Source organism: Poecile atricapillus, chromosome 4 (assembly GCF_030490865.1).
Source record: "Poecile atricapillus isolate bPoeAtr1 chromosome 4, bPoeAtr1.hap1, whole genome shotgun sequence".
NCBI lineage: Eukaryota > Metazoa > Chordata > Aves > Passeriformes > Paridae > Poecile > Poecile atricapillus.
The window spans coordinates 31375413-31660515 of NC_081252.1; the positions used below are offsets into that span (position 1 = coordinate 31375413).

Sequence of the window (285103 nt, forward strand, 5' to 3'; positions counted from 1 at the left end):
TTTGAGCCACGGACCCCTTGCTGCACTCCCGGTGTACGAGTACCACGATGGCCACATCAAGGGCCCCCTCCAGTCTTATTTCAAGTAATTTGTCCTTCTCTAAGCCAGCTGTGGTTAACCTTGGGGGACAGGAGGGGCTTCATCCCAACCCCAGAGCCAGGGTTTGGGCACGGTGAGCTGGGGAGGGTGGGGAGTGTTTTTTACACACTGTTAACTCCTTCGGGAGAGAAAACAACCCCGGCTCCTGATCTGTGAATGCACCTCAATGCGGCTGCGGGGATGTGTGGGAAAAGGGAGAGCGACTGGCAGGGGCGAGGGCTGGAGCGATGGGAGCTTTCCTGGGGAGCTGAGAGCTCACTCAGGACAAGCACCGGTCACTGAGAGCTGTCCCTGCGGGGATGGCAGCACCGAGACCCCGCGGGGGCAGCGGCTGACCTGGACCCCAGGCAGGCAGCATGGTGGGGCTCACAGCACTGCCCCGCTCCGGTGCCGGCAGCTCCCAGTGCCGACAGCTCCCGGTGCCGGGGCAGCGTGGCCGTACCCACGGAAACATCCCAGGGAGGGGACACGGAGCAGGAGCAGGAATGACTCCAGAGCGGTTTCCGCGCTCCCTCAGGGGAACCCCGGGGAACCCCACGGCCTTTCCCCGCCCACCGCCTTTTTCCCGCCAATCAGCTCTCGCTGCCCCCGAGCCCTGGCCAATCGTGCCTGCGCTTCCGCCGCCCGCCGTGAGGGCCGCTCCTTGCGAGCCCCCGCTGCCGCTTCCGGCGTGCCGGGGCCGCGGCCGGGGCCGTGTGGCGGCCGTGTGGCGGCCCTGTGGCGGGCATGGTCCGCGCGTTCGTGCTGCTGGCGCCGGGCGGGCCCGCCGGCCGTGCCCCCTGCCGCGTACTGTACGCGCGCACCTTCGGGACCCCCCCCGGCAGCGCCCCCGCGGGCCCCCGGCAGCGCCTCCGCCGCAAGGAGCAGCTGCTGGTCGTGGCCAGGTACAGCCGGGACATCCCCTTCCTGCGGATGCTGGGCTCGGTGGGACACCTTGTGCCATCTCTTGAGCCCTCTGGACTTGTGACACCTCCTCCCTGTCCCTGGGATCCCCAGAGGCTTGGTACACCCTTTGTTTGAGGGGAGGGCTCTTGAGCTTTGCCTGGCCCCCAGGGCTGGGACACCCCTTGACTGTGGGACACCTTCCATTCCTAAGGGGAGCCCCTTTTTGGGAGACAGGGCTCGGCGAGAACCCCAGGACTATGTCCCCGCATTCATGGGATCCACCCTTTCAGGGGATGCTGGGCTTGGCAGGACCCCGGGACACTGTTCCCCCAACAGAGGGGTCCCTGGGTGAGGTGGGGGTCCTTAACACGAGGGTCCCCCTTTTCTCTTCCAGGCAAGTGGCCTCCCAGTGTCAACTGCTGCAGTCATCCTTGGGGCGCCCGTCCTCCCTGCAACTTCCACAGCTGCCTGATGAGCCAGTGTCACTCCAGGATGCTCCAGGGGGTGTTTTCCAGATGCCCCCTGGAGACCCGTTCCCTGAGCGGGTGACAGTAGTCTGGTTATCAGTGCTGGCCCTCGCCTTCGCCTTGGTTTGTGAACCCCAAGAGAATCTGTCATTGGCTGAGATCACCCTGCGGCGCCTGGCTCCCCGCCTTCTCCTCTCCCTGCGCCTCCTTGGCCCTGGTGCTGATGTCCTGCTCCGTCCTGATGCCGCTGATGGCCTCCTGGACCGTCTCCTGCCGCATGGGCAGATGCTTTTTCTTAACGAACATTTCCTCCAGGCAATGGACCGAGAGCTGGGTATCAAAGCATCCCGCTGAGCTACGGATGACATTCCTGCCTACCACCCACAGATATTTTTTGGGGGATGAGAGACAAGGGAGGGATGTAAGATGGTTGCAAAGCCCAAGTGGGATGGATAAGAAACAGTTCAGGAATAAAATGCAACGAGCTAGCTAAGAGCAAGGTTTTAATCCATTTATCCCCCAACACCATCATGGGAGAGCTAATAGCCATCCCCATAAATCCTCCTGGAGCTGGGATAGTGCCAAGTTCCTGCGCAGTTTTCCTGCAATGCATTCCTGCACCACTCTGCATGCACACAACAGCAAGTGGGGAGACTGCACATGGCTGTGAATGGACACTAAAGAGGGACCCTGGGTTGTGGTTACCCCAGCTGGGCACTGTGGGGGAGGCAGGGGGTCCCCAGCAGGGGAGACATGGCTTTGGGATGGGACCTTGCCAGCGTACATGGGGCAAACAGGGGTGTGCATCCAGCCATGGGGCATTGGGGTCTCTGTGTGGGGCATTAGATTAACAGGCAGTGGGGCAGGATGTAGCCGTGTGCCTGGCACAGCAGGGTGGTTGTCCCTAGATGGTGCTGCTTGGGGCCAGGCAACCTGTGTGACATCCTGGGAGGTGGCAGGAGCTGGCACCCACCTATCCAGCTCTGCAGGATGCAGTGGGGAGCAGGGTCCTACCCTAGCAGTTTCTGGAAAATCTAGAGAGCCAGGAGCTGGTGTGCACAGCTTTTCTGCCAGTGTGCCAGGAGCAGTCTGGGCACTGCTAGACCATGCAGAGGGGCTGTCACAGGGCCAAACCCCAAAGTGCTTTCCCTTGTAACTGAACCAGTAAAGCTGGAGCACCTGAGGAGGGGTGCTGGGCACTTGGCTTCAGCCATGATGGGTCTCTGGCTGTGCCGGGGGATCTCACTGTGCTGGAGGTGTGGGGGCATTGGAGCCCACTGTGGCATCCCACCCTTAAGAAGGGAGCACTGTCTTCACCTTCCTATGTGATAGCAGCTGTCACATACTGCACCCACAACTGGCTTGAACACAACCAGGAGCCAAACTGTTTCAGTTGAGTGCTAGCAATTAATTGGTGATGAGAATCAACTGGAATCTGAATGAATGGGCCACTATTGTGTATGCACTGATAGGATTCCAGTTGCTGGATTTCACTGTCTCCTGGCTTACGGCCAAAATTCTCTTGCAAATCAGCCACCTGAATTGGATCAAATGGGATAATTATTTGTGTGTGATTTTCCTTTCCACCCTAAGGTCTAGTAGATCCAGGGGGAGTTGAACGAGATAAAGAATCATCTTCTCCTAGTTCTCTGTCATGAGGATTGCCCTGTATGTTTCCATCCCATGTAAATCTGCTGGACTTTTCCTGGAACTTTGATATCTTGGTTGCTGTATATGGCGCTGTTTTGGTAGCAGTTGGCTGACCTTGTCCATCATCTGTATTTCAGTTTTAAGTAAATGTCATGTTATTTCCTCATCATTAGATGAAAATGTTACATGTATTTTTTTGACCTGTTTACTGTCTTGCAACTCCCTAATTGACAGAGAAAGTCAGAGTTGTGAGATTGTATTTCTGCAAATGGTCCAGATGCTATATCCTGCACTGGTGCCTCCTTTCCCAGAGACACCACTGACCTGGCCTGGGCCAGGCACCACTTGTCCTCTACTTCTCCTTGATCTCCTCCTGGAGCAAGAGCAGCACCTGCTCCATCATGGTGGGTTCCAGTGCTGCACAATCTGCTGGATCAGATCATCCAGGGTGGAGCAGATGAGCTTATTCAGCCCTTTCCTACAAGAGGCTTTGAAGGAGCACCCAGGAAGGCAGAGAGGGAAGTGCCCCCTGTTTGCAACACCCTCAGCCAGTCTTGGCCAGTCTGGTCCCCAGGACATGCAAGGACACTGCAGGACAACACAGTGCTCATGAAGCTGTGGGGGGAGGGAGGCAGAGCCCACTCCAAAATTGTCCCATGCCCCAGCTGCTGGCACTTGGAACCTCCTTCACGTCCTGTGTGCTCAGTAGCTGAGCCAGCTCTTGTTAACCTTTACAGCTTGGGTGTGGTGGGAGGGTGGAGGTGCCAGGGCTCCTGGGCACCAGAGCACATGGAATCCTGAGGTACGGCTGGGTAGCAGAGCCGTCCCTGGAGATCCACAACCCCATGGCACTCATTGAAGGGGCTGTAGATGTAGGGGAGAAGTGCAGACAGGTGGGAGAAGAGGTGATGCTGGGCTCCATTCTCGACTCCTCATGGCTTGGGCTTAGTGCATGGCCAGCATCCATGTTAGGGCAGTAGCCTACCAAGGATCAGGGCATGTTCCTGTGGCACTGGCAGTACCTCTGCCACGTGTGATCTGGGCTGGACTTTGCCTGATGGGGCACTGCCCTGGGCACAGTCCTGCCACAAGAACCAGTACTGCCCTGGCACAGTCCTGGCAAAGGAGCCAGCTGATCCCAAGGTTGTGGAGGCTGCCAGCAGGGACGACAGCCAGTTCTGTCTGGACCCACTGTCAGCCATGGAGCAGGAGGATGCAATCAGGCAGGGGCTGGGAAGCCTCCATGGCATTCCCCTCTTCAAGAGCTTCATTGAGGGCTGGCCACAGGTGAAGGCTTTCCAAGCCCGTCCAGATGACTTGCTTATCTCCACCTACCCCAAATCAGGTGAGTGGTCCTGGGGAAGGGTGCAGGGGGGATGTTGCCGCTGAAGATGAATAGATCACACGGACACAGGTCGAGGTGTGGTGAAAAGAAGAGCAGAGTTTATTTTTCCTCACAGGATTTATAGGCTTCTTACCACGGCCAGGGATTGGATGGTCAGGATAACTGCACTGGCCAGGAGAGATGTCCATCACAAGATGTGTAACAGAAAGAATGTACACATATCTATGTTTACAGTTACTGTCCTGGGAAAGTCCTTAGAAAACCATGTCAGCAAGCTCAGAAGCTGAGTTTTCAGGGCGACAGGGAGATGGTGTGACACCAGCCTTTGCAATGCTGTCCCTGTGCTGCAGGCACAACATGGCTGAGTGAAATCATGGACATGATCTACCACGATGGCAATGTGGAGAAGTGCCGACGGGATGCCATCTACAACCGTGTGCCCTTCCTGGAAATGAAGGTCTTCAAGGGTTCGAGTGGTGAGCTTCCCCAGTCCAGCTGCCTGGTTTGGGTGGAGAGGGAACACAGCCAGCGTGGGGGTGAGGGTGCTGGGGCTCACACCTCTAAGTCCCCTGTGCCACAGGCGTTGAGCAGCTGGAGAACACCCCATCCCCACGGCTTGTAAAGACCCATCTCCCGGTCCAGCTCCTCCCAACCTCCTTCTGGGAGAAGGACTGTAAGGTAACATGGCAGTTTCCCCCTGTCTCTCTCCCCATCTGGGTTGGTAGGGAGGAGGCACCACTTTGTACCTCTCAAACACATCCTTGGCTCTCTCCAGATTATCTACATGGCCCGCAACCCCAAGGATGTTGTCATCTCATACTACTACTTCCACCTGATGGCCAAGGTACACCCTGACCCTGGCACGATGGCTGAGTTCTTGGAGAACTTCATGGCTGGCAAAGGTGTGGGCTGAGCCACAGAATGCCCACCCTGAAATGCTGGTGGGAAGGACATCCCCCGCTACCCTCCTTTTTAGCTAATCCCTTGACCAAATCCCATGACCAAATCCCACAGTGGCCTACGGGTCCTGGTACGACCATGTGCGTGGATGGTGGGAGAAGAAGCAGGAGAAGAAGATACTCTACCTCTTCTATGAGGACATGAAGAAGGTGAGGGTGGGATGGAGAAGAAGGAGACCTGGTTGCCCCTCCAGCTTTTTTGGCAGCCTCCTCATGTCAATCACCCTGCAGGACCCACGGCGGGAGGTGCAGAAGATCTTGCAGTTCCTGGGCAAGGAGTTGGCGGAGGAAACAGTGGAGAGGATCCTGCACCACACCTCCTTCCAGGAGATGAAGAAGAACCCTGCTGCCAACTATGAGACCATGACCTTCACGCTGATGGATCACAGCCTCTCCCCCTTCCTCCGGAAAGGTGATGGAGGATTTGGGAGAGATGTCCCTGGATTGTATTTCAGCCCCCATCTGTGGCTACAAATATTTAATGTGTGTGAGGATTTACCCCCATTATTTTCTTGCCCCCAGGGATCACTGGAGACTGGAAGAACCACTTCACTGTGGCCCAGAATGAGCGCTTTGACCAGCACTACCAGGAACACATGGCAGGCTCTGACCTCCACTTCCAGATGGAGGTTTGAGGTGCTCATCTCCCTTCCCAGGAGGACTGCGCTTCTCCTTGCTCTCCCAGTGGGGAGGCTGGATCCAGATGGAGTTTCTTTCACTAATTCACTTTTCCCCCTGCAATAAATTGTGATAAATGGAGGTTGAGTCATTGCCTGCATGGAAAATGAGGGTGGGGCCTGAACCCCCTGAATCTAGGCAGTGTCCAGGAACACCTTCCTGGTCATCAGGAGGGAGGGTGGGCACATAGTGATGGTCAGGCATCACCAGGGGTTTCTGGGGCACCCTCCCAGAAACCACCACTGACCCCTGTCAACTTGGGCTGCCCCAAGTTGACAAGGTACCTGGAGGGAACAAGATCCATGACGAGTGGAAAATCCCCAAAGCACCAGCAAATCCAGTGCTGCCGCAGCCCTTACGTGCACAGAAGCTTTCATGCCTCTGGGTTGTGGCAAGTTTCTTGACAGAGCGGGTGGTGGTGAGGCTCTGCTTGGCCCAGCTGGAGCTTGGCAGCTTATGGTCTGTGGAACAAAGGTGAAGGGAAACTGCAGCCAATTTTGCTGGCATATGGACAGCAAAACACCTGAACACCTGGCATGGCATGCCTCCTCTCACCGGGAACTTGGCCCTGGAGACAAATCAGGGACGTTTTTCTCAAGGCTGCCAACAGCTGATCTGCTGGCCCTGCCCAGCTGCCAGCCGTCCTGCCCTTCTCACTCCCTCCCGACTAAGGTAAGGAAGAACATTTCAGCACCATCAGCACCTTTAAACACTTTTCCCAGAAGCACTTGTGCTTTGCAAACCCGCAAACTTTGGACCCGTATTTGAGTGGAGTAGGGCTACAAACAAAGCCTGAGCCCCACATCCCGCTCGCAAGCCCCACGTCGGTGAGAGGAGCTGGGGACGTCCACGCAGGTGACTCTTGGACCAGGACAGGGTGATGTTCAATCTCCCGGGATGTGGGTTGGGATTTCTTCCCTGTGTTTACCAGTGCGGGTGGAGGGGGAAGCTGTGACTTCCGCTGTCCGTGCACGTCCCGATGGGCGCTGAGCACGGACAGCTCATCACAGGCATCTGGGGACCGTCCTCATCCCCGCTCGCCCCTTCCCTGCACTCCTCCCACCGCAGCACCGGGACCAGGTCGTTCCAGGCTCCTGTCCCAGCGGTGTCCCCCGCCTCCCTGCGCTTCCATCTTCCATGCAGGGGAAGGAAATTAACAAATCCCGCCCAGTAAGCGGCGGGCAAAGTTTTGCCTCCTCCCTGCCAGAGCGCCCGGAAAAGAGGCAAGTAAGCGGGGGGCTTTGGCCACCGTGGTTTCGGGGTGCCCTGGCCTCATAAGCGGGGGGCCTTCGGGGGTGGGTAAGGGGGCTCCGTGTCCCCGCAAGCCCCCGGGAGGTGGAAGCAAGACACCAAGCCTCTCTCCAAAAATCACAACGTGGGGGTTTTGCAGCTGGCATATCCAGCATTTCTGTCCTGGGTGGTGGGTGGAAAGGCTTCCTAGGGAGAGAGTCCTGTGAGCCCTGCTCCTCGTTCCTATCTCTGTCGAACCCGCCCTCAAAGCCCCCTGAAAGCAAGGCTTCCTGTCGTGCTGCCATACAACGGAGAGATGGGGAGGAAAAAGCAAAGAGAAAGCAGCCTGCAACTCCAGCTAGGAATGCCCCTGAGAGCTTTTTACACGCAGGAACAGCGCTGCCAGCTTGGTATGGGCAGCTGTGCACTGCCTGTCTGACCTGAGCCCCCCAGAGCTGGTCATGCCCTTGCACTCTCCCTGCACTGCCACCTGCGCACCAAAATCCCCGCAGAAAACAGGTGCCGCCTCCTGCGATGCCAGCAAGCAGGGCATGTTTTCCTTCCTATGGCCAGGATGGCTGGTTTCAGCAGGGATATTTTGGGGCGCCCAGGGAAGGAGGTGGCCCTGTGATGCTCCTCCAGCCAGCCTTGCCACATGTCCCTGTCCCCAGCAGGATGGCTGATTCAGACACCTACCTGCGGCAGCCCTGGCGCACTGTGCACGGCATCCCCATGGTCTGTGCCTTTGCCCACAACTGGGAACGGATTGACACCTTCCAGAGCCGCCCTGATGACATCGTGGTGGTCACCTTCCCCAAATCTGGTGAGCATTCCCAGGCACCAGAGAGAGGCCATGCTCAGGAAAGGAGGTACCATCCTGCGGATGCCTGGGCTGGGACTGGGAGCATGCCAAAAGGCAACACTGGTAGATGGTGACACTCTGGTGCCTGAGATGGGGCTCCAGTGGGAATGCCATCAGCTGGACACCCAATCTTTCCCCACCAGGCACCACCTGGGTCAGTGAGATCGTGGACATGGTCATGAAAGGCGGTGACCTGGAAAAATGCAAGCAGGATGACATTGTGAACCGGGTGCCCATGATGGAGTGTGCTGCCCCTGGGAAGCTCCCAGCAGGTAGTGGGGTGGCAGAGGGTGCTGGATTGGGACGGGTTTGGTTTTGTATGGGAGTGCACCACAGTGGGATCACTTCTGGGGGAAATCCTTACAGGCGTAGAGCAGCTGGAGACCATGCCATCCCCTCGCATCGTCAAGACCCACATCCCAGCTCACATCTTGCCCAAATCCTTCTGGGAAAACCGCTGCAAGGTAACAGGCTGGAATGAACATACTTGGAGGGATCCAGCAGACCTAAGGGGGCTGCCTGCCCCTTTGGGACCTTGCAAGTCCCCACATGTCACCAAGTTTTCTGCAGATGATCTATGTGGGGCGCAACGCCAAGGACGTGGCTGTCTCCTACTACCACTTTGATTTGATGAACAAGTTCCACCCACATCCCGGGACATGGGCCCAGTACCTGGAGGAGTTCATGGCTGGCAGAGGTGAGACAGGGCACCCCTGGGTGCGTGCAGGGGACCCTGCAGGGGACCATCACCCACTGGCTGCTCTCCCTGTGCAGTGGCATACGGTTCCTGGTACGATCACGTCAAGGGCTACTGGGAGCGCAGGAAGGATCACCCCATTCTCTATCTCTTCTACGAGGACTTGAAGGAGGTGATGGGGCGGGGTGGATGGTGCTGTGGGGTCTGGGGGTGGCAGGAGGGGTGAGTGTTGGCCTGTGTCGCGCAGGACCTCCGCCGGGAGATTGCCAAGGTGGCCCATTTCCTGGGGCAGAAGCTGTCAGAGGCGGCGCTGGACACCATTACCCAACACACTTCCTTCGAGTCCATGCGGGACAACCCTGCCACCAACTTCAGCAAGGTGCCCTCCGACCTCATGGACCACAGCGTGTCCCCCTTCATGCGCAAAGGTGAGCAGCTCTGGGGGGCCTCTGGCACACTGTCCCCCCGGCCCCTGCTGAGCCCCATCTCACCTGGCCACAGGCACCACGGGAGACTGGAAGAACCACTTCACCGTGGCCCAGAACGAGCGCTTTGACCAGGACTACGCGCAGAAGATGTCAGGCACCGACCTGTGCTTCCGCACTGAGATCTGAGGAGACACCGCCAGACCCCCTCCAAATCTGCCCTGTGCTGTGATGGCACTGCTGCCGTTCCTTCCTCTCCCCTGGCACTGCTGGAGAGAAATAAAATGTGCCCCCTGACTCTGCCATGGGATGCTCACTGTCCTGAGTCTCTGCTGATCCTAACCCCGCTGTCCCCCTGGGGCTGCTGTCCTCTTCTTGGGTTGGGGACAAGCAGGTGTTACTCCTGAGCCGCTGTGGTGGGGGGATTGCCAGCAGCAGCTCATGGGATTGCAGAGGGTTTTGGCAAAGCTGTGTATGGGGAACATGTTGTGTGGGTAGTGAGAGGTGTCCTCCCCACGCTGACACATTGGGATGTTTCCTGGGACCTGTGGGACAGAGCAGGACTGGTGGTGCTGGAGATGTCCACTGTGGCCCTGCCTGCAGGTCAGTGGCTGCTGTTTTTTCCCTGCACTCGCTCCTCCCTCCCTGCAGCTGCTGGGCTGGCAAACATTACTGGCCTCTGCGCCCTGCCTCTTTCCTTCTCCTTCCCGTAACAACCGCTGCGAGGCCTCGAGTCTCCTCGTCCTCTGCTGTCGCCTTCCTGGTGTCACGGTCCCAGCGTCACTCTCCCGGTGCAGACCAGCAGGTCTTAGGTGAGACAGGTGTCCCAGGGTGCCCTCTGTGTGCTCTGCCCATGCTCAGTCACACAGAGCTGCATCCTGCAGGGTCCAGGGTGGTGGGTTTGGGGCATTTTGTGTTTGTGTGCAATCAGCACCCTTAAACCGTACCCTGACCTGTGGTCTCCTGCAATAACCCCAGGGACCCAGTTCCCTGCTCCCCTGGGGTGCTGCGGAAAGGGAAGAGGTGCTATTCTAGTCTAATCCCCTAGGTCTGGGTGATGCCAGCATGCTGTGGGCACCCCTGCCCTTGCCAGGGCTCTGGGTGTGCTCCTGTCCCCGCAGTTGGGACCCCTGTTCCCAGCAGTGGGTGCAGCGATGGCTGCGGTGACCTCTGGTCTGTGCTCTGGTGCTATCATTACTGCTTCCTGGGCAGGCACAGCGCCAGGTGACCGGGCTGCCCTGGCTGGTGGCTGCCCTGAGAGGGTGGGGGGTGGGGGCCCTCCCCACATCAGCCAGCCCTGCAACGTGTCCCTGTCCCCAGTAGGATGGCCAGTCCAGACCCCTATCTGCGTCAGCCCTGGCTCACAGTGCACGGCATCCCCATGGTCAATGCCTTTGCCCACAACTGGGAACGGATTGACACCTTCCAGAGCCGCCCCGAGGACATCGTGGTGGTCACCTTCCCCAAATCTGGTGAGCATCCCCAAGGCAAATAGATGTACTGATACTGGGTGGGTAAGTGTGTTGTTCAGCTGAGACCCACTGCCTGGAGGCATGCAGCACATTGAGGGGCTGTCAGGACAGAGTTGTGTCAGGATTTCCCTTTTCCCCCATGGCATCTGGTCGAGGTCTGAGGAATTGTCAGTGCTGAGACACCCAATGCTGCCCTGGCTGCTCCCCTTGATGGGTTCCTTTCCCCAGGTACCACCTGGGTCAGTGAGATTGTGGACATGATCCTGCAAGGTGGAGATCCTGAGAAGTGCAAGCGGGACATTATCAGCAGGAGAGTGCCCATGCTGGAGTTCACTGCCCCCGGGAAGATGGCAGCAGGTAGGGAGGTGCAGGGGCACCCTACAGGGGCCAAGTCCCAAGGGCCTTTGCCAAGGGCCCACTGAGAAAGTGCTCTGGGATCCCACAGGAACAGACCTGCTGGCCACCATGCCCTCACCCCGTGTGGTGAAGACTCACTTGCTGGCACATATCCTGCCCAAATCCTTCTGGGAAAACCGCTGCAAGGTAACCTACAATCCTGGTCACTGCCCTGGGGGGAATTACGGCTCCCCTGTTCCCCTGAGACAGGACTCCCCACTGCTCCCTCTGGCATCCTAAGTAGCCATGGGAGTTCTAGGAGGTGGAGTGTCCTCCCTACTGGGGGACCTGGGGCTGCCCCTCATACCTCCATGGCGCATCTGCAGATGATCTATGTGGGGCGCAACGCCAAGGACGTGGCTGTCTCCTACTACCACTTTGACTTGATGAACAAGTTGCAGCCGCACCCTGGGACATGGGCCCAGTACCTGGAGAAGTTCATGGCTGGCACAGGTGAGACAGGGCACCCCTGGGTGTGTGCAGGGGAACCTGCAGGGGACCATCACCCACTGGCTGCTCTCCCCGTGCAGTGGCATACGGTTCCTGGTACGATCACGTCAAGGGCTACTGGGAGCGCAGGAAGGATCACCCCATTCTCTATCTCTTCTACGAGGACTTGAAGGAGGTGATGGGGCGGGGTGGATGGTGCTGTGGGGTCTGGGGGTGGCAGGAGGGGTGAGTGTTGGCCTGTGTCGCGCAGGACCTCCGCCGGGAGATTGTCAAGGTGGCCCATTTCCTGGGGCAGAAGCTGTCAGAGGCGGCGCTGGACACCATCACCCGACACACTTCCTTCGAGTCCATGCGGGACAACCCTGCCACCAACTACAGCAAGGTGCCCTCCGACCTCATGGACCACAGCGTGTCCCCCTTCATGCGCAAAGGTGAGCAGCTCTGGGGGGCCTCTGGCACACTGTCCCCCCGGCCCCTGCTGAGCCCCATCTCACCTGGCCACAGGCACCACGGGAGACTGGAAGAACCACTTCACCGTGGCCCAGAACGAGCGCTTTGACCAGGACTACGCGCAGAAGATGTCAGGCACCGACCTGTGCTTCCGCACTGAGATCTGAGGAGACACTGCCAGACCCCCTCCAAATCTGCCCTGTGCTGTGATGGCACTGCTGCCGTTCCTTCCTCTCCCCTGGCACTGCTGGAGAGAAATAAAATGTGCTCCCTGACTCTGCCATGGGATGCTCACTGTCCTGAGTCTCTGCTGATCCTAACCCCGCTGTCCCCCTGGGGCTGCTGTCCTCTTCTTGGGTTGGGGACAAGCAGGTGTTACTCCTGAGCCGCTGTGGTGGGGGGATTGCCAGCAGCAGCTCATGGGATTGCAGAGGGTTTTGACAAAGCTGTGTAGGGGGAACATGTTGTGTGGGTAGTGAGAGGTGTCCTCCCCACGCTGACACATTGGGATGTTTCCTGGGACCTGTGGGACAGAGCAGGACTGGTGGTGCTGGAGATGTCCACTGTGGCCCTGTCTGCAGGTCAGTGGCTGCTGTTTTCTCCCTGCACTCGCTCCTCCCTCCCTGCAGCTGCTGGGCAGGCAAACATTACTGCCCTCGCCTCCCTGTCCCTGCCCGTAAAAAGTGCTGCCGTCACCCTCCCGTTCTCACACACGCACACACTCCTGGTGTCACGGTCCCAGCGTCACTCTCCCGGAGCAGACCAGCAGGCCTTAGGTGAGATGGTTGTTCTGGGGTGCTCTGCCCATCCTCAGCTGCACAGAGCTGCTTGTGTGGGGGCCCTGGGTAGTGGGTTTGGGTACTTCGGGGTGCAATCAGCACCCCTAAACCTTCCCCTGATCTAGGATCTGCTGTAATAACCCCAGGGACCGAGTTCCCTGCTCCCCTGGGGTGCTGCAGCATGGGGAGAGGTGCTTGCTCTGGGTGATGCTGGAACACTGTGGGCACCCTTGCCCTTGGTGGGGCTCTGTCCCCGCAGTTGGGACCCCTGTGGGTGCAGCGATGGCCGCAGTGACCTCTGGTCTGTGCTGCGGTGCTATCACTGCCGCTCCCCGGGCAGTAACGGTGCCAGGTGATGAGGCTGCCCTGGCCATTGCTGTCTGCCTGGTCTTTGCCTAACTCCTTCCTGCCGCAGCAGCAGCGAACTCTCCCACAAAAACAAACCATTGGCAGGACGACTGGGTAAGTCACTGGGAAGGGCTTGCCATGGGAGCATGAAGAGCAAACATGCATGAAAAGGTGGAATGGAGAGAGCAACTCCTCCTTTTTTTGGCTGGTGAGCCATTAGATGATTGCCATCATGGCCATGCCCATGGGTTTTTCAGATTTGTCCATCACCATAGTACGAAGCTTTCTTGGGAGGCTGGACAGATCTGCAGGGAGCTGGGTAAGTCTGCTGCTGCTCCTTGCTGTAGAACTGACAAGTACAGGGTGCAGCATTTATTCTTCCACCAACAATGCAGATTCCTAGCAGGGACACCAAGCTTGGCCTGAACCTTCCCTCATTTCTTTAATGCTTTGGCTTTGCAGAGTGGAAATGGCTCCCATGCCAGCCACCCTGATAGCTGCTTACCTGCCAAGGTGCCCCTGCAGTATTTCAGCAGCAGTGAAGAGAGTTTGTAGAATCTTAAACTGAATCAAAAAATCCAAGTGCAATGCTATAAACCTAGCCCCTGGTTTTTTTCATCCTGTGGTAACAGTGCAGAGGTATAAAGATATAATTTATTCAAGAAAGATGGTCATGGTGAGGCTACTTCATCTCATTAACTTTTGCTAGAGTTTCCCTATACCCTGGGGATTACAAGTCTTTTACTGAGCACATGCACATGTGACTGCAGAATTGCCCAATCCTGTCACTTCTGCATGTAGGGATGAGCCAGCTTTGAAATTTTCCCAATCTAGTATCCTTCCTTCCTCTTGCCAAACCCCGCCCCACCCCACAAAAGAAAAAGAAAAAAAGGTAAGTTAAGACTTAAGTCTGCTTTCAGACCAGAAGCTGCTTCATTGCATTAAGTGAAGGGGAAAGCACAGAGTCATTTGGTGCTTTTTCAGGGCAAAAGCTTCCCTTTTCAAACCCTGGCCCCGAATTTCTGAGGTGCTGGGTGGCATCGAGGTTTCCTAGAAATCAAAGTGCCATGCACACCCCCAGACAGCCAGCACAATGGTGAAGAGACAGACCCGTGTGTGGAAAACATGAGTTTGCATTGCCTAACTTCTGCATGAGGGCCTTAGCCTTGAAAAGTCTGTTGTTTTTTAACAAGGCTGGAGGTTACATCATGGTCTGCAGCACTTCTGACAGTAATGTTAAGAGGTGTGAAATACAGGCACTTAATACCATCGACATTCTTCTGCCCCACTTCTCTCACATTTACTGGATTTTGTTCTTTAATCCTCTCAAAATTCTTATCTGCTCTGATCTGAGTAATCTGAGTATCATCTTTGGAGCTGGCCATGGAAACAAGACAAATTGAACTCTTTGGTTCCCCAAACAATTGCTCTCATTTGCTACGGAGGAATTTGATAATAAGGAGTGGAAAATAAAAAACAAGTTCCCATCTAAGTTTTTATTCAGGGAAGTGGTCACAACACCAAGCCTGAGGGACTTCAAGAAGCATTTGGACAATGCTCTCGGGCACATGGTGTGATTTTTGGGGCTGTCCTGTGCAGGGCCAGGAGCTGGACTTCAGTGATCCTTGTGGGTCCCTTCCAGCTGAGGATATTCTACGATTCTGTGATCTGCTCTCGCCCATATGGCCTTTCAATAGTTACTGGAAAAGCTTTAAGTTTCTTATAGGACTTTACAAAATAATCTAAATTAGCCTGAAAAAATCCCCAATCATATTCTGTATACAAAGGTCTGTGGAGAGACTGTAGTGAAATTCCTGGCTGTAAGGCCAAATTATGGTTGAAACATGTTGAAACATGCTGGCATAATAGTCCTGGAATCTGAGGGTTTAGAAAAAGCCCTGTTGAATATTATGGACAATACTTAAAAACCACTGATTTTTAATCACCTTTAGATTCCTAGGTTCTAGGTTTAGATTTCCAGGTTATTAAACACTTGCCTAGATCTCTGGAATCAAAGGCCACAGAGCCAGCACAAGTAACATCCCAACTTTTGGAAACTCACACATACAGCACCAACTTTTGAAAACCTCTGCAAACAAACCACAAGATTCACTGTTTGTTCCTGTTGACAGTTTATAAACATATCCACCATAAAACAAACAATTTTGTTTTGCTGGGGGGTAAAAAAGTCTTTTTAACTTTTTAGTCAGACACCATATTTCTTATCTCTAGGATATAAAGTCCTCCTAAGAAGCTGGCTCTGTAATAACATTATAGTATATCCTGGCAAGGGAAAGACCATCTCAACCATTAAATTTCCAGAGCATAACAAAGCAATGAATTAACACAGAATACATTCCTTGTTGCCATTATCCAGTATTTTATTACTTCCTCCTTTTGAAAAGTCCAGTTCAGAGGGTAACTTACTTAAGGTCCTTCTGTCTGATAACCAATCCTGCTGGAGCAGCCCAGGCACAGAGGAGGGGAGCAGTAAGGAAAAGCAGCAAAGTGGTTTTGCAAATCACACCTTGCAACTCAGAGCACAAAGTTTATGTACCTTGGAAGACTCTGCTAGGTAAGAAATTTTTGCTGCATGGCGTTTGCTCCCCAAATTGTGTTAGATCAAGTGTATCATTATATGTGTGGGTTTTAGTTGTCATTTTGGCTCCAGGTGGTTAAAGAACTGCTTCCAGGCATGGTGTTTATATTCAAGGGACAGCTTTCCAACTGAGAGCCATCACAGATGATGTAGGTTTTGCTCTTTAGAGGCTCAGGCCCATGTTTAGACACCCAAACTGAGCTCACAACATGACCAGGTTGGTGGTGACATGCCACAGGCAGTAGCAACGGACCCACTGTGTTAAAAGTTTTCTGGGAGCAGTTGGAAGCTACTGGTGACCTATTAGAACAAACTGCATGCTATTATTGGCATTATCATCAACCAAATGATGGGTTTGTTGACTTCTCTCAGCATAAGAAATATCAGCACTTTAAGCATCTCACTGTGAAAAAGGATGCCAAGCCAGCCCTGTGGCCTCTCATTCCTTGGCCTGTCACTGGCATTGCTAATTCATGGGAAAAAATGCAAGGGATTTGTGTGAGTCTCAGGGCTGGCATCCAGGGGACTAACTCCTCTGACAGCAGTGAGGACTGCTGTTATCCTCCTAACAAGAAAATAGAACACCTTTGGTGGGAAGCTAACAGGGTAGAAGGCAGAAAGGGAACAACGAAATCACCAAACTTTTTTTTTTTCTTTTCAGAACTCAGATGAAACACAGGTTATAAAGGCAATACCTGTGCAACAGCAAAGTCTCACTTCTGCTAAGAGTGCTAGTAAAGAGCCATCAAACACAACACAGAGGTGCAGCACTCACAACTGGAAGGGAAAATTCCCAGACTATCTAGCCCTAAACTCTGCCATGGCCATGAAAACAACAGCCTCAAAGAAATACCTCCAGCTGCTCCTTTTTCAGGTTGCTCTGCTAGGGCCTGTCTTCTGTGGGAAGATACTGGTTTGGCCAACGGAAGGCAGCCACTGGTTGAATATGAATGTAATTATACAGGAGCTCATACGCCGTGGGCACAACTTTACCATCCTGGTATCCAACGCTACCCTCTACATTGAACCCAGGCCTAAGGCCACGGAGAAGTTTGAGACCTATTATGTGCCCTTCAAGAAAGATGTTCCTGAGAACCTGATTAATGGAATAGTGGATCTGTGGCTCAACAACAGGCCAACTATTTTGACCTTCTGGCAGTTTTACAAGGAGCTGGGAAGACTGTCCGTAGGCTGGCAGGAGATGAACAAGATGATGTGTGATGGAGTGCTGAACAACCAAGAGCTGATGGCTCGTCTGCAGGGGTCTGGCTTTGACCTGATGCTGTCAGACCCTGTGACCCCCTGTGGGGAACTCGTGGCTGTCAAGCTGGGCATTCCCTTTGTCTACTCACTACGTTTCTCCCCAGCCTTCACTCTGGAAAGGCACTGTGGCAAGATCCCAACCCCACCATCCTACACGCCTGCAGCCCTGTCTGAGCTCACTGACCACATGTCTTTTGCGGAGAGAGTAAAAAACTTTGTGTCTTACCACCTGCAAGACTACGTTTTCCAGAGCTACTGGGGACATTGGGATATCTACTACAGCAAGGCCTTAGGTAAGTCTTCTGATACTTCACTTCTCATGATATAGTCTCTCCTTGTAACCTGCAGAGCTAGGAACCCACCAGGGTGGCAAAGTCAAGAGAGAGGTCAGCAAGAGTTTGTCATTATGTCCCTAAAAAGGGGCTGAGCTGCTAGCAATCAGGGTGCTGTGCTGCTATGCCATCGCATTGAGACACGATCAGGGTCATCCCAGTTGACAAATTTGACTTTTGTCATATTTTTAGTGTGGAGTTTGATAGGACTTCCACACCATACAGGGTGCTCAGGAAGGGTGACTGCTTGCACAGAAAGCAACCAAGAACGGAGCCATTTTCCTCATCCAGAGGATCATAACAAGGAGGGCGGAGCTGGTGAATTACAAGCCGAACTTGTCACCCTCAGCAGCAATAATTAAGTGCATTGTGGCTTTGTAATAGAGACTTCACTTATGTCACTGGTCATATAAAACCAATTCTCTCTGCACAAAACAAGTTTTATTTAGAACATACCCTACCACCCACAGAGCAAACAGTGAAAACAAATCTTTCTCTGCAGGCTTTTCTTCTGGACTGTTTTGAGTGGTCATGTAGAAATAATGTTTATTATTAATCACATGCCATTTCTACTACCTTCTCACTGAGGTCTTCAAAAAAACCTCTTGCAAATCTCTCAGGGTTCAATTGCCTGCAAATACCTTCATGATGCAAGACTCCACAAGTACACCAAGCTGGTGTCATGTGTACAGTACATGAGTTACCTCAGCTTGGCTCCTCACAGTCCAGTTGTTTCCATGACCCCACAGTTTTGTCCCAGAAAGGGTGCTCTAGCCAGCATGGAAACCATACCAAAAGCCTTGGATGACAACATTGCAAAACCATTGTGTAACAGCACTGAGCAGAAACCCTGTAATAATGATTTTTAGCACAGAAAAGAGAACTTACAGTATTTCTTAATTGCACATCAGGAGGGACCATATAAATAAAACTGCTTAATGGATTTTCTGGTTCAATTTATAGTGCATAATTGGCACTTAGTGGTAGGCAGGAAGCCTGCACTATTTCCTCCTGGTCTCCTCGTATTCTGTAAGAGGCAAGTTCACATGAGGACAGTCTTATTCTGATACTGGAGTAATTTGCTGTGTAATATCATCCCCTTCAAGATGCAACTTTTTGGCTGCAGCCCCAGATCACCACTTTAAGCATGTTCTAAAGGGATGCTTAGTGGCATTATAAAAGCAAACAGGTGCCCACATAATCAGTGAACATCTTTGCTGCCTACCCAGCTGTGTTTCAAAGAGCCAGAAGAATGAAAAAAATCACCTCTAGTACCACACAAGTAATACAGAGACTGTAGCTAGATGAGCATGAAGGATGGGATTATGAACAGGATACAATCCTTGCTGGACTGAGCCCCCCAGGGCTGATGGCTCTGCCTGCTGCTCCAGAGGAATCACATCTTCCAGCTTCAGCAAGGTGTTTACCACCAGAGAGTGCCAGTTGGCGCCAGTCACATTTTCAGTGCCCTAGGAAATTATGATATTAAGCATGCTATTACCCAGTACAGGATTTCACACCACCTACCTTTGGCTCCCTGCCCCCGGGATCAAGGCAGTGTCATGCGTGCCCAGCCCAGCTTGGGAGTGCCGCGTGAAGGAAGGCACGGGGGCACTGCCACACAGGGCAAGCAATGGCAGGGAAGGAGATGGCAGCGCTGTTGCTGCTGGCCGTGTTGGGCTGTGCATCTGGAGGGAAGGTGTTGGTCTGGCCAGCTGACAACAGCCACTGGCTGAACATGGAGCACATACTACAGGCGCTTGTAGTCCGGGGCCACGAGGTGACCGTGCTGCTGCCTTCGTGCTTCCTCATCGTCAATCCCACAGAGCCCTCACCCTTCCAGTTTGAGGTGATTGAGGTGCCAATCACCAAAAAGGAGATAGCTGACTTAATGGATGAAATTTTGTATTTTTTTTTTTATGAGGAGAGAGAGCTACCTATCTGGAAAGGTGCTTACAAGATAGCTCAAAAGACATTGCAGATGAAGAACATAACCAAAATAATTTGTGATGGAGTTGTGAAGAATGAGGCACTGATGGAAAGACTGAAGGCATCAGCCTTTGATGTCTTTTTGGCAGACCCACTGTTCCCCAGTGGGGAGCTGGTTGCTGAGAAGCTGGGTATCCCCTTTGTGTACAGCTTCCGGTTCTCCATGGGCAACACAGTGGAGCGGATCTGTGGAACACTCCCAGCACCTCCTTCCTATGTACCAACCACCGTAACCAGCCTAACAGATAGGATGACCTTCTGGCAAAGGCTAAAAAACTTCCTCAGCTATGCTCTCCAGGATTTCATATTTCATTATGTTCTCTGGGCAAGCTGGGATCAATACTACACTGACATTTTAGGTAAGTTTTAGGCTCTCTTTCTAGAAATTATATCTGCTGTACACAAAAGAGTGAATACCTAGAGATGAGAGGTTAAGGCACAAATCAGGAACAAGACAGCCCCAAATTCACTCCTTCCTTCAAAATTCCTGCATCAAGTCAAACAATCCAGGCAAGTACAAACATTGTCTGTTAATCCTGACCTGCTACAGTGGTAGAGCTACATCTGTACAGGCACTTCCAGTATATGTAAAACAGCACTAAGGCACTTGAAACAGGGCTCATTTGTCATATTCAATAGATGAATCATGACAAACACTAAGAACAGTGTATAGTAAAGTATAGTAAAATACTATATACCCACCAAATACTAGGACTTTTTCTCCCATAGTACACTTCTACTTGCTACCTTGTCTCAAAATTAGAGACAATATCCTCCCAAGGACCTTTAAAAGTCTGGGAGATCAGATGAACCCCAATTCACAGTGATAAAAGATGCTCTGCAGAGATATGGTTCTTTGCTTTTCTGAAAGTGTATAAAAACCTACTAGATTATAGTTATATTCATCTGTAAGTGGTTTTTAATTTTTTTAAAAATTACAGTTGTATAATTGTTTTCCCATTTTTGCTCTAGGTGATTATAGCAATGCTTAAGAGGAAACAGGCCAAACATATGCATTGCTAGTGGGGAGATAAAATGGGTGTTTCAATACGAGACTTTAAAGCGTTTTTATTTACATTTCACTAGTAAGGTGTAATTCTGTTGAGAGAGCCAAGTTATTAAAGGATCCTACTCTTAAGAGTACCTAGCTGTGTGTTTTTGTTGCTTATCATGTTGACAGACACTAGGAAATCTTGTGCTGGCTGAAGCATGGTTTGGTGTCTGTTGTGTAAGCCTCAGAGCTGTTTGGATCTTGAGGTGTCTTTTTTTATTGTGAACTGTGGGGTTTAGCATTTAAGGCTCCATGTGCAATACCTGTTTTGTTAGATTGCATGGGCTGCATGATGGATTTGTGCTGTAAAGTTTTGATAACACAGGGATGTTTTAATTACTGCTGAGCAGTGCTTAGAATGTCAAGGCCTTTTCTGCCTCTTACCGCACCTCACCAGCAAGGGAGCTGGGGATGCACAAGAAGTTGGAAGGGGACAGAGGTAAGAGAGCTGACCCCATCTCACCCAAGGGATACCCTAGCCCATGATGATTTTGTGCTCAGCAAAATAAAAGATATGGGGCGTATTTTGTCAGGGCTGCTGTTTCTCAGGGACTCACTGGGCATTGGCTGGTAGTGAACAACTGTTCTTTTCACATCACTTGCTTTTCTTGCCTTTTTTTTTTTCTTTCCATTCCTTCCCCCCCCCCCCCCCCCTCCCCCAAGTTGTCTCTGTCTCAATCCATGAATTTTTTAAGTTTTGCCCTTCCTTTTCTCTTCCTTCTGTGGACAATTTAGAGGCTCTATGGTGCCTAGCTGCCTATCAAGCTTAAACTACAATACAGGGTAAAGCCTTCTGGTCTTCACATGCTGCAAAATGCACTTTGTGGTGAGCAGAGAGGAGTTGCTGTAATTTTAAGACTAGCTGTGGCTCTGCAGAACACTCCAGAATGGGATTTGCTGCCTGCCCAGTCCTCCCCTGTTTGTTTTTGGTGTTCGGACATTCTCACTTGTCATGTTTATCAATCTTGTCACATTTGCCAGTCTAGTCATCAAACAGGTGTCACTTTTTAATTGGTTGGCTCTACAGCGTTTGCAGAGTGAAAAGCAGTGAACTGCTTCCAGTTCAGTCAGACTAGAGCTGTACATGGAATGCTGAGATGTTGGGGTCAAAGTTCCTCTGGCTGCTCTGTGCCTATGCATGCTGCTGCAGCACTGGTTTTTGTGGGAGGGTGGTGGTCTGGCCCACTGATGCCAGTCACTGGATCAATATGAAAGTGATTCTGCAAGAGCTCATTCTCCGGGGTCATGAAGTGACTGTGCTGGTGGCCTCAAGCAATCTGCTCATCAACTACCAGGATACCTCCTCTCCTTTCACTTTTGAAGTCCTGCAAGTCCCCTTCAGCCAGGAGACCCTGGATGCATCCATGGAAGACTTCCTCAATTTCTGGATGAATGAAGCCTCTAATCTCTTCCCCTGGGAGATCATGTGGACGATGAAAGAGCAACTGGAGGTCTTTACCAATATGTCGAAGCAGACCTGTGACACCTTGGTGATGAACTCTCACCTGATAGCAAAGCTGCAGCAGGCCAAGTTTGATGTTCTGATCGCTGACCCCCTGTCTGTAGGCGGGGAGCTTGTAGCAGAAATCCTGGAGATCCCTTTTGTCTACAGCTTCCGCTTCTCTGATGGGAATGTGGTAGAGCGGCTGTGCGGTGGGCTCCCGTCCCCACCCTCCTACGTGCCTGCTAGCACAATGGGGCTGACTCACCAGATGTCCTTTATGGAAAGACTACAGAATTTCCTCTTTTACATTTTCACTGATTTATTTTTCATGAAGTTTTGGCAAGCTGAATGGGATAGGTACTACAGTAACGTCTTAGGTAGGGCAGCTGTTGACTGGTTTCTTTTCTTGCATGGGTTGTGCCTTTTGAATGCTTTGGGATCACCATGCTGTTCTCAAAATACTCTTTCTCAAAGGCCAGCAGAGGTGGCAATCTTGGAGTATCTTTCAGCTCTGCATAGTGCAGGGTGCTGAGTGTGAGTTCAGATTCTCAGCAATAAACGCTGTCACCTTTCCTTTTCATCCACCATTCAGGGCTTGAAACAGTCTCCTTAAACTACATAAATACCTGAAAATTTTGCTCAAACATAGTACAGCTCAGGCATGATTCAACATTTAATAAAGAGACCATTTAGTTCAATGGACTTTGAATCTTGTCCAGGGCATCTAAGTTCAGGCAGATAATGAGTGAACAGCAAACACAAGGGCATCTCTTATCTCTTCTGTCACTGTCCAGTCTTTTTCTGCTTTTGCAAAGAGGCCTTTGTGCTCTGAAAACTACTCCCTCTTCCCTGGACTGAATTTTTTAATACCACATAAAGACTTAATCACACCTTTATAACACTCTACTTGTAATGCAAACTTAATTTTCACTTCAGCAACTTTGTAACTGACTCACTGTTCTTTAATTTAAATGGAAGATAAAATTACTGGTGCAGATTATTATACTGACCAAGTAGTAGAAGACGCCCTACAGGTAATTTTTATCTTGCTGCTTATTTAGCTTGATTCCTGCTTGCACTAGGCTGGCTTTGGAAAACTATTTATCAATACTTCTAACCCTTTTACTCCCCAGTTTCACTCTGTGGAGAAAATACTGCAAAGACAACTTGCAACATGTACCTAAGAATATAGATTTTTCCAAATGGTAAACTATAAAACATCAGATTACCATTAGATTCTTTTTTCAGATGGATTTCTAGAAATATTGGGTTTTGCATAAAATGACATTAAAAGTATCCATGGAGTTGGCAAATTTTTCCCAGTATGTGTAAGAAGCAGCTGATCCAGTCCTCAAGAAAACTAGAGATGTCTGTACCTGTCTTTTATTGTTGTTTGAGCAGCCGCTAAATGAGTCACCATTTGAAAAATGCTACAGAACTTTGTTTAAAAACTTTCCTCCTGTCAGGTGATCATCACTTTGTAATTCATTTTTTATTTGGAACTGAATTTTCTGTGATTCTTCTCTTCCCCAAGTGTTCTCTGATTTTACTACAAGCACAGATAATAATTCAGCACTACAAGAATTGCACTTCTATATTAGATACAAAATGCTTCTTGCTTGTATTTCTCTAAAGTAATCATGAAGGTTCAAAATCCTTTCAAGGATTGTACTGCCTTGCTCATGGCCACCAGCCAAAGCTTAACAAAGGGCAAGGAATAGATCCAGATTTGTGGATGTTTCCATTTTATGCATGGTTTGATAAACTACACTGATTGGGAGTGCCAAAAGACAAAGGTAATGCTCCTGTTTCACAATCTAGAGCAAACAAGGTCACTCCCATGCACATTGTTAACCTCTTATACCTTGTCCTCAGGAAGGCCCACAACCCTGTGTGAGACGATGGGGAAAGCAGAGATTTGGTTAATAAGAACATACTGGGATTTTGAATTTCCACGCCCTTTCCTGCCCAACTTTGAGTTCGTTGGAGGACTTCATTGCCAGCCTGCAAAACCATTACCAAAGGTATCCCAACTTCATTCTGCTGTTGGCTGGTTTGTTACAAAGACTGTTTCTCTCCCTGCAAACCATGTCCTGAGAAAGCTCATTCTTAAAGATGTTCTAGCGCTTCTGGGGAGCAAGGAACTATTTAGCACCCATCCATACTTGTCCAAACTGAGGGCTGGTTTACAGCCTGATGTCTTAAAAGAGGATAGCTGATGTTAGCACAGGGTAATACAGTGTCTGTTTTAGGAAAAATAGCTGCTACCTCAGGGTACTTAAATGTAATTATTTAATTCTAAGACAGACTTGCAGCCCATGCTAGCACTGAAATACCTGATGCCAGAAGGCACTGTGACAAGACAAATTCTTTAGGTAAAATGGGGTCAAAACTTGCAGAAATAGATGAGTGATAAACGTTTTTCAACTGTATCTTAGTTTAAGACATCTTAAAGGGAGTGAAACACTGAGCATCTCCAGCCTATGCTCTGCTGTGAATTGCAGTATTCAGGTGGAACTTGAAACTCCCAAATACTGAAGATGACTACATGATAAACTCTGGTGTAGCTTATCATTCCTGTAGGAGCCTTGGAAGATATATGCCATCTTAAGTGCAAGTTGTCTACTAAAACCTTCTAAGTCTCCTCCCACTCCCCTGTAGCATGGGTTAAGTTTGGGGAAAATGGATAACCATTCTCTTTGGCATGTTACTGCTCCAGTTCACATGACACTTACAAATAAAAGGAACAGGAAAACCTATTGGTCTGATTTGTAAAAAATGTTTTGAGCAATGTGGTACACTGTAAGAAATGAGAACTGTCTGCAAAGTGATGGTACCAACTTGGTGAATCTGTGACCAGGATGCTGAAATACCCTCTCAGGTTTCAGCAGAGCTGTATAATGCAAAGTACTTGTTCCAGGAAAATCCAGAACCATGACCATGCTAGGGAGAGTGTCACAGAGTATGTATGGCCTGCTCATGATAATGCCAGGATTCATTCCTGCTGCTTGAAATGTATCCTGAAACTTGCTTTCAAATAGATAAAGCATCTGTCACCTGTCTCAACTTGTCCTGCTCCTCCTTGGGGAGAAACTGGCCATTTTCCACAGGGCCAAGTCTGTCAAGCCCTTCTGTCAGGAGGTACTCAGACCACCATCATTCCCTTAATAAACTGAAAAGGTTATGCTTTCTAGTCACAGAAACCTTTGTAATCTGCATTGTGTAATTACCCCTGGTATGTTTTCTGTCTCTCCTAGGAAATGGAAGAATTTGTTCAGAGCTCAGGGGAACATGGTGTCATTGTATTCACTCTTGGGTCAATGGTCCACAACCTAAGTGATGAAAGAAGTAATGTGATTGCCAAAGCCTTCAGCCAGCTTCCACAAAAGGTGAATTTCTTCTCAAGCCTAAAACAAGTTGCCTTGTTGCCTTGCTTTTTTCACTTTCATTACTCTCTGTGAGCCTCTTATGTTCAGAGTGGCCTGTTCTTTATCTGCATTCCTGATGGAAATGATACAGCCAGGAAGCTGGGCTCTCTCAGAGAGACAGACTACCAAGTTACTTCATGGGGAGTTCTGGTGTTTCACCTCCTCTGAACCAAATGACATGGACCTGTGTCTAGAGGCCAAAATACAAAAATCAATCCATGCATTTCTTTAATTAGCACATAATAACCAATCAGAGAGTTCAGTGGAGCCAAAGCTATTTGAATTACTGGGAAAAGGTATGTGGGTTTGAGATAAAGCTCTAAAGTACATGTAATAATACAGAAATGCACATCACATGCACTATGTTTACCCTATTCTTCCTTTGTTCAAGGTCCTCTGGCGGTACAAAGGGAAAAAACCAGAAACTCTGGGCTCCAACACCAGGATTTATGGCTGGATACCACAAAATGACCTGCTTGGTAAAACTGATTCTATCTGGGATGGACTGCACCCTTGGAAAAACTGTTTATTAACCATTTTGTTTTTCAACTAAAATGGTTAATTCAGGCAACAGAACCATGTAGTGCTTGTGGATACACTTTATTTCACAGCTTAAGCTGCAGAACTTTGCTCTTGGGAGCCTTGGCTTCCTAAAATGCCCTGACTTACAGAGCTTGGTGGCAGCTGTCTGGAAGGGCTCAAAAACACCCACAGGCAGGAGTAAATACCAAAGTAGAGATGTACTCCAGAGTTGGAGATGGCTTCTGCAGTTCATCTCTAGGGCTCATTCTTCAAAATGCCTGACCTAAGCAAGGCTGAAGCATGGGGCTGTTCTGACCCTGGCACCACGTGAAAACTACAACTGCACAATAGGGGAAGGGCCAAAAAGTAACTGTGGGGTAGTCTGGAGGGACATGCTGATGCACATGTTGTGTTAAATATGACTGTAGGAAAGCTAAGCATGCAAGCTCTGCTGCTGATCCAGAGATCAGGGCTGTTCCCTTCTCTAGCAGTGCATTGGCCCCTCTATGCACTGCTCACATCCCAGTGAATGCAGTCTGCCACAGCTGCTGTAACATGCACCTCTCCTTCCCTTTCCAGGCCATCCCTTGACTAAGGCCTTTATCACACATGGTGGGACCAATGGGCTCTATGAAGCCATCTACCACGGGATCCCAATGGTTGGGATTCCCATGTTTGCTGACCAGCACGACAACATTGCTCACATGGTAGCAAAAGGAGCTGCAGTTCAGGTGGATTTCAACACAATGAAGACCCAGGACCTGGTTGATGCACTGAACACAGTCATTTACAATTCCACGTGAGTTTTGTTCTTGCCTTACACTAGCCTGAGTCTATTAAAATCCTGGGATGCTGATGTGAAAAATTCTGCTGGCTCTTCTAAGAATGGAAAATGCAGAAAATCTGAAGTTTGGATTTCAGATGAAAGTCATCTTTCCCTTCTGAGAATCAGCATTTCTCAAAAAGGAGAGATCAGTAATTTGGTTCTCCTCATACTGCATTTTATGAGTGCTTTGAGAAAAATAGTTATTGGAAAGTTCGGAGGAGCTTTTGAGAATTTTCTCCAGTGTAAATTCTCTGGAGGTTCTGAATGACAATTCTAGTTTAATTAGGTCTTAGCTGCCTATAGTCATAAGAGTTCTTTCTCCGACCCCTGACTTAGCAGTATCCTTAGGTTACCATACCTATCAGTCAGGACTTAGAGGAGAAGGAAGCTGGGATCCCTTGCTAAGGATAAGACCACTGACAAAGGGATTGGAAAAATTCAGAAGTCCTCAATCTTCAGCAGCAGATGCCATCCAGTGTGAAGGACAGGTGTTCCTTCAAGTGAGAGCCTGCAAATTCCTGAAGCAAATGGACCAGCACCGATGGAGGTGTCTAGTATCTGAGGGAGTCAGTCATGGCAGAGATGATCAGTAACAACTTGGATGGCAGCTGGTACATGTGGCCTCCCCAGCCTTCCCCTTAGTTTTACTACTGAGCATGACACCATAGGGACCCTTGGGTCAGCTGGGATCAGCTTTCCTTGATGTGTCCCCTCCCAATTCCTTGCACAGCCCCAGCCTCCTGGCTGGTGGGGTGGTGTGAGAGCCAGAAAAGGCCTTCACTCTGTGTAAATTCAGCAGTAAAGGAAACATCCCTATTGTATCGACACTGTTTGCAGCGCAAATCCAAAAAATAGCCCACACCAGCTACTATGAATAAAGTTAACCCTATCCCAGCCCAAATCAACACACTCTACTATATTGGAACAAAAATGCTGCAAATGTTTCCTTCTTGTTTTTTTTTTAAAGGAGTATCTGGAATAATTTTAAATAATGTTTTTTTGCAAAATATTGGCTTTCTCTATTACTGTTCTTAACCCAAGTTTATGCATACAGGAATAAATTGCACCAGTCTCAAATATAATTAAATATGACTAATAAAAATACAAGCAGGGCTGTCCACCTTCCTCAAGAGGACTGCCAGGTGCTAAATGGTTTATTTCAGGAATAAGTGAGAAATCTCTTTGGTTTATTCCTTTTTTTCCCCAGCTATAAGGAAAATGCTCTGAAGTTATCCAAGATACAGCACGACCAGCCTGTTAAGCCTCTGGACAGAGCCGTCTTCTGGATTGAATTTGTCATGCGTCACAAAGGAGCAAAGCACTTGAGACCAGCTGCTCACCATCTCACTTGGTACCAGTACCACAGCCTGGATGTTCTGGCATTCTTGTTCACCTGTACAGCCACTATTGTCCTCATTCTTTTCAAGTGCTGCCTATGTTGCTGCAGAAGATGTGGCAGGATTGCAAAGAGGAAGAAGGAATAGACACCTTGTTCCCATCAGCAGTTTTCTTTTCCTAAGCTGATTCAGCAATGCATTTATGCACATTCTTTGGTCAACAAGCTTATTGGGATATGCTTTAAGCTGGGCATATCATGAATACACCACAACAAAGCTGCTGTTGGGCATAGCTGCTTGCTTAGCCAGCAAATTCCTTCTGGTCTAAATAAAATTGAATTATAGTTGCTTTATGCCTTGGAACTGTGTTAGCTGATCACACATGGCCCTTGCCATGGTAATTTTTGCTCTAAGTTTTCAAATATCTCAAATATTTTGGTCTATTTAATAAATTCAGCCTTGCCCTATTTGGTACTGTGGGTCTGCAACTAGGCTCCTTATTCTCTGTCCTCTCCTCTAGTGTCATGCAGGTTTGATTACTGCTTCACAACAAATATGCCTCTTCTCCTGTCAGAAAAACTCTCTCCAGACTGGACAGTGAATCCAAGATCACAGGCTCCTAAAAAGTGTCCATCTTAAGGGCCATGATCATGAAAACTGGGAGCTGCAAGTGGCAAATGCACTGACTACTTGGGGCCTGAGGGGTGACAAGAATCCTAAGGCCATCAAGGAATTACTTTCCTGAGAACCATTTCTCTTTCCCATTTGGTCTGGAATTCCTACTGCACAGGCCATCATTCTAACTGCAACACTGCTAGGGGTGTGAAAACCACCTCTGTCAGGAACTTGCCCATCTTAACAGCTAATTGATAAATGCAGGGAAACCTCTAGAGAGGGAACTTGCAAAGAGGTAACATTCTGTGTGTGAACAGTGCAATAGCCACTTGCCTTGCCTGAAAAGCTGGAGAGATAATAGTGCAGCACTTGGGTCAGATAAGAGTGGTAGTAAATGTAGTACTTCTTCAGGTCTTAAAGATGGCTGAAAAATGCTGCTAGTCCAGGCCTCCTGTTCTAGGTAAGGTTATTTCACTGCTACGCCAGCTTACTCAAGAAAAAACCTGCTCGAATTTTAACTGATATTTTTAAATATTTTGGAATTGTTTTCAAACAGAACATGATTATTTGTTTACATAATAAAATTCCTTACACATCAGATTTTTCTTATTAGCATTGTCATGTTTCAGCATCTGCTTAAACTTCTTCACACTACAACAAGTACAAAACCTCATCTGTTTCCGAACTAAAGAAGGGTCTACCTTCCTACAAGACTACTGCATCTCATGGTAATTTCTTGTATACTGTTCCTATTGTCCTGAAGGGATCACAACCAGGAATATGTACAGTGAAAAGAAATGGGAACGGCATGACACAAGGCCCCAGATCAGAAAAGGATTGCTGTAACTGTTCAGAGAGCTGGGTGGGTCTCTAGACACAGCTCCCCAAGCTGGATCATTATGAACCCCTGTCACCCAGTTACGGAGATGTCAGAAGGCCAGCAAGCCTCCCAGCACACTGCACAGGTATTGGTCAGACAGGGCTAACATAAGACACTGGAAACAGGACAGGTGGGAAAAGCTGGACAAAGTGCTGCACAGTCCCTGAAAGGAGGTGCTTCATTTATGTAAGCTACTCTACTAGAGAAATTATGCTTATCTAGTATTGAATTTAAAAAGTAAATAAACAAATACAAAAAAACCCTGAACAAAAAAGCTCAAACAAAACCAACACTGCCTCTTCACTTTAGAGTCTGTATATAATGGAGAGAAATATATCAAAGTATGAGGGTGGTCTATGATGCATTTCTCCAATTAGACATAGAATGTACACTAAATCTGACAGACTGATTCTTCCAGCTAGCAGGCAATACCTCTCCATGAACAAGAAACTGTGTTGAGGAACCCAGACACATATTCAGCCTCCTGTACTGCTTAAAGAATGCAAACATACTTGTACATTGGAGGTCTAACTTTTTGTTTAACACATGTAGATGTTTACTGTGACTGTAGACTAAAATAAACAGAGCACAAATTACTGCCAGATCAAAAAAACTCATTTCCACAAATGCCACACAGTGGCCAGTCCTACCATTGCCTTTTATAAAAACAGCTGCAGCATCAAGCAGGGTGGAGCTGGAGGTGTTTTAAAGCATTATTACATTACATGGATTTATTATATGAGAAGACACTGAAGGAAGTTTAGGAAGTCCACCAAGGCAGTGCTACTCTTACAAGTTTTGGAAAGTTGGAAATTGCTGGTTAAACTGAAGAACTTGCACTGCAAGTTTTACTTTGTTTCTCCCCTCACAGTTTTACCATTAGCGTTTAGGTTAAAATAGTTCCTATTTAAGGTGATCACTACAACAAACATGTGCAAACTCTGGATCAAACACATTCCTGAGACAAGATACATTGAGGCTGAGGACAGCCTCTCAACAGGCTTGAAGATCATATGATTAAGTTGAACATGTAGGGCTTTAACTCTGATGAGCTACAGGAGTAACTGGCTACTCCACTATGGAAACAGAAATGCAATTACCTTTTATATCAGTGCTCCTTTTCCTAAATCTGGCATCAGATCAATTTCACTTACCACAAAGAACATCTGAACTATTTCTGAACATAGATATTTTCCTAGAACTTCCAGAATCTAGAAAAACTCTCAAGCTTAGAAAACCAAGAAACCCGACATGGAGTTTTAAACATTTCAATAGTTACCAATTTATTTTTATAAAAAAAAAAAAAAAAATGGTAGCAATGTAGAATACAGCAATATTTTCTGGTTCCACGCACGCAGGTTGTGAACATTCCAAGCAATGTGTACATTTTGGAAAGAGACTAGACAAGAGAATTGACCAAAATGTTACTGAACACAGGAAGATATTTTAAAAAGGCTAAAAATTAGGTATCAATAGTGTCTTCTTAATATTGCTTTCCTTACTGAAGACTGAAAAAAAACCACTTGACTTCACAGATAGGGAAAAAAAATGGAGGGGAAGGAGGGGGGAAAAAAGGCTGCTACAACACTGCCATACCGTCAAAAAAAGAAAAATAAATCATACTTCAATATTTGCATACTTGATAGCAGCATTCTCCCATCGAACCATATGAAACTACAGGAAGAAAACATCAAAGAAGAAAAAAAAAAAAAAAGGCAGTTATCCATCAGTATTCAAAAACCTAGAATGAAGTCACTAAGTAGATGAACACTTATTCAGAATTAATCAGTATCTACATTCTTAGCTGCTTCCAACTCTGTTCCAATAGAAACATGAAGTTGAGTGTCAGCTTTGTGTATTTTATTTTTGGCCTATTTGAGTTTTTCCAGTTCATAGTTCACTGCATGCTTGGAATTGAGAGGGTCATTATAAATCCTTCTACACAACGAACTTTAAGTAGACAGATGAAAATAAAATGTACTACTTGTAAACACACAAAAAAATACAAGCTTTTTTTGTTTCAAGTGAGCACTGGTTCCAGATAGATTATCTTCGGTATCTACCTCTTTCACCTCTGTCTCTGTCCCGGTCACAAATCCTCTCTCTCTCCCTTTCCCGATCACGGCCTCTGTCACGTTCTCTGTCTCTCCGATTATCTCGAGGCCGGTCGCGCTCCCGCTCTCGGTCCCTCTCCCGGGGACGGCTTCTCCGACCGCTGACAACAGCTTGTGTGCGGCGAAGGAAGTCATCTACTCTCATGTCATAGTCGTGCTGTGATGAAAGGACAGCTCTGCTATTTTCTTTCCCAGATCAGAATTCCCTCCCTTATCTCTAGGGTTGGCTACAACTCTTCAGAAAGAAGAGTTGACCTATTATTCTCTTTAGAACCACTATTTAAAAAGACAAACCCAACCAAACAAGCATCCAGCACCCATGTGCAGAATCTGGGGTTCAAATGCCAGACTCCAGCAAGAGACCTGAAAGCTAAGGAGTCCTTCAAGCCAGCTAACAGAAATGTAATAATCTGCCCTGTTTTCTGATGTGCCTGCAAGAAGTTTTAAAACACAAAATTCTGCTGATAAAGTGATTTGTTGTCCATAAGCACAAGCAAAGTTACAGGCATGTCCTAAACTAGGCTTCAGCATGAAAATGTTAAGAGGTGGACAGGCTGGAAGCCAATTTAAGCAAACCTCAGTTTAAGAATCTGAGAATTTTTCACTTCTACCTCACCAGGGAGAGAAAGGCTTTTTAAATTTGCAGGAAATGTGTAGTCAATCTTAACACCTGATCTTTCCAAGGAACTCTAAGGCAGGTCATAAAAATGCTGTTTATCACAGCCAACAAAGCTCAGGTTAGGTCACTCCTGGACCCCAGATTCCTACTCCAGCTTGGAGACTTGCATCCCCTGTGTCTGTGTGGACACTTACTACTCGTTTGTCTCTGTATCTCGCTTCATGGGGTACAGGATGATGTCCTGAGTATGGAGGGTGAGCTTGAGGTGGAGGTGCATGGTGCTGATAGTAAGGGTGGTGTGGTGGTTGCTCCATACCTGGATACGGTGGCTACAAGAAAGTTACAGGAAGTTTGTTGAAGCAAAGGAATGCACACAAGGAGTGCATCATTCAGATGGAAAACACAGCATCTAAACAAATCTGATCACAGCCTCCTAACTGAACAGCAGACTACTTTCCATTAGGCTGGTATGCTTCATTACCTCTCCACCACTGCCTGGAGAAGTCTGGTAAACACCTTCCCCACAGCCCAATATCCTTTCCTTCCATATCTGCCTCAACATGACACTGTACATAAAACTTCTGCTACTTAAATGTGGCAGTTTTGGGTTTTTTTAAACCTTTGCATATAGAATGAATTCTGTCCAAACCAGAAATCTTGTAAAAATAAGTCATTCTCATTCCTTATGAGTATGTTTCTATTCTAAATTAAAAAACTGACTTTGCAAGACAAATTATGTGACCAAAATGTTAGAAGATTTTTTTTTGTTTTGACACAAGATGTATTTTGGCTGATTTCTTCCATTTCTTCCATCAGCAAGTCTTCCTTTGCCATAGTACCAAAGCACCTTTGCTTGCAGTTTTGCTACCAAGAAAGTAAATGGAAGCACTGGATTCTAGGACAACTACTTGGACTGCATGCACAAGAGTGGAGGAGAAAAAAAAAAAAAAAAGCCTTATCATTTGTTTCTGGAGGCTTAACTGTGTTTGAAAAACTCTTTTCCTTCCCATCTGACAATCTTGTTTTCTTCCTTCAGTTCTAAGGAGCTGTGTTTCAGATGAGAAAACTGAGAGGCTATAAAAGCATCTCTACATCTGGCACTGCTTTTTGCTCATTGCCAGTACAAACAAGAGCCAGAAGACTCACTACAGTTATGCAAAATCAGGCCAGACTTACTAAATATAACCAAATAACCTCACTATGACTTCTCCTGACATGAAGGCAAAACCACAAGTGAACTATCTACATAGTTGTAGATATGCACACTCATGTATCTGCTCATCTGACTGGGGAAAAAAGTGCATTTCAGTGGAGGCTGTAATACAGGAAGACTTATTTTAATTAGGTTGTGCAGCACATTTTGCTAACTTCCTGCATGCTTCATTGCCATAGCCAAAAGCAAGCCACTGCACAATGCTAGAGCCCAGCAGTCCATTCCATGAGCCTCTTCAACAAGCCCACCTGTTTGATGCATTTGCTGTTTGAGAGCCAATTACCATGAACATGTAGCAGAATACAGAATGCGATCACACCCTCCCATCTAGGCTAAAGGAGGGTTCTGCTCCTTCCTCAGAGCTTACTACAAATGCCAGACTACTGTTGAGAGTAATCCAAATTTCAAATTACTTACTATCAATATTTTTCCCCTAAAATTTTTACACTGTTACAGCAAAGATACATTTTAGGAAAAGCAAAGAGTTGAGAGCACACTGAATATGCCAGGCTCCTTTAGGGGGAAACAAAAAGAAGATGTATGCTAAGGAGAAAAATCAAATTCAACAAGACACAAACCATTCCTTGCCATGGTGGTGGTGGTCCCATGCTGTGGAACTCCCTCACGTAATCATTGTAGGACTAAAATGAAAGACAGTAATATTAAAATTGGTGTTGAGTGTTCTTTGGAAGTGCAGAAAGCTGAATATAAAATTCCCCAAAAATTTGCATGCAGCAACTTACCCCATTTAAAAATACATCTCGTCGAACTCCTGAAAATCGTCTGTTGGGAATAAAAATTTGTAGAACTAAATCCAAATTATCCATGCAGACAAGTTACCAGGGCATAAAATTAATAACATGAACACACCTTACCTGTCTACTTCAGGATATCTGGGATCCTTTATATACCCTGTTCGAACATCAAGCAGTATTAATTCAGTTTACCATCTCAAGTTAACAATTTTAAAAATTATATTCATTAGAAAGTGTCCTTTCATTTTGTGTCAGATACAAAATTATGTCTACCTGCCATTACCCTCACTTTTAAAATAACTCTTGAAAACTTACAACTTCTAACAGACAATGCAGACAAGTAGTATAATATAATAACAAAAAAAGTTACATCAATAAACCCTTAAGAACTTGCACACAGTACCAACAAATATGCCAGAGGGAAACTGTGCAAATAAAGACTTGAAATGTAGTCAAATTAATTAGGAATGCACATAAATTCGAAGAGTACTGTTTCCAGACAGTTAGCATGTGGCTGTAACCACTTCCTAAGGGTGTATTCAGTAGAATGTGTTCAACTGGGCAACCCTTAAACTCATTGCCTAATATGTTTTGGATACAATGCTACACAGGAAATTAAAACAAACTAAAAAGTATCTGAAAAAGCCCTACAGGGCAAAGAATTTTTACAGCTTCAGTAAATCCCTTTAAAGACCTAAGGAAAGCAGTGCAAAATACCAGGCATGCTTGTGCTAAAATAAAACAGTGCTTCTGAGCTTCATTACTCATAAAAAATCTTGTTCTGTTTTTTAAACAATGGCCTTAGAAAGATGCAGAGCAGCAACAACACTTCTTGCATGAAAGAATGCAAGCTTTGCAGACAAACTGGACAGATAAAGGCATGTTTTGAACAGGTTTAGAAACCTATGATTGAAAGAGCAGAATGTGCTTTTCTAAGGGATGTGAAGCACAATTTGGTAGACTAGAAGTGACAATTTCATAATAGCTGTTTCTGAAGAAAAATAAAGCTGCACTATCACTGCAAACATTTATTTTCAGGGAACAATGAATTTCCCTTCATCATTAGAGCTTCTTGTAAAATGCAGTGCAACATTCCCCCTCCCTAACTCATGTCAAGTTTGTAAAATAAATTATCTCTGAAAATGTAATTGAATGTCTACCACCATCTCCACACAAAGGCTGCTAGTCAGGCAGTCTTAGCTGACATTCCCAGGTGGAACTTTCTCAAACATTTTAATTTGATGATCAACATCTTGACAAGTAGGTCAGATCTACTCTTGTGCCCACATTAACATAGCACTTGAGAGGATAATTCACAACAATGTACACAATTCAAGGCTCTTAGAAAGGGCTCAGCCTAGGTTAACTCAGCTCTCAAACCAGTGAAACAGTGTCACTGACTTCTGTGAGAGGTGGGTTAAAGCAGCAGGCAGCACTTGGAACAAGTCACATTTTTATATCAGTATTTTACTTCTGAATTAATGAGGATATGCTAAAAGAGAAAACACTTGTGAATTGGTGCACACAAATCTTCATAGTAAGATATTAACCTGGTCTTTGGTGAAACTCAGGGGGATAGTCAATCCTTGGTTTCTTTCTGCTGTTATGAATATCATAATCTTCTGGTCGACGCCTACACAAATTAGATATCAAAGATTAAACAAGGTTGCTTGGAGCATTTGTCACAGCAGAATACCTCACAGGAATAGTCTGAGCTGCCCAGGATATCAGTGTAATCATTCTTAACTCTATTTGCTTAAAAATATTCTACAGCTTTAAATCTGAACTGAAAAAATCAGAAATAGCTCAATTACATACACTACACTGTTACTTCCTGTCTACAGGAATTCTGGTAATTAAGGAAGGAACCCAACTGTACCTTCATACCAAACAAAAAGGAATAAATTTGTCTAAACCAAACTGAAACTTAGCCATCAACATTATACTTTCCACATTACATTTTGAAACAAGCTATTGGACAAAAAAATTTCACAGAACATTGCAGTCAGAGGGTATAAAGACTACTGCATTTGATAGCTACAGGGTAAAGAATTCTTTAAAAGATCTACTTGCATAACATTTATAAATAAAACTCTGCATGCTTTGTGAAATTGCAACTTTGACTGTGACTTTCCTAATTTAATAGGCCAATTATATTATTTCTAATAATTTCTGTTCTAAGCAACTTACTAGTAATGCACTGGTGCATTTTACAATTTAATAATGCTTAAGCTTCCTAATAATTAAAATAATTAGGGCTCTTTTCTATAAAAACAGCTCTCTGACATAAGAGATGTTAAGAACTCTGCTCTTCCTTATGAAGTTACATTCCAGTTGCTGTTAGGCTCAAAAAAGAGCTGACAACTGGCTGCTTATTTTGCTCCAAGGTACATAAACATTACTGTACTGGGAGACTCCAGTGCTAATATAAGTGTTTCTAAACACAAAGCAGCTACAAAACCATTCCCTTCCCACTCCCCTCCCCCTCCCCAACAGTATAATTCCTTATGACAAGACATTAACACTTTCTTAAATTGCTTAATTACTGTGCAACTTGCTGGCTGAGTAACAAGCTTATATAGCTTTTAGTTTTATAGATAGTGACGTCTCCCTCCCTTCCCCAACTTCAGTCTTTAAAGCCCACCATACCCAGTTACTAAGCTTTTTAAAATGGAAGCAGATTCTTTAGTATGAGCAAAAAGCCCAAAAACCAAAGCAGTTGCATCTAAAGCAAATTCAGATCAAAGAAAATAAAAGCTGGTGTAAAGAATAAACATACCGCTTTCTTGTAGTTTTGAGAGTGCATTTACGACCGGTATAAAATATGATAGAAACAGTTCATATAGTAGTCCAACTACTGACTTTAAGCTGTAAGCCACATACATAAATGGAGGCCCTGGCAGGCTTGAGAAGGTGTGGTGGTGTTAAATGTATAGTTTGCAGTCCATTGCAAAACCTTCATTTGTATATACTTTATTGCACTGGAAACCTCTTAGCTTAACTCCAAAAGCCATCTTGGTGTTCAGTCCTTTAAAGCCAAAAATAGGGGGGGGCTGCCAGGTTTCCTCCTACCTACTTGTTACAGTGTCCTTTTTATTTTAAGCTCAAGGAAATGGGGACTCTTGTTGGGGCTCTGTACCTACCACAGGACATTTCCACAAAAAGGAAACTTAACCAAAGGTTTCAGCCCAAACCATACATCAGTCTGTATGCAAAGTGGCTACCACGGGGAAAAGGTGTTTGGCAGAAGGGCTAGTATCAGTTCTTTGCAAAGACTTCTCCAATTCTGTAACAAGTTATACCCCCTTTTTTTCTGGAAAATGATGTTAAGTTCATAAAGCAGTGATCAATAACCATGTCGATCCTCTAAAAATACTTTAAGTCCACAGGTACTGCCAGCATCTGGAAAGGTTGTATATACAGACACAGCAACAGCCATTCTTTTTGGTTTGTTGCCGGGTCTCCAAGGGCCACTTGATCCCTTTTGGAAAGAACCTACTGTTTTCAGAAGCTCAGCAAGATGTGTGAATTCAGTGGTTACATGTTAGAGAATATTTGGCAATAGGGTTAACACATCACGGTGAAACAATTTGAAACAGTCCCAATAATGCTCCTCTTGAATATCAAAATAACTTAAATATTTTATCCTCAAAATGAGGCGGCATCTTCTGCAAAATTCTAAGTGATCCTTATAAAAGTCCCATATTTGATAAGGCTTATCCAGAGACACACCTGAAAGAAAAGGCTTTTACAAGATATTAACACATTTTTGGCATATAAATATTTCCTCCTCTCCGTCTAGCCTGCTCATAATCAAGCCAAGCTTACCTATAGCTAGCATTACACGTTGCATTAGCTCAATAAATGATCTAGTCTAAACTAGAGACAGAACTTTAAGAGCTTTTTTCTGCAAAAGCAAAGATCCCCATTTTCCTCTTGAAAAATGACAGACCGGGGAACCATGTGAAATCCTCAATGAAGCCACAAACTTGTCCATGCAGCTTGATTTGAGGATTTTCTCTCTTCTTTGTCGCAGGGAAAGCTTTGACGAATCACATTCCTCCATCACGTTATTCTGACACATGTGCCTATTATCAGTCCAAAGAACGTTTCTAACCTTCCCACGTCCCGAACGGGATCTCGACGGGATGGGCGTCCTCTTGATCGGGGTTGTGAGTGCATTCTTCTCTTGTGCCTCATTTTATGAATGACTTGATACAAGTCAATACTTTCATCAGGAGGGAAGAGAAGACAAAGCTGGGTTCCACATTCCGGCTCAATTTCCTAGAATTAGTTAGAAGTTCAGTAGTGGTTTATAAACTGAAGAAATGAAACTCTCCCCAAATACACTGACAACATACATTTAAGGAAAAAAAAAAAAGGACACTTCAAAGAGATTGCAGTACCACTAGAGACAGCAAAATTCACTTACGTTACCTTTCACTCTTTAGGCACTACTTAGAATTTTCATAAAATAGTCCAACACTTTGGGTAACCATATCTTCCCATGAGACATACAGGCCACATCACTGTTTTGCTATAAAATCAGAGGACTGTTTTTCATCACAAAGAAAATGATCACCTATTACAGAAAGAAAAGTGACACACGTAGGAAAAAAAAATCCATCCCAGCTTCACATATAAGGCTATGGCCTGATGAAGTTTACTACCACTCAGTATGAGTTCCTCATTGTATGGTAGACAGGTCCATGAGAATACCAACTCAATGTCTGACTGCAGTCAAAACAAGCAGTTTGTGTGTTCAGGGTTATTAGGAAAGGAATGTGGAATAATAAAGTCATTGTATCACACTGAAAGTTCACGTTCCACCCACACCTTAAATACGTGGTGCAGTTGTGCCCCTGCGTGTCAAAAAATAGGGGGACAATATAAATGGAAAAGTTTCCAAGCAGGGCACCAAGAATAACTGAACAAGTGCAACAATTCCTACATGCAATGACAGAGCAGGTCAGATCTCTACAACCTAGATTAAAAGAGAAATATGGGTATAAGGGGAACAAGATGGAGATAACGGGACCGTTGGACACCACAAGTTGTCTGGAGGAGAAAGGGACAGACATGAACTTGCTGACTCTCTCTTCCAGTACAAGAACTTTGGCCATCATATAAATTTGGCAAGAGCCAGATGCAAAACAATCCCAAAATGTGCTTCTTCAAGCTGGTGACTGCAGGCCTGCAGAACACCTTCCCAAATGATGTCACAAAGGCAGAGTTTCAGTGTACTCATCCTCAGAAGCCAGATCCATTCAGAGTTGTGCAAATACAAACCGATAAATGACAACCACTTCAGGAAATAAACAGACTTGAAAAGCAGGGAGAGCAAGCATCAAACAATGCTTGCATGCAAACCATACTAGTACAGTAATTTGATGAAAAAAGCTGGAACCCATGTCCAAATTGCCAGTCTACTGTGGACAAAACATTAAAAAAAAAAATTTCCTTGACCATTTAAGAGAAGCTAAGTTAACTAATTTTTTTTTTTTTTTAAGTCCACACTAAACTAAAGACCAAAACTATTGTTTTTCTCCTGCTACACAACGAGGCAAACATATCCATGGGCAAAACAATGCAAGAGTTGACATTTTCCATACAGCATGGAGATTACCTCCCACCTTGTCTTAAGAAAGCAAAACCTGCTTTTTACCCACAGCTTGGGTACGTGATGACAGCAGCAACATACGTGCACTCTAGTATGTCCAACAAGACAAAGATCTAGCCCCACTTAAAATTTGCCTAGTATATAATCTATAATGGGAGTATAATGGGAGTCTATATCTTAAGCAATACAGCATATATAAAAAAAATGCAATGCAGAACATAACTGGAAACACCAGACCTTTTTCTTAAAACTTAATCCTATATGGTTTGCACACTATACAATGCAAGGCATATCACATTTCAAATTCAAAGTATCACACAGTTCTGAAGCAAACACTGTTTTTCATGAAGATGACAAGAGAATCGGCACTGTATTGTTTCCTCTTCCTTCTTCCACAATGGCATTAGAAAGAAGCAGAGGGCCTTTGCCATGGCACTCTACTGCCAAGTAACTACCCTAAAAACATTCCTCATCTCCTACACATTCAAAGCTGGAAGCAAGCACTAGAGGATATCAGTTATAGAAAAAAGTAAGAATTAACAAACCTGTCCATCGCGTCCAATCTTTACCGGCTTATGTTCGTTCCAAGGATTGGTCAGGTGAGCAGACTTAGTGAACGGCAATTCCCGCCTAAATATGCAAGTGGCACCATTTATAGTTCTGCCTCCGTTTTTTTAATTAAGAATTAAAAATGTATACAGTAGGAGATTACATATAAAATAATCCTGTTATTCTTTGTACTATCAGGTCTCTGAACATATTCTTATGTTCTACATATGAGTAACTGAAGATTTCACTTTGACTTATTCCAGTAGTAACCAATAAGAGTCCATACAATGGCAGGCTCTCCTTTTAAAGAAATTGTTTTGGTCTTTGTGCAATATAGAGATTGTGCTTGTTTATTATCTCGCCATCTGAATACACTGACCAGTCTCTACATGTGGTAGCTCTTGGCACCTACTGAAATAAATCCCTGAGCACTGACCTAACTATGAAGCTAGAAGTGCTTTAAGCTGGAGGTGGGAATCAGTAACTTCAAGAGGACCTTTCCAACAGATTGTTCTCTAATTCAAAGTCTCAAGGCTTTTCCTGTATTTAGTGTTTCTGGTAGTCCAAAGTGCTTGTACAACCATGCAATGTGTTCCACAGGACTGCTGTAACTTTTTTCCTTAACAGGGATTTTAAAATCTTTTCTGTAAGAACATACTCAAATCGAAGAACATACTGCTCAAAACCTATACATTATGCAATATTTGCACCATTTAATATGTTGGTTTAGAACAGTGGTATTTTCTTTGTTTAGTCAGATCACGACAGATTTACATTCATTTTTTAATTAAAAATTTTATAAAATTAATTACATTATTTCTTTTTCTTTTTTATCCACAGCTGTCTATTCAAGTGAGCAGGGAGGACAGATCCCTGGTTGAATCAAGTTCCGGAAGGATGCTGTTGGCACTTGAGTAACACAGAAATGATGTTACAATGCCTTCTTACTAACAGCAACATAAATGCATTATTTACCTGCAAATCCAGTCAATTTTAAAGACACCTCCCAACATTTTTGCATTCATTCCTGCAGGCAGCACCCAATGTATAGGTGATCCTCCATGATGAGACTCTGAAGATAATCTTGCAAACCCTAGAGGATTTTGTATGAATTGTAACAAAGATACAACAGAAAGGCTATTGCATATAAAACTCACTTTCAGTCACCTTGATAATAGCTCATTTTTCCTTACCTTGGAATTTGCCACTCTCTCTTACAGAAAATATCAAAATAACACTCCTTGCTGACCTAAATGCAGCATTAAGCTTCTTTTCATTCACTGGAAGTGTTGACCATACTCCCTAAAACAGAAAAACACCCCCCCCATCACCAAAACATAAGAGTTAATCTCAAATGATTTAGCAAGCATAAATATATAATGTAGATGGAAGAAAACAAGACCAAGATAGTGTACTGCAATAGAAGACAATAGAAAGGAAAAGGTATTGCTAAATTAATTTCCTTCAAGTAGTATTTTAGCCTGTCTTGTGCTAAAACTTTTAAAACATTGGTCTTTCAATCTTTTTTTGAACACTGAAGATGCATTTAGACCATACATAAGACTTCCATTGTAATTCTAATGATGGGCAGATAACTTAGAAATAGTAAGGGTGAAAGTTTTCACATGTTCCAAGTGACTTAGGCAATTTATACATTATGTAACACACAGAAATAATGAAAAACCAACAGAATATATACTAAAAGATGGTCAGGCAGACTTGAGTATAATATTGCAGTTTTGTTGAGGACAGTTTGCAGACTTTAAAACTCTTTCAGTAAATGCCAGCAACATGAAAGACACCAGAGTAACACTTTAAATTGGCAAGACAAATCAATTTGTTTAGCCTTACACATCTCCTACTACTACTAAGTAGTATCTTTTCCATTACACCAGGCATTATGCAGCCACACAAAAAAACCCAACCTGTTTTAAAGTACCAGCTGAACTGAGATATAGAATAACAGTTTATCGAATTACCCCTCCACCCATTTTTCTGGGCAAACAAACTTCAGCCTCAGAATAAGATCTACATACCAAAGTCAACGTTCCTTCCCTTACATTTTTTTAGTGAAGGTAAGAATTCATGCCCTACTCTGAACTCAGATCAGTGTTTGTCTGATTCTGGTAATTCATTACAAGTACCAGAGAACTATTGAGGTTTTTGCTAGATTTCAGTCAGATTACATGGCTTTTGGCTGCTTATAAAACCCTGCTGTGAACTGAACAATCTATTGCACCAGCACCACAAAAATGAGCTTCATGGAACTCCATTGTCAAAACACTGATGGCTCTACACTGGGAGACATAGCATCCACTCCAATAACTTCAGGAACAAGGATACTACTGCAGCTCCGTGAATGGATGGAGCACAAAAAAGGACAGACTCCTTTACAGAGCTAAAGCAAACACCAGTCAGAACGGTGCTCACTGCACCTTCAAAGCTGGAAGGAGGGATGCGAACCAACATGCCCAGGACTTTGAGATTTGTTTAATCATTTTAATGTATTTCCATCTTAATTTGGAAAATCTTCATTAATAGAATCACCCACTCTATGTATACTGTGTAACAGCAAGTCAAGTATTCACTCTATAACTGGTTCCAAACAACGCGCGCCAATAAAAAACCACCAGAGTGGTGCAACGAACACCTAGTGCCAATTCCTCAACAGCTGAAATCCAGTGCTCTGGAATCCCTCCCAAAGAACTCACACCAGCACTGCCAGGCATACATTTCCACAGTAAGGCTTCAAATCTGAATCACCTGACCCAAATTACTCATGTAGCATTAGAAGAAAGCCAAATAACCTTCTGAACCTTCTCAGAGTACAGCAATATGAACAGAGGTGCTGCTGGAGGGGAGAAAATGCCACCCCAGCATTCCCAACAGAGGTTGGCTTAGGATGTTATCAAACAGACCCCAATTCTTGCCAAGATAAATGGCCAATGCTCTAGGACCTTTTCTAGGTTACGGTAGAAACAGAAGAATCAAGACACAGTAGCTTTTGTTGCTACATCTACCAAGATCCAAGCAATAAAGAAAATAATGCATCCAAATACACACTCCTCCACAGTAAGGCAGGTATGCCTGAAAACAAACTAATCAGTTTGATGAAAGTTCAACATACCTTTGCCTTCGCAAGTGATACATTTTCATGGTTATTACTCTTGATGAGAAAGAATCTCGCATCTTGGAGAACATATTTAAGTTTACTTGTTTGGTCTGAAAAGAAAACAAAGTATCAAATAAGCTGAACTGTAAATACTTGCCAAGCATGTTGCTCAAGTAGAGATAGTGGTTTGCTTCCTTCAAAATACACAGTATCCCAACCCATTTCCTATCTATATGTTATCACAACCATTATCAACCACCCAACCTGAAGTCAAAGCTGTAGAGCACAAAATGCCAGGGGAAACCAAACCAAATTTAAAACTTAGATATCCAAGTAAAGAAAAAAGTAAAATAAAATCAGCATGATTCAGTGATGTTCCGATATGTAGGACTTATTTCCTTGCTTAAGGATCTTCACATAAATATTGGGTAACACTCGTAACAAGCACAAACTGTTCAATAGAGGATGGTGAATGCTGTTCCTCTTTGCAGTTTTAAGCACTTCCTTTTAAAATTTACTGCCTCCACAAAGAGACTGAACTTTTTGCACATCGCCCTCAAAACATGCAAAAGTAGCTCAAGATTCAATTATCATGCTCAGAACAATGACGTGCTCAAATTGATTTATATCAGAACATCACTACTTACAGGTAATTTAATCAACAGAGACAATGGCTTGCTATGGGGCATGCATTAAAAATTCAAATTTAAATGATACCTTTTTGGACAGCACGAACGGAAGATGATAATTTCTCATGCTTCTTTTCTGAACCTGTGTTTAGCCAAAGTACATTTGTTCAGATTGAGCCTTAATAGAGATAATATACAATTTCTACAGCCTTGTCCCATACAATTTTCATTCATGACAAATTATGCTTTCTGGCGCGCACCCACACACACAAAAAATACTATTCAATGTGCACGAGTGTTTTGTTTTGGTATTTTTGTTTTGGTTTTGGGTTGTTTGATTTGGGTTTTTTTATAATAGTATTTGAACAATTTCCTACTCAGAAAACTAGTCACTGAATCATCATCTTCCAAGATTAAAAAAAAAAAAAAAGGTGAAATTTCCACTTAAGCAACAGAATAGCATTAAAGTAACAAGAAAGCCTACTTCCCCCCAAAGGTATCCACACACAACATGCCAGAAATCAATACCAAATTATACAAAGCTACATACCCCATAAATCTCTACAGCCAGCTACATTTATTTTAGATTATACATTAAGATTTGATGCAAGTCACAATGACAAGCAATGAAAGGGAAGAATACCTGCATATGATTCTGATGCAGAACTTCCACTTCTGTCAAAAACAATTGGAGAGATACCTCTAGCTCTCTTCCTCTCCTTCTTTTTCTCATCTAAAAGAAATCATAAAAAATAAAAGCCATATTTTAAACACAGGCAAAGTTGAGATTAAAAAGTAATGAGACAGGTAAATAACATCAATAAAAGTGAAGTTACCATTTGGCTTGCACATTAGAATTGTGGTTGCTGCCACAAAACTATCATGCACAAGGGAAGCCAATGCTAGTTACTCAAGCTTTTCATTCACAAAAGGAAGATGAATAGTACTAATCTAGTAAATCTGTGCAATGTTTAGAGACAGAATTTTTTATTGTATTTTTAGTAATGGTGGGTTAGCGCTTCTTTCCAGCCTTCACCCAAATGTGCAACATCTAGCACAAACTGCATAGCAATAGTGATATGAGCTCATTTGCTCAGAGCTCAAAAAATGCTAAGAGACAGGAAAACAAAACACTGTGGCACACAGGCAATTATTTCCACTCTTAAGAAAATGTTACATTATACCACAGAGCTTTTTAGAACAGTTATTACAGTTTCACTTGTCTTTAGGTTACACCTTGCTGTCTCTAACTCCAAACAGCAGAGCTGAGCTAAAAAAGGCAGTATATTAAGCAGGATGACCACCTATGGAGACTTCAGACAAGGAAGACACACAATAGGAATCTTAACAGGATTGCAAGCTGCTTTCCTAGAAAAAACAAACAACGAACAGCCAAACCCAAAAGTATTTATGTCATTAGCACTTCACATCTCTAAGTTAGGACCAGTTACAATATACAAATACAAACCAATTGTTTCTAGTTTCTGCTTAAAACATTTATTTCATTCTTAATTTGCCCTAATAGCTAATAAGTTCAACTTAGGTTTAGATCTCCTATGCTGAACACAGCCACTATTTAAGATTCAGCTATCCTTCCCCAGGGATATGGTGCTTTTACTACACCAGTCTACCTGGTCACTCATCTAGATGGGCACCAAACGGCTCAATACTGAATTAAAATGAATCATGTGGAAAATTAAGATTAGATACCCAAGAAAATACTGGTTTTAGTGTTTCAAAACATTGAACAGCAAGGTCAAAGCAATCAAGAACACAATGAATCCTTAACACAGTGATCTGGATATTCACAATTTTGTTTTACTACCTTCCAGTACATTTTTTCCTTGCCTATGGTATTTCATAATTAACAACTTCCTGACTTCTGCTACCATGGCTTACTTTTGGCATGGTCAGGAAGTGATTATTTTTAAAAGTATTTTTAAACTTTCCGTGGCAAGGTATTTCACATTAGCATGCAAGATGCTGCCTACCTGATGCATCTGAACCAGACCCAGATCTGACTGACCCATCTGTGAAAGAGGCAGATTCAGAATCAGAATCACTGGCTTCACTCCGTGTGTCATAGTCATTTCCTTCCTTCTGATCCCTCTCATCCTGTTCATATTCTTCTTCATCTTCCTCTCCATCTTCTTCCACCTCTTCATCCTCTTCTCCTTCATCATCTTCCTCTTCTTCCATTCCTTCCTCCTCGTTCTCTGTGTTGCCTTGTTCAGAGGAACCACTACTGCCAGTCTCATGATCAGAACAATATTCCTCAGAGTTCACCTCTTCTTTAGAAGAATGGCTAGATCTGCTTGGTCTTCTATCCACATCATGCCTGATTCTCTGATGTTTAAAGAAAAAGTGAATCAGCAGTCATATAACATTGTCAGGATGCACACACAGTCCTACAAAAGTCTCATAAAATTGCTTTATTTATAAGGCAGCAAGAATACTTAATACCTCTGAACCATCCGGTGTAGAAGACCTCGCCCTTCTGTCAATATCCCTCTTCCTCATACAAGATTTTTCTGGTTGTCCTTTATAAGGTTCCCTGGCACTGCTTGACATTCGCATCTTTCGATCAGCATCTGCACGCTTGTTTCTGTCAGACCTCTGATACTCCTCAGTCTTGTAGTCTGACACCGGCTTTCCTTTTGTACTCACTATTCTCTTGTTATTGCTAACTGATGAACTGGGAGGCTTTGGCATCATCTGCCTTGAGGAATGCACAGAAGGTTTCTGCCTCTTGCTTTCAGCATTTTCCATCCTGTCAGTTTTTCTTTTTGATCCTTAAATAGAAAGACACAGCAAGTTTAGTGTTATTTCCGATATCAAAACAAAAACTGTACAGAGGCTCATACTGCCTCTATTTTAGGTAATTACCCTGCTGCAGTCATAGGGAATATATTCCAGTTGCAGGCTTTGCAGCAGCACTCAGAACTGCTTCTTAGGAACAGCTGATGTTCTAAAACATGTTCTAAACCTCTTTACTTCACAAGAGGTGTTTCTTAGATTTTATACATGGAAATACTAAATTAAATGGTTATGGGATTGGCCTAAAGCCAAATCAAGAACTGAGCTGGAATTAGTTTGCAACCCCTTTGCTCCACCTGGCATCTCACTTCATTGAGCCAAAAAGGACCGTCATTTTCTAACAGCAAATTAATTCAGAACAAGCCAGACTCAGCAACTGCTCTTGCGACAAAAGTAAATGGATTTGACTTGGAGGGTCAGGTGAATAAGCACATGTCCATGAAATAAAGACATTTGGAACTCATTCACTCTTTGAATCAAGTTATAAAATCCACTACTTTGAAGACTAACTCTAATAAGACAGACACTTTTTACTACTTATGTTCCTGCAGGACATCCACTACTGAAGTCACATACCCTTTTTCTCACTTTTGTCTTGCTCACTGTCGGGGTTATACAACTCATCATCCTGGTCAGGAGCATCAGTCAAAATGTCATCCAGAACATTCAGTTCGCCATCTGAAAATTCACAAAAGAAAAGTCAAAGCCAACCATAAAAAGTCTGGATATGTAAACTACAGAACTAGTATTTACAAACCCAAACATTCCTTTAAGGCTAGAGATCTGCAACGAAGCAAAAATTGACATCTTCTTGATTTATTTCCACACTTTTACTTGGAAGGCTCAAGCAAAGCACATAAAAGAATTAAAATATGTCACAAGATGTATTCAGACCTCTAAACAAGGTCCAAGTTGGCTCCTCATGTCACAAAAGCTTTGCAGGAAAGTTGACCTACAAGTAAAAGCTGAACATAAAAGCTTGTATAAAATTTTAGGAAAAGGAAGACTGGGAGATAGTCTGAGTGCCATTAGTAAAGAGGAGGGACCCTTATTTCTGAAAAATTCTAAGATTTGCATGTTGAATTATCTCTCTTCCATTATTTTTGTTGTAATTGCTTTGTTACAAGGGTGGGTTTTGTAGCTCACTTACAAACAGAAAAGACACAATGGGGAAAGCAGTACTTATTTGCTGAATCATTAACTCTGAGCTGTTCTAAAAAAAAACCCAACAAACTCACAACCTGATCAAAAGGGCAAGTGTTAAAGAAAATTCATGCCAGAACCAGTAAATGACCACACCTGCTCACAAAACTTTTAAAATTTGTCACCATTTCTGGCTGTTTCACTTTGCCTGAAACCAAAGTGAACCAATATGGTGATTCTACTAGCAGGAGTCACAAGCTTTAGGGTAGCAAATCTATATTCCAAGCACTTTAAAAAGTAAGAGTGAACTAAGCCTAAGCATGCAAAGGGAAAAATAAAAAAGGTATTAATTTTTGAATCTCCAAGATTCTTAGTTCTTTCCACTTTGTGACTGATTGCATTTTCTGTGCTCAGAAAAAAGAAACCAGAACAAACTCCAAGGATTGAGCTGGATTACAATACCCATAGCAGACAAAGGTAAGGCCTCCTGTACTGCATGAAACTGGGGTAATGCAGCAAATTAAGTCCTCCAAAGTTTGGCAGTTTGTCTATCTCAAAATATTGAGTTGAGCCACAAAAGAAATTTTACAGCTTGATATTAAAAACACCACAAACATAATCCACATGATAAAAAGAAAAAAAAAAAAATAGTGTTATAATTGTCTCTCTACTATATACTACCAAATCTGACGTCAGCATGTGCACTAACTTTCCTGCTGGCACTTCTCCGCATTTTTGGTGGTAGTGGAATGCAGAAGTGATCCCTGGGCTGCTCAGTTGGTGTCTTTAGTGCAAAGGAAATGGTGCAGACAGAAGTGGATAAAACCTTTCCCTTGCAGCTTACAGTTAGCAGGCATTTAAATACAACACAAACTTGCATCACAATTCTCTTGGGAAAAGCCCTTAATGTTTGTAGACGCCTATACATCCACAGCAAATATTCTTGCTGTGACTGAAATATATGAGAGTCAGATTCATGGCTGTTCAACTGCCAAACATGGGATGCAATTTCCTGGCTTGCATTCTGCTTGCCCACAGGAAGCTCAGCAAGTCTAGAGCACAAGGGTTTTTTACTGGACACTAGTGAAAAAGAGGTGCACTGGGATTAGAAAATTAAACATATCACCCATCTCAAATCACACATATTTAACCTTAGATTTGTTTCCCTCTTGGTGAGACAGCAGCATACTTGAGTAAACTACATTTAACCTACCTACTGCAGCAGCATTCAAAGGTGCTAAAACACTCCTGTACCAGCTCATTTGGAAGTAAATGAGAAGGAAAATTTAATAGAAAATGCAAGTCTGATACACACTCTCTCTTAAGCCCCTTCCAGGTTAGATAGGCCTCATTTGCAGCTGGAACCTTAAAAACGATGCAGGAGACAGGAGCAGGATGAGTTCCTCCATCCCCTTCTACAGGCACATTGACCTAACTTGTTCAGAAACACATTTCCAGATTTACTTAGCAGCCTGCTTCCTGTCTCTCACTTGCACTGGGTGCTTGACTGACTTGCACAAGATGATTCCTCCCACTGAACTGCCACTGTCAGTGTTCAACCTGAAGAGCTAAATAATCTCAGAGAGGTATCAGGAAAAACACAAAAGCAGAAACAGAAAAATGGCAGAGGACAGGTACTTTATTATATATAGTCCACCACCACTGAAGAGGGAGGGACCAAATGAGTTTTTTCTGTGACAGATACTCCCAACAGGGCTCTCCTGCCACTTGTCTTTTGTGGGATCCTTCCGTGAACAAATTTAACTCACCCAAAATAGCAGGAAGGTAGCCTGGGAGGCCATTTCCTTTGCTGGCCAGAAGAATCAGAACTACGGAATGGTGCAAGCAAAAATCCAAGTTGACACACGAAAGAAATAAGACCCTGTGATTTCAAACTAAACAGGTCTGCAACCCTTATTTCTGATTTTTTTTTAGAGTGGTAAAACAGCATTTCTCTTCCAATGGATGCTCTTACAGCAGAAACCAGTTAAGCTGCAAATATGCATCAACACCTGCTATTCAGTCAAAATATGCCCTTTCACATAAGATATAATTAAAAACAAACTAAAGTAAAAATATAACTTGACCACTGGCAGTGATTAACAAACACTAAAAAAATAAAATTCAAGCCCACCTGGGTAAATAATTATATGAATAGAAACTTATAGATGACAACAGCAAATATTTCAAATTCAAACCAGCTCATCCACAGTGGGCAATTAGATCTGCTTCAACACAACGTGCTTCTATCCTAATCTACCACTCTTACAATAATACCACTAGATCAAGTACCACGAATGATTTTATTATCAGTTCTAACAAAATCTACTGGGAATTTTCCATGTCATATAGTTTCACAATAACTATCAGACAGCAAACCTCTACCACTGCGACAAAGCCATTTAGTGGACACATATACTGCAAAAGGCTTTACAGGAAGCATTATTCCCCACAGAAATCCAAATGAAGGCAATCCAAGCTACAATGCCCTACTGATACTTTGCCCTTTTAATAACTCCGCAATTCTCTGCACTAACCACCAAACGGCAATCTGCTACACCTAACTTTGGTGTTTCTTCTTAAAGAAGCTATTTTGTGAGGACCGATTAATATAATCTCCCAGACAACATGCGGATGACTTCAGCTTCCGTGAATAGCGGTAGTCAGTTACAAGAGCTGTGATTCTATTATTCGACACTAATTACCCCAGATTATTAGTATTATTCCAGAGTAATGACTCTGAAATCGTCCGATTCCTCTAACTCAAATTTATTTACAGAGTGCCCAGAAATCACAGCTGACTGCAAAAAGCCGAGCACCAATCGCGAAAATAAGATTCCAACACCAGTTTCTGCTTATTAAAATAACTACATGCCCCCACAGAAAATCATGCAAAAAATCCCCAAACCAGAACGGCCTAGCGATTCAAGCACAAACAAAAAGCCGCAATAAAAACAGCAAATACTTTCTGCGAAAAGACAACCTGCAGTAATTCGCTGTCGATAATGTAAAACTTACGGCCCACGAACTTCTCCCCCTTCCCGCTGCCCGAGTCACCTTGCCCCGAGCCCGCTGCCGCCGGGACACCTAAGCGTGAGGGGCCCTATCACCTCCTGCTCCCCAACAAAACACAGCGAACGCTTCCACAAAAAATCATCCTCCAAGGGTCACTCCTGACCCCGCCGCTCCTCTGCTCCCCTGGAAGAGACGTACGCCTCCGGGGCTGAAGGCCCAGCACCAGCCTCCAAGGTGGCCTCGGGGAGGAGAGAAGTCTCGGGCCTGGATCGGGCCCCCACCCGAGCCTTCCCCCTTCCCCAGAGCCTAATGCTTGCCCCCCTCTCTAGCGTCACGTACCCTTCTCCTCCCGGCTATCCGTCGCCATCCCGCCGCCGCGACGAGCGCCTAAGATGGAGGCTCCCTCTTCCTGCACGTAGCGCTTCCCTCTTCCCACAGGGCGCCGCTTTGTTTACGCTCCCCGCGTCAGAGCGCGCGGCGGGCGGGCGGGGGCGGCGCGTGCGCCGAGGTGGGTGCTGAGGGCGCAGCCGCCATGTCAGGCCCTGGCTGCGCCATGACAGTCCCTGGCAGCGCCCTGCGCTGTTTCTCTGGCTGGGCAAAGAGGCGGGGGAAAGGAGGAGGTTTCTCTGCTCTCAGGAGTGCGGGAAGTTCGCATTTCTTGGCGTCCCCGTGCTGTTGTGACAGCTGCGTGTGGTGTTGGAGCCCTTTCTGAGAGTCTTGAGTGGGGCAAAGTTAACAGTACTTAACGCCTGGTGTTTGGTTTTCCTGTTCCCTGGTTTTCCTCTTGTCTTTTACTTTTTTTTCCCTTCTCATTGTTTTTTTCTTCCTCCTAGCGATCAGGCGAGTTCAGAGGAGGGTTACCAAGCTGATGAGGGGGCTGGAAGGCCTCTCCTATGAGGAAAGGCTGAAAGAACTGGGGCTGTTGAGCCCAGAGAAGACTTTGGGGTGATCTAATCGTAGACTTCCAGTACCTGAAGGGTGTCTACAAGAAAGATGGTGAGAGACTTCTTACAAGGATATGTAGGGTGAGGACAAGGGGGAACGCCTTCAAAATGAAAGAGAGCAGGTTTATATATTGTGTATCAGAAAGAGTTTTTTTGTAGTGAGAGTGGTGAGGCACTGGCACAGGCTGCCCAGAGAAGCGATGTGTGCCCCATCCCTGGAAGCGTTCAAAGGCAGGTTAGATGGAGCCCTGAGCAACCTGACGTAGTGAAACGTATCACTGTGATCCCTCCCTGCCTGTGGTAGAGGGGTTGGAATTGGGATGACCTTTAAGGTCGCTTTCAACCCAAACTATTCTGTGGAATATGAAACAAGTGTGCTTTATCCATCCACATTGTTTTTAAAATAAATTTCAATTTAGAGCATCGCTCTTTTCTACCGTAATGTAGGTGGAAACTTTACCACCTGCTCTTAGCTTCTTGTGAAGAAGCTTGGGCACTAAGTTGCATTTGCTGGTTTATCAGTATGTACAATATAACCAGGGGTTGTATGGTTTAGGAAAGCATGGGTTTAGGAAAGGCAGGTCCTTCTTGACTAACCTGATCTCCTTTTGTGACCAGGTGATCTGCCCATTGGATGAGGGAAAGGATGTGGATGTGTCCATATGGTCTTCAGTAAAGCCTTTGGTACTGTCTCCCACAGCAGTCTCTTGGAGAAGCTGACAGCCCATGGCTCACCCAAAAGAACAGGAGTCAGGGGAGACCTTGTTGCCGTCTACCGCTCCATGAAAGAAGGTTGTTGTGTGGTGGGGGTTGGCCCCTTCTTCAGACAAGTATCAGCAGGATGAGAGGAAATGGCCTCATGCTGTGCCAGGGGAGGTTCAGGCTGGATATTGGAAAGATTTTTTTCACAGGAAGGTTAGTTAAGCATTGGAATGGGCTGCCCAGGGAGGTGGTACAGTCACCATCCCTGGAAGCATTCAAAAAACAACTGGACATGGCACTTACTGCTACAGTGTAGCTGACATGGTAGTCATTGGTCCAAGGTTGGACTTGATGGTCTTGGAGGTCTTTTCCAACCCTAATGATTTAATGATTTAATGATTTTATGATTAGGGCTGTGTGTAATTTGCAATTATAAAGTAAGACTCATTTTGTCCACTATGGTAATTTATATGTTTATGTCTTATAAGTTGATATGCCACTGTTATAAAAGCTCTACCTGCTTATTTTTTTCCTTTGTTAACTGGAGTAGAGGCATAGTAAGGTGAGTAATGCTCTAGACTATAGGATAATCTTTGTTTTGAGGCTGCAGGTATTCACTAGGGTAGCTTGATAGGTGCAGCTAGTCAACTAATTGCCTTGAATTCCCTCCTCCAAAACAAGCCGATTCCAGGAATCTTCATTTCTGATATTCAGTGTGTTTGCCTGTGCTCCCAGGGTGGACAGGCAGGTAAAAATGCCTGATCAGCACAGCAGCTGCTGGCTAGCTTAAGGAAGCACTTCTCCTTTCCGGTGATGGGGGCTGGAGTGCAAAAGGCACTTTGTAGCACTGCTCAGTGCTGTCTGCCTCATTTCAAAGCTGTGCAAGCAAGGTCTGAACAGAAGATGAAAGCATGCCCTGAAGAACTGAAGTATTCTTCAGAGAGAGATGATGAAAGATGGAACTGTATGATGAGGTGAAAATTACGAGGCGATTGTAAATTTTTACAGAGCGAAATAAAGATATCTATTCTTCAGCTTTGTATTGGCTTCTTGATTTGATGAAAGGTGGTTACTCCTGTATGCTACAACTTGAACTCATTCAACATTTATCCCATTTATCTGTTCTCTGGAGTGTCAAATAGGCAGGACTTGACACTAGTAATTTTACTGGCACTTCTGATTCTGTAGCCAAACACTGAAGCAATTCTTGTGGGTCTGTTCTTATCACATCAATCATCACTTGGGTAAGGTGCTTGTGGAATGACCTTTCAGTATCTGGTATGCACACAACAAGTTTATTTAACATGTGTTATTTATAAGCAATACCTGCATTTTCTAATTTTACGAGAAATTACGGTGTGGTGTTTACTTCCTGTTTTGTTACCTGTGGAAAAAAGGTCTGTTTGTCTGTAACGCACTAGATGGCGTTGTCAGCACGAGTGAAATGCAAGGGCACTTCTGCGGGGCTGCTGCCGGTGCCAGCTTTTGTACTTCCCTCTGAATCTGCAGGTGCACCAGGGCAGCTTTGGAGAACACTGTACTTTTAAACCCATCATGGACCTTTTGGTGGGTTTCATGCCTTTCACATGGGACAAAGTTCAGATATTGGTAGCATGAGTCCAGCACCTTTACTGTAGTATGTTGCTAGTGGTGGTGGGTGTATGCAAGTGAGCATAGCTGCTAATGCTTTTTTCAAGGATGTAATGGTTCTATAGAGACTAAACCATCTCCAGAGGTCCCTTTCAGCCTTAACCATTTGTATGTTTTTTTTTTATTGATGGGCTCTTGTTCAAGAATTACAGGGTAAGAGAGACTCCTTTGTGCAGCAAGCAGCTGGTAGCTGTGGCTTCCTGCATAGGTTACAATATAGCAAATCACTGTGGAAGGGAGGGGGAAAATGGTGCTAAACTCGGTAGTGAGTTCCCTTCTAGCTCTTGCTGTGTCAGAGATTTGCTAGATACAGTCATTTAAAAGGACAGCTGATTGCTTTGCCATAACGTGTTCCCTCGGTGTCTGAGGAATGCCTTTCAAAACCATATCACTACAGCTGCTTGGAAATTCTCCCTTTGAAATGGTCTTTATAACATCTTTATATTAGCCCATTTGTCTTTCTTTTTTGTGCAAGTAACTGCTGATGGACATTCTCAGAAGATTGTATACTAAGATAGGCCACTGCTGAGAAGTGAGTAGGGTAACAGAATATCTGTGTTCCACATAAGAGACAAACTTGGGCTTGCTTTTATGTGCTTTTATTAGGCCTTCTGCTGTCTGTCAAGGGGTTGAGTGGGAATGATTGCTGATTGCCTGAGGTACTTTTGGAAATTATTTTTTCATTGGCCTCTTGCAGTCTGCATAATTTAGAACTGTGGAGAGCCAAGGTGAGGTGTGACTATCACTTTTGTATAGTAGATCAGTGTGTCTAAGATTAAAATGCACATGTTCACTGGTTTGGAATTTGTGTTCCAGATCAGAGGATAGGCCTTGTAACTGCTCCCGCTCTTATCAAAAGGCAGACTTTCGTGATGCGGGTTAGCAGGGAGCCATCCATGTAGCTGCATCCTGGTATTTAAGTCTCCACTGATACACCCATACATTTGGCTGGTGTAACCAATGTGTGTGATTCCCATAAAGCCTGATACCTTCCAGAATGTATGAGCACTAATGCTTATGAAAATTATATTTGTCATCTACCTATAACCCCAAAACACTGAGGTGCAGGTTATAATAAAAACTTCCTCTGCTTTGCTCTTATTAATTTATGCCTAAAAGCCTTTCAAAAGCCACCCTGTGATGCCTTCAAGCCTTTTGGCTATGGAAGATAGCTCATGGAAGATATTTACCATTAAAAGAAAGCTGTGATTTTTAAAGAAAGCTTCAGAGAGTGCTGGCAAACACTTGTTGGCATAGATATTCATGACCTACTATTTGGTTTAATTCCTGATTTTGCACTTGAAGTAAGCTGCAGGAGGTGCTGGTGGAGAAGCATAACTTCTGTGTGCTTCTTGTTCCTGTGCCTTGGTGCTCTGGCAGCTTCCTGTTTACAATATAACTGCTGAATGCTGGACTGAGTGTGTGTCAAGGTCACGTACTTCAGCAGAGGGAGTTTATTGGATAGAGGAGTAACTGCTGTGTAAACAGGAAACTCCCAATACAGATTACTCAAAAAATTATTTTTAATTAGTAAGTTAATAAGTTGGAGGGGGGAGCAGGGAAAGGGAAACTTAAGTTCTTGGAAGCCAACAGGATTTTTCCCTGTGTCTCAGAAGATGTGGGTTTTAATGTTTTTTCCATAGTTTTTCCTGTTTATATTTGTTGCCTGTTTTTACCCTGGTCAGGCTTCTTCCTCCTTCCCCCTCTCCCCTCAGCTGATGTGATTCTCATGCTGGTAGTGTTAAGGGTGATATCTATTTGTTTTCACTGGGTTTCAAGGAGGGTGAGCATTTTATGAATAGTTAAATAAAACCTGAGAAATGCTTTTGGAAGTGCATGTTGTGAGGCAAACTGACTCTGAAGAGTTAAATAGTCACTTCAGTGACAAGCAAGTTAGGAGAAAGCTGAGTTTGTTGAATGGTCCCATTGATTTTGGCTTTGTGGGGAGACTGGAAGAAATCTGCATTTCATAATCATCACTGCAATTTTCCCTTCTCTGAGCACTTCTGCTTTAGAGACCAGACTATTTCTCTGTCCTTTGCCTTTTCAAATCCTGTGAAGTAAGGTTAAATTATTCAGCTGAGGTGGCCTGTGCTTCTGCTGCAGGATGTGATGACCTTCTATCATGCCTGCTCCTTGCTTTCAGTTGTGCTGCTTCCAGTTCTCATAGTCATCACTGACCTGATTTAAATTGCTTATCTGAAATAAAGGTATCATTTTTCTTTCATGGAGGACTTTCCAGAACACGAGTTGAAATAGCTTTTCAAGAGGCAGGGTGAGCACAGAGAAAAGACAACTGTCCCCTTTTGGCAGCTTTGGGTAGCGTTTAGATGGGCTTAGTCCAGCTGCAACCCTGTTCAGCTTTGTGGGTTTTCTAGGTCAGTCCCCTACTGAATCAGAAGGTGGCAGCATGTTGTGTTTGGTGCACATTTTGATTCTAGATCAATATGAATTATTTTATTTTATTTTATTTACTGCAGTAAAGGGATCTACAGTGGATATGTCTGGAGGAAAGGAAATGTGGGATCCCCTTGAGATCACTGTCACAAAAGTGCTGCTTGGCATAGCTAGACCTTACGTGGAGGTGGCAGGATTTGTTTGGGTGATGTTTCAAGTGGTAAATTTTTTGCTCCTTGTGTGGTGTCTGCTTCCCTGGGAAACGAGAAGTTGTAAGGTTGCAATTCAGATCATCCCTGAGATGTGTTTCTCAGACCTGTTTTTGACATTTGCATTTGCTGAGTTCAGCTGGGCCTTTGCAGGACTGGGACAGCTGTCTGAGCTTTACAGTAGCCACAAGATCCTAACCAAACACCTGAAGTTAAGCGTGGCCTTATGGTCCTTACTAAATCCTTTTGCAGTTACTCTTTACTGGCAGTGGGCCCTATACTTGGAGCTCAGCTTACATGCTCTCCTGCACTGAAGGGGTGGGGTGTATATTTGGTAATCTCTACTCACTCCCCTCTGCTGTGATTTATAGTTGCGGAAAGTACAGCTCTCTTCCTAGCTGTCACCTCACTGGAAGTGTATGAACAATGACTGTGTGGTACAAACTGTCTAGCCCAATTAGACAGGGGTTTAAAGAACAAGCTTGACAAGACTAGGTGTCTACATGGTACTATAGCAGACCCTATCATTAGCTAGATAGCCCTACCTTAACTTATCCTGAAATAGATGAATAGCACCCTGATGCAAACCAAGGAATTCTTTGGATAACAAAAATAGTGTCCAGGGCTCTGCACACACTATTCACACCCATGGGCAGCAGCATAATTTAAAGCTATACAAAAACGGACAGACAGCTTTCAATAACATCATGGAGAGAACACGTAAGGTTTTCCTCTTGTGACAGTGTATTTTTCTCTATTCTGTCCTGAGGAAGAAATGTGGAGGGTTTTAGTTTCTGATACTACAGACTTTTAAGAAAGAGTAGAAGAGAGGCAGTGCCATGTGGTGTTTAGGTACCAGACTGTAATGGTCACCTTTTTGACCTCTCACTGTCATAGCCAAACACAGCAAGGCTTCAGTGTGCTGACAGTTCTGAACATCTTCTGCTGTGTTTCTCTCTGCAGAGAGCTGTTCAGGGTTGAAGGTCTGTTTAAAGACTGAATGTAATCATTGGGATAATGTTTCTGGAAATTCATCTTTAAAGAAAGAAGGAAACTTGTATTTGGTGAGTTTGTAGGGGCTTTTCTGTTTATTAGTAGTTATTTGGGAATCCTAAACAAATTAAAACCCAGTTACCTGTATGTCTTTAGCAGAGTTTCTGGTGTCTAACAAGATGTGACCATAAATAGTGTTCTCAATAGGGGTAGTAGCCTCTTTTTCTACTCTGCTCCCCACCCCTTCCTCCTTAAAATGTCAAAACCCATGGAGTTTGTCAGGAGACACTGCCTGCATTAATGTCTGAGACATCAGGTTCAGAGCAGCAGCTGCTCAGAGGTTTAGGCTATTAGAAGCAATATCCAAGGGGAATCGAAGGGCAGGAAGCAGCTAAGAAAAAAAATGCAATCCATCTCATAATTATAGAAATGCTTCTTTGGCATGCATGTCTGGTTTGGGGTAGAGGTTATGTATCTGTCCATCTCTTGACCCCAAAACCATGAAACTACATCAAGGGGACCAAATGTTATGTTTGTTCATTAAAAAAAAAAAGACAGTGTGTAAATAGACATTAGCAATTGCATGAGGAGTTACTGTCTTGTTCTGTACATGTAACCATGTGGACGGTAAAGTTGAGACATATATTTTACATGTTTTACTGTGGCAGGAAATGAATTTGCTCCCAATATTGTTCCCTCTTGCATCTGCAATCTTTATGGTCAGACTCTTGGTTGTGACTAAATGTCTTGGTTCAAATTGCAAAAACTGTGCTGCTTTGCAAAGTGGCTTTACTGTGTTTGATTGCAGATGGCTGCAGCGTGCATCACTGTCAGGAGATAAGCTGTTAATAGCCATTTGTGTTTGTGATGGCTTTTGCTTCTGTGATGGCTATAGTTTTTCCTATTATTTGTACTCATGAAACAGGTTGCCCTGTTCTTAACCTCTCATTCCAGCACCAAAGGAGATGTTAAGGCTGTGACTGTGTGTTGTCATTACAGTGCAGGTTTTGGCTTGTCTCTTGCTTTTGTACTCTCATTGTCTTTCAGCTGAATCACTGCTGTTATCTGGTATCACACCCTATTTTTAAGCCACAATACTTTTCTGTTTCTGGGGCTGCTGGAATACTCATGCTTCATAGGATTGGAGTTTAGGCTTGCTCATTCTGTGTCCTGTTTCAATTACCTTAAGTTTCGGATTTTTTTTCCATGTGAGTTTGATTGTTTATCAAATTGTTTGATTGTTCATCAGTGTTACCCTCATTGGATACTTAGAATCATGAGTCAGATAGAAAAACTGTGGGGTTTCATAGATCAACAGTAGAGCTATAATAGAAGCTAGGGCTCAAAGGACATTGCTGGGTCTTCTGGTTCCTCTTCCAACTCACAAATGATCAACTATAGTTTAAGTGCTCTTGGCTGTTCGTTTATTTACAGACACTTTAGAATATCTGTAACTGAATCTTAGAGGAGCAGGTTGGACAATTATTAAGAGCTCAGATAACATAAGAGTGGGTATCCTACTGCCTTTAAGCTTTAGAGGTAGAATTCATAGTTTGGTGCTTTTCCTCACTGTAAATGTTAAAGAACTGAAAGTAAATTACCAGGAAGTGTCTTGTCTGCAGTAGACAAGTGGTAAAAGGTGAAATGTTGGAAGGAAATGATTAGACTCTGAATCAGTGATCAAAATCAGTATTGACAAGATTGCGTGTGTTTAAAGCCTTGATCTCACTTGTAGGTTTCAATGTAGCACTGAAAAAATTAAAGCTCAAAGAACTGGACATCTTTCTCAAGAAATTGCCCATGATTTGGATTCAAGAAATGTTTTGTATTTGAGATGGCACTTTTCAGGCTGTACATGTGTTCCTCTAAAATTTTGCATTATGTCCTAAAGGGCTTCTGCACATCTGGAGCCTTTAAGTCTCCTCCAGTTATGCATATGCCTCCCATACCTGCCTACAAGAAGTTCCCCACGATTTAAAATTAGGATACAATGTGACCCCTCTCCTTGTATGGTGTGTGTTGTGGTACTGTGCTTTGGCTGGATGATGTATGTGGGCTAACCCTTAACGACCCTGCTGCTGGAAGCTGAGGTGCCAGTTGCATGGCAAGGCATCCTGTGGGGCTTGATAAGTCTTGATGAAACACGGTGATTGTCAGGGAGACAGCACATGTGCCAGAGGTAGCAGGAGGGGCCTTAGGCAACTCCTGTGCCTCAGAGTTTTCTCTGAGGTTTGCCTCAGAGAGGAATTATTGTGGGAGCAGGTAATGAAATGCAATACATTTGAGATGATGGCAGCAGTTGTTCAGTCCAGAAAAGCTTATGAACTTACCTTGACCTTTCAGATGTTTTCTGGGAGCATCTACTCACCAAATGTCTCCATACAGCTCTGTGTTGATACATATAGAACATGGTTTATTCTTTTCTTCTCAACCTTGGTTTTCTGTCTGTTGGTATTGGACTAATCTGCTTCTGCAGCTCACCGCAGCTATACTCTGAACTTTCATTTGTTCTGTCTCCTTTCTGCTCCTCCTCTGCCACCTGGCTTTCTCTGCAAGGCACCAACAAGTTCTGCAGCAAAGCAAGGCAACTGAGTACACTTTACCTTCTCTGACCCAGGTGTAGAAATTCTTCCATGCTGAGATGTTTTTTCAGACACAGCTTGCTCGGCAATTATTCAGATGAGTCATAATACATGGTTCTAATTTAATCTGTGGGGTGGTTTTGAATTTGTCAGCACCGTTGGCTCACTCATTAGCTTTTTTCTGACATAGGATTTAATGTTTCATTTTGAGTTTATTTGTAGGGTTTTGTACTTTGTATCTTTTTGTATCTTTTTTTTTCACCCCCCCCAGAAGTACTTAGCATTTTTCTGGAAAGTATTAATGCAGGCCTGAGAATTTCTGTTCCGCATCTCCTAAAGTGAAAGCAGATGCAGAAATATGGTAGTGTCACTGCTCTGACTTTATCTGCCTTATCTTTGTCCTGGTAGTTTAGAACCTGTTAAACCAGCTGACTTCTGATGAAAAACCTACTTTTTTGTTTGTTTGTTTGTTTTGTTTGTTTTTGTTTGTTTGGTTTTTTTTATTTTCTGCTCCTGAAACCCCTAGCTATTATGATAAATTTTCAATTCACCTGTATTTTTTTTTCCAGAACCCCAAATTATTCTAAATTTTCTTTGATCTGCATGACTCCTTGTTCTTTGGTTTGTAAGGAGTAACTGTGTCTTTTGGGATTCTGAAGGGACCTGACCCTGGTTAGCAATTAATAATCAGCTGATGGCTCAGGTCCATACAGCAAGAGGGAGAGAATCAGAAGAGCAAATGCAAGAAAAACTCTTGGGTCAAGATGAAGACAGTTCAAATGAAGGACAGTGTGTATGTGTGTGGACATCAAGTGACACAAAGGTACTAACTCGCCACCTTCCACAAGAAGTGGGATGCCCAGGCAGTCTCTGAGGAACAATTCATTTGGAAAATATGACCCCCAGAGTCTTTTGCCAAACATGATGTTATGTGATGAGGTATCCCTTTAATCAGTTTGGATCAGCTGTCCTGGCAGTGACCTCTCACAATCTTCTGCCTACCATTTAGCCTTGCTGTCAGAGAGTGGGAAAGTAGGGTGGGAAACAGAAGGTCTTGTTGCTGTGCAAGCACTGTTCACCAATAGTTTAAATATTGGTGTGTTATCAATACTATTTTGATCACAAATCCAAAACACAGTACCATATGGGCTACTGTGAACAAACTTAATCCCAACCACACCAAGTATACTCTCCTGTGGTAGTAGTCTCTGCAATCAGTTGGACAGTTTTAATAGCCTCCTGTTTTATTTTATAACCTACTAACTGCTGCTTTGAAGTTCTTTTTAAATTTGTATCATGTACCAACATGTTAGCAATTCTTCCAAGTATTGAAGTAGAAATCATAATTACGTGTGTATGATAGGTTAATTATCTTAATTATGGCTTCCTTGGGTATTATAGTTGCTTCAAATGTGGATATATTAGATAAGAACTTGATAATCCAAAGAACAGCCAAAAAATTACTTTGCTTTGAGAACAAAAATAACTTTGCTCTGGGAACAAAAATGTTTGGTGGTTTGAGGTTTTTTTTCCCCCTTCAAGGTCATTCTGACAATGCTAGATTTCTTCAGTTTTAAAGTTTCTATATTTTTTAAAAAAATTAAACTGAAAGCTGTTCTATATGATAAAATAATTTTAAAAAATACAATTTCTGAATTACTTCAAATTAATCAATTCCATTTATTCTGCTTGTCATGGGTATAATTTTGAGATGTGGACACAGGATATTTTGTTCAACCTCTGTGGGAAATGGAAAAATAGAAACTTGCATAGATGCTGAAGGGTTTTCAATTGTAATAGTGTGATTTATAAAGTTAGTTAGGAATTTAGAAGTTATGATAAAGGTGTGTACGTGACCTAACAACCTATTGACTGAAAAACAGTTGCAGTACAGCAAAACTTAGCAAAAGTGATAGGTTATAAAGTCAAAACAAACCCCGTGTCAACTGTCTATTAGACCAAAAGGTTACATACTGCTGTGTGAAGAAGAAACTCGTGACTACCTTTGAGCTATGGCTGACTTGTTGTTCCTTCAAACCTCATGCCTTCAGACTGAGATCTTATTGATATATTTAAGCAATAAATCAATTATTAAATAATTGCATAATAATAATAAAGCAAAAATTAATAGTATTGGTGGTCCCATCCCTCGTTATTTACCTCTACAAACCCCAACTAACATCTTCCCATCTTAGGTCTGACAAGGTGGCTGTGACACTGCGGAAGCCAGGGACCTTCAGATTTTGTTCCTTATCATTGTTGTCTTCTCATCTTGGAAGGCTGTATGACAACTGTCCTTCTTCGAGAAAATACTTTCCTAGATTTTGTGGACCCTTTGGTTCTTAGCTGCCCTTTTGCTGTGGGGAACTGTGGTGGCCCCAATTTAGTGGCACAGCCACCTTACAGTGCTTATGCGCTTGTTTGTGAAAGGGACAGATTTCAGTTCCTAGGTTACGAAGCAGATCACATCACATATGGGTGGTTTAATTTGGTCAGTCAATTAAAAACTCTTGAATGGATGAAGTTAGATTGTGTATAGAAATATGGGCAATATCAAGGCAACCCAAACAACATGAAGTCTGGCTTTCTCAAAAGAAAGAAGGGGACACTGCAAGGTCATGAAACCTAATGCCTAGGATGTAATCTCTGCTTGATTGGTAAGTGGCAAAAGGGATGTCAGAGCCCTGGGAGCCTGCACCTGATGAGGGGATGCTTTGGAGTTGGGGAGAAGGTGACCATGCCTCTTGTGACAGAAAGACCAATTTACTTGTGGGAGGAATTGTGTAGTGTTTGCTGCAATCCAGAAATCCACCAGAGTCACCAGAATCAAACCTGCAAAAGAGGACATGTCTCTTAGGAGAGACCTGCCTATACGTGTTTCGGATTTTTTTTTTTTTTTTAATTTTGCATAGGCACTTTGCTTTTCCTGCTTAAAAAGTTAATTTTAGCTTGTAGTAAAATTTTCCTTTTTAAGTTGAAAAGTTTTTAAAATTTCTGCAGAGCTTGCCACTCCAGAGATGTCTTGACTGATGCAGCTAGGGAGGTCAACTTAGTGGGAGAGAGCTACTACAGATGGCTGTGCGCAGGGAGGTGGCTTGGCAGCCCCAGCTGGCCTGGGCCGCACAGACACTGACTTTTTGACTACCTGCTGGCAAAGAATGGTGTGTTGTGATGGCTTTCCCATCTGCTATTGCAAGGGAGAATAGGAAGTGGCTTTCTTCCAAATGAAAACTAGGCACTATTAGCAGATTAACATTCTAGGGGCTTTTTGCTGTTTTTCAGGATCAGAGGCTTTAGCCATTAAGCAATAGCTCCATGCCTGTCCTAGCTCCTATTGTCTGCCCGCCTGGATTGCCAGCGCTGCTCACAGAGCCGAAGTCAGCTTTTTTTGCCACTTTCTCAAGATACCTGCTGTTGCAGCAAGGCCAAGCAACTTGGGTTTGTATGGATCTTTGTCTGACTGGCTTTTGGTTAGTATTGGCTGTGTCACGGATCAACTCACCCCTAAGAGTTTCCTTGTTATCTAGGAGCCCTGAGTTCAAACACCAGCCATTCATCAGTACAGGTGTAAATATTATCTTGCTTTCATATGGTGGCATTGAACTATTGAGATTAAGTACAGAGGAAATGCAGTGGTAGAAGACCTTTTTCTCCATAAGAAACCAGACTTTGGTATTTTTTTCTGGGTCTGATACCAGTCTGGTGCAGATCCAAAATCAGATCTGCTATATCATTTGTAGTTCAAAAGAGAAATGAAAATACTAGAAGTGAATATAGTCTGATGATCAGGTCATCTGCTTTGGAAGATGTGCTTATCGCATGTTCTTTCTCTTTTACTCCACGGCTTTGCAATGTAGTCCTCTAACTGCAAGTTGGGCCAGAACAATTGTACCTCACAGGGATCCCGGTTTAATTAATGCAGTAGGTTATGTCTTAGAGACCAGTGTCAGTTGTGCAGAAGGTTATGTCCTTGGGAAATCCTTGTTTTTATGACCTATTTGTTGATCGCTTTGATACATGCTAAGTGAGGACTTCTGCAGTTTTGCCACAGCTGGAGACAAATTCCCTCCAGTTATATACAAGTAACAGTGATGTCAGCCTAGAACTGCCCTGTTATTTGAAGCTGGATAGTCAACTGCTTTATCCTTTTCATAAATATTACACAGCTGTTTGTCACATTCATATCTTGCAGCAAGGTAGTAATTGGATAATGTGTGAAAACCCACTGTAAATTCATTGCTTTAAAATTCACTAGACGCCTGTAGCATTTGCATTGTTTGATAATTTTACAAGTGCTGGAACTTAAACCTGGCCCTGCAGGTGATTAAGTCACGTCTCCTCTCTAGTGTGATATCTATGCCTGTGTGTCATGCTGTCTTAAAGAGTGAAAATTAGAGACAGGTATTTCCTTTTTTTTTTTTCGTCTGAGAAAGGCTGAGGCTTGTTCTGGCTATAGGTGCTTAGAAATGTTGGCAGAGATATCAGAAAATACAGTGACTCAAACTATCATACTCCTTGGTCCCCTGCTGTTTTGGAGGCATGTTTGATTGCTTCCCACCTTGCAAGGCAAACTGCTGAGCTTTTCAGGCCTTGGGTTTGTCAGTTCACTCCCTCTTGATGCTTAGCTAAGAACGTGACAGAAATTTTTATGCCTGTCCAACTTCTGGTTTTGTGTTTATTGTCATGTGCTGACAATACAAACAAATCTCTGTTTGATTTTCTAGCTACTTTTTGTGTGAGGATGTAGCATCTTGAGAACCAGCTCAAGTTTTAATGTTGTAACTGCTCTCACACATCCTCAGGATGGGGAGCTTCTCTTCTTCCTCACACTCCACTATGTAGGAGTTATTTTTGAATGTTTGGTTAAAATTGCCCGACTTTAGCAAATGCTAATAAAAGAATGAATAAATTCTGTTCTGCTGAACACAGAAGATAAACTACTTCTAAAGAAGGATTCCAAAGTACAGACCTCTGGTTGTGAAGAGTACAGACTGGCCTGTACACCAATACAGGCTGGTGTGAAGAATTTCCTTAACTTTTTGTTTTGAAAACATCTTCCGTTGGTACTCCTTTAACAGTCTGGTACTCAGTTGATCCTAAGGACTTTCTACCTAACATGCTGAAAGGGGATTTATCATCCAGTTTGACCAAACTGTTCATTGAATCTTTCTGTGATTCTTTATGCTGCCTTTTGGAAACAGAGTTTGCTATTTTGCCATCTGCCTTTGGAGATATCACCAGCTTTTTGAAGGGCATTTTAATAGATTCCCTTCCTCTGCTCTTTGTCTCTTCCCCCCTCCTTGTTTCTAAAGCCTTTTTTGTCACAAGAGGATAAACTTGGCCCAGGCTTCCAGTACGGTGACCTGAAATAGCCTTCATATTTCTTACAGGTGTTTAATCCATTTAGTTGTCAGGACCTGATGGGAATCACTAAGAATAGGTCCAACACGCCCACACTGCTGTCATTTGGAGGACCGGATGTGTGGCAGACATCCTGCAGGTAGCCTTAAATTGGATGAACTGCATTCTGGAAGAAGTCTGACCAGCTAAACTCAGTATGGCAGTGATGTTTAGACAGTGATACTGGGGCATGTTAGTGGAGCACCAATTAAATGTGCCTGAAAACCAACAGCTTTAAAAACCTTAGTTTATTGATAGGATGTATCTGAATATGAACTGCTTATCTATCTGCAGTATAAAACTCCAGACAGATCATCTCCCTGTTCCAGGCCTTCAGTACTAGTACACAGGAGTCCTGGGAAGAGACTGGCAGCCAGAGCCACTTCTAGTCAGAGACCAATTCAGCTGCTGGGTCTATATGATCTAACAATAAACGCTGGCATTTTCCCAGCTGGAGCCAAGTGGCTACTTGTTCATGGTGGATTTTCAGTGTTTGGCTTCTCTTTCTTGAAAGAGAATGAAGAACTGAGGAAAAATAATCACCCTTTTTTATTAAATATATATAGGTATAAAATATATCCTGACTTAGTAACAAGCCCATTGCAAGCAGCAGACTGGTTTTCCTTTCCATATAGGAGCTGGTTAAAGTTTTAGGTGGTCAGAATCTAGGTCCTAATGAAGCGTCCTTCATATTTGCATACACCATTTCACTTTCAGCAGACTTTTTCTTGATTCCTGCCTTAGATGTTTGTTCAGGCAGTAGGAGCTAGTCCTCTCCATCCCAGAAGTGCAACTGAATGTAGCTCATAATCAAGCTGTCATTTTAAAACCTTCAGTCTACAGAGGAAAATAGTGCAGTTGTCATCAGAAGTGGAGGTAGGGAGAAGGTCAAGGAAGACTTGTTTTCAAGATGGAAAGATGGAGACCTTCATCTGAAATACAGAGCAGTGCAGCATATGCTATTACAGTAATGAATAATGGTTAGAACACAGCAAGCTGCTTTACATAACAGTTAGGAGTATCTAATGAAGACCTAGTAGCTTAAATGATACAAATGAGTCTTCACTCCTCACACAATTAAGTTTTCCATGTTATTGGCAAACATTACACTTGGAGCAGAATAACACGAGCTTAGATTTCTTCAAACTGATTATATTTAGATTTTTGTCTGGCCTGGGTAGAGTGTGTGGGAGAATTTTGCTTGTTAGGTTTTTATCTTGCATCTTGTGGCTAGTGACAGACTGCTTCTTGCTGTTACAGCAGAGCTCCACCTCATTCCAACATCAATTAGGAGAGGTTACATACAAATTGAGTAAACTAGTCCTGGGGCTATTTGTGAGGATGACCACAATGATACAGGACGTGAAGGGGAGGCAGAGGGGGGAAAAGTATCCATGACTAACAGGTTTCTTATGTTATCTTCTAATATTTTTTCTGGTGTATTTTCTGTCAGGATGGGGAAGGAGATAATAGTTAACTACAAATAATGCTGTGAAGGTGCCGCACCCCAGTGCTCCAGGAAGGATGGATAGGGACGCCAGAAAAAGGGGTCACCTTTGGATTGCTTTTGTTCAGCTTGGTACAACTCAGCTGAGTCATGTTGACTGCATGGTTGTTTCTATCCCATCACAGCACAAAGAAACATTATATTAGCTTAACATGTTGTTGTAAATCAGATGGAAGTAAGTTTGGGTCACCCTGCAGTTGGCAGCTGACTTGTGAATGCAGTTCAGCAGGTAATTATTGGTTGCTAGTTAATGTGCAGTGACTTGGCTGATAGCAGGCATCTTTCCTCAGCTTCAGCTCCTTGCAGGACCACCTCACAAAACTTGTGCCTTGTGATCCTAACTGCCAGCACAATGGGTTAAATATGTGGCTTTGGAAGGCAAGCTTGTGTCTTCAAACAGGACTCTCAAAGATGTACAGCTTGCTGTTTCTTTCAAAGATCCTTGCAGCTGCTGGCTGGATAATTAGAAATATCTACTTAGTTGCCTACCATGTACAAGCTTTTGCTTTTGGTGCAAAATTAAGTCTGAATGACTTTAGCAGTGTCTCCCACAGGTTATTCTCAGTGTAAGAATCCTGGATTATTTACAGTATGAACAGCACTTTCTGACCTGGCCATGTCTGGGAATTGGCTTTCCTCCATCAGCACTGAATGTGCAGGGAGAACACTTGAAGTGCATTATACTTTCAGTATAATGGAGATTTTTAGCCCTGGGAAGAACAGTGATAAGGGCAGTGTCCCCCTAGGGTTTGATTCAGTTGTCATCATACTGGCTTCTAACACTATCTGAGACACCTTGGGGTATATGAAACGTCCTCCTGGGTCTGGCACACAGGACTTGGTCAGACCCTCACCTTTCCTGAGCAGCAGTTGGGGCCTGTGTGTGACAGAGATGTCAGCACAGGCACAGAGCTGCCTGCTGTTGGCTCCTTTGTTCTTGAAGAAAGAGGCAGAAGAGCCAGTCCAGCAGCACCTGACTGCTAGGCTAAGGGGATGGGGAACTGATGCTTGTGAATGTCAGCTACTAGCAGTTTTGCCCACAAGTGTGTCAGTGTTTGAAATACAGCTAATAAATAATAAGAGAGCTTCTCCCTGCCTCTGCAGCTGGATATGTTAGAAGTTTGTTCTCCTTTTCAAATGTATTAGCACTCATTCTGGTCTTGCTGGTGGCAAAAACAACTTCAGTTACAGATATCTTTGTAAAGGCTAACAACTTTGAAAAGTTGTAATTTTTTTGTTGAAGTCTTTTCTTTGTTGACAGCCCAGGTTTTGCTGACTCGTGGGAATGTCATGGATGGCTGAACATCTTGAATACATACTCATCATCTCCAGCATAAGATTTAGGGTTGCCAAGCACTTTACAAGGGTTTGGCTTGGGAAATTTCAGGAGTATTTGAACTAAAATACTGTTTACAGTGGATGAGCACTATTCCGTGCAAAGTCAACTGCCAAGCTCTTGTGGAGTCACCATCATTGTAAAGCGTTTGTTTTGTGTACTATGTCAGTGTGAGCAAAACTGCCTTCCCAAATGAAAAATTTTGCAAACTTTTAGATTTCTGCATTCTGCTAGTGCTAACAGCTATGTTGAATGAGCTTTGGATCAAGCAGAGAAGAATTTGCATGGCTTCACGTTGTAAAAGTATTGGCTGTCTTTACATTGTGGAAGGAAAAAAGATTTCCTGTTATTTATTAGCAGTTTAGCTAATATTAGCAACTAAGTCATACAGTTATGGAAGCTTTTGGCTAGAACAGTGGCTTGCAATACTTGTTCATACAAAGCATTTTTTCAAACATTGGGTGCAAGATCAATTTTTAGTGAATATTATGCACTGGCCCTGACAAATCCTTTATGTTCACCATGAGACCCTGAGTGTAAAAACGGAGAAGGCTTCACAGATGTTGCTATTGATCAGCTGACTGGGAGGCCATGTGCTGGCCTGAGCTCACCTTGCAGCATAATTGCCTTGCTCTGTGTACCATCCTATAGAGAAACCACCCTTTTAGAAAGGCAGTGGACAGATGAGGGGTGAAAAGTCATCCTTTGTGCATGTTTTTTCACCTGAACAGCACCATAGTTAGTCTGGCAAAGTTCAGAGAACTTCTCTCTGTGGCCCAGCAATGAAAACAACTGGATGAACAAAGACAGCTCATATATGGAGTGGTTTCTTCCTGCCCTGTGGCTTCAAGCTATCAGCTGTGTAGTGAAAGATAGTTTACACGATTAGAACATGCAGTCAGTTTTCTTTGTTCTTTAAACATCATGTGTCCGTTTCTGTTCCCTTCCAAATAGTTATTTTCCTCTGCTTCTTTCATTCAAGTCCAGAGAATGTGGGGAAAAAGGGTTTAGTCAAGATGGAGCTGACTACTTAAGGATGAGCTACCATTCAGGATTACCAGTGGGATGCTCTCCTGCATCTTGATGGCTTGTCCCTGTACAGGAACAGAACAGGAGCTGGCTTATCACTGCCCAGACTTCTCCCCTTGTAGTTGCTGTGTGCTGGAGCATGCTGCTCTGGCTCCCTGAACAGATGCTGCCTGGCAGTGTCTGCATAGCAGAGATGATTGAGTGAGATGGAGGCTTCTTCCACTTAAGTCCAAGAAGCCTCATTTCTCCCCAAGTAAGGGAAGTACAGTCTGTAGTATGCAGACACAGCCTGAAAAACACAGCTGTCACCAGCACTGCTTGATTCCATGTCCCCACCCAAATGCTTTGTGAACCCAGCTTCCTGAACCAGTATTCTCTTTTTTTAGCAACCCAAACCAAGGCCTGGCCCACCCAGTTTCAGCAGGCAGGAAAGATAAAACATCCTAAGAACCCTGCCTGGCTGCAGGGAGATCACATGTGTGATCATGTGAGATCATGACGTGCTCAACACAAAGATGTTGCTGTGTTTTTACTGCAGCCCTATTACAGCTAAGCATTCCAGACGTATGTCTCCTGCTTTAGTGTAAATATGTGCACTACTGTCACCAGGGCGGAGGCCATCCTCTTATATCTAAAATAATGAGAAAAAAAGTAATCCTAAATAATGCTGTGTTCTAGCTAGTAAAAATCTTGAGGACTCTTGATGTTTGCAGTAGAAGGCTGCTGGTTGTAGAAGGATTCTCCCACCACTGTGTGCACTCTCTTTGGTACCGAGTGCTACAGTGTACTCAAAGCATGGTCTGTACTTTTTTTTTCTTACTGGTGATGAAGCTCCAGGATTACTAGAGAAGTCATCTGTGATTGCTGCTAGTCTTTGCTGCTGGCACATTTTGAGAGCGGGAGGGAATTTGGATCAACCTGCCAGAATAAACCTTCTCAGAGTACTGGAGCTGGAGGCACAGGCAGTTGTATACAGCCAGGGCAACACTGTTCTTGTTGGCCATGGTCTAATGCACCTCTGCGCAGCATGGACTGGAGCAATGAAATGCAGCAGGTCATGGGTTGTGTCCCTTATGTATTGGTGGTTACCTGTATGGTGTCTTTGCCCCATATTCTCTGAGTCTGGTATCTCTGTAGTGGGACTGTGACATGGTCTTCAGTGTGGTAGGAAGGTTTCTGAATCCATGAGACTGCAGAATCCACTGGGTTAGTATTGATGAGCTGTTCCTTTTTGCTGTCCAGGAGTTCTAGCTGTCGGTATTTTTTTATTTGTTGCTATAGCCTTTAATTTTCCTTGTTCCTTTCTGGATGGATGAGAATAATATAGATTTCTGATTTTTTTTCCCCCTCTGTTTAGCTGAGTTTAGTTCTTTGCAATTTATAGCAGCATCAGCCTATATAGGGAAGTGCTTCAAGGTTTAACTTCAAGTATTTTTGATTCTCATTTTACTGATGAGAATCTTACCACTACTTTCCCTTTCCTTATTTAGAAACTAGAGCTGTGCTCAAGATCATATCCACTTCTATTTCCTTGTGTCTCCTTCTTCATAGAGACTAATGACAACATGGAAATATTTTTGTCCTTTCATGAACAGGTTGTTAATTTCATGGTTCACAATAGGAATAAGCTAATTAAATATCTCTTCTTCTTAATACTAGCTTTGTCAAGCAATTATGTTAAACAGAACACACAAATACCAAATTACTTTGCTCTTTGGAGTCATCTTTCATCCCTTTCATCAGAGTATGTAAATCCAAACACAAGTTCTAAAGAGAGATATTTTTTTTGTCCTGTTTTTCTCCCCTTTTTATTTTGCCTTTAACTAGATTTGCAGCATAGTCTCCAAGCATGTGTTACTTACTGCTTGTATGTGAATGGTCATCCCTGAAGTAATGGGAAGAAATCTTCAGCTAGTGGGTATTAGCACAGCTCAGTACTGGGTAATGCACTGAAGATGATTTGAGTCATCCATAGACCTGCACCAGCCTATCAGTTTCTATTCTTGCACTAAGTCCTACCCAGGCAATTCATTACAGCAGCAGCTGATTGTTCTTACGTCTCTATGTTTCAAGGACTGTCCAAGGAGAGGTTAAATACTATGGCAGTGGTCTGGACTGTGGGCATGTCCCTGTCTCAACAGCATTTACGGAAGAAAACGAGAGCTGTCCTGGCAAACATGATGGGGAGGAGTCATAAGGGTTGCTGAAGCAATTCTTGTGACGCATTAGTAGAGCAGGATCTTGTTAATGGATTAGTGTTTAAGACAATTCTTCAGCATTCTGCAAGTCAGGGCAGTTCTGGATAATGTTCATTTCTCAATTAGGGAAGAGATTGACAAGGCAGCAGGAGGCTCCAAACAGAAACATTTCTACACCGTAATTTAATAAGGAGGAGAGTTTTTTTAGGATTATCCTAAGTGAGAGATTGATTAAATGCTGCTTGATTCAGAACCTTAGGTGAAACTGTATGGTTTGCTCTTAGGGGCACAAAGGAAGCAAAATAAAATGGAAAAAAAGTGAAGGTTCACAGACATAAAAAATTACTTCTATATCCACTGGCTTTGGATCTCTCTCCATCTGTTTGCAATACATATGAGTTCAATTAAGGTCCTACTACAGCAGTAAAAAAGGACAGCTGAAGATTTAAATTTGGTTTTGCTATAAGCTCTGCTGTAAGTAATATCCAGCTTGTACACAAGCTGTTCACACTGTTTTACTGCTGAGCAAAATCCTGACTGTTCAGTGGCTTGTGCTGATACAGTTTCTAGCAAAGCAACCTATCCTGTTAGTGTTTTGTTAGGGACAAGTCAAAGCAGTGTTCTAAAAGGAGGAAGTTATCAAATGCCTTTTCAAAGGCTGAAACAGCACTTACCTTTGTTTGCTTATGGGTTGCTTACTGTATCCTTTATGCAAGGACGGAGAATGAAGTCATAGGATGTGGGATTATTTAGGTGACACTAAAGGTGACACTAAATGTATCAGAGCATTTGTGGATGAGACAGGATGGTGAAACTCCAAGCCCTGTGAAAGCCCTATAGGAAACTTTGGGGCTTAAGATAAAGCTGTGAACCTGCTCTGGAATCAGTCACATGTCTACCCCGTCATGGATTTCCTTCTTTCCCTGTAACAACTGAACCAGGGTTAAGTGACATATATGCCTTGCTACCATAGGGTGTTCCTGCTCAGACATCACTAAACTTTTATTTAAAAGTCTAGCTTTGTGTTAAATTTCTTCCAGCTTCAGTTCCTGCATTTACTGTGCTTGAAGGCTACTTAGATTTTCATGTTCAGGGGAACTTGACATCAGCAAGGCGATCTGGTTTGGATATACCAGGTAGACCAAGATTCAGGCTAGAGCAGATTCCCAAGTTGGATTGAAGGCTTCAAGTTCCAAGCATATTTTGACTTGAATTAAACAGACTATTAATAAAATAAACTTGGCAGCAAGTCCTCTGGCAGTGGTAATCAATCACGATAACAACTTACAGTGGTGCGACTAAGAGAAAAAGCAAAATGTGGGTGAAGGTCCTTATGTCCTAAACTCTTGTCTCCTGAAGTTTCATAATGAAAGATATTCTTTCAATAAAATGAGAAAGGAAAGATTTAGTAGTTATTGTTTGTGTGGGCCTGATAAAGGATATTCCCTTTTGTGAAAGTACACTCAAACTAAGGGACAGGCCAAGTTGTAAAGTGTGTTGGATGTATACTCTTCTTTTTATTTTTCTTCATACAGAAGTTTTCCTGAATACTTAAAATAACTACTTTAAAATACATTTTTGTTTAATATTTTAAATATTATTAATGTACTACTGTGCAACTAAGATACTTCTGTGCAACCATGAGGAAAAGCATAAGCTATGGAATTTGGATTTCTATTTGTAATGGGTAACAAGAGAGCTGTGTTGCAAACTTTTTTGTGACATTAACTATACAGATCTTACCTTTTCCATTCCAATTTTCCCATTGCATAACCAGCCTTTCCTTCTTTCCCAACTGTGGCTGTAGACCACAACTGTGACACAGTTGCAGTGTTCTGTGCTGAGGACTGAACTCTCTAAACTTGTGGCTACAAGGGTGTGGTGAGGTGTGTACCTCAGGAGTTGTAATTGTGTTGACTTTTTCTTGAAGGAAAAGGAATTTGTCTGACAGGAGCCTCTGTAAATGTAAATATTCCTTCAGGAGTTTTCTATTCTAATGTTAATTTAGAATTCTTATGAATAAAGGCAATTTTATTTCCTTTTCAGGTGTCTTGGTAACTGGATGGCTTTGGAGGGGAAAAGATGAAAAACATGCTTGGCTCATCAATCCCTGATGCATTAATGTCATCTCAGTGTCCCCACATGAAAGAAAAAGTAACTTTCTGCCTTGACTTCAGGTAAGTTCCTGTTGCATACCATACCTTACCTGACAAACTTTGGGAGTATCTAAGAAAATGACCGTGTATGTCTGAAATGAATTTCAAAAAAGAGTGGTAAATTTTGGTCATGTGCAAGACTTGAGGTGTTTTGCTTTAAGCCCTCTCAGATCAGAAATTCTGTCCAGCTAAACTGGGGGGCCACAGGCCCTTTCTGGAGTCTGATGTCATCAGGTACAGACCATACAGGGAGGGCAACCTGTAGCCAGGAATGCGTGTTGTTGCTGCAGAGCACAAGCCTGTCTGTACCTGGAGCCTAATGCACTGTCAGCTGCTGAGAACATGGTGCTTATAGCTTGGCAGTCAGGCTAAATGATCCTTGTAGGACCCTTCCAATTGAACTGTTCTGATGAGAAGTGTGCCATGATTCCTCAGCTGTCTAAAAGAAGAGACACCAATATGTCCTTCCTGTGGCTGCTGGTCAAGGTAGGTGGGTCAGAACAAAGATGGGGAACTTTGATTCCTAGGTATCAGTTGTTCTATCAAAGGATTAATAGTACTTTGTTATTGTTATGAAGGAATGCCTGGCAGCTAAATGAACTCTAGATCTTTTTGGAGTAATCAATGGAGGGCACCTAGAGAATATGAAATGCAGCAGTCAGATTATGGTCCTTCCTGAGAGTGTTTTCTAAACTTCCAGTGATTTGAGTCAGGAAATTCTTGGATCACAAAGACAAATCATCATTTTTAAGAGCCCTGTGTGGAATTTTCTTCCAGAAAACTGGTTATCTCATTTGAATGTGCAAAACTATTTTATATACTTTGCAGCAAATAGTCTCATACCTGAGCTCCTTATTATAAGCCAGTATTTTCTTATGCTTATTTTAAATTGGCCATTTTTGTTTGAAGTCCCCTAGTTATTGTATGAGGAGAAACTGTGAACAGTGGTTTCACTTTTTCTACTCCACACGATACTCTTTAGACCCCGTCCCTTTCTATACCTTTGTCAGGTTGCACAATCCTGTCTATTTGGGCATTCCCTACATAGAAGCTGTTTTGTTCCTTTGATCAGCCCTACTGCTTCCTTCAGGACATTTTATTATTCTTCTGTATAAGCTTTGAGATGGGCAAATGGACCAGGATTTAATGCAATATTCAGGATGCAGGCATAATGTGGATTAATATTGGGATACAACTTTGTTTCCTTTTGCTTTTCTGTTCTCTTTACAAGTAGTTTCTAGCATTCCTTTTGGGTGGGTTTTTTTTTTTGTTTATTTTTTGTTTGATTTGACTGCTCCTTAGTTGATATTCTCACAGGAGGCTCTGTTTCAGTCTTATTTCTGAAAGGAATAATAACTCAACTCTTGACACCTAGGGAGTAGGGTTAGGACTGGCCTTTTTTTAAAGTGTGCCACTTTATACGCTTTAATTCCAAAGTTCATCTGTTGTTTTATTGCATAACATCTCAGTATTATTAGATGTTTCTGCAGCATGCTGTAGTTTTTCTCTGTACTGTGGTAACTAGACAGTTATTATATGATTATCATCTCAGTATTTTTGTCAGACCATTTATGAATATAGCAGAGATTCCTATGATACAGTGAGCTGGCTTCAAAGAAAGCATTATCATTGATATATTATCTTCACTTGTTGCCAATGGGTTTGTTGTTTTTTAGATACCATTATGATTAGCTTTAGTCTTCCTCAAGACTTTTTTTTTTTTTTTTTCTTTTTCCTTTGCCAGGCAGAGGATGCATTTGTTCTGAGACTAACATGATGTCTTGAAATAGTCTTTCTGTCTCCAGAGAATGTGCACTTTAAGGTTTCTCTTTCATGGGGTTTTAATCATTTAATATGATTTCTATCTTTCAAATTCAACATGTCAGTAGTTGGTCTGTTTTTTTGTGTCTGTAGAAAAGCTGAATCTGATGCTGATATGGTTCAGACAGAAAGATGATTGTTTATACTGGTCAGGACTGAATCAAGACTTGCTTCCAATTTCATGGATTTCCTAGTTGCCTCTTCCTTAAAAAGTTATTTAGGGCATCCAGAAATCCACTATTATCTGTGTGGTCAATGTAAAAGATTTCACATTTTACTTCAGAGTAATTAAAATGACTGGAATGATAGTTCCTGGGCTTTCCACATTCCATTGCCTTCCTGCCACCATGTTTCCTTTTTACACAATGTCCAAGTCCTTTTTTAGGGTAACCATTCTGGGTCTGCCATCAATGTCTTATAGAACTCTGTGGAACGTGGAAACCATTGTTTTGGCTGTCACTGTATCCTATTAATATCAGACTTTTAAAATATTTTTCTTATTACTATGTTACTTTTGTGTAACTTCTACAGCATTCTTTATTTGAGGTTGCCTTGTCTACCGCGGGATTTGGAACAGGATACATTATTTCCTGTGTGCAATAGTCTGCTTCTCACTTGTCAGTTTGAACCTTCTGTATAGTCTTCCTGACGTACAGATCCTGTTTCCCTCTCACTTTAAGCAGAAATTTGTTCATCCTTTTCTGCATTTAATCCACTCTAGAAAGCTCCCCAGTCCCTGGTGAACCTGAGTCTCACTTCCTTACTCCATTGCTATAGAAAATCATCAAAACTTTGCCTCCTCCTCAGCTGGACTCTGGTGGGGGTCTTGATCTTTGCTATTTTATGTTCAGCCTCCAGAGTCTTTCCTTCTTTTATGTGGTATCCAGATGGGATACAACCTCTGCCTCCTTGCCAGCATTTACTAACATTTCCAGGCTTTTTCTTAAGTGTTGCAGTGTAGCACCAAAGGACATATAAGAAGACTGTCTCCAGAATCAGGATCCAAACCTGTTTGGTACCTGGCAATGGAACCACCTATTGCCTGTCCCTTTTTCTTGTATGAGCTTTTTGCTGCAGGGAGTTATTGCCAGTAAAAGAAGAAACTCGAACATCTTGTACAGAGAGGGGACCGTTCACCGGGATTATCATATTATTTAGTAATTGCCATGAAATTGGGCCTGGAGGAGCTTTTCAGTGCCCTAAAAAAGCATCCTCAGTTTAACCTCTTTCTTTATGCAGCAGCAGGTTTTTGCCTGAAGGCGAGACTATGTGAGTATTGCCATGAGGGCTCTGCGTTGTACATTCTTCCACCTATGGCACAATCAAGTCACAAGGCATAGCTCTGTGTCTGAGGATCATGGGGTGCCTGGAATGAATGTCTTTGCATCACCTACATGCAGGCCAGGTAATCATGTGACACTTGATACTTTACCCTGGAAATTGTCACCCTCTAGCTAGGCTTCTGACTGCATTTCTCTTGCACATCTGGACTGACTCAGGTGTTCCTATATGGGATGGCAATGCAGCTTCCAGTTAAAGAATTGAGAAGCAATTACATTAAATGTGTCATTAACAACTGTATTCGTCATCTTTTGTAACAAATTATGCTGAGACATTGAATTCAAATTACGAGAAGCTGAGGCTTATCTTTATCTTATGCTTCATTCAAAAGAAACTGGCATTCTCCAAAAGGCAGTCTTCCTGTTACTTGGCTATGGATTTATGTAAGGTGGAAGGAAGAGCTCCAGCCATGTAAGGTGTATTTGCATCAGCGTGTTACTAAGCTGATGATCCCTGAGCTGTAGAGGGGTCAAACGGAGGTCATTAAGGTGGAGGAAAAGAGTCCCTAGAGGTTAGAAAGTTTATTGCAGTAAAGCAAAGAAAATGTGTTCCACTCGTATCTCCTTGTGAGGTCTGTCTTCTTTATTGTCCTTCTGAAAGAAATATGTATGTCATGCTATGTAGTCACATACATCTTCTAGTAAGTTTATAAGTACTGAAAAAACTTAAAATTGAAGACTCAGAAATGCTACTTTAGGTTAGAGTTTGAGCTTGTGTTGATTGTTTGCCAGCTAACTTGCTGTCACTACCACAAGTAGAACTTATTTAGACAACCAGAAAATATTTATTTCACACGTTTATGACATAGAAGAATATTTCCATGACAGAAATGTGTGTGTAGCTAGGTGACCACAATTAAAATTATCATCTAAGGAGTTAAGGGAGAATAAAAAAATTGAATTTAGCTGTTGTTATGAGGACAAATTCTTTTCTGGCCAAATGACCAATTTCAAAGAAGTTCAAGGGAGTTAAGAGACACATACCGTTGATTCTGCATCAGTTTGTCAGCTCCATACCTGGCCTAGGACTGAACATTCTCTTGAACATGCAAATTTTCTGCATAGGTCCTTCCCACAATTTCTGATTTGTTCTTAATTATACCAAAGAAGGAAATAAACTCTGCGTCCTTGCAAAATTTTCATGGCTCTTCTGATTTGGGGTGTTGCAGGGTGTAGCTAATGCTCTGAAAAGGCTTCGGGATTCCTGGATGAAAGGTGTGATGAAAGAAGTGTATTGTTATTGTTTTAGGGGAGGAATCATGCTACTGGGTAAGCCTCTGTCACTGAGACTTGCTGGACTTGTTTGTTCTGACTTGCCTATGACTCCTTTCTTTCTTAATTCGGGAGATAAAGCCTCAAGTCTATGCTGAGATGCTGCACAGTGTGTTGCGGTGTTCAGGACAGTGGATCTCCCAGAGAGAAGAGCTTCTTGCTGACCTCTCAGTGGTACCCAGAGGTGAGTGCCACAAGCTTCTGGCTTGCTTCTTGGTATTTTGGGCAGCAAGGCCAAATTGTGTGTAGATTTATAAGGCAGTTTGAGCTTCGGCCGAGGGTATGGGGAGAATGGCACTAGTTCTGAGCTTGCTTCTGATTTGATCTGCCTTTTATGCACCAGTAATCCTTCTGATATTTCAGCCTTTCTCCTCACCCAAAATGCATTTGTTTTCTGAGAATTCTCCGGCTCATCTACAGCACAGTATGGCAAATCAAGGTTGCCTGTGTGGAGAGCAGATGAGAGTCACCTCACGCTGCTCTGACCGACCTACCTTTTGTGCTAGCGTGGTTAGAATGTGTTGCAGGTGCAACTGCTGAACTAGAGGACGAGCTGAGTAGAGTTGGTAAAAGTAGCTTCTTGCACTTTTGATTATTTTCATGGACTTTGCAGACAGTGAAGTGTTAATCTGTGCAAAATCAGCTTGGAAACACACCAAATCTGGCACCTGACCATTTTGCCCGCCCTGCATTGGAATGAAAATCAAACTGAAAACCCTTAGAGACTATAACTGCTTATGTGGTGTCTTGCTTTTGGAGTAGATTTCAAGAAATCAAAGAAGGACAAAAGGAAGCAGGCAGAGCTATTTTTGAGGGCTGGAAAGCAGAGATCTACTGCTATAATCTGTGTCTGCCAAACTAACAGAACATGATACTTGTCTATGACCAACACAGCTGGAAGGGGAAATCTGAGAGGTAAAGATGATGTAAAAGTTGCAGAAATCCTAAACTGATTGCAGCCAGTGGCCATGTACTTAACACTTTCTTTACACTGAGATGGCCTCTCAGTGTTCATGCAGATTATAGGTCTTTATGTAGTGAGTAGTCCTCCTACTTCTACTAAAACTTGTTTCAGAACATGGGAGTCTTTCTCAAGACATTGGCTGTGGCAGTCAGCTGTAGAAAGAAAAATAAGTGATAAAGGGTATCCCAGTCCTTGGCATTAGAGTTACATTCCACAGACTGTTGTAGTGGTATGGGAGGCTACCTCTATCCCAATGATTAAAGAGTTCAAAACTTCCAAAGAGTTGTGTGCAAAATGGATGCTAGAGTAAGGAACAGCAAATCTTTTGAGCTGATTGCAGAGGTGATCGGATAACCAGGGAAGCCCGTATGAGCAGCATTTTGGTATCATGGATATAGTTGCTGGGAAGCTCTGAGTTAAGACATCTCAAAGAATGAATGCTGCCCTTGAATCTTGAAGCAAATGACAAGAGCCGTGTTTGGAGCGGTTGTCTTTACCCAGCTGAATTGTGTTCTGGGGAAGCAGCAAGACCTTGGTAAAATTGGATAGTTAAGGGGAGGAGCTCAATTAGTAAGTGGTAAATACATTACTGATGCTTTATCTGACTGCAGAGGGGTGGCATGCAGCACCTACTGTTTTTGTGGGCTGTTCAAGGGTGTGGGGAGATCAAGCTGATTCAGTATGACGCATAGAAAAACGCACACTTCATTTCCCTCAGCAGATCCCTTCAATGTTTGGAAGTCTTTCATTGTATCAGAATGCTTTAGAAGATATCAAACATTGAGTAATTGACGCTGGTAGGTAACTGACCTCATCCAAACAAGGGTCTGTCAGTACTTAGGGAGGCACTAGCTTCTTCTGCTTCAGTTCTCAAAGCAGCTGAGGTTGTTGTCCCATTCTTTTAGAAGTGCGTGTCCTGAGTATGCCAAGAGAGCACAGGAGAAGTGCTGGGTTGGTGTGGTTGTTTGTGGTAAAGATGGGAGTGAAATTATCAAGTCTTGCTTTCTGGCCCTGTGCTTTTTCTGTAGTCCTCCTGGACAAAGCCAGATGTATCTCATTTGCTACCATTCCCAACCACCCTGCCAAGGTAGATAGCTCCAGGGACCTAGTCTGGATTTTCAAATCACACGCACCAAGCCAGCAGATTAGTCTGTTCAGTTGTCTTGTGAAAGGTCCTATTTCTAGGAAGAGCAGGCATGTACCTGAATCCATCAACTGGGAAAGCTGGTCATGGCTATAAATGTGGAGACCCCCCTCATCAGATGTGCCACCCAAACTCTGCCACTGCCTCTTCCAAGAATACTGGATTATCAGTTGGCAGGGTACAATAATAAAAAATGTAATAATAAATGCATTATAGGAAGACTGCAGCCGATCACATAGAAGAGGTTGCATGATTTTTTTTCTGTGTAGAGCATAGCAAAACACTTTCAGTAAAGAGCTGGTACAACAAAACATGGCTTGGATTAATCTAAAAGGAAATCTAGTTTGGCATGCTATTAATGTAGCATTATTTCTTGCTGTATTTCACTTACTAAAGTATCTTGTATCGAGATTTGATTTAATATATCTCTTTCTAAACACAACTTTAGTGCATTTTAAATACCTAATTATATGAAAACATGAAATACTTAGTTATATGATAACATAGCTATTTTTGAAATAATTCATTAGGATTTTTTTTCAGTACAGAATAACTTTTTAGTGATCACAGTCTTTGTCTCTGAGCCAAGGTGTTTTTACTAGGAGACTTAATAGTTTGCTCTTCCCGACCCAAATTAGCTGTGATATGGAGTGATGCTGCTGTCTCCATGGATTACCTTGGGCCCCTTGGGAATGACGCATATTTTAAATGAGAACATGGATTGCTGGAGGAGGTTTGATGTTCACCGATAGCATTGCCAAGATAAGCAGGTCTGTACTGAACTAAAGGATCTTGGGTTTGAAACTTCTCACTAATTCACTGCAGACTGAAAGCTGCCAGATGCACACCATGAGGAGGTGGCTTTAAGAGCAGAGAGGACTTGGCTTTTGAGATCTCTCAATGGAGTCTGGGTCTGCTCTCTTGTTAGGGTTTGCTCCTGTGGAATTTGAGTTATCTCGTTCATACTAGTGGGTGAATGCATTGGTGTTTCCTGAATTCCCCTGTCAGCCCTGCTGAGAGTTAATATGCAGCTTACTGAGTTTGGGCAGTAAAAACGTCAAAGTCTGTGATATAAGGAAACAAGAAATGAGTCTGTGTGAAATACCTCACTCTAGAAGGCATCACACAGACAGCTGGGGTATTCGGGGTCTTCTGAGGAGAATACATACCTATTAAGCAGTGTTTCTTTGCCACAGGAAGAAAGAAAGGATGCATCCATGGTGGAAAGCTTTCATCAGCACTACAGAGGATCAGTGTTTCTCTGGCCACTAAATATTGCTGGGTGGAGCAGAATTTGCGTGGTTACTAGAGTGCGGAGAAGACCATGTCTAATTCCTAAACAGGGGGATCCACCTGCCACTAAATTATATAACTATGGACCTGGATGTCCCAAGCACAGGAATCCCTGTCAAGGTGGTTATTCTGGTAGAGCACAACAGCCCTGCCCTCTGTGGCACTGTGGCAAAAAAGGCTAGGGGAGTGAAGAGCTGGTGTAATGTGTATGCATAATGAAAGCATTGAGTGGATATAACCTGAACTGTCTTTCAGTAACCATTCTAGTCTCTGTCTCAGCAGAGCTAGGCATACATCCTTGTGAGGTAAAATAGAAAACAAAAAGCCAACAAAACATGGGGGCTGCTGAGCACACAGACATTTCAGTTGAAGGATACAGGTAACTGTACACTGTGGAAGTTGACGAGCCTTGGTGCTTCCATTGAAAAACTTGGGGTTTTTTCCTATTCTGTTACTTAGCAAGACTGAAGTCAAAAACATCCTTCTAATGGGAGGAAACTGTTTTGATTTTGAAGAGATATTTCCACTTTAATTTGTATATCTATATACAAATTAATTATCTGTACGTGGATGTCGGCTGACACCTCAGGGGTGTTGGTGGATGAGAAGCTCTACATGACACAGCAATGTGCACTCACAGTCCAGAAAGCCAGCTTGACCTGGGATGCATGAAAAGAACTGTGGCCAGCAGTTTGAGGGAGCTCTGGATAAGCCCAACATAAGAAGGACACATACCTTTTGGAGGAAGGCCAGAGAAGGGTTGTGAAAATAATCAGAGGGCTGGAACAGCTCTTGTGTGAAGACAGACTGAGAGAATTGTGGCTGTTCAGCCTTGAGAAGAGGAGGCTCCTGGGACATACTATGAAGAAATTCTTCACTGTGAAGGTGGTGAGGCACTTGAAAAGGTTTCCCAGAAAAGTTGAGGATGCCCCATCCCTGGCTGGACGTGTTCATGGTTATGCTGGGTGGGGGTCTCAGCAATCTTGTCAAGTACAATGTGTCCCTGCCTATGGCAAGGGTGTTGGAACTAGATGATCTTTAAAAAAGAGTCCATTCCAACTCAAACCTTTTTATGATTCTCTATGAACGCTTTAAACTTTTTCCTTAAAAAAATGGTAAGTGAAATCAGTATCAGAAGTGGCATAGAGTTTTATTCCTTGTCTCTCATGTTTCTATTTCCATCAGCACTACAGCACTTCCTAAGGTTTCTGTTTCCCTTTGCAAGTCTGTGTGACCTGTGGAGAAGGAGCAGTTCTGAAATGGTGGAGGAGAAGACGGTCTGTGCTGCCAGTGTTTGTGGCTGTAGCTGGTATTTGCACAAAAAGGAAATACAGACGGATGGCTGGAAGGACAGTGCTGCCTGTGAGAGCATGAGTCTCACAGGCAAGGAGATGCTCAGTGTTTTTAATCTTAAGCTTTGGCATAAGGTCATGTTTTGAGGAAATCTGTCTGGATACAATTCACAAAATGCAGGGGTACAATTCACAAAATCCAAGAGTACAGTTGCCTCAACATCTGCAGAGTCAGCCATACGCTGCCAGGGCTGTGCTTGGTGTTCTCTGTGCTGAGAGCAGTGGAGGGATGGTGCTCCAATTGCCATTCATATGGAAGCCTATTGGAGTGGGGACAGCTGCAGGACAGGGAACCAGTCCGACTGAAATGGATGGGAGAGGCTGAGGCTGGAAGCAAAAGCTCTCCAGTGAGGAGAGCAAAGTGAGATGAAAAAGCTGCCTCTTTCAAAGCACATGAGATGTGGCTACTAAGGAGGGGCAGAGGCATGTTGCCTTAGTGGGCTGTTCTGATTAGCCAAGAGGCTTGCCCTCAAGGGTAATAATTGACTGCCCATGAGGTAAGTTGCAATTCCCTGGGACAGGGAGGGGCTGTGAGATATGTATGGGAGTGTTCCATGGAAGGTTGCAGCATATTGAAGAAATTGAGGCAGAACAGTTCCACTGGTTTTAGGTTTTTATCTGAATCTCTTTTTCTGCTAAACCCTCAGAGCTGATGCATAGTGTATACAGTGAAAGTGCAGATGGTGAGAAGTCAAGGCCTCAGTGGAGTCAGCTGAGTTCTAGTGTGTGTTATTTATGTGCTTATTGCAACTTGCAGTTTGCAAAGAAGTAATCTTGGCCAGCCTGGGTTTTCAGACTCCTATCCACTGCCCTGCATCCTTGACTCAGGAAACTGAGGCAGTCTGGTGGGGGAAAACTTGGACTGTGCATTGCGAGAGCAGACCTTGCTCCTGAAAAGTAGGAGCAATAGAAGGAGAGATACTGGGTTTCTCCATAGCATGTGACTCTGAAGCAGAAGACTTGATCTTGTCACCTGTCCTGTATATTTTGGTAACACTAAGCTGCTGCTTGTGACTACCTACAGTTGTGATGCTGGCTAAAGCTCCTCTGTTTTAACATTTTCTTTCCAGTATGCCACTTGTTTGAATGGTGAAAAAATTTTCCCATTTGGCTAGCACTCTCACTAGCCAAAACCAAGATTTTATGAGGAGATTAAACTTCAAGTTCCTTCCAACTTCCCTGTTTCTTGCTGAATACACCCTTGCTGTCTGCAGATCTCTCATCTCCTTCCTCTGTAGTGCTATCTGGTTGTTTGATATTTTTTTCCCTGTTTTTTTTTCTTGCCATTTCTTGCTTGTGGCTTAACTTGGTTTTCTTCTCATCAGAGCAGAGGGTATAACATCATCCCCCTCTCTCACCACTTCACTGCCTTTTGCTGTCTTGGCTTTGTGCACCAGACCTTCACCTTTACTGTTCATCGGCCCACTCAGCACATTTCCTGAGATGGGGCCTCTGGTGGTAACCTGTTCTGCTTTCACTGTGACTTCTTCTTTTCCACCTTGTAGTAAGAAAACCTGCAAACACTTATTACCTCTGCCTTTCTTATTATATCTTCCTGCCTGCATCTTAGATTTTGCTTAGAGATGGCTGTGCCATAGGTCTGAAGAGGGGAAACCAGTGTTTAGTCCACAGCAATACAAGCATGGATCAGGGGGTATAAAGCAGCACGGGGAGTAGTCAGCCAGTCCTCCTCCTCCTGAGGGCTGACTGTTGTCATTTATCACTCCAGGATATCTGAGAGATTATCTCAGGTGTTTTTCTGATACCTTGTACTAATGCAGACCATGTTGTGGAAACTCAGTATGTGGCATGACAATTACCACATACTGTGTGCTGGGGAATTACTGGGGATCTCTAATAATTGTGCTTAAGGTTTTGCATCATCTTACAATAAAGCTACTGAGGGCATGCACAAAAATGCAGTTTTCCTAATGTTCTGTTGCTTACTGCTTCACTGGAGGGCGTAAGTGGAGGAAAAAGCCTTTGTCGATGTGTGAGTCAAGTTCTCAACCATTTTACAGGTCTGCTGTTGGCTTTCAGAGAGTTACTACTGGATCTTGTTGCCATGTCACATTTACACACAAGCACCTCTTTCTCTATAGATTGGCAGGAGACAGGATATGGTCGCTTTCAGTATATGTGTGTCTTTGGAGCAGTAAGCCCCAAACCCTGTGGGGACTCCAGAAATGTTACTACTCATACCAACCAAATATAACCAAAGCTATGTATTATGTGTGACATCTCTGGTTGCCTAGAGTATCCTTGGGGCAGAGGTTATTTTGTCAGTCATGAATTATTACATTTATGTTCAGTTTAAGTGTCTGTGTAGGCAGTTGACTGCACCTGAAATCTGTGTTATATTTCTTGAAGTGAAATTATCTCTCCTAGTGATACCTGCACAACCTTTTCTCAGGGTGTATGTGAGGCCACAGAGGCAAGTTAGAACACAAGAAATTCTGACTATTTATAAAGGAAAAGCTTTTGCCATGAGGATGGGCAGTGACTGGACCAGAGATCTAGAGAGACTGAATTATTTCTCCTTGGAGATACTAAAAACTTGACAGACGAGGCTTGGAGCAACCTGCCTTAGTGGAGCTTAGTTTAAACAGTCAGACCCTCAGAGTCCAGATGTCCTTCCTAACCTACTTCATTCTGTGGGGTTTTTCAGCTGAGCTAAGCTGTGCCAGATATGATTAGACTCTGGATGAACTATTGTCTTTGTACTAGAGTTGAATTTTTCCATGTTGTTTTCTTCAATACAGGCAGTGATCCAGATGGACAGAGGAATAAGGCGCATAGAGCCATGGAAGATCGCAGTCATTGTTGTGTCGGTGATAGTAGGCTTAGCCCTTATCATTGGCTTGATTACATTTCTTTTGTGCCACGGTAAGTGCCCTGCTGTTTTGTTGTTACAAGCTTTCAGGAATATGTTGTGTTTCACTTGCTACTGTAGTCCTGCCTGATGATTTAGGCATGCAATTTGCCCCAGTATAAAACTCACATGAGAACTTTCTAAATGCTGTTTGAGAACTAGATTTATCTGAAAACCTGTAAGAATTCTTGAAATATACTTTACTTGAAGGAGGGATTTCAGTTTTAACCCTCCTTTTGTTTCTTGCCCTGGTGTTTCCACTGGTATCCAGTGTCTCCACTGACTGACCAAAATATAACAGTCTTCAGTATAAGTGTGTCTAGTACTCAGGCTGTGCATAGTAAGATTAGTCCTGAATGGGGTTTTTGCAGAAGCTCAGCCTGGCCCCTCTAGCTAAGAATATTCCAGACAGAGGGCAGAGCTTTAGGCTTTTCAAGACTCAGGACTCAGTTCTCGTTGCCAAGAGCTGAGTTTCAGTAGCAGATCATAGAATTATTAATGCTGGAAAAGGTCTTTAAGATCATCAAGTCCAACCATCTTGGCTCATGACTTGAAGATAATTAATTCCATTCCCAGTCACTTGCCTCATGAATGAAGTTGAGTCACTCTGTTCCCAGTCTCTGAGATACCAGTGTGAGCTTTTTTAAATGCTTTCCTGCTGGAATGGAATTAATCATGTGGCCATCTCAGCTTGCCAAGAGTCGATGTGGCTTGGTCTAGGACACCAGAAGGAGCAGTGGCAGAACTACAGCTCAGCTCTGCTTTTTGCTGGCTCTATGTTAAAGGGCCCCTCTCTGCCATACACCCAAGAATCAGATTTTAAAATTAACCCAGCCACTGAATGGATGCAATCAGCTCTGCCTCACATGCCTCTCAGAGGGGCAGAGACGTGCCAGAGTGCAGCTGGGGAGGAGTGGATGTGTCTGAGTTGGAAGGGCTCCTTTGTCTCGTGCTGTGATCACCTCAGGCCAACAAGAAGATGGGCCCCAGGGAAATGATGTAGTGGGTGTAATTTGGAGCTCCTTGGGATGGTCCTCAAAGAAGACGAAGAGCCCCTAGATGGCCCATGGAGCAACAGGATGGTCCAGAACCCCCTTTTCCCCGAAGTGCTGCCAAAGCTGTAATTTCACAGTTGGCAGGATCATCGCCAGGGCCAGGAACCCTTGCTTGTGCCATGTTCTATGAGATACTGTGCATCTTTGAATTGCACTAAAGATGATCAGCTACCTTTCCTTCTTTTTTTCCTCTGTAGATCAAGACAGATATTACAATGCATCTTTCCTAATCACCAATGTCGACTACAATTCTCAGTATGAAAGGCAAACTACAGATGAGTTCAGGAATCTAAGTGAAGATATTGAAACCATGGTAAACTGAAAGCTTCTCTGTTTACACCTGGCCTGTGGTGAGGAGTTCTGTAAATGTGTGATGGAAAATAGAGGTGATTGTGCCTCATCCCTACATGGCTGGCCTTGCCTTTCACACCTTGCTGTTGTGGGTTAAAGATGCATAGCTGACTTTTCATGTGCAGATGATAAGCACAGGTGCTGTCTGTTCCAGAAGCCCTGTGGTGGAACTGGGAACCACAAAGCAGAAAGGACAGTGAAATCAGCCAACTCAGCTGTTCATTTTGTATCTACATACTCTGATGGAAATTTAGGGGTAGCTTTGGTGTGGAGGTGGAGATCTGAAGGCATTTTTGTGTGTTTCAGAGGCTCACAAGACTGTTATATTGTAAAAGCATGTACTTATTGCAGGTGTATTTTAACACAGTCTTTTCTTTTAACAGATGTCTGAAGTATTCAGGGGATCCTTTCTAAGTAAAAGATACATCAGATCCCATGTGGTCAGTCTAAGGTAAGTAATGTGAAGGCCAGAAATAAGCAGGGATGTGCTAAATACCTTTTCTTCCTACCTGTTGACCATATGGAACATTCCTGGTTGCTTATGCCTGGGTTACACCAGCAGGGTGACTAAGCCTTTTCTGGTTGTTGCTGTCCTCCAGTGCTCACAGCAGTGAATTACCCTTAGAGGTCAGCAAGGAAGAGAAGCTTGGCCTTATACTTCTGCAGATTGATTACCTGTACACCAGTTGTTCGTGGATGTGATACAGTAACTGGATTATTGGGTGATGCCCATCTTCACTACTGGTTGACAGCCTGAGAGATGCAGAATAAGCTCTTTTTCACATTAGTTCTTCCTGTGTAAACTCGAGCTGGTGTTTACCCCTCTGAATGATGTATGATAGGAGGTGACTGTTCTCTCCTCCCTGTGAAAAGGCCTGAAGCAATGATTCCTCTGTGAGATACAGGGACACAGAGGAGGGAACATAGACCTGGATATAGTAGAGGGTCCTGCATTAGAGATTTAACTGTTTCCCCTGCAGTAATTATGTATTACTCTCAGTGGTAAGAGCCCTTGCTTCCTCTCTTCCATGTTACTTTGTTTTGGAGTTGTACTTCTGCAAGGCTCAATTCTGCTGTGGACTATTTTTCCCAAGTTAGCAAAAAAATGACAGACTTCCCACAAATGTCCTTCACAGAACTTCTGGTATTTTTTTGCCTTTACCTGTCTCTAGATGGAATGAGTAATTTCTTAAACTGTTCTACATCATTTTCTGATGCTGGTTTCTTCCACAAGCCTCCCACAGTGTACGTCAAGAGAAATTGCAGGGCTTAGGAGCTAGATAGAGTCTGAGTGACTTCTTTACACCTTTTAGGTTGATCTCTTCCAAACTTGTTCTCACTACAGATACTTTGTACAACTAGGCAGTGGGGCAGCTTAGCTGCTCCTCTGATCTCTTTCCCTCAGAGCTTCAGTTGGTTTTCCTTTAGATGGTTAGTTTAAGATATTTAATAGTGTCAGTAAGTGACCTCAAATCATTGAGAATGTTGTATGGGGATGAGCGATCTAACTGGCCAATAAATGGACAAGTGACTTAAATGGAAAGAAATGCCAAAAGACCTTTCTAACTTCTGTTGTAACTGGATCTTTTGACTGGCTGTTAGGAATGGCCTGCTGGATATCTGTTTAGGGGTTTTAATTTGCTCTAGTGTTCCCTCTGTCATTTGTGTCCTACTGACAAGGACCCGCTTGGTGGCCAAAGGGAGTGACCCCTTCTTTGCTTCTCAATTCTACTGCTAATAACTCTTCCCAGAAAATTCCCTTTGATCACTGTCTTAGCTAGAAGCTTTTTCTGCCTGCTGACATGTCATTATCTTCCTTTACTTGAGCATAGCCATGCTATTTGTTCTGAACATCTGTGCAGACCAGATCTGTTCTCATATAAAGAAGGCAGGCAGTACAAAGCAGAACCAGGGGCGTTAGTAGGCAAAGAGAACTACACCATTTATTTTTGTTGGTTTGTAGCCCAGATCCTGTTGGAGTGCTTGCATCTGTTGTTCTGGTATTTAAATTTCCCTCTGCTGACAGTGAAGCAGCGACCTGGGGTCAAGTCAACCGTGTGTTACTCAGAAGGCTGAAAGCAACATCGACTTACCTGAATGTTGACCAATCTACCATTAGACTCACAGGCAAGTGCCTTAGGTTGGTGTTTTCAGCTTGGAATTTGTTCCTCACACTTTGCTGTTCTTAGTGTAATGAGTTTCACCTTAGTATGCAAATATGGGTTATTCGTGTTTTCATTTTTTGCCTTCTCAAAGTTGTCTGTTAGGCTGCCAACCTGGGAAGTTGGAAGGCAGAGCATGGAAAGAACTAAAACATATTGGCATTGATTTATGAGTGTGAACTCTTCTCCATGCATCAGAGGATTTCCCTGTGTGTTGAATGAGAAGTCCCACTCAGTTCATAAAAAAAGACCCAACTTTTTGACCATGGGTTCACAAGCAACTTTAAGACATACAGTAAATTAAACAAGAGCCTTTATAACCAGGCACTGAAATGCAGAATCCTCAAGCTGTTAAAAAAATGCAAGGCTGAGGTGATTCCTTTCTCTACCCTCTGTCTTTTCCTTTGTTATTCAACAGAATGCTGTAGTGAGCATCCCTGGGCAGTAATCCTCTCCCATGGATCAGTTGTGGATTGCCATCAGACTCTGACAAAGGGGTTTTTGTAGGAAAGAAATTAGAAATGTTGCAGTTTACCTTCAGACAATCCCAGCACTGAGGATTTGTGAAGACTCATCTGACCATCTTGCCACACTAAAGCTGAACAAAGGCCTGTAGGCATTTGCTGGTGGCTGTGCATGTTGTACATGTAGATGTAACTTGGACCCACTTGCAGTCATCTGCTTATTTTGCTAGCTCTGAGCTAAGGCAAGCATGGTGCATCCTATGGCCTTTCAGTGAGGAACAGAGGCTCATCTGAACTTCTCCAACAGAGAAAATTACTACTTTTTGTACTGTCACTCCAGGCAGCAGTGCAAGCCATTTAATCTGTGTTTCCTGGTACATGGAGAGAGTCTGGGCTAGATCATGTAGCATATGAGAGAAACTTACTGTGGTCTTTGCTTTTCATTCCAGAGTTGAACAAGGAAAAGGGAGATAACCTTTTAAACAACTGTAAGTACAAGTCCTTTATAGTAAAGGTCCAGGGACATAGTGCTTGCCATTCTGTGTTTTCAAAATCCTTATATTTTCATGATACAAGTTGAGAATAGAATTTGTTGCAGATATTAGAGCAGTAGACAGTCTATGAGCCAGGGAAGACTTCAGCTCATTTCCTTGCAGTCTTGCTGCCTCTATACATTTGTGGAATCAAGCATTCCGGCTTGGTGGTGGGAATCACATGCTTTAATGTTGGTTGTTGGAAGTAGGGGCATGTAGTGAGCTGCTGTTAGCAAGTCTGCAGAAGGACTACAGTTTTGCTGTGGGCCATGATTCTTGCTGGAATCCTTCAAAAAACATTTTCCCTCCTTCTCCCTCCTCCCTGAAGAAAGGTTTGGCAATAGATGTCTGTCAGATTTGAGCTAAACTTTAAGGAAAGGCCAGAGGGTGGGACAGGGAGAAGAGCTGTCCACACTCAGAGCAAAGCAGTAGCACAGCCCCAGGGAGTGGCAGGTTCTCAGTCCTTTTTTCTCCCTCTCAGTTTTGCTCCCCCTTGAGGTCTTAGGGCTCCTCTGGAAACTGGGAGACAGCATGAGTATCCTCCCAGGACACTCCATCAGTCCACTGCATGCTCTTGAAGACTTTGCATGTTAGCTTTCCACCTCCAAACGGCTTCTGAGAATTAACTGGTTTGAATCTAACTTTTTTCAGCTGGGTAATACCTGATTGTTGGCTCAGTGGCTGTAAGTAAATTGTTGGGAAGAGGACACTATTTTTTTGTTGCTGCTGCCAAGGCTAATCTGGAGGTGACCCGACAAAATCCTTTTTTCTTCAGTGTCTCAGACACACAGCCTTCAGCTCCCATGGGAGTTCACATGGGTTTGTGTGTCTGAAAACTGGCTAATGAAAAAGTTCTGACTCCTCTACCAAACTTCTTTGTTTACCCTGCATCTATCCTGAGACACTTGTGACCATGGCACTTGGTTTCCCTGCTTTAGGTGAAGGCTGTCTCTTGATGGAGACTTCTGCCCTGTTACACCTGTGCCTGCAGCCATGAGGGCCTTCAATCAGCTAAAGCAGAGCTGCCTTTTCTTTGACAGGCTGTGGAATACGAAGACAGGCATTCTCCTTCACAGGAGTGGAAAGAATAACTGGGGGGCAGCGTGCACGGGAGGGAGAATGGCCATGGCAGGCGAGCATTCAGCTCGATGGGACCCATCGCTGTGGTGCATCCATCATCAGTAACACCTGGCTGGTGACTGCAGCTCACTGCTTTAGAGGGTAAGTCATCAGCATCTCTCTGATCATACAGACCTTAGGACTCTTGGGTGTTCTGACCTTTTGTTACCCTGTAATATCTGTATCTGCTGAAAGATAATGGAGTTTTACTCTTCTCTTCCCCTTTGGCAAACGTGATCACATTGCTTTTTGATGCTTAAATGGAGACCTAAGTGTCCTTAGGGATGTTGTTTTGTGTGTCTCTAGTATAACCTCAAACATCTTACAGAGTAAGAGATCCTCGGAGGTGGACTGCCAGCTTTGGAATTCTGCTGAGGCCTCCAAAACAGAAGAAATTTGTCCGGAGAATTATTGTCCACGAGAGATACGGTGATAATCTCCTTGATCATGAATATGACGTGGCTGTTGTGGAACTTGCCTCTGCTATTGAGTTCACAAGTGACGTGCACAGTGTCTGCCTTCCTGAAGCATCTCACATTTTCCCAGACAACTCTTCCTGTTTTGTCACTGGCTGGGGAGCTTTGGAGAATGATGGTGAGTGTTTCTTGCCTCCCTGTGCCCCGTCACACATGTGCCTGAGAAGATTGATGTTAGTTTTTTTGGTTTTTTTTTTTTATTTTGGGTTTCTTAGGCTTGGTGTTTAATAGATGCATGTCCCAATGAGATACCTTTGGACTTATTTTGCTGCTTTTTTTTTCCTGGTTTGGTCAGTGGGTTGAAAATGGGGGGAAGACAATGAAGGTTAGTCTTACAGGACTTAAGAACAGTTTTTTATTAGTTGCTGCATGCACAGCTCTAGTTGAATAAAGTCTGTTCTCCAGTCCCTCTGGGTTTAGCTTTGACATTAATTCTTTTGCTATTCAGATTTTTTCTAGATGCACCATGACAATTTCCATCAGTTATTCTCTCTTTGGTCATAAATAGTGCCTCATCCAGTGATTTGGGTGAGCTTCTTTCAAATGAATCATCTTTCAAATTAGTCAAATCAGCCATTGAGGTTAGAGAGGATGGGACTCTAAATCTGCTTGTGAGAGCTACAGAACTGTGTAGGTTGTGTTTCATGGGAGACCCTTGGGATGTGTAGTGATTGCCCAAAGCTACACTGCAGTTAAGCAAATGGATGTTTCCAATGACTGCAAGGACATACCATGTAGTCTACAGTTGAATGCAGCACTGAAATATGTACAAAAATCCATTTGTTCATTATGTTAATGAGCATCTGGTGATGATGAAAGATGGATAGGAGTTATGCTTGGGAGTGAGTGAAGGACTTTGGTGGAGGGGAGAACTTCTTAATCCTGAAACATTTTCTGGGTAGCTCCCTTAATTTGCCTGTGATGGCAGAAAAGTGGCAGGAAAATTTGGCTACTCTTAATCTTTGAATTTTTATGTTGCATACCCTGTCTGCAAATTCTAATGCCATTTCTCCTTCTAGGCTATAGTGTTAACCAGCTTCGACAAGCAGAAGTGAGAATTATAAGTACTGCGGTTTGTAATAGGAGACAAGTGTATGGTGGAGCAATAACACCTGGAATGTTGTGTGCTGGATACTTGGAGGGGCAGGTGGATGCTTGCCAGGTAAGTCTTTATCAGTAGCAGTAAAAGGAAAATAGGTGGGGTGGAAGGTGATGTTTTCTAGAAATAAAATGTGCTTTGGGCAATCTTAAGCTTTTGAGTTTCAATATCTTGACAGGTACAAATGAAGAGCTTCAAGGCTCACGTGCTGGAGTCTGCACTTCAGTTTGCATGAGATTTATATACAATGCACAAGTGAGAATGCAGATGTGAGGGTGTGGACTGGCAGAGGCTGAATTAGACATAGGCTGTGAGCCTCTGTCTTGTCAGTAAACTGTGTGAAACTTGAATTATAGCTGTGGTCTACAGAAAAATACCTGTCAATTTTAACAGAATAATTTGAGAATTTGAGTTCATGAGTGAGGTGAACACTTTACTTTTTTTGTCTGTTGACATTTTTCTCCTTAGGGTGACTCTGGTGGGCCACTGGTGCACGCGAATTCCAGAGGAATCTGGTATCTTGTGGGAATAGTGAGCTGGGGAGATGAATGTGGCAAGCCAAATAAACCTGGAGTATACACACGAGTGACTTACTATCGAAAATGGATCCACTCCAAAACGGGCATCTGAAACCTGGAGCAGGTTAAGTTTTGTGGCCTGTGTACAGCTATTCCTCTGACACATCCTGCTCTGTGGTCACCCTCTAAGCAGCTGCTGGCTTAGCTTGTGGTCGTGTATAAAGTACCTGTAAGCTGGGAGCAGTCTAGGACTTGAAACTGGTTTGGCCTACAGCCAGACAGGAACGGACTTGATCCGTGTGACATTTGTGTGTTCAGGAAGTAGTCTGTCAGAGGGACAACTGCCTTCATCTATATGCGATATATTGACCTTTTCTTCTCCATGGCCACATGTCTTGGCCCCAGCTTTTATACCCAAGCAAAGTGTTTGAGCCCAAACAATCATCTACCAGCATCCAAGACAAGCCATAACTGAAACCTGGCCCATCCATTTGCTGTGTGCTCACAAGGCCCTATCTATCCACAGACAAGCTACAATCCAGGCCCTGACTCCAAGGCTGCTGGTACTTCTGAATTATTGAGCTCCTGCATCGTTCCAGGGAATGCACTGTAATGGAAAGTGGAAGATGGCTTAGAGAAGTCCTGGTTCCTAATATCACACTGGACTGTTACTTAAGTGAATAGAGAACTTTTCCTTGCCTGAGAGAGAAATTCAATGGAAAACACCAGCTTGTGTCCACCTTCTTGAACAAGTGAAAATATGTCTGCTCATCTCTTCAAATAAAGAGTCTCTACCACAGCATTTGCCAGGGGAGTGATTGCTGGACTTAAGACCAAAAACAACTTTATGTTCTTACCAGTCTGTTGTCATAACACAATATTTAGCTGAATTAATTTACATTTTTATCTTTCCAGACTGTATTTTTCTGAATAAAAGTCCTTTGCCTTTTGTGTAGGATGGATGATTGTAACAATCTTAGTATGAACATTGTCAAAATAACTTATTTTTCTTGTTCTTGTGAATGTTGTTCTCAAGTCTTTGTAGTTTTGTGCATCTTTAGCTGTATCCTGTTAAAAAAAAAAAAAAAAAAAAAGCTTTTGCATTACAGTGGAAATGCCCCTCTCCTTCAGAGCAGGAGAGAACTTCTGACAGACCCAGAAATCTTATGTACAGATCTCTCTCTTCTTACAGGAAGTAAGAATTGCATTGTGTTCATTGTGTAGCTGACTCGTTTCATCTCTGCCACACAAACATCATATTCTCTCTGGCTTCATGTTTTCAGGAGCCGTGTTTCTGTCAGCCAGGTAGATATCCAATGCTTTCTACAACCCAGCAGCAGAACACACCTATTCTTGGTGGGGGTGCTCTCTTTGGTGTGTCTGCAAGCTTTCCAACACTTCATGTGGATCCTGATCCTAACAACAGCAAGTGCTGTGGACTTAATTGCTGGATAATGAGCCACTCCACTGCTCTCTTCTCCCTCTGTGGTCAGAAGAGAAAGAACTCAGGAGAGGAGATACTGGCCACACTGCCAAGACTCAGAGCTGGTCCAGCATGGCAAGCAAGCAAGAACTTTCTTCCAGGCTAGAAAAGGCAAACAGCAGGATTTCAGCATGCTCTTAGCCAGAAGGGTCAGGGGAAAGAGGCCTTCAGTGATTATAGACTTATATATCACTGATCAGAGTATTGTTCAAGTTGAACACCAGTCAGCTGGAAAAGTCAATGGCAGTTCAGGGATCCCCTCTGGACCTTGCAGCTTGCTGCCAGTGCTGCCAAACAGAGCAGCGATCCCTCCAGAGCAGTGATAACAGAAGAGTTTTGGTTACCTGTCCCTTGATCTGTTTGTCAGTCCAGAGAACAATGCTTTTCTAGAGTCTCACTGGAGGTACTGGAATAGTTGGAAGCCCACAGAAGGTCTGCAGCTGTTGGTGTGTTCTATACTTGTGTATACCTGGAACTTGATTTTTTTTTTTTTCCCCCTCCAGGAACTTTTATTATGGAATGTTGTGAGTTTCAGAAACAAACTTGGTGGTTTAATTTCTACGCAGGGAATAAACACTATCAGACTGGTTCCATAGGTCTGAGCCCAACAAATTTCATTTCAGCCTCTTCAGCCAAACATGTCTTTGACATATATTGCTTGTCACAGGAAGCTTAAAACTGATATATGAAAGTTATATATGATTTTTTTTCTTGGTTGTAGCAATTGTCTTGCCAGGATGGTAAATAAAATTTTATACTTTTCTTCATAAATATCATTATGAAATATTATAGATTTTCAGTTCTTAAAGCACTTTAGGCTTGGGTCTTCAAGGGGTTTAATGGTTTCCCCATCTGCTGGATTTCATAGTAACTTGCACACTTCACATTTTTAGGGTTGCAAATACCAACTTTCTCACTGATTCCCCAAAACAGATAAGTAGATGTCCAAAAAATTAATTTTGAATTGGTGAACTTTCCAATTTGCTTCTTTTGGGTACTCTATCAGGCAGCCTTAAGCATTTAGCTCAGTCTCAAAGGCTGGAGTAAACCTCATTCTCCAAAATGGAGCAAACAAAAGTTAGAAACTCAACTTGTCATTTGCTTAAGGAGCTGCCATTTCTGAGGGTGTACTTGCAGAGATACCTGATCTCCCTTACTGCTGAGTGCCAGCACAGTGCAGCCAGGAGGAGTGGGGATGAAGAGGACCTGGCATCTACATGCTCTGAGGTCTCTTGGTGATGCAGAGCAGTACAAATGGTGACTATCAAGAAGAGCATTTGAAAGAACAGAATTCATCCAAGGGAGTATTGGTGTGGTTGGACATGATGCGTCTGAACCCCTTACTTGTGGCAAAACTGCTCTGATGTCAACCTTGTCTGGCTTTTCATGAGGGAAATTAAGGAAACCTGAAGCCAAAACTTTTTACTGGGTTTAGGTGCTCTAGCAGACTTGTATTTATTTTAAGCTGCATTTTCACCTATTTGTGAAGCTACAAGCTGCAGTTTCTCCCATCTGTGTTTTTAGAGGGATTAACATCTTCACTCAAGGCAGAATGGGATACATCTAACTATACAAACATGCATAACACACAAGACTGTAATTTATATGTAAATTTAATAAAATCTGTTACATTTACCTTCTGTTTCATGTACTTACTAATTTCCTGAATCACAGTATGTGGAGGCTAGCTTTGGAGCAGGCTGTAGGCCCATGGCCTGCCAGCCCTGCCTGAGAAGCTAGCCTGGGAATTTCATGGGAGGATTCAAAACAATCCTCAAAGACAGAAAACAGCCTGCAGGTGCTGTTTGTCTGTTCCCGTGTTTTCCTTGCAGGAGAAAGTCAGGGGGTGGTGAACCCCACTGACCAATGATGGTAATGTAGCACTTTACTAACCAATAAGAGTTTCCTTTCTGTACTTTTCACGAACTAGTCTATATAACATAGCTGTAGCAATAAACTAGAGATTCTCTCCTGTTCTGACTCCCTTGAGAGTCCGTGTCGTTCTTCCTGCCATTCCCAATTAGAACGACAACAGTAAGCCACTGTAAGTTGGAGACTTCCCTTAGAACGCTACACTGATCCTATACCATGGATTTACGTGCTGGCTTTTATGTACTCTTAATCATCTGGCTTTTTTGATTGTTAGAAGCTTTTAGAGGAGCAAAATGTCATCAGACTAGGAAAGAATTTACCCACCCAGCCATCAGTTACCCATATCTATGTTTAGGTAAACAGGTCCTGTATCATCCACTAGAGGGTGAATCGTATTGTACAAGAGCTGTATGCCCTTGGCAGCTGGTGGTGGTGCTCCGCTTCAACTGACTAGAGAGGAGCTGGAGGACAAGGCACTGTGTTCCTGCTGCCTTGAAGATGCAGAGATGCTACTTAGTTTGCCTGCAAAATCTGGGAAGGCTGCAGCTGCTTAAAGCTGGAGGCTTTAAACACAGGTACCTGGGGCACTGCGTGAGTTTCAGGCTTCTCCTATCAGAAAGCTCGGCATCCCTCTCCCCCCTAAATTAATGTTAAGTACAGTAGACTATGGCTGTGAGAGCAAGGGCTGAGCAGGTTTTGTCTGCTTATCTGCAACAACGAAGCCAGAGCTTTGTCCTGTGGAAGAGTAGGCTGGAAAGGAATATAGTCAGTTGTTTCTGGCATCATGGGTCAGTTTTTTGAGCTTGTCAGCCTTCTTGCAAACAAGATATCAGAGCAGCAGTAATTTTGACAACTTGATAAAGTTAATAAAGGATAAAGGATAAAGATAGCGAGGTTTGCAGTGGCGTGCTTTGGTCTCCTATACTGACAGTTCCTGATGATTCTTGTAGATTGAAAACACTGTCATTATGAGAAATTTGGTACAAATTGTACCATTCTCTGAACTGAAAGGGAGCTACATGCTGGAGTTCAACAATCCTGGTCTGTAGTACCTAACAGCCAGCAGGACGAACTTGGAATTTGAGGTTATTTAAGAGAATAAAAAGCTTTATTGCAGTATTGCAGGACATGCTATGTTGGCTATAGATTGGAAGGTGGCCATTTGTTTAAAAGAAGAGTAGCCCTTTTGTCACACTTTACGGGGTCCAGTGCAAAAAAGGGAGCATTAGAGACAGACTTCTTAAAGGACATAATTTTAACAAGTATTTTTTACGGATTAGAAAACAGCTTTGTGCTGAGTTTCTGACAGAGCCTGTGTTGTGTATGTAACACTTGAAGCATTTATAAGCATTCAGTTACGTTGGGAACTGTGCTGTGACCCAAGGATATGCTAGCTGGTGTGGTTGTATTTGGTCATGTGGGTGGAGTTTCTGTCACAGAGTTTGAAGTGAAGAGCTAAAGAGAAGAATAATTCTTGTGATCTTTTTTATGTGTGGCTAAACAGCATCCTTCTATAAAACAAAGCTGTCAGTATTTCAGCCTGGTGGGTGTCTGATCTATCACTGCTGCAAAGAAAACTTTTCAAAACTCATCTGGATAGAAGACTTCAGAAACAAACAGAGCAAGTGGCAGTTAATCTCCTTTGTCTTTAGTTGAACCCTTTCTTAAATCACACTTCCTTTGAAGAATATTTTGTTTTTGCCGTTCAATTTTTGTGGCCTTTTCTCAGGTGCAAAAAAAATTGTTTCAATTAAGAAAGAGCTTTAAGGAGCTTGTCACTCAGCAAATGCAACTCTTTCTTTTATATAAGTGTGCACAGGTCTGAGAAATACACAGCATACCTCCAATTCACTTGATTAGCTACTGAATTTCTTCCTCCCTGCAGTAAACCAGAGTTGTGCTTGCTGTGTGATGTTTGTCTCTTCTGTGCCTGTGCTTTCCTCCTTCCAGCTGTGCCACTGGGCTGTCCCTTACTTGAGGAAGGGCTTGCCGTCAGCCTGGCATCCAGAGCCTGTTTTAGCCACAGATTGTTCTTTGCAAAATCAGTACAAACAAACAGCAATTGTCACACATCTCTGACCTTCACCAGGCTCTTGGGATCACCTGCAGCCTTTGGAGCTGTGACTCAGACAGTCTGGCACTGTTCTCCAGGCTAGCAGACAACCTGCATACCAAAGGGGGCTGTTGGTGGCAGCATTCCTTCTCCAGTGGATAGACCAGATGGAGGGACTGTGCTAGGAAATAATGTCTCCTATGCCAGAGCATGATGAAAATATAAGAAAAAACTTTTTTGCTGTGAGAGTACTTGAACTTTGAACCAGGTTGTCAGGAGAGGTTATGGAGTCTCCATCCTTGGAGATGCTCCAAACAAAACTGGACATGATCCTCTGCACACTCATCCAGCTATGCTTGTTTTGAGCAGTGATTTTGGGCTAGATGATCTCCAGAGCTCCCTTTCTGCCTCAGCTGCTCTGTGATTCTGTTCTGTCCAAGTGCCTTAGAAGCTTCAGGGAAGGCACATGGCCATGGCTAAGGGGTGGGTACTGTCTCAGGTGAGCTGACTGTGCCCCCCAGCTGTGTCTGTGGCAGCCGAGTGCTCTGGTAGCCAGCCTGAAGAAGCCTGACAGCAGGTCCTTTTCATGCTTAACCCTCAGATGCTGTAACAGTGCTGTTGTCCCAAACTTGTCTGGCACTGTTGCCTTTGAATAATCAATGGAAACAGCGGGGCATGGAAGGGAAAGCTATCCATTCTGTGCCACCTAAGTAGAAAGCAAGTTACCTGAGAGAGAGCTCAGACAGAAGGTCTCATAGGGAGGCAGTGAACCAAGTGGGACCCTCACTTGGTACTCTGCATGTTTCTACCAGAGTGAGTGATCCCCTGAATTGTGTCTGAAAATACAGCCAGAGTCAAAACAGCTGCAGGATTGACGTCTTGGACATGATTTTCATTATGTCAAATTTGAAGGCTCATGCATGATAAATCAGGTGACCACTGACAAGAATGCCATGTAGGATCTTGTATGCTTCTGCAGAGTAAACTGGAGCAGGTAATATCTGTGGCAGAAAGCATCTCAGACTCTGTTTGGCTTCTACCAGACAACTTAGCTGCTAACAAATAATATGAGATCAAATCCATGCTACCTATTTTCTGGGGATGTAGAGATGTAGGAAAAGCCTTGTTTTGCCTGTGCTTCCATCCCCAGAGCTCTGTCCAAACACTCCCAGTGCCTCTAGCACTTCAGATGTGCGAAACAATGCTGCTCTTCCTTTCTTAATTGGACCCATGCCAGTAAAGGATTTATTTGTATTTTTAAATGCTCTGTTTCTTTATAGGCCTAGTCTAAGTAATGTGAAGATCTCCCGCCTCTTTGGAGATGCTGGGAGAGCAACAGGGAGAGGAGGATTCATGCACTGGATGTAGAGAGCAGCTTGCTAGCCTGACAGAAGAAGATGCAGGCTGGCCTGTTCCACTGCACCAAGCAGCAGCTCTGCCTGGGCAGCCGCAGAGCACAGGCACACATGTGCCACCTTTTTGCCTCAAACAGGGCGATGGGCTATGAATTCTTTTTTAATGACTCTGGCACTGGGGGACTTCTGTTGTTGAAGGGCGTTGCTGGTATTCTGGGCTGGCCTCCCTGGCTGCAACTCAGACGGGTGTAGCAGTTTCTGTTACAAGGGCCTGGAAAGAAGGACTGCCTGGAAACCAGCCAGGGCAGGATCTAGCATACTTCAGAGCTTCAGGCCATTGCTGTAGCATCCCAGTCTCCGCGTGTTCAGTATCTCAAAGCCACATGGACGCGTAATAAAATCTTGCCCCAGGTGACTATTCAAGGCTCAAGGTGAAGGCCCTGGCTTCTCTCACAGCCCTCACATTGTCTCTGGAGAATAATTCTATTTTTTAATGGATTTTCCGCCCTTGTTTTTCTACTTATCAGTTATTAACCGCCATCAGTTATTAAAAGCCATGGCTGGTATTTCATGTAGCATAGGAAAGCATGGGATAATGAACTGGTGGCCCTTTCCAGTCAAAAGAGTAAAGTTGTGTAGCATGTCCACAGCTGAAATTAAAAAGTATGATGAAATACAGCTCATTTAGAATTTCTGCTGATTTTTGAAGACCAAATGTGTCACTCTGAAAACTCAGCTTCTGAGCTTGCTAGCATAGTTTTCTAAAGACTTTCCCAGGACAGTAACTGTAAACATAGATATGTGTACATTCTTTCTGTTACACGTCTTGTGATGGACATCTCTCATGGCCAGTGCAGTGAGAAAGTGTTATCCTGACCATCCAATCCCTGGCCATGGTCAGAAGCCTATAAATCCTGAGGGGAAAAATAAACTCTTCTTCTTTTCACCACACCTCGATCTGTGTCCGTGTGATCTATTCATCATCAGCGGCAACACAAATGCAGCATGTTTTTGTGTTTTTCAGGAGGGGGAGGCCTGAAACCATAACTGAGCTGTCCAGGTGTGCTGATGGAAAAAGGAGTGGACTTGTCCAAGGGAAGGATTTCCTTGCAGTGTACAAGTTTGGTCTTGTCAGAAGCTCACAGAGAATCACAAAGTAATTTAGATTGTGAGGGATGTACAGAGGTCACCTGCTCAGAGCAGCTCTAATTAATTCAGGTTGTTTAACATTCAGGCTGTTTAAGAGAGTTTCTGTCAGTTTTGTTAAACATCACTGACAGGAACACTCACTTCTCAGTTTAAAAGTAATGACTGATTGCTGTCTTTGGTCTGAAATTCATAGCCTGGCTTGAGTAACTGGTAGACAGTTATGCAAAACATCTTTGCTTGTAAATTCCAAAGATGTTATTGCTACAGGACTGGCCAGTGGTCTTCTCTAAAGGTGTATTTTGTCTCTAGAGCCTGTGAGCCTGTGTAAGTATGCAAACACAATCCCTGGTAGTCTGTTATTACCGTTCTTAGGCAAGCAGTCTGTCTGACCGGCTGGGCTGACTTTGCAGGGTTAAACAGAGAATGGTTATCACATCTTTTTACACTTTCATTCACAAAATCCTGTGTACCCACATTCTTGGATTTCCACCCCACACTTTGATAGCTAGTTTCCGTACTGCTTCCCTAGTATTAACCAAAAAAGGTTACTAATTGCCTAGCTTACTGAATGACACCCTAATACCAAACACTTTGCAACTTGATAATTTATTGTGAGGAAAATTATTTGTTAATTACTGTCTTTTCTTGGTCTGTCTGTACCATTGTTCCTGGGACACAGGTGTGTGTAAATTGGTTTTGCATCATCTGAAAGAAGAGTATTTCCTTATTTCACACTGTTTTGCAGGACAGTTAATTTTAATGTCTAATTAATTTGCAAACAAAGGCAACCTACTTAGAGTTTTATTAGGCAGGTTGCAAAATATTCTTGGTTGTAGGAAAATGAAATAATTTTTCAGGAATATCTTTGTTATTCATACTCTGGGGTAACAACAAGAGCAGTCTATCCTAGTGTGATCTGAAAGTTACCAGATGTTCATTCATCTGTTGTCCAATTCCTTTTCTCTGGCACTTCTTCCTGAGAACCTTTGCAATTTTAATGCATGTCTTTCATTCTTGTTTCAGGGCTCAAGATTTCGGGTAAATGATGTCTCAAAATCTAGCTGTTTGCTAAAACCTACTTCTCCTGTAATACATTTTTTACTTCATCCAGGTGGTCAGAGTTTGCCACTGAACTTCTGCACACATCAGGGAGAATTCTCCACATCTCACAGGGTCAGCACTTCAAGGGCCACCTTTTCCCAGCATAAAAAAACCCCACCAACCTGAAAAAAAAAACCAAACAAAAAACCAAACCAAACAAAAAAAAAAAACCCAAACCAACCCCCCCCCCAAAAACCCACAAACAAACAAACAAACAAACAAACAACCCAAAAAACCTCCCCCCCCCCAAAAAAAAGGAGGAAAAAACCTCACCAAGGAATTCTAAGGTGTTTTCTTGACTCCTGCATTGAACTGGTTTGTAATCAACCTCCATCGCTCCACCAAGCGCTTGAGTTCCTGTGGGGATGTGTGTGTTTCTGGGTGGAGCAGGGAATCCTTTGTGCACAATCTTTTTTTGCGTTTTACTAATTTTGAAAAAAGAAAATAACAGGGTGGGTGGTGGGGAATGGAAGGTACAGCCCAGGGAGGATATTAGTGCTTGCACAGGTACCTGTGCACTCAGTCAGTAAATCCTCAGCTAAGGCAGGCAACTGTGACAATGCCCTTTCCACAGGGAGCTCGGAGAAGCCAAAAAGCCCCAACTGATTTGACCAAAGCAAATGAAGAAATCATTGTTACAGAAACAGCAGATGCTGTTCAGCAGTGATCAGCTTGTCCCACTGTCCTCAACACGGTGTGCCCAGATGCTCCTACAATTGCACTGAAATGCCTGTGAGTGGATAACTTTGGGGAAAAATGGAAAACGACTTGGTATGTTTAGGTAAAATTTTCCTCAGATTTTCCTCTTGTCTTTTTTTTCTTCCCCTCCCTTTATTCTGAGGCTGTTTCTGGAAGATAATGAATGTTTCAACAAAAATGACTGTAATCTTGAGACTTCATGGGAAAACTAAATGCTTCAAGCTTTTTGGCACAAATTCTAGTGCATCAAACAGCAGAAAACAGATTTGCTTTCTTGTAATTTTACTTTTTGGTTTGTGATTTTTGCTTTTTCGATGTAAATGCACATTTTCTCACTAGTGAATCTCCATTTTCCCCCTTTCCAGTTGGCTCTGAAGAATCACGTTTGTGCTGGGAGAAGGGAATTCCAAGGAGATTGGTGGCCCTTTTCACAGAGTAAGCATTTTCCACAGGCGGGGTTATGCCAACCATTAAATGACTAACATATAATTAGGAGGCTGGATACTTATAGTTGTCTTGTCCCTGATGCCAAGGGAGTCCAGGACAGCTGTGGATGAGTGAGCACCGAGGTAGATCAGGCTTGGCTGACCAAGCCATTTATGTCCCTATTTATTTTTGTGTTGGCTTTCTCAGAAGACAAGTGACTGAGCGTTGTGGACAGTGTGGTGCCTCTCTGCTGTGGGGTTTACAACGAGCATGTGGTAGAAGGTGCAGCCACTCAGGACACGGCCTGCTCTAGGGATAAAAGCTGGACAGAAAGGGAGTGCTGGAAAAGGGAAATCTCACGCACTTCCTGTTTCTCTGTAGTGAAGAACAAGTCTTCTTGCTTGGGCCGGTTTATCTGCTCACTCCATCTCTGCCTGGGGAGCTCTTTGATGCGGAGCTGATCGGAAGGTTACAGTCTCCTTATCAACTCCATGCTTACCTCTGTTTGTTTTTATTCTGAAGTTCGTTCCCTCATTTTGCAATAACCCACAGGGTGCTGGGTGTTGCGCCAGCCGTGCCTCAATGAAGGATCTTCATTCAACACCTTTCCCTTCCCGTCACACCAGTCAATGTGACTCCTGCGTTTTCCAGCACCATTCTCTGCGCAGTCCAGACTTTAGTCAAGCCTTCGTTGGCGGGCAGAAAGGCTACCAGGACTACCGGGACCTACCATGGGATCTTCAAAAGTAGGTGGCATGTTTTAATCTGGGAAGTTTAATTTGGAGGTGTAATGGTGGTAAAGGGTACTGTCTGCGGGAAAGCTTTAGGGCTTCAAGGTCATAGATCCAGAGGAGAAATCTGATTTAGCTTTGGTGCTCAATGCTCTACCTATGCCTCTTTCGTCCTTTTAGACCTGGGGTACATCATGGATCTGTTTGAAATGTGCAGCCTGAAAAGGGATGATAAACGGAGGGAAAGCTGAACAAGAAATTGCAGGATGAAAGGGTGGTCTTGGAGGTTGTGGTCTGGATGAAAAGAGTAACGTGGCTGGAACGAGAAATGCAGAAGGAAATCCTTCTCTAGCACGGCCAGGAGCACAATGATTTGCTGTCTGTTTAGAAAGATGATGTCAGGTTGACACTTATCTTTTCTTCCCTCTGATCATCTTATTCTGCCTGCAATAAGCTTTTATTGCAGCAGTGCAGAAACCAAGAAGCTCTTTTGTGTCAAAACCAAGTCAAGTGATTTTTGAAAAAAATGTGGGATTTGGTCAGGTATAGTTGCAATATTATTTCCCCCAAATCCTGAAAAATATCCTGGTTAAATAGGTGATGTCAGCACGACTACATAAAGGGGAACACTATTGGTGTTCACCATTCTGGTTTTAACCCTTGTGTTTTAATGAAGAAGCCATGATTTCTAGGGAGTAGTGAGTAGGTGGCTTGTATCAGAAAGTATTTCATGCAGTCAGAGATGCTGGATATCCTTAGTTTTGTTTTATCATAACAGTATTTCGGACAGCACTGGAATGTTCAGAATATTTTTACAAAAATAAGTCTTCCAGCTGTAACACTCTACTATTGTCTCTTGGGTCAGAACAGAGATTGGGTTCTAGATGTACAGGAAGCCTCTTGGAATTTGTAATTTCTGTTTAACTCACTGGATTCTGGGTTAATGGGGCAATAGGGGGATGCTCAGACTTCCGTGGCGTTGTTTTTTCATTATTATAATGTTCTCAGCATTTGATGAAGCTTAAAAGTATGACCTCAGGAACAAAATTCAAAAGAAATGGAATTATTTTTTTACGTCCTAATGATTTGGCTGGATGCTTTAATTTTTGTGTGTGACTGTTAAAGATTACAACATTAATCTTCTCTCTGTGTTGCTTTGGGCAAATGGCTGTGGATGATTGCAAGGTACTACTTGTTTTTTCCACCCTCAGTATTTTTAAAAGTTGTGTTTTTAAAATAATTTCAGGGCATGCTGAAATAGAAACATTGTTTCTGGATGGACAAAACTTATTCTTTGTTCCCACTGAAGGTTGCTCTCATTTTGTGGAAACAATATCATTTTAGTCAATAGTCCTGACTTTGGAGAGGATGAAGTTCATTGTTGTGTTCTTTGCTGATTAGTAGTACCCTGCTCAATACCCAAAGATTTGCTGCCCCATTTAATATCTGTAACTTAAAAAAATATACTTACTACTTAAAGTGTCAGGTAAAGAAGAAATCCCCATCAGTTTTGTTTATCAGTTTATGTTTGTTACATAAACAGGGAAAACTAAAAGAGAGTTCTCTGCCTAACAGAACTGAAAAACCTTTTTTTTTCTAGTCAGATGTAAATCTACTTGCCATGTCCTTGTGATATCAACAGTGGCGTAAATAATTTAAATGACACTCTGCTAGAGGGTAGTTAAATAACCTCTGAGTACAGTTTGGTTGTTTCCTACTTAGGAAAGGATTTAATTGTTTAAATGGTTGTTGAAATTATTATAAAATCTAACGTACATTAGGGGAAATCTGTGTTGGATAGTTAAATATTTGCATGTCTGGGAAGGGATGGAAACTGCCTAGTCTTAATCAAAGCCCCTGTGTAGCCTGTTAGGTGTCCAGAGCTCTTGGCTGGGCCGGGATGTGGATCAGTGTGGAGCTGTAAGCTTTGCTGTTTGAGCTCATCCTCCTCTGCCTTAGTCCCTTCTAAGACTAGAGTTTCACAATTTGCTTTATCCAGTTCCAAGATGTCCCTTTTCAAAGCATTTCAAGCTAAGTTGGAACGTGTGCTCTGCAAAATCCTCCAGGAAGCAAACCTGCTGAGGAAAAGTGGGTGGAGTAGACAGCCTTGCTGGTCTTGTCCCGCTGTTGTGCTGCGTCCTGCACTCTGGGAAGCAGGTGCAGTGTCCTCTCTGCAGCTTCCTTGTGGAGCTCTCGTGCCCTGGCAGGGTGAGGTACAGAGTAGCTGGTGTTGTATGTGGCAGTCTAAAAGTGAATATGCAGGTGGAAATGCAGGGCCGCTTGCACCAATTTGTCATGCAGTAGGTGGGCAAAATGAATGCAAATTACAGACTGCTGAGGTGTAGCAGGAAATAGATACCAGCCCTGGTGCAAGGACACTCATGTGCCACTGGCATTAGTGGGAGTTTACCTTGATTATTGCAGGAGGCAGATGTGGTTCCTGCATGGTGCCAAAGAGAAACCTATTCTGCTCAGTTTGTCCCAGAGCAGATCCTGAATTCAGGAAACCCTAGTGAAATGCCTTCTGGTACACACCACACCTGATTTTTCCTCATATGAAATTGGAACCATTGATGTTTCCTTGCTGATTTCTCTCAGCTTCTGGCCATTTTAGACAGGAAAACTAGAATGAGACAAGACCTCCTCCTGAGCCTTAAAATCTTGTCATCTTCATTCCTTGAGCAAGCCCCAGTGTAATCCCAGCAGCTTTTCTGGCCTCTGCTGTTCATTTTAGAGGGTCTTTCAGAAGTGTTTCCCTTTATTGGCTTTTTCCCATGCAGTTTTATGATTGGGAATTTTGGGTCAGCATAAGCTTTGCAAATCAAGGCATTCTGCTTCCACCACATGCTCCTTCCATGTTTGTGTTTTTTATTACATACGGACCCTCCTTTTGGATGAAGCCAAGCTAACACAAAGCTTGGGATTGCTTAATTTGACATGATTCTGATATCAGACAATCTGAAAGCTTCATGTAGTCTGTGGACAGATGTGATGATAACAGGGGGACAGATTTTATACAGAATTGAACACAGGAAATCATCCAATTTCTTTGCCACTGGAGAGTTGCCTGGGGTTTCAGTATCAGCTGAAGCACATGCCTAGGGAGCTTTCACTAATTTCAGCAGCATTTTTCCCATGAAGAAATTTGTCCATCTATGTTCAGTGAAAATACATTGCTAGATTACATTTCACTCTTTATCGACCCAGCCTAGCAACTGTTTATTATATATTGTGGTTTAACCTCTGTGTTAAACCTCTGCTAAGTGCCATGCAGCCACTCACACCACACACGCACTGCCTGTCATCCGAGTGGGATGGGGAGGATATTTAGGGAAAAAAAGGTAAAAACCAATAGGCTGAGATAAGAGCAGTCTAATATTTGAAATAATAATAATAATAATAATAATAATAATAATAATAATAATAATAATAATAATAATAATAATAATAATAATAATAAAAAAGAGGCAGCAAAAAAAATCCCAAGAAAGACAGCTGATGTACAATACAATTGCTCACCCACTGACCAATGCCCAGGCCATGCTACAGAAGGAAATGGCCCCTTCTAGCCAACTTTCCCCCCATTTATATACTGAGCATGATGCTCTGTGGTATGGGATATCCCCATGGCCAGTTCAGACCAGCTGTCCTGACCATGCTCCATCTCACCTCCTTTTGCATCTACTCACTGCCAGAATGTGGGAAACTGGTAAGCCCTTGACTGATAGTGAGCACTACTGAGCAACGGCTAAATAATCACTGTGTTACCCACATTATTCTCACACTAAGCCTAAAACACAGCTCAGTATCAGCTGCTAAGGAGAAAATTAGCTGTATCCCAGTCAAAACCAGGACATAAAATATAAAGCACAGAAATATAAATTATTATCCAGAAATAAAAGCTTTTAAACTACAGAAGAAGGTGGATGCTTTGGGTCTGATTCTGAGTTGACATAAGCTCTCACAGGTGCACACCAGCAGAAGAGCTGTGTCAGACTTGCAGAACTCCTTGGGAGTGATGGTAAGTATAGTTTTCATGTACCAGTAAAGAGATTTATTTCAGTAAACAAATTGAAGCACTGTCCTATTATTTGTGTATATGTTATGCTACATTACATTGTAAAGTAATATTACAAGTACTGCTATAGCGATTTTAATTTTTTTTCCTCAAAGCACTTTAAATGATAGGTACTATATGTATCATAAAACAGTGGAGAAATTTTGTCAATCTAAGCATGCCTTTCTTATAGGAAGGACAGAAAGCAAAGGACATGTAATAACCCACAAGAGATCATCTCTAGGTGACTGTTATGGGTTTGGCTTTTCATCAGCCTGTCCTGTCAGCACCTTTCTTGAGCAGCCACTGCCAGTGGGTGCGTGCCAAAGCAGAGCCTGTGCTCCCTTTCCTGGTGCAGGCTGACTTAGCTGGACACGAAGCTCACTGCAGGTAGTGGAGGTCTTCCACTGCTGTCAAGTGTGCTTCCAGCCCTGGTGGGGAAAACCAGAAAGCAGATGGTTGGACTCACAGATGGTAGTTTCAATTCTGCTTCTTTGCAAGAAGTGAATCTAAATTTCAGTAGGTAAAAGACATTGATTTCTTCTATAAACTAAGAGTTTCAGGCTGCAGTGAGGCAAGTGCATTTATGATTTATTTAAGGCAATGTTTATAATTTGTTCATTAAACACCCTTAAAAACCCAAGTTAGGACATTAGGCAATAGTTTTAATTTTCCTTTGAAACTAACATTTTTCTTTTGATGTTCTTCTGTTACTAAAACTCAGACATAATTAACTGTGCCCTTCTTATGCCTTCTAAAATGCATAACGGGAGGGATCCCTCTGGCTCTGTAGTCATTAGTGTGAGCTCCTTGTTGAGGAAAAGGTTCCTGAAAGGCTTCTTTGTGTATGATGTGAAGGAACCCAAGTATGGAATGCAGGGCTCCAAATCACATACCAGTGTTCAGGAAAGGTCTCAGTGGGTATTTCTGGGAAAATGTCAGCTGAATGTCAGTGGAATAAGCTGAGACAATGTTGGAAATTACTGGGAAAGCAAGAGAGGACAAAGAAGTAAAATCATTATGTCAGTGTAAACAATTCTATGTCAGTTTTTGTTGTTTTTCTTTGCCAGCAAGTATTTGACTCCTCATCCTCATTGGAAAAATCTTAATCTGAGACTTGGCAGCCTTCTGTCAAGAGATGAAATCCAGTCCTTGTTTGCAGTGTGTTTAAGATTACAGCACAGGCATGGTTTCCTGGGAAAGAGAAGAGTTTCTGGGGAAGAGGGAAAGGCCACTTAAGCTGCAAGCAGAAGGGACTTTGTCAGAAAGCCGTCTGAGGTTGACAGGAGCTTTCATCTTTAGGTATTTGGATTAGGCATAAAATTTCCACTTCTACTCTGGAGGACTTCAGTGGCCTTCCCAGCTGGAGTGTTTTTAATCTTAGCAGGCATTTCTAGGCTTTGGTCCCTGTTGCCTCCCTTTGAGCACATAGCTGCCATGGAGTAAACAAAGACTGCTTGACTCTTGGTCTGAGAAAAATAAATTCACAGCACTAAACTTTTATCAGCTCTCTCCGGAGTGTTCAAGCCCTGTCAGGTCATCCCATGGATCTCAGTTGTTTCATTTCTGGCACAGTTATTTCTCTTGTGTGTACTGAATCCCTGTAAGTACTGTTCAAGTTTACACAGCGGGACACGTCAGATAAAATAATTAATTTTTGACGAATGAACCTTAGAAGGTACAGCAAAGCAGTAATAAAATTCAAAGTTAATGGGAATAAAAAAATATCAGTTCAGTGATCTTTGTGGGTTTGTCTCACAGATATCTTTGAAAACCAGGATTAGAAATCCTCTTAGTCTACAGCATCTCTATTCAATATGTTTATCCAGATGGTACAGCCTAACCAAAGATATTTTGCTCAAAAATACCTGCTGTTTTTAAAACCAATTTTCATTTTTAAAATTAATTAGGAGTGGAGGATAAAATTTAAGAGCTTTTTGTTGTTTATATATAAAGGAAGGGGAAACTTCAGGATGAATCAAGAAAAAAGACACATCCAAGTCCCAAACAGCACCTCCTACCCCTCTCAAGTGACTTTCTAAGATGAATTTGTCAAAAAGCTTCTTGTTTGAGGAAATTCAGTTTAGAAGCTGGTGCTGAGACCCCTCTGCACCTCTTTGAAATGATGTTCTCAAACAGGTTTCATGAATTAGGTGAAAGTCGTGTCTGTGAGTAAAATTACAAGTGCAAGTAACTGTTGTGGACTTGGACTTCTGTTTGTCAAAGATAACATGGAACTTGAAATAGAAGAAATAAAGAATAAGAGTTTCAAAATGTTTTACACTAAATACAAGAGAATGCTGAAAAGGTTTCAAATTTATAGTGCCCTATTTAACTGTGCCCCAGCCATGTTACTTCTGTTCTCAAACTGCTGTTTCACTGATATGATAGGCAGTAATTTCTTCAGGCTCACCTATTGTGGTGCAGAGCTGGCATTCAGCCTTTCAAATGGGCTTCTCCAACCCAGTATTTTGGTTTGAGGTTATGCCAGGATCATTATAGCTGAAAGACCTTCTGAGGCTTTTCCTTCTATGCAGCCTAATCAAGACAACTGCTTCTTAAATGAGAATATCTACAAGAATACAAGAGTAGGTTGTCTTAAGTTAAATGCATTTTTGTGTTTGTTTTATTGGCTTTTCTTGTAACTCAGTCTCATTTCAAACATAATAGACTCATTTGCAAAGTATATAAGCCATGCAAAACACTACTACCTGAGGTGAGGGAAAAAAACCCCATCAAACCATAAAACAACAAAAGCACATTGAATTCACCACTGACTTTATGATTTCACAATTTATGATAAAAGCTACAACTTAGAAATATTTTTGTTAGTGAGGTAGAGTCCTGACTATTTGTACTTCCATATTTTTCATTTCTCCAGTTGAAGTTTTAAGGCAATTTTCATTTCAGAAATAATTTTGGAGGTGCTCATCTCTGAACTGTTAACAGGACTATTTAATTTCAGTCTTTGTGTTTTGGGGGTCTTTTTGGTTGTTTGGTTAGTTGTTTTTTGTTTGTTTGGCATTTTGGGGGTGTTTTTTTGCTATGGAGTCACAAATGTGTTTTGACGCAAACTTGATGAGAGGTTAATGGCTGTTGTACAGGATAGCAGGAGGGAAGGAAACACTAACTAGGACATGCAGAACGAGTCAGAACAGATCCAAGGGACAAATTATTACTCCCATTTTCATTCAATCACATATCATGATATTTGGCTTGAGTCAGTTGTTTTCCAAGCTGAAGTGATAAGATTGCAATTGTAAGGCATTGCAAAGGAATTAGAATGAAATATCAGAATCTGCTTTTATATTTATGAGACATGAACGTTGCTTGCTGTCCCTTTCCTGCACACAGCTGCAGGGGTCACTTGCAATTATTTCAACTTACTTGAATATATTTAAACTTCTGGCTGATGAGTTGTGTGTTCTGGGAATGAGCTGTGTGTACTTTGTACGTGGGAGCTCACTGAGGTGCCTCACACTCTTGGGAGAGGATCCCTGCAGCCTGCTTTTCTGAGGTAGGCTGTACCTTTACCTGCAGGTGTGCATGTCTGCATGAGTGAGGGATCTGAAATAGAATGAAGGACTCTACTAAAAATAGTGGCTTCTTGTTCTGTGCTTTGCAATGGCTGATAATGTAATAGAAAAATGGCTTTAAGGGTCTTAAGGAGTCTTTGAGTTTATAGACAAAGACAGAATTAGCTGTAACCAACATTTTTTCAGGAAGTTTTTTTTATAATACTGACTGTCCATTGGTTTTCCATTAGTTAATTTGGATTAGTACCCATGTAATTCAGAGCACAGCAGAGAGAAGCATCTGGTGAGGTTCCTACTCACATGTCCTTGCCCTTCCCTGCCATTCTGTCACTTCAGCAAATACTGCTTAAAGCAGTACTTGCCTTTGTGTTTAGATTCAGTCTGAATATGACAGGAAACACAGGCTGTCCCTCTGAAATCTTTCTCTTTTTTATTCAGCTCTGTTTTGAAGGCTGAAATGGACTGAGAAGCTGGAATAATGTATAGATACATACTGTACAAATCACAGGGTGGTTTTTACCAATTTTACTGCACAAAGCAGTTTTGGGAGCAAAGGTGCCAATGTGTCTGATAAATTATTTGCTTAACCAATTGAAAGCTGTGTACATTGATGTGTGAAAGTTTACCTAGCTGAAAAATAAGTTTTAGTCTTTCAAATTTCTAGTCAGGAGTCACGTAAGAATCTTAGTGAGATTCCTATTTGATTTGGCCCTAATAATACCTAAAACCCTCAAAACTGTCTGCATTCTTCTAGCACATCCCAACACCTATTTCAAAATAGTCTTGTGTCATGGTTTCATTTTCAAGGCTGTTGGGTGAGAAGTCAATTAATATTCCTGGGAATAATCAATTAATGTTGAGGGAGAAAATTTTAGCTTATTTTTTCTGGGGGGAGATGGGGGCCTTAAATAGAAGAGGATCTCTTAATAATCTCTCTTTGTTCTTATTTTTCCCCAGAATTCATCAGTCAGCCATCAAAATAAGACATCTTGAGCCCTGGAAAATTGCTGTAATCATTATTGGAACAGCAGTGGCAGCAGCTATCACCATTGGTCTCCTAGTTTATTTTCTGGCATATGGTAAGTTTTGCATAATGTATCACTATTCCTGTGCTTAGTGAATTTCCTCTGTGCCTGTTGTGCCAGATGAAGCTGGGAGTTTTTACCAGTCTGTCTAAAGCTTATTTGGGGAAAAAAACCCACTGCCTTTTCTAGACCTCTATTTCCTTCCTCATTTAGCACCTCTGTAAATCTCCTAGGAACATTTCCTACTGTGCAGGGTGATTTAGGGCTGTGGTTTCTGTTGGTTTTCATTTGCTTTCACTCGTTTCACATTTTTCTCATGACCTACTTCTGGGATGATGTCTGGTCTCCCTTACATGAGTGGCAAACAGAGCCTTCTGCATATCTCCCTGGGGTGTTTCCATGTTCCCTTTCCCTGATCACTAGCAGCTTCCTGCCAGGGCTTGGTGTTGAGTGGACAGGCCAGGAAGGGAGGTAACTAAGAAGCAAGGTGCAGCTTGTGATTCTGTGAGAGCCCCAAGTGCTGTTGGTTGGCCAGAAATGTAACTGCTGGGAAAATCCTGGACTGGATCACCTAAATGAATCGAGTGCTTGCTCCTAGCTTTTGGAAGCTGTATTTGAATGGGTTGGATACAGGTGAAGGCTCATCCACTCCCTAGATGTCAGGATATCTGTCAGTGCCGGGTGTTTCTCTAAAGTTCATTCATCTTGGTACTTTGAGTATTGCCTGTTCCTCTTCTTTCCCTTACAGATCAGAAGCTGTTCTATTACAGTGCCAATGTCAAAATCAACAACATCCGGTACAATAATGAATTTTCCAGACAGTCCTCAGGAAGGTTTAGAGACCTGAGCGAGAGGGTTGAAAGACTGGTAAGTTTGGATCATTGTGCCTTTCCATTAAGGACTGTGTGATAATACAAGAGTCATTAATGTGAACAGCACACTCAGAGACCACAGGGTCTGGTGTACCCTCAGTCCCCAGGAGGGCAGACCTGGGAAATGGATAGCAGGAGAGGCACGATCATAGATCGCACACCAGGCGCTTGCCACTCGGCACCTTCTAGCCTGTCTCTTCTCTTCAGTGGTGAAGTAGACATTTAAAATAACCTCAGCTTCCTCCTATATCACTGATCATAGAATCACAGAATACTCTCAGCTGAAAGGGTCTCATAATGATCGTCAGCTCCAGCCCTTAAGTGAAATGCCCATACAGTGATTGAACCCACAACCTTGGTGTTTTTAGCAGCAGGCTCTAATAAGCTGAGCTAATCTCTTCATTTGTGTGTGGTCTCTTTCCATGCCCTGAGTCTGGCTTGTGATTTATGTCCCATTATCTCTAAGGAAAGCATTCTTTTACACCCTCTGCTCTACAGGGTGGGGAACTCTGCCTGTTGGGCTGTTACTTTGTGTTGAGAAAACAACACACAAGCCCTTTTCCTGCACCTTTGGTATGTTTTATTGGGAAACCCTCCTACAAATAGCAGAGGTTGCTGAGTGGATCTCAGTCATACAGTAGCTATGGAAATAAATAGACACATTGTAATTTCCTTTCTTGTTTTCTCTTTGAGACACTACCCCAGAGATGCTAATTACAGAGTTCACCTCTATACAACAATAAGCATGTGATTGTGCTTGTATCTTTTTGTGTTTCATTCATCAGAATCCGATGCATATCTCTTACCTCCTGTTTGGCAACCATGCATAGATACCCAGTTAACAGGACAATGCTTTGCTGCCCACTATCATTTAATTTAGGGCAATGGCACTTGTCCACAATAAAAGCTGTTGTGGACATTGCTCTGGAGAAGGAGGGTGCTGTGTAGGACTTGGCAACACTAGCATCTCTTCACAGCTCCACTGCTAAAGGTTTCAGTGATCTTAGTCAAGTTGTCCTCTTCTCTGAATGTGTCTGTTCTCTTTCTGCCCTCTTTGTCTACTGGGACCCATACCAGATTTCCCAGGATGTGCTTCTGATGCATATCTGTATGTATAGTCTTACATGAGCTGTGTTTGCTTAGGTGCTACCACTTTACATCTATTGCCTAATAATTGCAGACTTTTCACCTTGTGATATAGGACCTTGGAGAGGGAATGTTCTCCTAGACCAAGACACTGTGTATTGCTGAGGGGGAAGGAAGGCAAGGACTGAGAAGCAGTCTGAGGAATAACACTCACTGAGTTGTATCCTTTCCTCCCATTCAATTCCTTCCTTTTTTTTTTTTAATTTTTTTTTTTTATTTTTAAAGTGTACCTCTTTTGGCAAAAAAACCCCACTTATTTTAGCTGAGGAGTTCTTTCAGACAGTGTCCAATGCAGTCAGATTTCCTCTGAAGGTGGCTATCAATTTAGATGCTTGAATGGAAGCCAATGCTTTAGAAACCCCATCTCCTCTCTGGGTGTTGAGCAGTTCTGACAGTAGTGACAGTAAATACCAGTGCAGGTTGAGCAGTGAGAACTATTATATCAGGGCATGTTAATTGTACCTGATAAGTAACACCATAACAAACATACACAGAACTATGTTGTCTTTCCATCATTCCTGTAACTTTTCTTAAGAGCTGTCCTTAATTCAGCCAGTAAATTCTATCTTCCTCTCTCAAATTTAATGAATTCTTTGCTTATATAAATGGGCCCTGCCAGAAGTTTGGGTTTTTGTGGTTTTAGTTCCAGGTGTTCTATTTAACAAGGATGTATGAGATTGAGAATTGTCTGTAACCTTCTTGAAAGCAGCTCCATACAGTAATGAAAGTGTGTTCCTTGTCAGTCTGATTTTATAACAGCAAAACTCATCTTGTGGTGATAAAAATCAAAGCAATCTTTCCAGACACACGTATCCTCCTGAAATCTTGACAGACAGCTGTCTCAGAACATTTGCATTTTTATTCTCAGCATCTTCACAGCAACTCTGTGATTTAGGAGGAGAGAGTTGAGTTCTTTATCACATTTTCTAATTTGTCTGGATTTACCAAAACCCTTTGCAGTCTTTCCCTGGCTGGTGTCAGGATTTGGATGTCCAAGCCTTCCCATTGTCACAGTAGTAACGATACCTTAAACTCATGTTGTGAAACAGTGAGTCAAGGCAGATAAATGCAATGTCTTTCTCAACACTTGCTGCAAAGTGAACAGAAGTGAATCATCTCTGATAATCAGAAGCATTCAAATTACCTGAGTTAATGCAACTCCCTGCCAAGTGTTCCCTTCTCTGACTCTTTCCTGATGAAGCCCTCCTTCATTTGCCCCCAGAAAGGCCCAGAAAGGAATTCTTTTCAGAGCTGATGTTTCACCAGGAAAAATATTTTTGCTTCCGTATGGAAGTCATATCGTGACTTCCTTGGGACCTGCAGCAAATGTCCAATGTTTGCTTTGGTTTCCAAATTTGAATAGTAACACCCATTGTGTGAACAACATTCCTGACTCTTATCTCATTGAAGGTGGGAGGGAATGCAGCCAGATCATGCCAGAGAGCTGATGAAGCTGGTGCACCAGTCAACATCTCAGGGCTGACTGGAAAGTCTGGAAAATGTCTTTTCGGGTGGAGCTGGGGGGACTGAGGAACAGATGATGAAAGGTCTTTGCTCCTTGACTGGCTTCCTGTGAGTGTCTGTGAGTGTTCTCTTTGTGTTCTCTTGAAAAATCAGACTTGACTGAATGCCACTAGGGAAAGAGAGATTCCAGCTCACCAGAGCCTCCTCGTTTTTCTAGTTGGACTAGTCCCTCTTCCCTGGCTAAGCTAAAATGCTCTGTGCCAGACTGTCCCCTCTTACACTGGATAAAAAGAGCATAGACACAGCCTTATGGCTTCTTCTCCAAGGAGTCTTTATTTTATAGTGGGTTCACTTATTCTGTGACTCATCTGTGTCTTTTTTTCTGTTTTTCTCCAACTCTGTCACCAGACTTGGATTTCTTTTTCTTCTCCCAAAAAATGTATTAACTTTTTTTGATTTTTCAAGAATGCCTTGGAGACGCTAATTACCCTCTTGCTAGCAGAATCCTGGGGGAGATTTCCAAGGCCCTACTTTAAGTTTTGCTTCTTCAGTCTCTCTGGCATGCCAGAGAGTAGAGGGAGCTGTGAGAATCAGATAGACCTGGGTGACTGGGATAATCCCAGTTGCCTACTCTGGGCAGCTGTGGTAACTGCCCTGTGTGTAGGAAGAAGGGTGGAGGGGTGGTGGGTCTTGTGTAGAAAGTCATTTTTGACCCCAAGGGAAGGGGAAGTGCAGTCAGGAGAGCTTGAAATTAGTATCTCAATCTCAGTGGAAGTTGTCTCAGCTGAAGACTCTAGGCAAGTCTCTAGCTGTGAGAAACAGGTGGATCTCAAGCAGCCACAGCAGGTGACCCCTTCAATACACGGTTGGTTGTTCAATAGAAGCAGACATCAGCCTTTACTCTGCCCATCAGGGGTTTGTAAATGTACCTGCTGGCTCTATTTTGCCACTATGAAAAATTTCTGGTACTTCTTCCTAGAAGTGGTGGGCTTTCCCCTCTCTGAGGAGAGCCCATGCAACCCTTCTCCTTTCTCAGGCACCTTGTTATCTCCCTGTCTCCTTCTCTGGCCAGAGCTGTTCCCAGCCCTGCTGTGTGGCTGCTTCTCCCTGTCTGAGTGTGGGTGTCTCTGTGGAATCTTGTGCTGGACACTGTACTCTTCCCAGCTCCTGGGGCTTTTTCCTGTCATTCCCTACTCCACCCTGCTCCCATGTGCTGGTAAGCCAAGCTGTGAGCTGGGTGGATGGATGTTCCTCAGGTAGGAGTGTAGCATGGCTCCCTCCTTGGCTGGTTGGGCGGCTGGGGGAGAGTTGAGGTGCTTGTTTTCCCTCCTGGAGTGCCTTGAGACATGGAATGGACTGACATGGGTTTCCCCTTTTGTCTCATAATCCAGAAGGCGCCTGGGCTACCCCCTTGTCCTTCCACCATCTGAAACCAGCACAGAGCTAACTGGCTGGATCAGAGGCCTCTGTCTGGGCAGAGAGGTTAGGGATTATATTAAAACAATACCTAGATGCTTCCCCTGAGAAACTACTGCCTATCCAAATATTTCTATTGAATTAACTGAATTTCATCAAGTATTTTTCACCTCAGAACTCAGCATTGTGTGTCAAGACATTTCTTTTAGAAACAGACATCTTGCTTCAGCTACTTCCAGTGGCAAGAGAAACTTCTATGTCCTTAAGTACAGGTGTTGGGGGAAAGTTTTTAATTAACACAGCTCTTGAAGCTTGTCCTGTCTGATCAAGCTGAATTAGAGTGGGTTTGATTTTATGTCTCTTCTGGGTATTGCAGAGGCACTTGAGATTCCACAGGAAAACACTGCACAACAGTTCTGATAATGGTGCCTGTTCTCAGTAGGATGAAGGGCTCACTGCTGAGTCCCTGTACTGGAACTGGTGAGGAAGGAGGCAGTTTTCTCCCTTGGCAGATGATAATTTTAGATGTTATTAAGACACATATCTCACTATGAATTGGGTGGGGAAGAAACAGAGGAGCAACTAGGTGTCATGCAGCTCCTTCCCACCCCCCAGCTCTGACACCTGACAACCCTGTTTGGTGGAAGGGCTAGCCTTCAACAGGATGCTTGTAACTGGAAGGCCCTCTGATTTATACCCAGGACTAAGCTGGCATCATCCCAATATTAGGAAGTATCTTATATCCTGTACATTGTGAACAGATTACTGTCACATCTGCAGGGCCAAAGGATCAGTCAGAGTTCTGATTAGGGTTTCCATCTGGGCTGAACTCCGAGGAAGCCTATCTGAAAACACCAAGAACAGCAGTGAGTGAGCAGATGAGGCTGCTGTTTTACGGCACTTGGGCTTTTAAGGTCACACGTGACTCAACTCTTCCTGGGGAGCAGAAGTGTGTGTATTTGGGAGAGAGAGGGTGATGAAATACAAATCTCTTCAGAGCACATAGCTGCAAAGCCAGGTGAAACTGTGTATGAGGTCACACCTTCAATGTGGGTGTTTAGATAAAGCTCAGAAGTCTGTGGCTTGCTCCATCAGTGCTTTATGATCCTTGGGTTGGGAGGTTAATTCAGTAGGAGCAGATCCCCAAGGCAGCAGGTTTTTGAAACACTCCTAAATAATATTTGTTTTGGGACACCAGACTCTGAGGATTATTTTAGAGATGATAAGTAAACATGCCCCGAGAAAAGGGAGTATGCTGAAGTTCAAGGGAGTCTAGCATGACTCTCATTTTTACAGCAAATGGAGAAGTGCAGGTATCTACAAGTATCATGTAGTTTCATTTGCTGTGTGTGCAAAACCCCCACTTATTTTTCCCTCTTAGCCCCTAAAAAAAAAGGAAAATTTCATATAAATTAGCCAAATCATAAATTATGATCTGCAGCAGCCAGATCTTTCCAAGGACTTTTCAGAGTCTTGCAGCACCCAGACCAAACTGTGTAAGAATATTCTGACTGTAATAAATTTCAGAAGAGATTTGGTAGTGTTTATGGATAAAGATCCCAGCATATAAAAGCTAAGTCTCTATTTAAACTCAAGCATTCCTAGTCTTTATATGTGATCCCTCAAGTAATTACATAGTACCAATATAAGGTGAAAAGAGCAGAAATTTTATTGAAAGATTTTCATGTTCATCACTAAAGGCAAATTATTTACAAATGCATCTATGGTACAAAAGCCAGAATAATTAAGCTTTCTAAATTTAGCTTTTTAGAGACTTTAAAAATAATAGTCTCCTTCTTTTTTTTTCTTTTCTTTTTTGTTCTGAAAAACAATATTGTAAAACCAGGAAAAAAACTTTTATCTATATAAAAAAAGTTATTTAAGGAACATTTTGAGAAGAAAAATACCAAAATAAATGTAGGGGATTTGACATCTTCCATTTTATAATCTTCATTTTAAGGGAAAGATTCTCACAGATAGGAAGCATTGCCCTTGGATTAGCGAGATACAATAGGGGTGCCCTCTATGGGTGGCTGAGGCTAGAAACAAAACAGAAAGGATTTTCCACAGTAATTCAGCCAAGAGGGAAACAGCAATGGATCAGTGGCCAAGATGACAGCCTGGCAACATGTTTATTTAGCTCTGGAATTAGAGGTTGACAGCACACTTGACTGTCAGTATGTATATATACAGGTGTGGCCCTAAAGAGATAGGTGAAATGCTGTTCTCTGAGAGAGGAAGTAACTCACTGAAAACACCTGCATCTCACTTGTGATGCTGTTTTTAGAAGTTCCTATTGAAACTAAAAGAAGAGAAAGACCACTGGCATAGGTATATACTGCATAGATTTAAAAAATGCCATGCTTTCTTGTTTTTTAATTTTGTTCCCAGTTTTTCCTGTTACCATGGGTCACATGGAAACAGGAAAAAGTAGCACAGGAAACTAAATAATGAGGAAAATAGGAAGCACTTTTAAGTGCTGGTGTGAGTGGATGCAGTGTAGCAGATGAAGCTCTGGCTTAGTGCTTTTCATCACCTTTAAGAGCTTGAACTTTCAGTGAACTCTACCTAAATTTCATGGATTTTCAGGATGAAATTGTTAGTTATCAAAAATGTGCTTAATATCCAACTTTTTTTCCCATGTAAATTCAGTGATCCTTCCACTTGATTGATTCTTTGACTTACTAATGCAATGCAATTTTCTCAAGTAATAGGCATGCAAGTTGATTTTTCTTCTTCATTTTTTTCCTTGGTTCATCAAAGCAGAAGTTGTGTTATGCACATAGAAATCCAGAAAAAATCATAAGACACCTCACTCCCAATAAACAAATTACTTTAATACTGAAACTGTGCATCAAAAAAAATTATAAAATGCGCACAAGGAGAATGGACGTGAACCTGAGGTGGGAAAAGGAATTCAAAATGAAGTAAAGCACAGCTATCGATAGTGTGTGTGATTAAGGGTAGAACCTTATCTTAATTATAGACTCACAATCCAGAATTACTGCATTGTTTGCAAGTAATTATGTCAATGAAGTGATTCAAGATGCAAACCAGTGATCAAAATCTGGCTGGTCAAGAGAGTGGCTGCTTAGATCCTGGTGTTGTCCCAAGGAAGAATCCAAATTCAATACTGAAGTTGTGTGCCTGGTGGTATTTGGGCACTTGTACGCTGAACATATTACTAATGATCTTCCTTAGATTTCACAAAACTGTTATTTTCCTAAGAGGTATTTTCTCTTGTATTTCAGCTCCTTACTTCTAAGTATTGTTTAAAAAAACCCCCAGAATGTACATAGTAATTTTCCTGGGGAAAGTGTACTATTTTGGGAAGAAGAAAAACCACAACCACAAAGCCTTTCTCTGGATATTGACACGGAAGCTTTTCTCACCAAACCTGACTTTTCTCTCCAAAAGTTGGAAAATCCTCCCCCTAAGTGGACAAAATTTTAATAGCAGTGTGAAAGTTTTAGGAAACTAATTATGGATAATTGAAAGCAGGGAGTAGGAATGAGAATACTTAGGTGACCTTAATTCCAGCTGTCACTAATACACATAACTATAATGAAACACTCATGTCATTACATGCCTTTGAGATTGGTTGCACCAAGCATAAGCATGGAACTTTAAATCCTGACATTATCCCATGTATTAGTCCTCTTAACTTCTTTTATCCGAAAGACTGATCTTTTTAGGAACTGCTGTACAAGGACAATTATTCCTCTTTTGCAGATGTGGCCTCTGGGAACCATCCAGCTGAGCTCCTTATTTCAGTGCAGTCAGGCAGTGCTCACTCACCCCTCAGCTTTAGCAGCCCTGTTAGCTTAAACTCCATGAGGAGTTTGTGATGCCATTTGCTGATGTTTGGGATCACACAGCTTTTGCCCACTGTGTGACCTGCTGTCTTTGTGTGTGTGGTTTCTGATGGGGAGGTTTCTGATCCTCCAGTTTTACTGAAGGCATGGGGACCACTGCACTTGCTCTCCTTCAGGTCTGTTTTCTTCTCCTCAGGTCTGTGGCTGTAGGGCTGTGGTAGTAATTGGATTGTCTGTTTCCAAGGAGAGTGTGATGTCCACATCCTGGTTTGGAACATTGCCACATTCTTTTCTTTGCTGTCCCTGTCAGTCTTTCTCCTTGTGTCCTCTCTCAACCCCTTAGCAGAAATTAGGGCAATAAAAATGTCATGTTCTCAAAGGAACAGCTACTGGATTTATATTATGGTCAGTTCTAGAGGTCTCAGCATGTTGAGCTGTAAATTGGGGAGAGTCACTGAATCAAGTGGTATGTTGTAATTAATATTTATGGTCAAAAAGCTTTAAAAATCACTAATAATAGGCTTTATATCCTAAGAAGCTACTGAGGTAAGAGGAAGAATGTGGTATGAGGATAGTTGTTGAAGGACTAAACTGGCAGCAGGCAAAAAAGCAATACTATTGAGCAGCAAGAAGCTCTGTGCTCCCAAGCCTGCTGAATGATTTTGAACATCCCATGCAAGTAACCTAGTGTGTTCAGCAAATATTCCCAAGGAGAGTTCTGTCAAACTAGATTTAAGATAACTTCTGGATAAACCTTGGGACCCAGTGTGCGGTGGCAGAGCAGTGTGTGGTGGGAGAAAGCGAGGGATTGACACAGCCAGCCTTGCTGGGTCACTTACAGACAGCTCCACACATTCCGGGCAGGCCCAGCTCATGTCAGCTCCTGGAGCAATGGGATCCCTGTTGTGACCTATTTCCAGAGCTTGGGTGTTTTTTGGGTCCTAGGGAGGAAGGACGTATTGTGTGACTCTGAAATCACAGAGGTTTTTACAAGAAGAATCACAGAGATTTCAGTAGGTTGCACATGACCCTTAGAAGGTTAAGCAAGGTGTGACACAAGAAAAAGAGTATGATGATGAAATCTGAAGGTTTTTGAGACAAAGTCTTGTTCATCAAAGTATAAAACAATATCTGGCTACAATGAACAAGGAAGAATTTCCTTTTTGTCTGGATTTGTACAGGGGGGAATGTTTTGCCCTCTTACTGCATCTTTGGTGCTAGTCACTATTAGTTACTATATTGGATGGACCAGCACTCAGGATCAAAATCCAGTTTGTCTAAGAAAATTGTTCTGCATAGAGAGAAGTGTAGTAAAAAGTATAGAGAATACAAAATTTAACTGAAGAAATTAGAAATGTCACTAAGCCAAGTTAGCCAGTAAACATTAGCTAAAAGAAAATCTTGGTTTTTCAAATGCTAAAATAAAGGCTGTCAGGAGAATGCTTCCCACTTGAAAGGAGCAGGACTTGGCACTTGGTTCAGAATGCTCATAGACCTAGCCTGCAGCAACAGCTGTCACAGTTGAGCTGTTGCTAGATGAGGGCCAGGAAAAACAGTGAGATGCACTTAAACAGTGACAAATTTAAGGTATCTGGTCATGACAGTGTCAATTTTGAGGGGATGTAATCAAAGCAAAACATTTAAAATGAGTGTAAATGCTTTTTCAAAGCAGGACCAGATCACGCCTAGTCACTGGACAAAGTCCTAGTTGCTTTTGCTCCCACAGTTGTGACTCAAGCTGAGAATAAAATTATAAGCAGGATGGAGAGAAGTGTTTTCTGTTTGGTGTTTTTTCACCAAAAAAGGAATCGTAAAAATATAAGGCAGAACATTAATCTCTGAAAGTTCTTATCTGAAGGTTTCTTCCTACATAGTCTCCTCTTATATAAACTCTGCATGAATATAAAGATTACTATTAATAATTCAGGTTACCAAAATCATAGTTGAAGGAAACAAGATATTTGAGTCATATTTGCCAAATGAATTCATTAGCAGGTGAGTGGTAGGCCACAGTGCAGAGTTTTGGCTAGCCTTTCTTCCATGATAAGACACAGTAGATTGCAAAAGTAAAAAATGTTAGCTCACATTTGAAGGTGTTAAAGGCCCTGCAAGTTTCACTGAAAACAAAGCTACCCTTCAGTTATTTTTTTGTCTGTGGGTGATGTAGTGCTAAGGCAGCTCTTAAAGATGGGAAAGTTAGTGACAGTGTGTAATGGCAAAAATGCCTACTTTCTCATTCAGATATGAAAGTGTGAAAGAGAATGGAAGTAACACAAATTCGGTATAATTTTAAATCATATGCTTCCTGTTTTCCCCATGAAAATAACTAACATGCCTTCTGGATTGAATGCTCTGAAAACAGTGTCTGTTGCTGAGTTTAGTTGCATTTGGACTCCATAGATTCTTTTTGTTAAGAGCACTGTGTAGTTGTGTTTTGTGAGACACCACTGGAAGTTTTTGTCTCTGGTGCAGCACACTGTGTTCCTTATCATACTGTATGGAACATCTTGGAAGTGGTCCAGGCTGAGGAGAACAGGAGAAAGCTGAACATGTTGAGAGTACAAAAACCACAATCACTCAAGCTGCTTAGGCTGTAACAAAGATACACAAGAGATTGGATGATAGAAATAAGGATCCCTGTATCTGCTGCAGAAGTGCAGGTGGAAAGTATAGCAAAAACACTTGACATCAGAGACAGTCAGGGATCTTGAAAACACTACTGCCAGGAGGAGATAAAGGGTTAAGAATGTCAAATGGATGCAATCCTGCCTTGCAAGGGATTGCGAATTCCTGCCCTCTTCACTCCCAAGCTGAAAGTCACTCTGCTTTCACTGTACTTGTTAGCAATGCAGCAGCTTGAGGTGCATCTCAGCCCAGCTCAGGGCTCTCTTTTGGTTGCAAAGCACTCTGCAAAGAAGCCACTGTCCCAGACATCTCAAAAGTTCTCAAAGACAATGTAGCCAAAGACAGCACATGCCACTGCATGCCACGAAGCTGGCAGTGCTGCTAGGCCACATGCTTCTGCTTACACAATCACTGGTGAAGCAGTTAACACTGCGACAGAAACGATAAGCAAATGTTATCATTAATAAAAGCAAAGCAAAACCCCTGTTTGGTCTAAGGGCAACTGCTTCCAATAATGGGGAGAGGTTGTGGTGGAGCAGGATGCAGAATTATAGGAAATAAAACTCTTTTAAACCAGACGCATCATAAAATGCAGTGGTAGCAGCTGGCAATCTACAAAGTGAAAGGATAAAATGCGTTCTGCATATCTACAGTAGGTTGTTGCAGTTGAGATGTCTTTTTCCATAGAATTTTGTCTGTTCCAAATGCCAAACTAATTGCAGATAATTGCCACTAAGAGCAAGGTAAAACATCAGCTAAATGCATGACCATTAAAAATGTTTCTTTTTTTTCCTTACTAATGTATGCTTAAAACAACCTTAAAATAATTACTGTGCAGTCTCCACCTTGAAATTATTCTTCTTCAGTATCCCTGTGTAATGCCGTGAAGCTTCATCTTGTGACAGCCAAAGCTGGAAAATGGGGGGTTTCTCTTCCTTGTGAGGAATCACCCCCAGATTTCATGCTTACATACTTGTTTCTGTATCCGACATATTTCAACATACTAGTAGTTTGAGAAACATTGTTTTTCCCTTTCCTTTGGGAAACAGAGCATCTTGAGACCTGGCGAAAATAGACAGCCTCTAAGGGCCAGAAACCGAAAAAAAAGACAGCTTACATGATGTTATAAAGTGTTTCTGTGCAGTTTTTCCTGTAATGCATTTGATGTTTACAGGATATGTTCAATTTACTGGGTCTTGTAGGTAGGAGGAGTTGCTGCATAACTCACCAGTGACTCTGATATTTCTCAACCCTTCAGTGATCCCAAGCCATTCCTGGCAGAATTTCATGCCATGTTATATCACACTGAGCTGTCTCAGACCAATCATGCAATCTTGAGATGACATCTTGACAGGATGTGGTTAAGCAGGAACCAGTAAAGATGTTATTTGGGGATCGATTCCTTGGGAATGGAAAAGACTTCCAGTTTCTGATAAGAATTGCTTGTGTCCAAGCATCACAAGGGTGATAAGGGAATATGATAATCAAATAATAATTTGAAATTATCGGTGGCTTTGCTATAGATTTCTGTAAGACCAAGGGTAAATTCTGTGTCAGGACCCCTACAGGAGAGGCTGAGTGCACTGCAGAGCACATCATGCTGTGTCTGTTCTGTGGGCAGTCTTTAGGAAGCTGTGCTTTGGAAGACTGCAGCAGAGTGTTCCAAAGATGTTTATGGATTTCTCATTACACTTGGGAGTGGCCGAGACAGCACTGCAGTGGCACACTGATGTAGTCATAGGACATTTAGAAAAATGAGCTTGCTTTTTTATGATGTGCCTTAGGTCAAATGGGAAATGATTAGAAAAGGTCTGTGACAAATGTTATCTAGAGGCTGAGCTGCATTATGTTTCTTGGCTCTGTAAACTGTGAGTTTGTAAGTGAATGCTGTTCTCTGAATGCTCCTTCCAGCAATATGTCTGCTTCCTTCCTTTTTTGTTGTTATCTTATATTTTTCTTTTTTCAACAGATCGACAAGACATTTTACAATTCCATTTTAAGGAAAAAATACATCCGTTCACGCTTAATCAGAGTGAGGTATGTGAGATTATAATAAATGCACGCAGCTGAGATAAAATTAAATGTACAACAAGCCCAGCTAGAACTGATTCAGTAAAGTGTACTGTGTGTAAAACCAGAGCACAATCCTTAACTGAACATAATCTGGTTCTGAGCCTTGCTCTCCTTTGGATCTTAATGCAGAAGACACTCTTCAGTCAGTCCAAATTCCAGAAAGTTTGTGTTCAGATCTTGAGCAAGCTTTAATTATGAAAGCAGAGATAACTAAAGCCATCTGAAACCTAAAAGGATTTTCAAAACTATTTCTTACACTGTAATGCAAATGTCATTTCTAGCATTGCTGGAATGTGGTGGGCTGGGCTTGTCAAGTAAAACCAGGCTGTGCTGGCTCAGAAAGTCCCACTCATCTCTGTGGCTCTACGAATGGGCATAAGTAGGTGCCCAGAGAGCAGTAGCAGCACAACAGATGTGTGATAACTGCTTCTTGGTATGCTCCCTGCCTCCAGGTATTTACCACTTGGGAGTTCTTGAAGTGGTTGTAGTTTGTTTAGCAGCCCTTGGTGGCGTTATTTCCCAAGGACTTGTCTGTTGTCTCCTGGACTCTTGAAATCTTGGCCCTTTAGGAAGGAGATATTTGTGAAGAACCACCTCCTTTGGATCATTCCATGACCCCTAGCTCTTGTGCTGAAAGAGATGATGAGAAGTTGATTACTACCCCTCCTCTTCATGCAATTACTGATAACAGACACTCCCATCATATCCCTTTTCTCTCTTGTATTCAATAAGATCTGCTCTTCTCTTTTTTTTCTTTTTTTTTTTTTCCAGTTGAAAATCCCAGTCTACTCTGCATTCAGACTGTTTCTTATAATCCTGTTCCATATATCTCTCAGGTCTGCTGCTCCTGCTTTTTTGAGATGAAGGGATCAGACCCATAGTAGAGATTATCACTGAGCAATGTAGAGCTTTTTTTCCTCTTTTACTCTTTGTTCAACTGTCTGATTATGACATTATGAAACATAATGTCTGATTTGATTTTTAAACCACTGTTAAGTGCTGCAAATGATCTTTTTATAACTGTCTATTGTAGTACTAAGATCTTGTTCCTGAGTGACAGTGCCCATCACTTTGCAAATAAACCTTGAATGTCTTCATAATCATAGACTAAAGCTGCAAGACTAAGATCTAAAGATCTAATCCTTGTGAATGTGCTTCTCCTTGTTCTTACATGGTTTGTGACATCCTGCCTCTTCTTCTACCTTAGCTTAATCCCCAGTTACACACAGGTCATTATTGGAATGTAGCTTTAAGGATATTTTTTGATACTGAAATAGAGTGTTGCAAGCATAGTCAGGATGATTTAGGGATCTGAGAGGCCAATATATAGTTCATTACTTCTTGTTCCCAAGGACAGACTGAAGTACTAGTGATATTTGCTGTGTTGGATGCAAGATTTGTATGCACCAAAGCTTGCTTGCTTTTTCAGATATACACTCTTAATGCCTCTTCAAGGGCTCAGAGTCCAAGTTCTTTTGAGTAGGGTTATGGTTGTGAATTTACTTGGAAAGGACTGTGCCTATCTTTTGGCTCAGTATAAGTAATGCATTAATAATAATGCCCACTGCTCACTGAGAAAGACAATACTAATCTTACTAGGTGTCCTTGGCTCTGGATCTCTGCTATATAATAAGTGAATCAAGGTGGGCAGTACTTACCTGAAGGTTTCGAAAGGTGTGGTGTGCTTGCAAGAGTTGATACGGTAATTCCAGTGTGGCACAGCACAGGAAGAGGAGTGGGGGGAGAGGTGAGGGAACACCTCAGAAATGCAGAACAACACCCACAGTTGGATCAGATAATATATGGAAAATAAACGAAGCGACGATCATACTGAAGTTGGAACAAATGGAAAAAACACTCAGTTGAAAAGTTCATATATGACATCTCAGTCTCAATTATGAGCTTCTTGAGGCAAGGAGAGTGTCTTTCTGCTCACCTATGAACCACTTGGCATGCCTTGGGGTGCTTAAAACACATGGCCTTTTCTTTCCCTTCACTGGAAATATCAGAATATCTGTTTCAATTTGGTACGTTTTCCTTTCAAAGATTAAAGCCTGATTGCATGAGTTCTGTATAGGCTGCTGTCTTCTATTTTTCCTTTATGTAATTACAAATTTTCAAGACAGTGAGATATAGCTAGGAAATCTTCCCTTTTCCTGTCCTATCTAAAGACAGAGCAACCTGCTTTTAGTTCTCCCCCTGTATGAAGTAACTGTGATTTCATCTGTTGTGGCTTGTGTCTCATTGCTTCTTGGTTCAGGTGGGAGGAGGCACAAGAGAGAAGGTTACTGGTGTAAACTTTGTGATGACCAGGGATAAGCCATCTGCAAGTACAGAGCAAGATTTACTATGCCAGATTAGTCCGTCTGATGTTTGTAGTCTATCATTCCATCTCTTGCAGTATCTGATGCTTTAAGGAAAAGGAAATACTACTACCAGGTGAATTCAACATATTACAAGACTTTTCTCCCTTTTTTTTCCTCTGATCTTACATTAAAACTGTGGAATTGTGTGTCTCAGTGTGCGTGCTGCTTGCACTTTTCAATGAGGTGTTATAGGCCCCTTTTGTGATCCATCTCTTTGACTTTAACAAATAGACTGTGGACATGCTGCCAAGTTTCATTTATTGTTGCACAACATGAGGTTATTGAGAACATTCTCCAAGAGGTTGCTGTGGTGGAAGTAGATTGTGTCGTCTCTCCCCATCTCCCAGAAAGGTCCAAGTACCTTTTAGATGATGATTGTAAATTGTTTTTCTGTGTATGTACAGGACTGTTGAAAGGTCTGTGTAGATACCATTAATCATCTACCTCAAGTTTCTGAAGTGCTGTTTATCCAGCTTTTCATTGCAATCACATCAATTCATTCCTTCCTCTCTTATGTTTCGGGCATGTAGTCAGCAACTGCTTTTCAGACTGTTATAAAATTGGCCTGGCCATTTGTTCACAGAAAGCATCAAGCCACCTTTTAGCCTATGATGCATTTGACCATTCAGTGTTCTTGGAAATTTCTTCTCACAAGTTTGAAAATGTATATAATCTTTTATGTTATGTTGCCACTGCTAGAGCAGCTAAGATAAAAGCTAAGAAAGGCAGAAATGGGCTGAAGGTAACGAGACTCTTTCCTTGGTTTGTAGCCCAGATACTGATGGTGTGATGGCAGAGGCTTTGCTCACATTCTGGTTCTCCTCTACGGATTCTAGAGAAACATTGCGGGAAAGAGTTGGAAAGATCTTACGGAGGGGCTTGAAAAAATACACAGGACCTCTGCGAATAAATGTCCGATCTTCTACCGTCTCAAGTAAGTATATTCAATTTCTTTTAAAAGTAATTATTTCCATTTTCTGATTGAAGGGACTGAAAAAATAATATTTGGTGGGAGGATCAAAACCCTTGCAAATTTCCCAGAGGAAAGGGAAAGAAAGGCATAATGGTCTTACCTACATGACTTCTCAGGTAGGGATTCTACCCCCTTCTTCATGAATCTCCAGGATATGAACATTAACTGCACTATCTTCTACACTTCAGCTCTGCTACAGAATTTTTGTGCAGGCTTAGAATCTTGTCTCTGTCTTGGTTTCAGTTATATACAGTCAGCAATTTTTCTGGGTGTCAGACTTACCAAGAATGAGCTGCTGGTTGGCAGGTAGGGACAGATACTTGCTCCATTTGTTTTTGCAGAACAGCTTACTCCTAAGTGCAAGGGTGACAGTACAGTAACAGGGTGGGGGCTTGCTGCTTGCTATTTCACACTGGACTACTTGAACCAGCAGAAATCTGCAGAGGCTAGACAACTCTATTTAGAGAATAAGAAACCTAGGCCAGATTCCATGCTGGATGGATCCAGAGTTCCTCCCACTCAGAAATGAGCAGAAGCAACTTCTTGTTCCTCCTCTTGGTGCTTGAACTGGGCGTATAATTTTATTGTGGTAATGCAATGAAATTCAAATATGAGCTGTCACACCCCCATTGTTTCTTGATGGGCCAACAGCCTTCCCCTTTGGAATGGCTCAGGATGATAGGTGACATCCCTCTGGGCAAATAATCACCATTTCCCTGCAGTGTTGTTTATATGCCAGTAGTTCCTGTTCAACAAAGTGAACATGCAAATTCTTCCAGATAGTGTGTGGGCCTCAGAGAGATTCAAAGAGTTTTGTTTTTTGTTTACACAGTTGGGTCATGAGTTAGTGAATTTTGACTCCAGTTTAATTTGATGCTTTACGTAAAGGATAAAATTGGAAAGAGTACAAAAATTATTGTTAAAAAAGGACTGTGATCTTATCACGTCAAGCTGCTTTTATTCAGTCTGGAAAATGTGGGAAGCAATTCAAAACTGTTTTAGTTGACCTTGAACTGCCCCAGGATTGTTACAGTAATGCACTAATAGCTAATAAAAAAACTGGCTAATACAATTGAATTGCAATGTTTTCATTAAATAGTCTCACTAAGAGATGGCATCTTATCAAAGATGTGTGACAAACTTTGTGTTGCTTTTCTTGGCTCTCCCAGCCTTACCATAAAACACTGACCAGACAGGTCAGCTTCTCATTACAGGACTAGCATTGTGCAAGTGCTACAAGTGATACGAAGGAACATAAACAATACCTTGGCATTTCTAAGAGACAACAATAAAAGGCTCTCCAAAAAAAACCCCAACATTGATCTTTCTTTTCTAATAGGATTTCAGCAGTTTTATGAAGCTTAGGCCACCTCCTGAATGGTGTTGACAGGTTGACTCAGGAGAAGAGTATAGAATGGAGAGGTCATGTGCTTTTAGAGGAGCTGCTGGTCTCAATTTATAAACCTTATTCCTCACACCAGGGAGAAGTGACAATTTTCAACAGGTCCTAGAGGTCCAGTGAAGAATCTGCATTTTCTACTTTTCTCTCCCCTCCTGAAATATCTTGTCCACCATTAGTATTTAAACCATGGAAACCTAAGAAGCCCTAGACTTTTTCCATGCTCTTCAGACACCTTTCTAAATCTTGCTTCATTGTACCTTTTTGCCAACTGGAATCCTTATTCATCCTAAGGTATTTTTAGAATGACATTTTCATAGTGGCTTGTAAAAAGTCATTAACCTGTTCTTTCCAACTAACTTATAAAAATATTCTAATTTATGGACTATGATATAGCTTAGTTTAGCTAAGCATAGCTCACTAGCTGAACAAATCCAGGTCAGGTACTTATTTATATCTCATGCTAGGGGGAGTCTGATAAAGGGAACCTCCTTAAGTCTTCCTCCCCCGAAATAATCACCTTGTTGTTCAACACCATGTCTCAACTTGTGCTTTACTCACAAGTATTTGCCTTCAGAATCAGCTCCAACAAACTCCTCCAAACTGGGTGCTACACTTGGGACCTTCAAGCTGCAGTTCGGTCTGCCAGACTGGGATAGAAGTTGCTTTGCCTCTGCATTCTTGAGGATTGGGAATAAAGAGGGGATAAATTCTAAACAGACAATATATATTCTTAGTTTTTTTTTTCCAGTACAGAGAGAAGCTTGATCATACATATGTGAGAAAATAGAAAATGTGCAAAACTTCAAGGAAAACAACATAACACTGTGTCTGGTTTGTCTGTCACTAAACTGTAGATGTTCTCTATATAGGACTGCAAAAATACATTTTTTTCAGGGTACCTTCAAATGTATTGAAGTTCCTGCTTTCTTATTTAGCTAGACATCAGAGTCCCCTGGTCAAAGATGGTTTACATCTAGACATTCCCTCTGATTTTGATAGAAAATAAGAACTGATAGAATTCTCTGCACTTGTGTACAAACCCCACTAGAAGCCCAAATATTTTTCAGTGAAGAACTAAACAAACTAATTCCTACCTTCCCTGAAGAGCAGTGCAAGGGCAATCAAAGTGAGATATCAAAGTGTCAGATGGCTTGGCAACACCCATGTTAAGACTTGCTCTTCCACTGGCACTGAAAGAAGGTGTTGCAGTTTGCCTTCTGTATAGTTCTGGCAACAAAGAGATCTCCTACAAGGCTGATTTATTTTCCTGAGGGTTTCTTGGTTAGAAGTAGTCACCTGACAGTCTGGATCCGTCAGTAAAGCGTAGAGCAGCTTGCCAGACTATTTCCCTTTGTCAGGTAGGTTGGAAGTATCCCAAAATGTATTTTAGGGAATGTACTTCTGACGTCAGAAAGCAGCTGGTTGCAAGATCACTGGCACTGTTCAAAGTGAGTAGGAAGTATTCCCACCTGTTGCACAGCCAAAGGTTTTGACCATGAATAATGAGTCATGAATTGGTTTTAATCAACAAGCCAACTGTTATTGTTTCTATTTATCTGGAATCTTGGGCTTGCTGAAGCTCCTAACAACTACAAAGTACAGAACCTGGCAGACAGATTCTTACTTCTTTATTGAGTCTCCTGTGGGAGTCATGCAGATGAGTGTCTGACAGGGTTGATGAGGAATGTTCCATGATAAATAATGCGGAGCAGTCTAGATATTTGCACTGTATCAGCCACAACAGCATCTCTGGGGAGTGGAATGGAACATGAATCTGTATACTGGGAAACAGTGGAGATCTCATATTCCTTCACTTTGAGATCACTAGTTTGGCACAAGGTGGTACATTTCAGAAAGAGTCTAGAGGGAATGACTGAAATGGGAGGGACTGAAATGTATTTTCAAATTAGTAGTTTGCAAGGATATGCTTGTGATAAAGGAATTAAGCAGAAAGTCATCTTAACCTCATTTCTCATGACCCAGATACATTAATTTAATTGATTTTCTCCCTTAAACCTTGTTTTTTCCCTCCCTTGACTGCAGAGGTTCAGAGCAATTTGGGCTGGCTTTACTGTAGTGAGTTACTGATTGCAGCTGGGGCATGAGGGTAGGTCAGAAAGGAAAGTAATGCTAAAAATCATATCTGTTTGGTTACTTACTACAGAACTGGGACATAGCAGATCCCTTCTTGGGCTGCAGGACAACCAGATGGAGTTGGAAGTATGCTGTGAGGTGTGGAGCTATCTCTGCCTCATGGACAGGATTAAGATGTTGATGGGGGACAGTGGAGGGAGTCATAGATGTGAGGACAGGTGCAGTGAACACCAGCACGAAGGGAACAGCTGGGGTGACAGGGACAATTAGAGGCACAAAGCAGTTGTCATGTCTCTATCAGGTTACTCTGTGGAAGGAATGAGAATTGCACCACCTGTATCTAAGCTGTGCTTTGCTACTTCTACCAGAGTGCATAAATCTGGAGAGGTAATTCCTGTTGAGACAGCAGTAAGAATGTTGGAAGGTTAGTGGAGAGACATTTTAGGACGTATGAACTCTGTAACCACACAAGAGCATGCCTTTCCTGCCTAACACAAAGCTCAGAAAGATATTTTGCCATCTTTCGGGAAATTTCTGCAGTTCCTTTTGGGTACAGTTTTTGGAACACGACTGAATCTGCTGCTCTCATTCCCATTTCCCCCAGTACTTCAGACCTTTGTGGTCTTTACTGTAATTAAAGAGCATTAGAGTAGAGCTATTGTCCCCACCTCTGTCTACACTGCAGGACACCCACTCTGTGACATTCCTCTCAGCTGCCCCTGGTGACCTACTGAAACTCGCCAGCAATCCTCTTCTTGTCTGCATGAGCAATTGTTACCCTCCATAACACTGGGTGAGGCCCCTGTTTCTGAGGTAGCTAAAAATTTTCTAATTCTCTCTCCTTTTGAGAAAGTTGTTATTAAAATGTGGTGAAGAACATTGGGAAAAATGCTTTCTCTGCTCCCTGGTGCATTTCCCAAAGCTGTGCTTCAAATACATTTCCAGGAATGTGTTATGAGTATTGAAGCACATACTCTTTCTTATTTTTGTTTACAATCCTTTCCTCCATTCATACCCATTTTAAGATAATCTCTACCTTACCTTCTCTGTGTGAAAAAAAATATCTTAGACAAGCAAGAAGTGGGAACTTGGTATAGTAGAGGATGGAACAGTTTGCTTTTGGGACTAGAAGTTATGTTTTCACATCTAGAAAATCTATTGGTGTAGAAACCTATAAAGAAAAGTAAGTTTCTTTTATGAAGCAACACCTGTGAAAAATTATGTAATTGGGTAAAACTGCATCAGATTTTTAAAGCATTCATCATCTTTAATTTTGCAGCCATCTCTGGCCCTTTTTATGCTGAAAATGCATAATATCCCCTAGTAATTAATTTGCTTGTCCTGCTTGCATTATGTCAATATAATGTCTGATACACTTATGTCACAGAGTTCTGTCTGATCTTTTCCTTTTAACATAAACACTGTTTATGTTACGTTAATTTTGTCTGTGGATAAAATTAAATGAGGCAGTGGACACATGACAGGTTCCTCTGATGCAGTGACACTGATATTATTTATAGATCTAGCAAAATCAGCACATTTTTTCACAGGAACCTGTGAACCTCTCACCAAGAAGATGTCCTGTTCACTCTGCAGTTTACTATGAGCACTTCCTTCCGTGTTTGCTCAAACACATATGTTGAGGAGTAAAAAAGTTCTTTACTGATAATTTATTAACCTTTAATAGTAAATGCAAGTTAATCGAAATTAAGAATTTAAGTGTGGTTTAGAGTTATTTTGTTTAATAAATATGTAAAACAACTGTATTAACAAAATTGCTTATCCATTTGGAGAACAGAGCTCTCTTCCAAGAGATGGAATCCCTAAGCTGCATTTCAATAGATTGGTGTGATTTTAGTTTAAACATTCATTTATAATTATAGTTAAGCAAGCTTGAATTCATTAGGAAGCTCCATTTTATAGGTATTCAATGCAGGTTCAAGTGGAACTTGTTTACTGCAGAAGCTTGAACACTGTTTTCCTAAATGTGGCACAAACAACTACTTTTGCAGCCATATGCGGTTGGGACAAGATATGACACTTTAATTGTTACTAATTGATGCTTTTTCTTGGTAGTGCAAACAACTAGGGCAACTAGTAAATGAGCAGGGCAGAGAAATTGTCTCTCGTGCCTTACAAGTGATTGCTTCAAGGCAGGGCTTGCAACACGTTGGCTGGCAAATTAAGAACATCTGTGCTCTTGATCAGGCCAAAATGTGAAGCTGGTAACAAATGAAGGCAAGCCCCTAACAAGGTAAACCAGTAAGCAACCTGAATATCAGTGGTATCATGTAATGCAAAGTGCTCCCTGCTTTTGATGGGATCAACTGCGGGCTCAGCTTATCTGAAAATAGGGTCAGTTCCTTCAGTTTCCAAACACCTGCATGTGCTCTGCGTTTGGGACCCTACCCTAGTGAATACAGCCCTGAATTTGCTGGCAGACTATCACTGGCCTTTTTCCTTTAGCAGTGATGGGTAGGGGAGTATAGCAATTGCACAGTAGTGATATAAAATACGCTGATATTCAAAGCTGGACAGACTAGCAGTGTGTGTGGGAAAGGCTTGTTTCTCCAATTACACAGCAGTTAATCTAAGTGAAAGCAATGGGTAAAATTTTGCCCATGTGAGGTTTGTACTTTTTTTCTAGGTGCCTCATAAAAAGGCAAACAGAGATATAGACAAGTGCCTTGCAGGGCACCTGTGACTCACAGCAAAACTCAATGCAGTGGGAACATGCCAATTGAATTGCTTCCGGCACTGCACTTGAACAAGCTGGTTGTTCCTTTTGTCTTCTCAATGAGCTTTGCAACATAATGTAAGTGATAATAATTGGCTGCAGGCTTTATAATTATGAATTATGGGGTAAATGTCTCTCCACCCAGAGAAAAGCTAAAAAACATTGTTGTCGATATTGCACTTAAAGGCAAAAGGTCCCCTTTCATTGTGAATTACATTTGTTGGTTTCTTACCAGTTTCCAGACATGCAGTATTGGTGTGACTCAAATGATGAACCAGTTCTGAAGGCTGTATGAATTTCTAGGAAAACACTGGTTGCTCATCATAGTTGAAAGAAACAAGTAGGGCCAGATTTTTCAAAGCACTTCTGGCCAATCTAAATATACAGAGGAAGTGGCCAAATCCTTAGTACAGTTTAGCAAACAGTAATGTTTACACCACTGTTGAATCTCTCTGCCAACCTAGCTTTTGCTCTGTGGTATTACTCCATTTTGATGTCAGGGTTCTAGGAGAGAACCAACCATATTATCCATGGAAATTCACAGAATACAACTAGCATTACTGAAATGCAAAATTACGTGTGCTTTTAGTGTTTTCCTCCTCTTTTCATATGAATTGAGAAAGTACAAATGAGCATTTTTATTTGAGAGAGGACCTTGGAAGTTGTGTCTTATCTGCCAGTGAAACGTAATTATCTTCATGATGTGAACAGTTCCTTTTTATAGTGAATAAGACTTCAGTTCCTTCTATAGTAAATAGACTGTGAACTAAAAATGTCCAATTTTAACTCATCTCCCATCCTTATAAAATAAAGCAGTGGTTGCACATACACATGGCAGCCCTAGCACTGCCTTTGTTCTGTAATATTCCCTGCAGAACAAGCAGTACATGTGCTGGAGTTGTGCTTGTTTCCTTTTTTTCCTATCATAATCTGCTTACTGTCACATTAAGAAATGAATGAGCACACATCTGACACTGGTGGATTGCAAACAGACAATTCACCCTGCATACCTGTGGGAGTGTCAAGCCTGCCAGCAAAACACATGTGATACAAACCCAACAGGTGACAAGTATGAGCCAGAGCCCTTTGCATTCAAAAGAGACTCCTCCAGACTTGGTGTAGGTTTGGCTCAAAACTAGGATATTATTCTGTGTAGCAGCAAAGAGAAATGAAGGAAGTGGATAAGGATAGGGATCTGCTAAGAAAGCCTATCCAGACACAAAATACGAAGTTGTTGACACTAGTATAGAATCTCTATATAATTAAAAAACTGTATTGAAACAGTGATTTAAAAAAAAAAAAGTATTATTTTTAAAATTGTTTTGAATGTTGGAAACTACAGTGGTAGCTCTAGTGGAAAAAGCATTCTGGAAGAAAAGGGATAGATTTAAACCTTGAGCCAATGCTTGCTACCATCAGCATGAGCATGCCATGTTTCCAGTAAACATAGAACATGCATGTTAATGGAGGGAATGTATTGCTAGAACCTGCTGTGTCATGCACTAAATTGCTATGAACTATCTATTTTAGTATCAATAGTGTATCAATAAGATAGGAGAAAGGAGAGTGAGCCACTGTTATTGTAAGCTTCCATTGCTGCAGTGGAGTGCCTTCTGATCTTGAAGAGGGCACAGAGTACCAGATCTCCTCTGGTACTCTGGGTATAATACTCTGGCCCTGTCTTGGGTATAATATATGAACTGCTGTTTGGTTTTCTTTTTTTGCAAAATAGAGGAGCTTCAAAAATTTCCACCATAAAAATTTCTCCCCAACAAAACTGTAGATCTTGAGTAATACAAGACTTGTTTTGTCTGTACTGCGCTCCAGAAACAATGGGGGCCAGCAAGAAGAGAGCCTGGTCCTCAGATAGTACTGACTGCAGAGCAGGTCAACAGTCAGCACATGAACATGATCACATATAAGCTCCCCTGGTTTCTCTAGCAGCCCCTCAGCCATGCCTCCTGTGTGCCCTGTACTCAAATAGCTTTTGGGGGGATGACCATGAGAATGAGGAATCTTGTCTGTTCTGGCCTGGCCTTACCCTGATTGTTTGTTTGTTTGTTTGTTTCAGATGTGGAGCCACAAAGAGCAGAAGCCATCTTCAATGACAGTAAGTGAGGCTTTTTTAAACATCAGAAGTCTCATCTCCAACTTTTAAAATTAGCATTAAGAGTCCCTGCACACTTTTCCTGGCCCTTAAGAGCCTTTTCTCCTTCTTCTGTCTAAGGAATGTGACCTTGTACTCTCAGAAATTTGGACTATGTCATTTTCTTCAGCATGCATTAAAGGAGAGAGGTACCACAAGGAAATGTATAGAAATTACATCAGCCTGTGGTTAAAATGAAAATGTTCTGGAATTTGGAATGACTGACAGCACAAAATTTTTCCTCATTGAAATATATGGAAATGTGACTGGCCTTCTCAATGCATTACTGTAGGGGTTAGATAGAGATACCTTGTTTTAGAGATTTTTTTAAGTTTCCGAGAAAGAAGTCAGCTTGCTTGGAGATAAAATAGTCATAAAAGCTATCTTTGCTTACAAGTTGTGTTTCTTTTAACGCTGAGAATGATTAATTCCTTATCAATAAGCTGTCAAACAATGGAAGATTAAATTACATCACTTTTTGGGTCTAATGTAGGTGCTGGTGTTCTGGGACACTAATGGAGTTGAGTTTTATCCCTGTGTTTTGAACATTGACTGCTCAGGTGGTTGATAGGATTGTTCAGTTTTAGGACCATTTACTGAGGATTATATAGAGCTTTCAGGAGGGAAAAATGTTAGTTCAGACAGTCTTTTGAACTATGGTATATTCTGAAGTTTGTCTTTTGCACAGAAGTTTTGGACAGGTAGATTTAGATTTCACTGACTTCCTTCATTGTGGTTTTAAATCTCAGAAGAGGGCAGACTCTGCACTGAGCCTATGAACTTCTAAATGTGGTTTAACTTTTCTTTCTTCTAAATTTATGAACAGCTTTTAGTCTGCTGTGGTACTCCTGCCACTTTTGATCATGAACATTAACATAATGTTGTGCAGATCCTAGCAGGAAAGGGATGAGATAACACTCTCTGTGGCTCCAGTTTTCACTTCTGAGGACTTCAAGGGCCCTGGGCCTGGAAGCTCCTCAGTGATGAATTACCGAGTTCTGCTTTGGCCCCTTCTGGGTCACTTTCTGGGAGACGAGCCGTGCAGCAATGGTTTGGATTGTGCGGTCACTACGCAAATAATTCTCATCTTTGTCTCTTTTTCAATGAATTGGGATAGTCCTGTGTGTCAACTTTCCTAATGTCTAGCTGAAATTGGGACCTGGATGAAAACTAGTGGGTCTTGGTCCAGGTAGGATGGATTTGATGCTGTTTGGATGGGAGAAGGCGGCTGAAGTAGGTCTTTTCATTGAAGAAGTTTCTAAAGCTCTGCAGGAGCTTCAGCTGCTCCTGAATATCCTGAGTTTAACAGTTGAAACTATGTATATTTCAATTTCTCTCTGGGTTTGGACAAAAATTCTTATTTTGTGTCATGGATGCATACCATGCTGGAGGTATCCATGCCTTTTCTCATCTCTGGTTGGAGTAGTGTGATGCTCTTTGCTTGAAGTGCCTCTCTAGGTCCACTTGCAGGCTGCAGTGATCAGTTGCTTGTCTCTAGGTGACATCTTGCTGATGTAATCTGCGTGCATGCATGGTAAAAACCCACAACTTGGATCATTCCCATGTTAGGTTTTGCCTTTTTCATATTTTATCTAATGAGAAATTGCCTGGGACATTAAAGTCAGCAATGCCTCTATTTGGGAATTGTCTTGGGTGTGTGGTGAAGGTTTTGATTCCTGAGTCGGGCTGCTCACACAGCTAAGCCTGAATGTTTGACCATCATGGCTTTCAATGATAGTCAGTTGTTCCTTCAGGCTTCTAACACATGGGTTGTGCATGAGGAGCTCTGATTTGGGCAGATTGGTGGAAGGTATGTTTTCTTGTTGATGTCAATACATTTTCACAGAATGTAAGTGGTAATTTTACATATGTTTCCCACAGCCATTTGCAGGATTTACTAAACAGAAGTGTAGCTAATACTCTCTTTGTCCTTTCTGACAGTCTGTGGGTTACGGCAGAATAGATCCGTCAAGTCGATGGCAAAATCCTCATCGCTGAGAATTGTTGGCGGATTGTCTTCTGCAGAGACTGGAGATTGGCCATGGCAGGCCAGTTTGCAGTACAATAACATCCACCGCTGTGGTGCAACACTCATCAGCAACACATGGCTGGTATCTGCAGCTCACTGCTTCAGAGAGTAAGTTCCCATCTTAGAATCTGCTGCAGAATGTGCCCCTTCTGTATCAAGTTGTGTGGCTCTCCAGATTTGCACCACACCCCTGACTCTTTCCCAGAGAAACAATTTTGGAAGAGAAAAGTCAGGGTTAAGTAGGCCCATCAGCTGGATGTTTCAATGAGAAATTAAAGACTGGCCCTCGGGAGCAGAACTGGCAATTTTATGAGTGAAAATCTATAGTCACTTGGCGTACTGACCAAAGAAGTGCAGAAAAGGTAAGGTGAGTGAAATGGTGGAGTATTCATTTCCTGTTATACTTTACATTCCTTAAACGTATGCCTTTGTGTTGCAATGGGGTTGCTGCCACTGCAGACTGCTACCAGCAGTTACCATCCCATGTTCCTGCCCCTCTGTTCAGCCATGCACTCCCAGCTTTTTTTGTTTAAAGCATGGCAATTGTGAAGCTGCAGGGTATTTTAAAATGGAGCAGTTGATTGAACAGATTATCAATGTGCGAAAAGAGTAAGGGAAATGCAGAGTTTACAGCAGAAGAGCTTTGGATTTGATAACACCCTATGGCCACACAATGGTTAGATCAGGGACAAGGGGCAGGGGAGGAGTACAAGACCGTGGCTGAGGAGGGAATGCAGGAGTGCCCTCTCCTAGCAGCAGCCCACAATTCTGTTATGGAAAGGGATGGATGCCACAGCTGTCTAGTAGGGAGCTGGCTTGAAGGAGTTTTACAATAAAGGTACTCTGCAAATTTAAAGTCCCAAACACGTATTTACAGCAAAATACTTACAGCACTCTTACCTTTTTCAGCATGACTCACCCTCAGAAGTGGACTGCTACTTTTGGAGCTCTTTTGAAGCCACCAAGCTTGAAGCGATCAGTCAAGACAATTATTATCCATGAGAAGTACCTCTACCCAGAACATGACTATGACATTGCTCTTGTGCAGCTCTCCAAACGAGTAGAGTTCACGAGCAGCATACACCGTGTCTGTCTGCCAGAGCCATCTCAGACTTTTCCCTACAATATTTACGCTGTCATCACAGGCTGGGGGGCTCTCACTAATGATGGTGAGTCCTGAGTCTGCCTGGTAACCTGTATAGTCCATAAACAGCGACTCTGAGTGAATTGATATCACTTCTGTAGCCACATGTGATGTGACAGCAAGCTAATATTTGCAATAGGTTTGACTAGTTGTAGGCATCAGTTTCTTGTTCTGAAAGTAGAGTGGATAAAGACAGAACTACAGTCCACTGGAGCAAAAAAAAAAAAAAAAGAGACTCTTTTGTTTTCCCAGCCTTTCCATTTCATACTGTAAATTCATAAGAAAGGTAGCCATGCACATGTTTATATAGCACCTAAAAAACTATTTTGCCAGCACTAGTCAGAAGCTACAGATAACTGTGAGCTTTCAGGTAAATGTGGAGAGTGAGCTGTGAATTACCCAAGCTCACGCTATTCCACGCCACACAAAGAGTAGATCTAGCAATGGAATCAAGATATCTTCTTTTTGTATCATCTGCTCAAGGTGCTAGGTAATTTGTGTTCCATGGAACATTTGTGTTATGTGGAACGTGTGTAAAATATATGGCTTTACACTTCAGGCACTATGTACCATGTGATCTTGACTTCAGTCTTAATGGTTCAGCTCCTAAGTGAGTCTGTGATTCTGTGTACATTCTCCTTAAGGGCCTGACCTAGGCAGATCAACAAGCAAAACCTCCACATTAAACCAAGTCAAGTTGGTCTTCCATAAGAGGACATTAAACACTCTTCCTGTATATTAACCACTGCAAAGTAATTATGCTGATAAATACCCAAATTGTATTTTCTCTCAGGTCCAGCCCCAAATGCTCTTCAGGAGGCAACAGTGAAACTTATTGACTCAGACACTTGCAACAGAGAAGAAGTGTATGATGGAGACATAACACCCAGGATGTTGTGTGCAGGATATTTGGAAGGAGGAGTAGATGCTTGTCAGGTAATTGTAGCTGAAAACCAGAAAGGAAAACTATTTTAATGGTGACTGCAGTACCTGGTTGATCAAATCTTAATGGACAGTGTATTAGTCCTTTAAATAGGCTCCATTCGGAATTTAGTTATAAAGTGAAATAGCATTTAGTACCCACCATGTAGCACTAAATGCTGTTATACTAATCATGAGCTAAAATTTAAATGTCTCAAGCAGCTAACACCAGATATCTCTAGAGATGAGAAGGAAGAAGGTTAAGAGTGTTAAATTACCAGAAAAAATGCACGGTCACTCACTGAAATTAAATTCTGGGCTGGATCATATCATAAGAGATCTGTTACAATGTGATCTTTGGTAACAGACTTGGCTCAGTGAAAGGAAAACTGTCTGAAACAAAGAAAACTATTACGAACGTAGGTGTAAAAGAATGGGAAGGAAACATGCATGCTGCAGGTTTGCAAATGCTGCAAGGAAATGCTTATGTTCAAAGAAAAATATTTCCATAGTGATAACTTTTTAAAACATAATCTGTATTTATGTTATTTTTAAAGATTGTCCTCTTAAAGTGCTGGTTCAATACAGACTCTTAATCCGAGTCCTGCAGACTTTTTGCCCAAAGAAAAACTCTCTGCAGAATAAGCCTGGGAAGCTCATTCCTCTGTTCCTGGCTCAGCACTGAAAAGACATAAGCAGAAGGGTGCAACTGCTGTTTAGTTCAGTAAACAATTTTGGTGAAAGCTGTGGAATTTGGTCTTTTGCATAAGGATTGCCTCTCAGACTGCAAGGTTTCCAGTTTAACTATTATTACCATGTCATGCTATTAACCATATCAGAATTGAGCCTTGAAAAATGGATAATACCTTAAGGAGATATCAGCTAACTAGAAGACCAAGTTCTTGATGAAAGCTCCAAGCAAAAGGAGCTCTAAGCTCCTTTTTGAAACATTGCTGAAAGTGACTAAAATTATTTATTTTAAGGATAGAAATGACTATTAAAACCTATTAAAAAAAGGTTCCTGCTGTCTTAGATTGCTGCCTATACTGGTGTTTCTGTTCTCTGTACGAGGAAGAAGACAAGGCAGGTAGGAAGCAGTAGATCACAAAACAGAACAGAAGTTTTTGTTAGGTTTTTTACTGAGACAGAGGTTGGGGGTCCCCTGGCAAACAGGAGAATGCCACAGACTTCTGGCTCAAGTTTCAGAAACAGTCTGAATTCTGCACAAATGGCTGCTCTTGAAATACTGCTTGTTAACTTATTTTATAGGATAGACCCTCCCATCTTTGGAGAGAATTGTATTTTCTCTTCTGATCAATTAAATATTTTTTCCCCCTCCTCTTTTTCTAGGGGGACTCTGGGGGACCACTGGTTACTCCAGACTCTAGACTGATGTGGTACCTCGTGGGAATAGTGAGCTGGGGAGATGAATGTGCCAAGCCAAATAAACCTGGAGTTTATACACGAGTGACTTATTTCCGTGACTGGATTACCACAAAAACAGGCATCTAATTCCAAAGTAAAAAATGGATTTAACTACATAGACTACATGTAACTCATATTTGTCTGTAATTCTGAAAAGTTATTTTTTTAGTATATATATTCCTATGTAATTTTGGTTGAAGCAACCTTAGTCCACAGCAAGCGCTGTCTTTGCTGTCAGAGATCCTAACCCCTTCTGAATTCATGCTAAATGTATGAAATTGCCTGCCTCATCTTTGAGCTGTGAAACTTTCTCCCTTACCAGAAATTATGAACTGACATTATTAAAATTACATTTGAAAAATATCCATTTACCTGCTTTATAAATGCAAACATTTTCCAGGAGAAAAGAAAAAAAAAAAGAGAAATTTTTCTTCAGCCGTGGTCAACTTCTGCAGCTGAATCTTCCTCCTCCAGTAAAGCAAATGCTGTCACAGCTGTATTTCTAGCAAAGTGGACCCTTGATGATTATTCTTGTTAAGAGACTATCATCTGCACTGACTCCAGCTGAGAACCTGGATGCTCACCTTGCTCTGAGGCCTTGGTAACTAAGAGCGGATTGGCAGAAACGAGGTTAGGTCCTAGCTAAGGAAAAGCAGGATTTCTGTGCTTGCAGGAGGTTGGAAGGGGAAAGAGAAAAGCTTGATGTTCTTATTGCAAAGCACATTTTAAACAAGAATGTTTTTGTGGATTCTGTGAAGTTCAAGATGCTTGAAGTTGCTATTGTGGAAGTGTTTCATCACAACATTGTGCTGCTGCTTCTGTACCTGTTGTCTTCTAGATCTACTCTGTTCAACACACAGTATGCTTAAGATGCAGAAACACAAGCTCTACCCAAACTGTTTTTTTAAAAAAAGAGTGTGCCCCCATGAACAAAATCCCTAGAAAGAAATATGGCATTTAAATTTGTTCTAAAGGAAAAATAAATATTCACCGCAAATGAACTGGGAACTACCTATTTTGGTCAAGAAACAGCACACTTTTCCAAGGGCATGCCAGCCAGCGGAAACCATCTCACTGCAAAGAAAGTGATTACTGATAGTTCATTGATGGATTCATCTCTGCCATGAATGAATATGATCCTGAATATGAATATGTCTTATGAGGATGAAGAGTAATTCTGTATTAAAGAGCTTCAGAGTAAATGCAATCCTTACATATTGATTAAGCACTTTTCCTACCTCTATGCACAACCTCTCATGGACTACAGGTGGAAGGGGGTCATCTAGAGCCAAGGTCTTCAATATGGGGATCCAAAATGTCACTCTAGTACTGTCGTCTGCAGTCTTCAAATGGCCACTGGACTGCCTAGGCTCTGAATGCAGGACTCACAGGAGTCTGTACAAGATATGCATGAAACTGCAAGTCCCACAGCTGCACCTACTACAGCTGAAAATTCTGCTCAAGCATCCTGCTTCCCCCACTGCTCAGGACTGGATCTCTCCTCAGCCTTCCTACTGTACAAGCTCTCCAATAATCAGAATCCCTGGGAATGAGATGTTTGGCATTTCTTGAAAACTCACACCCTGAATTACAAGTGTACATATGAATGGAAAAACCTATGTTTAAGGCTTGGTGGTGTAGGAGGGGTTGTCTGTTATTGGGCTACTTCCAGTCATTCTGTGTATGTTTTGAATTTTGGTAAAGACAAGTTGCCTTATCTCAGAAAGAAATCTACTGAAGATTTTAGAGTAGTTTTAGTTTCAAATTAGTAGTACCTTTATTCAGATTTTCCATGTCATTGTAAAAAGAAAAGGATCTTTGGGCAGTTAGGATAGTTAGATGCAGCAAATCCATTTCCTTAATTTATTGATGAAGTTTGTAATTTATGCACTTTTGAGTTGCTGCTATTTTTCAGTTAAGAATTTACTCCAGGCCGGGTGCATTTGCAAAACAGAAACTTCATTGAGCTTTGAATTAGATAACCTGAACACACTGTTTTCTTCTAGTGCTCAAGTCCCCATTTTTCAGAGGCATCCTTTGGGAAAAAAAAAAAAAAAAAAAGGTTATATCTAGCTTTTTGTGCCTCTTATTGCTTTGAAAGTGAAAATCATGAAAAGTGTCCTTTACAATCAGCTAATGAATTGTGATTGAAAATAAACAGTAGTTCACTTTCATAGCTACAGCTTTGTTTTGCACTTAAATCTCTTTTTGCATAGCAAATGAAGGGGCAACAATAAGGAGGTGAGGCCCAGATACAGCCCCTAGAAACTGGTTCCTACCTCACACAGTAAGTGGCATGTAAATGCAATAGCTTTAAAATGAGAAAGGCAGCCTTTATTTCAGATTTTCTTGTTGAGTGGCTAAATAGCCAAGAGGTGTGTGGGAGAATGTCTACCTTACTCAGGGAGTCCTGAGCCAGCCAGATGCACTTTTCATAAACTTTTTAGCAAACTGTCTGGCCTGGGTTTGTCTTATATTCCATGTCAGTGTTTTATTTATGATGACTCTGTTTTCTGCCTTAGAGTAAAACAATGAGGCTACTGTGTGATTAAAGAAAAGGTTTTTAAAAGCCTTTTATAATTGTTGATGTTAAGATTTAGCAAGGATTTAAACAAAATAAAGGCAATATGTTTCATAACATTAAATGTATTTAAAAACAAGTGATCTTTTTCTGACCTTTTTCTTTGCATAATAAAAATGATCAAGCTAAAATTTGAATATGATATAAAATACTAAATATCATATAAATACTTCCTTGTTTTATATAAAACAATTATAAAAAGACAGCTTTCTGTCCATTTCCTATTCTAGGAATTGTTTTGTTATTAACAGTGGTTTCAGTGAAGAGAAGGTAAGACATTTGCTTTTCTAAAATACTCAGAGGTGAATTTCAGTTAAGATAGTGCTATGCAAATTTGAGAATGGATCTTTGATTTGAGAACGAAGCTTCACTCAAGAATTCAACACCTTGCTCTTAGGAAAAAACCTGTGTGTGATGTTGCATCTCTGCAAACTGGCTATGGGGAGCTCTGTGCAGCTGCGACAATTCTCCTGAAATTTCCCAGGTAGATTTAAAGCATCAAGAAATGTGTTCCAAACCTCTGTTTATTCAAATTGAGTTGTCTGGGGCTTTCCCAATGCTAATTTTCAGCTTGGAGCAGTAGGAAAGAAAGAAAGAAGCGGCTGATTGCACAAGACCTAATCATGTGAGGAGGTCTGGTTGAATGACATCAATCTGTCATCAGGATTCCTTATGTACGTAAAGCTTGTAGAAAATCCCATTTTGTATCTGCTATTCCTGTTAACAAATTAGATGAGCTGAGAGAGAAAAGTCATTACTAAACTCAATGAATGTTTATCTGGCAACTTGTAGCCTGTGCTGCAGATTCACAGGGATGGAAAAGCTGGCTTTTGCTTTTGGAAATGTAGTCGTACACATCTCAGTGTGAAATCAGCTTAGGTAATTGGTGCCATTGTTTATCTGGATTTATCAACATTATTAACACGGTTTCTAGGAAGGTTTCACTTGCTAGAGCAGCTTTAAGTGGCAAGATCCTTTGGCCCACCCTGCTGGAAGCTGCAGTATTTTAAATATGCCATCAAAATACTCCTGCTCTGCATGGGTTGCCAAAAAGAGGAGACAAAGCCTTGCAAGTCAGCACCTTGCTCCTGCAAGAGCTGAGGGCAAGCCATAGCCTATGGCAGGATGTTTGGAAACCCACTGAAAGATGTTGATGCAGCTTTATGGTAACTTCTGGACTGGCCTGTGTGCTAAACTTGACTGTGTTTGCCTTAGTATTTTCAAATAACACATTTTTAGGGAAAAAGCTACAAGAGTTCTGTCTGTTAATTTGCTTATTAACTAAATCAATCAGGGAAACAAATGTATATCTCCATATCTCCACTATGAAGTCCCCACTAAGAATGTGAAATTGCACCTGTAAACCAGGAAATTAAAGACTAAAAATACCCAAGTGGCTTTGATTTCCCCAGCAGATGGAAAAGAGATTTACAGCTATAACAGCTTCAGCTCCTTTTGAAAATACTGGCTTTAAAGATGTATTCAATACCTGGATGCAGAATGAATCTACAGTGGCGCACATACACTGAAGTTGCAGAGATTTGGGACATGAATAGGCTCAACTCTGGAGGTGGTGATGTTCTCCTGGCCACAGCCTCATCCCACTCATTGCTTCAGCAAGTCTGTAAACTGACAGCTCTGCTTCCTGCCTCAAAAGCTATAACTGACTAATATGATGCAAATATGGAGATGAGGTTTCCTTTAAAATTAATTTATTTAACCAAATTTACCAAGATTTTAATGTCACATGTAGTTTTTAAGAAGAAGGCTATGGGGAAAAAGGAAAGTCAAATGATTCTAGATGTTTCAAATTTTGCAGTCTTAGAAAGATAGGGGAAAACCTGTATGTTTTTTTGATTTGGTACCATCAGCCTAGAGAGTTCCTGAGTACACCTGCTAATTGATGCATTTGGTAACTTGTTTCTTTGGCTTCTGGGGTAAACAGAATCTGCCCATTTCTTTGTGGCATTTTATCTTAGAAGGCCCATATTCATGGTTTCACTGATGGTTAGTGTTTGCCTGGTTACTGCTAAAGGATTACGTGAGAATTAACTGGATGTTGCTGTTTCTCCACTTAGGCAAAAGGCTTGTCAGTATTTGCTGTGACTAAGCAAAATTTGTTTCATGTGAGATGGCTGTATGGATGGGTCTTGAAAAGTGTAATGACCTGGACAAAAAGATGGTAGGTAGAAGATTTTTTAAATTATTATTTCTATAACCCATTTAATGGGTAAGTGCTTGAAAATAAGAATGGTTAGTTTAACCTTGAAAAAAAAAAAAAAAAGGTTAATTTTTAAGGAAAGAAACCACAAATATAAAGACAAAAATCACCAGCAAGACTAAAAATAATGCAAGTGACAAAACTGAAGCTGACTTTTTTTGGTGTCTTTAAACTCTTATTCATTTCTATCTCACTCCCCCATCACTGGGAGTCCTGTTAATTCCGTTCATTAGATACATGCACTACTCTTTGAAATTGCTGTGTTAAAATAATTAAAGTAATTCTTCCATGTTCTGATTTTTATGTATTATGTGAAAAAGCTACAAAGCAAATACCAGCCTTAGCATAAATCCCATTACTGGTAAGGGTTGCAGTCGACATCCCGAACGGCTTTCTCCGATTACCCCGTCCCTGAGTTCGGCATTCCAGGCTTCTACTGGCCTCTAGTGGTTCTCCGAAATTTGCCCACATCTTCTGCAATTATCTCTGCCTGTGTAAACAGCAGTGCAGCAGACAAGAGCCTTCACCCTGAACCTGCCAAGGCACAGTCCAAGTTTGGACGAGCACAGTGTTGTCCAGCTGCTTTGAATTTGTGTTACTGATTAAGTACAAAGGCTGTGTGCGCTGTTGGACAGAGGTGTAAATCTTGAGGGTTGCTAGAACGCTGTTAAAAGAAATGGCAAAATAAGGTGCTGGATGCTCACAAAAAGCACAAAACTTGGGTATTATTGCCCTTACAAGTTCTCCAAACCCCAATCAAGAGAGACAAAAAGCTTGCCTTTTTTTTTTTTTTTCCCCTTGTGTATTCTAAGATGCAGGTAGTTGGTTGGTGTGTTTGGGTTTAAGTTATAAATATTTTAAAATACAAGGTGACTATTCTATATTCACTGTATGCAAAGACACTTTTGAGTCCTTGAATCCCTCCCGTTCTACAAAAGTTGTGCTAATGGTAATCAATAATTATTTAAATTCGTCTCACCTACTCCAGTGATTGGGGTAACAAAAGAGAAGGCAGGGATCAAGGTGAAGGGAGATTAAACTGGGTATGATGGGAAGGTGGGCTGTGCTGGGATCATAATCAAGAGTCTGGGAAATGGGTGAGAAAATATTGATAGGAGGAGATAATTGGTGGTGTGGAGTTGGTGGTGGAGACAGCACAGTGGCTGCTGTGGCTTGGCCTGTCCTGCTTTATCACCACCAAGAGAAAAGGTTTCCACAAGCCTATATACCACCCCGACATGGGCTGGACTTCGGTTTTGATAACTCTCTGCGAAATCTCCTCTACGGCCTTGGCTATTATCTAGTATTTCGCAGCTGGCACTCTAGACCCTTTCAATGAAGTTCTGTTGGGTAGGTAGGTGACATCCCCCTGGCGCTCTCCTGCTAGATACAGAGGCAGGTATCGCAGGTGCAGGGCCCGGAAGCGCTCTCCATCGTCTAAACTGCTCATGCTTGAGCCTAAGGAAGATTTATTAATTTTACTATTTTTAATAGCACCGTGTGTTACTTCTACAGCAGAAAATGGCGGGGATTTCACGGGCTTATGCGTCTCCGGCCGGGCAGTCGCTGCGCAGCTGCCGAAGCGGGGCGGACCCACCCCCTCAGGGCGGCACCGGCCCGGCCCGGCCCCTCATGTCGGCGCAGGCGGGGAAGCGCCGCGGCACCGGTGCTGCCGCTTCCCACCCCTTTCCTGCCTCTTCCCCCTCCGCCGCCGGCTGCGCTCGGGCCTGGATCGCCACGCCAAGGCCGCCGCGGGGTGAGGAGAGCGGGCGGCGGCCGCGGAGGCGGGCGGGGCACGGCGAGCCCGGTGTGGCCCGGGCGGGCGGGCGGCGGTGCCCAGCGCCGCGGGAGCGCCCCGAGAGCGGCGAGTTGGGCTGAAGCCTACAGGCTCTGCTGGGGTCGGGGTGCTGCCGAGGCAGCCCGTGGGCTCTGTCGGGGCACCGCTACATAACCGGGGTGTCGGTGTTCCCGCATTCGCCCGGCTGGGCAGGAAGTGGGTTTGAGGCTCCTCTCTCTCTTTCTCCCCGCCGACTGAACAGGGAGTCTGCATCGACTGGGATCAGCCGCTGGAAGCTCCGGGTAGGTGGTATGAGTCCAGGCCTCTGTGCCATCCCAGCGTGCTGAACAGCGAGTAGTTAACACTGCTTCAGCCTGCGCTGACTCGCAGGTAAGAACACCATGAAACCAGCACACCGCTACAGCTCCTGTGCCCCTGCTGCTCTTCAGAGCATCTTAGTCCTTCTTGGTAACATGTCCCTTCCCCGTTTGTCCCTGGGTTATGTCATGCAAACAGCTGAGGCTTTAAAAAATGAAGCACATTACTTAAGCAGTTAAATACAAGGCTGCTATTGAAACTGGTAGCGTTGGCTTTTAAAAGGAAACAGACAAGTGTATAAACGTTGAGCCTCTGGTAAGAGCTGGGACATAATGTTAGAATGACTTTTTTGCATGTATTTCTTTGAAACAGATTCAATACCGGTGGAACAAAAATGAGAAATAACTTGGATGTGGAAATACATTAACCAAGTTTGTCCTACAGTCACTTGACCATAGTGTCATTAAATCCTCCTTGTGGAAGGAGGTATTTTGCTCTACCTGATGAGTGCACTGGCAGCATCTCAGTGCTGTAACTGTGACTGCTGGAGGAGAATGAGGAATTAAAAAGTATATTGAAAGAGGCACTGTCAAGTGAGTCTGTGTAAAACAGGTGGCAGAGTTTCTCTTGCCAGTTGATCTCACATCCTAGTTGTTTGCAAAATACTGTTTTGGGAGGGCATAGAGACTGGGATGGCTGTCAGCAGTCACAGCAGTGGAAGCTGAGTATTATTATGCAGGGGTGAATCACCTTCCTCATCTTAGTACCACGATCCTGTTATGTTGTGTAGTCCCAGAATGCCAGTGCTGTTTGTGGAGGATGATTGTGGAGGGGCAGAACAGCTCTGGTCTGTTATGAGATGATGCTGGCTTGCTTTGAGGAGGACTTCCAGCCTTGTGTCTCAGGCAGTGGCTGAAATGAAGGCCCTCATTAAGCAGGCACTGAAGCCTGTGACTGTAAGATGTGGTGTGTTGCACTCTGGCTTGAGATCTGGCTCTAGTGAAATGGTCATTGTTTGTCTTCAGCCCATGTGGTGTCAAAGGCATGGGAGCTGTACTGAAGTGGCTGGTGGTGTGGACTGTGATGGAGCTGTCTTGAGTGCTAGCTAAAGTGTAGGAGTTAATATCCACACTGAGGAAGAGCCTTGTGGATGAGATCTGTGGCCTGTGTCCAATGTAACTCTGTCCCTTGCTGAGCTATTTCAGCACTTTCTAAAAACCAAAAGGATGGATTTTGGGTCAGAATATTGCAATCTCCATGTTGTGACAGACTGCAGGGGCCATACCTCAGAAGTCTTAAAATATATGCCAAAGTCACCTGAACAGTGAATAGGAATTTGATTTTGGGCAGGCTAGAAAGCTGTTTTAGGGTATATCTGTGCTCTGAAAAAAAAAAGTCCTTAGTATGTCTTACTTTTTTTTCAGTGTCAGGAGAGAGGGTTGTCAGCTATATGTAGTTTTCAAGGCAATTTGTAGAAAGCTGAAATAAGATACGTGACCCAGAACATCAGTTCCTATCACTACTACAAAAGTACACACAGGGTCGTGCTGTGTTTGGTGGCAGTCACCTGCCAGGTTCAGGAAGCACCAGTTCCCAGTGTGCTTAAGTAACAAACAAGGTGCCCAGGGGCAGCTTGTTCCTAATCCTGGTGCTTTGTTATCACCAATTTAACAATGAAAACATCCTTGGTAATAGCCAAAGGCCTTAATAGCATAAATTATGTTTTTTCTTACAATCCTATCAAACTGTCTAACTGCATGTCTTAGTTAAATGTTGCAACAATTCAGATCTTTGGGTGTTGGTTTCTTCAGTTAGCTGAAACACTTGTTTCTTAAAGGTTCTCAATTAACACAGAAATAGTGCAGCATAAATGTCTATTTCTAGCCATTCAGTGATCTGTCTTCTTTTAAAAAAAAACACTGATCAGGTAGATGCAAGTTGTTCAGCTTGGAGCTCTTCATATAAAATGAAGTTGCTCTTTCAGTAAATCTAACTGTGGCAAATATAAGAGGTAAGTGTTGCATTTCTTCAGTGGGGAAATTAATGTCTGTTTGTATCTTAAGAACATTTATTGAAGATTTGGGGGTTCTTGTCTTCTGGCTGGTGTGTGTTTTCCTTACCCAAGTGCTATGATGTTTCACAGGCTTCTTAATGTTCAAAGTGCTTCCTGTGTAGCATCACTTTTTTATTTTTCAATTCCTTTAATGAAGAACTGAGTGGGCCAAGAAGGGGGTGCCAGCTGTGAAATTGCAACTGACATAACCAGCTCATTTATTTTTGTAACCCTCTAGTGTAAACAAATCACATTGAATCATGGCAGCAGACTCCATGGAAATTGACGATGCTTTGTATAGGTAAGATTGTCTGATTTTTAAGCATAGCTCCTGACTTTTCAGGAACACTTACATTTACATGCAGTAATGTTATAATTTCATTCATCCCTCAGCCTTTGCTGTGCTTCTTGGTCCTCATCATCAATATCTCTGTTACCCTCCAGACTTCAAGTTGTTGGATTTTGAGGGTTTTTTATAGATATTAAAAAAAAAAAAGTTCCTTTTGGTTTAGCTTTGTTTTAATTTCATGGCTGGGAGTGTCTTGAGATCCCTTGGCATGGTAATAGTTCAGAAAGTCTCTACTGGGACAGATGGTATTCCTGTAAAATCATGATGGGATGAAAAGTTCCTTTGTATATCAAAAAATAGAAAATAATTTAAAAAATGCTTGTATGCAGAACAAATAAGGCTTCTTTTTAATTCAGTGCAGTACTTCTGGTGTTGTGTCACTTTACTTTTTGGCAGTAGCCTCATGTAAGTTGTTCTTCTCTTTGGTGGAAAAGGTGATGCTTAGAATGGTATAAGTTTAATTATACAGTTGGAAGTTAGAACCCTTCCAGATTGCAGGATCTGACTACAAAAGTTATGTCTCTGTTTTGGAGATTTCTGATAACAAAGAACTTCTTTTGCATGCTTGTGTCTTCAGTAGTTAATTCCAAAAAACTTTGTTTATCCTGAAGAAGTTTCGCACTGATTTAAAATGATAACTTTATTTATCTTCTCTAAACCTGGCACTGACAAGGTCTGTACTAAATGCATTTCGCTATATGCATCGTGAGTGTGAATCTTATGTTTGATTGATAAGCATTTGAATTTTTAAAATGTTTCTTAATGACTGGGAATTCTTGACTTGCTTTAATATGCTGTAGACTTCGTTTGTATCTTGTTTTGATCTGAATTTGTCTTTGCTGTAGTCGCCAGAGGTATGTTCTTGGAGACACAGCGATGCAGAAGATGGCTCAGTCCCATGTGTTCCTGAGTGGTATAGGTGGCCTTGGTGTGGAGATTGGTAAGTTAGGTAACATTTATTTAAGATGACACAAGTGTGTGTAAGTGTACTGTCCCAGAATACTTGTGAACCTTGAATTTAAATATAATAAGCATGTTTGAACTATCTGACTGAATTTATGTGTGCATCATGCCATTAGTAACATTGCAGATGCAGGAAAGATTCTGGACTTAAGTTCTCATTTTACTAAAAAACGTTTCAAATTTTACTTTAAAATGTGCTTGCATGAGCCAGATTGCTTTACCCAAATCTTGTGTCCTGGGTGAAGAGTTAGGGCAGGTCATCCAGGTTACACCTTTAGGTACCAGTGTCAGTGAATGTATTATAGGAATAGCTGTTGCCCAGATTCTTCCCATGTATGAAATGGGAGGCTGTGTAGGAGAACAGAACTATTTGGCGAAAATGCATAACTGCCCTGATACAAGAGACTCCTTAACAATTCCCCTTACTCCTCATGAGCAAGGCTTGTTTTGGCTGGTTCGTGCCTGGGGTGTTATTCCTTCAGTTGGCTCTAGTGGTTCTCTGCACCAGATGCCAGAACAGAGTCATGGGGTTTTGCAGTTTATTGTCATTACTGTCTCTGTAATCACAATTGTGGGATGAACAGCTGACAAATGACAAATGCAGAGTCTTTCTAATCTTGCTTATGTTATTTTGCTGTCAGGGGTGCTGTAGAATGCTTAAATGTAAAAGAGAAGAAAACCCTTAATCTGTGAAGTTCTTAACAATGAAATACAGTTATTGTCCACCTGAATAATTATCCAGTTACAAATTTGCAAGTAACCTTCAATAATCCCTCTCTGTTTTTGCTTTGCTTTTCTTTTTTTCAGCCAAAAACATCATTCTGGCCGGAGTAAAGGTATGTAAAACAGTTCTGTTGTTGGGTATTCTTGGGTAAGCATGAGAAAAAGGGAAAACACTACTAGTGAATTAATCTAAAGCTTCTGAATCTGTTTTTCAGTAGAAGGGTTGCAAAACATTTGAGAACCTAGGGGTGAAAACTTTCAGTAATCTGGATGTTCTAGTGCTACAGTCAGAATCTCACGTTAATGTCCATTGCACTCTGAAATAGCTCATAAAATATTTTAGCCAGCTGCTGATTAGATACTGAATCCTTTTGTACAAAGTAGCTCCTCCTAAATCAAGTGGTCCAAACTCAAAAGCCAAACTATTCAAAATATGTTGTCTTATTTTGTCATTCATTAGAATCCTTTTGTGTAGAAATTAGTATGGTTGGGTGTTTAAATCCAACAGCCGCTTTTGTGCTGCTGGGATTAATTTTTTTAGCAAGAAGCCTTTTAAAACTCTTCTTTGCAATAGAAAAAAATCAAATGAGTCCATTTATTTTCAGATCACAATTGCCCCTATATCACAGTCTGGCAAAACTCATCCTTGATATTTAAATGTTACCACTGCAAACTGTGAGGAAAATGCTCAATGAAGTGCATGTTGCAGATGTTCTTTGCTCTCTTAAACAGTAAGAGTTTTGTTGGGAAAGAAGTTGGAAGTGCTTGTTCTTGTATGTGCTACAGCTAACTCTTCTGCAGTGTTAGCCCTCCAACATTTTTTGTGGGCCTTATTCCATGCTTTCGGGTGCTGTGACCTTGTGTATTTCTTCCAGCAAATGTTTTTTGACAAACTTTCTTAGGCTCTTACAGTTCATGACACCAAGCACTGCACAAAATGGGATTTGGGGATCAACTTCTTCATCCATGAAGATGATGTTACCAGTCAAAGGAACAGGTTAGTAGAGTCTTTGGAGTGAGAGAGGACTGAACTTGACAGGCTCATCAGCATCAAAAATAGCAGTTTGTTGTCCAGGAGCTGGTAGTACACATCAAATACCTGTTAAACCCTTTCTAGCCGTGAGTACTGTGCCCAGGTAGATATTAGAGGAAGTCTAGACTGGGACTGAGGTTCTGAGTCACAAGTGTCACTGCTTGTAAAGCAAATTTAATAGTGGGTGCCAGCATGCATTTCTTCCTTGGGCTTTCTCAGCCACCTGTACAAGACTGGACAAAGCCATGACAGCAGACCATCGATGAGTCCTGTGGGATATTGGACACAGCAGTTTTCCTCAGACCTGCTAGGAACTGAAGTGCAAATAAATGAGTTGTTGGTTGTTGCCAGGAGACATCTTGAGGGTCCCTTGTAGGGCATGTGTAGTATAAAATTCTTTATTGAAATACGATTTTGTAGATATGTAAAAAACTGATAATTGCTTTTCTTTCAGGGCTGAGGCCACACTTCCTCGTATTGCAGAACTCAATCCGTACGTCCATGTAGCAGCATCAACTGTGCCACTAGATGAAACCACAGATCTGTCTTTCTTAAAGCACTACCAGGTATGTTACTCTTAAAGCAGTTTCATGTGTATTTGTGTACTTTGGTCAGAGCATACAACTTGAATTCTTTATGTAAGTAAACAGAATGAAGAACTTAGAAGTATGTTTTGAGATGGTGTAAAGAAAACAGTAGGTCTTATATTTGGACTGATGAAATGTTGTGCTTGTTTTTTCAACACTGAAACACTGGGTTTGTGTTCCCACCACTTTCTTAGCACACTTGGTATGGAATTTGCTATGACAGTAAATAACTAAGTGGGGTCACTGTACAAATTTTTTCCTTTGAAGGTAAAACTGTGACCTCTCTTTGCAGCTACATAGCACAGATGTTCTACATATATCCTGTGTGCTGCATTCCAGGCAGTAGAAGCTCTGGCTATATAATTAGATCATTCATGTATGTATGTAATGAAATGTAAGTGCCTCTGTGGTGGAGTGAGGGCACTTGCAGTTCTTCAGTCAGCTGTTTCCTGCCTGTGTGCATGGCTCAGTCTGAGTGGGGAACCTTTACTGTGTGGCTTACATACAAGCACACCAAGTTTCTGAGTGTCCCAGCTACAGCAGGCCATGTGTATCTGAATGGGTTGCAGTGCATGTGCCTTGGAACCCAATACTGTCCTAGGCGTTAAAGGAATGCATGTAGAAATTCTGTGTCTGCAATTTTATGACCAATACTGGAAGCCTATGCAGACTTCTTAATGTGCACTGATGAGTATTATTTGTGTTTGCTAGCTTTAATCCTAAAATTCAAAATCTGCTGAGATTTTTGCTGAGATTATCCATAACTGTTTTGGTAAATACTCTAATAGGGTTTTGAGTTTCACAGCTGCAGTTTAAAAAAAAACAAACAACAACAACCAAACAATCAAAGACCTGAAAATTTGCTGTTCCTGCTCTACTCATTTTGTTTCCAGAACTTGTGGGGTGGTAGCCAATCTGCTTTAATAAGAAAACGTCCTCAAGGCTGCTCTCTCTTAAGTGTGGAGACATAGGAGTCAGGACACCTAAGTAACTTACTCTAGGTACTAGGTTTTCCCATAGCCTGAAGATACTGATTACTTTCAGTGTCTTAGAAGTATTTCTGTTCTTGTTCACAGTGTGTCATATTGACTGAAGTAAGTCTGTTGCTGCAGAAGAAGATTAATGACTTCTGTCATGCTCAGCAGCCACCTATTAAGGTAATAGAAAAAATGCAACACATGAATAATCTGTACAGTGGACATTCTGAACCTCCAGGGTGTTCTTTCCAAAAATGGAGAATGCTGGTTTTGTGGTACAAAATTCAATGTAGATGGCATGTTGATGTAGCAGCAGAAGTTTTGGGAATACAGTGCTGCAACTGGTATTATCTGGATACCAGCACAGGTAAAACATAGCTTGGTCCTTTAATTAAAAAGCAATTGTGTTAAAGAAATAGTTTTCACTTTTAACTCAAAATGGTTCTGAAAGAGTGTGCTGAGACTGAAGGACATGTTGGGGCTGAATGTAAGAGAAGCAGAAATGGCAGCATTTCACTATGTAGTGATGTTACTTCTGTTTTGTGAATGGGCTCAGAAATGCTGCGGGTTCAAGGTCTGTTGTCAGTGGTGTGCTGTGTAGTCAGTGGCCTGAGCACACTACAGATTTCCACTCTAGAATTAAACCTGCCAGCCTTCAACAAGGTCCAGTGTGAGGTATCCTGTTCTTTGGCTTCTGCTGTTCTAGGGATGCTCATGGTTTTTACTTTCTCTTGTAGTTCATCAGTGCAGATGTGTATGGAGTATGTTCACGTTTGTTTTGTGACTTTGGTGATGAATTTGAAGTGCTGGATACAACAGGAGAGGAGCCAAAGGAGATCTTCATTTCAAATATAACACAAGTAAGGGATAAAAGTCATTGTGTTGCTTTAACTGTTTTAAAAGGACTCATTATTGGCTCTTTAAAAAGGAGAGTGTCAGGGTGTTTCATTTGAGCAGCCCACTAAGCAATTTACAACTGGCCTATGGGAGAAGCAGTTACTTTAGTTACTTTGTTCTTACCCTTGCCTCCTGGTTGTTATTTACTATTTAACACACAATACTGATTTCTTTTAATTGGGCAGAGAAAGAAATGTGGAGATGTAGAAAGAAGAGTATGTAACTTTGGTGTTGGAATAGGATAAGTTCTAAGGAAATGTGAAAATAGTTGTGAAAAGAGCCCTTTTTATAAGAAACTGCAGCACTTACAGGTGGGCTACTGGAATAATCAAGGGGATTGGGAAAATATTTTGTAAAGAAATTTAAAGGTTTGTTTTAACCTACCAAAGCAGAGGCAATGAGAAGGGGATATTATTACTAGTACTTCCAGTGCAGAATGTTAGGCTGTCCATTTAATCTTGTATTATTGTTTTTTAAAGGGAAATTACTTTGGGTTCTTTTTTCAGTTCTGGAAGTCCAGACAGTAAGCTCACTCATCCAGCAGCAGCACTTTTGTCGTATTTCCAGTCTAGATATAATACTAACTGATCTAGGAGGGGTTGTACAGCAAGTTGCGTTTGGTCTGGATTAAAGCTTACGATTTGATGATTTGGGTAGCCTTGTCCTCGGTGCCTTTAAAAGGGAATGGATGACTTGGTGGTTGTTCTCATTAATTACATAAGGAGCACATAGCTGAGTTTCATGGATTGTGCTGATTACCCACCAAGTCAAGGAATGAATATATATTTGTATATATGTCCTGTGTTTAATAATCTTTATTAAAATACTTTAAAATACTTTAGTTGTATCTTCTTCCACTCTGAAGTGTAAAACTGATGAGAATTAAAACTCAGTACCATCAAGTGGTTGTTCTTGTCCTGTAAACAGGGTCAAGGTGGCACTGTGTCCCTAAATCAGAGCAGAATTTTCTCCAGTCAAGCCCTTTGTTGTTCATTGTCCACAGAGAATGTGGTTGACTGTAATTAAGTTCTATGCTACTTAAATGAAATATTTCTTATACTGGGGACTCGGGAAGGGATAAGAGGAGACTTTACAAGCCAGGCTTGCTTGCAAATGCACCAGATTACAGCCTGAGGTACAGCACAAGGTCTTGATGAGATGTGTTCAGACTGCAGTGAGGTCTCTGTGTGCATGGCAGGTTGGCTTCACATCCCATAACAGGATGAGGTGTTTGGAATTCCTACAAGTGTCAGCTTGTCTGTGACCTGCTGAAGCTGTGTCTCTCCTGTGTGCTGTCTGGCTTTTTAAGTTTCCAAGCTTTCAAGAATGAGTTTAGATGTCCTTTCTAAAGATATCAGACAGAAAGGAAGCATGGAGTAATAAGGACCATTTACAAGACTTTATTTTTTAATGCCTCTGAAAATTTCTTTGCATATAGGGACTATAGAAAAAGGGGATAAATCTACTATTTCAGAACATAACAATGGATTTGACTGCTGAAAACTAGCAAATGCAGTTTGCTAACATACCTAGAACTGGAAACAGTGAAAATAAAATTTTGTGTTGTAGAAACACAGTTAAATTGAAAATCATAGGACTAAAAAAGTTGTCATAGGTAACTCTTACTGTGACAGAAATGAGATGCTACAAGTATTAGAGCCTGCAGTTTCAGTAGACAAAAAGCTATGTACCTGCAATACAACGTGATCCCTTTGCACAGGACGCTTTCCTCCTTGCTGACTGCCATTTTTTATTTCAGTCAAATCCTGGTATTGTCACTTGCCTTGAAAATCATCCACACAGGCTTGAAACAGGACAGTTCTTAACCTTTCGAGAAGTTAATGGAATGTCGTGCTTGAATGGATCCACACACCAAATAACAGGTAAACTGCTGCTGACTCATTTGCAAGGTACTTCTTCTCTGGCCTGATTTAGCCACTGTAGTGTTAATTACCATAGTCAGAGGAGTGCTGGGTTGTGCAGGCCTCCAGTGAGCTTGCACAAAAAAATTGCTTTCTTGTGCAAAGGTCTTCCTGGTGTTGTTTTGATGGCATTTCCATTTAGTAAAGTCTACCTGAACTTGTCTTGCTGCTTAAGGAGCCAGTGGAATTCCTCAGTTTAAAATGTGGAATGTAGTTGGCAGGCTCTGAGCTGACCATTGTTCATCTGCTGATGAAACTGGTTTGGTACTTGGAGGGTTCCATAATGCCTGTGCTTCTGTCATGGTTTTGGATGCCACTTGGTGTGTCATTGTTTGCCTTGTAGCTTTTTTGGGTGACAAGTGTAGAGGGATGCATTGACAATGATCTAAGAGTGCTTTTGAAATTGTTTTCATGATTTACATCTACCCTGCATTGTTCTACTTCATACATGTCTCAAGGGAGTCTACTTGGTTCCTTTTGGATGCTGGGGAATTTTCTAGTTCCCAGATCTGAATGTCTGTTTGTTTAGAGCAGAGGAGAGAGCATGTGGGTGTGGTTTTTTGTTTTTTTTTTTAACTGGTTTGTGGTCTGAGACAAAAAACAGTACCCTTGAAACATGTGCTTGAATCTGTTTCCTTTGTGCCCTTGCATTTTGCTAGAACTGATGCTGCAGTCTGTTCCTTCCTCCTATTCATGGCTTAGCTTTTGGTTTTAGTTTTCCATGAATTAACAATTTTTCTGTCTTTTTGCTTTGCCTGAATGATGCTTCCTGTGTATGAGGGGGAAGATGTGGCAAAATGCTCCAGGATGCCTTTTTTGCTTGCCTGTAGTTCTCATCACAGGGCTAAAATCCTACTCAGAGCAGTTAATACTGGACACTACTATGCACAGTCTAAAGAAAATTAAACGTTATTTCATTTTTGTTACAGAGCTGTGGTCATCAGAATTCTTGTTAAATCTGCTGCCACTTGAAGCTCATTTCGTAACAGATCATGTTTATAACCAGAAAACCTCTGCCAGTTTCTGGGTTAATCCTGTTAGGAGGATCAGCTGTGCTTATGCTTTCAAAACAAGGTTGCCTGCTGCAAAATTGCAGCGCAGAAAGCACTGGCAAACCCCCGTTTCATTGTATACAGAACTGTAGCATCCAATAACACTTTGAATTATCTGTCAGTGTTTATTCTCTTCTCTTTTCAGTGGTGTCACCTTATTCCTTCAGCATTGGTGATACATCAGAGATGGAGCCTTACCTGCACGGAGGCATAGCTGTGCAAGTGAAGACACCCAAGATGTATTACTTTGTAAGTGTGTGCTTGACAGAGCTGAGTCCTCCAGCGTTAATCTCTGAGCACTGGAAGCAGAGTTCAGCATATGTACACGTTTCCTACAATTATAGAATGCCCTTTGTTTGGAAGGGGCCCACAAGGATCATGTTCTCCAGCTCCTGGCTCTGCACAGGATGGCCCCAAGAATCACACCTGTTTAAAGATGAGTCTTCCCACTAGGATGTGAAACATCCCTCTGGCCATTTTTGATAGAACTTGCAGTAGATAATTACTTTTAGCATCTAGTGTGGTATGAATAATGAAGAGGGCAATGACTGTGCTAGTCAGAAAGGATATTTTTTCTTAATCTCTATAGGAAGACTATGGTTTTGTCAGGTAGCAGTGGCTGTTGTGTTCTCAAGTAGTGTGTTGTTGTCATGAATTCTGTTTTTCCAGGAACGGCTGGAGAAGCAGATAACAAATCCATTATGCCTTGTTGCAGATTTTAGCAAGCCTGAGGTAATTAGCATGTGGGGATTTGGGCATAAATGCTCTAATAGTAAAAATACATGGATTGTAATCTATAGCTTTATGTTTAGAATAATATAATTTCTACTTTTTGCCCTTAATGCTGGGCTTTGTTATTGCTGTTTGGCAAAATGCAATGCATTATAATATCTAGTTAAAAGAAGACTACCACACTTTCCAATTTCAGCTCTAAATTCTTTTGGGGACTCTTCAGTTGGACTTAGTTGAAGTGGGTGCTCAGTGTGTGTGAAGGTGTTGCATTACTGAGCAATACTTTAAAAAAAATATTAATAAAAGGTGTTTCAAATTCACTTTTTAATTTTATTTTGAAACTTTTTTGAGCGTTGTACTTAAGAGACAAGAAATGAAATGGTAACAGGAGAGTTCAAGTTGTATTTGTGTACTTCATTTCTGTCTAGTTTGTAACTGATCAACTGCTGTGTTGTCTTAACAGGCACCTTTGCAGATCCATGTTGCCATGCTTGCCTTGAACCACTTCCAGGAGAACTTTGGTCGTGGACCGAAAATTGGGTAAAGCAGTTGTTCTGTGTTTGCCAAGCCTTGAATCAGGCAGATCTCTTCTTTTTGTGTAGTTACTGGCTGACTGTGGAGCATGGTACCTTCCCTGTCTGGTACCTGATAGCCCATATAGAAATGGGAAGATGGAAAATGTTACCCTGATGTGTGTAATGAGGTTTTCCCAATATAGATAGCAATGGAACTTTCTGGGCCCAGGTAGACAGAAGATACTTTTGGAGAAGGCCTTGTCTGTTCTGGTTTTTTCACATTGTGGATTGATACAGAAAAATTGTTTCAGTGATCCTGAATTATCTTGTAGTTCATGGATATAAAAAAAAAAGTCCTAATGCTTTGGATTTAATTTCCAGTGTTTTTCATTTAGCTGTAGTTCTTGATGTATGTAATTTTGAGTTAAATGAGACAAAATTACCTAAAAAGTGTAAATATTAAGACTGTACTTGCACATGGGCTTTTCCACTGAGACTTCTTTCTTGAGCTGCCCCTAACATTTAGAAGTACATCTTGAATGCTCAATGTTAAGAATAATGCAAGATTCCAAACTTCCTTTCCATTGCTTTTTTCTTCCATTGATTGTGTTTCTAGAAGAACTCTGGCATGTTTAAGTCATCATTATTGTTTCTACCCTGGTGTCTAGATGCCTCCAAGATGCTGAGGAAATGCTGAAAATAGCCATGTCTATAAGTGAAACACTGGAAAACAAAGTGAGTAAGGAATTATTGTTGTTATGAGTCACTTTTTTATGTGCTCATTTACTTGCCTAAAGGTCATGCTTTAGTTGTTGGTCCTTGTTATGGCCTTTGAGTCCATCTTTAGATGGATCAGCTGGCTGGCTGAAGGCCAGGTGAGGAAACAGAATGAATGGGATTTCAGCATGGGTTCAACTGAATGTTGACCTAACATGAAGGCTGATCCTGTGGTGATGTGAATCCAGTTTTTAGACAAATGCATGTGACAAATACAGGGTATATGGTGGATCTGTTTTGGCTGGAAACTTTTTTTTGCTAGTTAGAGTGAAATAATCTGTCTTTCACTGACGAATAGTAGTCTGTGAAACTGTCAAACACTGCCTTGTTCACTGAGGGGATAAACCTGTCCCTGTGTCTTACTTTTCAGCCTCAGGTGAACGGAGATGTGGTGAAATGGCTGTCTAGGACTGCTCAGGGATTTCTGCCTCCTTTGGCTGCAGCAGTGGGTGGTGTTGCCAGCCAGGAAGTGCTGAAAGCAGTAACAGGAAAATTTTCTCCTTTACAGCAGTGGGTAAGGCTGTCTTGGTTTTTGGATGGTTATTTTGACATCTTATGAATGGATGGCTGTGTGTAAATGCTGTATGATCAGAGTAACCTTAACAACTTCTATAACATGGAAATAAAATAAAAAAAATGAGACTGTATTTAGAGAAAGTAGTGTTTTTATGTGTACAATGAAAGTATAGCCAGTTTTAGTTAAAATTTTTGTATTTGGGGTTCCAACAGCACATTTTTTTGTCCACACTAGCAAAAAGAGCATTGGCTTGTCAGTGTATGGATGCAAAGGTGTGATACAGTGCAGATACCAGCTTAAGCTACTGTACATAAGGGCAGGGCTTTCAGACTCTCAGAATAAATGTCAGAGTACAGTTGGATTAAAAAATGTCACAGTCTTCAGAGATACCTATGGAGGAGTAGCATGCCTGTTAGAAGTCAAAAACTTGCAGCTTACCTGTTTGATTGAATGTTTTTTCTGCTCTGTGTCCAAGTGCTTTTTCGTCTCCACTAAAATTGTGGTGTGAACTGTAGGGTACCAGATGCTGTGTAGTCTTCCACTGACAGTAAAAACTTAGTTTCTAAATTTCTAGACTCTGTTGTTCATACAAAGTAGTTAGTTTTTAAATTAAAATAGCATGAATGTCTTTCTCAGGTTTTTATTGGATTTTTTTCTTTTTTTCATTCTTTTTACAGCTATATATAGATGTGCTAGACATTGTAACACCTCTAGAGAAGGTGGGCTCTGAGGAGTTTCTCCCACGGTAAATATAACTACAAGCTGTTGGCTTATGTACTGTTCATATCTGAGTCTCAAGCAGGCACAGATGTCTTTTAAAGTTAATTCAGTGATTTTTGCTGGAGGGACAAGTTTAGGGTTAAGACTCCGTGTCCTATTTCAGCATGGGATGAACAGGAATTATAGACTGACTTTCTTAGTTCGTGTCAAATGCAGTTTGGCATCAATGGTACTACCATGATAAACAGCATCTTGAAGTCTCCTGTTTTTGTCTTCTGTGCCTGCATAGGGGAGATAGATACGATGCCTTGAGGGCTTGTATTGGAGACTCTCTGTGCCAGAAGCTCCATGATTTGAATGTTTTCTTGGTGAGTATGACTGACACTGTTACACTGTTTGCAAATGCTTTGTTGGTACAGTTAATGCCCACTGCCCTCAAAGTACATGAGGGCAGCTCTGATATGTGCCACTGCAGAATAAATGGTCCAGAATTGCAGTGGGACTTGTCTTTGTGGTTTCCACTTACATTTCTGATTCTACAAATTAATGTTCTTTAGGTTGGATGTGGAGCGATAGGCTGTGAAATGCTGAAAAACTTTGCACTTCTTGGTGTTGGTACTGGGCAAGACAAAGGATTGGTAAGTCACTTGTTAACCTTTCTTCTCATTAGAGGTAATGTGACAGGGAAGAATTAAATAATTAAACTACTAAAACTGTTAAAAGCCTAAGTCTTATTTCATGTTGATCTCTGCCCAGAGGATACCATGGCCTTGGTGTAGAAGGGTGTGCAGTTAGAAGCAGAATACACCTGGAGCAGTCTTGCTGTATTTTGATTTTTTAAAAAAAATTTAGTCAGTCTGTATAAGCAGAGCTTTGGCCACAGTGGATGGCAATAGCAGTATTTTGTTTTGGCAAGTGTTTATAGAAGTTTCATCAAGATCATTGCTCAGTGTTACACTAAAATTGTAACTTCAGCTGTTGCTTTTGCCCCTTCTGACTTAGGTTACAATTACAGATCCAGATTTGATAGAGAAATCCAACCTGAACAGGCAGTTTCTTTTTCGACCTCACCACATACAGGTAGGCTTTCTTATTCAGTAAATTTTCTGGACTATTGTGTTTCCCTGTCCTGTGTTGCCGCTGAAGATGAATAGATCACACAGACACAGGTCGAGGTGTGGTGAAAAGAAGAGAACGTTTATTTTTCCCCTCAGGATTTATAGGCTTTTGACCACGGCCAGGGATTGGATGGTCAGGATAACACTTTCTCACTGCACTGGCCATGAGAGATGCTCATCACAAGACGTGTAACAGAAAGAATGTACACATATCTATGTTTACAGTTACTGTCCTGGGAAAGTCCTTAGAAAACCATGTCAGCAAGCTCAGAAGCTGAGTTTTCAGGGCGACAGTCCTGTGCTCCCACAGAGAGCTGAACTTGTGAGTGTCTGTACTTCCGTCCAGAGGAGACTTAAAGGCTGTAATTAAATCTAGGGTCTTTTTTCAACAGTGCCTAATTAGAACTCCAGTGGCATCCAACTCATCATTAGTATCAGTTGAGTAAAATTGGCTTGTCTAATCTTAATTTGTAGTGGGTTTTTTTTGACTAGTGAAATCTCTCGAATTTGACAGTTGGATGAGTACTGTATTGTGTAAGAGCCTGGTTACTATGTCAGAAATGCCCTACTATGCCATTGAAATTTGGGGAAAACAAAACAACAGAAAATAGACAGTGCCGGCAGAAATGTTCTTGATGAAGCTCAGTAGTGCTGCTGCTGATGGAACTTGACCAAAGTTGGTGTCTTCTGACTTAATTCAGTTTTCACTAAGCTGATAAATAGTTTTGAAAAAGTCCAACATGTACATTCAATAAATGCATAATACAGAGGCTGTTAATGCCTTAGAAGCAGAGACAACATCCCTGTACTTGCAAACACAGCACAAAATAAAAAAGGTGCCTTAGATATTGGCAGCACTGTGGAAGAAGGTTTAACCTGCCCAAAACCCAACTGTTGAGTTTTCTGCCTCCTGTTTATGTGTAACAGATCTGGGAACAGATTGCACTTTGTATGAATAGATAAATAGAAAGTGAACCATGTAAGCTTTTAGAAGCCACAGACTTGAGTGGTGATCCCTAGATAATTATGATATGGCTAGAAGTGTTGGGTAGGTCAAGAACTCTATTTCAGTTGAGCTTCTGACATTGATTTTGTGTGGATTTCCTTGCAGTAATGTGGTTATTCACAGGTGCTTGATGTCTGTGCAGCATAGACACAGTCAGAGTTACTAATGGGTTTATTCTCAGACAGTCATGCACTCTCCCTTCTTTTGAAGAAATTCTTATGAGAGGCAGCACATGCCATCAGTTTCAGTTACTTGATAAACCATTTAAGCACTTCCACCACATGGTCTCTGAAACAATAAGTAAAACAAAAAATAAAATGAGATTAATAAGATATTTATCAGTGAGGGAGGTATATGATTAAAAAATGTCATTTATTGCATGTTTTGCATACTAACATTTCTGTCAGTGAATTTTGTCTGATCAGTAAATGAAGTTGGTATTTCTGTGTCCCTGATGTTCTTTATCTGCATATTGCTGATCTCTGCATTTATGCTTTCAGAAACCCAAGAGCTACACTGCAGCAGAAGCAACTATGAACATCAATCCTTACATAAAGATTGATTCAGATATTAATAAAGTTTGTCCAGCCACTGAGAACACTTACAGCGATGAATTCTACACCAAGCAAGATGTGATTGTGACTGCTTTGGACAACGTTGAAGCCAGGAGATACATTGATAGGTAGGAGGTGGAAGGGAAGCAAGGGCAGCTGTTAAATTCTGATGAGGGTGAGAATACTCTGTCAGTTTTAAGGTTGAATTATTTAAGCATAAAAATATGTATTTAAATTTAAAAGTAGAAATATTGACATTTACAAATAATTTCTAATGCTTATAATCCACACATGCTGAGGTGAATGGTATCCTGACCTAACCTGAATAGTTCTTATTTAATCTCTTTTTTTCCTGAGTTTGGTGTAACCTTTCCACTCTTCTGCTAGTGCCTAGAGACAACTCTGGTTGCACTCCAGTAATGTCGCAAGACAAGAATGTAGAGGTTGTTCTGTACTCTGATAGTCTGTGTTTTTCCATGTCAGTCGTTGTGTAGCAAACCTGCGTCCTCTTATAGACTCTGGAACTATGGGAACAAAAGGACACACAGAAGTTATTGTGCCCCATCTGACAGAGTCCTACAATAGTCATGTAAGTCTTTCAAGACCATCGCTCATCTTCTTCGCTTGTCCCATGATGCCCTCTGATTCTTTGGTCATTTTTATGTGTCTTTCTAAAATAAGTAGCCTATTTGAGCTGCTGAAGAACAATATTGCTAGGAAATAATTACTTCCTTTGTTTCTGAAGGAAAAACTCACAGGAAATAAAATTTGAGTAATTCTTTACAAGGATAACAGTTCTGTTTGAATGGGAAAGCCGAAAATGAACCTTCAGACTCTATTGCTGATAGACAATACTTGCAGTATCCCTCTGTTTAAGGTTCTTGTGGAGAAATTCCCTGGTTGAGAACACCATGAAATAGTGTCATGTGGACACAGAGACAGGATTTTAAGAGTCCCAGTTGTCTTGTTAGGATCCGTAACGAAGTCTTTCTGGCCCTGAGTGACCGGGCATGTTTCATGTTGAAAGTGTACATGAATGCCAGCTGTGCATCTTGGGAAAGCTGGCTGGCAATTTCACCTGGTGTTTATGTTTCACAGTTCAGTTTTGCTTTCCAGTGTTTGGTTTAGACTATTTCTCATAAAGAAGAATTGACAATGCTAGCTACTGTTCATGAAACAGATTTCTAAGCATAAAAAGCCACTTTGTATTTTATAAGAGCAGAGTTTTAACTTATGTAGCTTACAAGTTCTTGGTGCTATTATTAACAATTAACCTGGATAAGCCTGCATTGACATGCAACCCTTCTTAATTACAGCGGGATCCACCAGAGGAAGAAATACCTTTTTGCACCTTGAAGTCTTTCCCAGCCGCTATTGAGCATACGATACAGTGGGCAAGAGATAAGGTAATGGATTAACTTTTCTGGCATTCAGCACAACTCCATGTGTGTTTGGAAGGGTGGGCATCTGATATACTTCTTGCATAATGTCATGTTTGTTGATCTTATTTTACAGTTTGAAAGTTCATTTTCTCACAAGCCTTCATTGTTTAACAAGTTCTGGCAAACCTATCTGTCGGCAGAAGAAGTTTTACAGGTAAGGGAATATTGCCAGGGTAAAATAGAGGGTTTAAACCACTGCTTTATGGATTTTGTTTCTATTTAGGGCCAGTGAGATTAGGGTTAGTTTCTGACTTTTTCCAGAAAACCCAAAGACTTACTTGGCCAAGTCATTAACTGATCATATGAACGCTCTTTCTGTTTCATAATTAATAATCTATTTATAAATATTTTTATAAATAATTATATATAATTTATTTATATTAATAAAATATTTAAATATTAAATAATTTATTGAATTAAATGTAAAATTAAATAAAATAATAATATAATTTATTTATGTAAATAATTTATTAATACTATATATATATAAAATACAGAAAAAAAATTATGTTTTATAATTAAAATCTTCTCCAGTTCATGGGCTGTGTACATGATATAGAAATATCAGAAAGACTGAGACACTGCTAGTGTGTGTCACACTGTTAGCTGGGGAAAATGAAAGTAAGACTGAGTTTGAAGTGAGTTCAAGTAGTAATAAATTAGATTTAAATTGTTTACTATCTTTTTCTTGTCAGTCTGTAATGACCTGTGGTCCAAAGGGCCGGTGAAAGTAAATGGGGGAAAAACCCCAGTGGAGAGGAGCACATAAAGGATAATATTTCACGAAGTAAACCTCTGTTTTCTTTTGCTATGGATTACTAAAAACATATTTACTGTTTGACTGGATTAGAAGGAATCTTATCTGTTTTAACATTTTCATATTTCTTTATCTAGAGAATAAAATCAGGAGAGAGTTTGGAAGGCTGTTTTCATGTTATTAAAACTCTCAGTAGAAGACCCCGAAGTTGGACTCAATGTGTAGAACTAGCAAGAGTGAAATTTGAAAAGTATTTTAGCCATAAGGTAGGTAAGACCTATAGATGAGGTAGCACTAGACTGATGAGGATTTTAGAAAACTTGGTGGCCCTAATAACGAGATGTCCAAGTATTTGCACTCACTTCCATCTCTTCATAAATAATAAACTGTATTTGAAACCTAAAAGTACTGCATCCCTTTCTATTGTAGCACTTCTAGGTCTGGTTTATTGACTCACTCTTAGTACTCTTTTTAGTAGTCTCCATGCAGTTTTCTTGGCATTTTTCCAGAGTTTTCCAAAGTGTCAGGATTATCAGATGTCTTTTCTTAGGCAGTGGGGTTTTGTTTCCCACACTAAAATCCCGTTACTGAGCTCACCTTTGTAACCCTGATTTTCTCAAAGATTTTTTTTGAAATAAGAGCCAGTCATTCTGACAGTCTGGTCCACAGTATCACTTAAAGTATATGTGTAATTTTGTATGAAAGATGGGATTAGGATGTTGTGGATTAATAAATGTTCCTGTGCATACAGAATCCCTGGTGGTAGTTGTCACATTGAGAAAATATTATATTCCAAGTTGTGAATCCATATGCAAGAATTCTAAAGTGACAGTAAGGTGGGGGAGAATGCTTTACTTCTTGGAGTAAATGCCTTACTTGAGCTTTGTACAGATGTGGCAACATTGGCATCTCTGTTCTGTGAATGAAATAGGCAAACACTATCTAGTAGTACTTGTCTTTAAGGTGTCCATCTTGACAAAGGTGTTTCACGATTTTCTTAATTCTTTAAATTACTTCAGCTGGATGGCCTTGATTTAGTGTGGTCATGTCAATCTATGTGACAAATCACTAAAGCCTCTCTGGCTTTTCCTCTAGGCTCTTCAGCTCCTTCATTCATTTCCCCTTGATACACGATTAAAAGATGGAAGTAAGTATAAATGCCCCTTTATGCCCATTGAAAATTCATGGCAATATGTCATGTTGTTGCTGCTCCTAGTTTCATAGGATTTCATCTTAAGTCTGTTTTCCTACCAGGTTTGTTTTGGCAATCACCAAAGAGGCCTCCTTTCCCAGTGAAGTTTGAATTTAATGATCCTTTGTAAGTATGGTACTGTCCCAGATGCATTGTATAGCATCCTGTAAACATACAACAACATATATACTAACAAGCATACAACAACTAGCAACACATATATATACTAACAATATATATACTAACAAATACAACAACCTTACAGCAGGAAATGCAAGGCAGTGGTTTTATAGCCCAGGGAGTTGGACTGGAATTGATAGGTGTTAGTGCAGAGTCTTATTCTGTGGCAGATTTGGTGAGCTGTCAAATACTTTCACTGCAGATAATTTAACTTTCACTGACATGGAATTGGAGGGTGCTGTTCTGATAACATCTAATGTGAAATGTCTTAGAACAACCCATTTCATGTCTTACATGGCTGCAGAATTACTGAGTTTTTGCTGTCACACCTCTCTGCCCCCACTGTCCACATCATAAAATGCAGGATGTGCCAAATGACCTAGCAAAGGAACTACTTTTCTTGTTCATCACAATTTGGGTCTGATCTAGATGGCTTGGCTATTACAGATTGTTTTAAAAATTCAGTTGCTTGATGGATTAAAAAGCTTTTATCTGCTGTATATCTACAATTGCTTTGAGAAAGTGGATCATCGTTTTTAGCTTAAGTGAAAAATGATGTTATGGTAACTATCAAAATAATTCTGAGATTAAGCTTTTTATCATATTGATGCCATGTGAGCATTTGTAATTGTTTGTTTGACTGCAAAGTTTAAGGAGATAAGGTTTTCGTTAAATAACTCTCCATTCATCAAAATGTGCAAAGTTTTTGGGGACAACCTTTGAGTCACTCAAAATGTGCTATTTTGTACTGTGTACACTGAAAGATGAAAATTGTTTCTCAATATGTTTGTTGAAGGTCTTGAAACATGATTGCAAACCTTTGGGCAACTAAAGTAGAAAAAACAACCAAAAATAATTATTTTTTCTTTAGGCACTATGGTTTCATTGTGAGCACAGCAAAACTCTTTGCAACAGTGTACTGTGTTCCTTTCACAGAAAAGGTAATCCAGACTGTAACAATGTTCCCTTAACTTCACTTTGTGTTCAGTTTTGGCCTGATGTCCAGCTGTCAGTTTTTAAAGTGATTTTTACAGTACTCTATCTTTCAGCACTGGCTGTTTGGCAACTGCTTACACTTACTTTCTTTATTTAAATCCCTAACCTGGAGGAGAAATGAGTAGTGTATTGGATATTTTCAGTAAACACTGAACTTGGGAATTATTATTTTGATACGATATAACTACTGAACTGAAAGATGATCTCTTTAAGGCTTTTTTTAAAAAATTAAAACCTTAGGTATGGTATGGGGGTTTTATTTTTTATTGCTTACAGCCTTTGCATTACTTATCCTTTGCTTTTTCTTGTTTTCTAATTGGACCTTCCTCTAAGTCAGGTTTGCACTTCTGTTCAGTTTTCAAGTGCTTGAGACTTCACACTTACCTGGTTTTCTGTGGCAAATGAATTGTCACTTGGTTTTTTAATTATAATGTTTGGCTGAAATATCACTGAGTATCTGTGAGACTTTTTGGGTCTAGTATCCTTTGAAATCCTATTGTATTTGCAATCTTTTTGTGAAGGCTTTTTTGAGTTGATGTGAATTTAAATTGTTTTTCTTCAAAACCATAACAGGACTTGTCAGAGGAAACCATTTTGGGGATTATTTCATCTGTGAAGGTACCAGAGTTTAGACCTTCAAACAAAGTAAGTGTGACATTTAATTCAAAGAAAAAAAAATATTCCACAAGCAGTGTCCCACATATCCAACTATTGCATTGATGCTAGTGAAAAATAAACACAAATTATAATGTGGTTTGGGGAAATAAGAGTGTGTTAAGGTTAGAGGGAACCCGTGAAGACCACCTAGTTCAATCCTCTTTCTTAAGCAGGGGCAGCTAGGGCAGGTCATCAAGGACTGTGTCACATTTGGGTTGTGAATATCTGACAACAGAGACTCCACAGCCTCTCTCTGCTACCTGTGCCAGTGTTCAACCATCCTCACAGTTTTGTCTGGGATGTTTTTTGTTTGTTTTTCTTTGAAGTATTTTTGTATGTTTTTTAGAGGATTTTATGTGCTTGCAGGAAAGCCTGCAAGGAAGACAGGAAATGTAGTACACTTGACACTTGCGCTGTATGAAGTTCATGTATTTTATTACTCAAGCACTGCTCACACTTGCAGGTTGTACAGACTGATGAAACAGCAAGAAAACCAGATCATATTCCTGTCAGCAGTGAGGATGAAAGAAATGCTATTTTCCAGCTGGAGAAGTCTATACTATCCAATGAAGCTCTGGAAAGTGAGTAGTGCAAACCAGCTTCATAGTTTAGTAATATCCTGCATTTGCATTTGCCACTAGTGACATTCAGGTCTTTGGATGAAGCAGTTCAGGAATTCTGCAAGAAATAGATCTGATTCCTAAAGCTTTCTAAAGTGCCATGCAGAGACACCCGTCCTGTTGTTTGACATTATCCTGTAGTTCTTTATTTCTGAGATTCCTGGGAGTTTTAGGGCATTCTGTTATGCTCGCTTGTAATTACAACACTGATGACAGCAAGCAGGCAGCAGCAAGGAACAGAACTCTTAAGGAGGGGAAGGATGCTGGCTGGACTGGATCCCAGATGGACTGCAGTTGATTTGGGCATGAGAAGACTGAGAGTCATTACTTAGAGCTCTCAACCTGAAATGATCCTAAATTGTAGACTGTTAAGAGTCTTCCTCAGGATCTTCTAGATTTAAAATGGGGATGCTCACATCCCATTTTTGTGCCTGGCCACACAAAGAGGTCACTGGGAAAAAACAACATTTTTAGCCCATGAATCCAGAAGGAAGATATGAGCTTATCCCTAACTCATCCCATGGAATGTCAACCCAAAACTCTGACTCCAGTGCTACTGAGTCCATATTTTGAAATTCTTGCAGATAAACTAAGCTTTAAAAGGGAATTCTCATAGGATGGAGCTTTAGTGAGAGAGGCGTATGAGAAAAATCCATAGGAACGTTCAAAATCTATTCTTGGTGGTGCAAGGAAAGTAAAATTACAGAGCTCTGTTGATGTTTATTTCATTATTCTCTTTTAGCAAGTGTTATTGAGAGGGGCCTTTCCTAGGTTAGGAAAACAAGTAAGGCATCAAGCTCCAGGATGTAACATTTTAAATTTGTTAAGGTTCTAGTTCCTTTAAATTATGTTTAGGACATCTTCAGTTTTCCAATAATAATCTTTGCTCTTTTTTTTTTCTTTTTTATGAGCAGCTGACTTGCAAATGAAGCCCATCTCCTTTGAGAAAGATGATGATAGTAATGGGCACATTGATTTTGTAACAGCAGCATCAAACCTGCGAGCCAAGATGTACAACATCGAACCAGCAGATCGGTTCAAAACAAAGCGCATTGCTGGAAAGATTATTCCTGCCATTGCAACAGCTACTGCTGCAGTATCAGGGCTGGTGAGATTGATTTTTAAAATGCGTATTTCTTTGTCTTGTTGTATCTTGCCTAAAACTGCTGTTGTCTGGGTATTGATTACTGCTACCATGACAGAGGCTCATTTAAAGAAATGGATTTATTTCTTATGTACCAATAGCAAAGATCATGCTTGGTTTGAGATGTGGTTATTGAGGAATACATGTAGAGCAGGTAGCTCAGTGTGAAGCTGCAGTGCCAGCTGAAGATTGAGCTCTGGGTGGGAGCCTCAGGCAAGAGGTCATGAACTGAGACCGACCCTTTGCACAACAAAGGGCACAGGGACCTGTGGCACAGCCGGTGACCGGACACCAGGGATACAGCAGAAGCCAAGGACTCAACTGGAAGACCTGTCGAGCATACAGACTGTGAGGGTACGAAAGTCCAGGTAGTGCTTTGTTCAGGGCCCCTTCTCCAAGGCACCAGCTTCAGTTGTTATTCTCTTGCTACACCATGATAAAATTACTTAAAGAAACCAGAAGTCTGAGACTTTGCTAAGGGAAACCCAGGGTCCAGCCAGCAAGGAAACCTTGTCTGGCTGTGAGAGTGGGAGGAGTAGCAAGGCAGTGATTGAGAGGCTGCCCATGGTGAAGGATTCAGTCCCAGCAGTGAAAGTCTTTGGTGGTGTGAGTGTGGCTACTGGAGTGGCTGCTGAATGGTCAAAAAGGGACATTTCCTTAACATGGTTAGGCTTTGGTGCTTTTATTTTTGATTTGCAGCACAGAAAGATGGGTTGGAATTCAGCATTTTGGTTTGTTTTCAGCCATTAATACTGACTTCCATCAGAATGCCACTGCCAAGAGTGGAAAATATCTGTTCTGTAGTAGTTCATGTTCATGCATCTCAACAGAACCTCATGCTTTGTGGAGATTGCATGAACCAAACAACTTTGGAAGGGTACTATATTAAGAGCAATTTCGAATGCTTTAAGTATTTCCCTTAGCTGCAACAGAATTAATTTCTGTGGCATGTTGGGTTGCATTTCCATGTTATTTACTCTGCCTGTTGGACAAAGGCTGACCTCGTTAACAACTTTCTTGTAGCTGCTGGCCTCTTTACACTAGAATTGATAACTCTAAAATCTAATAAGTAAATTCTAATTTACTGCAGGTTGCACTGGAACTCATCAAAGTTGTGGGTGGCTACCCAGTTGATGCATACAAGAACTGTTTTCTGAACCTAGCCATTCCCATAATGGTCTTTACAGAAACTGCAGAAGTAAGAAGAACAGAAATCAGGTAAGAGGGACAATGGCAGAAGGGCAGGGACAGCATTTGTAAACCTACTAATAGATGTTTAGAAGTTGCTGAATGATTCCAACAAGTGTGAAGTTTGAATAGTTACTAAATCCAGATGTTCACATTAAGCCCTTATGTGCTCACATAGAAGAGCTATGATGGAACCATGGCTTGTGGCCATACTCCAGTTAAGCATTTTAGATATTCAAGAATATTTTTATGTTGTTTAAATTTGGAAGATGATGGATTGTTTCATGTTTGCTATCAAACTCCGCTGTCCACTTTCTGTGTACTGCTAGAGGTGTAGTAATACTGCCAAGAGTGTCCCATAATGCATTGCCCAAGAATTTCCTGTTTGGAAAATGCAGTCCATATTTATCTGTCCTAATTTAAAAAATAGTGGGTTTAAAGGCTTAGTTTGATTTTCAGTGAAAGCTGTTACTTGTGAGACTTTAAAAATCTAGAGAAGGTAGATGTGTGACATTGTTCTTAGGAAACATCCCGGACATGCTTTTGCATCTTGTTCAGTACAAGAGCTATTTTTCAGTAGGTCTGAAAACTCAGTAACTTCGTTGTCAGATACCACATTTACTTAGAGGTCTTACTGTGTCTTGTGTTTAGCAAGGTCAGAGGGCTGGAGAAATGGCAGCAGAGAGGGAAGAGATTTTTGCTCAAGATTGAGCAGCACATTGCCAAGAAGTCAGGGCAGTTCTTCAATACACTTTTAAAGGGAATGACTGAGTTCACATTCTAAAGTAACAACCTTTCACTTTTTTAAAACAGAAATGGGATATCATTTACCATCTGGGACAGGTGGACAATTTATGGGAAAGAGGATTTTACTCTCTTGGACTTCATAAATGCTGTCAGAGTAAGTTATTTACTGTCCTGGGTTAATACAAGACAAGAGGAAAGGAGTTTCTTGTTTTGGATTGTTGGACTGTGTTTTGTTTTCTTTTTTATTTCCATCAAGCTACTGTTCAAACCATAAGAGTTTTAGTAATAACTAGTGTCAATGGGAATGTTTCTAAATAAAGGCATCCAAGCCTGTTTTCATATTCCTTGTTAATTCAGTTGGCTCAAATGTATCTTAATAAAACTTTGTCAGCATCCACATGCATTAGCAGATTTTCTGGTATGGATCCTATGGATTTGAATAATTAGCTGTAGTATTAGCAGCAGTAGTATCTGCTGGTTTAGGCAGCTGTTCTAGTCTTTTAACAAGTTTTAATTTGTGAATTCCAGGAGAAATATGGAATTGAACCAACTATGGTTGTACAAGGAGTCAAAATGCTCTACGTTCCTGTGATGCCAGGCCATATTAAAAGATTAAAGTTGACGTAAGTATTACTGAAAAATGGATTTAGGGATGCAAGTGCACATACAAATTATGTTCATTGCTTGTGTCAAAAGGACATGTGTCTGACAGCAGTATTTTCTCTCAATGTATTTTCTAGCCATTAATACTTTGGGAAGAAAAAAGATAATTTCTTACTTTTTGTAAAAAAAAAAAAAAAGGAAAAAAGAGAAAGTGAATTTACTTCTGTGATGAGGAAAGGAGACTTGCAAAATGCTGCTTTAACTGTTGAATACTAGAAAGAGAAAGCTAAAGAAGTCTGACAGTAATTTTTGAGGGGAAAGAATGTACTATGGTTCGAGCAGAACGATACTACTAGAACCTTTTGAAACTGGCTTAAAACTAATGCTGATACATAGCAACTTAGCTCTGAAGGAATAATGTGTTACTTGCAGTTTAAGATTGCTGGAAGTCTGTTCAATTATAGTAATTGCTTGAGACTCTACATCACTTTCACCTTTCTAAAAATGATGACATTCACAAAGGCTTTGCAGTGCTGCTTACAGACAGGAAATAGAGATATTTCATCCTGGCAGTTTGGCAGGATGTGAAGGCAGGGCATTGGGTTTTGACTGCAGGCCTTTGCAAAATAACATCCAGATCTAACCCAGGTTTAGTTCTGCCTTACACCTGTGAACTACTTTAGCTCAAAATCTGTTCCTTACAGCTCCTGTGAAGTGTGTGCTAGTCAGTGCTCACAGGCTTTGCTGAAGCAAGTGAATGCACTGATCAGTACTGTTTTGAAGGCCTGCCAGTAGGTATCAGGCAAAGAAGTATCAGCAAGCTACTTCAAACTCGTGGGGAGAGAAGAGCCACTAAGCTGTAGAATGCCTAGCATACTAAGATGAGAATTTACAGCCTGTCTCCAAAAACGGTGCTTATATGCTTTCTCGTACAGCTGTATAAATAATTTTGAATGAGTGGAGTATGTAATGAAGTCAAAGTCATGGTGTGAAGCTGCCTTCTTGTGAATATCAGGATTTTTTAGTAGTCTGAGACTTTAATGGCTGTGTCTATCAGGAAAATGGAATACAATTTGCTGAAGCTCAGGTGGAGGAACAGCTTACATGCAATTTAGAGGTTATTCTCCATTTTAATTTGGTCTGTAGTATGCTGGGCCAGTACATATTGCTGGCAGTGAAATTCCTCCTAGTCTGGGCCTGAATTCCCACTGCCAATCCTCCTGGTACATTTATGAACTGTTCTTCATTTCTTTATAGGATGCAAAAGCTTGTGAAACCATCAGCTGATAAGAAGTATGTGGATTTGACAGTATCATTTGCTCCAGAGACTGATGGAGAGGAAGACTTGCCAGGGCCACCAGTGAGATACTACTTTGTTCAGGAAGACAATTGATGGTAGAGACTCAAAAGTCACTCATGGACCATTTCTTCTGAAAGGAATGTGCTAATTTTCAGCTATTAAAGATGGTACTATGTATTTCTTTTTGGTGAAGCCTTAATTAAATGGTGAAAATCAGTGGCTTTGCACTGAAGAAAAACTGGATCTATTTCTTCTGCTCCTGTATTCTTCAAGCCTGTTTACTCAAAGGAGGATTGGTCACTCCATGAGATGGAACATCCAGTACAGTCCTTCCCTTAAAGGCAAGATGTGTATTGAGGAAAGCAAGAAGAATGGTGAACCTAAGAAATTGTCCCTGTGTGCAAGTTAGGCAATTTGCATTTGCTTAGGGAAGAGTGCAAAAAATAGGAAAAGCACCGTTTTATGATACTCCTGGTGTTCTAAGAACATCTCAAATTAATTTCATACATTACTTCATTCTCAAACAAGAATTTCATTCTTGCCATCTACATGTGAGATTTTGTCCATCTTAAAGGCTTAAACTCCCACTTAAAAGCAGAGGAACTGCATTCTTGTGTGGCTGGTTAGTGGTGCCATGGTCAGCGCAGCTATCTTGTGTCAGTGTCAACACGGAAACATAGGGAGGAGGTGATTGTAAAATCAAACTCCTCTGAAGTCCAGAGAGCTGGAATTGTTGATTATCTGCACTAAGACTGTTCTTTGTGGAATACTGCAGTATGAGGAAAGTGAAAACTTATCGGAGAGCCGAATTAGCACTTTCAACAATAAAACTTGGTCTTCAACAAAGAGAAAATGTGGTTGAGCCTTTCTGCCCTCACCAAATTAAAATCAGTGTAGCACTTGGTGACATTAAAGGGAGGAAACGACAAACACCTCTGGATGTTTGTCATAGCAAGCTCAGCTGTTCCTTTTGGTACCATTTCCCTAATTATTGTGCTGTACACCTGTCCTCAGAACAAGTCGGAACTGTACTGAACAGCGAGATTTTTGCCCTTATTGGCCAGTTACAGGAATATCTAATTATAACATTTCTGCTTAGTTGGAAATCGTTATGGACTAGTTTTGCTGTTGTGCTGAGGCAGAGGTGTGTTACAGAAACATCATCATTTAACTCATTTAAACACTGGATACTTGAGGTAGTAGTTCTTTTTTTCTCCTCATCATAGTAAAGCAAGGCAAGGTTAGAATAAAAACTTAAATACTGAAATACCTTCTCATGTTTTTCAGCTTTAGAGATTGTTTTTGAACATTATGTCCTGTAGCTGTTGCAAAAGCTATTAACAACTTAGCTGTTTTTCCTCAATCATAATTTATTAAGCTTTAGGGATGTCTTCACATTTAATTTAATGATGTCACAATTAGTGCTAAGGATCACTTAAAGGTTTAGGTCAAATTGAAAACATTGTCACCTCTCACAGTTGGAGGCTGGGAAACAAAACTTTGAGTAAGTATACTCTGTTGTGTTAGTGTGGTGTTAATGTCATGCTTGTGCTTTTGAAATAAGCAGCATTTAAAAACAGTGAAGTCTCAGTACTATTCTAGAATGCCATATGACTGTCCTCAGGGTTTAAAGTAAACTGTCAGCTATAATTCATGCAATGGCTTTTACTAATGATAATATGTGCACCTTTGAGAACCTTGTAAAAAGTCCAGGTCAAGGCTGGCAGGGATCACAGGCAGAATTTACAGAAATGGCTGTATCTTTATGCTGCTATTATTGTGTGTGTCTGTTGGACGGATGAATGCTCTGTAGATGGGTTCTGCTCAGTTAAAAAGTTGGTTATGGAAAAACTAAAAATGCACAATGGCTCTATTTTTATTAGCACACCTTTAAATTTTTTGGATATAAATTAATCTAGGAAATCTCACAACTAGTAACTTCAAGAGAACTTTCTATAGAAGTTGGCATGTCAAGTGGCTTGTTAAAACTGTTCTTCATACTTTAAATGTTTTTGAATTGCTGATATGGAGAGTGAAGGTGTTTATATGAAAGATTGCGGAGTGCACTGATTCAGTGTGAATTTGTGTTTGATAGAGCCTGTTTCTCAATCTGTTCCTGCTTTTTATCAAAAGTCTCTGCAGGTGCTCAGCATAATCACTGTCAAACTGGGCAAGTGAATTTTGGGGTGCTGATCTTTCAAATCTCCAATGTTGTCACAGTGCTACCATTCTATAGGCTTGTGTTTGTCTAGGACTGTTTAATGCACAACTCCTGTGAAGAAGCTAAAGCTTGCTGTCTTCCTGCAACAATGAAGAACTGTCTTTCCACTAGAGCAGTTCAAATAGCTTTCTTTCAAAATGTTATTCTTTGAGAGAGAAGTTGATTTGTAGGAATGAAGTTTTATATTAGTTATGAAGGTACTTCTCACTCAAATGCTTTCTTGACGAGTTTGCTCATATTTACACCAGATCTCTCTGAATTTCTATAATTCTTAATAGATGTGGTTAATTAATTTGTGCATGTAAAGCATTAAGCTGCCAGATAACTTTTTTCTGGTTAGTCAACATGTTTCTTTAATGTTAGGAGTAGAGAGGATTCTGTGCGAGGGTCTCAATACTGCTAGCGAGACTGCTTTGATGAATCAGATGGATTTAAGCTTTTATTATCTATACAACAAAAAGTAGATCCTTCCATATTATTTTCCCACGCTTTTCCTATGTACAGTGAAATATGTGACTGCTTATTAAAAAGATAAAGCTATTCAAGAATAGTGGTATATAGGAAGAACAACTCTGGCACCAGTTGGACTGTCACTTCTTCATGGCTTGTCACATCCTGAAGTAATATGGATTTGAGCTAGGCAGAGAGCTCATACGTCTGTCAGACTTGTAATCAAATACTAGATTTTAGGTAAGTTCATGATCTTCGAGGTTCATAATTTTTCCTGGTGTCTGAAACAACGTGGATGTAGGCCAGTTGCCTTAAGAAGGGAACTGAATTTCAGCCAAAAGCTGAAATTAACTTGAAAGTGTGTCAATCCCTGTGCAATTACAGAAAGCAAATGTGCACTACAGTGCAGTAATCTAAACCTTTGTGCGCAAAGGTTGATAAATTTGACCAGGGACCTTTTGAATATTTATTTTAGTACAGGTACATTGTGTGGTTGATGAAGTAGCTGGTGCAGATGCTTACCCTTATTGAGGCTCGAGCTTAAAGGTGCCCTAAGTTCCAGCGTGGCTAACAGCAGAACGGTGTTGCTGAATTGTATCCTTTTGTATGGCGCAGGTGAGAGACAGGGAAGACGTGTTACCACTTCTCCCAGCAGTATACAAGTTTCAATTTCATAGGGGAAAAGCTGCAACTCTGATCTGATACATACTGAGCTGCACCCTCTTCACAACGTGATCTGTACTATTTTCAGGGAGAGAAAGTGCGAACCTCTCACGTTATGACGTATTTTTAAAATATAACGAGCCTTCCCTTTAGCGGTCAGAAAGAGTAGGAAGAAGGTCTTCCGGGCACAAGTGTGTGATAAAAAGCATCACTTAAAACTGTATTTTGTGGCAGTGTTTTGCCGGCACTGTAAGGTACCTCGGCCTGAAGTTCTCAAGCAGTTGTGTTTTGCTCGTTGTTGAGTTCTTCAGTAGAATTTTAAAGAAAAATTTGCAACGCCCCGTGGTGACAAGGGATGTTTCATAACGTTTGGAACCCGAGGATTTGAACTGGCGTTTCCCACAGGGGAAACAGAAGCACGGAAAGTGTCCCCCGCCCCCTCCGTCCCCTCAGAGAAAGGCGGGCAGGAACGGGACTGGGGCGGTCGCTGCTTCTACGCAGGCGCAATATCCGCGCGCGCCTAAATATCTGCCCTGCCTGGCGCGCGCCGGCCGCCGACCAATGGGACAGGGCCGGGGGGGCGTGGCCGAGCCGCTGCCACTGGCCAGCCGTGCGCGCGCGCCCGCCGGGAAAGGAGCGCGAGGTTTTGAAGACGGCGCGGGGGGCGCGCGCCGGCCCCCGTCCGGGATGGCGGAGGCCTTGGTAAGAGAGGGCGGGGGCGGTCGGTCCGTGTGTCTTCGTCTGACTGCGTGTTTGTGTGTATGTGTGTCTGCGTGTGTCTGTCTGCGTGTGTCTGTCTGTCTGGTTTGTTGTGGGCGGCGGCCGGGCCCGTCCGTAGCTCAGAGGCGCGGCCCTCAGCGCGCTCCTGAGGGGAGGGGCGGGCCGGTCTTCCACTTCCCCCTGAGGAAAGCAACGTTGGGATTGGGGTTCCGCGCTCACTCCGGGACCCGGGCTGCTGGCACAGACATTTGTGCTTTGAAGGCTGGCCTGTCGGGAGCCCCCTTCCCCTCAGCGCACAAGTGTCTGTGCCAGACCCCGTTCCCCTCAGGCTGCCTCTGGACAGCCGACTTCCACGGCCGGATGAGCGTATCAAGAGCAGGACACTTCTGCAGGCACGCTAGAATCGTGCATAAGTTTTAAAATTCTTCATGTGTAAGGCGACACGAACACAATAACAAATAAACTGTTAAAGGCTGTTTTAGGTCCGTGACAGGAATCTTTAATTTCTTTGTTGTGCAGGGTCAGTTGCCAGTGCATTATGCTGCACTCTGCTGTGAGGGGAAGGGGGTTTAAGCTCGAGTGCCGGATTGACTGCGGAATGTGGTTCTGAATAATTTCTTAAGTGGTGGCATTTGGTCAGTTTTCCCATGTTACCAGTAATTTCCTTCTGTCGCTTTAAACCGATGTTGAAAATTTGGGGTGAAATCAATCCATATAGAGTTTGACTATTTTTGCTACCAGAAGTAATATCCAAAAGGGAATCACAAAGAAATGCAAAGTTCAGTCAGTATGGGAAACTTCAGAAAAACGTGCTGAATTCTCTTGTGTTAGGATTACATAATTTCCACACTGCATATACTCTTTAAATTTACATGAATCAGGAAGAGATTATAGTTGTCTTTCAGCTAAACATTTACGTTTTTTAAGATGCTTTCCTGTCATGTTTGTGAAGAACTGCATTCTGCTTTACTGTTGAATTTTTCTTGCCCTTTCTTCCCATTTTATCATCTACAACCCTTGCCGGTTCCCAGGTCAGCAGCTTTACCTGATTACACAGAGAATGTCCTGCTGCTTGAATTACTGCTGCTCTAGTTGGAGTAAATGGGTGGAGTCCTGTGTGCTTTTTGACTTTGGTAATACTTGGGTTTCAAGTGGATGAAGAGGCACTGTGGCATTCTAGGAAAAACAATGCTGTAATAACTCCCACTCTCCCACTACTTTAAGATGTCTCAAGAGTCCTCGATATCTTGTTTTTCTGTCAAGTGTCATCATGCTTAGTAAAAATTGATTCTTGTTTCTTCACAGAATCATTTAAAAAACAAGTACAGAGCAAGGTTCTGCCATGGAGGAAGGTAATTTGCATTTAAACACCTATTCTTGGATTCTGGAAAACTTACCTTGATTTTTGTCTGAGAGCTAATTGTCAAAACTACATGAGTACCTTATCAAAATGTTCATGTCACGTTTCCCAAATTTCTTGTGTTTCATAGTGGTGAGAGGAGCAAGCTCTGTTGGGGCGACAAGGCTTGAAGGTTTTCCTTTGCTGAGGCAACAGATTGTGGTGTAGCTGTACCTAAGGTACCCCTAACTGGGCTGCCTGAATGGGGAAGCAGTAACCTGTGCAAAAATGTTGCCTTTCAAGGAGTAGAGAAACAAAGCCCACACGGAATTCCAGGATATTTAGACCTTGCTGATAAGTGTTAGAGATGAGTTTGAGCATTTGCAGTGCTGTGACGTCCTTTACATATGTGTTAGGAGTCTGTGAAGGTTTTGTTGCTGAAATCCGTTTCTGGACGTGAGTTTTATGAGCTTACTAAATGTATGCAATTAGCTGTTTTTAAGGATATGTAGTGATCATTATGGGAGTAATATTCCATGGCTTTTCTAGTGTTGTTTTGCTTGTGATCAACACTGACTGGTGAATTACTAATTTCTGCCCTTTTCATTTGTGCTGGTTTGAAATAGTAATCCAACCGGCTGAGGTGTTCACTTGCTTATGGATTGGATACCTCAAGCCAATCCTTGCTGCTGAAACTTTTGTATAAGCATAGAAATAGCTTGTTTTACAGGGTGACTCCCTGTATGGAAGGATAGATGTGCAGCAGCACATTTCATTTCTAGGTGTGCTGTGACTGCATCACTGTGCAGGCAACATAGCTCAAGGTCTGATTTATAAAAAAATTTTTTATTTCAGGTGAGACTCTAGTCAGCCTAAAGCTCATTTACCTCAGGGCTGTTGCAGTAGTTGCATGTTTTCTTTTATATAGAGGGAATTCTTCGTTCTTACTATATCACTTACTATATCTCTATATCTTACTGTATCATTGTGGCAATGAGGCTTTTTTTCCTCCTGGAATTCTTACTTAGACAAATTTCTTTGTAGGTATCTATGCAGTGAACTGGTAGGTGGAAATGTATTGAAGTTGGAACTAGGGGAAGTAATAACCTAAAATATTAAGAAGTTAAACTTTGCTACTTTAATATTTGGGATAAGAATATTTGGCATTTTTGATTGAAAATATTTTTTCCCTCTTTTTTCTAGAAATAAGATTGATCTACAGCCAGGTCAAAATATACTGAAAGTCATACAGGATTGCTTTGAAAGTAAGCTCTTATTTGGTGTTCTGCTTGATTTCCTGATAAAAGAAAAAAAGTATTTTCTTTTTTTTGTTATATTTAGTGGTAAGAAGATAGAAGTCAGAAATATGGATGAAATGGATAAAAATAGTATTTCTCGATTTTTAAGAACAGCCTCTTTCAGCTTTTCAAGACTGTGTCTTACCTGTCTTGTAAGATCTTTGTCAAGCAGCTGATTCCTTTCTTGTTCGGATTTACATGACCTTAATAAGCCTTAGAACTTGTTAAAATTAATGAAACCTGGTCAATTCCAAGATTCCCACATTTACTGTTTTTTTTCTTCATAGGTGGCAGCAGTGACCTTACAGTAAACTCTCCAAATTGCTCAACCTTTATTTTGAAAAATGAGAAGGAGACTTCAGTGCAGAGACAAAGGATAAGTTCTGTCAGTGTCATAGTGTAGCACTGGGTACAGGTTCATGTGGGTACAAGTTTAATTCTCTAGCATTATTTCTGTATGAGCACCTGTAAAAGTATGTAGGCTATAATTTAACAGTTTGTAACAGTTGTTGAAAATGTTATTTTGTTCTTAGTTTGTTGTGCTCTAATAGTGACTATTCTATCAGTAGAATTATTTAATAACTTTTTTCATTGGGTTTTTACTAATGAAAGATTCTTCAGCTTTTTGTCCAGGATAGTTAAATTTCTCATGGTTGCAGGCTGAACCATGCTGCCTTATTACTGGTGGTGGCTATGGCTGCCTTGGACTCCATTGGAGCTGGTTGTGGTCACTTTGCCGCATATGTGGACACAGTTCTTAGCTATGAGATGGACAATAAAATTTAAAGGTGATTCATGTAGAAAAGCAGCTGGTTAAATCCTGATAGTTATCTGTACAATAACTTCAAACATCTGTAACTTTGTTGAAGATTGGAAACAAGTTGAAGGCCTTGTTAGTGTGCTGCCTGAGAGGATGATGCCAATAATCTAGTTTGTATATTTAGTTGTGGTATCTTGATTTTATTTTTTTTTAGTAGGATATTCTATTAATGGTGCGGTTTAGAACAGGCAGCCTTATAATGGTGTTTGTTTACGTTAGTCTGATGTTAGAATAGAATATAATCTCAAAACAATTCTTGCTAAGCCTCAGCCTGTCTTAATAAAGAGTAATTAAATACTTTAAATTAATTAATTCTAATGACAATAATAAATAGTTTACCTTGAGACTAGAATGTCTTAAAGCTGCATATAGATTTTTACTGTACACACTGTTTTACCTGTTGTTTGAAATTTACAGTTATTTTAGGAAGTTTTACACAATAGAAAGTTGAAGTATTTAGGTAAAATAGAACTGTGATTCAAATGAGTATGAATTAAGGGAAAGAGATTGTCATGTTCTGTAAAAATGTATATTCCTGTTAAAATACCATTGCTTTATCAAATATTTTACTTCATTTCATTATTTGTTACCAACTATGACAGTCCAAGGCAAGGTCAGGCAACTCTGTGAAAAGAGCCCATGAGTCTGCAGACCCCTCACCCGCATTGCCGCTAAAACCAGTGAGCAGCAAAGGTTGGTCACATTATTACTGAATTAAGGTTTTTAAAATAACTATTTACTGGGATTTTGTAAGGTTTTAAGTAAAAGAATTAAACCTGTTCTATATATATGGCAGCAGAGTCATGTGAATCACACCTGAAGCCTGCAACACACCATTATGTAGCTGCTTCTGAAAAAACAGAGACTCCTGTGTCTAAAAGTAAAAAAAAAAATACACTAAAAGATGGTGAAGCACCGCGCCAGCATCCAGCAGTGCCTTTGGACTCTGGGAGTAATCGTGGATCTGTTGGAACACCTTCTTCTGTGGAGGAAGCAAAAAGTTCTCCTGTAGTTAAGTAAGTAGAGCTGAACATGGTTGTGGTGTCATATTCCATGTGTGCACCCCCTCTCCCCACCTCAGGGTAAATTGAGTTAAGATTGTGAACTCATAAAAATTAATTCCAGGCTTTTTAGGAAGTTTCCATATTTGTGTTTAGAAAGGGCAGAATTCTTTTTTATTTCTTACTCTGGTGATATGTGCAGTTCCCAAGTGAAAGACACCTGTCAGAATAGATTTAAACTCTTTTCCAGGCGAGTGCACCAAAAATTCAGCTTCTCAGATCATCCAGACTTCTTCAGTGAATCCAATTGACAGTGATGACTTTAAAAGTTAACAAGAATCTGTTAAAGCAAAAATGAGCAGTTATTGTTCTTCTTACTCTGAATATGCAAATATTTTATACAAAGTAAAACAGCTTCAGTTGTGATTATTATCACCTCATTGGAATATTTGAAGCTGAGCAGCAACACTGGCCAGTGTCTTGGCCACAGTTCTGCTTTCCTAAAGGGTAGAATCTCTGGGATAGATCATAAAGATGGACTGACAGTGATCCCATTGACTCCCATTGATGGACTGAAATTGGAAAGACAGTGCACCTACAGTCTATGAAATCTGACAATTTCTCAAGCATTCTCCTCAAATTAGGAATTTGTCTTGCTGAGCAGCCTTTACTTTGATTAAGAGTAATGTGCTGACTGCATGTTGCCTGTGGACACTTGCTACTATACTGGAAAGCACTCCTAACCTGTGTTGCAGCAAGTTTCCAAAGGGAAGCTCATTCATAAGAAGTGAGATGCTGTTAGCAGGAGCATCTGTTCATCCTCACAATACTTTATTGTGCACTCAGGATTTACAACAACATGTTTGAATGCTGTTTCTCATTTGTAGATTGCATTTTGATAACTGGAGCACACCAGCTGCAGCACAGAGCCATGGAGAAGTTGAAAAATTGGAAGGACCTCAGCCTGGGAGACATGAGCAGGCTGTTCCTGTGCAAGGAGCAAAATGTGTTACTGCATCATCTGCCCGGGCAGAGACGTCTTTCTCTGCAGCTGTCTTAGCAGCTGTAGCCACAAGAACGCTTGGAAAGAGGTTTGTTTGGAGGCTTAATATGGAATGTACGATGGATGAACTTTATCATAATTCTCCTGAGGAATGTTCTGTACTGTGTCTAGGTGTTGGGAAGTTACCACTAGATCTGGAAGATTGAAAGTCAATTTCCCCCCAACCCTGAATGATATGAATATTTTTTCCCTCCATTCTTTAGATATTCAACCTCAGTGTCACCACCATCACCTCATCCTGTGAAACATCAAAATATAGAAATAGAAAATGAATGTGAATTTTCAATTGATGAATCAGATGGTGCATCTTCTCCTTCTTGGATTTCGATACCCACTAAGAACAAAAAATCAAAAAACGGTGGTTCTGCAACTCCCATTTCTAAACCTCAGCCCTCTGAAAAGGAGAAGACGCAGAATAAGAAAATCAAGAACAGAAAAGTACAGGTTAAAGCACTTACTAAACAGAAACTTGATCATCTGGATGTTGGAGCTTTTAACTTCAAAGAAGTATCAGAGTCAGATCCAATCCCTAATAGTGAAGAAAATGTCCTTACATCTCAAAGCCGAAAGAGTATTCATATTGGTAAGTTATTTAACAGCTCTTCAGACTTTTCCTTCCAGGTAGAAGGAAATTATTGGATTAATTTCTGGTGGTTTATAAGGAAATTATAATTAACTAGATGATAGACATCAGTGGATTCCTTTTTGGTATTTCAGTTGCACAGTTAGATTTCGGTCAGACAGAGAGGCAGCGAGACAGTGTCGTCACTTTTTTTGCCACACTTTGCCTTCCCTGTTAGAACATTAAAAATTAAATTAGCAGTGTTTCCTTCAGTCATAGAAGGTAGGTACCCAACAAACTTTGTTCCTCTCTCATAGAAAGGCGGTTATGTGTTTGAACAGAAAGGGGTTTGAGTTTTAGGAATTATTTGTGAAGGGTTTTGTAGCATGAAACACTGAAAACTGCAAAGCAGACTGAATGTAACATTTCTGCCCCTTTGTATTTTTATCAGGAAATACTGGAAGTACACCAAAAAGGTTTTTGTAGACTATAGTGGAAACCTTCTTTTAGCCAGTGGTGATAAAACTGGTTTTATGATACCTCTTTTTTTTTTTTTCCTTTCTTTTTCTTCCTCATTGTGATTCTTTGATTCGTTTTTGTGCATTCAGATGTCAACATATATCTTCAGGTTCAATGGGAAAAGGTATTAATGTATTTTGTGTATTGACAGGAAAGACTAAAAAGGATGCACTTAGACAAGATTCTCCAAACCAGGAAAAGAGCACATTCTGGGAACCAGAAGCTGAAGAGCAGATGTTGTCATGGTCTGGATTGGAAACAGAACCATCTGATGAAAAGCAGTGTAACATGAAGATGCTTCCAAGTGAGGATTTGCCTATGCCCTCATCTGGGCATCAGGAAGAGCAGTCTGTGCCACTGAAACAGTCTCTCCAGTCTTCCAAGGATATGCAGTTGGCTTCTAAAGCTCCTCAGCATTTAGTTAAGAAGAAACAAACTGCTAAGCAGAGAATTCCAGAAGTCAAAGTAGCTAAGAGAGGGACAGTAAGTCCAAGGAAGTGGCTTAAATTATCTGCCCAGAAAAATAGTAATAAAAAGCCTGAATTACAAAGAGAGGAGAGTTCTGACAATGAACCTGGTGAAGATGAGCTTGAAAGAGAACCTGTAGGACTGAATGAAATGTGCACCACACCGTTGCATCAGAAATTAGAGACGCCTGCGATTCAGAAGTTGACCAAGTCCAAAAAGCCTAGAAATGTATTACACACACCAGAGTCACCTGGTGGTGCAAATAACAGAACTCCTCTAAAAGCACTCCAGCATCCCATGGAGAGTGTGAAGAATCCTGAAAAGAAGCGTACGTCTGCCAAGTCTTCAGGGAAGATACCCAAAAAGATTCCACGTAGAACCAATAACGATCTTTCCTCAAGCTCTGAAGACACTGAGTCTCAAACAGATTCTGACAGCACTTCTGTACAGGACATGTCAAGGAAAAAACAGAAGTTATCAGATGTGAAAATAAAAAGTAACAAAAGAAAACGTAACAGACAGTATGGACCACAGTAAGCTTTTTGTGATTCCTTAGAAATGTGGTGTGTAACTTGGTAGATAATTAAACGCATCTTGTCAACTTTTAAGGAATGATTGCCCAGTTGAAGTATATGATAGTTTGAGGCTGGTTGAGTAGTAAATAGAGAAACCAAGCAGTTTAATCAACGTTTTTTTCTCAGGGCTGGGTGCCATATTTAGTGTCTCCTACGTGAGGAAACTTCTTCTAGTTAAGTTTTCTTGTGGGGCTTGCATAGCAGATCTAGTTTAGCACAACATCAACACCCGCAGAATAACTTCACTGTCAAGTTTGTTCCTTTCTAAAAATAAATTTAGAAAATACAGCATTTAATTCTTCAGCTATGTTTATTTTTGTCAATCTAAAGACTAAGTTCAGGTGGTCTAAAACGTGGTTTATAATCATTGGTCTTTCCATTGCTTTTTCAGTTTTTTTAATGTCTTTTCTATAGTTTTGTTCAGGATGTAAAATTATTGACCTACAGGTACCTTCCATTAAGTGTACTTAACACCAAATGTAATAAGAATAATTTTTTCTTTTCTAGGGATTCCTTTGTAGCTGGGAAGGTTGTGAGTTGTGAAAGGTAATTTCCTGAGTTGTCTGAAAAATGTTAGTTTAATCCTACTTCTGCCCCACTAAGGCCCCCTGAAACTGGGCAGCTGGTGCAGCTGCTGTGTTCTGTGCCCTACTAGTGAAACACTGAGTAGAACAGAATTCTGATTTGTGCTAGAGGGATTTAAATACTGTGCTAATACAGTTAATAAAGTAATATAGTTATTCTTCCTGTCATGAATAAGAGGTCATAATAAGCTTCTTGCCTTTGGGGATTTCTTTCCTTTGAGGCTTGCTTCCACATTAGTGTGTAATTTTTGAACAGAAGGACCAGTGCTCCTGGAACTAACGACAGTTGCACTAATAAAATTGATGTCAAGTGGGGTATAGAACTCATATCCGCAATCCAAACTCTTTGTGCACATATATAGGCATGTATCATCCCCTTTTATGAGGTGGGAACTTAATAACAAAGCAAACAGAAGTGGCAGTCTGTGAGTTTATTAAATTCTTATGCAGTCATTCTATGGAAAATGCTGGGGGCTTTAATTCTAAGGGAACCTATTGCAGACTGACTTTGACAAATTTGTAGTGTTGGTTTGCTAACCTAGGTAATTGAAGTGCATATTTTGGAGTTGAGGTGGATAACAGCTGAACTTCACTGGCACAGTAAAAGCAGTGAAACAGCCTCAGATGGGAAAGAAGGAGGGTCAAGGGTACTGATGCTAAGGCTGTAGGAGAAGTTCTGTTGCAAGATTGCTAGAGAATTTCTGTTGGAGTTATATGTGTAAATTGTTGCCATTTTATGGGGCAGATTTCGTGACAGACTGCATATTAAAAGCTGTTTTACTGTCCTTTCTTTAGAGTATCCAAAACAACTCTTTAAAGCATTTCCATAATTATGGTATATTGAAAATTGTTTCTAAGGTAATATTACAGAGGTGAGGATTCTGTTCTGGAATGGAGAAAAAAGAAAAAGTTTAGGAAACCTCTTTAGGGAGGAGGTGTGAAGACTCATTGCCTGCCTGATGACTGAGTAGAGGAGTAGTTCATGAACTTCTGACCTGTGATTTCGAAGGAGTAGTCATCTGCTTCAGTGTCTAATTGGTATAGACTTGTTTAAAAGCAAAATAAAATCCAGCCCACATGATCTGAAAAAAATTTGCTATTCTTGGTAGTGCTGTAATGTTTCTTTGACACTTAACATGTTCAAGCGGGTGTATTTTTTTTCCATTGCAGTGGGCCTGTTCTAGAAGATAGTGATAAATTTGCTTCCAGCACAAAATCTCCTGAACAGGGTGCATCTTCAGGTAATATTTAAATTGGTATTTCCTTGCATTTTTTATATAAGCTTCTTATAAACTGTAACTGACAGTTCAGTAATTTCTGTTGTATTCAGATTGTCCAGAACAAGAAATGCAGATTTTATTGGCAGTGGTTACATTTCTGCCCGTGTGTAGTACAGCATGCCAACTTTATGTTGTTAGCTTTGGGAGACCACAGCCCTCCATGGTTGGGCATCATGCCTACCAAGATAAAATTATTCCTTCCAAAATACCTCCAGTTTGATGTGTTGCCATGTGATGGTTCTGTGTGCAGTCACTTCAGGCAAACCTGTTGGCCAAACAATTCTTTGGTTTGGTGGTTTTTTTTTTGGTGGGGCGAGGGGGTTGTTTGTTTGTTAGTTTTGGTTTTTTTGTGTTTGTGTTTTTTGTGGTTTTTTGTTTCCTTTGTTGTGTTAGGTTTTTTTTTTTTTTTAGTTGTTCAGTTTGGTTTTGTGTTTGGGGGTTTTTGTGTGGGGAGGGCTATTTGGTTTCAGTTTTAAGTTTCACTACACTAGTTGCACATGTTGTCATAATGAACATGCGCACTGGAGGTACAAAATCTTTTACTTTGTGTTTCAAAGCCAGATGAATGTTATTAGTTCATGCAATGCTTTCTTCAGATACCGAGTTTTGTGCGTGTTCTGGTAAAAAATTTGCTCTAAATTTATGTTTGAGTGATATAAATCGGAATGACCTTGCACTTTGATCAGTAAAATTATGTGTATAGTTTATAATTTGTCAGTGTTCACTTTATCAAGAGGGATAGGTATGAGGAGTATTTACTTGAATATAAAGTTTTCAAGTAATTTTTAAGTTTATTCTGTTTAAAACTAATTACAGATACTATTTATCTGCACTGGATTTCATATATGTTTATTTAAGTAAAAAGTATTAGTGGAAGCACTATCCTTGGGACTTCTGTTTGTGTTACTTTTGGTTGTTTCTAGTTGGCATATTGAATAAAAGTCATGAATAATAAATGGGGTGGGGTTTTTGAATGTATTTTCAGATAATTCTGAAGATTTGAATTGCAAATTAAAACATCTGTTGTCAGACGAAATAGCAAGGCATAAAATAGGTAAGAGTATTTTAAAATATCATAATGTGCGTAAATGCAAATGCATTTTCAACTTGATGTAAACGTTGCTGAAGGAGACACAGGCAAACACCTAGAAATGGGTTCATCTGTTCATAAGTATTTACAAGTGGGGTTTGTTATTTCATCAGGTATAGCCCTTCTCTTAATTTTTAAGTTATTTTTTAAAACTTCTGGTGTTTCTTTTTTTTATTTCTCTGTTCAACAGTTGTCTTTCTAACTGCCACAATTCCGCTTTCCATGATATTGTGTTAAGGAAACTTGCAGATCTGACCATCCAGGAGCCACTCGGGCATTCATGCGCCCACTACCACAGACTTTTAAGTCCTGAGACTGATACCCCTTTATGTTGGTTGGGTCCAGTGCCCTGAAAGGTGCCCCACTTGACTCCCTACACAGCCAGACAAGGTTTCCTTGCTGGCTGGGCCCTGGGCTTCCCATAGGAGACTTTCAGACCTCTGGTTCCTTTAAGTAATTTTATGTTGTAGTAATGGAATAACAGCTTAAACTAGAGTAAAGGACTATGTGGGCTTTTGTACCCTCACACATTCCATGTCCTCGGCAGTCTGGGGTCCTACTGGTCCTTCCAGCTGAGTCCTTGGCTCCTGCTATATCCCTGAGTGTCTGGTCACCAGCTGTGCCACAGGTCCCTGTTCCTCTTCTTGTTCAAAGGGTCAGCATTGGTTCATGACCTCTTGCCTGAGGCTCCCTCCCAGAGCTCAATCTTCAGCTGGCACTGCAGCTCCACACCTGCACTGAATATAATCCTAAAATAAATAAAATTCTAAAAAAAAAGAGTCAGGATAACTCTTTCTGTTCAGTGAGAACAGTAAGAGTTTGAATTGATTTTATGCAGTAAAACTGAGGGTACAAATAACCTGATTTCTGTGGTGGTCTGAGTCTGGATAGGATGGAACAACAAACATGCAATCAGTTGTAGTCCCATGCTTATCTGCTTTACATTGTGGTTGTTTCTTATTGGCTTCATTATTATTTTATGCACAACACTTTAGTTGTCTACCTTCAGAAACTGTTTCAGCAACTGTTTAATATTTACTATTTTTAACATTTAAATAGTCTCAATTTGCTCTGAGATCTGAAGAGGCTTTTACTCTTTCTTACAAACACTAAAATATCATACTGTAGTCATATACAGCAGCTTACACAACTTGAAAGTTGAGACTGTGTGATTAGTACATCTGACAATAAATATTTGAGAAATCATGGAAATGTGTGGAGTTTCTTGTTGCAAAAGTTCTGCTTTTCTGGACCCTGGAAACAGGACATCTGAATCTGGAAGAGAAGGATGTACTTATGCAGTCTCTGTTACCTTCCCCTTGCCATAACTGAGGTAGTGCCTTTCCATGGTTGCTAATGAAGTCCCCCAGATTCAGGCAGGGTTCTTAGTCTTTGTTGAGATCTTTGTGTTCACAGGTGTAGCATGTTTGCTGTCCTAGAACTTGAGCTCCTAAAGTCTGTGTATGAGTGGTTCACTAAGATATATAGAATGGAATCTTATGCCAAGTCAGGGTGATGATTGTTTAAGAAAAAGGAGGGTAAAATACTGATGTATGCAGAAGAAGGCATTTGGCAATACTTGATTCCTATTTTCTTATCGTGATAGCAATGTGATAAATTTATCAGCTAGAAAGTGCTGACCCTCTTGTGGTACAGAACAAGAGGAAAGAATATTTAATGTTTTCTGTGTCTAATTTTGCTTTCCTACTTGATGTGAATGACTTCATCCTTCAAATCAGTAATGCCTTCCAACACACCTAATGTTCGTCGGACAAAAAGGATACGGCTGAAACCTCTGGAATACTGGAGAGGCGAGCGCATAAACTATACTATGAAGCCGTCAGGTATTAGTTGCAAAATATCTATTTGCTTCCTTCTGATAGAGCAGAAGAGAGAAATCTGTGAGTTGATCTTGTGCTGTGCAAGCTTTGAGATGCTTACTATTGGGTAACTTGTTAAAAAAAGACTATTTGTGGTCTCCAGTTACTTAGTCATCTTTCCATGTAGTTTTCTTCTGTTCTGACACCCCTGTGTCAGCTGAAAATAATATCAGCAGAGCACGTTAAGTACTATTGCCTTCATTTTTGAGGGAAGAACAGAACAATTTCTCTGTACTCATGGGTTTTTTAAGTCAGAGAGTGTGTATGCTACTGGAAAAAGGCAATCTACTGGATCATTCGTTGAAGCATTTCTTTTTGTGGGAGGATTGTTTTCCAGAGCAGATACTATAACATTTTATAGTCTCAGTGTTAAATAACCTAAGTGAGAAAATAGATCTTGTTCTCAGGAATTTTTTATTATAAATATCTCAAGTTGCATTGCACTCCAAAGTACTTAATGTTGAAAAGCTTTTTTGTTTGTTCTGGCTTTCTAAAGGGATCTGAAAAATTCAGCATCAAGGAAGTTCAATTGAAATCAATTGAAATGCTGATTGGTTGTGCAAGTTTGCATTCTTTTAAATTTAGTATGAGTTAGTGAACTTTGTTTAACTTCCTTTTGTTTCAGGAGGGCTTGTGATTAGTGGGCTAGTGCATCCAGAAACAAAACCTCTCAGGAAGAGTAAAAGGAGGAAGGATTGTCCCAAGCAGAAAAGAGATAACACAAGTAGGACACAGTCTTTTTTCCTTCAGATACTTTGAAGTCTCTTTACTCAAATGCTCTACTGCTCTAAGATTTTCTTCCTGTAAACACTCAATTCTCTCTCTGGGTGAAGATAATTTTATAACATAATTTATTAATACAATCTGATGAGGAAGAACCTGCTCCTTCTGGATCTGTAGCAATGCTGTACATTCTTCTTGTAAAATTGTTCACTTCTCAGCGTATGAAAGAAAGAAATGCTTGACATACCCAGAAGTGCTATTGTGCCTTTAAATCAGGGGCTGAAGAAACTAAACTGTACTTACTTTGTGTTCAGATCAGATGCTAGTGTGCACACTTAAGGTATAAAAACTTGTAGGCATTTTGCTGATACCTGTAATGACACATCTAAAAACACAGTGGAGAGTGTTAGTAGGGTTTCAAGCTGTTATAGTTTAAATACAAAACCACAGCATGGCTGGTGAAGAGAGAGCTTTAAGAACAGTGTATAAAATGGTTAAAAGTGGACAATAAATCTATGTTTAAACACAAACTCTCTGGCCAGTAAATGATAAATATGTAAGTAGTTCTCAGAAAAGAGAGTCAAAGTCCAAAAGCCAAATTATTTTTGCTGTGCTCTCTGGAAGATGTTTTAATGCTAAAGAGCCTTTCTTTTTGGGGACTGTCTAGAGCTTTTGTTTGAAACTGAAACATTTCTCTGTGAAGCTACAGAACTAATGAAACAAGTGCTAACAAACATGGAAAATGCCATATGGTTCTAGCACTAAACTAATCAGGACTGACTTAATCATCAGAGAAATAAGGAAGAAAACAATCACTGTTGGTGCCAATTTCTGATTTTACATGTGTTTCATTCCTTACCTCAAAAAGAAAGTGGTAGGAGTAGAGAAGGTTTAGGGAAAGCTCATCTAAAACCTAGAAGGACTTCTGTAGTGAAGACTCTTCAGTCTTGAAGAGAATACTATGGAGTCCTCTAAGGAAAAGGTTTAAAAAAGACCTCTGAAATCGAGTGACATGGAGAAAGGAAATAGAAGTAAATGGTCTTGTTAGGATTTTCTGCTTGTTTTTTTAAACACAAGAACTAGAAGGTGTGGAAGGAAGACAGTGAGAGCTGAGTTATTCAGCAAAATAAGGTGGTCATTATCACTGTGTGCTTCCTGCCCAGAATATTGTGCATAAAAATATTTATATAGTTTTGTGACAAGAACCAGATATATTAACAGGAGACTTAACAGGAGAGTTAATGGCTCTAAATAAAGTGTGTGAGATCCAGGTTACAGGTGGAAAGTATTCCTCTGAAGTGTCAGTATATTTTTATGGCATTTTGGAGAATGGAAGGAATACCTGCTTTGGGCCAGTGATGGGAGACAGGACCCTGGTCTAGATCAATATTTGATCTGAATACAGTTTATATTGTAATATAAATCTTTTGCAGCCCATGAGAACCTGAACTGGTAGTGACTGTTCATAAAGTCTTACAAGAACTATTGGTTGCTTCAAGTGCCTTTGAACTGTCTTCCAGAAGTGATTGATTTCCTCTGTGCCAGACATTTATCCTCAGAGATAGTCTCTCACTCACATCCTTAAGTCTTAGTGATGTGTGTAAGGCCTGTCAGCCAAGTAAAATTTCTAACACAAATTCTTAAATGTTACTGATAGGATAAAAATTCTGTTTTTATAGCTATAGAGATAACACCTGTTAACACCTGTTGCTGCTTCTTTTTACAGAGAGATGGTTATGTTGGAACAAAGCTGTTCAAACACAGTATCTTCCTTCCTCCCTCTGATTGTCTTGCTGTAAGAGTATTTAAGCTGCCATGAGTGCCTACAAAGTGCTATAGCTTCTCTTTAGCATGCTGCTTCTGTCTGTGTTTAAAGAAATTTCCTGTGCACTGTAGAGCTAAAATTGTCTGCTTAAGAGAATTCTGCAAGAGAGCTTTGGGATATTTATTCTGCTGTGAACATTCTAAAGCATCTCTTTTCTGTTTGAAAGGCATAGCATTGTCATAAATTCTTAGGCTATTTCTTTCTCTGGAAAAATCCTTTTTATTATAGCAATAGTTCTCAGATTTACAGCTTACAGTGAGATGTCCTGTAATGTTATTTCTTGAGAAAAGGAAAATTGGACATGTGCTTATCTTTTGAATGTTTTCTCCCTGAAGTCTCCTGATGCCTATCAACAATAGGTTGAACAAAAACACTTGTTCTTCACACTTCATCATGTATTTCGTATTCTCTCAGCATCTGTTGCTAGAAAAACACTTTTCTCAAAACACAGAGTTCAGTTTTGAGTAAATAGCGTTGTTAATAGCATAGGATAAATAGTTGGCATTTCCCTGGGAAATTCCTTTGGATTTAGAGTGTTCATCTATTACACACAGATATTATTTCCATGAAAAAGACATTTTCAAAGAATTGTTATGGATGATTTTCTTTATTTGAAGAAAGAGTCTATTTAGTCACTTATTAAAGGAAATTTAAGTACTTAATGTGTGACATTAGAATTGTGGAAAAGTTGTGGTTAAATGATTAACTTTTTAAAATCTATATTTATTACTTTTCTGGTTTTGTTTTGGTTTCCTTGTATCCTCAGATAGAAGAGAGATACCTGCAAGTTTGGACCACAGCCTAGCTGATGCGTCTAAGCCAGCCATTGTACTGGACCCAGTAACAAATAAGGAAGTGTGTGTAGGTGAGTTGAATGGATGTGACTTCCTGAATTATGTAGACTTATAAGAAAAAAAAAATGTTCATGCCACATTGGGCATAAAAAGATGAGGTTTTGAAATATCATTGCTCTTCTGGAGAAAGTTCTGAGGGAGACACAAGAAGTGTACTGATTTTTCAGCTAAATATTGAGTCTAGCTTTTGGAGGTGTTGCACTGGAACAATATGTATGGCACTGAGCATGTAGCAAGAATAATTATGTGGTAGCATTAATGTTAATCTCCTGGACATTTTTTGTAGATTGTATAAACACTGCAAGCAGTCACACTTACTTCTTCAAAGATGAAGCAGTAGAAATATACAAAAATTTGAATACATCTCTTTTTGCAACTGGTAGATTGATTCTGAAACCATATAAAGAAAAAGGGCACCAGTTTGTCCACATGGATACAATAGTAAGTGTGCTTTTTAAAACTTTTTATAAAATGGATTTTGTAAACAGAAGATCTCTTGGGGCTGTTGGAAGTAACATATGAAGTTGAGAGGTTCCCCCACCCCCTAAAACAAACAAACAATAATGGATTGTTTGCTGAAGGCACTTTACATGCACATTGTCCTGCTTTGCTTTGTATTAAATCTGTATGTCCATGTGCTCCTAATTTCTAGGTCTTGCAGGCAAGATAGAAATACCAGAAAAATTAAACAGGACCCCATCCCCCTTTGGAGTTGTGCATCTTATTTTTCATCAGTATGGGGAAAAGAGATTGGATTGCAGTTCTGCTGGTCAATTTGGGGGTTTATCTTTGTTATGTGTATGCAAGTGTTGTCTTAGATACATTTCTTAAATGTTGCTAACCTTAAAACCCTTTGGCTTTCATTAAGGCTTTCTATATTATCCATGGCAAAGTTATTGTAACATTACATAAGGCATCGTATTACCTGACTGCAGGAGACTGCTTCTATGTTCCAGCAGGTGAGTGCATGTGTCTGAAACCCATTCGTTGGGAGGTGCAGGAGACTAAATTGGCATAGTAAGAACCAAAAACAGACAGAATGGTTGAATAGAGAATGGGACAGTACAGGATGATGAAGAATGGAATGTGACACAACACTGGACATGGGTTGATGATCTAATGGTTGAATGCAGGGGTACACATACCACTTGTTTATGTGTGTTGGCCTCAAAGTTTTGATGACACTACCAAGTTCTAAGAGTAAATTTCTCTTGTTATTCTGGTTCTGTCACTAGCTGTAATGTTAAGGAAACATCACAGCCTAATGTTACTAGTAATTAATATAATTGTTTCCGTCACCATATGCTTGCTGCTTTTTCCCTATGTTAAATTATGAAAATCTGTTTGGATCAGTTCACCATAGCACCAAAGCACCATTATGTGCTTTGTACTTATACATAGAAGGTTCAAACTACCTTGTTGAATAAGTTGTAGATTCATATGATTTTTTTGGGAATTTAAAGACCTGATTTTGTCCTTCTGATATAAAAGTGGCATGAATTCCATATAGGAGGCTGTTCCTCCGTGGATTAAAGCACTGGTCCGGAGATTTCATAGTAGTGTTAAAGCAGGCTGTTAATGAAGCTGTAGAGAGCTTTTGTACAGCTTTCTTGTGGAAAGGCTTATATTTAGAAAACGAGGAGTTAGCCCTTTTTTTCCCTGTTAACTTTTCTGCTGACTGAACAATCATTGCTCAATTAATGCTTGGTGCTTTAAAGCTGCCTTTTGGCATTTCAATCTTAAAAGTCTAGTGGGTCTGCAGAGACAGTTTTGTCATTTGCTTTTTAGGAAAGCAGATTATATAAAATGCTGAAAGTTTTGTATGACCATAAGAATCTACACTTCATTCTTCCCTGCTTCCTGATGGCCAGTCTCAGTATGGCTGGATGGGCAATGCGGTGTTTGTGGCAGGTGATTCCTGTAATGCATTGTGTGGCTGTATGTGAGTGTGAGGATGTTGCTCATTCCCAGTGCTCAGGACCTATGAGATAATTCTATTTTGTGGTCATGTTAGTATGCAAACTAATCTCAAGTGAAGATCTGCAGATAAGTTTCCATGTGCAGTTTTTATTGAAAATTTCTGAAGGAATAAATTAAAGTGAATTCGATCACCTTAAAGTTTTATTGTGTGTTTTGAGAGCTGAGAGTTCATGCCTGTTACATTCTTCTTAGTAAAAATCTTCTAAGTGAAAATCAATGTAGATGACACTAGCTGTATTCCTTGTCATCTCTTTGAAATGCACTAACCTGCCTGTAAGAGTAGCATCCTAGACTAAAAGCTAATATTCCTTCTGTTAAAATTTATAAAATAAAACTATACTTGGCTGAAGACAAGACAGGACTTAAAATTGCCAGTGGCTCCTAAGGAAAACTTTCTCTGTTTTTATTTGTAGGAAATGGATATAACATACGTAATCTTCTGAATGAAGAAAGTGTTCTTCTCTTCACACAACTCAAAGACAGGTGAAGAACTTTCTGCAAAGAAGTTTGCTTAAATACTTGTCAATTTTTTTAATGTTCTGTACAGAAATGTTTGAGTCGGCCCACCCTAACATTATGACTGAATACGGAGCAGCTGAATCAACGTAAGAAGAGTTGAGGAAAAAACCCCAGAAGAACATTGGTAGTTTGCTGTCAAACTGAAATGACATAGTGAAGGGCCTTGCTCTGCATCAGTTACTGTTCTTGTGCCATCCAGTGACAGAAAGATAAAAGTATGAAATGTGTGGGTATATTTGTTGTTCCAAATTGTATCAATATGCTTAATCTCCCTAAAGATGCTTAGCACTTGAAAAAACGTTGGCATCTTCAGCTAACGTCTGATAGATAGTCTTAACGACTGCCTGGTACAACCTGCTTAGAATAATCTCTGTTTAAATGACAAACCTGCTGTTTGCATTCCAGTAATTGTTGTCTAGGAGATGGGCTGCTGCAAGGCTGCTGTGCTGGGGTCCAGCTGCCTTCTCATATGTTAACGACAGGCACCCCTTCCTTGTCTGGCAGCTGGATGATTAGTGCCTCCAATCTGAATAGGAAAATAGGAGCTCTTAAGTAGGAGCTTATCAGTTGTGTCTTTTGTGTGGAAGCTATGGCCTGATTAGCTCTGAACATTGTTGATAGCTTTATTTTGTGTAACAGTGATAGGTCATTGCCAAATGTATTACTTTAATATCTCCTTTTGATTTGCTTGCTGTGTTCCTGGATAATAATGAGGACCTTTGGGAAAGCTGTAATTATACTGTATACTCCAGAAGCCAAGTCTAGACAGCAGATGGTATACATAGCATTTGTCTCCCAAACTCTTCAAGGTTCCTTCTGGCTGAAGATAAGGATAAACTACAGCTATTCTTGTATACTGCTTTCTCTCTCTGGTCATTGCTGTCCTTGAAGAGAAAGAGATAAGGAAAATTGAATTGGAATTGTGAACTTCTCAGGACTTGAGGATTGAACACTAACCTTGTAACCAATCTTGGGCATGATCTTTATGCAAAATCTAGAGTATTCTTTAAAGTAGGAAAGAGGAATTGGCTTTTAGCTGTCAGCTAACTTCCTGTGTCTGTGAAAGGGCTTGGACACCAAGATTACCATGCCTCTGTGAAAGATCCTTTGGACTGGGGAATTTGAGCTAATACTTTGTCATTCTCTTTCAAGCAGTAGTTCCTATGGTTAGTGCATATATAGACTGACAGTGGAAATACTTGGTAGAAGTTGTGTGCTGTCTTTTCATTCATGGCTAAGTCATGCGTAACTCTGAGAGGATGAAACAGGAACATGCCTATTGCCATTTAGTTCTGTCTTGAAACAAACTATTTTCTGTCAGAGTTCAGACTACACAGAAAGTAAATTTTTTTCCAGCCTCAACTTTTTGTAAGCAGTTTAAGAGTTAAAAAAGAAAAAAGTCATTTAGTTATTAGATAAAAATTTGATGTTGGCAGCTTTTCTAAATTTTGGGCTTGCGTTTGTCTCTTCAAGGTCAGTAAGATTCAAATAATGTCCTTCCTGAGCTGGAGCCATACCAGCTACCAGATGGGCACACATGCTGTCTCGCTGCTTGAGGGGATCCCACCCACTAAAACGTTTAGGTTTTAAGTCTTTCAACTCCTCAGGCCTGCAGAGATCTGGAACTTTGCCACTTGGAAAAAGTACAGGGCTAGGATTAAACCAAAGACTGCTTCTAACCTAAGCAGGTCTCCCAGTGGTCAGGCCATGGATGTGATGTCTCTGATCCCAGCAGCAAATTGGTTCCAGTTGAAAATCAGAACAAGAAAAAATTTCAGTTGTGTTAATGGCCAGGGAGTTCTGAACAAAAATACCCTGCAAATTCTTTTTTGTGTTACCTGTCTGCAGATTGGGTAGCAGAAGGATGGATACTTAAGGGATTAGTGTAGGTAACTTACGTGGATGGACTACAGAGCTCCTGGTCCTAAAGGAGAGTGTGGGTGGATGGTGTGGTAGAGCTCAGCAGGCTGCTGCTTGCCAGAGATATGTTTTCATTTGGTGGGATGGGATGACAAGTGATGACATGACAAAGCACTGATGTGTCTTTGCCCACTGCAACTTGGCAGCGAGGTCATGAGTGGGTTTTCTTTTGGGCCAAGAGAAATAAGTCCTTCAGAATGCTTTCTTTAGCAGAATTAATGTGTGCGAACCTTTTCCTGACACAGGCTGGAAAGTGCAGATGTTCAAATGCAGGTTTCAGGTTAGCATGCCTGTTTGTGTTTTCATGATTCTGTGGCTGGGAGTGCCAAGAGAACAGGGCAGATTTGGTAAAGTATGTCACTTTTTAGGCTGGATGGTTTTGTTTGTCTGTGACTGGTTGATTTCTTGAGAGAAATGTCTTGTGTACATTTTGTAGCTGGAATACATCTGAATATGTTTGTGATTTACTTAAGAAGCAGTATCAAGTTTGCCAAGGGATGTTTCCTGGACTATTGCTCTGGTTTAGCAGCAATTCTACTATTTGTCAGTAGATGGGGCTCCAAGTATAGCTCTTAGTCCTTTGCTGGCCTCTGCTCATTAGGGTCTGGCTTTTGAAATGCAGGAAGAACAGTGTGTTACAGGTGGAGATAAATTTAGTTGAATTCTCTTGCAAGATGTCAGTCAGTTGCTATTCACAGTAGGACTTAACTACTGAACGTTGCTAAGTTCATTCAGTTACGTGGATGTTGTACTTGTTGCAGCCACTTGCACAAAATTGTTCTTTAAAACATTAGTGCACAGCAGGACCTGGATTGTTCACTGTTGGTCTGGATTGAATTTCAAATTTTTTTCTTCAACTTGGCCCTTGTTAGAAATTTGCTGCTGTGTCATTAGCCTAAAGATAGTGTGAGGAGGTACAGGAGAATGTTCTGAGTGCCAGGACTCCTATGGCTGCTGAGTTCTGCAGTGTGTCAATCAATAATCAATTGTTAGTCAGAAGCAGCAGCTGATGTTTCACCTCTGCCTGGTCTTCTTTTGGTTCCTGCTTTCTACATTTTTGTATACAGCAGGCCAAATAGGATATTGCAAAGAAATAAGCCTTTTCTGAAATGTGAGATGTTAGTGTTCTTCCTGCATAAGTCTGTTTCTTTTTGCCAGCCTGTTTTCTGCTCTGCTGAGTAATCTCACTTCCACTGGCTACTGTGGTTTAGCCAGGTGTTTGTGGAGCTAGGCTGAAGTTGGTTAGCCAGTGTTACCCATTGTGAAATTGGGATCTTTGTCTTGAAAGACATATGGCCTTTTCTATTGTCTGTGAGATACACTTACTGTTCCAAGAGGATACATACTGCTATCCTAGTCAATATCCCTGTTTCAGTATTTTTATTAAATAATAAAATAATAAATGAATTATTTAATTATTAACTATTATTAATTATTATTAATATTATTAATTATAATAAATATTGATTGCTTTTTATCAACAGTAATTGAGAGAGCTGGAAACAAATGCCCAGTCACATATTTCAGTTCCATGTTTATAATAGGTTCATGTGTTCTATAGCAGGTACTAAGGTAACATCCAGGAGCTTGTTTGAAGAAGCTTAACTGAGAGGTAATGCCACAACAAAAAGTTAGAGTTTTGAAAGCTTTGGCTCCCTTCAAAAAAATTATAGGTTAGTAGGTTTTGCAAATCTATCTTTTTGTAGTTTCATCAGGTTAAAAAGCTGTTCCTGTTTTACTAAACAAAGCTTTTTGAAGCTTAAATTAGCAGAAGAATGATTGCAGAACAGTCAGATGTGTATGCACATCCTTATTTGTACAACTCTGTAAACATAAAATAGGAGACTGTGAGCTGAGTAATTACAGACAAAATAAACAAGACCAATAAAACAAACTGTTGAGGTACTTATACAGCTTCTTCTATTTTTCAAGTGCACAACTAAATTGGTTATCTGCAGATGATTTAAAATTAACGTTTGGGGAATGCAATAAACCAAAATAAATATTTCCTCATTTCATAACAGCTGAAAAGGCATTTCAACATAAATATTTCTTGTATTTCCACTACTATATAGACTCTGCATGATGTCTTTTGTAATACAGGATTTACTTTAAGAGGTGATTGATTGCAGGTGATACATCTAACTGAAGAGCATGGACCATGCCTCTTTAATGGTAGTGACAGCTGTTGTAACTGAATATCTTAGTTTTTCCAAGCTGATACATTTCCTTGGCAGAATCCTGTTACTTCACACATGTTCACAAATATAGTCAGAAGAGATCTCAAAGGCAAACATTTTGGGTGGCATAGATGAGCTTTAGTTAGGATTTGACAACCAAAGCGGGTCCCTAGTTCTAAGATGAAAACATGGTTGATCATCAGTCAGAACAGTAGGCTGCAGATTATTAGGAAATGAATATGTTAAAATGTTTGCCTGCAGAGCTGCTCTGTGTTTTTAAGCCCACTGACAAAGCTCCAGTTCTGATCTGCTTCATTTAAGTTTCTGTGCCCTAGTAAAGGTACAACACGGGAAGGTTGTAAAATCACAGGTAATTTACACTCCTGTAGTCCTGTTTGGAGCACAAGAACAATAGTGATTGCAACAAGGAGCTGGAAGAAACAAAGTGTTTACTTTGTCAGCCTGACTGTTGAGATGCAAGTCTGAAAATGTTCACAGAAAAAATATTAATGTCTAGGATAAGATTTTTTTTCTCTTTGCAGCTTGATAGGTAAGGACTTTGAAATTTGAAAACTGAAGAATTCCAGTACTCTTGACAAATATTTAGGAAGTTTATTAAATGGGGATGATAGCTGTTAACACACATTATTTCATTTAGCTTATTATATATTTTCATTGTGATGGTATTTAAAGATGCCTTCTCCTGTGTTTTCAGTAACAATATCTGAAATGAGAATTGATCAAGATGGCAAATGCATGGTAATGGTGTCTTTATTGGCTGTTGTGTGAGGGTGTCTTCTGGAGTCAACGTGCTGTAAAGAGGGAGGGGGAAGGAGTGATATGAGAGGTGTAAACATAATTAAGAGCTCTATATTAGTGCTCAAAGGTGTTACAGACTGACTGGTCTAGGTTATGCAAAGCATTTTCAATGAAGCTCAATAACTTTGAGAAGATTGACATGGGGAAGGTTTTCTGGTGTTGGTGCCACAAGGACACAGTTGTCTCTGTTGGTAACCAAACTCCTGGTTTGGGATTCTAATAGTGATCTGATCACTTGCATTTAAGAGCATTATGTCATCTTATCTAAAACTACAGGATTCAGCTAATGAGCATGATGTATAATCCACTGAAGAAGAGGCCTGAATTTAATGAATTTTACCCTTTCTTTATGTTAGCAACACTTTTGTGTTGTAGTACAGTGGGGGTAATTACAAGAATTGAAAGTTAATTACAAAAAAGGTTTTTTTTCAAACACTATCTGAACTTGAAATTTTATTGCTGACAAAGAGGGGGCTCCCCTAGGATGCAGTAGCCTATACACTGAAGAAACGGAGTGCTTCTCCTATATTTCAGTTAGTGCCAAGTGAGCTCTGAGGCTAATTAATCAAAACAAATTCACAATTAAGCCCAGGAAGGAAGACTAATTAAGTAGACAGTTAAGAAAAGTGCTGAAGAAGGGAGCAACCTTAAGGGGAAAGTATGAGACTCCCAGTACTGGCCCATGAAGGACAATTAAGTGATAATTGCAAAGGCCTTTTTGCATCCAGCAAATGCTGTCTACCTTTTATTATGGCTGATTTTCTTAGTAGAAGCAGACAGTTGCCTGATGAGCAACTAAACTTTACTATACACTCTTAAGGTAATTCACAGGTAAAGCAGAGAGGTTGCTATAGCTATAAATCAGAACACAGCTCCCAGACTTGAACAGTATTTTAGACAATGAAAAAGCCCTATTGTGTTTTAAAGACTAACTTTTGAAATGTTTGCTTTATTTTCCTCTTCATTTTGTGGCATACTGAGTCCACGTTAGCATCCTGTTTAACCTTTCAAATAAATTATACTGAGTGAACTATCAGAATTTCGAATAGCTTCATTTTGTTCAGTTACTCACCCCACTGAAGTTCACAGAATCATTACCTTGTCATGAAATGGCTTCTGCTGCTTATGTCCTTGTATTGGATTTGTATAGCCAGGTTTTGATAGTGGTGGGGGTGGTTACTGGGATGGCTTCTGTGGGGAGCCAGTAGCAGCTCCCCTGTGTCTGACAGAGCCAATGCCAGACAGGTCCAATGCCAACCTGCCACTGGCCAAGGCTGAGCCCACTAGAGTTGGTAGTAACTATTCTGTGGTAACATTTAAGAATGGAAAAATGTGTGTGCAGAAGTAATTATTGTTGGAAAAGAGAGGAATGAGGATATGTGAGAGAAACAGCTCTGCCCACACCCAGGTCAGTGCAGAAGGAGCAGGAACGAGGTCCTCCAGGCACTGGAGCTGAGATTCCCTGCAGCCTGTGACAGTAATGGGTGAGTGATCTCTCCCTGTCCTCATCTCAACCCAGGAGATGGTTCCTCATATTTTCTCTCACCTGTCTAGCTGAGCGAGGAGAGTGATAGAATGGCTATGGTGGGCACCTGGCATCTAGCCAGGGTCAGCCCACAGTCCTGCACTCATGCTGCATGATATATTTGTGGGTTTTGGTGGGAAAAAAAAGAGGAGGAACCTACAACAGTAGTATCGTTTTTACTGAAAATATTTTAAATTTTCTTCTGAAGAACTTTTTAAGTTAGCAAAGCTATCTCTGATGAGGTGCAAGCCCCAGATTTCCTGCATCCCTTCTTGCTAATTTCTGTTGAACTGTGATGGTAATGAAGTACAAAACCTCTCTTAATTTATTTGACTTGGTATGGGCTAAAAACTTGTGTTTCCTTTATTTTTCCCTCTCATATACAGAACTTGAATTATTGCAGAAATTACAGTGGAGATGTCTCCCTAAGTATTTATTGAAATGTTGATGGTAATTTTTTTTCTTCATGAAATTCCATGTGAACATTCTGCTACTGTCATGCACTGTGTCTTTATATGCGAGTTGGCAGTTGTCTTCTTGAAGTATCTGTCCAAGGTGCACTTTTGTCTCTTTTTTTTCTTCCTTCTCTTGGAACAGGCTGCAGGATGAAGCGTTCACCTGGTGCTATTCCATCTCAGCTGTTCCATCAAGTTTCAATCTGCTCCTTCATTTTTTGTCTTGCTGCCTAAACTAATTTCCTGCCCTATTTGGATGTATTTTCCTTACCAAAGGTTTCTTTTCTGTCTTTTTGCCACTTGCAAGATTGAATGAATCATTTTTTAGCTCAGTTCCAGGTGTTTGAATTATTTCAGAGGTGTTCTTGTGCCTGAAGGTTCCTTTGCTACCTCTCCTGCAAGTTTTGAACAGGGCCTGGCATAGCTCCCAATTTTCACCCTCAGAAGTGATGCAAAGCATTTTTTGGCCTCTGTTCTTTGAAAGACTTTTGTGTAGTTTTAATCCCAAGAAGGTTGGCTTAGGATGTCACTGGCAAGGTGTTTGTTATTGTCATCATCTGCCGCTTTCCTGGCTGCAGAAGCAGAATTGAGACTGCTTCAGGCCCACTTGGTTGCCCTTGAACCCCATCCATCTGTTGAGGCTGGCTCTGTAGTGCTGGGAGAATCCATCCCAGCACCATTCCCTGTGGCCAGACTTACCCTGGAGCACTGTAACATTGTGCTTTTTGCTCCTCTTAGAGCACTAATTCAGCGTGCTGGTGACTTCCTTTGCCTTGGCACAATCTTGATGTGTGTCTGCCATCACTTAGGCACAATGCCATACCCTGATTTTGTATTGGCAAGGCTAGTCCAGGCATTCACCTGCTCTTACATCTTCATTCCTCTTGCCTGTGGGAATGCTGCCTGGCACTAGCTGGTTTTGGCACAGAGGTGTGTGCCCACTGCTGCACGTGTGGGTGTGGATCTCTCATGTGCCCTCTCACACCCTGTTGCTGCTTGACTTTCCTGGTAAATTCCAGGAGAAAGTAATCTTCCTGTTTTTTAGTGTTTCTGTGATGTCTAAGTAGTCTAAAAGAGTAGTGAAGGTTGGCTGAAAGAGTAGGCTAAAAGAGCTGTGAAGGTTGGGTGGCCCCTCGGCATTGGGTTCATACATTTCCCTTGGAGATGGAGCTGAGACCTGGCCAAGCACATGTGACATACCCTTCCATGTGGAACAGTTCTGTCCACAAAGTTCAGATCCCGTCATCTCCGTTTTACCATTCTTCGTGCCATGGGTGGGAGTGTGTATTTGCAAAGCACATCAGAGTGTTGGTTTACACACTCGGCATCCTCATTCTTACTGCTGTGGTTACTGCAGAGAGGTACAGAACAGATTAGGAAACAGAAGCTTGTATGAGGGGAAAGAGCTTATCTAAATCCAGGCCAGCTGGCTCTCGATGGTCATGCTTGAGCAGAAGTGTTGGATCAAATGACTTCCAGAGGGCCCTCTGACCTCAGACATCCTGTGAAGTTGCAACCTGTGCTATGGAAGTTGCTCTTTTATAAGTTTAGTTCACACTTTCGTTGGGAAGGCCCTTGTTTCTGTACCCCTTGTGTGGAGAGCAGTCTTTTCCATGTCACACAGCTGCCCACCAGTATTGCCACCAAGAGTGTGGGGTGTGCCTGAGTGCCAGCCACTGCCGAACAGCCACTGCCATCCCTTTCTTCACAAAAGGACAGCATGTGCACATGAAGTAGAGTCACAAGTGTCAGCTTTGACCTCGCCTTTCTGGTCTTGGCTCTGAGGAGCCTGTCTACAGCAGACACATATCTGGGTTTGATGACAAGCCCACTGCGCAGTTTGGGCGAATTAGCTAACAATTTTTTGCACATACACCCCAAACATTTTACTGTATTTGGATAGTGGTTTACTAGTTTCACTTGCAAGTCTTAACATCAATCTTTATTCTCTGCATAGGCTTTAAACTAGTTGAAAATTTGGCATCTTGTTTAGTCCAGGCTATCAAATGTCTGCTTTTCTCATGTAACTCTACATGTGGAGTAGCAGTCCTCAGCTGTCACTTTGTGTGGAGAATTGCATCAGATATTATTCTCTCAGCAAGCATTTTAGTCCCTGATTATTTTCCCTACTGTCAGCAGCTTTTTGTGACCTTTGGAACTGCGGACCAGAGATTGTGAACCATTTGTGTAAACCTGAGTTAAAGGGAATTAAAATACACACAAGATCTTTATAAAAATAACATGAAACTTACATGCACATTAACTTCTGAGGCCTCTTAGTCCTTCATAAGATATATTTCGTATTTGAAGTAGCTTAAGAAAATACCTGGAGAGCAAGTGTCAGTGCCACAACCAGGTGTGGCTTTGACAGCTCCAGATTTTGCACAGATGAGCACATTTGTCAGAGACCACTATTAGTTAAATTAAATTAGGCTAATGTGCTCTTTTGAGCATAATTGAAATGATACTAATGTTTTTATTGATTTGCCACTGGAGTAGGTGGATGCTCAGATGTCCTTGCTGCTGTGAGTACAATTTGCAGTTGTTCCACTTTGCTGTCTAGTAACTCCCCAATATTATGGCACAGAAAGGCCTATTTTTAACTGTGTTAATTTGAACTAACTGCTGGTTTTTTTTATAATTTAGAGAAACAAGAAATACATTGTTGGATGCCTCTTCCCCATAACTTTACCTGCAAATTGAAGATCATCTAATGCAGACGAATTCTAAAGAATATTGAACATTGTCATCTGACATCCCAGTTTTAGGGGCATGTTGTTTCATTGATCTTAAAGATCTTTCTTCAGTGTAAATGGTACATACATAGTTTGTTATGAGTTTTCTTTTGTATCAATAAATATTAAGTAATGCAAATCAGTTTTGATTTATTTGTTTTTAAATAATTTTAGAATCAATTTTCTAGCACTCCATGTGGTTTTAAAAATGCAAGTAATTGCATGAGTTTGACTTGTAAATATTTATTAATAAATACCTGAGTTATCTTGAGTGGCTTCAAAGATGTCATGAACTGAAATGTTTCACTGTTTCTTTGGAGTTGTTGAAACATTCAAAGGCAGTTTGAAAGTAAAATAGTTTTCGAAGGATAGAGTCATAGAATCATAAGGTTAGAAAAGACCTTTAAGACAATCCAGCTCAACTACTAACCCAGCCCTTCCAAGTCCATCACTAAACCATGTCCCTAAGTGCCACGTCTTTCAAGTACTTCCAGGAAGTGATACCGTTTCCCTGGGCAGCCTGTTTCAGTGCCTGACCACCCTTTCAGTGAAGCAGCTTTTCCTGATATCCAATGTAAACCACACCTGGTGTAACTTCAGTTCATTTGCTCTCATCCTGTTACCTGGGGGAAGACACCAACACTCACCTGGCTACAGCATCCTTCCTGGTGGTTGTAGAGCGTGAGAAGGTCACCCCATAGCTCTTGGCCTTGTTGAACCTCAGATGCGAATGGAGGTGAGATTTGAAAACCAATGTTCCTAGTTGACAGTGGCTTTGGATGCAGTTTGAATTGCAGTTTGAATCCCTGGTGTTCCTGCCAAACTTACACAGAAACTTCTGGTTGGAATGGTGCAGAATTCTTTTGGTTTTCAAGTAAATCATAATCAGAGCTACATTCTGCTGCAACATGTGATCATTCAGGGTTCTTCATATTTGGTATGTGATGACTTACACTCTCCTCCACATTTTCTACAAAATTTTCAAGGTGTTTCCATTTAGCTGGAGATGGTGCATGCTGAGAACAAGTCTTGCCTAGTTAAATAAAATAGAAACACCTCCCATCCCTTCAAGGAAAATACAATCCATTGTTTTTTCATTTGCCAGGAGCATCAGTTTTTAATGTTTTTCCCTTTCTCTATCTCCTGGGAATATCAATCTGCATGGATCTATTATTAATTCCACAGCAATGAGCTCATTTTCTCAAAACTCCTTACAGTGGGTAGGTCTCCCCAGGAATTATTTAATTTCCAAATTGAACTGACGAGTCCTATGCATAGTGCTGGGTGGCTGTTGTTGGGTTTCTTTTTGGTAGTGGTGGTTGGTTGTTTTTTCCTAAAGCATCGTTGCCTCATCTGAAGTCACTGTTTTCTATGAAAAGGTGAGTATTGTAGGGTTGTCCAGCATTTAAAACTCAGGAGTCTGGATGAATATTAAAAATAATTCTGGAACCAAATCAATTTTTGGTGGTGAAAAGGTGAGGAAAAATCCTCTTGAATAGCAGCATGCTATGCTACGAATGTTCGTATATTGTTGTATAAGCTTTGCAGAGAAGGATGCAAGAGAGGTTTTCCACTCCTGGAAGATTATGGAAGCTCTGTTTGTAACGTTCATTCCCATCAGCTATGCCCCAGGAGCCGTGGTGAGCATTTTGCTGGCAAGAGCCTTGCTGGAGGAGCAGCATTTCCAGCTGCAGCTCTCATGGTTCTTGAAGCGCTGTCTCAGTTCCAGTAAGTATTTATCATTCACTGAAGGAGCAGAGAACCTGGCTCTACAGCTCAGCCTCCTGGGGCCGCTTCTGAGCACCTGGGTGAGCCCATACCCATCCACAGTGCCTGTGTCCCTGGGCTATGCAGGTTGGGAAGGGGAGGGTGGTGCTGGTGTTTTCCAGAGAGCCCAGACCTGGATCAGCCTGAGCACTGTTCTGCTCAGCAGCTGTATAGGTCACTGTAGGATCCCTCCAGGCAGGACCTGGGTCTGGAGTCTCTCCTCACCCTGACTTGCTCGGACAGGGCTCTTTTGCTTGTGGTCTGACATGAGGAAAGAGGAATGGTTGCTGCTTATCTTTGCAGTGTTTAGGAGATACTCTCATTCAGAACAGTCTCACAGTTTCTTGTTAATTGGCTCAAACCAATGCATCAAACAGAAGCAGCAGTAACCATATAGATCATGTGCTGCATTTTGATAGTCAAGAAGATAGTCTTTTACCTGTCCTAACCTGGAAGAATCAGACTCAACCATAACTTCATAGAAGGAGGGCAGTTCCAGTAAAACCTGCACAGTGACCCAATATTAACTTCTTGGAAGCAAGGACCTTTTTTGTCTGTTTCATAGATGTATTGTTTGCAGTTTGTTGTATCCCTGGAAGGTCACAGTTTGAGGAGCTATAAGGAGTGATAAACAGGGGAGGTGCACAGTTCATGGGGACACATTAGAAGATGAGGCTGGATTTTTTTTACATGTGCAAAAATTCAACTTAAATCTTTTTATCTTAGAGAACAGAAAGCAAAGTGCAGGTCTTAAAAATTACCCCAGTCATCCGTCCTTTGCCACTGCACAGCAGGAGGAGATAGGATATCCTGTGGCTCATACCAAGCAAAGGTGCTGGTGTTTATACAGTAGCCCAGTTTTGGGCATGGCATGTGCCACAAGCCACAGAGTCACTGCTTGGGGATTGCCAAGCCAGTTCTGAGCTCATGTGTTTTATTGTGCAGTGACACTTGGTGGGCATAAAGGCACATGCTTGTATTGGGGAGCAGCCATGGAAGCTTCATGTTGTTCAGTGGTGGTGGAAGAGATTAAAAATCACATTTATTACATGTCTTTGGCAGCTCAATGTTGGTTTTACCATTTGAGTCTCTTGTGTATTTTCAGTATCTTGAGTTAAACAGTTTCTCTCCTGTAGGAAGCCTCTTGGTCATGCTGGTATGTGGTCTGCTGGTGCACATCTGTGACTGCTTTCTCATGGGATTCAGCTGTTACTAAAAAAAGATTTTCATTCCTTTGCCGATAAGCAGGTTTAGCTTGTTTGTTAAGGATAGTGTGATTTTGATTTTGATTTTTCCTTCTGTTTTCAGCTGAGTGTTATCCATATGCATGCTTAACTGAAAGACTATATATCAAGTCAGTGCCAAATGTTTTGTGGCCTAAGGAATTAAGATGAAAGTGGTTGAGGTGCAGACAGTTCTCCTGGCTGCCTCTCTTCACACTGACGAGAGCTTTCCTGTGCCACAATAGCCTTGCTTTGCTTCAGGCACTGCCCCAGCCTGGTGAACCTCTGCCACGCACCACTCCTGCTGCCCTTGTGTCTGCTTTCTACTGCTCTGAGATCCCAGTCTGTGCAAGAGGCAGAGAGAAGCCCATTTCCAGCTCAGGCTGATTGTATTTAATATTTTTTCTTTTTTATTTTTTTTTTCTTTCCTCATGAAGGAAGTAAATAGAACTAACCAGCAGGATTTACAGATGGGAGTTCAGCCAGCCCTGAGGATTCATGGTTGTGAAGTCCTGTGCTTGATTATTTTACATTTATGTCATTAAAATCAGGCTACTTTAGGTTACTCTGCTTAATGTTGCAGAAAAAAAGGCACTTGGACCTGCACTGAGCCAAGGATACTTAAAGAGAAGGTAGCCTGGTAGTTTCCCTGCTGCTGGTTGCATTTCTCCCTCACAGGCACACAAGTTAGTGGGTATGAATGCTTCTGAACTCACAGAAGTATTGAAGTGGTGCCTTTTGGATGTTAGTCCTTTCCCTTCTCTCCTTGAAGGGAATGCAACCATATTGACCAAAACAAATGAGTCAGAAGATTGCATGTGGCTTTCAAAAATGGGTATTTTTTACAGATTTTTATGTAGTTCACATCACCTTGCCACTTTGTCCTGAATGAATGAATGAATGCTGTGTTGTTTTGGCATGGAGTTTGTTTGCACTTTTTTTGTCAGTTCAGCCTCCAAAGAAACTTCTAATAGCAACTCTCAGTAACCTTGGCAAGCACAGAAACTGCTAAAATGAATGCAGGGGCAAGCGGACACAAAACCCAGTCAAAATACACTGAAAGTAAGTTTTGAAGTTTTTTCTCATGTTTGAGAATGCCTGTTGCTCTTTTCCTTTTTCCTGTGTTCTGTGGCTCCCAAGGGCCAAGCATCTGCACAGGGTCGAAGATACATCCTGGGAGCTGGCAGCAGGACCGTGCCTCTGCTGAAGGCCAGCCAAGCAGCCTGCTCCACATGGAGAGTGGAGGTTCCATCTGCCTTCCACCATCTCCAGACTGCCGTTTCCCAGGGAGCAAATCTTGCTGCGTTGCCCTGGGCTCCAGAAGGCAGGCGTTGGAGGAGGGAGGAAACCGAGCCAAGCTTATGGAGTTGTTGGAGGGATGCAGAGAGATTGCACTCAGCCAGAGGAGGATGGCACCCTCCAGCACCAGCACCCCTGCACAGGTATCTGCACAATTCTGCTGGGGGCACTGTTTGCTTTTTCAGCTGGCCCTGATTTTGAGGGTTCTGCTCTGCCCAAAACGATGTCTTGCTCCTGTCTGTCACTGAGTAGCTCTGCACTGACCCTTCTCCCCTCCATTTACTCACCTTCTCAGAGGTTTATTCCTGTGATCCTGCATAGTGCTTTTTTGATTATTGTTTGTATTTTTAATGAGTTGGGGAGAGGTGTGATCTTGTTTATATCCATGGAAACTGGAGCTATGGGTTTTGAGTCAATAAATTTATACCTAGGCAGGAATGCTGTTGCAATCACTGCCTGCTGCATACAGGCATATGTTTTCATTTTGAGAGCCTGTGTTTACAGAAGACAGCAGTTGAAATCCTGGTTTGGATTGTTCTTTACAGCCAAACTGCTGTGGTCTGAATGCTGCAAGAGTTAACTTCCAGTGGAGCACATATAGTGATATCAGGCTTCTACCCCAAATGTAACAAACTTAGTGCCTCTGCAGGTGAAATTTTATTTCTTTTATGGCAGACAACTTAGAAGCTCACTAGAATGGGAACATCTGTAGGAAAAAAATAATACTTAACTCAATCTCTTCCCTGAATGATAGCAAAACCAAGACGCTGTATGTACCTGATGCAGAATAGTAATCCTTTTTCATCGCATGCCTTGCATTCCTTCACCAGGTATGTATTCAAGCTCTGTGTGGGCAGTGGTGTATTTGTCTGTGCTCTGTAAATGAAGTTTTGTGATCACAAGACATAGCTTCTGTTTTCCACTAGAGGCCAATGAAGCTCAGGACAAGGCTGCTGCAAGGCTTTCAGGGAAAACCCCATTTTTTTTCCCTTCCAGACCTGTTGCTGAACAGTGGTATCGCCATGATTATTTCCTTTTAGAAATGGTTCTCCCTCTAATGAAACGGAATTCAGTTGCTGTCTTCCTCCCAGCATTTTGTTCCCAAAACCTTCAGAAAGTTACAGAATTGGAATCCTGATTTGCTGATACATGTTCCTTCAACATTTCCAATTTCTAGCTGTTTACTATGTAGCAATCTCCATGAAATAACATGCACATCCAGAGGCAATGGAAACAGTGAGTAATGCCAGTGCTTGGGGCTTTTAAGAGTTTCAGGAAACAGTACATCTTGAGCTACTACGTTTTACTGGGGAGCTTCCTAAATTTTGTGTTTACAACTGACAGAGCCGATGACATCCCATTCCAGCTGAGGCACAGGGTCCTGTCCCGACCCTGGCAGCATTCTGCCTGAGTGCCTTTGCCTCCTGACTCCTCAGGTCATATCTCAGTCCTAAGTAATAACACTGGTCTTTTACGAAGTTTTTAAGAGGTCAAGAGCAGCAAAAGTCCTCAAATATGTGGCTGGTGGTGCCAGCTCCATGTCACAGACAGAAGAAGCCATCTGGGATATTGTTTCTTTGCCTGGGAGCTACCCCACATTTTCTGTCTCTAGTAAATGAAGAATAATGCTGCCTAATATGTTGGTTAAAGCCAGAAATGTTTACAGTAAGACAAAGGCACTGCTTGTGGCATGAGCTTGGAAGATGGTTTAGGATCTTGCTGCCTGGCAGGGGTGTCATGTGGGTGGCACGTATGTGTGAGCCCCTCTGGATGCCACACTACTCGTTTGCCACACTGTGCTTTGGCTGCTGATCCTAAACCTGTGAGATTTCTCTGGGGGTTGTATGAAACCTGACTTTAGAGGGAATTTGGCTTCTCCTTTGGAAAGATATACTGCTATGAATATGCTGCTATGGTAGGAAGCAAAACTAAGGTGGGATTGCAGCTCAGAGGGTTGCCTGAGCCAGCTCTAATCACGTGGTGGCATGGCTTAATGCAGCCCTTTGAGCTAGGGCACACCCATGGCCCCCCACAAGATTTATCAGCATCTGCAAGCCCCTGACCCAACCTATGAGGCAGAAGGACTCTGCTGCAGGCTTTCTGTGGTTAGAGAGGGGAGGTCAAGCCCAGGTGAATGCTGCATGAGACAGGCTGTGTAACTCATGAGGTGTCTCCTCCAACTTCATTCATCTGCTGTCTGCAAAGGATTTCTTAATGTGGCAGGATGGGCTGCTTTGAAGTTTATACCACAGAATATGGTAGCTGGCTCTTCCAGAATAAATGGTGTTTGCAGTATTGCACTGTTTTCTAGTCAGGGGCCTCTGGAAACCGCCTCCGAGTTGCCAGTGGCTTCAGTGAATATTGAACACCTTACTGTCAACTGCAGAAAGCTGATTTATTACTATTATTTACTCCTCATTAGCACTGATGTAACACAGCAGGGAATCGAGAGCAGCAGCAGCTTCCTGGCCGTTATCTGATGCTGCTGATGGCCGTGTGTGTGCCGTGCTATGGTGTTATGTTTGTGCAGGACCTGACATCAGGGGGAGGTAGCAGCTGGCAAAAATGGGGAAAAAAAGGAAGAAAAGGGAATCTAGCTTAGCTTTATTTATCCCCTGGTGCAAGTAGCATCAGAAACACTTATACAGTGTATCACATAAATTGAAAAATAAGTAGGAAGTGAGACTGACACATCAGCTTTCAGTCTAAGAGTCTACAGCTATTTTTGCAAAATGAGCAGTTTTGTATATTACCGGTCACACATGGTGTTTAATTTCCCTTGTTTTCCTGCTGTGCATCTTCTCTTTCTCTCATAGGTGGATGTCAAATAAAGTGTCACTGGGAATCAATGTTAAATGCTCAGTGCTGGTTTTAGAATAGAATTACAGAATCTTTAAGTTTGGAAAAGACCTCCAAGATCATTGATGGTCATAGACCTAGCAAACAGTGCACCTATCCAAGCCATGACCAGCCAGGAGATTGCTGTGGGAAACAGTGTCCAAGATTTTACTTGAAGTCCAGGTAGACAACATCCACAGCTTTTCCCTCATCCACTAGTCAGGTCAGCTGGTCACAAAAGGAGATCATGTTGGTCAAGCAGGACCTGCCTCTCATAACCCTGTGCTGACTGGGCCCGATCTCCTGATTGTCCTGTCTGTGCTGCATGATGGCACTCAAGGCGATGTCTGTAAACTTCCCCAGCACTGAGATCAGGCTGACACACCTGTAGTCCCCAGAATCCTCCTTCTTGCCCTTCTTGCAGTTGGGTGTCTCCTTTGTTCACCTGCTGTCAGCTGGGGCCTCCCTGATTAACCAGGATGGCAGGTAAATGATGGGAAGTTGCTTGGTGAGCCACTTTGTGTTCAGATGTACCTGAAAGATTAGGACCTTATGATACAAGGTGCTGTGCAAACAAAAACCCTAGAATCTCTATTCTACAGTGTTTATATTCTAACTGATAAGGGGAAAATAATTATAAGTGTAATTTTCCAAGGGTTTGTACACTCCTTGAAACAGTGGAGCCACCCTTTTAAACCAAGTTAATATTAATAATTCTTCATTTTCTGAAGAATGGTATTACAGGTGACTGCCTTTCTGTAACTGAAACACTGTAAAGTAGAAATGTAAGACAAAAATGTCAGCCCCCAGTTTCTTGGTGGAGTTTCAAGACAAGCACATCTCTCTGCTGAGGTTTGCTACATCAGAAATGTTCACAAGAGAAAAGGGGCTTGGGGCATTTTCTTAGCTTTAATTCCAAGGTGCCACTTCCCTTGGCAAGTGACAGTACCTTCCTACCCAGATGTAAAATGGACAGTTTGGAAACTTTTACTTTAGCAGCAGTGGAGGAAGAGCCTTGGCTAAATACAAGTCTGACAGATGCTAAGCAGAGGCAGTGACTCTCGCATCATCTGTGATGCACAAATGGGGGATACTTTTAATGCTTCTTAATATGTTAAATCAGAGGAATGTTCAGCCCTGTTTTCTTGGTGCATGTATTAATTCTAGAGGTTGATTATGTCCAGGGAATAAGTTCCTGCTCCTTTACAACACAGGCTTTGGGTGGAGCTGGCAACCCTCTGGCCGTGCTCAGGCTATGGCATATGGGGGTGGCAGTCCTGTGTTTGGCCCAGGCAGGGATGCTGGCATCTCTCCTCAGCTGCCATTCAACTCAAGCCAACAACTGCATCAGGGTGCACTTCAAGCTGCTCTGACTGGGAAAAGTACTATTAGATCAGTGCATGTAGTATTTTATACTAAGCCTTTTATGCCATCCCCAATATCACAAGTCAGCGGGATGCTTACGAATGAGCAGGAATGTTTGATCTGGGCCTGTAATTTTGTTAACCGTTTCTCCTTATATTAATTTACATTTGGGTGATTCTGTGAGAAACTATAGCAGAATTTAATAACACTAATATTAAAAAACCAATATCAGGTCTGCATATTTCAATCTGATTAGTAGTTTTTCTCCTGATTAAATTATGCATTTTTAATGCAAGCCCTTCATTTGTCTGCAATAACATGGCACTGTAACCCTCTGTGTAAAGCGAGCACAATTCAGTGCCCTTTTTGCTCCTGCTGGTCCTGGATGCAAATTTCCTTGTTTCTCAGTAATCTTTTCTCTGTATCCATCATAGCACTTGCCATTGCTTGCCTAGAATAAAAGGTCATTGTAAATCCTGATTACTCTTGAAAGTTCCTCACACATTTATTTCTTAGACTTGATATATTTCATCCTCTTGCATGTGGGAAATAGATTTAATCAAAAATGAGAATTTGTCTGTGAGAAACAGATTTTAATTCTTTTTCTTTGTGTGTTTTTTTTTCTCCCCTTATAAAATGGCTTTAATAAATATACAACCCCCCTGAATTTAAACTGTTTTTCATTTTAGTTTAGAGAGGTGACATAGAGTAGTTATTCTTTTTCAAAATCATTCCTTTAACTTTTTTGTTGTTTTTTTTTTTTTCTTTCAGGGGATACAGACAAGAATTTACTCTTTATCTCACTATAACATTTCAGTGCTTCTCCAAAGCCAACCCCACCAAAGTGTGGTTAAAACGATAATGAGAGAGCTCAGGATCACACTGCAGTAAAGGAGTGTTGGGTTCAGTGATACCAGGACATCATACTGCTGGTTTTATTTGGTAAGTACATCTTGTTCCTGATGCCCTCAAGGTCTGTTTGGTATAAATTTTTTTGTATATTTTTTTTGTGTGAGGTTGATTGCAAATTTTGCCTTTTCTGTGTAAAGATACATAGATGGCACCTTCACCCAGTTCACCTCTTTGTGGCTATCTCAACAAAACCCTACATTGATCTGGAGAGCTGTGAAAAAGGGACATCTGTGGCCTCAGAACCCACCTGACCTGCTTTTTTTCTTAATTTTTAAATTGTCTTAAAACCTTTTCTTTAATTTTGCTACCTGCCAGGAGGCAGCAGTTGCTACTACCCTCATATGTTTTTTACTACCCTGTGTCTGCACAGGAATAAGCCAGCATGATGAGCATCAGCTACCATTTTTGTTTTAAAAAGCTTATAAGATAGTGCTATTCTCACAATGTAGTCTGACTATAGTTTTCCGAACACCAGGCAAAGTGCTGGGCCCTGAACTTAAACCCAAAGAGAGAAAAAAAAAAAAAAAAGAAAATGATGTTCCACCAGAAGATTCACAGCCAGCTTTAGTGTTATAATAATTTGATATCCTTTTTACCATGGATCCGTGATTTGTTTGCTTTTCCAAGCAGGACTGTTTCCCCACCTCTTTTCCCTTATATTCTCTCATATTCATGTTTATCTGTTACACACAGAAATAAAACTGTTTTATGGTGAATACCCTCATTAATGTGCTTTAAACACTGTTGACTTTAAAACGATCCACTCCAAAGCTCCAAAGGCATTTTCGAGATTAAAAGTATCATTCCCCTTTTAGCACAAACAATGTGCAGGCACCAGGTAGAAGGCAGAGATAGGGGAAAACCATTTCCAAAGCTGAAAGGGATTCAGGAGATTTAGCTACAGCCTATCCGGCTTAAAATAAAGTTACAGCCCTGTCCTTTCCCGTGGCTCATGTGTCTGACAGCAAACGTCATTAAAGCCGTAGAGAGAGGCATCGCTACTTGTTCTGAATTGCTGAAACTCCACGACTGAGAAAATAATGCCAACTAATGCATCCCCTCCGGGGCTCAGTCCTTTAGTGGATTTTTTTTTTGCCTCCATTTGGGCAGGGAATACTGTGAAAGGGAAGCTGTACATCAGGAGATGTCTCTGGGTATTGGATATACATCCTGTCAAAATTTAGACCTTGCTCTTGCTCTGAGGATTCAGGTAGTTTTCTGAAGGCACTAAGTGTCATTTAAGCTTTCAGATGTTTTAAATCAACTTCCCAACATATGCCAGCTTCTTACCTCCTTCACCTGCAATGAACCTTAAACCTAGATCCGTACATGGATATACCTGAACTGCCTTTGCTTTCATATTCATTTTCCCTCTTACTAAAACACCAAAAAGGCAAATTATTCACTTTGATGTCAGACTACATTTGGGGACTTCCATACTCAGCCCAGCTTTGTTGCATAGAAGTCTCCCTTCTTTTTGTGTTTGTGGCAGAACTTGGCTTGTGGTCCTTTCTGCAAGCCAGAGCTCCAGGCTCCCAAAAACTCACCTCTGCTTCTCTACAGTTGACAGAATGAAAGCCATTCTATCATTCCTCTCCTCAGCTAGACAGGGGAGAAGAAATACATGAAAAGCCTGATGAGTTGAGATGAGGACAGTGAGAGATCCACTCAGCAATTACCATCGCAAGCAAAACAGATGTAGCTTGGAGAAAAATTTAACATTATCAATGAAATCAGAGTAGGGTAATGAAAATAAAAACGAAATCTTGAAAAACCTTTCCCCATCTTTCATCCTTCCTGGGCTTAACTTTACTCCCAAGTTTTCTACCTCCAACTGTGCAGAGGGATGGGATTGTGGTCAGTTCGTCATGTTCACTCTGCTGCTCCTTCCTTTTCAGGGGGAGGAGTTCTCCCACTCTTCTTCTGCTCCAGAATAGGTTCCCTCCTACAGGTGACAGTCTTTTGTGATCTTTTGGCAGCATGAGTCTTTCCCCTGGACTTGAGTTTTCCACAAACTGCTCCAGTGTATGTCCCTTCCATGGGGTGCAATCTCTCAGACACAGACTGCTCCAGTGTGGGTTCCCTGTGGGGTGACAAGTCCTGCCAGAAAACCTGCTCCAACACAGGCTCCTCTCTCCACAGGGCCACAGGTCCTGCCAGGAGCCTGTTCTAGCATGAGCTTCCCGCAGGGTCACAGTCTCCTTTGGGCATCCATCTGCTTAGGCATGGAGTTCTTCACGGGATCACTTCTCACCCATGGGCTTCAGGGACAGAGCTGCACACCATAGGCTGCAGGGCAATCTCAGCTCCAGTGCCTGGGACATTTTCTTCCCTCCTTTCTGCACTGACCTGAGTATCTGCAGGGCTGTTCTTCTCACATGTTTTTGCTCCACTCTCTGGTTGCAATTGCTCTTGAGGTAATTTTTGCCCCTTCTTCAGTCTGTCATTCCTGAGGTGCTACTGTCACCACTGATGGACAGTGGTTCTGTCATGGAGCCAGCTGGGACACTCTATCAGACATGGGGGAAGCTTCTGGCACCTCTTACAGAAGCCACCCTTGTAGCATACCCTCCTACTGTACCCTGCCCAACCTGGCCACACAAACCCAGCACATGTAATAGTACTGCACTTCTAGGGGCTCCCTGCACAGGTGCTTCTGGTTTTACCCCCTGAGCCCATGTAGGTGGGCTGTAGAATCATTCCTGCAAATCAAAGCTGTCCATTCCCATGGCTGCTCCTGGCCCGCGGTGCCTGCCATGAATCCTCAGAGCAATAACGAAGCTGTCAGTTGCAACCAGCCTTTGTGGATTACCCATATACATTTTGTTCCTGTAAAGCCTCTATTAAGGATGCCATTCCGTGGTACATACTTAAGTCAGTATCTCGGCACCACGGTCGCCTGCGTGAAGGAAGCCGAGAAACTATGACTGTGAAATTGCCTGCAGCTCTTGAGCACAGGAGGTAGCAACTGGCTAATAGTTTCTTAGACAGCCCTGGCAGATGTGTCAGGTTGCTTCGCAACTGTGCACCTCGTGGGAGAGCAGCACGCGCAAAGCTCCCCTCTCCGAGTGTCCCCTCCTGTAATTACTCCGTAGCATCATTTCCATAGTGTCAGCACAATGTATGGACCAAGCACTATTTTGCAGGACTAACCACAAAGGAGGAACACTGCAATTATGTGTCTGATGATTCTCCAGGGTAGGCATGGGTTGTTTTATGGAAGGCAAGAGTCTGAAAGGGGTGGGATTATGATGAGTGTGGCCATGGAAGATGAAATACTGGATAAAATTACCTTTCACCTTGTGTAGTGCTACTGTCTTACATGACACTGCTTCCAGTCTTGCTTACAATGGGAATTCAAAAAGCAAATTTGCAGCTGCAAAATAAAGCAACCATTTGGCATTCAACTCACCAAGCTGTTCACTGCATGGTATATATTGGGTGAACAGATAATGAAGGGCTCAAGGCCACATTGCTTTGATACCAACCAAACAGCCTCTTCTTCCTGAAGCTTGTAAAGAGCTCCAGAGAGTTCCCAGTCAGAGCTGAGAGCCTGGACTTTTATAGATCTAGGTTTAGGTGGAAAACTTGTGTAACTATCTTTTAAATCCTACCCTAGAAAGAGAGAAATATTTTTTAAGACAGTCTAGCTTCTCCAACCCTGTATTAAAATAATTTTATTGCCAAAGCCCTATTTACCAATTATCTAATTAATTTATATGTTTATATTAAATGCATAATCAGATTATATGGAAGCTGGTTTATTAAAGGAGACAACTGAAAAAAATTAAACATTTTTTTGCTGGTCATATCCACATTGCAACAGCAAAACTCATGCCAGAAACCTACAGGAGAGGTCAGCAGTCCCTGTGCAGCCATCAACAACCCCAAACCTCCCAAATTGTCAGGGGGACACTGTGATGGCTGTGCACTGAAAAAATCATGTCAGCTACTTCCAAGGCTCCAATAAAATCCTACCAAAAAAACCCAAATGAGCCTTCCCTTCCCTTCCCTTCCCTTCCCTTCCCTTCCCTTCCCTTCCCTTCCCTTCCCTTCCCTTCCCTTCCCTTCCCTTCCCTTCCCTTCCCTTCCCTTCCCTTCCCTTCCCTTCCCTTCCCTTCCCTTCCCTTCCCTTCCCTTCCCTTCCCTTCCCTTCCCTTCCCTTCCCTTCCCTTCCCTTCCCTTCCCTTCCCTTCCCTTCCCTTCCCTTCCCTTCCCTTCCCTTCCCTTCCCTTCCCTTCCCCTTTCTTCCTCCCCCCAAATTTGGATTTTACCAGGAATGATTTTGTCACCACTTCAAAGCAAGTGAAATGAGTTTATACTTAAAAAATAATATCAACTGCTTATATTTGATTTTGTCTTACAGAGATGGTGGAAATAAAGCTGTTATGATCTCTGCGACAGTCACTACTGCTAATGCCCATCATAAAAGCCAGTAAGGAGGCAGATATGTTGATTTATCATGCATTGCTGCTCCTATATATCTACTTTCTAATAAAAATATGTGGAATTATTGCTTACACTGAGCTTCATGTGCCCAAATTTGTATAGCTAACTTCTCCTGGAAGATTTCAAAGCTTTATTTATGGGAGGCTTTTATCTAGCCATAAGAAAAGCGCTTGCAATGGGAGCATGCCTACCCTTGAGACTCAAACCTGTTAAGTGTACAGATTTATGCCACCCAAATTCCCCAGAGAAAAACATGCTCTTTATCTGAGCTCTCGATTGAAGCCTGGCTCCAACACATGTTTGCTGGCACTGAGGATACTGGTAACCAGGGATTTTTATATGAGCCCCAGATAAGCCATCCAGCACCATCTCTTCAGGCAGAACCACATGTATCACCTAAGATCAAGCCTTTCTTCTAAAGCCCCTAAGGGTTGTTTCACAGCTGTGGTTTTCTTCCTCCCAGAAGAATTGCTTTCTTGCCTGCTTCTTAATCTTAGCACAGAAGAGGTTTTTTTTCTGATTTTAGAAATTAAATTGTTTGTTTTAGAGTTTGCTACCTGCACACGGGATGTGCTGAGAAAAGCAATGTGTTACTTTGAGCCAAACGATCATAAATATGGTCTTTGGGACAAGATGTCTCCCTATCTTTTCTCTACAGCTCTTGCAAATCATGATGAATTTTGCCAGATTTAAAAAACAAAGAAATATACCAAATGCCAAGCTTTATCTCCACAAGGTTATGAGATGAAAAACGTTGATGCCTTGGAGAAAAACACCTGTTTAAGGATGGAGATAAATGCAGTGAGGAGCCAATTCCTGTTTTCAGCAGCAGTTTGGAGCTGTGTCCATCCTACCTTGCCCCTCTGAGCCCTTGGATTCATGCTGAGAGTATCTATGTCCATATTTAAGTGGAAATACCATCACAGCTCTGACTTGGATCATGGGGAAGGATTAGCACACAGTGCTGAGCTAAAATTACTTGGTTTTGGACAAACATCCCAAACTCGACCTGACTCTGGAAATTACTCTGTGCTTGTATTTTTCCAGGTTTGGGACAACATATCCCGTTCATGTTTTTTGTGAAATCTCAGCAAGCAATGGTACAATGTGTAATCCCATAGGCACAGCACTGAAAGGGACATGCAAAGGACAGCATTCTCAGTACATGGCATTATTTAAGGGACAGGTTTGTGTAGCGTCCAGCAATAGTTATCTTCAAAACCTAACCACTGGTCTGTTTCTTACTTTGAAACCAAATTGCATCCTCTTAAAACTCTCCCTTTTTTTGTGGACCTTTTAGTGAAGCGGGAGGTGGCCCACTTCATAGCTTCAAAAAACCAGAAGAATAAAATTGTTTGGTTGGGAGCTCTAAAAACCCCAGGAACTTCCTCATTTCCCATCCTGCTTTAGACTGAAGATTTTAAACTAATTTTCTTCTCAACATTGAAGACTCGCTCCTCTGTCTCCCCAGTAAATATTTCTTCATTTTCAAGGTTATGCCAACATTCTTTTTCAGGACATGGAGATGATCTTCAGCACTAACAAGAAGTTAGCAGAGCAATCAATGAGAAGGCTTGATGCTTCAGGCAAATTGGGTCTGAGCCAGTTAAATATTTATATGGGAAGAAAGCAGAACTCTCCTCACGTATGTGTCACCTGTGTTGGAGTGAGAGCTGTGTTTGCTATAAGAGTGCAGTTTGGGCTGATGCTCTGTTTCCAAGTGTGTCCTGGAAGCAGTTTTGTGTGAATGAAAGGACAGATTTTTTTTCAAGTAGTATATGGAAAAATGGTGAAATTGGGAAATAAAAAGAAATGTCCAAGTTTTTAATTCTGGGAGCAATTGCTTTCAGCAATATGAAAAGCCTGTTCTCAAACATGGAGTAAGGAGTTTAATTTTGAGTCAAACTGTTTTGGTTAACCTGAAGTGTCTCATATGATACTGCCCACATCTTATTTTATACACTGTGGGTCCTTAACATGGAATAATTTGGAGGATTATTCTACAAATGGAATAGATTTTGTAAAATATTTGCTACCATATGTGGCTTCCCTTGCATGAGAAGCATGCAAATAAGGAAATACATTCTGAGGAGCTTTATGCAATTTTCACCCATCATTGTTCTCCTTGAACAAAACAGCCCTTCACTATATAATCCTAAGCATCAAAATATTCAACCAAGTAAGTAGTTTTGATAAAGTTGGGGCATTTGGAACTTAGCTTGTGGTTGAGGACGGGAATGAGAGGCCACAGCTGTTCACCAAGGCATTTGTCAAAGTACAATGAACTAGGGACCACAAGTTTGTGGTCTGCACCATTTATTCTCTGTGCCACAGAGTGTCTAGCCTGCAGCAGGATCCATAGCATGAATACTTTTGCATTGATACTTGGTAAATTGATGCCCTATGGGTCTGTTTGTAAGACCATTACATTTTCATATTTTGTGCTGTCACTTTGCTGGTGCATTTGCTCAGGTAGACCAAGGCACTTTTTTCTGATCTTCTGTGTTGCCTTCCCTGTGCAGCCAACAGCTAAGCAGCTGTACCTGTGTCAGCATTAAGCCCAGCAGATTTCCGCTGCGAATACTGGCATGGTGATGTTTTTGCAGCTGCCCCTGGAGGCTGTGGATTCCTTAGAGATGCCTGGAAGAAAAAAAATCTGGGATGAAGGGGAGTTGAAGCAAAAATGTCTTCAAGAAACATCACTAGAAGTTCTCCATGGGAGGCAATGTGGGTGTCCTGGGGTGCTGGTGAGAGATTGATGGGGAAAGGTAATTTTATTTGCCCAACCCTGGACTTTGCAAGGCAGAGCTGCAGCTGAATTGCACATGGGTAGTGCTTTTCATGCTGGAGCTAAGGAGGGCTCTTTCCACTGAGTCTAATGGGGCCACAGAAAAACCTTCTAATGCCTTGCCTGAGATGGTGTTTAATTTAAAGGAAAAAGCCTTTCTGGTCACAATGACTGCATCCTTCCCTTTGGGCCAGCGTTCGGTCATGGTATCAGATGCTGCTTAAGAGGTGGGGATGTAAAAGCCATCTGCAGTCACAGATATATGACCCAGTGGTTAAGTAATGGAGCAACATGCCAACACAGCTGGCTGCTCCCTAAATGTGTGTCCAGAAAATGTTTGATTCCATTTTTGAATTGCTTTGCTGGTGCTAAGTGGACCTATTGCATTACCAGCAATTAAGGCACTTTTCTGTGAGGCTGCTCAGGTGCTGCTTGGCCCCAACACATCGAGCGATGCAGGCTCACGTAGCTGGTGGGATGACCTGTCACAGAGGATGAAGATAATGGAAAGGTTTTCTTATCTCACTGAAAAATGATCCTTTTTGAAACATTTTGCAAAAGTGTCTCTGCACCCTGGGGGGCTGCACCCTCTGCAGGAGGCTTTATATGGAGTGTGAGAGTGTGGGAAGAAATATAGATTCATAGAATGCTTTAATTTGAAAGGGACAACTTTCCTGCAATGAACAGGGACATCTTTAACTAGATCAGGTTGCTCAAAACCCCATCCAGCCTGACCCAGGCATGGGGCACTTATTATCTGTCTGGGAGACCTGTTCCAGTGTTTAACTGTCCTCATAGTAAAATATTTCTTCTTTGTATCTAGTCTGAATCTGCCCTCCTTCAGTTTAAAGCAATTCCCCCTTGTCCTATCACAACAGGCCCCGTTAAAAACTTGCTACCCAAGCTGGCTCATCATTCAGCTTCAGTTACAGACAGACTTTCTCCAGCCAGTTCATAGCATCTGAAGCACTCATTGAAATCATTTTTATTCTGCTCTTTTTAAGGCACACCCTTTTCCCTTGGAGAAGATAGGCGAAATAATGGTTTCCCAAACTTATATGTAATGAACATGGTATTTCATACATGCCTTGGACAGCTGGAAAAAAGGGCTGGTTTGAGTAACTTGTGTGTAAGCAGGTTTTTAATAAGGCATATTCATGTGCTGAAGTGAATCATTCTGGTCCATTGAGTAAATATGCATTAAAGTAATTTTCAAAATACTTTTCTGCAGCCAATGAGCTGGAAAGGGTCAGTCCAACCATGCATTAATTTTCAATGCCTACTTTTATTTATGGAATAGAAGGAGAAACACAAAATTCTGCTGTTTACCTGCCTGGACAGATGCATCTTTAGTTTCTTCAAGCACAGCTGGTGTTGGGATTGCTCAGTGAAGGGGTCCATATTCACCACATGAAGATGAGAACTGTGACCACATCTCTCTCTCTCAGCAACAGCTCCCACTGCTTTTGGCATGAATTCCCAGGATACAGGAGGCCTTGGAGCAAGCCCAGGGGAAATGGGTGAGGTACTCCTGGTTTGAGGTTGTTATTATGTGAGCAAAAATCCAGTGGCTTGGCCTTGATTTTTCCAGTGTGCAGAGTAGGATTGGAGCACCTGGAAACTTTCTGGCAATTTAGCATAATATGATGTTTTTTCAGCATCATGGTTTGGTCATTTAAATTCCAAACAGATAACACTTTAGGAACCTAAATTTGTTTTTTGATGAGGATAAAACATGGGCAGTGCCCCTATTTTTGAAGGTGTGCAGCAGGAAAGTTGGAGTCAGTAGCAGAAGTGTGATCAACCTTGGATTCATTCACATGTTTTCAGATCGATTTTCATTTGCAAGAGTAAATCATAAAACATCTGGGACAGTTTGACATGCAGGCAGCAATTAGTCCTAGCTTAGGGGCAAGAGGGCAAAGAGGGAGTTTTTGCCAAGGTCTGAACATTCGTGGATTACTTTATGTTTATTGTACATGTGTGGACTCAACACCTGGAAATGGAGGCAGAACAGCAGAAATGCCCATTTTCTACTTCAAGCACCTAAACAACAGAAGCAATTAGTCATTTGCCTCCTCTGGAGAAAAAGAGCATTTAAAAAATATATCCCAAGCAGGAATATGCATGTGTGCCATATTCCAGCATTAACGTATCTCCAGCCAGTGCATTTTATAAATATGCGCAGATGGCTCGCATTGCTGGTTAAGAGTTACAGATTAGGTAGTTCATATTTTTAAACAAAACCTCAAGTGCTAAATAAAGAAAATGTCATGACTCTTCAATAATGGGGGAAAAAAAGTCTAGTTCAAAGGCACAGCTGTGGGACCTCATGGAAGAAGAATAAAACAAGAGGTCTTCCCCTTCAGGAGCTGGATATTATGTATTTGAATCATTACTTTTGTGCTTACAAAGAGAAGTCTGAGTCTGGTGGATCAGACCTTATGGATCTTCTGCCTCCTCAGATGACTGGAGGGGCTGGGAGCCATGGGCTATTTTGCATCTGTTGCTCCCCTGAGTGCTGCTTGGGATGTTAAAAGAGGAGCCAGCAGCTCCAAGAGAGCTGGGACTGTGATGCTGCAGTAGCAGAGCAAAGAGAGAGGCTCTGACTTGAAGAATCTGCTCCCTGGGGGTGGTTATATCTAGGTTTGTGTGTGTGTATATATATGTATATGAAAAAATATAAGCAGTATACCCACCAGCACATTTGGGTGATGACAGATGGTGTTAATGGTGATAATAATTATGCATCATTTTCTTTTATCTGCATTTTTACTCACTATTGCAGTGAAATGGACATCAAACTCTTCCTGTCTGTGCCTTCTTTCATACAAACAGCTGGGGGGAACACTTCATTTTAGTTATTATTGAAAAGAAAATACTGGCGAACTAGGTTAAGGGAAAAAAAACCCCAAACAACCAGATGCTACTTGAAGCAATACTTTAAAGTCAGTAGAAGTCTATTATGTATTTGAATATTTTTCATTGTTTGGTCAGTGTTAACCTCCTTGTGATCAGTGTGTGAGGTTCCCTGAATTCTCTGAGATGCAGAGCTGGGAAATAGCTGGCCTCTTGTGCCAATATGGGGGAGTGACCATCTTCTGTTTTTAGTGTGATTATATGTCCTCAAAGAAGGTACGGCTGAATGACAGTCTTTAAAAAAAGGTAAAGTTAAGAGGGTAAGGTCTACATCAAGCCCCTATGAAGATGCTTCTGGAATAACACTGCATTTTCTGTGATTGCCCTTCACAATGAAAGATGTAGGAGCTTTCCAGAAGCTCTGCCCATTCTGTTTGACAAAGAAAAAAACAGAAAGTGATTTGATCAAAGGCTGAATACAGCCATGTTTTCTTTAGCTAAAGAGCTCTTCAGTCGAACACACAAGGATGCAGTGAGATCTGAAGTCTGAAAGTTGACGACTACAAAACAAAAGTCAGATTTTAACAATGAGGGAATTAACTCTGGAAGCAGCTTATCAAGATGTGGTGTGTGTCCTTTTGCCTTAAGTCTTCATAGCAAAGCTCTGTGCTCTCTGAAATGTGTGGTAGGACTCAGACTAAAAGTTTCCAGCCCAGCTGCAGGCATAGTTGGCTAAGAAGATCCCTGTTCACTTTTTGTAACTTTTAGACCCTTAAAAATCTTCCTGGCTGAGTTTTAGTTTGGTGTGTGTGTGAGGAAAAAATATAAAATCTCCTTTCAGTGTAACACTGGGAAATAATTTCAGAAGATCTTTGCAATCAGTTCTTTTTTTAGTAGTTCCGATCATTTCTCTTAGTGATTTGAACTGCGCTGAGCTGAGTGAGGTCCAAGAAAACTGAACTTCGATGAACTTGATAAGACCTCCTCTCTCTGGATTTCCACCCCTTTGCACTTCTTAATTTGATAGCAGATACCCTGTTAAACAGCTAATAGATAGAAAATTCTTATTTTATTCACTTGCCTAAATTAACACTTCATTTTTTTTCACCATGCTCATCAGACATATTGCACATCCAAAGTGAACTTCATTTTTGATAGTGATGGTGCTGAACAACAAATTTTCATGGCACTTAGGTTTGCTTAGTCATCAGGAATAATACTTTAATTGTTCTCCATCTCTCAAAAATGATAATTTAATGATGATTAATTTAAATAAGTCACAGCTGCAGGAAATACCCCTCAGCTCAGGCATGGGGCTTCTGCTCCACTGGCTACAGGGGGATCACCTTATCCCCTTCATCTTTTTGCCCTCCTTTCAGTGCTGTTTTCCACATTTCCCCCCCTCACTCCTCACTGTTGCTTTTTGCCCTTTCTTGAATGCATTTTTCCCCCAAGGCACTGCCGAGGGGCTGTGCAGTGCCCACCTGTGGGGCTGCCGCAGAGCCGCCGGAACTCGCGGGGAACTCCACAGGCCGGCGCCTGCCATCAACACAGAGCCACAGGCGTGGAGGTGTGAGGGCAGTGCAAACATACTGCTTTTCCATGTGGTGATGGCTAAAAATGTCTTCCAGTGAGCTTCTCCTTCAGGCCTTGTTTCAGTCAGGTGTCCCTGGGGCCCAGGAACAGCTATTGGATTATGGAGGCCCGGGGCCAGCTCACCTGAGGCAGCAGCCTGGCTTTACAGGAGGGAAGATCTTGCCAATCTTTCTTGACAAATTTGGTCTTAAGACTGTGAATGATGGTTTATTTTTAATTTATTTTTTTTTTAAAGGCTGAATTATTGTGTGGTTTATTTTTAAGTAAACTCTTCTTCATGTGGTCAAGCTGGTGTCTTGAGCAAAAGCAAGAGGAAAATGTGTGCAGCGCCCAATGCCCAAGGATAGCCTAGGGTTTGCTCACAGCCTGCAGTGCTGGGGAGAGCTCTCCCATCCCTTCAGTGCTTTTTCCTGGTTTTATGACTGCAATTCAGACATCTCCTACAAACAGTATCACTAAAAGGTATGTGCAGTTGGGTTTTATTTCATTTTTATTTCTCTGATGTCTGGTCTGGCTCTTTTAGCAGCTTGGCATTTCTGTATCTTAATCTTCTCAGTTTGCTAGCAAGGAGAGGAAGAAATGTACAAGTACTGGAAAAAGACACATTATGGCAGCAGAATTTTCTACTATGATAGCAAGAGCAGCATTACATCCCATTCCTGTTGATGAAAGGTTCTAGTTCACCTCTGGACACTCTCCTCCAAGATTAACTTAATTTTTTTCTTTCTCTGTGCTTTTGTTTTGCCCATCTTCCTGTAAGAGCTAGAAGAAGATTTTTTTAGTCAAAGAGGAGTGATTCTACCATACAAAATTACTTGCTAGGTTAGAGGCTTTCAATAATGTACAGAAGAATTAAAACAGAGATGCTGCTGTGAATGGCAGAAGGAAGGAAAGCTGCCTTGAGGGCACATTCAATAGACTATGGGAGTTGGGACACGCTCGGAGACTTCAGAATACCCATCCAAAAAAGCCCCAAGTTAATTATCTTGCCCTATCTCCCTTTTTCCACCAAGCAAGAGGCAACCACTGGAACAAATATTCAATAGAAATGCAGTGGGAGACTGTCATTTTGCTGATCCATCTTGTGAGGGACCCAGGAGTTGAGAGTTTTGTCACAAACAGAGGATTTCAGCTGAACAAAAGCAAGTACAGACAAAATTGGGCAACTGAAACCACATTAACCTTTGCAAGGTTATGTTCACCCCCATCTTCTCCCACCTGGTGAAATGGTCTGGGTATGGGGAGCAGTCACATGTGCTCCACCCAGCCCTCATGTGCCTAGTGTTTATCATGGTCCACGCATATGTGTTTAAAACCTTCTCCACGTCTTCATGTGCATCTGGTTTTTATAGCTACCATATGACTTGATTTCCCACAGGAATTCCTCATTTCTGGTCTGTCTATGCATCTCCATTCCACAGCAAGCATTTGTACTGTGGCTTTACAGTAAACTAAGTTTCTTCTCTATGTCTGTAGCATTCAGTCTGATGAGGTTACATGAAAGTCATCCATTTAAAATTATGGTTCATAGTTTTTTTGGTCTCTGAGATTTTCTGCACTGGGAATCTGTAGGAGTTACCTTAATTTTCAGACAAAATTCTTATTGAAATCAGTGAAGAAAACCAGGGCAGATATTTAGGTGCCTGAGTACAAAGTCAGCTTTAAACACTGAGCTCTGCCAGTCTCTCATGGTGCACTGAGACACACTCACTGCTAATTGCATAATAAATCAGGGCAAATTGCAAGGTGCTGTGGTGCTCTGGAGTAGCCTTTGCAAACCTGCAGCCTCTGCTCACCAAGCAGCTCTTGCCCCATGTGAACTCACTGTCCTGCTGCTCCTGGATCCTTAGCTGATCCAGCTAAAATTAGTTATAACCAGATAGGAAAAAGTGTGTGCTGGTGAATTGATGAACCAGGGATCCCTGGGGTTTAAAAGCATTAATCCTCTTAATTTCAATAGCAGTGAAGCTTTTTAATTGCTGAGATGGTATTCCAAACATTCCCTAAGGGAAAAGCTGGTCTTCCCCTGCTGTGGGGTTGGCTGTCTTACGGGTAATAGATGGAGCTCATGGGAACTACAGGTAGGGACTGAACTGTCTTTTGGGTAAAACGGTCCAGTGTGTTGCAAGCACACATGTGTCTCTTACTGTGGTGGATAAACCTCTAGCAAATGATGAAACTCATGCAAATGAGAGGCATTTCACTGAGCCCTAAGGGTTTCGGGGCAAGGTGTGCTGGCTGCCTCCCATACCAGGAGCTGTTGTTGCAATGCGGATGATGGTGTGTTGCAGCACACTTGCAGTTAGGTTTCATTTACAAATAACTTAGTAAGGCTGTTCTGGTTTTACTTACTTGTTTTTGAAGGGCAGGCCTTCCCTGCTGAGTTGTCAATTGCCAGGCATCTAGGAGTGTTTCCATCCTTTCATGGTGATCAGAGGAAAAAAGAAGAGGGATTGCAGCAGTATTTCTATGTCAGTCCTTGGGGATTCAGTCCTTGGTGTGAAATGTATAAAGACCATTTTATGTGATAAATCACAGCAGGGACAAGCACGTCTGTCATAAACAGATTCATACTCCACAAGATGCTGAACAAACAGGGAACAAAAACCTGGCTATTGTCCTAGGTAGGTCAGTGGGACAGTTCATATGTAACCTGAAATCTGTGTGCATGGCTCCTGGCATTGGTGGCAAACACAGAATGGTGCTGCCATCCCATGTAGATATTCTGGGTTTCAGAGGAGTTCCCAAATAGAGCCAAATTCTGACACAAAGCTGTAAAAGTCAGAAGAAAATTTAATGTAGCTTTTGAATCAGATTTAAATTTAAACTGAATTTAAATACTTTTTTCACAAATTTAAAATTTTATATTGTACTTTGCACATTTCATTTTTATACTTTTTTATCATAAGGTTTCTAAACAGAAGAAATGGGAAAAAAAGAAATTTCTAAAAGTCTAAAATATCCTGTTTCATTCTTCCTGATTGTTTTGGGTTTTGTTGTTTTTTTGGGGTTTTTTTGTTTTTTTTTTGCAATTGGGAGTTCATCACAAATGACCCTTTTGTAGAAATGGCTTTGATTTTGACAAAGATTTTACTTTCTGATGAAAAACTATTTTGGTAGAAAATCTCCAGAAATGTCAGTAATGAGGACTCTTAGCCTCTGTAGCTTAAATATTGTTAGTGTGTCAGGGTTTTGAAGTTTACTCAAGGATATTTTAGGGGTTGAAAATGAAGTCCAAAACTGTAAAACCTGTTTTAGCTTTATCTGCACCTTTACAAGCACCTTTAAACAGGCTCTACCCTGTTTGTTTGTTCCTTCTGTATTTGTGTGTGTGTGTGTTTTTAGTTTTATATAAGGGCAACTGGTGAACAAGCACACTGGAGATAAACTGTTTCTCCATGAGTTTCAGGCTGAAGCCCAACCTGATTTATTAACGTTTTTCCCTATTTGTAACAAATGTTTTTCTATTTCCCCTATTGGTTGGTGACACCGTTCCTGTGGTAAATGAACTGACATGTGAAGGTAATGATGACAAGGGGCTCATAATGGATGGTGAGTGGAAAGGGGGAGTTCGGTGCGACAACATGCCCTACTGAGGTTGATCCAAGGACACCTATCAATCAAAATGGTGACAGCAGTCAGGGAAATTTAATTGGAGATTCATTGAACCCTTAATGATGTGACAAAGAAAAATAAGGAGGCTAAAAAAGGCTTCTGGGCTTTTCTTTCCCTTCATTCTGCCAGTTCTCAGAAGGAGAAGGGGACCGTGCAATTGCCACAGGCCCCTCTTGTCATTGCAGCTGTGAGAGGTAGTCATCATGCATTGAAAGGGAGCAAAACTGAGCTGGTGTATATATGTATAATATACATATATATATATATATATATATATATATATATATTTCATTGCTTCAGTTCAGAAAGGGGGGTTGCCAAAGACCTTTTCTTTGACTTATGTGGCAGGCCTACCTGCCTCTTGGTCATAATTGAAGGTATATAAGGAAAAGCAAACAAGGTTACCTGTGCCTTGCATGAAAATGGGGAAAAGCCATGTACTGGTGTGGGCAGTGTTCCCTACAGGAAGCTTTTTCCTAACCACCTTTCTCCTAATCTTGTTTTATCACCAACAAACACGGTGAGTTATGTTTGGGAGTGTGCAATCTGTTGGAACTTGAGAGCTCAGTTACCTGGCTTGTAAATGATAGCATAGATAAAAGGCTACTATTCTTTCTGAGCTGCCTTTCAAAACTAGCATGGGTATTTAGTGCATATGGATAGCTCCTCTCGTTTGGCTTTTGCATACATTTCCATGAATTAAACATTATTATTATTTTAGTGGGATGCCCAATATGTGGAATAGACTCTTGCCTGATGCAGAGAATCTGTTAATTTTTTTTTCACCCATCAATTCTCTCTCTTCGAATATGCCATGTAAGAGATGGCTCTTTGGGTTGGAAGGACTCTGCTGGGAAAATACTTCATGCACTTGAGATATTATTACTTTTTTTTGTTGTCTGAAAAACCCATTTGCTCCCCTGCTTTTATTCAGCTTGCTTAGTTCAGTGTTGAATCTGAGTAAAATGACAGTGAATAGTGTGTTTTATCAGAGAATGTTGAATTTTATCTACATCTTTAAGTTCTCTTTAGTCTGATCTGTTCCCACTAAACGCGACTAAACAGTGTACCTGTACCTGTCTCAGTGATAGTCCTGAAGTACAGCAACAACTACTGTGGACATATCTAAATATTTGTGCTGCTAAAGAGCTAAATACTTTCATATTTGGATATTTAAAGAGCTAAATACCTAAATGTAGTGGTCATGAGCCAAGTCACTAGGCAGATGTAGCCTTTAATGTGATGGTCAGAATTTGTTTTGGCCAAATTTGTAAAGATGTGGGCAAAATGAAAACATAAAGGGAAAACCTTCTTGATTTTCCCCTCCCTTCCTGCAGTGAGCTGAGAAAAGCTGATAGGAACCTATCAGGATGTAGAGTGTACGATAACACACAGCATAAGATGGGATTCAATAATCCTCAACTTATCTCTTCTTATTTCTAAAGCTGGTGATGTGCATCAATAATTAAAGTGAATGGCAAGCTGCAGTGCCACCCTGACCTCTGGGATACCAGTTGTCATTAATAACAGTGCAGTCAGACAATAAGGTTTTAGTACCACATTAAAACAGACAGGATGAGAAAACGGGGATAAAGCCAAAGGGATAAGCCAAACCCCTTGGTTTCATCTGGGTATCCTTTCATGCTGATCTCTCTCTTCATGCTCTCTGATTCCAATTATTCCACTCTACAAGCAGGAATATTTGTTTAATTATGCTATGGGATGGGAGGAGCAAGGAAGAGCAGACTTGGATCTACCTACCCATGGTTTGGCTCTCCTACAGTTGTATTTTCTCCACAGAAATCCATACTTGCCTTGTCAGAGACTGTGTTTGGAGACATTGCATGCACAGTTAGACCTGCAGATTGGATCCATGTAGTTTTAGTCAAAAACTTAAGGGCCCATGCTGGAGAATTCAGTCACAAGTCCTTTCCTGACAGGTGAGAGTGTGGCTCACAGCACCTTTGAGCTCACACCAAAACTTTCAGAAAAAGCACTTCTCTGTTATGCTGCTGTCTGCATACCTGTGTAGCTGAATTAACCTGGGTTTATCACTGTGCAGAACTTTCACAGTGTCAAGTGAGAGCATCTGCATTTGCCAGACTCCCTGTGCCTGCCCTAAAGCCCACAGACACCTGTGGGATGTAATGCTAGAAGAGTCTACGTCAGAGCCTACATATCATTCCTACACATTAAAAAAAAAAAAGGTGAAGTTATTTCTAAAAGCCTTCAACTTTGCCAAGGCTCTGCTGTTTGTCGAAAGATAGGTGAAGTTTTGCCACTGATTTTTTTGACTGGTGAACTTAGAATCCAAAGTCAGCCCTGTACCAGTGTCCTCTACTGCTCCCCATTCAGCAAAATGCCTTGAACCCCTCATAGTACAGAGGTAGAAATGGAAATTTTGTGCCAAATTAAAATGTATATATATAAAAAATGTGTATATATATATATATATATATATATATACATATATATAAAACAAATAATTGCTGTCAGAAGTGGACTGATGATTTCCTTGTCCTGCCTGAGAAGGGGTTTCACAGCCCACATGAAGAGACCTCCTTTCATTTTTGACTTTGCTGGTACTGCCTGTGCACAACCAGTGGGACTGCAGAAGCTGTTGTCGTTAAGCTGCCCAAAGAGCCTTACCATCTGTAATCCAACCAGCCTCTGGATAATGTATTCACAGTCATTTTTGGATAGTTAAAGACTGGTCCTTCTCCTCTTTTCCATACTTTCACAAATGCAGAGCTGTTTCTCTTCCATTTGACTTACAGCCTATTTGTGCCCCTCTTAAAATTGTTTCCTTCCCCTCACTGCATTTCCAGTTTGGCAGTGCTTCCTACTGCCAGCACACATTTTCCTAAATTTAACAGCTGCCCTTGAAATGAGATTAGGCATTTATATGCATCTGGCACCAGACAGATTTGTGAGAGTGGATTTAGGGTGTTAGAGGATGTTTAGGCCCACACAGGGTGCACTGTGTATAGGAGCCTGTTAGCAAGAAACTGATAATCTGTGGTACAAGCTGTATGCACTTCATCTGCTTTTACCACACTGATTAGCTCTCAGAAACACAGGCTGGCACTAATCTTAAATTTTATTCTTTTCCAAAGGGCATCTTCCCCGACTCCTTCAGCTTACCTGTATCTTTGTCCTTTGGGACAGCACCACTGAGTCAGCATTTTCATTATGGTTGATCTTCTGGCCGTAACCTCAATGTGACCATTGGCACTGCAGCTGTCATTGTGTGCTATTTCCACCCCCCTGTATTTGTACTGCAGGGAAAATGTGCAGAAAGGAGTGATTTGGGAAATCATCTGGATGGGAAAGGTAGCCCCGAACACATTTATTTCAGAAATGTGAAATGTGCTTTGCCCTAGAGCTCCATGTCCCAACAGTCCTGCAAACTTGGGAGAACAAGAATCCTCTCTTCTCTGCCATTTCACCCAATCTCCAGTTAATTTGATCTCTATCTGAGACCACCAGGGAGAGAACATCTATTAAACAATAAAATAGACCGATTGTGATGTATTTTCAACCGCTTTGGGGGAATTCTACAAAATTAAGTATCAGAATTGTTTTTCTTATTGGCAACTATTGATCTCTGGCTGTGCCAGTTTCTCTCATTAACACTTTTATTACCTTGTCAATCACAGCAGAACCTGCACTAACCAGAGGCTAAAAGGATTTACTGTTATTAACAAAACTGTCTGGTGCCTCAGAGCAATAAAAACAGCTGAAACCACTGGGGGAGGGCGAAGTCTGCAGAGATTTTGGTACCATTTTAGTCCAGAGACTGTGATTCAGAGGGGAAAAAAAAAAATCCATAAAATAGGAGCCAGTTTCTCAGCTGATGCAAATGATCAAACCTGTAAGAAGCAACAGAGCCATGAGGCTGTCTGTCTGCAAGCAAAGGTCCAGCCAGAAATTCAGGGTAATATCTGAAAATAGAGTAACACTAAAAATGCTGTTTCTGAGCTGGAAGCCTGGTACACAAAGCTGCAAATACAGAATGAGGCAATGCCTGCCCAATCAGACACGTGGTTCAGGGGCTATGACTGGTTTCCACAACCTGAGAGTGCTGTTTTGGGGACTCAGTAACTTTGTAAGCCAGTCCCTTTTGGTGTCCCTTGACATGTGTCTGTACATATAGACTGGAAAAAGATGCTTTTGAGAAGCACACAGAAGCCTCCCTCTGAGTGGGACTGACTGTTGGCAGGGATTGGGTGTACGCTTGTCATTGAAGCTGGGGACATCTGATGTGCACATGATAACATGGTGACAGTAAATGTGATAGTGAGCTTGCTGCTGACAATTTTCAGTAATAACAAGAATAATTAAAAAATCTCCTTATTCTTAGAAGTATTCCAGAGTTGGTAGTTTGAAGGACTTGGTCCTTGGTATGGTCAGAAACAGAATTAATTTGCTTCAGGATAGGGTGTCCCAGCAGTCTGAAAACTGACCCTAAACTGCAGTGGAACATGGTTATCGAACCTCTGAAGAGACAAGCTTCTCATGTCAACCTGTGAAGCGAGGTACTTGATTACAGCTTCTGGCAAGAAAGCCTGTTTTGTTTTTACTACCTAGGCCTTCTCTCAGGCTTAAGCACCTTTAAAGTTACTGTGTTTAAACATCTCTTCTTGTAGCCTGTGATGCTACAACTTTTGTAAATAGAAGACTTTAGCCTTATGCTCAATTTCTAGGTGACAAAATAGAAGCCTTGAGTTCTGGTGTGACTTGCAGAGTTGGCCCTCAAGTTCAGCGTGGGAAGGTGCTCTTTCACACTGATCGGGAGAGGAGCATGTCATGGGAATGCAAATGTGATAGGAATGGATGGTGTCATCCTGAGTATTTAGCATCCTTCAATACCTGAGAACTCAGCTTGCTTTCTTTCTAAAGGGGACATTTCCAGCAGCATTCATTTTAGGAGTGCAAACTACTGGTGTGCTTGCTGTGAGCTTAAGGCAGCCACCTCACAGCCCTACTGTGTCTATGGATGGAGGAGCAGAGCCCCTGCCTGTGCCTCAGGCCATGGGACAGGTTACACTGCATGTGCTGGACCACAGGATATAAAAAACCCTCTCCTCTGTTCCACTCCTCCAGACCAGGCTGTGTGATGGAGTCAGACCTGGATGCAGGCATCACTCCTGAGCTCTGCAATGTGGCAATGAGCATCTCATTTCTCCTTTCCCCTTGCTATTGCTCCTGAATGGGCAAGGCTCTGAGGTCTTTATTTTATTTTATTTTTTTCCCAAAGAAAAGGGCTTCCTTTTGACAGTGTCTTTGAAACATAGTGGGATTTTCTTATTACTACTATGGAAATATTGTCCAGATTTTTTGTCTCTTTCCTAACTTCCAAGGTCACCTAGACACTTCAGGGATGCGAGACTGCTCACTAGAGTAAGAAAGCAATTGACAAAAGGCACAAGATGGGTGAAGACAGCCATTAAAATCCTGCTCTGGCTCTAAATATAGCAATCTTGCCATGCCAGTCTCCTGTAATTTGCATGTTGAATTAGCATCTCATTAATATCTTATTAGGGACACTGGAAACCTAATGACAAAAACAAACGCAGCATGTGCAAAGAAGAATAATAGAAGGAATGAACTGAATAGAAGAAATTCCACCCCACCTCCCCCCTTTCTTTTTCCCCTTGTGAGTATTTAAATGAAGGCTCAGCTGCTCTCTGTCAGCCAGGCTGTGGTTTCTGACCATTTCAGTGCCGTCAGAGCCCTGGCTGGATGTGCTCCCATTGCACAGATGATGCCAAGGGCTAAAAACCCAAAGGACATCTGCAGACCCACAGTGGCTGGTGCACCCTGGCATGCCTTGTACTGATTTACAAGATCAGTTTTAGTGGAGGCTCCCCAGACTGTACACCAGCTTCCCCAGGACTTCAAGAAGTGAAGTGTTTAGCTCAGAGATCCTGAGCTGCAGGCTTTGAAAAAAAACATCCCAATAGATGAAGAATAAGAGAAAAAATTTATTGGGCTTTTCTGGGATCCACACAGGCTTCAGTTTAGTTCAGGCTTTCCTCTTTTGTAGCTCACCTCTATCTAATTTTCTCAGAGCTCACAGCAATGAGCCCAGCCACCACAGCTCATATGAACTCTTCCCAAATGACCTAGCACTTCAGTGTGCATGTTCCTGTCACTGATTTTGCTGTTAAAGTAATATGGTACCAATTAGATTACCTCCTTCTGTAAGTACATTGCAGCTGCAAAATGGACATTGTATCATTAGCACCTTTCCCTTCCATTGTTCCAGGGGATGGAAACACCAGGCAATGCAAGTAGTGTAGTGCCAGCAGCCCCTCATTTTTCTGGTGGAGAAGTGTGTTTAAAGGATGCTGCCCATATTTTCTGTAAACTGCAGTAGGGAATTGCTGCTGGCAGCTTTTGAGAGCCTTGAAGTCAAAGACTATCTGATAGAGAACAAGGACTTGCAAAAATGAGAGACTCAAAAGCTGAACCTGGGAGATTTAAGGGAGAGACATGGCAGGAAAAGTGTGTGCATCAAAGGGAAAAGCAGTGTTGGATAGGCCTCAAGTGGGCGTTGCTGTAAGGGCAGGATCAGGCCACAGAGAGGTGAAGGAATGGATGTGACTCCCCCTTGCTCTGTAACCAGCAGTGAGTGGCAGGCAGGCTGCAACTTGAATAGGATAGGTTACAATTAGAAATCTAGCACGTGAAAGTGAAATCAAACACTTGTAAATCAGGGAACACAAGTCAGCTCTAGTCAGCTGTTTCTTCATCAGATTTAGCTGTAATGTAACTGGATTATTTAAAAACCCACACCAGTAATACAAAATGCATGGAAATGCACTTCAGTTCCTCTTTAAAAGCATGTTACGATAAATAATTTGGGTCTGTATTTATGTGAACTGTTGAGTTCCTGGGTGCTGGCATTGTACAGTGTAAATGAGTTACTCTAAACCTGTTTTGCAGCCTTGCACTGAGAGAAGCAGAAGTAATGTGCTCCGCATTGCTCTCTGGCACAATGCATGGAGCCTCACATGGTGAATGAGCTCTCCTTGTGTTCCCTGCCGTTGCATGCCAACCCTGGCTGTCATTCCAGAAAGTCCTTTATGTGTTTTTCCACAGTGAAGGGATGGCAAAAAAAGAGTAGGTGTTTAGTAGAGTGTGCATAGGTTTGCAACCCCTGTGTTGTGGTTCTTGCGGGCTTATGGTGGTTGGCAGCATCTCTTGATCTTGCCTAGTGCCTCCAAAGCATGGGATTGAAGCAGATGATAATTTGGTAATGGACACATTCTGTGTAGGGGTTTTCATCTTTTCTGCACACTGCCATTGCACAGCGCTCTAGATTGCCTCTGTGTCAGGGGATACTTTGGGTCTTCTTTCCTCTGAACCACCTTGTACTAAATGTCTCTCTCTGCAGAGGCTCACCCCTTTGCAGAAGCCCAAGTACAGGAAATCTGTTTGCTTAAAACTGTGACCCTTATGTAGAAGGACAACTGTGCAGTGGAGGTTGCTACTGGGCTTTTGCCATTTTCCAGATTGGAGGGTACAGTATTTCAATCAATCAATAATCTAGCCGTAAATTTTAATCTTTCCTGTCTGGAATTTTAAAACAACATGACCCAAATCCTCAAGAAGCTCTGCTGTCACTCACAGCCCTACTTTCCCCCCCTCCTGACGAACTCCAAAATGCATCAGCACATTGGCAGCTGGCATCTGTCTCTCACAGCTCTTTTTTACATAGATAAGGTGATCGATCCTTTAAGCGAGGATTCACTAATCATATTCATTTATTCAGACACTGCCCTGCTGCATGTTAAGAAAGAGCAGAGTTGCTTTGCCAAATGTGTATTTCAAGGCTCTTGAGAGCCAAAGTCTGCAGGGGACAGAGAAACATGCAGTAAAGGGGGGGCAGTGATTTTTGTTGCTCACATGTGTCATCACATGATGCCAGGGCAAGATGGAACAACATCCACTATTTGGGTTCATTGAATATGCAGAGAGGTGACAAGTTGGGCATTCAATCCTGGTTCAAAGTGTTATTGGTATGCTACACTGGCACACAACAGTCTACGTGTCCTCAGCAAGCAGGGTTGTGCTTTTCTAGTGTGAAAAGCACTTGCTGAGGAAGTAAAAAGTTCAAACCAATGTACAACATTTCTGCTCCACTCATGGAATCTCCCATGAGGTCAGCATTCCTTATAGGAAGATGGACAAGCTTTGGGTAAATTCCAAATTCCTTCTTCAACCAAAAAATCAAGACAGCTTGTCTTGTCATTTGTGGTCCATGGGGTTCCTCTCATTTTGGAGTACTGTGACTGTACCACCATGCCTACACTGAGCCTCAGTGCTGCAAGAGCTGGTTGACATGTTCCCCTAGCTAGAGTAACTGCTTTTCCTGATTGCAATGAAGAGGTGCCCTGCGTAAAAAGGAGGCTTGATCCTGAAGCACTAGATGCTGATCTTTGCCTTGCTTAAAATAATTTGGGCTGGTTTTTGGTGTCACCTGACCTTGGATGTTGCCTAGCATTTAGTCTTTGAGGCTGTCACTTCCTGTGTGATAAGATAATCATAACAGAGCAGAGCTGACAAGTGGTGTTTTGATGTAAGCAATGGGCAAACAGACAGATCAATAAGTGCTGAGCAAGGCACGCTTCACCTCATATTGTATCGACTTGCTGCAGAAATAATGGGGCAACAAAATGAAAATGTGTTGTGTTCTGAGTTATGGTCAGTGGTTATATATAATATAAAACAATATATTAACTCAGATGGGACTTGCTGTTGAAAAAAATACAAATGGGCAGGCACAAAATGTACTGTCTCTTGATGTACATGGCAACACATCGAGATTAATTACACAGAATATGGGAGTAAACTAAAGCAACAATAAATTTGTATTATTATAACCATAGAAAGAACATGAGAAATATTTATGGCAATAAGAGCAAAATTTCTGTGTCCTCTTAGTCTGACTGTCTAATGTGTGAGAGATTTATGAGGCAAGTGAGTAATGATCAGAAGTATTTCTAAAATTTAGCATTTGTGAGATTTTATTTTTGCTCTCATTGAGGCTGTTTATGAGCAGTGGAAGGATGGCTCTGGGCTGACTGGCTGTTGGTGGGAGTTGTGCTGTAGGTTGGTTATAAACATTTTGATGTCAGCAGCTCTGATTTCTGGAAGCCAGATGGCAGCCAAGGTAGAGAGAGGTAGAGGAATACACTGAAGGAAATCTGGTGTGTTTAGAGACTTTGAACTCATGGAGGTGTAAGTGCAGGTGCATTGAAGCAGGGAGGCACCCTCTATCCCTAAGGGTGCCTTTTATTCACCACAGACTTTTCTGCTTTGCCATCTCTTGCTTTTGCTGATTAATCCCAATGGGCACACGTGCAAGGGATACATTTATCTGCTGGTTCTCCGTTTCTCCAAGTGCAGACAGGCATTCTGCATCTCCTCCTGCATGCCCACACTTGGAGAAATGATGGACAAGTGGATAAACAAAGCAGCTGCCAGGAGAAAGGCAGAATGCCTGTGATAGTCAGGTTGCAGGAAGAGAAGGGTTATGGCAGAGAGCAGAATAGCACACTGATGGGCATTTATTGTCTTTGAAATGGATTGTGTGTAGCCAGGAAATCAGACGTTTCTCCCAGCTGTGTGGGCATCTATCTTACCTCTCAACAGCAGATAGCAAATTGCCTACTCACAGGCTTTGCAAGATAGATGATTATTATGGTTTCTTGGTTAATTGTGATATGACATGACAGGGAATATAATTTACCTTGATGATAATTATCACTGACCCAGGTAGTTTTACAAAGCTTGGACAGAGTGTAGAGGATTGCTCTTATGGATCAGCTCCTTCCAGAAAGGCTCTTCTCCCAACTCTTCAGATTCACAGACCTTTTCTGAGTGTTCTGGGGTATTTTTCGTATGTTTAATGCAAGAATCCATACATAGAGATAAAAAAAAAAAGCCCAAGGTAATACTCTCCACCCCTCCCCTGCAAAATAAGTATGTAAATCTGGAATGCCTTTGCAGTGGGTTTTGGTGGCACAGATATTCACAGAATCAAATAGCCATTGGGGTTACAGTATTGAATCCAATTGTTCTGTCCTTCAGGATTTGCCAGAAAAGCAAGGGAAATTCTGAAGTTTTGTCTTTGCTGCGGTCTTAGGTCAGGAGTGTAATAAGACATCTAAGCACAGACTGGAGAGGGAAAGTATTTTAAAGCAAGCTGCAGCATTTCAAATAGTTAAGTAGTTTGCCCAAGTTTGCTCAAATTTGTCAGGAAGTTGCAAGATTTTGAAAAAGCTTTTTTTTTTCTGATAACATTATTCAGATGATTATCTCAAAATATTGTTGTCATCAAAATACTTCTGGTACCAAAAGGAATTATCAAAATAGTTTTGTGCGGACAAAAGCCTAACACTACAAACATAATTTGCAAGAAAATCCCAGGTCTTTAAAAAAAAAAAAAAAAAGAAACTATATTCCAGATATTTAAATTCTAAACAAAAATCTTGTTTCTGAAATAAGAGATGCTGAAAAATACTTGAATATCTCTTATTCAAAAAGATCTGCCAGGCAGCCCTGAACTTACCCAGATAAAAGAGGTGACTTCATTATTTCAAGTAACCCTGGTAGAAATGAGAGCAGAATTTGACATAGTGAATAGATTCTTAGTATAAAAATGCGTATATTCAGGCAATTCATCATTGTGCCTGATTTCACAAAATTATGCAGAGCTCCCAGCAGTGACTCGTGCTGTTGAAAGGAAGGGAAGGCCTGTTATTTAGATGTGAAACTTCATTTGAGGCTCCTGTTACTGGCAGCTTTTGTCTAAAAAAGTATTATGTGCTCCAGGGACCTCTGATTGCATTTTTTTGAACTCTCCTGTTTTTGGGAATTTTGGAAGGAATTTTCCTCTAGAAATGGTGTGAGTGCTTGCAAAAGCCTTTAGCTTCTGGGAATTGTGTGACGCTTGTAGACTTCATCGGGGCCCAAGGGTATGCAGTATTTAGGATTTGTCTTTGTGGCTGTGAGGGTGTTGTGGCGCTTTGTTCCTCCTGCAGATTTGCCCCCTGTGTCAGAGCAGGGCAGCATCAGCTGGCAGAGCTTTGCTGCTTGCATCCCTTCCTTACCTGTTTAAAAACTGCTCGCAACAAAGCGGCTTCTTGCTGACAGCATGTTGTGTTTTCTGCTCCTGCCTGTACCAATGGCTGTGGTCTGGTTTCTCCACTGCATCCCACCTTTGGTCAGGGACCAAGCTCTCTCTTCCGCTCTTTCGTCTCCACACCTTTCATCTTGTGCCTCGTTTTTGAATGGTGATGGAAGTACATGGCAGGAAAAGGTTGAGAGGATCAAAGACACCACTTTGAAGTCTGAGAATGCTGACTAATGCAAGGTGAAAAAGGGTACAGCAGGCAGTCATGGCCTAAAGAGGGACAGGGGCAGGGTTTTGTCACTGAGTGGATTTTGTCATTGAGTCACCACTTCCTTTTTCATGGGGTTCAAGGATGCAAAGCCATTGACTGATAGCTTTGCTGCATGTCAAATGCTTTCCCTGTGCTAAATAAGCTGGAAAAAAAGAGAAAAGAATATGAAAGAAAAGTGAATGGGAGTAATTTGAAACACAGAACAACAGTATGTTTATTATTTAAAGAAAAATAACCCAAATCTTTAAAAAGCCAAAATGGTCCCTGAAAAGGCATTGCTTAGCAGGTGAGGAGCTAGACAGCATCTACATGCAGAGATTTATTTTTCCTGCTTTCTCATCAGTCCTCCCAGGCTAGAGTCATCCCATAGCCACCTGAGTCCTGGCCAAAGCCTCACCAATACTTGCTTTCTCGCATGTTTTGGCCGGGGAGGAAAAGGAGCTTCAAAATGAACCCAAGAGGGAACTTTAGTGAAGAATAAAAGCCAGGGGAAAGAATATGATTAAATATCTTTTAACACCTGCCAGGAGCAGAATACACCTGACATTTGGTGGTATCTTCCTAGTGCTCTGATAAAAACTTGATCTACTTGGGGAATAGGGCTGAGGGGCGGTCATGATTTTTCTCCCCTGACAACTCTGTTGCACAATCCTGTTTATATGGCTATCAAGATCCATCTTAAAACTTGTGGACAACTCGCTCCTGGCATGGTGGAAACCTTAGAGTCATTAAACTTTGCCAGCCCTATTTACAAACACCCTGGCACATGCATGAGTGAACTCTCTCATAAGTTAGCCTAAAAACGTCAGAAGAAAATGGCTTTGTCCTCATTGTATCAAATCCAGCCTTGATTAGAACAGGAATTTTCTAGAGGAATTTTGTGTCATGGACGATACCCAGAAATATGCAAGTCACACAGACATATCTGGAGTTCAGCAGCAAGATAAGTCTTTGTAAAAAGACTGATATCTTAACTACTGGCATGATGACACAACACACTAATAGAAGACTCAGATATGCCACAGCCAAATCATGAGTCTGTCCCAGCTGTGGTATTTTAGCTGGAAGATAGCAAAGAATATGTGCAAATTGCTAGGACAGCACCTTCTTCATTTCAGATGAAAGCTGTCTGAGATAAGGATTCTTAATTTCTTCTCCAGGATGAAAAATAAGGAAGGGTTTTTTCTCCTGAAGGAGCACCTTTCCCAGGTTTCTTTGGCAGTCTGATGGAAAGCCCATGAGGTCAAAGGTCTTCTGTAGGTGTGTGTGTTCTGCATGAGGGTCTGTATCAGCCATTTGAATCAAGATCAGCTTGCCTTGGGGGGAACCAGTGTGCATGGCAGCTCTCAAAGTCCTGTCAAGCATCTTTACCTGTGGCTTTATTATCTCACCAAGACTTTGTAAAAATCTATGCACACTGCTTGATACATCTAATTGTGTGTTGTGGTTGTGTAGAACCATATTTGCTATTTGGATGTGGAAAACAGATGTTTGGAAATATTTATCTTTATGTTGACTTTTGAAGAAAAATAGCCTCCAAAATCCAAACCAGTAACCTCTGCAGAAAAACAGAGGGAAAGATACAGATGAGAAAAAAAACCAAAAAAAACAAAAAAACCAGTAAAACAGTAGGGGAAAGAGAAGGGAAAGAAGAGAAGAAGAAGAAGAGAAGGGAAAGAGAAAGATGGAGACCCATGCACTCTCTGTGAATACTTGCAAACCGGAATGTGCTCCGTTACTGCAGCTGAACAAGTTTCATGTCCCTGGTGAGAGTTTTGATGCTTATTCCTAGAGCTGTCCTGCAAGGCTGACTATTCAAGTGTTGTGCACAGGAGAGTGTGCCCCTCCAAAGTTATAAAACTCACAGAAATGGCAGAATTTTTGGGTTTAGTCTTTCTCTCAGGCTTGTGGAAGTGGCTTCTGCTGAATTACTGGCCTGAGGGGCTTTAGGACTGGCTGACTGTTAATAGTAGCATTAAACAAATCAGACCTGTTCTTCATCAAAATAATACTCTTCCAAAAAATATACAGCACTTGCAGGCCAAAACAGTTTCATATCAGGGAGGTGTCTGGCACAGTTTGGAAGAGAGCTGCCTGTGGTGGCCCATGGTGAGATACGCCCCCAGTGCCTGCAGGGCTCCCCTGCACCAAGAAGAGTGCAAATTAATTAATTTTGTCTGGCCAGAAATGCAGTGATGACCAGAAAAACTGCAAGGGCCAGGAGAGAAGTGTCTGGCACTGTTCTAGTGCCCTGCTTTGGGCTTCAAGAGAGCTCAGGGTGAGGCTTTCCCTGAAGTCTTTCAGCTCTCTGAGGGCTATAACATGCTCCCAGCCTCCTGCGGAGAGCCACTACAACGCTCTTTGCATGCAAATTGTTAATGCATTGTGCATGAGGCCTCTAATTAATACTCTGCTGCAGATAACGATTTTACATTATGGCTATTAACCTTGGCATATTTCAAACTAAATGCTGGTGCGTTGGGGAGGATTTTGTGTACACTGCGTTGTGAAATAATGAATTACGTTTTTGCATATTTTATACACTGATTTTCTTTAGTCACACTGAGACTAATGCTGGGGAAAAGAGGTATGCGGTAATGTGTTGGCTGCTCCAGTGGTTAGGGCATTAACCAGCCACTTTGGAGCTTTGGGTTGAGTTTCTTGTCTTGCATTTGCCTTCTGTAGGTCTTTTAACCTTGCATGTGCAATGGAGATAGGATCCATTGTAGGGATAAATTTGTAGTCCTGAGAGAAGGCAGCCCTCCTTTTTTGTGTCCAACATCTCTTTTACCCAGATTTTATAAGAAAGGCTCCTTGATTCCCCTCTCAGTTGGATTTCAATCTGCAGATCTTGATTCCTGTATCAAGATTATGAACCATATATCATCAAAGTTTGGATGCTAATGAATTTTTTAAATGAGACTTTTTTAAGATTTCTCTTCAGGATTTAATTAATTTGTCCCAAATAGTAGATGTGAATTGATGACAAGACGTAAAAATGCTGGAAGCCTGATCTGGTGGGGTTTGTCTGAGGGACTCAGTTCTGAAGAGAACATTTGGTTCAGACTGAGGACAAAGACTAGGAGGCTAAATACCACTGCTAGCTTTGAACACTGATGCTGATGGTGGATTTAGCTGTTTCCACCTGCAGCGCTCTGCCCTTTTGTCTTCCTGGGGTTAGGAGAGAGAATCTCCCACTGCCTCTCATGGCAAAAAAAATAAATAAAAATTCTACTTGTCTTCAAAGTGCTCTAAGAACCAGTTTCCTCTGCCAGGGCAAGTGTAATGCCCACAGAAGGGCTACAATCTACATTTATTGTGAGGAGAAGAATGTCTAAAGATTTTTCAGTCCTTTTCAGCTCACCCATCTTCCTATACTTGGTCCTTGATCACTGTTTAAATGCAGAATGACCCAAAGTGCCAAATTCTGAGGAAACCTGGACCTCATTTACCCTGCAGTTGTCATGATGTGTAATGGAAAAAGGATGCTATAAGGCCACTTTCCTTCAAAATAATTTTACTTCTGATCCAACTGGCAATAATATAACTCTGTGTAAACTATTTTATGGATCTGTATAGTCAACAGATCAATTTTATTATACTTGGCCACTGCAGAAAAACTGTAAACTCCTGCTGTTAGCTGAAGTCTGGGAAATATGTTTACAGCTTCATTCTTTTCCTTTGGTGGCATCAGTGTGTTTACTTTTTTATTTAATAAAGAATGTGTTGTGCTCTCTCCCATACTATTTTATCATCCAGAATTTTCCCGCATGGCCAGCTCTAGCTCAACATATTGTGCTAATCAGAAAACAATTCTAAATAAAGACAGGCCTCTTGGATTTTCCTGGGCTGGTAGAAATTAAATTCTCCTTTGCCTTTTGAATACTAGGTTTTAGTGGGTTTAAAAGGTTTTTTTGTAGTAAGCTTGCAAATATAATTTTTCCTCCAAAGTGACTGAGAAAGCAAGATTTTGTAAATGATCTAACTTTCTTTAACATTACATAGAAAGTATTGAATGGGTAGGAGTGAGTTGCTCCTATTTGCAGCTGTGGCAGCAATGTATCAGAGTGGCTTCTTTAGGTGCCCATGCTGCACTCTGGACAGTGGTAGGGCTGGGAGCTGAGCACAGCTCTCCTGCTATTTAATTGGTTTATCCAGGGAATTGGCCTGAGACAGTCAGATACCCAGGGACCCATATGCTGCTTGTGTGGAACAAACTGTTACCTTTTTGCAAGCTGGCACTGCCTCTCCCTTAGGATATTAAAAGGATCAGTAAATTTAAAGGGCCTTTTAAAAATAATCAAGTTTGGGAACATGTTTTCATGTGATTTAAGCCACCTCTAAGAAGCACCAGGGCCACATGTTTCTAAGCATGAAGATATGAAACTCTCGCAGCTATAGTTGTGGTATTATTTGTCTTGAACAAAGGTCTCACCCTGACCTTGTACAGTTACAGATCAATCCTGGAGCAGGTGTTTTACTATGAATACCTGGTGGACAGGGAAAGCTCTTGATACACTCATTATATACTGAATTATACTAAATAAAAATATACAGCTTCCTGACCACTCTCAGCTGTGCCATCTTTTGAGGTACACTAAACTGTCATTTTCCTTTTCAAAAGAATTGATTGTAGACTCACAGGACAGGCGAAGTAGGAAAGGACCTTTTGTGTGGGCTTCAAAGATGGGGTTGCAGTTTGGAATCTTAAAATTAACAACATGGAAAACAAATTACAAATCTTTATTACTTAAGTGGGAAACAGTGATAAGCGCTCCAATGAGCCTTGCATTTGCAAAGTCACTTTTTGGAGTGTGTCACACCTCAGCTGTTTCTAAGGTATTTTGGTAACTCTATTATTTCATATTTTCTATTGGCTCCTATGCAATTTGCACATTCAGGGTCAAGCCTTCACTAATGACAGCTCCTTGCGTTTCAAGGTGGCCGAATCAGCGGGACGTATGGCTCATATCCACAGAGCTTTAAAAATATCTCTACATGACATATGCTGTTTGTCCCTGAACACCGGATAGGTTAATTGTTAAAGAAACATTAATAACATTAACTGATGGTATGGCTTCCCACTGCCTCTGCCCTGGCAATCTCACACTGGCAAATGGATTAATAATACTATCGGAAATGAATGTCGTTGCTATGCAAGTAACTCCAAACTAGATAATTTAAGAATAGTTTGGATGATTACTAATTAGATCCACCGACACAGGGGAATTTGAATTATTCATGACTGTCTGAAAACAGCAGGTAATTCATTTGTTCACTTCTCTGCAACTAATGTGGAAGTTGTTTATTTTTACACACACACATGTGCACAGACACACACACACACAGATGATCTGCTGAAAATTATCCCTTGTTTCAAAACTGATTGTTTCTCTGTGAAGAAATGTCAGAGCTGCGAGCTTAGGATAAAAAGTCTTGAGGTTAGTTGGACAAGCCACACTTTGGGACAGGACCCATCCAGCACCACCCTGTTTCCCTGCAGCACAGGCATCAAGCACTCCCCAGAGCCCCCCTCTCATCTGGGTGAACACTGAGGATCTACCTCCTCTAAGGACCCAGGGTATGTGCAAAGGCACAAATCTGACACTCTCAAATCCGCCTCCTTAGCAGCTCTGCACACAGTTACTGATGGACATGGAATTTGGTACGGTGAGCTGGTTAATTCAATTTGAGGACATGTAGGAGACAGTGAAAGCTGCTCTCCATCTGTGTTTTGTTTATCCTTAATGGCAGGCAAAAAACTTCAAAATAGTGTGCAAAATCTTTCTGGACTGTCTGAAAGCTGCTTCTGGAACTGAGCTCAGAGCCCCAGAAAAATAAATTTAGGACTCCTCCTTTTTACCTTGTTCCTTCCCTGAAATGTCTCTTATTAGTTTAAATAGCAGAAAGAAAAAAAGATTACTTGAACAGGAGGATAAATAATACCACACATGAAATTACGCAGCTCGTTCAATACGAGGCTCAGCAGATCTTATTCCATTCATGAATTTATGAGCTTTATTATCTTGAGTTTTCATTAAAATACAGTAAGTTGGTCTAACCAATAAAATAGATAAAGTGCAGGACAATAGTTAATTTAACATTGATCCATTTCTGTTATTCACAGAAGATGATGGCTACAGCTGTCATATGCGAAGTCATACCCGCTTCAGAAGTGCTACACAACCATGAATAGTTTAAGCGGAGAACAGCGCCTCATCCTTCCTCCCTGGCTCTCCACCTCACTTCTTGCTCATATTATCACATTTAGCAGGTTCCAGCACAGCAGCACGAGCTCATGTCAGTGTCTTAGATGTGTCTTGTATGAAAGCTTCTATAGAAGGAATTGATATGCAAAAGAAGACAGATAAAGCGCACCATGTGGCAGTGAGCATATTTTAAGCATGAGAGGCTTGAGTCTTGTTTTCTTTGTTTTCTGAAATACTAAGTCCAGGCCTTTCTTATACCTTAAACAAGCCAACACTTGAACACAGGTCATCTATGTTTCTCTCCATGTGTGTGCATGTGCCACACATATCCATTACTGGATAGAAGTGACCAAAATCCCAAGGGCCCAAGTGTGTTTTCACACTAATTCCCGTATACTTGAACTTCCTAGAATTTTCCCTTACAAAGATGCATTAGGAAGCAGATGAGTAGCATGCAGCCTCTAGAGAAGCAATGTTAATTGTGTGGCAAAGTGATGTCTGAAATGTTTTTACAGCAGTGGTTGTAGTTGTGTGTTCCCCAGCAGCCTGCAGCAGACATGTGGCTCTGTGTACCTCTCCAAGCTTCATCCATGATGAGCTACAGTTTAACCTGGCAGCCACCTCCTCATCTTGGTCTTCCTCAATAAGAGCAGCACTGTGGGACCACAGACAGAATGAAAACAACAAAAAATTTCATTCTGTGATTTTTGCTTAATGTTTATTTCTATTTCCTCCTCCTGGCAAGCAGGGGAAATTTAATTTGCTATTTCATACTGGTGTCCCTTTCTCCTTGACCCCAGACATTGCTTGCTGGCATCTCCAGCATCCCTCCATAAATGACAGTAAAAACACCTGATGTGGCAAGTGGGTGCTTTATGAAGAGTGATATGCCATCAATCATAATTAACCCCTGTGTCCCTGTCACAGGCTGAGGCAGGCCCCATCACATCTGGTTTCCTGTTTCAAAATACTTTGGTTTATGTAGGTTTTACTGAAAGCCACCAAGAGACTGATCTTTAGGCAGTAGGAGCTGGGAAAAGATGAATTATTTGTCACTCAGAAGGATGCCCTGGCTGTGGAAACCATCAAGCACATTCGTAGGTTTCATTAGTCCTATTTGCCCCCTCCCCATGATTGGTGTTATTTGCTTTTTGTGTTGGTTAGCAGCCCAGCATCTGCTCTCTGAGCCTTTTGCAAAACACTTCAGGGGGTGCAAAGCTTCACACACTTCAGGTGTGGGACCCGAGGCCCATGACAACATGATTTTACAGCCATTCATAAAAGCAGAGTAATTCCCATTGCTTCTTGAATTATATGCCACACCATGAACATTTCAGACCTGGCATCTGTTTATGCACAAATAAATATTAGCCCAGTAAGCACAGAACACATTGATGCTCTGCATTAGCACAAGAGCTGCTGTGGGTTTTGTGTCACTGGGCTGTAAGGCACTGGAGACTTTTGCTGCTGATTATTGGTTCTTAAGGCAGAAATTGGCTTCCAGATCCACTGGGTAAGTGGGATTGAGATTGTTCTTTGTGCTGTCTTGCTTGCCCAGCAGTACAGAAACTTATTTTGTGCCCTTAAGCATTAAATCAGCCCCTCCACATTCTAATCTTCAGCTACAGCTTGTTTCTTTTTTTTATACAGCATTAGTCCCCTAATGTATCCCATTGTTACTGTGGTAACAGAGGGGCTTGACAGCAATCGCTGATGCTATAAGGGATAGTAAAGGTGTATTATTTACTTAACTTCATTTAAGAGCTATTACATTATGTATTGGTATTATGGAGAAAATCACCCTGAGCGCCATCACACAGCATGTATAGGACAACCAGGGGATGAGACCCAGCCAGGGTGGGTTTAGGAAAGGCAGGTCCTGCTTGACCAACTTGATCTGCTTCTATGGCAAAGCTACCCTCTTGGTGGATGAAGGAAAAGCTATGAATTTTGTCTACCTAGACTTCAATACAGCCTTTGACACTGTTTCCCCCAACATTCTTCTGGAGAAGCTGTCTGGTATGGCTTGGAAAGGTGCATTGTTCACTGGGTGAAGAAACTGGCTGGGTGGCTGGGCCCAGAGGGTGTTGGTGAATGGATGGATTTACATCCATTCACTAGTGGGGTTCCCCAGGCTCATTTTTGGGGTTAGTCCTACTTAAAATCTTTATCAGTGATTGAGACAAGGGGATTGAGCACATTCTCAGTCAGTTTGCAGATAACACCAGGTTGGTTGGGAGTATTGATCTGCTGGAGTGTAGTAAGGCTCTGCAGAGGGATCTGGACATGCTGGATCCATGGGCTGAGACCAGTTGTATGAGGTTCAGCAAGGCAAAGTGCTGCATCCTGCACTTGGGTCACAACAACCCCAGGCATTGCTACAGGCTAAGGAAATAGTGGCTGTTAAGCTGCCTGGTGGAAAAGGACTTGGAGGTTGCAGCTGACTGCCATCTGAACATGAGCCAGCAGTGTCCCATTGCCAATTGTATCCTGGCTTGTATCAAAAATGGTGTGGCCAGCAGGATCAGGGCAGTGATTGTCTCCCTGTATACACTGGTGAGGCTATACCTCAAATCCTGTGTTTAGTTCTGGGCTGCTCACTTCAAGAAAGACATTGAGGTGCTGGAGTGTGTCCAGAGAAGAGCAACAGAGCTGGTGAAGCATTTCAGGCACAAGTCCTATGAGGATTGGCCGATGGAACTGGGGTTGGAGAAAAGGAGTGTCCTTAATGCTTTCCACAACCACCTGAAAAGAGGATGTAGACAGGTAGGGGTCAATATTTTCTCTCAGGTAAAAAGTAACAAGATGAGAGGACATTACTTCAAGTTCCACCTGTGTAAGTTTAGATTGGATATTAGGAAAAATTTCTGCAAGGAAAGGCTGGTCAGGCATTGGAGCAGACTACCCAGGGAAGCAGTGGAATCACCATCTCTGGAGTTATTTAAAAGACATGCAGATGTGGAACTTTGGGGGTTGGTTTAGTGATGACCACTGCAGTGCTGAGTCAATGGCTGGACTCAATATTAGAGATATTTTTTACCCGTAATGATTCTATGATTGTAGTAAACTCTCTTTTTCCTCTTTCCTTGTCCTTCAAATGGATGAGGAGGCATGCAGGATACTGTTTTGGGTATTAGATATTACTCTGGGAATGATTACAGTGAAATTCATAGAAATGGTGGTGTAAGGGGCTGCTCAGCAGGAGTTATTGATATTGGACTCTGAACTTGAAGCATTCAGAACATAACCAATCCTAGCACAGCTAAGGAATGGCAGTGCTCTTGGGGATTTAAATCTTATTAAATACAGAGCCCAAGCAACCTTTGAAAACACCATGTGGAACTCCAAATTGCATTGGGCCTCAAATGCTTTTGCTTACTCTCAGGGAAGATGTGGGAGTGCAGCATTATTCTTTTCTCCATATATTAGCCTTCCTATACATGACTATATGTAGGTTTCTAAACTGGAATGATGTTTTCTAATCTAGTGTCTCCCTTTGAACTACCAAGACAATTGCATTCTCCTAATCTGCCTTACTGGCTCAAGTCTATTGGAGTTGTTAATTTATTTTTAAAAATTCTTGTCTGCTTCAAGTGTGTGCACTTCTCTCTGTCCTTCCAAACAGTGTTTTGTCTGTATTGAGAGTTAAACTGGTCGCTCTCGTGGACTTGACATGGTAATAAATCTAAAAATGTCCAGTTAACAGAGCTAAACACCTCATTTGAGGAAAAATGAAGCAACATTTTTCCCTGAGTTCTAAAATATGTTGAGAGATTTCATTTCCTTTGTATGGAACATTAGGGCTTGGCACAATCCTCACTCATTCCAAAAGAGCATAAAAGTTGTCTCCCGTGTGATAGCTCAGTCGCCTCACTGCCAGGTACCCGCTGCACACTCTGCACTGCCTGGCTTGCTTCTAGCGGTAGCATGTGTGGTTTTCCTTCTTACTAAAGAGAAAAGAAAACAGGACTGTTCTGGGATTTAGTTTCAGGCTGTAAAATTGAAATTAGCAGTCAGGACACAGCTGTCGCTACCTACAAAGGGCCACCTGCACCACTGATGCTTCGCTTTCAGGCATGTCCCTCAGTCTGTCAGGGTCCAAACGTGCGACACATTATGTGGACAAGTCTTAAAATTATGGATGGATGAACGAAATTTGAGTGGGGACAGTGAAGTGCCAAAAGATCAAATTTAAAAAATTTAAATGGCTTTCATAATGGCTCTTTCTTGAATCTTAGTCATTTCATTACTATTGTGGCTGAAGTCCCATAAAAGAAATCCTTTTGTTTTCAGGAGCTAAAGGAGAAGGATGCAGAAGGAATGTTGCAGGCCTCAAATATTTCTGTTACCTTTGCTGTTTAATTTCTAAAGGCAGAGCAGTTACGAATCTTTTAGGATCTAGCTTTTTGAGGTTTACTGCATAGAATACCCCAGTGAAGTTTGGCTCTCATTTATCTCTATTTCAGCTCTATAAATGCACGGATATAAAATACAATATTATATATTAGAATATAGACAAAATGCATATCTATATTGTTTCACCCTTCTGTTAATTATTTGCATTATTTTATTGAATCTGCTTTATCTGTTGGATGATTTGTCATCTTAAATGAGTACCTATTTATGTTTTCTAGTCCTTTTCATCTAATTTCTGCAAAATCCGTTCCAGTTTCGTGGACTGAACTGCGTTCTTTTATTTCTATTGAAGACAACCATTGCAAATAAATATGAGAATAGTCATATCCAGCCCCTGACATCTGTGTATATGCATATATCTGTCATGGTTCTCCTAATCCAACATTTTAGTTTATTCTTCATTCTCCAAATACAACTAAAACTTTGCTTCAAACAACTTTTATTCTTCCTGAATGTAATTCCCTTGGTCATTTCCTTTATGCCACAAGCTTCCTCTTCATATCACCAAGATGAAACCAAAAGCGTAGCTCCTTGTGTATCCACAAGTTTTTTTACTTGTTTATGTATTATTATATATGGATCACTTGAAACTGTCTGGTATGGAGAGACCTAAAACAACAGCAGTGTTTTAAGCACTGCTCAGCATTAGCCCTAAGTACCTGTTATATGTCTGTGAGCAGGTCAGCAGTAGAATATTGTGCCAGGGGCCCTAACAGACTGGGTTTGTTGTTGAGTTGCTGCATGAGGTGCTGTGTGTTGCACGTTTCCTTAGCAAAGCTGCAGAGGAGCACCAGGAAGGAAAGCTTCCGATTTGTGTTGATTATAGCAATTGATAGTAATAATAAAAACAAGTGGATTCTAATTATCATGGATGCAATCATTTCCCACCTGTAATGATGGAAAAAGCTTAGACACCCGGAAAAAAGTACGGGGAGACAAGTGGAAGAGCTCTTTGAATTGCTTGTTCACAACTTGCTGCCTGAAGCAAGGAGAGCTGAAAGGTGTCAGCTCATGGACAGGTATGTTGTGAGTATTTTGCACTCAGTCTGTACTCAAATGTATATGGAAAAATACATCACTTCAAAATACACCGTGGTTTAAATGTCAGTAAAAACCAACCCCCCTGATTTTTTAACCTTTGCAACAGCAGTTGCTACTTATGAGGAATTTCTGTCTTGATACAATTATTCCAAATGTTCCGAAAGCATTGTTTTCAGCAGGAATTAAATAAAAGGAGTATAGATTGAAATTTTAAAGTTTGAGAGACTTAACTCCATAACAGGTCTCCTACTTTCTACTTCCCCTGATGATTCTCTTTAGACAACAGGTCTATCCTGTTGGTCCTATCCTTGTCCCATCACGGACACTATGTCTTCACTGCCTACCTGCTTGCCTTGCATACCTAGCTCAGAACAGAAAAATAAGGATTAATTACTGAGCTTATTACAGCTTCTGAGCACTGTGGTTGTCCCATGTGCAAATAGAGAAGGCAACATCAAACTCAAGCTGATTAATTTTCCCTGGGACACGAGTTAAAATTTTGGGCTAGCTTGGGCTATCAGGGTTAGTAGTAACAGATGTAGGAGAGACTGATTTGCTCTAAGGTATCAATACAGTTCCCTGTTCCACTTGTATTTGAGCCTCCCACCCTGCCAAACTGACAGGAACCTGTTTATTTATAGAGGTGGGAAAACTCTATTCCACAAAACATTTAGGGGTCTTTTAGTTCCTGCTTCAAGTCATCTGGGAGTTAGTTCAGATCAAGGTGAAAGTGATTTTCCCCACAAATGTGTGGCAACCTGGGGAACCATAAAATCCATTTCCATTATATGGGTCTATGACCTTGCATAAATATCCCTGCTTACTCCTCAGTTGTGGGTCTGCAGATCCAAAGAGCTGAAATGTTACAGAATTATGCAGAGAATGAGTTCTGCTGAAGGAAATATGCTCCAATATACACTGTTTCCACATTAAGCAGAAAAACTCGGAGCTTCTTGTCTCAAAATGGGGAGACGAGAAAGCACAGGAAAACCCAACAACTGCAAACCCCAAACTGCCTGGTTTTCAAAAATCTTTCTTTCTATTTTTAAACTCTCAGGTGTCATTAATTTAACATTTTCAAATATTACTTTGCCCTAAGGAGAACTGGCTCTCTGCTGAGAGTTAGTACTTTCCAAAAACTGCATAACTGTGAGTGAAAGGTTTAAGGTTTGTACCATGGCCCTGCGCAGTCCTCTTCCTGTTGTATCCCTCACAAGGGCTGCAAAGCTCTGTTGGACTAAGTGTCCTGAGTGGTGCTAGCAGCATTTATTAGAAACCACAGTGCTGATAAGTGTTGCCATTTATGCTGCTTTCTGGGCAGATCACTAAACTTCTGTCCCATTGATTTTTACTAGAAGGGTGCAGGGCACCACCTACGTTTTCGTATTAAACCATCCTGGCTACTTCCCGCTGCCACAGGTTGCAATAATGTTCTTTTCCTGTCTTAAGGCTTTTGCTTCTGTTGACAGGCTGTAATTTAGGTTGGCATGCAATAATTCTGTCACTGAGACCTTTGGTGAAATAAAGTTATTTTTAATGGTACTAAGAATCTTTACAAAATAACACAAAGAAAGGATTTATTGCCATTTCACTGCTGTGTTCTCAAAATCTTGCCTCTTCTCATCTATTCTGCTAAATTTGTTTGGACTTTAGCTCCTTTAGCAAATGATGAACTTGGAAGGTACTGGGTTTCCTTTACAATTATGTTCTTACCCTGCTGATCTCAAGAGCTCAGAAATGGAGTGAAAAATCATAGCTTTGACATAGAAATCTTTGTTTTTCAGAATAATTTTCTTTGTCTTCGGAGGTCTTATATGTCTTATTTTAATTCTTCTTCTTCTTTTTTTTTTTTTAAATGCATTTGGATTTTGGTGGCATCTTTTTACATTTTTCATTCCCAGAGTTCTAAGAATTTTATTTTGAACAAAAAAATTGAGATTCTGACATTTGGAATTGGGCCATTGAAGAAACCCCCTAAAATTTACTCCTAGAAATATCAAGGATTGACAGCTTGTGCTCTTCACTGGTATTGCTATGGCTTATATTCATGTTCTACCTACATTCTTCTTTAATGTAGTCCATGGATGATACATTGCTTTCAATAATTTATATAGCAGACTTCATTCCCCAGCACCTTTTAGTTCACTTTGAGGTAGAGCCCAGTGAAAGGTCTGGAGGGTCTTTCTGAGAAATCAATACCTCTGTGATTTAAACTGTAATAATTAAACAAGGGCAATTAAATGATCAAGCAGTCAACTTAGTCCGTCTCTACACAGAGCCCTTTTGTCATGTAAAAGTGAAGTGGTTCATGTACACAGTGATTAAAAGTCACAGCAAGGTGTCTCTTACTGGAAAGTGTCCCTCCCAGCTGCAGGGTGCCATGGAAGCTCAGACATCTCCATGCAACATGCAGTCTCTCTTAATCTGGACTCAGGCCATTTGGCTCATGCATGCTCTCACTTGCTGAGCCGCTGCAAATGTTTCTGTTTTAAATTAAAATTATTTTTGATATATTCACAGTTGTGTATAACCACTTACTGTAGGCAGACTCGGGAGTGCACAGGTCTGTGAGCCTTCTCCATAGTCTCCTTTTTACTCCAGGCAACACTGAGGCCACATCCTTCCCACCTGTGCTGTGCTGCAGGACACGTTGCTTGGCGAAGCAGCACACAGGGGTAGGCAGCTTTGGAGCAGGATACATTGCCAGGAGGGACAGTGATAGTAGAGGAAGGTGTGCTTGCAGGCTGCAGTGTGGGATCCAATTCCTGTTGAGGGGCTTGTAGCGGGCTTTGACTTCTGTCTAATTGGGATCATACTGATTGGTTGCTAAAATGATGTTCCCAATAGGCCAGAGTGAGTTTTCCTAAGAAAAGACTGAATCACGTCTCTCAGCATGGTAGTCTGGCTGATGTGAAATAAAAGGTATGTTTGTCAGTTTAGTGTCACGCTTCCTCCCTCACCTCCTGCTGGGGAGTAGGGCTGATATGATTAGAAGCAGCTCAGACATGCCTTTTGGATTGCCTGCAGCAATACTAGCAGGGACTTTGTTTTTTATTTGCCATTTTTTAAGCTGGGCTTGGTTTCTTCCAGTTCTGCTTTTCTGTCGCTCTTCTGAAGATTACTCAGCTCACTGAATACATACAACTATTAAAGCATTGCTTAAAATAGACTCAGATTTCTCTCTTAGGTCACAAACCAAGGAGTGAAAATATTTAGTCCGACAAACCCTGTGTGTTTAAGCAACAGACAACAATATTTGCAAACAATCCTGAAAAATAAATAGGGATTTCTCTGGAAAGTTGGAACTAAGGGTTCAGCTGGGAGCCTGCAGAAGTTGATTAATGGTTGTGATTGCACTGACAGTCAGGAGGGGTGTAACTTGGAAAGGTAAAATCCACAGCAACATTTGCAAGTTTGATGCCACGCTTTGAGTCAGTACACACCGTTTATGCTATGCACACCTTCACTTTCAGATGTGCATGAGGGAAAATTGATTCAGTACTTTCCATATAGATGATATTGTGGCCTATGTGAAACACAGAAATGTAAAATACTAAGTCATGCAAAAGCCTAAATATCCCAGATCTTTGTGGTTCTGTGATTAACCTAAAAGTCCAGTTTTTCTGAAGTAGGCAAATAAATTTTCAGTCACCTCTCTGCAGCCTAATTTGGGAAACTCAAGCCCTCAGCTCAAGGATATTGAGCAGTGGTGCTATAATTTCTGAAAACTTGGACTGGGAAAAACATTCCAGGTCTGACTTACTCCAAGCACGTGTCCTGCTATCTGTGCTGGATTGTATCACAAGCACTTCACTAGGTGGGAACCAGTCCCTTTGCAGTACCATCTCCTTTTGCCACTGGAGCTGCATCCCAGCTTTTAGTGCATTACTTAAGAGTTGTCTGGATTTATAAGGACTTTATGCAGACCACACTGAAAATCTCTGTAATGTCTGAACTTCCATTAGTTTTCTTCAACAGGCTCCATGGTACAGAGGGAAATTCTGGGTTCCCTACTTCAATCTAGAAGTACTTTATTCTTGCCTGCAAAGCCCCTGTCTGGACAGTGTGCCATTGTCTTCGGCCTGCAATAAACTGCCACCAGCTGATGGTGCAGTGGGCATCTAGTTTAATGATACTGGTATTATGAAAAATGTTGTGTGATGCTAAATTAGCTCTGCCAAGGATCGATATGACTTTTATCCCATTTTTTTAATACATATAAAAGTGTCTGTGCTGTAGAGCTGCCTCCTTTGGCAGATTTATATGCGCATTTGGGAATAATGGTGCCGTATGATGATTATAAAACTATATAAAGCATCCTTTATTGTTCATTACCATTGTTCTATATTAACTTACCATTATCTCCTGATGCATTGCAATTGCAAATCCTGGGCCCCTCCACAAGGGAGTCTGAGCAATCTGATCTCATTTGAACATTAGATGTTTTTGGGAGGAATGTACTCTCACTTGTTTTCATAAAGAGGAAATGGCCTGTCTTCTTTCTATCAGCTTGCAGTTTCCCACAAACACTATAAATGAGTGGTGGGAGGTTTTTCTATGGGCTGTGGGCAACTTATTTATAACCCATGTTGCAGATATGCTGATGTGCCCCCAGGCAGTCAGCTGGGCAGTGGGATTCCTCAGTACAAGCACCTGGTCAGCTCAAAACCTGCTCAGGGACTTGAACAGATGCCATAACTGAAGAAAATGCCCTTCTTGCAAGGAATCAGTAATGGCATAACTTCTAAACCTAATGGGCTTCAACAACAAACCACTGCCAAATCTTCAGCACCTCTTAGCATGTTGCATACCAATAGAGAGGCACTTGAAAAAAATCTGTCAGAATCACATTAGCAGGAGCTGAGCTATTTTGGATACCTGGTCTAACTGGTGTGAATTAAACAGCCAAAAAATCCAGCCCTGAGCACCTCCAAACCTTTGTTTTTTGACATGAGGCAATTCCCAGAGATGGGCCTGAAAATAACTTTCATTGCCTTCAGAAGGATTGGGATAATGCCATTAGCACCCCAGCTGCTTTTCCTCCTGTTGGTGAACACGTATATGTGGGAATTGCCCGCTGATTTTTTGAACATCAAAATTGCATCAATTAAATATCACAGTGTACTGGGATCGCTCCTTCACTGCTTGTGACTTTTGTTTGTGTTTAAGGCATCTGGCTCTGTGAATGCAGCGTCAGTTTGATTTTTTTTTTTTTTTTTGGTTGCTTTTTTTCTCTTTGAGTGAAACAACTCCCATCTTCAATGCCTTCCCCTGAAAGCAAGAGTACACATCTATGTCTCATAGCCATGCGTGCAATGGCACTCTGATTGCATTTCGTGTGGCTGGCCGATGATAATGTTTTATTGAATTGGTGCATAGATTAAATCCCTTCAGCCATGACAATTAAATACGAAAAAAATGTGTATGCCATTTACAAGGATAATATTTAATCAGAAATAGACAAGAACATGAGTCATCAGCTCAGAAACAAACCCACTCCTTATATAAATTCAATTGTACTTGTTCCAGCTGTTTGCAGCAAAAAAAATAGCCTTTTTCATAGATATGGCAATTTCAACTGAGCCCAGTTGAATTTGACCAAAAGCAGAACCTTCAGGGCACTTTAGAGACCTTACATCACTGTTTATTGATGGCAGCTGTGGAAAATAACTAAGCAGTGGCAAAGGCCAAGTCACTGTGGGAGCACTGAGGGTGCTGAGCAATGTGAGGCTCGAGAACAAGGCACACAAACGTTGCATCTCACTATGAATTCAGTTTGCAGGTATGCATGGCTGCCAGTATCTGCCATGCTCTGGTCCTGGCATCCTGACTACAGTGACCCTGCCCACCCCATGGAGAAGGGACTGTAAGAGATAGATGTTTTAGGTGGAGGCATGGCTGGAGCACATTGAAATAAATTTTTTTTATACATCCTGTTTCCGTTAAGGACGACATAGAGAGCACTGGGCACTTGGCTGCATTTTTGATAGTCAATTAGTATTAATCAAACCCAAGACAGAGAGATAAATTATTAAGAATAGTCAGAAATTAATAGCAGAGGGAGGTCTGCTGGGACAGCAGTAGTCTGGAGATGTTCCAGTTGTTTTCAAGTTTACTGTAACCTCTTTGGCAGAGAAAGCAAGCTGGATGTTTCAGGCTGACAGGTTTAGTTGCACAAGATGACACTCCAGCCTGGCTGGAGACAAAAGCAGGAGGAAGTTTCTCATTGAAACTTTGCTCCTGTCTTCTGGGTATCTAAAAATTGCAAGTGAGTATGCATATCCATGAGCAGCATCTTCCTGTCTGCTGGAGATTTTCCCCAAAAATCATGACTTGTCAATCAGTTACTTTTAAATCCATTCAATCTGTTCATCTGGTTCCAAACATTAATGATTGAAGTTCTTCATGGTCCCAAGCACAGAAGTCAGAGCAGGATGCAATCTTTGTGGCAGCAACCTTAGGACTTTTCCAAAATTAGTATTACATTGACTTGACAGGGTCTTTTGCCCTCAAAAACCCATGTTAAGTGAGGTTAATTATTTCAGCCTTTTATTCCTTACTAACCCATTTCCTCTCACCTGCCCAAACTAATTTTGACTGACCTGTATTCCCTTTAACATTACTATTCCCTTTAACAATTTTTAGGCCTGATTCCTGTATTTATTTTATTCTGGCCTCATGAGATCTGGATGTGTTCCAAGCTGAAAATCAATGCTGATTTTGCTGAGTGCCCCTTGGCCACCTCTTTCTGAAAATCTTGGCTATGGAGTAGACTACTGCTCTTAATATGTCTGACTTGAGTAAATGAACTGGTTCAGCCTAGATGGGAATGAGTAACATTAGTTTCACCTTCCTGGACATTTGCCTCAATGAATGGCTCTGAAAGGAAGTTTCAATGTGGATCAGCTAATGACACTGAATTCAGCCACTCTGCTAAAAAGACAGGAAAATGAATTTTCGTCTTCAAGGAGACCTTGTGCATCTGTGTACGGCTCAGTAAAGAGGGTATGCACACATTTACTTAGAGGAAATACTCAATCACTGTGCTGTACAAGCAAGAGCATGAATGACAACATGCAAACAAGTGACACGTATGAGGGTATTGAGTACAGCAGCGCTTTTCCTGGTGTGGTGACAATGTCTCTTTTTTACCAGTCCCCTTCAGCCTTCTAACTGAGCAGAGATGCATTTTCAAAAAGTGCAAGAGGTAACGTCCATGGCAATTTAATGTTGAATCAAAGATGAGGGGGAGTGTGGGAATAAAAATTCTAAGCACTCTTTTAGGAGAGAAAACTAAAAATTCAGCGTGCAGCTAGTGGAGAGGAACATCAGCTGATTCCCTCTATAAGGGTCTATCTGCAGCCCAGTGTGGAAATGCAATTTGGATAGATGTGCTTGAGATCCCACTGCATGCACAGTTTAGGAACTTATGGTCACAGAGCTGCAGCTGCAGAGGCCATCACTGTGTGTGCATCAAAATAGAAATGCTATTTGCATGCCAGCTAGACTTGTCTCGTGACCTTGAAACCCAAAGAAAATGTGTTTCTATTGTCATCAATCATTCCTCTGCAAATGCAGGCTCTACTGAGTGCTAGGACAGCAGCAGGAATGCAATATTCTCCAGTCTGTAAGAGCGACTTGCCTTGCTTGGCAAGCTGGCACACTTAATGTGTGAGGGAGAAATAACAGGTAGATCAGCAGCTCAAAGATGCCCACAGTAGGTGAGATAAAATAGGGAAGTACTTTAGCAGTACTGCCTCTACAAAGCCCCCTTGTAACCTGCTGCACAGCAGTGAGCTGTCAGTGCTCTCCTTGTGGTGACAAGAGGCTCATTAAGTAGGGATCTACGTCTCTCCCACAACCTCAACCTCCCTGGTTGTAGAAAAAGCTGGTTTTTTTAAAATGATGAGATGTGCTCAGTGTCACCTCGCTTTCTCTCCATCCTCACTGTTGAAGTCTCCTTGGGCCACCAGGTGCACACACTGAAAATAGGCTGGAAGGAGGTGACACAAGGGGGAAAGCAAATTACACCCATATTTTTTTTTTTGTCCCAGAAGGCCATTTAGATGTGACTTTTCTTAATGACTTTATTTGATGACTGGCACACTCAGTTATCCAAAAGTCAGTGGAGCTTCAGTTTAAAGCTGGGGGAAAACTATGGCAAGTCAGATCCCTTCTACAGAAGAAGTTGTGTTATAACTTCACTCATAGCCTAGCTATAGCTGCCTTCAGGTACTCAAAATATTACAGGTGTAGCTTTGCGAAAGAATGTCTCTGACATCAAGCTTTGATTGAGGGTGAATGTTACATTATTTTTTTACATAATACTAGTAGCAAATTTCAGAGAATGGAGGTGCTCTCTCTAGAAAAAGGAAAAAAGAGACACAAAGAAAAGTAGCAGACAGAGCAATGTGTGCTCCTGTCTGAGGGCAAATAGGTCGCATATAAGACGTCAAGGGGGACTTTGGAGATTTATGTTCAAGCTTCTCTGAAAGCAACTTTTTGCATGTCCAGGAGCAGGTCCTTTAACCTCCCTGTGTTGCTGTGACCTGTTTGTAAACCGCAGACATTTTTTGCTTAATTTGGGCTTGATGATGCCAGCGGATGTTTTTCATGTGACCTTGGCAGGAATTGCTCATATCCTCGGGCACTGGGGTCTTCAAGAAGGACTGGAAATGTATACGTATGTCCTATATGTGTTTGTACAGCATCTTGCAAAGTGTGATCCTGATGCTACCATGTGGGCTCTTTAAGTACTGCCAAAACACGTGTCATGGTTAGTAAAACATAATAACCTTTCCTGTTACCCTCTGCCTCAGTTTTAGTGTTGCTGGAAAACTGTAGCATGAATTGGTAAGTAACACGTCTCTCTGTATACCTATGAATACACATGTAGTGCTGTGCTAAGTAAGTAGGAGGCTGTCACTGTCCTAGGAAGTTAGGAAGCAGGAAGCTGTTAGCAGGACAACTATTATAAGACACAGAAATGTTAGTGTTGAAGGTAGCCAGGCATTTCCTATCAGGCTGTGCTAAATTTCTAGGCAGGGGAATGAAAATGTGTACTTGCTTTGACAAGTTCATGCATGTCTATGCAATAACTGCTAGAATGGCATTTTATCCCATCTAAAAGATAAAAGCTTTGCTTTTGTTATTGGAGAAGGCTTGCTTGAAAATTGTGTGGGAGCTTTTCTTTTTCTTCTTGGTCTGCCCATGTGTGTGTGTAAGAGAGAGAGAGAGAGAGAGTTGCTATGGTGAACAAAGGGTAGGAAGAACTCTGATTTTTGCCCACAAAACTATAATCTTATTCTTCGTGATACTGTCTCTTTTCTGAAATATATATACATATGTATATATTTATATGAAATATATATATGCCTGCAGTCACGCACATTCATGCACACAAGGCTGCTTTGGAAAAAGGGATATGTGACTTGTCACTGTGTAAAGCGACAGGCTTCTAGAGCCACAGAGCTATTTTTTTTTGTGAATGGCTCAGCTGGTGACATTATTTGGCTATGTTTCCAATTTAAGCAAAGCAATCTTGGGAGGACTGGATGAATCAGAAAAAGACTTCCAGATTATTAGCATTTTAATAGCAAAATGAGGCCCATGGTCCCCCTCCCCCTGCAATGTTCATGTGGAGGTGCAATAGAAATGTGTATGAAGAACTGGAAGCTGTAATATTAAACCCATCCTCCTTAGCCACTGCAAACTGAAATATGAGCAGGGACAGTTTCTTATTTAATAACCTACATTTCTTTCTTTAATGTTTTGTTAAAATAGATAAAGTGAGAAAAGTTTGGGCTCAGTGATTTTATTAAGGACAGAGAAAGTTTCAGCTTTGTGTTAATTTTGCCACAGCCAAATTTCTTCTAGGGTTTAAGCCTGCAGACTGCAGCATTTTCCTGCTTCTGCAGTGAGCTTGTGGGAATGTTTTAACCCAACTTCATATCATGGCTGGAGAAGTTTATGTGAGTGCATATTGTATTCCACTGGGGATTGAGAGTAAGATGAAAGGAAAAGGGAAGCATTTCAATGGCATCGTAAAACTTAGTTTTGAAATACAGGTGACTTCAGAGTATACTGGCTCTAGTCTTTTAGATTGGTGTGTTTCAATATACTGCTTCAAAATGACTTCTTGTGTCCCTCAAACAGTATCATTTGGCTCTATAAACTCAGAACTGGCATAACTTAATTTTCACATAATAAACTGTCACCAGATAGACCAGATAAATATGATTTAAGTAAGGAATTCCTGCACATCTGTCTCCCCATTGCCTAGGTTATTCCCTTTTTTTTTTAGGATTTACATCAAATTTTTTTTTTCACATGATGTTTAAACATTTAAGAAGACATTGGAGTGTCTGGCCCCTTTTGACCAAAATACTCAAAAGTGGTGACATTAGCATCAGAATAGGGCAGATGCTTGCTAAAACCCCAACATTTTCCAGCATTTTCAGACACAGGTAACAGAGGTCCATATGGAGAGCCTGGCTGGAAAATCCCTTCATCCTTACTGTCATAATATATCTTACTCTTGAATACAACAGGGCAAAGTGTTCTCAGTGGTCATTAAACATTATTGCTATAGTCTTTGTTCTATGGTTTTGTGGCTTTATTATTTTACAAAGGTCAGCATTAATTTAGCAATTTTCTTGCCTTTGTTCAAGTAAAAACCTTACCATATCCATTTGTTCCTTACAGTTTATTATTCCAAGCCTGGTGTCTGCTGATCAACGCTTAATGAAAATCGTGCAAAATATGATTTCCCACCTTTCTGTGTGAGTTTAGTACTTACAGCAGTTTTGACTAATTTCTTAATCTGCTCTGTCCATAATTACAGCTGTGCCTAAGTGTAATGTGTAGTCAAGTTAAAACAAAGGGGCTCTGCTGATAACCTGCTTGTTTTTACTTTGAAAGTGGAGGACAACAAGAATATGAGGATTTTTTACTTTTGCAAGCATTTCAAATTATATTTTCTCAAATTATATTTTGTTAGCTGGGTTTAGCTCTGAGTTCAGTCATAGCCTAAGTATTCTTGAGCAAATTAGTGATGCTGAGGTCTCCACCTGGTGAGGACAGAATCCCTTTTTAAGGGCTGGCAGTGAGATAAATGCCACTGACGAGTGCTGCATATTGAAGACTGTGGCGACAGAGTCCAGCAGAAGTGCTCAAGTGCTGAGGCATCTGTCTCTTTCTTTGTCATGCCAGGTTCACCCTGCTTTGCTCCCTGAGTCTTAGGAGGGCTTTCAGAATTCTTTGACCTTTTAGGTGGCTTGCTTCCATCTAATGAGCATGGCAGCTTCTTTAACGAACATCAGAGCCGGGTGCCGACTCAGCTAATTTGATTGCGTTTTATGCATTAATCAAAACCCTCATAGTAATCTGACCTTGACTAGGACATAATGATATTGAGTGCTGGTCTGCACTTCCCTTTCAATGCTATGGTGGGGTGTTGCAGTGAAGAGGGTCCTCTGGGCCAGAGTTCAACCTGCCCTCTGACCTTTCTGTAATATATATTTCCTGGGAGTCTTTGCCCTTTATTCACAAATGCACAGTGGCTCTTTTTTTCTTCACCTATAGATATCAAACCCTGATAGTTTATCTCCCACCCCATCTTTTAGGTCACCACATTGTGAAACTTTAAAAAAAAAATCCCATGGAAAACAAAGTTCTCTTGGAAACTATAAGAGTGCTTTTATTCAAAGGGAGGGTTGCTCCCTCATTTGTGACTTTAATAATGGAGAATATTGCCTACAGGCTTCCAGCAAGGCAGATAGATAACTTTCATAAAATATGAACTCCAGAAAGGACTTTAGAAGATGATGACAGACAGTAATTAATGTAACAATTACCAAGGTATCGATTCATGATGTCCTAAAGTTTTTGTTGCCATTGAACCAACTAATAACTTATCTTGACAGAAGTAATGTTGGTTCAGTGTTTCCATCAAGTATCCAGGCTTTGCTCAATCTATTGATCAACTGGGCTTGGACCTCAACCATCTCCCACCTCGCTAAAGTGCACAAGTGCTTTTCTTTGGCTTTCCCGCACCCAAAGAGGGTTTCAATGGCTATATATAGCCAACATGGAACAGAGGTGGAAAGCTCAGCACCTCTTTACATGACCCCATCAAGGGCAAAGACCACCAGAGGCCTAAAGATGCCTTGTAGATTGCTGTGCATTATCCACATAAAGCAATCCATCAAAAAAAGTAGTTTTTGAGGTGAAGCCACATACCCATGTACACACCCACACATCAGTCGAGCAAATGCTTTTCTAATCAATCCTGCTGTTTATTCTCAGATGATCTCACCTCAAGTTAGTTGCCTTAATATTTCAGATGAGTTAGATCCTAAAAGTAGCTGGTTTTGTTTTCTTGACCATGAAAGAAGATGGACCTTAGTCCATCTGCAGCTGTTGGTACTGTGAATGTCTGAAGTTCATTGCAATTCTGCCCATATCAGTTCACCAGTGTCATGTGTTTCCCACTCATGGAGGTCAACAGTGGATTAAGGGCTCCCAACATTCCTGTATTTTTGTGTGTGTGTGTGTGTGTGTGTAACTTCTAACTCTGAGGGCAAAGACTGGGATAAATTTAGTGACCTTCCTAAAACTGCATAGTGACTTAAACATGAACTGTACCCACCTTTCCATTCTGAATTAAGAATTTAAGGCTGGACTCAGAAATAAACAAGAACTCAGTGGACATGGAGGAAACTTTGACCTTGGGAGAAACTTTGGTCTTGGATAGCTGTTTTAGAGTCCTGAAAGCTCCCCATCAGAGCTAGGGACTTCAGCTTTAATCCCAAGTTTGTGTCTGATCTGATGAATCACCTTGTGTAAATAATTTCTATTACCTGTTTCCCTTTCCTCAATCTGTCTTTCTTATCTGACTAGAGAGGAACAGCTCCCTTTCACTTTAACACTATGGGGCCTGTGGTGTCTGTTGAAGCTGCTAGTTACTACTGAAATGTAAATATTGATTATGTAGAAAATATATTAGAAAGCTATTAAAGTGGCAGATCGGACAGTCTGAAGGACAAGCAGGTCAGCTTTGGAATGCTTCTGTAGTGAAGAAAAATTTTTTTGAATGCCTTTGAAAAAAGACATGTCAAAATGCCCATTTTTCTTTTAAACAAGACAGAAGTTTTCTGTATTCATTTCCTTTGCTTTTTGTTTCTGTTTCGGGGAGGGGGGGAATCACCAAAAAGAATTGCTTTTTGTTATACTTATTTGCATTAAAAATTCCAGCTGCATTTGCAACTTTAGCACTCTTTCTAATTGTATATTATATTGGACAGGTTATTTAGTTCAAAGCAAAGTGAACCCTTCTAGTTTTGCCCAACCCCCTTTAATGTAAAAACCACAAAAGCAGTCCTAGCTCACAGATCTCTCCTTCCAACAGCCCTATCACATGTTACATGTCATATGTCATATATCACGTGGCATATTCTTGCTGTTGCAGTCTGTCCTACTGTAGCCATCCCACCAGCTCATCTGGCATGTCTGTCCATCCTGACTTCTCTCAAACACTCCCTGAATGCCTCTCTCCCTGTGTCCCCTATCTGTCCTTCCCTATGCCCTGTATATCCCAGATGTTTAGGGCTTAGAGCTGTCTTGATGAGAACACAATATAGTAGGGTCATGTTTTCCTGTGCATGTGTACAGGCAAAGTCCCTATAATTTGCCTCTGGCCTTTGTTCTTATGCACATTTTATTCTCATCCTGCTGCCAGAAGCCTTTGCTCCTGTCTCACCCCAAAGGGGTGCTAGTAGCTCTGAAACTACAGCTGAAAAGAAGAATAAGGGCAGGAGTAATTCCACAGTCTGCAATGGAATAACTGGCTTGACAGACTGAGGCAACTATTGATCTTTGAGTGCTCACTGCCACAGAGATCGTCAGCATTTCTGCAATTAGCCGCTGATCAGGGTGAGAAAAGATTGGCAGACTGACTTCTTCTGCACAGATAAGCCACATTATTTTTTTTAGTGCCACAATCTCCTTTCAAGCAAGAATAATTTTCTCCTGCCTTTAAAGGTCTGCATGTTTTTTAGTCAGTTTGTTCTTCCCAGTTCCTGGTTGGCACTATGCAGTTGAGCAATATTCCCAGAGGACAAATTTTAAGAGGGTTTGTGAGAGGAGAAATAGAGATGTCTGAAAACTGACAGGATTCTGGCACACATGAAATTAAAATATTTCCTTTCCATGGCAGTGCTTTTGTCAATTCAAGACTGACATCCAAGCATAACCTGGAAATTGAGACCTCATTAGCACTGCTCTAAATTGCTGTGTTGGATGTATCTCTTTTGAGCATGGGCACATGCTTATTGGTGTCACAGGAGTGGTTTCTGTGTGCCACTGACTGGTTCATCAATGGGTCCATCTCTCCATATCTATACACAGGACCACAGATACTGCTCTACTGCCATTGCTGCTTCATGAAGGAGCACTTGCCCTACTGTTTTGAACTCCATCTCAAAAGTTATTTGTATTTTAATCCTGAACCTCTTCAAGGAAGATGTGAACTTTCTTCACTGTTATGAGAGAAAAGATGTCAACCTGTTTGTCATGGTATAAGGTTTTAAAGATGCCCCTTTTCACAATTTCAATTTATTCTTTTTTTCCTCTCACAACTTTTTATTCTTCTCTGGCTTAAATAAAAAATAAAAAAACCCCAGAAAACTATTCACAAGCCTGAGACATTCTTAACATATCTGGAGCTAGGCCAGCATGGGAAGCTACAGGAATGGAAAGAAAGTGCAGTTGGTGACTTAGGCTAATAAGGCAAAATAACCTGGATATCAGACAGACAAGGAGCAGAAAATGAGCTATGATTCCTTGTATGAGAAAAACTGCGAGAGTAGTCAGGATAAGAGAGTCATGCCAGCCGTGGAAGAGACAAGGTGCTTGTTGTAGCCTGTCCTTTGCAGGTAGCTTGTGCCTTTCTCCTGTGGATTTGCCTTAAGCTCCCTCCACTGTTGGCCATCTTGTCTCTCTGTTGGGCACAAAACAGTTCCATTGTGTGCCCTTCAGCAAAAGGTAGTTTCTGTTCTGAGGGAATTACCATCTTAAATCGGCAGAAGCTTAGAGGAGAAAGAGGCAGAGGGATGCCCTGTTGTGTCAGCCAGCAGGTCAGCGTTGCAGCCGGGCACACAGCTCAGGTCGCAGCTCCCCCCGGCGCTGCCTTCACGGGCCAACAGGGTCACCGATAAAACCAATTTGGAAAATTAAGCTGTTAAATATAAATGTGATTTGGCTTTAACAGCAGTGGAAGGCTGGGAAACAGGTCGTGTCCGAGAGGACTCTGTGCAGCTATGTTTGAAAATAAATTGTTTCTCTGGAACAAAGATGATGGGAGACTGCGAATGGTGAAAAAAACACCATCACATCTACCAAAAACATTACAGAAAAATCCTTTATTGTATGAACATATACAAAGCTTGCTGGCTTGTCTTTTCATGCAGACTGTGTTTTATGCAAATAAAACTGAAAAAAAAATTAAAGCAAATCACCTCAGAGAGAATGAGCAACTAACGCACATTGAATATAAAAATCCGTATGAGTTCTTTTCTTTTTCAGAAGTTAGCAAAGGTCATTGAATCCTTTGAAGATTAATTCCCTTTTTAAAAATCCCAATTCCCCCAGATGCAATCAAATTGTTTCTTCCAATGACCACAGATACAATCGCAGTGCCAAATGCTGTATTGTGCATCTGTCAGAGCTGCAAATCACTCTCCTAGTATCCTGTTTCCGAAGAACGGATGCAACCTTGTGGCGTGTTCTTGTTTGTTGTCTGCACTCCCTGCTTGTGTTTAATAGTGTTGGCTCCTTCCCTGTTATCTTTGCTAAGAATATCTTTGAGTGAATTGCACAGCTTACCAGTGGGAGCCTCGACTCAATTTCTGAGCCAAATGTACCTTTTTCAAGTCTGGGTGGAAACTAGAGTACACTTTTTGTTACTCCTCCAAATAAAGCAGTGTAAATCCTGCTCCTTTTTCCCTGCTGTTTCATTTGGCTGCAGGTTTCTTTGTATTGCAGATGGACTCCAGGTGCTGGGTACCAATGCAAATGTCCCTCTGTTCACCTGTCTCCCTTCCCTGACTAGCCAAACTGACCTACACTATTTTATGTAACTTGTAGGAATGGTGATTACAAGGAGAGAGGATATCTGAGGGTTAAAAGCTCCTTAAATCATGTGTGTTTCTCCTTCTGCTGACTTCCCTTCCCTTTGAGTGCACTGATTTTTCAAGCTTTTCTGCATAGCCCATAGTGTTGATTGCATTTGAGATTCCTCTGTGATCACATGAGTGCAGGAGCCAGTGTTTTAAGAAAGACAGCAAGTATTGTGTGAGTCATGAGAGCTGGGGAATGGTGTTGTCTTAAATCTCTTCCCAGTGAAATCGATATAAATTTCCATATGGACAGAGATAAGCCACTGCTCAGAGCTTTGTGGGGTGTACAAGATACTGGACTATTCATCTTATTCCATTCAGCATTGCCTTTTACGAAGTAAGAAAATTCTGGCCCTGGTCTGGCCTTGATAATGCTAAACTTCTACAGTTAGTCTTTCCCTGGTTCAATGACAAGAAAGGATTCCTGTGGAGCAAAATCAAAGGCTGTAAGAATGGAAAGGTCTGTATGTCAAAAACCCCCACCATCCACTCAAAAGCAGTTGAAGCTACGATCTCCTTCAGCAGGTGTTCTCCAAGGGAGAGCCACTTCTCTCTTAAATGCTGCATCTCTTATTTTATTCTGAATATATCCAGCTTCAGCTATCTCAGCCTCAGTTTGGGGCGCTGTAGAAAGGCTTGGCCTATATATTAGTCTCTCAAGTTCAGCCCACTAAGATGAAAAGACCTAAACATGCCAGTCACTTTGAAATATTAGGACAATGTATATAGTCAGAAATGTAACAATGAAAAGAGGGAGTGTTTCCTCAGTTTTTCTTCTTGCTGAATTTCATTTCTACTTGATTGTGACTTTAAAAAATAATTCCCTCACCCCTGTAAATTTTATTCATTCCGTGTCCTTAACCGAGTTCTCTAGTTTTTTCTCACTCTTAGATAGCAGGCTGATGATGTGACCTACATATCTGACATAACATCAATGAAGAAATAATGAATTGAGACCTTCTTTAGTGATAAAGCCCATTTTTTAGGATGGACAATTGGAATGTGTTGGCTCTGATTGCTACATCAGGTGATAGCAGGTGCTTTGTCATCTCTAACTTTTATTTTCAGTAACACTCTTGTCTGCCTTATGGGATCATTTGTCTTCTGTTGCTAAATTCCCATCTGCACTCAAAATGACTTTTCAGTGCTGTATCGATGGATGGATATTGTCAGCCTCTGTCCCTTTAGTCTTCATCTGTGTCGGTTCCCACATTCTTTTGTATCACAAATTACTGAAGGGGTCTGTTTACAAAAACACTTCTGTTGTCATTTTTATGCATGTCAATTTATCAATATTTTTTTGCTTCTAGAGTGATGTTATATTTACAGAAAGAGAAAATACCATTTAAAGCTCATTTAAAGTACTTCAAGAAACAAAATATTTTTAAAAAAATTTTGATGCAATATCAGTTGGATTTCCCTGAAAATCAGAAGTCCATATTTTAAATTTTATTGATTAAAATGATATAGCATTTTGGGGTCCTTCTTTTCAGGTATGAGAGCAATCCTAATAATCTTTGTGGGTACTTTTGGTCCTCCAGTCCAAATCCATATAGCTGCCTACAGTATAGTATTGCTTTTCATGATGCTGAGCTTCTGTGAGAAGACTGAATCAGTGATTATTTTTGTCTTTTCATTCCATAGGAATATTCAGCAGGAAACAGTCCTTGTACACTCAAATTACAGTGCAAGGCTGCAAGAGCTGGAGGAACTGTGGCACAGCTCTTGGGATTGCTCATGATTACATGGCTGTCCATCAGGGAGACTGAGTGATCCCTGCTTGATGGTGGGGTTGTTCCTGTCCTGCCAAATTTTACTTATATAACCTCTTCCAAAATAGATTTCACCTTAAAGGCACTGCATAGCCAGACTGAAGTGCAAGAGGGCATTATGACAAAAAAAAATACACAACCTATATTCTCACTGGTAAAGCACAGTGGTTTCACTTTCAGTCTAAAGCACACGCCACAAGCAAATGCCAGTTCTGTGTATCACAGGCAGATTTCCTCTTAGCTCAGTTTTATCTCTTTTGGAAAAATTTGCTTTTCTTTAGCCTTTTAAATGTCATGTTTTAACAGCATTACTATAGACAGCACTACCAGTTGCAGAATTTTTAAGGCCACGTGTGTATACTGCTTATCTCTGTGTCACAAGTCTAGACCCTAGATCCACAGGCTAATTTCAGACCCTGTCAGGACTAATTCCCTAAAAGGTTTTCAAGTGCTTTGTCTTTTCTGAAGTAAGCATGCTCTGTGAACTTTGCTCCCCTAACACCATCCATTTCCATCCTATTCCTGTTTGCAAGGGTCTAACTCATGCTGCCATGCCTATTCACCAAACTTCATCACCCAAAATTTTGAAGTTATTTTTGCTAATCATTTGATGGTAAACTATAGAAAGAGTAATTTCTTCCCTCTGGTGTCTGGTTACTAACTCTCTAGTAAATACTAAGTGCTGTGATATTAAGTGACTGTTCTTTAGGATCTTTAATTATCCCCCAAAAGGCCCCAAAGTGCTACTAATGGGTCCTCTGGCTCATGACACACATTACTGTCAGCTTCCTTTGCTTCTGATCCTCATTCTAATAACACCAAAAAATGGCACAGGTCCTGTGAACAGAGGATTTTTTTGCAACATGATCTCAGCCTACTTCTGTTTCAAAACAGAAGTAGTTCACTGTAGTTCACTTATCTTGAGACATTCTAAATAGGTCTCTTTTGGGGCTTGCTTTGCAGTGTGGTGAAGCTGCAGGTGCTTTCCTTTCTTTAGTGTCATGGGAAATCAGGTTAATGTTTCAAACCCATTCCCCTGCGGCTGTTGCAGGTAACTTGAATATTCATCCCAGTCCTTACATACATTACTACACTGCCTTCCTCTGCAGGGAGGAAACAAATCCCTGACAGTGACAGGTTGCAGATGAAGACTTCTCTCCTTGGAGTAGCCGAGTCCCTTAGACAGGCGGATCCTTTAGCCTCATAGAAAAATAGAGTGAAAAGTCTGAATTAAATTGCAGCAGAGCAGTCTCAAAAAGCCAGTCAGGACAAAAGCAGTCACAAACACCAAATACCTTTTCCAAGCAACCTTGGCAGAGATGGCCAGTTGTCTCAAAGCTAGTTTTTATTTCATTTTTACATCTGTATGGATTTTAATTGCTGTAGCTTGAAATACATCTTGTCTGATTCCTGGTGACATGATGTGTCTGGTGAAAAATGGAGATGATAGCTTCCCAGGGAATGGCTAGTGCTTCAGACCAACTGCTCTGTTAAACGTCTTGACTGCCAGATGTATTTCAGACCTGCACTGCTGCATTTCATAAGCCATGGAATACAGTTTGTAAGAGCAATCATCTTCCCAAATTGGTCATTACCAAAGTTAATGACCTGTTTATTAGAACATCAACCTTGGCTTTGCCTCATGCTGTTAATTAACAAATCTGTCATTAGCTGCTGGTAGCCATGACTTTGTGCATGTGTGTGTTTATGGGGGAGTAGAATAGAGATCCTTCAAGAGACATACTTAAGGTGGTATCCCTGCATATTGGAAAGACCTCATTCTTCTATGATTCTCAGAGAGTGCACCATTCGCATGTTGTCTGTGAATTTGTCTAATCCCTTTAGGGACCTGCTTTTGTTTACTGTTTTAATCATATTCTGCATCAGTTTCTGCAGGTGCTCCCTGGTTCTCGTATACAATATATTCTCAACAAATGACAGCTTTGCACTGACTTTACCCCTGCCACGGCTGTGATTTGTGATCACTGTGCATTTGGAAATGCACCCAGAGGGGCAAAGGGTTAGCCTCAGAGCAAAGAAATTGTTTGTTATCAAAACTTCTCCCTGCAATAAAATTGTTTGTTATGCAAGAGGTGCCCATAACTAATTAGCTATTTGTTATTTTCAAGAAGAATGAAATCTATAATTGCGAGGCCTGGCATAACATCTGTCTCTTTAGAGAGGGTTTTGAAAACCATAATTCAGGTGAGTATTAGAGGTTTTATCCACCTTTGTTGAGATAAATGTATTTTGCCACTCCTCCTAGCCTCTAGTGCTAATTACACTGTCATAAAATGCCCTGGATTAATGAGGTTTCAAAACACACACATCCATTTTGGCCCCTTCCTTAGTTCTGCCATGAGCTGTTCCTCCTATCTACAGGTGAGTCTGTTTGTATGACTGTGCAGGTGAAGGCCCCAGCTGAGAGTGACTTACCACAAGGTCCTTTGAGTTATGCGCAGCATGAACAAATTTGAGAAGAAAGCCCATCAAAGAGGTTTTCAGACCAGGGACAACCTTCTGTGAGGTGACTAAGTTGGTGTCATGATGGTTTTCCCAACAGGAAGATCTCCCTATCCCAGTTCCTATCCATTCACTTCTTTACCTGACTTTGCATCCATCAGACATGACACTGACCCAGTTCATCTCACTGGTCCCCCATCAAAGTAGCTGTATTTTCCATGCTTAGTTTTACTTGAGGAGGGTCTAGCAAACATCCTGTCTGGGTGGAGATTACAGAACAAGAGTGGGTGAGTACATGGCAAGGGAAGGGCAAACAGAGAATAAGGGACTCTGGTGATGGTGAAGCATCTGGGTAGCTTGAGCCAGCCTGTAGCACACCTCTATATAACAATGAACTCTCAGACAAAATAACTAACTCAGAAAAAATAGCTCCTTGGGCAGGTACCCCATTTTCCATCTGATGGGAATCTGTTTAACAGGGCTACTTATGGATCTGAGCTGTTTTTTCGTATGTGCTATGGCAGTTTGGTATCCAAATCTCTCTCAGAGCACCTGAAAATTAAGTCCCCCGAGTACAATTAAAAATTTCCACCTCAGAGCTGTATTGGCTGAAGGTGTAGATAACCTTTTCAAGGTCACAAAGAAAGGCAGGAGTTAAGCCTCCAGTGCCACTCTGAGCAGGGTGTCCTGCCACCCTGCCACAAGATAAAAGGAGATGACACTGAGGTTACCACACAGGTTGTTGCTGTTTTCAGGCTCTGTAAGGATTGGGAGCACCCAAAGCATAATGCATTCTACAGAGAATAGCTGAGCAGTCCTTTTCCTTCGTTGGCTGTTTTACCTGGTGCACTGGATTAGCCAGGAGTTAAACTGTTTGCAAATAGCAGCTCCCTCACACTGCAGACTCTCCTTTTCTTCTTTTTTTCTTGGGGACTTTGCCGCTTTAAAATAATCTCTCTATATTTCATCAGTGGACAAAGCAGAGAGAAGAGGAATGGACTGATGAGACCAGGGTGTTTCATACATCATGGACAGACACAAAACAAAATAAAATGTAAATTTTAAGAGTCACTCAGACGAAACCTCAATCCCCGAGCTCACTCAGCTGGCAAAAGACAAACCCTTTGCTTTCCATCAACTCTTAGTTCACACCTGGAAAAACAAAATAAATAGGTATTTCAGAACAGGTACTTCAAAGCTATTTTTACTTTTGAAATGTACCACTGAAAACAACACCTTCTAAATAAAAAGAAGAAAACAAATATTACCCTATTCACCAAGTTTTCAAGGAAGTAATATAATGAAATACTCAAATCTTGAAAGGTGTCTTGGTTTAACCTCAAACAACAAACAGGTGCCATGCAGCTGGTTGTTCACTCCCCCACCAGAGGGACTGGGGGGAGAATCAGGAGAGTAAAACTCAGGAAACTTGTGGGTTGAGATAACAATAGTTTAAGAGGAAAAGCAAAAGACACACACACATGAGCAAAGCAAAAGAAAGAATTATTTCACAGCTTCCCATGGGCAGGCAGGTGTTCAGCCATCCCCAGGAGAGCAGGGCCCCATCACATACAACAGTGACTTGGGAAGACAAACACCATCACTCCAAATGTCTCTCCCTTTTTCTTCTTCCCTCCTTCTACTTTCCTTCCCTTCCATCTACTGAGCATGATGCCTTATGTTCTGCAATATCCCTTGGGTCAGTTGGGGTCAGCTGTCCTGGCTGTGTCTCCTCCCAGTTTCCCATGCACCCCAAGACTTCTTGCCAGCGTGTCTGTACAAGAAGTAGAAAAGGCCTTGACATTGTGCAAACACTGCTCAGCAATAACAAAACCATCTCCATACTATCTACTCTGTTTTCAGCACAAGTCCAAATCACAGCCACATACCAGACACTTTGAAGGAAATTTAACTCTACCCCTGTCAAAACCAGAAGGGACAGCAAGTCTAGTTTTAGGGTGAAAATATTTAAATTTGATTTTTTTGTGACTTTGGTTGGCAGGTGTCTTAGCAAGTCTGAACTCAGAGGTTCTTTGTAGGCTCCAGACTGCCCTACCACCTAATCAGAGCCTTGGTCGCTTTGGAGGTCTAGTATGATGCCTTGTATATATGCCTAAATTAGAGAAGCCATCAAAACAACCCAAAGCTTTGACTGGACACTGGAGCCTTTATATAAATGTCAAATAAGTAAATGATTCTCTCATTTGTGGCAAAAATCCTACTCTTTCAGTGTTTGATGTGCTAATTATAATCAGGCTGCTTACTGAATGCATTTAAAGCAGGAATAAGGACAGAATGGAACTGGAAACATCATGTTTTCAGTAAATCATTTCTTGGAAACAGCTGTCTCCTTACCAGCTAAAGATGCTCTCATCTTAAGTGCATCTGGCATTGTCAACAAATCCTGTGTCTTTTTGCTTGATTGATCATGGAGTTTAAAGAAGTGGTTATTTCCCTGATAAGTGAGATATCATATATATTCATCTATTACAGAACTCCTGTAGATAATTAATCACTGCCATCAGCTCGTTACAGCTTTTAAGGGTATGTGTGAATACTCTAACAGTACAAAAATTCCAGGTGGAAGGCTAATAGTACTTTTATGATCAAAGTGACATTGTAGAATAAGTCAGCCTACTGCCTTTGTGGATTTGGTGCTTGCCCCACAGGATCTCTCATGAGACACCATTCCCAGTAATGACAGGCTGAAGACACAACCAGTGGGAAGCAGAACAGCTGTGCTGAAATCTGGGAAACCATCCCTGCTGGAGATGCAAAGCTCTGTGGGTACTGCTGTGGAGAAAGAGCCCTGTCTTGTCATTGCAAAGTGTGACACAAGGCTAAAAGCAGAACACGAAATGTGTCAAACACACACAGCATCCCACAGGCAAACTGCCTCTGGACCTCTGCAGTCAACAGTAGGTGTGATCATTTTATGCCTCCCATCATTCTTCCTAGCAGTGGGTAAGAGTGGATCTGCTCAACAGTGATAATAAATGTTCACTTTAGGAGAGGTGATTGTCACTCTGCCAGTTTGTCCGGTGCCTGTACTGTTTTCTTTCAAAGGTTTGTCTTTAAAAGCAGCAGCATAAGATCAACTCTCTCTTGCTGAGCTGTTGGGAAAGATTATAAGGAAATTTCTTATTTCTGCTAGCAGTGGCCACATCAGATAGTATGAAATCTCTCACCTGTATGTGCATAGCTCCTTGAGAAGTCACGGACCTCACACCTTGCTAACTGATGCTGTTCATCTTGATGTATTACCTCCTGAATCTCTCTCTTCCAAAGCCTTTGGGGAAAAGTGCAGATAAATGGTGAAAGATTTGTTTTCTTCACCCATGCAGTTCATTCATTGGTTTGTACAAATACCTATGGGGTGTCTTGAGTCTGAGTGGGCTATGTTCACGCGTAAAAAAGTTTTGGAGAGACCAGTAGAAATGTCCAAATATGCCTCCTAAAGGATTTTATTCATAATCAGCTTCAAGGTTCTTACTTGCAGGGTCTGTTCAAGATGTGGTAATAATAACTGCAACAGAAAAAGAAATTTCAATATTCTCCAGATTTCTGAATAGGATTAGAACTGTGTTTGTGGATAGAAAGGCTTTCTGAGGTTTTGTAGAGAACATTTACTTTTAGCAATGTATTTCTGAATTGTAACAAATTTGAAAAACATCTCGTTCTGAAATTAGAGTGTTCTAGTTTTTGATTTAGAATTGTTGCAGCAGAAAAAAATAATAGGAATAAAAGCTTGGGGGAATAAAAAGCAAGGGCTACTCCCAGTCTTTTCAACAAAGACTGTTGAAAATTAGTTTAAGCATATGCACAATAAGTGGTTGAAGGGGGCAGAAGGTTATGGAAACAAGAAGATGGTGACAGTGGGACAAATGGGACATTTGATACAAGTTCTCCCTTGAATTACAAGAGGAGTTTTGCTTATGGTTTTCTCTGTCAATTGTACCTCCCACTAGTGAAACAGGAAAGAGCTCTGGCAGGGTCTTCAGATTGGAGCTCCTTCTCAGGAGAGCTCAGAACAGGCAATTCAGGCCTTGATGAAGTGAAGGATCTCAGCACATCTTTAATTTGACATTAATGAGTAATCACATCTTCAAACAAGAACAGTTTGCTCAAGTTTATCCTGCAAGATGGTTTTAAAGTGCCAAATGTCCTTTCTGTAACCTTGCTAAAAATTCAGACGTGTTTTCAAAGGGAGCCCATTTGCAGCAGAGAGAGCACTTGGAAATCATGAGAGAACAAAGATATTGGCTTCACTGCAGCCGAAGCAATGCACACAGCTATGAGGAAGAAGAAACAATGTAGGCAGCTCTGCTGGCCAATGATGTACCAAAAGCCCCAAAGACTTGGATTTCTTTGAAAGCTGTTGAAGAATATGAACCCATACACTTAAAAGGAGTTGCCTTTTTAGCAAAACAACAAAAACAAGTCAGCCCTGTCAAAGGAAGGAATAAAAACAACTTAATGTATTCTGACAGTGAAATTAGAAAGCAGACATGTATAAAAGCCAATAAGCAAACAGTGCAAGTCAAGAAATGTGATGTACCCTGTATTCTTTTAATAGTCTATTACTCAGAAGATTACATGATATTGACACTGGTGCTTGAAAAGTCTCCTGCTGTTTAACAGTATTCTGCAAAAAAATTCTGTAATCTGTTAATGCACCATATTGCCACTATAACCCAGAGTTTGTAGGGGAATAATTCCCTTCCTTTCAGTATGTCTGTCATTTTGCTTAAAGAAAGAGAATAAAGTGTGACTTCTCTCCACCCTTTTTTCACTGATTACACACCCCTGCTCCCTGAGAGTTCCCTTCTGCCTGAGTTTTCCTTGCAGTTAGTCTTTCCTGGTGTTGCTCAGAGACTGCAGAGGGAATGGCAAGAATACACAGAAAATAGAAGCTGAAGCAGCAAAGCAGCAGTAGGTGGAGGGAAAGCTGCCATTTCCCATTCAGGGAAAGAGGTTCTGCCACAGCAGAGGGCAAAGGGCCCTCAGGCATGGGGAATGGCTCTTGTGCATGGGATTAGGGCTCCAGCTGAAGGGTGCTGAAGGGGGAATGATGTTGCTTCAAACAGCAGGCTGGAAAGATCATCCCTTGGCAGCATTTGGAGTTGGCAGTGAGGGATAGGGAATCGCTCCAGAAAAGGATGAACTCACCAGACAGACAGGAAATACCGGATCTTAGAAATGTTATCTAGTAAATGTCCAAGATATAGATGTGGTTTTGGTTGGAGAGAAGGCCACATTAAGAAACAAGAATGAAATGAAGATAAAGAGTTTGGTGTTTTTGCTAAGTATCTGGATGCAGAACTGAATGGAAACATGGAGCAGAGCTCTTACTTTTTCATCATAAGAGTGCAAGCAATCCCTGACAGTGCATTTCTTTAATATTTCTCTCCTTCAATAATTATAGCAGTAGCTGCTGGAATTAATTATGATTAATTTAATTATAGGTATAAACCAGGTCCTTTTCAAAGTGAATTATAGTTTCCTTCAATAGTATGTGGTGGTTAAGCACTGGTAATTAAGGGTTTGAACAAGGGCTTGACAGTGCATTTTCCCATAATTGAAATTCCCCTGCAAACCCCATAGTGTTTGCAATCCAGCACACAGCAAAGAGCTTTCTCTGTTTTTTTGCTGGCATTATATATATATATATATATATATACATATATATATACATATATATATACATATATATACATATATATATATAATATATTATATATATATATATATATACATATATATACATATATATATACATATATATACATATATATATAATATATTATATATATATATATATATATTAGGTTACCATGAAGGACTGCCTTTATGAACCTACAGCTGAATGCATAAGCTTTCTAATAATTCATTTAACATGTTTATCTTTGATATAGATAAATAAAGTCTGAATAGGGCAGGCAGGGAGATGATGGTGCTGTGAGTCTGAAACTCCAGTGTTGGAGTGGGGAGAGGATTTGCATTGAGCCTGAAGTGTCTGATTCTGACCCTCTAAGGAGAAATAGCTTTTTGAAGATTACTGGGAGAACATTCTTCAGGGAAACCCAGTTACTTCATAGAAGATATGTTTGTGGATTGTGCACTTTTAAAAGCTCATGTGCCAATAACACACTCTGCACAAAGCACAAACCCACCTCAGCATGTGCTTCCCAGGAATACCTATCTTTCTTGGGCTGGCTGCAGGTATGCCCAGCCAAACCAGGAAGGTTTCTGTGGCTTTTCAACACTGTGAAAATGAGCAGGTTAACCAGCTCTTTAGGGAGCCATTAGTTTATTCAGCTTGAAGTTACCTATAATTTTCAAGTGTCTCCTTTTGTAGGTTTGAGGGCAATCCACCACTTAGGTTCTATTCATAGTAAAATTTGTGACAGACTGGACCAAGGAGAAAAAGGTGGTTTCTGGGGTTGTGAGAGGACATGGGTATTAGTGGATACTCA

General features: G+C 41.7%; 10 protein-coding genes across 23 annotated transcripts; 9 read left to right on the forward strand and 1 right to left on the reverse strand.

The window, feature by feature from the left end:
• Positions 1-788: 788 nt before the first annotated feature.
• Positions 789-3267, forward strand: AP5S1 (adaptor related protein complex 5 subunit sigma 1). Its single transcript, XM_058838559.1, has 2 exons — positions 789-983; positions 1379-3267. Exons 1-2 carry the CDS (start codon positions 826-828, stop codon positions 1803-1805), a joined length of 585 nt encoding a protein of 194 aa, XP_058694542.1. The 5' UTR covers positions 789-825; the 3' UTR covers positions 1806-3267.
• Positions 3268-3884: 617 nt separating this feature from the next.
• On the forward strand, positions 3885-6132 carry LOC131579080 (sulfotransferase 1 family member D1-like). Its single transcript, XM_058838560.1, has 7 exons — positions 3885-4446; positions 4797-4922; positions 5027-5124; positions 5222-5348; positions 5461-5555; positions 5637-5817; positions 5928-6132. The coding sequence occupies exons 1-7, from the start codon at positions 4302-4304 to the stop codon at positions 6038-6040; spliced, it is 885 nt and encodes a 294-aa protein (XP_058694543.1). The 5' UTR covers positions 3885-4301; the 3' UTR covers positions 6041-6132.
• Positions 6133-6604: 472 nt separating this feature from the next.
• On the forward strand, positions 6605-9586 carry LOC131579078 (sulfotransferase 1B1-like). 4 transcript variants are annotated; one of them, XM_058838555.1, is made up of 8 exons: positions 6605-6755; positions 7985-8136; positions 8319-8447; positions 8542-8639; positions 8746-8872; positions 8950-9044; positions 9120-9300; positions 9374-9586. In XM_058838555.1, exons 1-8 carry the CDS (start codon positions 6625-6627, stop codon positions 9484-9486), a joined length of 1026 nt encoding a protein of 341 aa, XP_058694538.1. In that variant the 5' UTR covers positions 6605-6624; the 3' UTR covers positions 9487-9586. The 4 variants fall into 4 exon arrangements, with proteins under 4 accessions (XP_058694538.1, XP_058694539.1, XP_058694541.1 ...); XM_058838556.1 differs by having other exon boundaries at positions 6606-6755; positions 7988-8136; XM_058838558.1 differs by lacking the exon at positions 6605-6755 and adding an exon at positions 6765-6938.
• Positions 9587-9975: 389 nt separating this feature from the next.
• On the forward strand, positions 9976-12332 carry LOC131579369 (sulfotransferase 1B1-like). 2 transcript variants are annotated; one of them, XM_058839170.1, is made up of 8 exons: positions 9976-10109; positions 10618-10769; positions 10998-11126; positions 11215-11312; positions 11492-11618; positions 11696-11790; positions 11866-12046; positions 12120-12332. In XM_058839170.1, the coding sequence occupies exons 2-8, from the start codon at positions 10622-10624 to the stop codon at positions 12230-12232; spliced, it is 891 nt and encodes a 296-aa protein (XP_058695153.1). In that variant the 5' UTR covers positions 9976-10109; positions 10618-10621; the 3' UTR covers positions 12233-12332. The 2 variants fall into 2 exon arrangements, with proteins under 2 accessions (XP_058695153.1, XP_058695154.1); XM_058839171.1 differs by having other exon boundaries at positions 10621-10769.
• On the forward strand, positions 10056-29192 carry LOC131579368 (UDP-glucuronosyltransferase 2A2-like). 4 transcript variants are annotated; one of them, XM_058839169.1, is made up of 8 exons: positions 12711-12841; positions 16453-17347; positions 19102-19734; positions 23746-23894; positions 25128-25259; positions 25690-25777; positions 26400-26619; positions 27854-29192. In XM_058839169.1, the coding sequence occupies exons 2-8, from the start codon at positions 16612-16614 to the stop codon at positions 28128-28130; spliced, it is 2235 nt and encodes a 744-aa protein (XP_058695152.1). In that variant the 5' UTR covers positions 12711-12841; positions 16453-16611; the 3' UTR covers positions 28131-29192. The 4 variants fall into 4 exon arrangements, with proteins under 4 accessions (XP_058695149.1, XP_058695152.1, XP_058695148.1 ...); XM_058839166.1 differs by lacking the exons at positions 12711-12841; positions 19102-19734 and adding an exon at positions 10056-10109; XM_058839165.1 differs by lacking the exon at positions 19102-19734.
• Positions 29193-30744: 1552 nt separating this feature from the next.
• On the reverse strand, positions 30745-51539 carry YTHDC1 (YTH N6-methyladenosine RNA binding protein C1). Of its 5 annotated transcripts, XM_058839160.1 has the most exons (18): positions 51404-51539; positions 47483-47584; positions 46553-46881; positions 46081-46435; positions 44733-44822; positions 44178-44231; positions 43476-43570; positions 41542-41650; positions 41324-41441; positions 40345-40429; positions 38297-38463; positions 35730-35812; positions 34300-34336; positions 34168-34207; positions 34003-34065; positions 32406-32540; positions 31542-31749; positions 30745-31152 (listed from the first exon to the last, which is right to left on the reverse strand). In XM_058839160.1, the coding sequence occupies exons 1-18, from the start codon at positions 51429-51431 to the stop codon at positions 31103-31105; spliced, it is 2148 nt and encodes a 715-aa protein (XP_058695143.1). In that variant the 5' UTR covers positions 51432-51539; the 3' UTR covers positions 30745-31102. The 5 variants fall into 5 exon arrangements, with proteins under 5 accessions (XP_058695143.1, XP_058695145.1, XP_058695144.1 ...); XM_058839162.1 differs by lacking the exon at positions 44178-44231 and having other exon boundaries at positions 51404-51514; XM_058839161.1 differs by lacking the exon at positions 30745-31152 and having other exon boundaries at positions 31226-31749; positions 51404-51514.
• Positions 51540-78691: 27152 nt separating this feature from the next.
• On the forward strand, positions 78692-94135 carry LOC131578951 (transmembrane protease serine 11E-like). The gene is made up of 10 exons (XM_058838289.1): positions 78692-78788; positions 86120-86239; positions 87478-87593; positions 88015-88082; positions 89595-89758; positions 90707-90745; positions 91831-92011; positions 92238-92503; positions 93405-93547; positions 93953-94135. The coding sequence occupies exons 1-10, from the start codon at positions 78692-78694 to the stop codon at positions 94112-94114; spliced, it is 1356 nt and encodes a 451-aa protein (XP_058694272.1). The 3' UTR covers positions 94115-94135.
• A 10387-nt stretch (positions 94136-104522) lies between these two features.
• On the forward strand, positions 104523-144318 carry LOC131578974 (transmembrane protease serine 11E-like). The gene is made up of 11 exons (XM_058838327.1): positions 104523-104608; positions 104693-104886; positions 113422-113543; positions 114238-114356; positions 126797-126864; positions 130037-130200; positions 138544-138582; positions 140560-140755; positions 141557-141816; positions 142585-142727; positions 144063-144318. The coding sequence occupies exons 2-11, from the start codon at positions 104723-104725 to the stop codon at positions 144222-144224; spliced, it is 1437 nt and encodes a 478-aa protein (XP_058694310.1). The 5' UTR covers positions 104523-104608; positions 104693-104722; the 3' UTR covers positions 144225-144318.
• A 6247-nt stretch (positions 144319-150565) lies between these two features.
• Positions 150566-179664, forward strand: UBA6 (ubiquitin like modifier activating enzyme 6). 2 transcript variants are annotated; one of them, XM_058838552.1, is made up of 34 exons: positions 150566-150695; positions 150979-151018; positions 153326-153388; positions 154282-154376; positions 155207-155235; positions 156025-156119; positions 156610-156721; positions 157819-157899; positions 158457-158579; positions 160376-160499; positions 161736-161839; positions 162260-162322; positions 162786-162862; positions 163506-163572; positions 163985-164128; positions 164809-164876; positions 165141-165219; positions 165409-165489; positions 165854-165931; positions 167476-167657; positions 168013-168118; positions 168846-168935; positions 169045-169125; positions 169866-169994; positions 170824-170875; positions 170983-171046; positions 171972-172041; positions 172670-172741; positions 173217-173334; positions 174288-174481; positions 175608-175735; positions 176519-176606; positions 176981-177075; positions 178313-179664. In XM_058838552.1, the coding sequence occupies exons 3-34, from the start codon at positions 153348-153350 to the stop codon at positions 178446-178448; spliced, it is 3066 nt and encodes a 1021-aa protein (XP_058694535.1). In that variant the 5' UTR covers positions 150566-150695; positions 150979-151018; positions 153326-153347; the 3' UTR covers positions 178449-179664. The 2 variants fall into 2 exon arrangements, with proteins under 2 accessions (XP_058694535.1, XP_058694534.1); XM_058838551.1 differs by having other exon boundaries at positions 150567-150695; positions 150979-151106; positions 178313-179662.
• Positions 179665-182285: 2621 nt separating this feature from the next.
• CENPC (centromere protein C) lies at positions 182286-210559 on the forward strand. 2 transcript variants are annotated; one of them, XM_058838673.1, is made up of 20 exons: positions 182286-182391; positions 183715-183761; positions 184952-185013; positions 185334-185431; positions 186469-186559; positions 186663-186882; positions 187755-187958; positions 188134-188513; positions 189163-190012; positions 190562-190600; positions 191809-191879; positions 192904-192972; positions 194748-194852; positions 195514-195612; positions 198203-198301; positions 198577-198731; positions 199159-199249; positions 200684-200753; positions 207117-207192; positions 210335-210559. In XM_058838673.1, the coding sequence occupies exons 1-19, from the start codon at positions 182377-182379 to the stop codon at positions 207181-207183; spliced, it is 2832 nt and encodes a 943-aa protein (XP_058694656.1). In that variant the 5' UTR covers positions 182286-182376; the 3' UTR covers positions 207184-207192; positions 210335-210559. The 2 variants fall into 2 exon arrangements, with proteins under 2 accessions (XP_058694656.1, XP_058694657.1); XM_058838674.1 differs by lacking the exon at positions 207117-207192.
• Positions 210560-285103: the final 74544 nt, after the last annotated feature.

What these genes read in the sequence shown, in the direction of transcription:
- AP5S1 (XM_058838559.1), top strand. Translation starts at nt 826, where the DNA reads ATGGTCCGCGCGTTCGTGCTGCTGGCGCCGGGCGGGCCCGCCGGCCGT. An exon ending in CAGCTGCTGGTCGTGGCCAG is followed by an intron (nt 984 to 1,378) that starts GTACAGCCGGGA and finishes TTTCTCTTCCAG; the next exon opens with GCAAGTGGCCTCCCAGTGTC.
- LOC131579080 (XM_058838560.1), top strand. Translation starts at nt 4,302, where the DNA reads ATGGAGCAGGAGGATGCAATCAGGCAGGGGCTGGGAAGCCTCCATGGC. An exon ending in GAACTTCATGGCTGGCAAAG is followed by an intron (nt 5,349 to 5,460) that starts GTGTGGGCTGAG and finishes CAAATCCCACAG; the next exon opens with TGGCCTACGGGTCCTGGTAC. An exon ending in CTCCCCCTTCCTCCGGAAAG is followed by an intron (nt 5,818 to 5,927) that starts GTGATGGAGGAT and finishes TCTTGCCCCCAG; the next exon opens with GGATCACTGGAGACTGGAAG.
- LOC131579078 (XM_058838555.1), top strand. Translation starts at nt 6,625, where the DNA reads ATGCCTCCTCTCACCGGGAACTTGGCCCTGGAGACAAATCAGGGACGT. An exon ending in CCCTGGGAAGCTCCCAGCAG is followed by an intron (nt 8,448 to 8,541) that starts GTAGTGGGGTGG and finishes AAATCCTTACAG; the next exon opens with GCGTAGAGCAGCTGGAGACC. An exon ending in GTCCCCCTTCATGCGCAAAG is followed by an intron (nt 9,301 to 9,373) that starts GTGAGCAGCTCT and finishes ACCTGGCCACAG; the next exon opens with GCACCACGGGAGACTGGAAG.
- LOC131579369 (XM_058839170.1), top strand. Translation starts at nt 10,622, where the DNA reads ATGGCCAGTCCAGACCCCTATCTGCGTCAGCCCTGGCTCACAGTGCAC. An exon ending in TCTGGGAAAACCGCTGCAAG is followed by an intron (nt 11,313 to 11,491) that starts GTAACCTACAAT and finishes GCGCATCTGCAG; the next exon opens with ATGATCTATGTGGGGCGCAA. An exon ending in TCTACGAGGACTTGAAGGAG is followed by an intron (nt 11,791 to 11,865) that starts GTGATGGGGCGG and finishes TGTGTCGCGCAG; the next exon opens with GACCTCCGCCGGGAGATTGT.
- LOC131579368 (XM_058839169.1), top strand. Translation starts at nt 16,612, where the DNA reads ATGGCCATGAAAACAACAGCCTCAAAGAAATACCTCCAGCTGCTCCTT. An exon ending in ATACTACACTGACATTTTAG is followed by an intron (nt 19,735 to 23,745) that starts GTAAGTTTTAGG and finishes CCTTGTCCTCAG; the next exon opens with GAAGGCCCACAACCCTGTGT. An exon ending in ACCACAAAATGACCTGCTTG is followed by an intron (nt 25,778 to 26,399) that starts GTAAAACTGATT and finishes TTCCCTTTCCAG; the next exon opens with GCCATCCCTTGACTAAGGCC.
- YTHDC1 (XM_058839160.1), bottom strand. Translation starts at nt 51,431, where the DNA reads ATGGCGACGGATAGCCGGGAGGAGAAGG. An exon ending in GAGATGTATTTTTAAATGGG is followed by an intron (nt 34,066 to 34,167) that starts GTAAGTTGCTGC and finishes CTTTCATTTTAG; the next exon opens with TCCTACAATGATTACGTGAG. An exon ending in CAGAGACAGAGGTGAAAGAG is followed by an intron (nt 31,153 to 31,541) that starts GTAGATACCGAA and finishes TTCTTCCTGTAG; the next exon opens with TTTCATATGGTTCGATGGGA.
- LOC131578951 (XM_058838289.1), top strand. Translation starts at nt 78,692, where the DNA reads ATGCTGAGATGCTGCACAGTGTGTTGCGGTGTTCAGGACAGTGGATCT. An exon ending in GTGAAGATATTGAAACCATG is followed by an intron (nt 87,594 to 88,014) that starts GTAAACTGAAAG and finishes TTCTTTTAACAG; the next exon opens with ATGTCTGAAGTATTCAGGGG. An exon ending in GGCAGGTGGATGCTTGCCAG is followed by an intron (nt 93,548 to 93,952) that starts GTAAGTCTTTAT and finishes TTTTCTCCTTAG; the next exon opens with GGTGACTCTGGTGGGCCACT.
- LOC131578974 (XM_058838327.1), top strand. Translation starts at nt 104,723, where the DNA reads ATGAAGGATCTTCATTCAACACCTTTCCCTTCCCGTCACACCAGTCAA. An exon ending in CCGATCTTCTACCGTCTCAA is followed by an intron (nt 130,201 to 138,543) that starts GTAAGTATATTC and finishes TGTTTGTTTCAG; the next exon opens with ATGTGGAGCCACAAAGAGCA. An exon ending in GGGGGCTCTCACTAATGATG is followed by an intron (nt 141,817 to 142,584) that starts GTGAGTCCTGAG and finishes ATTTTCTCTCAG; the next exon opens with GTCCAGCCCCAAATGCTCTT.
- UBA6 (XM_058838552.1), top strand. Translation starts at nt 153,348, where the DNA reads ATGGCAGCAGACTCCATGGAAATTGACGATGCTTTGTATAG. An exon ending in CTGCTGCAGTATCAGGGCTG is followed by an intron (nt 174,482 to 175,607) that starts GTGAGATTGATT and finishes AATTTACTGCAG; the next exon opens with GTTGCACTGGAACTCATCAA. An exon ending in GTAAGAAGAACAGAAATCAG is followed by an intron (nt 175,736 to 176,518) that starts GTAAGAGGGACA and finishes TTTTTAAAACAG; the next exon opens with AAATGGGATATCATTTACCA.
- CENPC (XM_058838673.1), top strand. An exon ending in AGAGACAAAGGATAAGTTCT is followed by an intron (nt 185,432 to 186,468) that starts GTCAGTGTCATA and finishes CAACTATGACAG; the next exon opens with TCCAAGGCAAGGTCAGGCAA. An exon ending in ACAAGAACGCTTGGAAAGAG is followed by an intron (nt 187,959 to 188,133) that starts GTTTGTTTGGAG and finishes TCCATTCTTTAG; the next exon opens with ATATTCAACCTCAGTGTCAC.